Genomic DNA, 288,358 nt, shown 5'->3' on the forward strand with positions numbered 1-288,358 from the left:
ATTTTTTCATCTGGCTCAATAAGGTGTAATTATGTAATGATAGCTACAATTTTGATCAATATGGTTATGTTTGATTTATTAACTCACCAGTTCCTGATGTCTTCAGCACCACAAACACTTCTCCCCACATGTCAGCATTAATTTATAGAAAGAGAAGCAAATAGCATAAATTACCAGACCTCGTAGTCTGTACCGTGCTTTCGCTCTCACTGCCACAACAACTCCCCCTAGTTCAGCCCCCTCCCCCCAACCACATATACACACACACACACACACACACTGGTGGTTGCAGCTGTGGGCTAAGGCTGCTTTGAGCTGACATATTTAAATACTAAGGAATATCAGCTTTTGGCTTTAGCGGCCATATGACCTCTGAAACGTTTGAATAGTTTTGTCATAGTCAATATAGCAATGGACACATTGTTAACATACTGTTAGCTAATACTGTATATTCTTCTTCTGGTCAGTTATGTGTTTGGAGTAGAAAATGTACAGAGCTTACAAATCAATGCAAATACTATATTATATTTACCATGTTAATAATACATCATATGGAAATAGGTGGGATGGGCTGAGAATAGCAGAGGGGTGGGATTAAAAATCTCATGATCGGTAATAGTTATTACTGAAAACACTATGTAGATGTCTGAGTACTATCTATCCAAAATGTAATGTGTGTGTGTATATGTATATATACAGTTGAAGTCGGAAGTTTACATACACTTAGGTTGGAGTCATTAAAACTCGTTTTTCAACCACTCCACAAATGTCTTGTTAACAAACTATAGTTTTGGCAAGTCGGTTAGGACATCTACTTTGTGCATGACACAAGTAATGTTTCCAACAATTGTTTTCAGACAGATTATTTCACATATAATTCATTGTATCACAATTCCAGTTGGTCAGAAGTTGACACTAAGTTGACTGTGACTTTAAACAGCTTGAAAAATTCCAGAAAATGATGTCAAGGCTTTAGAAGGTTCTGATAGGCTAATTGACATAATTTGACTCAATTGGAGGTGTACCTGTGGATGTATTTCAAGGCCTACCTTCAAACTCGGTGCCTCTTTGCTTGACATCATGGGAAAATCAAAAGAAATCAGTCAAGACCTCAGAATTTTTTTTGTAGACCTCCACAAGTCTGGTTCATCCTTGGGAGCCATTTCCAAACACCTGAAGGTACCACGTTCATCTGTACAAACAATAGTACGCAAGTATAAACACCATGGGACCACGCAGCCATCACACTGCTCAGGAAGGAGACGCGTTCTGTCTCCTAGAGATGAACGTACTTTGTTGCGAAAAGTGCAAATCAATCCCAGAACAACAACAAAGGACCTTGTGAAGATGCTGGAGGAAACAGGTACAAAAGTATCTATATCCACAGTAAAACGAGTCCTATATCGACATAACCTGAAAGGCCACTCAGCAAGGAAGAAGCCACTGCTCCAAAACTGCCATAAAAAAAGCCAGACTACGGTTTGCAACTGCACATGGGGACAAAGATCGTACTTTTTGGAGAAATGTCCTCTGGTCTGATTGAACAAAAATAGAACTGTTTGGCCATAATGACCATTGTTATGTTTGGAGGAAAAAAGGGGGTTGCTTGCAAGCCGAAGAACACCATCCTAACCGTGAAGCACGGGGGTGACAGCATCATGCTGTGGGGGTGCTTTGCTGCAGGAGGGACTGGTGCACTTCACAAAATAGATGGCATCATGAGGAAGGAAAATTATCTGGATATATTGAAGCAACATCTCAAGACATCAGTCAGGAAGTTAAAGCTTAGTCGCAAATGGGTCTTCAAATGGACAATGACCCCAAGCATACTTCCAAAGTTGTGGCAAAATGGCTTAAGGACAACAAAGTCAAGGTGTTGGAGTGGCCATCACAAAGCCCTGACCTCAATCCTATAGAAAATGTTGGGCAGAACTGAAAAAGCGTGTGCGAGCAAGGAGGTCTACAAACCTGACTCAGTTACACCAGCTCTGTCAGGAGGAATGGGCCAAAATTCACCCAACTTATTGTGGGAAGCTTGTGGAAGGCTACCCGAAACGTTTGACCCAAGTTAAACAATTTAAAGGTAATGCTGCCAAATACTAATTGAGTGTATGGAAACTGCTGACCCACTGGGAATGTGATGAAAGAAATAAAAGCTGAAATAAATCATTCTCTCTACTATTATTCTGACATTTCACATTCTTAAAATAAAGTGGTGATCCTAACTGACCTAAAACAGGGAATTTTTACCAGGATTAAATGGCAGGAATTGTGAAAAACTGAGTTTAAATGTATTTGGCTACGGTGTATGTAAACTTCCAACTTCAACCGTATACTACATGGCCAAAAGTATGTGGACACCTGCTTGTTGAACATCTCATTCCAAAATCATGGGCATTAATATGGAGTTGGTCCCCCCTTTGCTGCTATAACAGCTTCCACTCTTATGGGAAGGCTTTCCAGTAGATGTTGGAACATTGCTGCTGGTACTTGCTTCCATTCAACCACAAGAGCATTGATGAGGTCGGGCACTGATGCTGGGCGATTAGGCCTGGCTTGCAGGCAGCGTTCTAATTCATCCCAAAGGTGTTCGATGGGGTTGAGGTCAGGGCTCTGTGCAGGCCAGTCAAGTTCTTCGACACCGATATCGACAAACCGTTTCTGTATGGACCTCGCTTTGTGCACGGGGGCAATGTCATGCTGAAACAGGAAAGGGTCTTCCCCAAACTGTTGCCACAAAGTTGGAAGCACAGAATTGTCTAGAATGTAATTGTATGCTGTAGCATTAAGATTTCCCTTCACTGGAACCAAGGGGCCTAGCCCGAACCCTGAAAAACAGCCTCAGACCATTATTCCTCATCCACCAAACTGTACAGTTGGCACTATGCATTGGGCCAGGTAGCCTTCTCCTGGCATCCACCAAACCCAGATTCGTCCATCGGAGTGCCAGATGGTGAAGCGTGATTCATCACTCCAGAGAACGCGTTTCCACTGCTCCAGAGTCCAATGGCGGCGAGCTTTACACCACTCCAGCCGACGCTTGGCATTGCGCATGGTGATCTTAGGCTTATGTGCGGCTGCTCGGCCATGGAAACCCATTTCATTAAGCTCCCGACTAACAGTTATTGTGCTGACATTGCTTCCAGAGGCAGTTTGGAACTCGGTAGTGAGTGTTGCAACCGAGGACAGACGATTTTTACGTAGTACGCACTTCAGTACTCGGCGGTCCCGTTCTGTGAGCTTGTGCGGCCTACCACTTGTTGCTCGTAGGCGTTTCCACTTCACAATAACAGCGCTTACAGTTGACCGGGGCAACTCTAGCAGGACAGAAATCTGACGAACTGACTTGTTGGAAAGGTGGCATCCTATGACGGTGCCACGTTGAAAGTCACTGAGCTCTTCAGTACGGGCCATTCTACTGCCCATGTTATTCTACAGAGATTCCATGGTTGTGTGCTCAATTTTATACACCTGTCAGCAACAGGTGTGGCTGAAATAGTCGAATCCACTAATTTGAAGGGGTGTCCACATACTTTTGGTATATAGTATATATACACTCAAACTGGTGCACCTGGCACCTACTACCATACCCTGTTCAAAGGCACTTAAATATTTTGTCTTGGCCATTCACCCTCTGAATGGCACGCATACACAATCCATGTTTCAATTGTCTCACAGCTTTAAAATCCTTCTTTAACCTGTCTCCTCCCCTTCATCTACACTGATTGAAGTGGATTTAACAAGGGACATCAAGAAGGGATCATAGCTTTCACCTGGATTCACCTGGTCAGTCAATGTCATGGAAAGATCAGATGTTCCTAATGTTTTGTACACTCAGTGTATATAAAAATATATACTTGTTTGTTATGTAACTACTGTGTATAAAAGTACTATTTATGTAAAATGTGTGTAAAATGTACAGTATATCTAATAAAAAATCTGTAAAAACTAAAATGTAAAACAAAGTTACTTTTGTCCTCCAAAGAGGGGATGGGCCAATAAAAATGATATAATAATACAAATAATAATAATACATCATTTATTTAATTAATGTTACGCCTATATTAATAAGTTCATCAATAATAAATGTTAAATTATTAAATAATTAAGACACTACATTATTATCATAATCATTGTTATGCAGTACCAGTATATAAACTATAAACTATATGTAAACTGTCCCTTAAAAACTCTTCCCTACATTTTCAAAAGGCATGCGCTTTGATTTATATTTTTATACTGCAAATAACATTTAATTTAAATATATTATAGAAATGACCAATTCAATAATTACAAATACTGGTTCAACTGCACACTGCTATGAACATAAATAAACCAATCAAAAACAATAATGGAAATACTTGCCTTCTTCCTAACTTCAAGGTAATTCTTTAAAATAATATATCGTAATAAAAAAAACGATTAATTTGTTTGAATGACAATATCTATACAAAAAAAAATGTAGATATTCTTATGATCCTGAAGTGGCTGCAGAACCATCTGAGAGCGTGAGCCTACATTAGGGTTCTTTACAGCTGGATGCTGAAAGGTTAAAAGGTATCTGCCACTTAAATTACAGTGAGGCTCAATGCATTTGTCAACAATCTCAATAGTGTCTGCATGAATGAGCAAGAGGCTATATTTGTTTTATGTCCTAATAAGAACCTACGGGGAAGCCAAAGATATTGTGTATCACATTTGTATTGCAACTTTATCACATGTGGGACCACTAAAGAATACTTAAGACACTGTCCCCATTTGGATGTATCGTATGGTATGAGAGCATAATGAATATTGTCTTAAATTAGCATCAGTTGATCTCTCTCAAATACTCAGGAGACATTTGGAACAATTTCTTCCATAAAGGTCAGTTTGTGATGATCCTTTGGGTATTACATTTATACCCAGTGAAAACTACTACTTATTGGAGTTGCATATTTGATTCAAGGTACTGTATACACAATAAACTGGAAAAACAATGCATCTTCTAATTTTGTAATCAAATATGTACGATCCCATCTTTTCACAGAATGTCTACTTTTCACAGAAAGTAGCCTTCAGCTCTTACAGCACTTGACTTGTGGCACTATTCTTAGCACCATTCTTAGCACCATTCTTAGCACCATTCTTAGCACCATTCTTACTCCGGTGAGAGACAAAACAACCACAGCTGAGGTGACAGACCTTTTTCTATCTATCCTAATCCTAACCATTGTGATGCTTATCAAACATCTAAACATTATTACAATTCAATACTGTCACATATCACTACATATTAAACAATGTCAGGGTCACAAAAATGACTGTCTGCACCAATTTGCCAGGTTATGAAAAAATGTAAGACATTCAAATATCCTCTATGAAATCCTCTTAGAAAATTCATCATAATGATGCAAATGTTTTTATGTGCATAATTAGGAAATAGGCTTACAATTGTTTCCTGGGATAAATTGCTAAAATTGACAATTTTTTAAAATGTTACTTAATTGTTTGGTTTAACCAAAAATCCTTTGGGAATATTATAAACTATGTTACACAGGTTCTAGACAATGCTGGTAACACTATTAGTTCCTATATAAACAGTGACACAAGTAACGATGCTGAAGTGAGAAGGGGTAGACGTACATGACCAAATAAAGAAAAAGTACATGTCCCAAAAGGGAGGGCTGCCTCTGCTGAGTGAACACACATCTCTCTATAAAAGAAGCCATCGAAGACCCCTCTTAGACTGAAGGCCCCCCAGCAAAGGTGAGTAAGTGCCACAGCTCTCACAATGATTTAACAGTGGCCAAATATATGCTTATTTGTTCATTTAGAGGTACATTTATGTCTGGTTTACTTATTGAAAAAACATACTCCTACAATCACAGATGATTCATTTTGTACTAGTTTCAGTTGTGTATATATAATATGTGTGTATTGAAAACTCTTTCTTTTCAAGTATCAACATCTTTCCAACTTGGTCACAACAACATCCTACGAACTTGGGCATAAAAATAGGTAAATTGTGTTAACTGTATCTGGCACGTACAATGTTAGTATGGGAAAACATTGAGTGGGGAGCACTTACATTGTTTAACACAAACTATAGCCTTTACCAAGATAAGTTAAAGGAAGATGCTTAAATGGATCTTGATGATGGAAATGAAAATGAAAATGGTATAAAATTAATTCATGACTCCAAGCTATGTTAGGGAAACATTTTCTCCCCTGAAAATGGAAGGAAAGTTGGACAGCATCACTATGTATCTCCATTTCATGATTTCTATATTCAGCTGAAAATCATAATGAACCCTGAAGATCAGGGTTCATTACAGTAAAGATTTTCAGATACATTTTGTGTAAGTAAGAACATGTGGCTTCATCACCATGATCTAAATATCATTCAGATTCTTACTGATCAAATGTTTGTGGAAGATAATGATTAGCATTGGTATTTGTCATTGTAGATAAAATAGCCCTGTCTTTTCTTGGCACAGGGCAATCATGAGCACAGATGCAGAGATGGCGGCATTTGGCCCGGCGGCCATCTACCTCCGAAAGCCGGAAAGGGAGAGGCTTGAAGCCCAGACCGCTCCCTTTGATGCCAAAACAGCTTTCTTTGTGGTTGAGCCCAAAGAGATGTACCTTAAAGGGGTTCTCCAGAGTAAAGAGGGTGGCAAAGCCACTGTCAAAACTCTGTGTAACAAAGTAAGTAAATATTTTATTGATATACTGTAATGCAAATCAAATCAAATTGTATTGCAGTGATGGCTATGCTGTTTTCTAAGCTAAAAACTGTGATATGAGTTAAAACCTTAATCTAATTTATTCCTGTCACAGGTCCTCACTGTAAAGGAGGACGATATCCACCCCATGAACCCTCCAAAGTACGATAAAATCGAGGACATGGCCATGATGACCCACCTCAATGAGCCCACTGTTCTGTATAACCTCAAAGAGCGTTACGCAGCATGGATGATCTATGTGAGTTTAAAGTAAAAGATTATCTAGCAGTAAATACATTAATCAATGAAGAGTTGATAAACATTCTCCTCTGTTACAGACCTACTCTGGGCTGTTCTGCGTCACGGTGAACCCCTACAAGTGGCTCCCAGTGTACGACTCTGTGGTTGTGAATGCTTATAGAGGAAAAAAGAGAATTGAGGCCCCACCCCACATCTTCTCCATCTCTGATAATGCATATCAATTCATGCTCACTGGTACACAAATACCCATGCTACTACAACAACAATTTACTGTACAGGATTATAGAATAACTCTGAAACTGATTTGCACTTACCTTTCCATTTTCAGACCATGAGAACCAGTCAATTCTGATCACGTAAGTCCAAATCAATGACTAAATGTGGGTAAGAATATTGTTGAATAACTAACTTTACAACTAGCTCCCTGATGGATGTTCAGTAGCATTGCAGTTTAGTAGATAAAGTGCTCTTACTGAGATTATTGAAACAAAGATGACCGATAAGAGTAAAACTAATCTGTGTATACTCCCAGTGGAGAATCCGGTGCAGGAAAGACTGTGAATACCAAGCGTGTCATCCAGTACTTTGCGACAATCGCAGTGGCTGGAGGCAAGAAAGAACAAGCAACAGCAGCTGCTTCTGGCAAAATTAAGGTCAGAAATATTACTCTAGCCTTACAGATCTAGTATAAGGGGGTTGTATGCATCGAAGATCCAGTATGTATGCATCATCAAAACACTAACAAATGTGATGACATCTATAGGGTTCGCTGGAGGATCAAATCATTGCAGCCAACCCGCTACTGGAGGCCTATGGTAATGCGAAGACCGTGAGAAATGACAACTCCTCCCGCTTTGTAAGTTTAAAACCCCCTCTTTGTATTTGTGAGCTTTCTTGGTTTTGAAGGGTAATATACTGATGGCCATCTAATGAACCTTTCAGGGTAAGTTCATCAGAATCCATTTTGGATCAACTGGAAAGTTGGCCTCTGCTGATATTGAAACATGTAAGTGCCTCCTGATCAGTGTATCTTTATCCAATTGTGATTCACACATGAAAAAGACTCCTGCTCATACAAAAACCTACTCTACAGATCTACTGGAGAAGTCCAGAGTAACATTCCAGCTGTCTGCTGAGAGAAGCTACCACATCTTCTATCAGCTCATGACTGGACACCAGCCACAATTGCTGGGTGAGAGACAAATATAGAAATCTGACATGGAATGCATAGGGCCAACAGTACATACATTATACATACAGTAATTGTAACTGTGCTAAATACTGTATGTTTTCAAACTTTTGTATGTATTTCAGAGGCACTTCTGATCACCACCAACCCCTATGACTATCCTATGATAAGTCAGGGTGAAATCGCTGTCAAGAGTATTGATGATACAGAGGAGTTCATCGCCACTGATGTAAGTAAAACAAATTACAACAATGTAGGAAAAATATAATTGTATGATCTTGAAAGCCAAGGTTTCTCTACAGAATGTGAAAACGTCTAAAAAGCTATTCAAAAGCAACTTGTATCGTGTTGGTATGCCTTCGAAAACATGTTAACTGATATTGTAGCTTATATCTTAACAAAGCAATATTCCCTAAAACATTTCCAGAGAACATTTTAACAATCTCTGTCATTGTGTTACTGAAAACTGGGTAAATAATCCACAAAAAACAACAACATTTAAAGAAAGCATAAATCAAACATGCTTTAATTCTCCATAGATGGCCATAGACATTTTGGGCTTCACTGCTGAGGAGAAGATAGGCATCTACAAGCTGACTGGTTCTGTGATGCATCATGGGGCAATGAAGTTCAAGCAGAAGCAGCGTGAGGAGCAGGCAGAGCCTGATGGCACTGAGGGTAACTATCAGAATGCAACCTTTTTTATTTATATAATTTCTCAATGGGCAACTAGCCTACCTTGTCTCTTGCAATATCAACTGTACTGTACTTTGAAATGGTCAAGGTTAATTATCAAGTTTCTTCCAGCCTACTTTATACAGCTTAATTTACAGGTTTAAGCAATGTACCAACAAAATATAGCCTAATGTTTAACGTGCATGTTACATTTTCTCTCCCAACCAGAGGCTGATAAAATCTCCTACCTCATGGGCCTGAACTCTGCTGACTTGCTCAAAGCTCTGTGCTACCCCAGAGTGAAGGTCGGGAATGAGATGGTGACCAAGGGGCAGACTGTGCCACAGGTAGAATCTTTTAGACTATTTTCAATTGTAGTAGATTTGCAAAAGGTAAAATGAATGTGAATATTATTATTACCTTTTTTCTATAGGTGAACAATTCAACTATGGCCCTCTGTAAATCTGTCTATGAGAAAATGTTCTTGTGGATGGTCGTCCGTATCAATGAGATGTTGGACACAAAGCAGGCTAGACAATTCTTCATTGGTGTTTTGGACATTGCTGGATTTGAGATCTTTGATGTGAGTATTTGTATATCTTAAATTCAGCACGTTGCTGTTCAGCTCATCCTTCTGCTTAAACAAATTACAATAACCAAGAGTAGACATTATGCTTGTACAATATATGCTGATGAAAATATGAACTAGCAGTCATGTTGGGTAACTCTTGACTTTCAATGTTTCTGTATTTGAACATTAGTACAACAGCTTGGAGCAACTTTGTATCAACTTCACCAATGAGAAACTGCAACAGTTTTTCAACCACCACATGTTTGTACTGGAGCAAGAGGAGTACAAGAAAGAGGGAATTGAATGGGAGTTCATTGACTTTGGTATGGACTTGGCTGCCTGCATTGAGCTTATTGAGAAGGTAGGTGAGATCTTAAAAAAGCAGACAATACAATAACAGACATGTCTGCTTATCAGTTTAATATTTCACATCGTCTTGTCACCAACAGCCAATGGGCATCTTCTCCATCCTTGAAGAGGAGTGCATGTTCCCCAAGGCTTCAGACACTACCTTCAAGAACAAGCTGTATGACCAGCATCTTGGTAAAACCAAAGCTTTTGAGAAGCCTAAACCTGGAAAAGGCAAGGCTGAGGCCCACTTTGCCCTGGTGCACTATGCTGGCACTGTGGAATACAGTGTCACAGGCTGGCTGGACAAGAACAAGGACCCCCTGAACGACTCTGTTGTGCAGCTCTACCAGAAGTCCTCAGTCAAACTGTTGGCTTTGCTGTATGTAGGAGCAGCAGCTTCACAAGCAGACGGTACATCCCATAGTATCCTGAATTTCTCATACTACAGGAGGAGACTATATCTACCCCTTCCCTTGTTATATAGTTTATGGTTATAAAGCATTGCGTTTGAAGTGGTCATTTGAGTTAAATAGCATTAGTATTACTGGAAATGTCAGTATACTAGATTTATATATGATTATATACATATTCAATACAGTATTCTTTAGATTGACCCACTGTATATAATGTACATGAGTCAATATTCGTTTTCAGGCAGTGACAATATGTACAAATGTAATTGGGATGAGAAAATAACTGGCCTAACACATTTGTAAACAGATGCTGCAAAAGGAGGCGGAGGCAAGAAGAAGAAGGGTGGTTCCTTCCAGACTGTGTCGGCTCTGTTCAGGGTATCTACATTCGTATTATCCTTTATTATGATGTAATAAGGTGTAACGTGGGGGGTTAATAGGTAGCTATCATTGGTATTTCGTTTTTTGGGTTATGATAAGGTAAAACAGTTGTATATCATCTCTATTCATAATTAATATTCTTCCAAATCCATGGGTATATTTTATTAATTGAAATGACTGGACATCTTACAGAATGTGGCTTTAATCAAAGGTGTCAAACACAACTTTGTTTATTACAGAATCTCATTCCCAATTTACACATTTTCCAATCCCACAGGAGAATTTGGGCAAGCTGATGACCAACTTGAGGAGCACCCATCCTCACTTTGTGCGATGTTTGATTCCGAATGAATCAAAGACACCAGGTGTGTACTGTGAGATTAACAATACAACAGACATCTTTAATGCCAAGCATAAATAATCTTCTTTAAAATAAGCATGTAAAATCCCTAGATGTTTTAGTATATGTCAAGGAGTTTAATACAATGTTTTCCCTATGGTTAAGGTCTGATGGAGAACTTCCTGGTCATCCACCAGCTGAGGTGTAATGGTGTACTGGAAGGCATCAGAATCTGCAGAAAGGGCTTCCCCAGCAGAATCCAATATGGTGACTTCAAGCAGAGGTAATTAATGTTCAGTGAGGGAAAATGCCAAAAATATTTTAAAGTACTTCTTTCACAGGCATGATCACATCACATACTAATGTATTTTGTATTGTATATATATATTTTATCCCCCTTAATCATCATGTCAGATACAAAGTATTGAATGCAAGTGTCATCCCTGATGGACAATTTATTGACAACAAGAAGGCTTCAGAGAAGCTCCTGGGATCAATAGATGTGGACAAGAGTCAGTACAAGTTTGGGCACACCAAGGTAGAGCAATAGACTGCAGCATCACTTTTCCCACAAAAACCACAAACATTGAGCTTAATTGAAAATAATTGTAGCTCTGTATCTTCTATAAATATAATGAAGATCAATATTCCTGTAGGTGTTCTTCAAAGCTGGTCTGTTGGGTACTCTGGAGGAGATGCGAGATGAGAAACTGGTTACTCTGGTGACCATGACTCAGGCTCTCTGCAGAGGCTACGTCATGAGGAAAGAGTTTGTCAAGATGATGGCGAGACGGTAGCTACACTATTTTACAGAACAGTGTTTTTTAACCCTGGTCCTGGGGACTCAAAGGGGTGCACATTTTAGTTTTTGCCCTAGTACTACACACCTGATTCCACTTATCAAATGTTTGATGATGAGTTAATTAATGCAATCAGGTGTGAAGTGCTAGGGTAAAAAACAAAATGTGCACCCCTTGGGGTCCCCAGGACCAGGATTCAGAAACACTGTTATAGAGTACGTTATATTGAGCCAGTGAAGAGAATCCCCCCAAAACTATTTGTTTTAATGTTTATTATTAACAGAGAAGCAATTTACTCCATCCAATACAACATCCGCTCTTTTATGAATGTCAAACACTGGCCATGGATGAAGCTGTACTTCAAGATCAAGCCTCTTTTAAAATCAGCAGAAACTGAAAAAGAGATGGCCGCAATGAAGGAAAACTTTGAGAAAATGAAGGAGGATCTGGCAAAGGCCTTGGCCAAGATAAAAGGGCTTGAGGAGAAAATGGTTTCTCTGCAGCAGGAAAATAATGACCTGCAGCTACAGATAGCATCTGTAAGTTAAGAAATTGCTTGTTTAATACAATTATTTTTTATGTCATTTTATTGGCCTTTGATTTCCAGTGTTGTTTCATTTATATTTTATCTGCTGTAGGAAGAGAATACTCTCTCTGATGCTGAGGAAAGATGTGAGGGACTCATCAAGAGTAAGATCCAGATGGAAGCCAAACTCAAAGAGACAACTGAGAGGTTGGAGGATGAGGAGGAGTTCAATGCTGAGCTGACTGCCAAAAAGAGAAAACTGGAGGATGAATGCTCTGAGCTAAAGAAAGACATTGATGACTTGGAGCTCACCTTGGCCAAAGTGGAGAAAGAGAAACATGCCACTGAAAATAAGGTTTACCATTTGTTACAAGGTTGTGAAGTTGTGTATTCATTTTAAATGTAAAAGACAAAGCATTGATGATTTTATACTAAATAATTCAATTTAGGTTAAAAACCTGACAGAGGAGATGTCTTCTCAAGATGAGAGCATTATCAAGTTGACCAAGGAGAAGAAAGCCCTCCAAGAGGTGCACCAACAGGTCCTTGATGATCTCCAGGCAGAGGAAGACAAAGTCAACACTCTGACCAAAGCCAAGACCAAGCTTGAACAGCAAGTGGATGATGTGAGTAAGAGATGTGACAACCAAAGGCATACATAGCCCTCTTAAAACAGCTTCATGTTATCATCCAAGGAAATAAAATAAATGTACTGTTTACCTAATATTGTGAAACTGTTTTTGTGTGGTCTAGTTGGATGGTTCCCTGGAGCAAGAAAAGAAGGTCCGCATGGACCTTGAGAGAGCCAAGAGGAAGCTTGAAGGAGATCTGAAACTGGCCCTGGAGTCCTTGATGGACCTGGAGAATGACAAGCAGCAGTCAGATGAGAAGATCAAGAAGTACATTTAAAATCTAAGCTGTTGTTGAACCATTCTCTCAGAAGGGATCACCTGATATATATTTTAATGTATACTTTTTATCCAAAACAGGAAAGATTTTGAGACAAGCCAACTTCTCAGCAAAATTGAAGATGAGCAGGCATTTGGTGCTCAGCTTCAGAAAAAAATGAAAGAACTCCAGGTGATCTGTCAGTTCAAAATAAGATTAATAACATAACTACATTCTGGAGCACTATCTTCCAAATTGCATGTTCTAAGCAAATAAACATTTAAATCCATTGTATAATTCAGGCCCGTATTGAGGAGCTGGAGGAGGAGATTGAAGCTGAACGTGCTGCTCGTGCCAAGGTTGAGAAGCAGAGGTCTGATCTTTCCAGGGAACTTGAGGAGATCAGTGAGAGGCTTGAAGAGGCTGGTGGTGCAACATCTGTTCAGATTGAGATGAGCAAGAAGCGTGAGGCTGAGTTCCAGAAGCTGCGTCGTGATCTTGAAGAGTCCACCCTGCAGCATGAGGCCACCGCTGCTGCTCTCCGTAAGAAGCAGGCCGACACTGTGGCAGAACTGGGAGAGCAAATAGACAACCTCCAGCGTGTCAAGCAGAAGTTGGAGAAGGAGAAGAGTGAATACATAATGGAGATTGATGACCTCTCCAGCAACATGGAAGCTATCGCCAAAGCAAAGGTGGGAGATGATGTGGCTGCCAGAATATTAAAAAAACTCATAAATACACATGAAAAATGGCTCAATAACCTGTTAAACATTCTTGATAGGGTAATCTAGAAAAAATGTGCCGAACCCTTGAAGATCAACTGAGTGAATTGAAGACAAAGAATGATGAGCATGTCCGCCAACTTAATGACATAAATATTCAGAGAGCAAGGCTTCTGACTGAGAATGGTGAGTTTAAAATGGAAGGTTAGTATTTCTGTTTGTTTTTCATAATACCAATAAACCTAACTTCCAACTTTCTGTCTCAATCAGGTGAACTTGGTCGTCAGATGGAGGAGAAAGAATCTCTTGTTTCCCAGCTGACCAGGACCAAGCAGGCTTACACACAGCAGATTGAGGAACTCAAGAGGCAGATTGAAGAGGAAGTGAAGGTCAACTGCCATCTTCTACAATACTGCCTCTTTGTGATTCATATAAATGTTCCATTTGGCTTAAGTGTTTAATTTAAACTTTTGTTTTGTTACTGCTGACCATTAGGCCAAAAATGCCCTAGCCCATGGTTTGCAGTCAGCCCGCCATGACTGTGATCTGCTCCGGGAGCAGTTTGAGGAAGAGCAGGAGGCCAAGGCTGAACTGCAGCGGGCCTTATCCAAAGCCAACAGTGAGGTCGCTCAGTGGAGAACCAAATACGAGACCGATGCCATTCAGCGCACTGAGGAGCTGGAGGATGCCAAGTAATTAAAAAACATTCTACTACTCTATCTTCATAATCACCAAAGTACCTACAATGGCTAAAATGAGAGTTTTTTTCTGTCTTTTTACAGGAAAAAGCTTACCCAGCGTCTGCAAGATGCGCAGGAGGCTGTTGAAGCAACAAACTCCAAGTGTGCTTCTCTGGAGAAGACCAAGCAGAGACTGCTGGGTGAAGTGGAGGATCTCATGATTGATGTAGAGAGAGCTAATGCTTTGGCTGCCCAGCTTGACAAGAAGCAAAGGAACTTTGACAGGGTAACGTTTTGACAAAGACATCAATGAAATACAGTAAAATCTATACATTATTAATTATTGCATATTAATTTACTAAACTGTGCTCCCAGGTTCTGGCAGAGTGGAAGCAGAAGTACGAGGAGGGCCAGGCAGAGCTAGATGGGTCTCTGAAAGAGGCTCGCTCTCTCAGCACTGAGCTGTTCAAGATGAAGAACTCCTATGAAGAAGCATTGGACCACCTGGAGACACTGAAGAGAGAGAACAAGAACTTGCAACGTATGGGGAATTTAAAATAAATCACTCACTTTTTTACAGTGCACCGTCTATGCTCTTGTATGTGTGGATACAAATCCACAATGTTGTTAATTTCTCTCCCTTTTCATTTCAATAGAGGAGATCTCTGACCTGACTGAACTGGTTGGTGAGTCTGGAAAGAGCATCCATGAGCTGGATAAGGCAAAGAAGACGGTGGAAAATGAGAAGGCAGAAATCCAGGCTGCACTAGAGGAAGCAGAGGTATACACCACAATAGTTTTTATGTCAACAAAGTGATCATGATAATATACATGTCATACCTACATCACTATATTATTTAATGGTTTGGTCATTGTTCAATTCTATAGGGCACACTGGAACATGAGGAATCCAAAATTCTTCGTATACAGCTGGAGCTCAACCAGATCAAAGGGGAAGTTGACAGGAAGCTGACAGAGAAGGATGAGGAGATGGAGCAGATCAAGAGAAACAGCCAGAGGGTGATTGACTCCATGCAGAGCACTCTGGACTCTGAGATCAGGAGCAGGAATGATGCAATGAGAGTCAAGAAAAAGATGGAGGGAGACCTCAATGAGATGGAGATTCAGCTGAGCCATGCCAACCGTCAGGCTGCTGAAGCCCAGAAACAGCTGAGGAATGTCCAGGGAGCACTCAAGGTATAAACTTTATTTTTGTATTGAGTCCCAAATGAATTGTTCTTTCTCTTTAGATGTTGTTAGAATACATTTTCAAATAATCCTCAGGATACCCAACTGCAACTTGACGATGCCCTCCGCGTCGCAGATGACATGAAGGAGCAGGTATCCATGGTGGAGCGCAGGAATAACCTAATGATGGCTGAAATTGAAGAACTGAGGGCTGTCCTGGAGCAGACAGAGAGAGGCCGCAAAGTGGCGGAGCAGGAGCTGGTTGATACCAGTGAGCGTGTTGGACTACTGCACTCTCAGGTACATATAAAATATTAACTTTCTCTCGGTTACAAATGGGGTAAGGTACAATCATTTTTTGCCATGTGATTAAATGCCCCCAATTCATTCAGAATACCAGCCTCATCAACACTAAGAAGAAGCTGGAGGTTGACCTTACTCAGGTCCAAGGTGAAATGGAAGACACCGTCCAGGAGGCAAGAAATGCAGAAGAGAAGGCCAAGAAGGCAATCACTGATGTGAGTTTCATGTTCTGCCTTTTGTATCTATTGTGTTCAGATCATTTTTTATTTTCTTGAGTAATAATGCCAATATCTTAAGCAAAAATAGTTAGGACATTTAATTGACATACATCATCAGTAACTATCATATAATTATCATTTTACAATTACTGCAGAAGTGTTTATATAATCAATGTACACAACATATTATTCCAGGCTGCTATGATGGCAGAGGAGCTGAAGAAGGAGCAGGACACCAGCAGTCACCTGGAGAGAATGAAGAAGAACCTGGAGGTCACAGTCAAGGACCTGGCGCACCGTCTGGATGAGGCTGAGAACCTGGCCATGAAGGGCGGAAAGAAACAACTCCAGAAACTGGAGGCTAGGGTATGTACTATACATTACAGCATATACAGGTGTAGAGCAAGCTACATTATATATGAGACCTTAACTGAGAATAACATGTACTCTTATCTGTAAGGTCCGTGAACTGGAGGGTGAAGTTGATGCTGAACAGAGACATGGAGCTGAAGCCATTAAAGGTGTTCGCAAATATGAGAGAAGAGTCAAGGAGCTCACCTACCAGGTATAACCATGATTAATTGATGATAAAAAACAAGATATTGTATACTGCAGTGGACTATTTGACAGGACATTTCAATCTCTTGTAAACTCTACAGACTGAGGAGGATAAGAAGAATGTGAGCAGGCTGCAGGATCTGGTGGACAGGCTTCAGTTGAAAATGAAGGCCTACAAGAGAGCAGCTGAGGAAGCTGTGAGTATCATACTCCATGACAGATTTTTTTCTGAAGTAATGGGGACATAATTAAAACAATTTTTACAATCAAATCAATCAGTACATTTTAGTACTTATTTCAAATTATTACTATTACTTACAATGTGTTAGGTACTTGCACCTACTTGTTTCAAAGAATCATCAATAAATCAAGTTTGTTATTAGGTAATAAAAATGTAACAGAGAAAGTTGTTACAATTACTAAGTCATAAAGCAGACTAAAATAAAGTAAAGTACTGGTCCTGTGTGGCTCAGTTGGTAGAGCATGGCGCTTGCAACGCGAAGGGTATTTGAACCTGCTGGGGCCACTCATATGGAAAATGTATGCACACATGACTGTAAACTGCTTTGGATTACAGCGTCTGCTCAATACAGTATATAGGCCTAGTAAATAATGATGGTTATGGGAAAATATGTTTTACATAATCGTATCTAATGTGCAACCTGAAGTAAAAAATAAGTAGAATACAAAATGGGATAGGTAACACATAAACCAAATTCATGACTGTAAGTCGCTTTGGATAAAAGCGTCTGCTAAATGGCATATTATTATTATTATTATTATTATTATTATTATTATAAGAAACCTGAATAAAGGCAAACATACAGTACCATAATCAAGTTTACTGAGACTCTCTACCTTGTAGTTTGTTTCTGTTGTCTTTATTTATAAGATGTTCATGATGATAACATAAACAAATTATTTGACATTTGAACTTCTGCATTTTCCCAAACATGCAGTATAATTGTTGAATGTTGTATTTGCAATCCAAACAGGAGGAGCAGGCCAACACTCACCTGTCCAGGTACAGGAAGGTGCAGCATGAGCTGGAGGAAGCTCAGGAGCGTGCTGACATCTCTGAGTCCCAGGTCAACAAGATGAGAGCCAAGAGCCGTGAAATTGGCAGCAAGGTACAATTAAATTGAATGCCGTTTTTATTTTTTAAACCGTGACTAAAAAATAGCAAATGGTTAATATAAAAGCTATAAAAATCCCATTATGGTAAAGGGTAAGATTATTTTCCAGGGGAATGCGGCTGAAGAGTGAGAGACGAAGTCCAGATGAGACAAAGTATCAAAAGGTCATACAATATGATTTTTGTGAAATGTTCTCATGAAGCAAAAATAAATCTGCAAACTCTATCAATTGTTTTCATAATTTACCTGTGAAATGAATTGTGTCATCACTGATTGAACCACTATCAAATGTCAGATGATGTAGTGTTTTAGTCATTTAGCAGACACTGTTATTTTTTTTATTTTGTTTTGAGCAGATAGTGGATTTAATTTATTGATCAATTGAATACATGAATACACACTTAGTATTGTTGAAACATTACTCTTCAGTGTACAATTATTTAATGGATAATAGTTGTTAATGAAATAAGATACAGCTCTTAACACCCCCCCCCCTCCACACACACACAGCACTCCTACTCCAAGATGCTTGATACATATGGATTCAGAGCTTCATATTATGCTACACAGGTTACCATGTTAATCCGATTTAGTAAACTCTTAGAGAATGGGAGCTAGATTACTCTTTACAAGACGTTTTCTATTGAAACTTTATTTAGGGATCTGGATCCGGTGCCGGAGAGGAGGGAGATGAAATAATATGTTTGTGCTTTATGGTGTTTTTTCAGTGACCCTGAATGAGCAAAGCTCTTTCCACATAGACAGGAGTAAGATTTCTCTCCAGTGTGTGTTCGCTAGTGTGTAGTCAGGGTGAAATCTCGAGCAAAACTCTCCCACACTGATCACAGCTATAAGGCTTCTCTACTGTGTGTATGCGTTGGTGATTGCTCAGGGCTCCTGATGCATTGAAGCTCTTCCCACACTGATTACAGCTATAAGGCTTCTCTCCTCCTCCTAGCAGACACTGTTTATCCAGAGCGATTTACAGGAGCAATTAGGGTTAAGTGCCTTGCTCAAAGGCACAGCGGCAGATTTTTTCACCTAGCTGGCTCAGGGGTTTGAACCAGCGACCTTTCGGTTACTGGCCCAACGCTCTCAACCGCTAGGCTACCTGCCGCCATAAACAGCTACATTAGTCAGGGCATTATCACTGTTTCAGCTGCTGTATTCAGATGTAATGGATAAAACTGTAGCTATTATTGTTTTGCTGCAGAGTATTTGGCTTCTTGTAATTTAGCTCCACTTGCATTTGACAATATGCTCAAATGAAGTTAATTGAAGTGGCTATTGCACCTATCTGATGGTGAAAACTACATGAAAGATAAATGTTCATGCATTTAGAATAAAGCTGTGAAAACGCAACTTAAAACTGGGATGGGGATATTATGATGATGTTGTTCACACAGCAGTACTACATCCAGATAAAAGTGAAATAAAAGTCTAAAATGCAGCTGATTTATGGTTCTGCAAGTCAATAAATGGCAACCAATATATGACAACCAGATTGCTGTTAGCAATCTTATTAAATTTCTGTTAGTATTTCATGAGACTCCACCCCTCTTCAATGTTTTAAGCAGTTGCTTTGTGGTTAAGAAAGACACAGTGATAGAGCCTCATACCACAAATGACATTACAGCCTCATCTTCCACTCCACACTCTTAGCCTTGTACTGTATGCATGTCTGTATGAAGGTAAGAGCAGATATGTAAAAAATATATTTAAAAAATAAAAGAAGGAAAGTCTTTCTGAAAAGAACAAATTTAGCTAACTTGGTCCTATTGTTCTATGAAGTGTCATGTCAAATTCTCGGCCATGTAAAAAAGAAAGAAAGAGGTGTTTTACCAATTAGTCATGCAAGCATTTGACCAAATGTCAGTCCTACTGTACTAAGTGAGCAAGGACATGCTCTGTTCTTCTAATTTGTCATTTAATTCATTGCAGAAAATTGGTCCAACACGTAAATCCATTTACCATTTACTTACCACAAACCATTATTGTAAAAGAGTGTAAGCTACCTGCAAAACTTAAGCTGATGGTTATCATATGCATCTACTTGACACCAAATGTTAAAATGAAAGAGGTACAACATAAAAACTAACATGGGTTTGATACATTTTTTTTGTAGAAAAATGGCAGCAAAACTGTGACTTACAGTTCCGTTGCCAATGAGGGGCTAAATCAAAACTGAAGAGAACAAGACAATTTTATATCAAAGGTTGACGCAAAATATGTCTTGAAACACTTGGTGACAAATAACTAGGCTGTGAGAGCATTGCTGAGCAGGCAGCTATATTTATAGCCCATCCTAATAAGAACACAGGAGGGTAAGAGATTAAGTATCAGATTTATATTGAATATATTACCTATTTTATGACGTGTGAACTTCTCAGAAATGTCTTACTGCCCTCTTACTTAGCCTGTTCAATATCATCTTTATACATCTAATACACACCATATCAATCAAGTCACTCCTTACTTCATATAGGAAACAAACACTTGAGGGAAGGTCAGCCTGCAAGGTTATTCTTGTTTCCCGTTTCAGTTCAGAACCCAGGGCCAAATCTGTGGAGTGGTTGATTGATTTACAGATGCAAAGTAGAACAAAGTAGTTAATTAAAACCTAAATCTGCACTTCTTTTGATGCTGGTTTACTACCAGGAAACATCATTATGGTGAGGCTGATTTCACATCTTGCCAAGTATTGTACAGATGAAGAACACAGGGCCAAATCTGTGGAGTGGTTGATTGACTTACAGAGACATAAATCAGCGGCATGTTATGCATTACTTGATTTTTTTTACATGTGTCAAAGATCTTAATTTGACCCGTATTGTCGTAGCAAAATAATCCTTCAGCAACAGGATTTGAATGTTGCTTGATCGGTGGTTAGGCTATTACACTACATGAAAAGTGCAATACTGTTAATATAACCATGTGTTAGTGCGGGTTTTCAGTGAATTCATGTAAATCACAAAGCTCAGCTGCATTTCCTGCGGCGCAGGAAAATTCTCAGCAACAACAGAGTGATCAAATTAAGATCCTACAGTTTCCCTCGAAAATACAGTGTTTAGTAACCTACGGTCTTTATTCAGGGTTGCATATTGCCTATGACTACAACACTGATCTACTTAATTATTGTCACATTAACTGAAGTATAGGCCTTTCCCCAATTTTTCCATCCTAGATGGTTCTAATTAGTTAATTGGGGATCCCAGCAGGTATTATCACGATTTAAAATAGGGCAAGAATGCAGGGAGCTTTTACATTGACTGTGCAGTGTCATTCAATTTACCTGCAGTAGCCTATATATGTCAGAACGCTGAGTGTGGATGTGGTGCAGGGAATCAAGCGCAGGAACAAGGGTGTTCGTCAACAGACTTTAGTAATCCAAAATAGTAACTCCAAACAGGTGAATAGCCAACCCAACCGGGAGGCATGAACAAATTACGCACACACACAACAGTGCGTAAAACAAGAAAAAGGCGCACGCAGTGCGGACTCGACACAAACAACACGAGAGAGAAAAACCATCAACAGCAACAGCTGACATAACAATCACACATAACACCTGCCCCAACACACGATAACTAAATAGGAAACAAAATCAAACACTAACAAGGGACAGGTGTACAAACAGACAAAACCAAACAAACATGAAACATCGAACGGTGGCAGCTAGTACTCCGGGGGACGACGACCGCCGAAGCCTGCCCGAACAAGGAGGAGGAGCAGCCTCGGCCGAAACCGTGACAGTACCCCCTTGACGCGCGGCTCCAGCCGTGCGCCGATCCCGGCCTCGGGACGACCAGGACGACGCGGAGCAGGGCGCGTAGGATGACCCCGATGGAACTCGGTCAGCAGGGACTGGTCTAATATGTCCCTCCTCGGCACCCAGCACCGCTCCTCCGGGCCGTACCCCTCCCACTCCACGAGATATTGGAGACCCCCCATCCGGCGTCTCGAATCAAGGATGGACCTCACAGTGTAGCGCCGGAGCCCCCTCGATGTCCAACGGGGGCGGAGGAGTCTCTTCTATCTCATAGTCCTGGAGTGGACCAGCTACCACCGGCCTGAGGAGAGACACATGGAACGAGGGGTTAATATTCCTGTAATCAATAGGCAGTTCTAACCTGTAACACACCTCGTTCAACCTCCTCAGGACTTTGAATGGCCCCACAAACCGCCGACCCAGCTTCCGGCAGGGCAGGCGGAGGGGCAGGTTTCTGGTCGAGAGCCAGACTCGATCTCCAGGTGCGTACACAGGCCCCTCACTGCGGTGGAGATCGGCGCTCGTCTTATGCCGACGGATGGCCCGCTGCAGATGAACGTGGGCAGCGTTCCATGTCTCCTCCGAGCGCCGCACCCACTCATCCACCGCAGGGGCCTCGATCTGGCTCTCGTGCCAAGGTGCCAGAACCGGCTGGTACCCTAACACACACTGGAAAGGGGTTAGTTGGGTGGAGGAGTGGCGGAGAGAGTTCTGTGCCATCTCGGCCCAAGGAACGTATCTCGCCCACTCCTCCGGCCGGCCCTGGCAATAAGACCTCAGAAACCTACCCACATCCTGGTTAACACGTTCAACCTGCCCATTACTCTCCGGGTGGTAACCCGAGGTAAGGCTCACCGAAACCCCAACCGTTCCATAAACGCTCTCCACACTCTGGAGGTGAACTGGGGGGCCTCGATCAGACACTATATCCTCGGGTACCCCGTAATGCCGGAAGACATGGGTAAACAGAGCCTCAGCGGTCTGTAGGGCAGTAGGTAGACCCGGCATGGGAAGGAGACGACAGGCCTTCGAGAACCGATCCACAACGACCAGGATGGTAGTATTCCCCTGTGAGGGGGAAGGTCTGTAACAAAATCCACCGAGAGGTGGGACCAGGGTCGTTGTGGAACGGGCAGGGGTTGTAGCTTACCCCTGGGCAAATGTCTGGGCGCCTTACACTGGGCACACACCGAACAGGAGGAGACATAAATCCTCATATCCCTGGCTAACGTTGGCCACCAGTACTTAGTGCTAAGGCAGTGAACTGTCCGGCCGATACCTGGATGTCCAGAGGAGGGGGACGTATGAGCCCAATAAATGAGGCGATCGCGTACCTCGAGCGGAACGTACGTCCGACCCACTGGACACTGTGGAGGACTTGGGTCGGTGCGTAACGCCCGCTCGATCTCTGCATCGACCTCCCATACCACCGGTGCAACCAGACAAGACTTTGGTAGTATGGGAGTGGGCTCAACGGACCTCTCCTCCGTGTCATACCGCGAGACAGGGCATCTGCCTTCCCGTTCTGGGACCCAGGGATGTAAGTGATTTTAAACACAAACCGGGCTAGAAACATAGTCCAGCGGGCCTGGCGAGGATTCAGTCTCCTAGCTGCCCGGATGTATTCCAGGTTACGGTGGTCAGTTAGAATGAGGAAAGGGTGTTGAGCCCCCTCAAGCCAATGCCTCCACACCTTTAGGGCCTGTACCACGGCTAACAGCTCCCTGTCCCCACGTCATAATTCCGCTCCGCCGCGGACTGAGCTTCTTAGAATAAAAAGCACAGGGGCGGAGTTTAGGTGGTGTGCCAGACCGTTGTGAGAGAACGGCCCCAATACCGGCCTCGGACGAAGTCTACCTCTACCTGGAAAGGTAAAGCGGGATCCGGATGCGCCAACACCGGCGCTGAGGTAAACAGGTCCTTCAGTTTCCCAAAAGCCCTGTCCGCCTCAGCTGACCACCGCAAGCGCACCGGACCCCCCTTCAACAGAGACGTTATGGGAGCTGCCACCTGTCCAAAACCCCGGATAAACCTCCGGTAAAATTCGCAAAACCCAAGAACTGTTGCACCTCTTTCACAGTGGTTGGGGTTTGCCAATTACGCACAGCTGACACCCGGTCAACCTCCATCTTCACCCCTGACGAGACAACTGATAACCCAAAAAGGAGACCGACTTCTGAAAGAACAGACATTTCTCTGCCTTGACATATAGGTCATGCTCCAACAGCCTCCTCAACACTCGGCGCACCAGGGCTACATGCTCTGCTCGGGTAGAACTGTACACCAGAATATCGTCTATGTAACACGACTACTCCCTGTCCCTGCATGTCCCGGAAAATCTCATCGACGAAGGATTGGAAGACTGAGGGAGCATTCATTAACCCATATGGCATGACGAGATACTGTAATGTCCGGAGGTCGTAGCAAACGCTGTCTTCCATTCATCGCCCTCTCTAATGCGCACCAAGTTATATGCGCTCCTGAGATCCAATTTTGTGAAGAACTGAGCACCGTGTAATGACTCCGTCATAGTCGCAATCAGAGGGAGTGGATAGCTGTACTTCACCGTAATCTGATTGAGACCGCGGTAATCAATACACGGGCGCAGACCTCCATCTTTTTTCTTCACAAAAAAGAAGCTCGAGGAAGCGGGTGAAGTGGAGGCCCGTATGTATCCCTGTCTCAGAGACTCGGCGATGTAAGTTTCCATTGCCTTCCTCTCCTCTTGAGACAAGGGATACACATGGCTCCGCGGGAGGGCTGCTCCTGACTGGAGATCTATCGCACAATCCCCCTGTCTATGAGGCGGCAGCTGCGCCGCCCTAGTCTTACTAAACACCAGTTTCAAATCCTCATACTCGGGGGGAATATGCAGTGCTGGCATTAGATTCTGACTTTCCACCGAGGTCGCCCCTATGGAAACACCAAGACACAGCCCCTCACACTGAGCAGACCACCCTTTAAGAGCTTTCTCTCGCCACGAAATAGTAGGGTCATGGGTAATCAACCAGGGAAGCCCCAGCACCACCGGATACGCAGGAGAGTCAATCAGATAGAGCTGAATCGTCTCCTCATGACCCCCCTGCGCCACCATCTTAAGGGGCGCTGTGACCTCCCTAATCAACCCAGATCCTAACGGACGGCTATCTAGGGCATGTACAGGGAAAGGCTTATCAACGGGAAGGAGAGGAATCCCTAACTCTACACAGAACTGGCGATCTACAAAATTCCCAGCTGCGCCCTAAATCTACTAGCGCCTTATGCTGGGAACGAGGTGCAACCTGTGGAAAACAAACAGGCAAGGTTATGTGAACGACAGAAAGCTCTGGGTAAGTAGGGCGCCTACTCACCTGGGGGACTCCCCAATGCGTGGCCTGCCTTCACCTCCACCGGGGGACCTTCCCCAACACCTAGCCGCGGTGTGCCCTCCACGGCCACAGTTAGTGCAGGGAACGGCCCCCTCGGGTTCCTACTCCTCCGTTTCTAGCGCCAGCACCCCCGAGCTCCATAGGGCTCGGCTCGGAGGTGCTGGAGGGTGAAATGGGCGACACCCACCCGGGACGCCCACGGGTGGCGAGCAGGGTGTCCAGCCGAATGGCCATGTCGACCAGTTGGTCAAACGACAACGTGGTATCCCTGCACGCCAACTCTCTCTGGACGTCTCCCGGAGGCTGCAGCGGAAGTGGTCTATGAGGGCCCGCTCATTCCACCCTGCATCTGCCGGGCCAGAGTCCGGAACTCCAGAGCAAAATCCTGGGCGCTCCTCATCCCCTGTCGGAGGTAGAACAGACGCTCCCCGCCGCCTTCACTTCTGGTGGATGGTCAAACACGGCACGGAAGGGCGGGAGAACTCCGCATAGGTAATGGTAGCGGCGTCCATTCTCCTCCATTCGGCGTTGGCCCACTCCAACGCCTTGCCGGTGAGACAGGAGATGAGGGCGGAGACGCTCGTGTCCCGAGGGCGCCGGGTGTACGGTGGCGAGGTAGAGCTCCACTTGCAGCAGGAACCCTTGACACCCGGCAGCGGAGCCGTCGTACGCCCTCGGGAGCGAGAGCCGAATCCCACTGGTTTCCGGAAGGTGGACAGGAGGACTGACCGATGGGGATGGTCCGGTAGGTGGGGGCGTGGGTACCCCGCTGCTTTCCCATCGGTGGAGAGTGTTCATCACCCGATCCAGGGCGTGACCGATCTGGTTGATCCTGTCCTCCTGCCCACGAAGACGGTCCTCCATGATCTCTGTTGGCGCGGTTGCTCCTGCTGATTCCATGGTGTGATGTGTGATTCTGTCAGAACGCTGAGTGTGGATGTGGTGCAGGGAATCAAGCGCAGGAACAAGGGTGTTCGTCAACAGACTTTAGTAATCCAAAATAGTAACTCCAAACAGGTGAATAGCCAACCCAACCGGGAGGCATGAACAAATTACGCACACACACAACAGTGCGTAAAACAAGAAAAGGCGCACGCAGTGCGGACTCTCGACACAAACAACACGAGAGAGAAAAACCATCAACAGCAACAGCTGACATAACAATCACACATAACACCTGCCCCAACACACGATAACTAAATAGGAAACAAAATCAAACACTAACAAGGGACAGGTGTACAAACAGACAAAACCAAACAAACATGAAACATCGAACGGTGGCAGCTAGTACTCCGGGGACGACGACCGCCGAAGCCTGCCCGAACAAGGAGGAGGAGCAGCCTCGGCCGAAACCGTGACAATATATACATTATAAGCAAAATAAATGTTTCTTATGAGAAGTTATTTTGTAGAAATTTGAAAACAAAACTGAACAATTCAAACACTACATTGTACCAACTACCTGTCTCACGTGTATGTCCAGTTGCAATATTGTCACTTTTGAAAGGCATGAAAGCCAAGATAAACACAATAATGAAAGTTATCCAACACCTCTTTCACAATGAAGATGAAAGCTTCCCAAGGAAAATAGAATGCGTATTTATCTTTAATCCAAATAAGAACGCACTATTAAGAACCAGACATTTCCCTTATGCCTGCAATGTGGCATTTCAAATGTCACAATGTGAAGAACAAAATCAAATCAAATTTTATTTGTCACATGCTTGGTAAACAACAGGTGTAGACTAACAGTGAAATGCTTCCTTCCGGGACCTTCCCAACAATGCAGAGAGAGAAAATGAAGAAATAACAGAAAAGTAGTAAGACGTAATAATAAAAGTAATAATAAATACACAATGAGTAACAGTCAGGCACTTAAACTGCCCATATGATAATTTGTTGACAACTTAAATACTTTCTGGGAAAAAGGTGTCACGATCGTCAAAAGGAGGAGACCAAAGCGCAGCGTGTTGAGCGAACATCGTAGACTTTATTATAAAGAACCCACGATCAAAACAACAAACCAAATATGACGAAAGTGAAGTTCAATACTGATAAAGACTAACAGCATCAAGGAAACAAAAACCCACAAAACCAAGGTGAAACCACACAGTATAAATATGGCTCCCAATCAGAGATAACGAGCCGACAGCTGACACTCGTTACCTCCGATTGGGAGTCATATGACTAAATCAACATCAAAACCAAACATAGAAATGAAACAACTAGATCCCACATAGAACTACACCCAAATGAAAATGACAACCCTGGCTCACTACTAAGAGTCCCGGAGCCAGAACGTCACAGTACCCCCTAAAGGCGCGGACTGCGACCGCGCTCACAACCCCACAATAGGGGAGGGCTGGGTGGGTGTTGCTCCCGGAGGCGGTTCCGGCTCCGGGCTTGACCACCACCCCACTATAGTTACTACCCGCTTTCTTAACCTCCTCCCAATGACCACCCTCCACTTAAACCCACCTGGATTAAGGGGCAGCACCCGGACTAAGAGGCAGCACCAGGCTGAGGGACAGCACCGGACTAAGGGGGCAGCACTGGACTAAGGGGCAGCACTGGACTAAGGGGCAGCACCTGACTAAATGGCGGATCCTGGCTGGCTGGCTCTGGCGGATCCTGGCTGGACGGCTCTGGCGGATCCTGGCTGGACGGCTCATGGCTGGCTGACGGATCTGGCTGCTCATGGCTGGCTGACGGATCTGGCTGCTCATGGCTGGCTGACGGATCTGGCTGCTCATGGCTGGCGGAAGGCTCTGGCTGATCCCGTCTGGCGGAAGGCTCTGGCTGCTCCTGTCTGGCGGAAGGCTCTGGCTGATCCTGTCTGGCGGAAGGCTCTGGCTGATCCTGTCTGGCGGAAGGCTCTGGCTGATCCTGTCTGGCGGAAGGCTCTGGCTGATCCTGTCTGGCGGAAGGCTCTGGCTGATCCTGTCTGGCGGAGAGCTCTAGCGGCTCCGGTCTGGCGGACGGCTCTGAAGGCTCATGGCAGACGGGCGGCTTTGCAGGCTCAGTACAGACGGGCAGTTCAGACGGCGTTGGGCAGACGGACAGTTCAGACGGCGTTGGGCAGACGGGCAGTTCAGGCGCCGTTGGGCAGACGGGCAGTTCAGGACGGGCGTTGGGCAGACGGACAGTTCAGGCGCCGTTGGGCAGACGGGCAGTTCAGACGGCGTTGGGCAGACGGACAGTTCAGGCCCCGTTGGGCAGACGGCAGACTCTGGCCGTCTGAGGCGCACCCGTAGGCCTGGTGCGTGGTGCCGGAACTGGAGGTACCGGGCTGAGGACACGCATCTCAGGGCTAGTGCGGGGAGAAGCAACAGGGCATGCTTGGCCCTGGGGACGCACCGTAGGCCTGATGTGTGGTGCCGGAACTGGAGGTACCGGGCTGAGGACACGCATCTCAGGGCTAGTGCGGGGAGAAGCAACAGGGCATGCTTGGCCCTGGGGACGCACCGTAGGCCTGATGCGTGGTGCCGGAACTGGAGGTACCGGGCTGAGGACACGCATCTCAGGGCTAGTGCGGGAAGCAGCAACAGGGCATGCTTGGCCCTGGGGACGCACATAAGGCCTAGTGCGGAGAGCAGCAACAGGGCATGCTGGACCCTGGGGACGCACATAAGGCCTAGTGCGGAGAGCAGGAACAGGCCGGGCTGGGCTGGCGACGCGCACCGTATCTCTGGTGCGAGAGGCCGGAACAGGCCGGGCCGGGCTGGCGAAGCGCACCGTATCCCTGGTGCGTGAGTAGGAACAGGCCGGGCTGGGCTGGCGACGACGCACCGTATCCCTGGTGCGAGTGGCCGGAACAGGCCGGGCCGGGCATGGCGGCGCACCGTATCCCTGGTGCGTGGAGTAGGAACAGGCCGGGCTGAGCTGGCGACGCGCACTCGTATCCCTGGTGCGAGTGGCCGGAACAGGCCGGGCCGGGCTGGCGAAGCGCACCCTATCCCTGGTGCGTGGAGCAGGAACAGGCCGGGCTGGGCTGGCGACGCGCACCGCATCCCCTGGTGCGAGTGGCCGGAACAGGCCGGGCCGGGCTGGCGTAGCACACCGTGGACCTGGTGCTTGGAGTAGGAACAGGCCGGTCCGTACCGGGAACACACACCACTGGCCTCAACCGAGGATCAGGAACGGGCCGGACCGGACTGGCAACACACATCAGTCTTTCACGCCGTGCCACACACACTTCCCTCCCTCTACTCGCCAATGGCTCCCCGTACTCCGTTAGCCTTCTCTCCTTTTCTCCCTGTGGCAGCCTCCTGCTGCCCAGCCGCCCAAGCCATGTGCCCCCCCCCAAAAAATTTTTGGGGTTGCCTCCCGTCCTTCCGACGATGGCCCTGCCGATGCCGTTGCTCCTCTCGCCGTCGCCTCTCCACCGTCTCGTTTCATGGTCGGCGATCCATACCATCCAGGATCTCCTCCCAAGTCCAGGACCCTTTACCGTCCAACAGTTCCTCCCATGTCCAGACCCTTTGCTCCTGGATGCGCTGCTTGGTCCTTTTAAGGTGGGTTTTTCTGTCACGATCGTCAAAAGGAGGAGACCAAAGCGCAGCGTGTTGAGCGAACATCGTAGACTTTATTATAAAGAACCCACGATCAAAACAACAAACCAAATATGACGAAAGTGAAGTTCAATACTGATAAAGACTAACAGCATCAAGGAAACAAAAACCCACAAAACCAAGGTGAAACCACACAGTATAAATATGGCTCCCAATCAGAGATAACGAGCCGACAGCTGACACTCGTTACCTCCGATTGGGAGTCATATGACTAAATCAACATCAAAACCAAACATAGAAATGAAACAACTAGATCCCACATAGAACTACACCCAAATGAAAATGACAACCCTGGCTCACTACTAAGAGTCCCGGAGCCAGAACGTCACAAAAGGTTATGGCTCAAGGTTAGCTCAAAGCTACATCACCTCCTATTAGGTTGTGTAACTTTGCCCCCACCCCCCCTTAAGTTTGGTTTCCCAACTAAATAATATTTAGTTTCTTTGAACAATGGCCATTTTTCAAAGAAAAAGTTAGCTACAGAAAAGTAGGTTTTCAACTAGAGTACGCTACACTATTTTGAATATACAACTAGGCAATACCATTAGTAAATTCCCAAAGATGTCTACTGCCTGCACAAACTATGACTATAAATCTCATATAACAATAAATCCCATTTTAAAATAAATACTGCATATGTATATATATTTAAATTCTGCAGTCCTTTAAATTCCCTTTTCAAGGAGGTAAGCCTGTTTCCACTGTCATGTGTTATCATCATTCTAACAAGTCCACAGATTGACAACTGTTAGGCCCAACTTTACTTGTTTGTCACATGAAAGACTTGCAAGTATTCTGGAACAGTATGCCGGTGACATTTGAGAGCTTCTCCACAGCTAAACTGGGACCCTCTACAGTGCCAAGGTGCATTAGGGGAGATTAGTGTCAACATATGACCAAAACAATGTCTGAACTCCAGTAACTGATATCCTTCACAGAACAGCATTTACACAACATTAAGAAACGGTTCATCACAAGTGACCTATTCTATAAATACCCCATGAAATTCAACCCACAGTTTTGGAAGGCTTAATTTCCATTGTGACTAGGTTGCCATTCATACTTCCAATACTGCATTCAATTAGAGAACAGAGGTCTTAATCAAGAATGAAATATTTATGTACATTATAAAATAATACTAGGCATAGTTACATTTATTAGATTATCCCCTTTATGTTCAACAATGGCCACAATCACTTGACTAAATTGATAAGTATTTTTAAAAATCATTCATTTCAGTGAAACCACAGAAATATCAGTGGCATCTACACAAGTTCAGTATATTTGTGTGTTAATGACACAGACACAAGATATCAAATCAGAGGTAAAAATACATGGCCAAACAGTCTAAAACTAGATGACCAAATAGAGCAAGTCATTGCTGACTGGACACTTATCTCTCTCTATATAAGAAGCCTTGCAGAACTCCAAGGGCTGACAGGAAACCAGTCAAGGTGAGTTCTCATATTAGAATTCTTATATACAGTGCATTCGGAAAGTATTCAGACCCCTTGACTTTTTCCACATTTTTTAAAACGTTACAGCCTTATTCTAAAATGGATTAAATAGTTTTCCCCCCTCAATCTACACACAATATCCCATAATGACAAAGCAAAAACAGGTTTTTAGAGTCTTTGCTAATTTATTTAAAAAAATAAAACTGAAATATTACATTTACATAAGTATTCAGACCCTTTACTCAGTACTTTGTTGAAGCACCTTTGGCAGCGATTACAGCCTTGAGTCTTCTTATGTATGACACTACAAGCTTGGCACACCTGTATTTGGGGAGTTTCTCCCATTCTTCTCTGCAGATCCTCTCAAGCTCTGTTGGATGGGGTGCGTCGCTGCACAGCTATTTTCAGGTCTCTCCAAAGATGTTTGATCGGGTTCAAGTCCGGGCTCTGGCTGGGCCACTCAAGGACATTCAGAGACTTGTCCCGAAGCCACTTCTGTGTTGTGTTGGTTGTATGCTTAGGGTCATTGTCCTGTTGGAAAGTGAACCTTCGCCCCAGTCTGAGGTCATGAGCGCTGTGGAGCAGGTTTTCATCAAGGATCTCTCTGTACTTTGCTCCGTTCATCTTTCCCTCGATGCTGACTAGTACCTGCCACTGAAAAACATCCCCACAGCATGATGCTGCCACCACCATGCTTCACCGGTGGGATGGTGCCAAGTTTCCTCCAGACATGATGCTTCGCATTCAGGCCAAAGAGTTTAAGCTTGGTTTCATCAGACCAGAGAATCTTGTTTCTCATGGTCTGAGAGTCCTTTAGATGCCTTTTGGCAAACTCCAAGCGGGCTGTCATGTGCCTTTTACAGAGGAGTGGCTTCCGTCTGGCCACTCTACCATAAAGGCCTGATTGGTGGAGTGCTGCAGAGATGGTTGTCCTTCTGGAAGGTTTTCCCATCTCCACAGAGGAACTCTGGAGCTCTGTCAGAGTGACCATCGGGTTCTTGGTCAGCTCCCTGACCAAGGCCCTTCTCCCCCAATTGCTCAGTTTGGCCGGGCGGCCAGCTCTAGGAAGAGTCTTGGTGGTTCCAACCTTCTTCTATTTAAGAATGATGGAGGCCACTGTGTTCTTGGGGACCTTCAATGCTGCAGAAATTTTTTGGTACAATTCCCCAGATCTCTGCCTCTACATAATCCTGTCTCAGCGCTCTACGGACAATTCCTTCGACCTCATGGCTTGGTTTTTGCTCTGACATGCATTGCCAACTGTGTGACCTTATATAGACAGGTGTGTGCCTTTCCAAATCATGTCCAATCAATTGAATTTACCACAGGTGGACTCAATCAAGTTATAGAAACATCTCAAGGATGATCAATGGAAACAAGATGCACCTGAGCTCAATTTCGGGTCTGAATACTTATGTAATAAATTAGCAAATATTTCTAAAAAACGTTTTTTGCTTTGTCATTATGGGGTATTGTGTGTAGATTGATGAGGGAATTTTTTTAGAATAAGGCTGTAAAGTAACAAAATGTGGAAAAAGGGAAGGGGTCTGAATACTTTCCGAATGCACTGTAGCTTTGGAAGAGCCAACAGCTCAATGAGTGATGTTAAGTATATGTTAAGTATATGTTAAGTATAGGTGTTTATAACAAATACTTCCATAGATGGCAGAATAGGTGGCATGATGTAAGGATGATTAGTATGTTTTTTATTTACTTTTTGGTATAACATGACTTGAAAGTGCTTGAGGCGTCACTATAGACCCCCTGGTTCGATTCCAGGCTGTATCACAACCGGCCTTGATTGGGAGTCCCATAGGGTGGCGCACAATTGGCCCAGCGTCATCCGGGTTTGGCCGGTGTAGGCCGTCATTGTAAATAAGAATTTGTTCTTAACTGACTTGCCTAGTTAAATAAAGGTAAAATAAATAAATAAAAATATAAATATCAAACTTGAACAATATCCACTTGGTTTTCCTTCTTAGTATTTTCAAATCACATTTACATCATTTAGCAGACGCTCTTATCCAGAGCGACTTACAGTTAGTGAGTGCATACATTTTCATACTGGTCCCCCGTGGGAATCGAACCCACAACCCTGGCGTTGCAAGCGCCATGCTCTACCAACTGAGCTACATGGGATCACCTTCTCAGTACAAGTACTTTTCTCTTGGAGAAGGAAAGCAGGTAGATTAAATAATATTTGCTTATTGATCCATCTTGTGTAGTGTTTATTGCTTTGAAAATGCATTTGTCTAATTCATTGCAATGAAACTAACATAATTTATTTGCATGTATGTATATGGTCTCCCGAGTGGCGCAGTGGTCTAAGGCACTGCATCGCAGTGCTAGCTGTGCCACTAGAGATCCTGGTTCGAATCCAGGCTCTGTCGTAGCCGGCCGCAACCGGGAAACCAATGGGGCGGCGCACAATTGGCCCAGCGTCGTCTAGGGTAGGGGAGGGAATGGCCGGCAGGGAGGTAGCTCAGTTGGTAGAGCATGGCGTTTGCATTGCCAGGGTTGTGGGTTCGTTTCCCACGGGGGGCCAGTATAAAAAATCTATAAAAAATGTATGCACTAACTGTAAGTCGCTCTGGATAAGAGCGTCTGCTAAATGATGTAATGTAAATGTATATACAGTGGGGTCAAAATTATTGACACCCTTGATAAAGATGAGCAATAATGACTGTATAAAGTAAATAATTCAAATACTGAGCTATACTGTATGCTCAAAATCTTTTGTAAATTATATTTCCGCCGAAATGGAACGTAAAATCACAGAAAATATATGTTGTAGTGGCAGCTGCAAAGATGTATTTGGGTATACGAGATTTAACTTCAGAAGAGTTACAGGGTGTGTTGAGAGGTGGTGTCCCATCCTACCAGGCCGTTGGCATGGTGCAGGAGCAGATAAGGTCAAAGTAGTGGAATGGGGTAGTGGGTTTTTAATGAGTGTAGATGGTGGTGTCTAGGGCTATATTTCACTTCTTAAAGGAACAGAACTAATGAAGAGAATTTAATGTCGGTAGGCCGTGCCTGGCTTCACACTCCAGTACAGTAGGTGACGATGTATACACCTAAAAGTTGAATGCGCTCCACCAATCAAATCCCAAAGAAGACGAACCTGGCAACGCTTGGCATCCTGGGAGTGGCGGTTGATTCAATATGGCTGCGGCAGAAACGGGAAAGAAGAACTCAGGAATCTTTTGGATTAATGACAGTATCCTTTTACTTGGTCTCTATCAAATACAGCCCCCGTATTTTGTAGTCGATATTGTCAATATGTTGATGAAGGTTGGATATATTTAACTAACAAGTCGGGTGTTGTGAACTTGGTAACTAGCTACTGTAGCTAGTAAACTAGCTAAATTATGTAGCTAGCTATAAGCACTAACGTTACGCTAGCCAGCTAGCAAGGGGTTTATCACCTGGCTGGAAAACTGATCGGGAGCTAGTTTGTTAGTCAAGGGATGTGATATACTTTGCCAGAAGATACCGACCCTACCGTTACGCTTGTTTACGACTGAGCTGCATTGAGGTAGTAACGCAATCATGTCGATTACATTAAGAAAGACACCATGGTGCCGGTGGGAGATATGGGTAGAAAATGTACCACAATTCATGGATTGGATTTGCCTGGAAACTTGACATTGAATTGCATTGAATTCTACTTCCGGCAGAAATTAGCGTTTGAATCAGGAAACTTTCCTCTCACGACCTCTACAAGCCAGAATGTTGAATAAAATTATATTTTAACATACTTTACCAGTTGTCCAGGTGGTTGGTCCTTTTGGCGGTAGGAATGTGAGACGATATATCCACAAGAAAGTATAATTACATAAACTTACATGCACAAGAAGCATGCATACTTGCGGAGCTCGTGCAGTTATTTGCATGGTTCTGAGCATGCACCAAGTGGTAGAATATGAAAGGACTTCCAGCGCATTGAAAAGTTGATGTAATTATACTTTCCTGTGGATCTATTGCAGATTCAAATGCTAATTTCTGCCTGACGTAGAATTAAATGTAAGGATGGGATATGCCACAGTACTCCATATTGTATCTACACTGCTCCATTGAGAAGATTGAAATATTGCTAGTTTTTACCAGAATACTGCAATTTTCGTCCTCATGCTAATTAGCAGTAGCCACTGCAGCCAATTTGGAATGGCAGTGTCAGCCAATCAGCTCCTTTGTTGTTCAACACGATGTGCCATTCCATAGTGGCTACTGGTAGATAGCATGAAGACAAAAAGGGCAGTTTTTCCTGGGAAAACGAGCAGTATTTATATATTCTCCATGGAGTAGTGTAGATAAAGATACAATTTGGAGTACAGTGGCACATCCCATACCTGCATTGAGGTACAATTTCCGACCCATATCGCGCGGTGGCTCCAATGTCTTAATGTAACCATGATTGTGTTCCGACCTCAGTGCAGCTCAGTGTAAAGAAGCGTAACGGTAGGGTCCGTTTCTTCTGGCAATGAATGAAATACCTTGTCAAATGTTTGTAGTCCAGTGTGGCTCAGTTGGTAGAGCATGACGCTTGCAACGCCAGGGTTGTGGGTTCGATTTCCACGGGGGACCAGTGCGAAAATGTATGCACTCACTACTGTAAGTCGCTCTGGAGAAGAGTGTCTGCTAAATGACTAACATTTAAAAATGTAGCAAATTTTAGCTAGTTAACTAGTTAGGTGTCCGCTTTCTTTTATTGGGAAGTTGGCTAACGTCGGCTACTAAACAAATGCCAGCGACTTGTTGAACACAGTTCAGTGGCTTGCCTAAGCCATTTACAACATGCTGATTTTTATTGAAGTGAGGGTCTTGTTAGAGACCATCAAATATATTTCCTAATTCAATTCACACAGCATCAGATGAAGACCAACCTGTGGTGTTCATTCCAGGTGATGGCATTAGCTCTTGTTGTCAAAACCATGTGTGAGATTGTTCTGACCACTTTTCCTATTGCTGGCTGCTAACGTTACTGCATTTTTCCATGTCTCTCTCTTTCTCTCAGGAGTGAGCAAAGAAGGACACTTGCGGACAGCTTTTAAGTTGGGCTCAGGCACCAACAGCAGTGAAACAACGGTGAAGATGAGGGCCAAATATGGCTGTCAGATCCGAGGAGAGGCCCCTCTGAGACGGGGCAATAAAAAGCGAGGCCAGCCGTTTTCCCTGTCCTCTGTCTCTGAGTCCTCCATGGGTAGAGGGCAGCTCCAGTCCGCACCTGCTGCCACAGTCCCATCCCCCAGCCCAGCCACTCAGCAGCACCTCCTCACCACCTCGCAGGTAGGTCTGCCAAGAGGGACCACTGCCTTGACCCTAACTGGTTACTAGCTAATAACCTCTCCAGTCGGAACAGGGGCCCATGCAAACATAAAGCCTGGGTACACAGCTATTTTTTCTTTCAACAGGGATGTGACTTTATCTGATGAATCAAACATTTCTGATTGACTTCTGATTGAAATTGACCTTGGCCTACACCCAAGCCCACCCTCTTTTCTCAGATTTTCTATGTTGTTCTGATGCTGATCACATCACATGCCTGATTAAACAATGCTACCTAATTTGTCCAAACCAGGTAAGATAAAAAAAGCAGAAACAGGCTGATATACAGTGGGGGAAAAAAGTATTTAGTCAGCCACCAATTGTGCAAGTTCTCCCACTTAAAAAGATGAGAGGCCTGTAATTTTCATCATAGGTACACATCAACTATGACAGACAAATAGAGAAAAATAAATCAAGAAAATCAAATTGTAGGATTTTTAATGAATTTATTTGCAAATGATGGTGGAAAATAAGTATTTGGTCACCTACAAACAAGCAAGATTTCTGGCTCTCACAGACCTGTAACTTCTTCTTTAAGAGGCTCCTCTGTCCTCCACTCGTTACCTGTATTAATGGCACCTGTTTGAACTTGTTATCAGTATAAAAGACACCTGTCCACAACCTCAAACAGTCACACTCCAAACTCCACTATGGCCAAGACCAAAGAGCTGTCAAAGGACACCAGAAACAAAATTGTAGACCTGCACCAGGCTGGGAAGACTGAATCTGCAATAGGTAAGCAGCTTGGTTTGAAGAAATCAACTGTGGGAGCAATTATTAGGAAATGGAAGACATACAAGACCACTGATAATCTCCCTCGATCTGGGGCTCCACGCAAGATCTCACCCCGTGGGGGTCAAAATGATCACAAGAACGGTGAGCAAAAATCCCAGAACCACACAGGGGGACCTAGTGAATGACCTGCAGAGAGCTGGGACCAAAGTAACAAAGCCTACCATCAGTAACACACTACGCCGCCAGGGACTCAAATCCTGCAGTGCAAGACGTGTCCCCCTGCTTAAGCCAGTACATGTCCAGGCCCGTCTGAAGTTTGCTAGAGTGCATTTGGATGATCCAGAAGAGGATTGGGAGAATGTCATATGGTCAGATGAAACTAAAATAGAACTTTTTGGTAAAAACTCAACTCGTCGTGTTTGGAGGACAAAGAATGCTAAGTTGCATCCAAAGAACACCATACCTACTGTGAAGCATGGGGGTGGAAACATCATGCTTTGGGGCTGTTTTTCTGCAAAGGGACCAGGACGACTGATCCGTGTAAAGGAAAGAATGAATGGGGCCATGTATCGTGAGATTTTGAGTGAAAACCGCCTTCCATCAGCAAGGGCATTGAAGATGAAACGTGGCTGGGTCTTTCAGCATGACAATGATCACAAACACACCGCCCGGGCAACGAAGGAGTGGCTTCGTAAGAAGCATTTCAAGGTCCTGGAGTGGCCTAGCCAGTCTCCAGATCTCAACCCCATAGAAAATCTTTGGAGGGAGTTGAAAGTCTGTGTTGCCCAGCGACAGCCCCAAAACATCACTGCTCTAGAGGAGATCTGCATGGAGGAATGGGCCAAAATACCAGCAACAGTGTGTGAAAACCTTGTGAAGACTTACAGAAAACGTTTGACCTGTGTCATTGCCAACAAAGGGTATATAACAAAGTATTGAGAAACTTTTGTTATTGACCAAATACTTTTTTTCCACCATTTTTTTTTCTCATTTTGTCTGTCATAGTTGATGTGTACCTATGATGAAAATTACAGGCCTCTCTCATCTTTTTAAGTGGGAGAACTTGCACAATTGGTGGCTGACTAAATACTTTCCCCCCCCACTGTACAATAGGGTAGTATCACTCAATATACTGCACTGTTGCTCGATGCTTGCCAAATGAGTGATTGCGATCTTTTTTTCCTAATCTAAGGCTTTCTATTTCATGTGATTCATAAAAAAACTGTATTTTGCTCAGGCACTCTCTGAGGTGACCCAGGCTAAGAGCAGGGCCTCTCTGAAGGACCTCTGTCCCGAGGATAAACGGCGCATCGCCAACCTCATCCAGGAGCTGGCCAGGTAACTGCTCATTCAACATGAGGGATTGTGTGTGTGTGTTTGGCAGGGAGTGGGGGTGTAGATATTTTAGGGCTGTCCTCGACTAAAATAAATCTTGGTCGACCCATAGTCGTCCTGTTCTTTCGACCAATCGATTGGTTGAAATGTTTAAACTTATTTTTCCATATAGAAACAGATACACCCTATGTGTTTGAATAAAATCAACTACATATGTAAATCAAATCAAATTTTATTTGCCACATGCGCCGAATACAACAGGTGTAGACCTTAGTGAAATGCTTACTTACAAGCCCTTAACCAACAATGTCGTTTTTTAATAAAAAAATAAAAAAGTGTTAAGTAAAAAATTGCAAATAATTAAAGAGCAGCAGTCAAATAAAATAACAGTAGGGAGGCTATATACAGGGTGTACCGGTACAGAGTCAATGTGCTGGGGCACCTCTTTGTACTGACCTTGTGATTTAAGCACACTGTTTGATAAAATAATTAAGACACACAAATGGCTCAAGAAATAGCCCGATGGTCACACTGTTAAAAAAAAATGACAGTAAGTGCCTGTGTGACTGGAGCACGTTGTCTCCCTCTCCTCCCTACTGCAGAGAAAAGGCACCACAGCACAGCAAGTGCTGTCCGTGCTGAAGCTACAACATCATTTCAGCCATTTAGTTTCTTACTTGTTTCTGACTGAAAAGTTCTGTTACCGAAATCCCTCATTTGTTTATGAAAACAATGGCCCATTCCCTCAATCCTTGCTCTCTTTATGTGAAACATGTAAGCATCGCATGCATGTGACCAAATACACCTGACCTATAGCCTATCATAATCACATCAATAAATTGGTTATAACAAACTCCGAACATGAAAAATAAACTCGGAACGGGCGAACATTTTACTGGTTGCTCAGGAGGGAAATCAAATCATATCAATCTTTATTTATACAGCACATTTCAGACATGGAATGCAACGCAATGTGCTGTACAGGAAAATAAACAAAAAAACAATGAAAATAAAAGCTGAAATATTTACTACACAAACATAAGATAAAAAACAAAAGAATGACACAAACTGAACAACTAAAACGCACCTTAAAGAAAAGAAAAGCTAAAAGGATGTGTTTTAAGATCTCTTTTAAATATGCCCACAGTTTCGGCCCCCTTCAGGGTCTCTGCAGGCTATTCCAGAGGCTGGGGGCATAATAACTAAAGGTTGCCCCTCCATGCCTCTTGGTCCTAGGCTTTGGGATAGTTAAAAGGCCAGAGGACCTGAGGGAACTACTGGGTACATCATTTAAAAGCATGTCTGACATGTATTGGGGTGCACAATCGTGGATTGATTTAAAAACCAATAGAATAATCTTAAAATGAATTCTAAAACTCACAGGCAGCCAGTGCAAAGACCTTAAAACCGGTGTAATGTGTGCTCTCCATCTGGTCTTAGTCAGTACCCGTGCTGCAGCATTCTGTATGTTTTGCAGTTGACCAATGGATTTATTGGGGTAGACCAGACAGGGGAGAGCATTACAGTAGTCAAGCCTACTTGTAATAAAAGCATGGATGAGTCTCTGCATCAGCCAGAGAGAGAAATGGCCGTACCTTGGCAATGTTCCTCAGGTGGTAAAAAGCTATTTAGGTCACAGGGGAAGTCAGATCTGTGGAAGACATTTGACTTAGTTGTGGAAACTACTGGAGATCAAGAAAAAGGAGGGTATAGGAGCAAGCGTTGCATGAGGATTATGTGTGCCAAACAGTTGCTGTTAGATTACAATATTCTTATTTTTTCGGACCATTTGGAACAGTGTAAACAACACTAAATAAATAAGTGCACCAGAGAGTCTGTTCTAATGAAGAAGAAAAAAATATATCAAGTCTTTGTTACAGCAGACTAAAATCATTTGCATGCATTCGTGAATTGCGGTTTATTTATTGTTTAGGCTAATTATTCAAAGCTACCGTTGTTATTTAATTTTATAACAAAAATGCTTAATTGCATTTCAAAGCATGAATGTCTTGTATGCTTTGTGATGGCATGGACGAATGAATGAATGAATGATTGATTGATTGATACATTAGCCTATACAGTATATTGAAATATAGGCCTCAGTAAGTTACGGTATTAAGAATAAACAGGACGCCCTCTTAGGCCTACAGCTCGAATGTGGTTATACAAGGCTACTATACAAGGCCTATTAATGATAACGACATTACTTATTATAATAATGACGATCATAATAATTGTAATAATAACAATAAGGAGATCAAGATAAAGGAGGCTATAGGAGCGAGAGCTGCGTGCATATTATGTGTGACAAACCGGTGCTGTTAGATTACAATATAATTTTTCAGCCTGTTTGGAACAGTGTAAACAACACTAAATAAATTATAAGTAATAACAGTCTGTTCTAACGAAAAACAATTGTAAAGCCTTTATAGCAAAGATTAAAAACAGCCGAATCTGTGAAATTGCTTTATCTGACATTTTGCCATTGCATAAGGCTTGGTGCTCACGGAATCAGTAGGCGATTAAACAAACACTCAAACAGGCAACAGAAGCAAGATCTGTCTTATTTCTGTAGATATATATGGAGGATTTATAAAGCCAGGCACATTTAACAGTTAAGCTATTGATTATAGACCTAATTAAGTTGGGGTTTCCTCTCTACAATTAGGTTAAGGGAAGGGCGGTTTCCTCGTCTCTGCTGCTGCTGCCTCCGCCGCATTGTTCTCAATCCCACCCAATATGCTGATTAACTTTGCTATTATGCACAACATAGGGAAAGGCGGGGGAGGGGTGTATTTTCTCCCCTTTTCTCCCCAATTTCGTGGTATCCAATTGGTAGTTACAGTCTTGTCACATCGCTGCAACTCCCCTACGGACACGGCAGAGGCGAAGGTCGAGAGTCCCTAGTGTGCGATGGGACAAGAACATCCCTGCCGGCCAAACCGTCCCCTACCCTGGACGACACTGGGCCAATTGTGCGCTGCCCCATGGGTCTCCCGGTTGCGGCCGGCTGCGAAAGGCGCCAATTCTACGGCGCACTGAAGATTATGTTTCAGAACTGCGGACAGCGACCGTATACACCGCGGGAAAAAGCGCATTTGTTATAAAATAGTATTAGATTTATTAGTGTTGCACCATTATTTTTACATAATATAACCATATACAATTTCAGTATCACATGTCTTAGAGTGATGGATTGTGCCATCCCCGTTGCCTCCACAATGGATCAGTCCACTGAGACAGGCGTGAATCAGACAGGTGTCTTTTGCACCATGCAAAAAAATATATAATTGCGACTGCTCGACTAAAGAAATCTCGGTCGACCAACAGCCTATCAACCAGTCGACTAAATGGGATCAACCCTAAGAGATTTTCTCAAGAATTAAGTTTATTCAGGGCGAACACTGCTATAATCACTGACCCTCCACCTCTTCTTTCCCAGAGTGAGTGAGGAGAAGGAGGAGTCGGTACAGAGGCTGAGGGATGAACAGGAGGCCTTTGAGTGCAAGATTCTACAGCTGGAGCAGCAGAACCAGCTCATTGTACAGGAGAGAGAGAGTATCCTTTTCTCCATTGATGCACACAGACATACAAAGGGCCTATCCCACTGGCATTGTCTGTGTGAAGTATCCTCAACTCCAGTCTTTGAGGGCCACAGTGCCTGCTGGTGTTCTCTTGCCTTCCCAGGCCTGTATCAGTCACTGATTTAAAAGACAGCCATGAGTACTTGCAGACACTGCAGCCCCAGTCTGCCACTAAAGAATTAAAGCTCTTCCTATCTGACAGCAGGGGGCAGCATTGCCTAGAGCTTGATATCTCCACCGCAAACCTCAGTGGTCTGGCAGGTACTCCATGAGCGTAATTACATGCCCACGTACCTCCATTCCCCCCTGCTTTTTCATGATTTTGCATGTTGGCCACATCTTGACATTACAATATGAAATTTGCCCTATGTCTGAGTTCACTGTGGATTACATTCAGTATTTGAAACCGTTTCCTTCTGACGTTTTATCTTGTGGGACTGTGGCATTTGCTTTTGTCTCATGTCTTGGTAATCTTGTTCTTCATGATGCACTGAATTCTGTCATACACTACATGACCAAAGGTATGTGGACACCTGCTCGTCGAACATCTCATTTCAAAAGCAGGGGCATTAATATGTAGTTGGTCCCCCCTTTGCTGCTATAACAGCCTCCACTCTTCTGGGAAGGCTTCCCACTAGATGTTGGAACATTGCTGCAGGTACTTGCTTCCATTAAGTGAAGTCGGGTACTGATGTTGGGTGATTAGGCCTGGCTCGCAGTCGGCTTTCCAATTCATCCCAAAGGTGTTCGATGGGGTTGAGGTCAGGGCTCTGTGCAGGCCAGTCAAGTTCTTCTACACCGATCTCGACAAACCATTTGTATGGACCTCGCTTTGTGCACGGGGGCATTGTCATGCTGAAACAGGAAAGGGCCTTCCCCAAATTGTTGCCACAAAGTTGGAAGCACAGAATCGTCTAGAATGCCATTGTATGCTGTAGCGTTAAGATTTCCCTTCACTGGAACTAAAGGGCCTAGCCCGAACCATGAAAAACAGCCCTAGACCATTATTCCTCCTCCACCAAACTTTACAGTTGGCACTATGCATTGGGGCAGGTAGCATCCGCCAAACCCAGATTTGTCCGTCGGACTGCCAGATGGTGAAGCGTGATTCATCACTCCAGAGAACGCGTTTCCACTGCTCCAGAGTCCAATGGCGGCGAGCTTTACACCACTCCAGCCGACGCTTGGCATTGCACATGGTGATCGTAGGCTTGTGTGCAGCTACTCGGCCTTGGAAACCCATTTCCTGACAAACAGTTATTGTGCTGACGTTGCTTCCAGAGGCAGTTCGGTAGTGAGTGTTGCAACTGAGGACAGACGATTTCTACGCGCTTCAGCACTCGGCGATCACGTTCTGTGAGCTTTTGTGGCCTACCACTTCGCGGCTGAGCAGTTGTTGCTCCTAGACGTTTCCACTTCACAATAACAGCACTTACAGTTGACCGGGGCAACTCTAGCAGGGCAGAAATTTGACGAACTGACTTGTTTAGAAAGGTGGCATCCTATGACGGTACCACATTGAAAGTCACTGAGCTCTTTATTAAGGCCATTCTACTGCCAATGTTTGTTTATGGAGATTGCATGGCTGTGTGCTCGATTTTATACAGCTGTCAGCAACGGGTGTGGCTGAAATGGATGAATCCACTAATTTGAAAGGGTGTCCACATACTTTTGCATTTATAATGTGTCTTACCTTTTTCTGACCAGTTACAGCACCACCAGTTGATTCTAAGCAAGCTAACACTGTCAGGCTCAATCTCTTGGCCTGACCTGGCAACTTTCCTATAATTCCAACAGCATCCCATAATTACCCTGTTTCCTCTACTTTTCCACCCCCCACCCTTCCTGACGTCCTATTTAATGATTCCCACTCAGGTCAAACCGACGTGGTGAGAGCCGCCAATTTAGGGGAAAAACACGGCGAAAAATGAAAAGTAATCACCGTTGGCAGCGGAGCTGGGAAATTAGGAAAGCACAACTCAATTAAAGGCACTTTGACTGGGAGACCTGGCATTTACACTAAACTTCTAAACTCCATTAAAAAGGAATTTGAGGGGGAAAAACCCCTTTGATTAATGCACCCCGAGGGGATAACCAGTCTTTAACGCACACACAGAGTCGTAAAGAGAGTTCTGAGACGTAGGGTTCCAGATGGATCTTTTAAAGGTTAAGGAGACACCAAAGGCAAACAGACTAGGGGGAGACTTGTAAAGACTAATTCCATTACAGTCTTATCTACCAAGAGCCAGGTTATCAAGGGGAGGATGTGTATATCTCTCCTATCTAAAGACCCACAATGAGTGAAAAGCGTTCTTGTTGAAAGGTTGTTTGTCAGGACCATTTTGGAGCTCAAGTGCTGAATAAAATGTAAGATTTGAATAAGCTTGTCATTGGTTATTTCTCCTTGGCATGATGTCTTGGAGAGGTAAAAAGGATAGATATCATTGCTGAGTTGGTGCTTCACAAATCACATAGATTTTTGAATCAATAACCTTACTCTTCTGTCAGTGACTTATACCACTGCTGTGGTTGAAATAAGTGTCTCTACCTTCCTCACTTAGGCAATGGATAAAGGGCTAAACTTTGAGTTTGCTTTATCACTTATGTTAGACCTTTTAATACCATCAAGAGACAGAGTAAACCTTGAGCTATAGTGTTTGTTAGCAAGTCTATTTACTGGTATTTGGTTGGGTTGATTGTAAACTGATTTATTTGTTCTCTCCATGAGCTTAAAGTATGGTTAAGGCAGTTATGCTAACTGTACACTTCGTTCAATTACCTATCACCGTGCCCTAACACACACACTCATTCACACGCCCAGTCAATTTGGCACAGTGAGCAAAAGGCAGGATTTGAAAATATTCCTCTCCTGTGCAAATTTATTCCACCTTGAGGTGGATTTCATTTGGGCACGGCCTGACAGGGCGAGTGAATAATTTTGACAGGCCCCGTCTGAAGCCCTCGAAGCAAAGTCTTGATTTTGTATATTTTTGGATTGAGGGGCAGAAGAAGCCGTTGCTACCGCTTTGATTGAAGAGGGTGGGCATTTGGATTGGCTCATGGCCAAGACTCAGAGAACAGTTTTCACAGATTTCGGCATGGGAATAGAACCTTATCAATTGCGTTCCAGTTGCCCCAGATTACAAGGCCTTGAGAGGCGGGTCTGTGTCTGCCCATCAATGTTTTTAACGTAGGTGTGTTAATGCTCCCGCAATCTGTCTGTCTCTCAGAACATCCACATCCTATAATCGGCGTAGGTATTATTTGTGGTTGCGATGACTGTTGGTTGGAGCATAATGCTTCCAATACCAGATTTGTGTGGGTTGACTCTGACGTGTACTAGATTCCTTTGAATAAAAGTGTTAACCCAGAGGACATTATATTACCAACATAAATCCATTGACATGGGAATTGACACAAATGTTTGGTCGGTTCTGTCGAGTTTTGATAGCCATTTGTCATAACATAACTTCAGTTGTCATGGCTGCCTGTGATTGCTATGACGTAATGTCAGTAGAATAACAGCCTTATGCAGAGATACGGTTCAGGTGTTACTTACCGGTAGAGTGTATGAAAGACGCCTTGGAGCATTTGTCGACGGGGCATTCACTTTCATTCCACTTGATCTGAAGTCTTTCTCTTCCCCTTCTCCATTTCATTTCCCAAGCTTGATTGAACTCCTCCGACACCAAAGTATTTTCTCCTAGCGTATCCTTCCACAGACTGTTACTTCAATATGGCTTCACTTTGAAACTTTCATTTGCTGTTAAAACGGGGACTTTTAAAGGTGATGTGTTGAGAAACTCATCAGCCAGGGGCGATGGCCCACCCATAAAAAGATATGGCCTGGAGCAGGGAGGTTTATGGGTAGTAGTTGGTTGGTAGGAGTGTGTTCGAGACTGTGTACCCATGTTTGTGGGTGACTACAGGTGAAGATGTGGTAATGTGTTATTCTGGGTTCATTGCAAATTCTCTATGTTGGGGTTTGCATATATATGTATGTGTGTGTGTATACAGTTGAAGTCGGAAGTTTACATACATCTTAGCCAAATACATTTAAACTAAGTTTTTCACAATTCCTGACATTTAATCCTAGTAAAAATTCCCTGTCTTAGGTCAGTTAGGATCACCACTTTATTTTAAGAATGTGAAATGTCAGAATAATAGTAGAGAGTGATTTATTTCAGCTTTTATTTCTTTCATCACATTCCCAGTGGGTCAGAAGTTTACATACACTCAATTAGTATTTGGTAGCTTTGCCTTTAAATTGTTTTACTTGTGTCAAACGTTTCGGTAGCCTTCCACAAGCTTCCCATAATAAGTTGGGTGAATTTTGGCCCATTCCTCCTGACAGAGCTGGTGTAACTGAGTCAGGTTTGTATGCCTCCTTGCTCGCACACGCTTTTTCAGTTCTGCCCACAAATGTTCTATAGGATTGAGGTCAGGGCTTTGTGATGGCCACTCCAATACCTTGACTTTGTTGTCCTTAAGCCATTTTGCCACAACTTTGGAAGTATGCTTGGGGTCATTGTCCATTTGAAGACCCATTTGCGACCAAGCTTTAACATCCTGACTCATGTCTTGAGATGTTGCTTCAATATATCCAGATCATTTTCCTTCCTCATGATGCCATCTATTTTGTGAAGTGCACCAGTCCTTCCTGCAGCAAAGCACCCCCACAGCATGATGCTGCCACCCCCGTGCTTCACGGTTGGGATTGTGTTCTCCGGCTTGCAAGTATCCCCTTTTTCCTCCTAACATAACGATGGTCATTATGGCCAAACAGTTCTATTTTTGTTTCATCAGACTTTGTCCCCATGTGCAGTTGCAAACTGTAGTCTGCCTTTTTTATGGCGGTTTTGGAGCAGTTGCTTCTTCCTTGCTGAGCGGCCTTTCAGGTTATGTCGATATAGGACTCGTTTACTGTGGATATATATACTTTGTACCTGTTTCCTCCAGCATCTTCACAAGGTCCTTTGCTGTTGTTCTGGGATTGATTTGTACTTTTCGCACCAAAGTACGTTCATCTCTAGGAGACAGAACGCGTCTCCTTCCTGAGCGGTATGACGGCTGCGTGGTCCCATGGTGTTTATACTTGCGTACTATTGTTTGTACAGAAAATCACATTGTATGATTTTTAAGTAATTAATTTGCATTTTATTGCATGACATAAGTATTTGATACATCAGAAAAGCAGAACTTAATATTTGGTACAGAAACCTTTGTTTGCAATTACAGAGATCATACGTTTCCTGTAGGTCTTGACCAGGTTTGCACACACTGTAGCAGGGATTTTAGCCCACTCCTCCATACAGACCTTCTCCAGATCCTTCAGGTTTCGGGGCTGTCGCTGGGCAATACGGACTTTCAGCTCCCTCCAAAGATTTTCTATTAGGTTCAGGTCTGGAGACTGGCTAGGCCACTCCAGGACCTTGATGCTTCTTACGGAGCCAATCCTTAGTTGCCCTGGCTGTGTGTTTCGGGTCGTTGTCATGCTGGAAGACCCAGCCACGACCTATCTTCAATGCTCTTACTGAGGGAAGGAGGTTGTTGACCAAGATCTCGCGATACATGGCCCCATCCATCCTCCCCTCAATACGGTGCAGTCGTCCTGTCCACTTTGCAGAAAAGCATCCCCAAAGAATGATGTTTCCACCTCCATGCTTCACGGTTGGGATGGTGTTCTTGGGGTTGTACTCATCCTTCTTCTTCCTCCAAACACGGCGAGTGGAGTTTAGACCAAAAAGCTCTATTTTTGTCTCATCAGACCACATGACCTTCTCCCATTCCTCCTCTGGATCATCCAGATGGTCATTGGCAAACTTCAGACGGGCCTGGACATGCGCTGGCTTGAGCAGGGGGACCTTGCGTGCGCTGCAGGATTTTAATCCATGATGGCGTAGTGTGTTACTAATGGTTTTCTTTGAGACTGTGGTCCCAGCTCTCTTCAGGTCATTGACCAGATCCTGCCGTGTAGTTCTGGGCTGATCCCTTACCTTCCTCATGATCATTGATGCCCCACGAGGTGAGATCTTGCATGGAGCCCCAGACCGAGGGTGATTGACCGTCATCTTGAACTACTTCCATTTTCTAATAATTGCGCCAACAGTTGTTGCCTTCTCACCAAGCTGCTTGCCTATTGTCCTGTAGCCCATCCCAGCCTTGTGCAGGTCTACAATTTGATCCCTTATGTCCTTACACAGCTCTCTGGTCTTGGCCATTGTGGAGAGGTTGGAGTCTGTTTGATTGAGTGTGTGGACAGGTGTCTTTTATACAGGTAACAAGTTCAAACAGGTGCAGTTAATACAGGTAATGAGTGGAGAACAGGAGAGCTTCTTAAAGAAAAACTAGCAGGTCTGTGAGAGCCGGAATTCTTACTGGTTGGTAGGTGATCAAATACTAATGTCATGCAATAAAATGCAAATTAATTACTTAAAAATCATAGAATGTGATTTTCTGGATTTTTGTTTTAGATTCCGTCTCTCACAGTTGAAGTGTACCTATGATAAAAATTACAGAGCTCTACATGCTTTGTAAGTAGGAAAACCTGCAAAATCGGCAATGTATCAAATACTTGTTCTCCCCACTGTGTATATATATATATATATATATATATATATATATATATATATATTATACATTTACATTTTAGTCATTTAGCAGACGCTCTTATCCAGAGCGACTTACAGTTAGTGAATACATATTAATTTTTTTATACTGGCCCCCCGTGGGAATCAAACCCACAACCCTGGCGTTGCAAACGCCATGCTCTATCAACTGAGCTACATCCCTGCCGGCCATTCCCTCCCCTACCCTGGACGACGCTGGGCCAATTGTGCGCCGCCCATGAGTATCCCGGTCGCGGCCGGCTGCGACAGAGCCTGGATTCGAACCAGGATCTCTAGTGGCACAGTTAGAACTGCGATGCAGTGCCTTAGACCACTGCGCCACTCAGGAGTTCATACATGTGTATATAAACTCAGCAACAATTTAAAAAACGTCCTCTCACTGTCAACTGTGTAAATATTTGTATGAACATAACCAGATTCAACAACTGAGACATAAACTGAACAAGTTCCACAGACGTGTGACTCGAAGAAATTGAATAATGTGTCCCTGAGCAAAGGGGGGCGGGGGGTCAAAATCAAAAGTAACAGGCAGTATCTGGTGTGGCCACCAGCTGCATTAAGTACTGCAGTGCATCTCCTCCTCATGGACTGCACCAGATTTGCCAGTTTTTGCTGTGAGATGTTACCCCACTCTTCCACCAAGGCACCTGCAAGTTTCCGGACATTTCTGGGGGGAATGGCCCTAGCCCTCACCCTCCGATCCAACAGGTCTCAGACGTGCTCAATGTGATTGAGATCCGGGCTCTTCGCTGGCCATGGCAGAACACTGACATTCCTGTCTTGCAGGAAATTACGCCCAGAACGAGCAGTATGGCTGGTGGCATTGTCATGCTGGAGGGTCATGTCAGGATAAGCCTGCAGGAATGGTACCACATGAGTGAGGAGGATGTCTTCCCTGTAACGCACAGCGTTGAGATTGCCTGCGATGACAACAAGCTCAGTCCGATGATGCTGTGACACACCGCCCCAGACCATGACAGACCCTCCACCTCCAAATCGATCTCGTACATGCCTCGGTGTAACGCTCATTCCTTCGACAATAAACGCAAATCCGACCATCACCCCTGGTGAGACAAAACCGCGACTCGTCAGTGAAGAGCACTTTTTGCCAGTCCTGTCTGGTCCAGCGATGATGGATTTGTGCCCATAGGCGACGTTGTCAGTGTCACCAGCAAAGCACCATCACACCTCCTCCTCCATGCTTCACGATGGGAACAACACATGCGGAGATCAACCGTTCACCTACTCTGCGTCTCACAAAGACACGGTGGTTGGAACCAAAAATCTCAAATTTGGACTCATCAGACCAAAGGACAGATTTCTACTGGTCTAATGTCCATTGCTTGTGTTTCTTGGCCCAAGCAAGTCTCTTCTTCTTATTGGTGTCCTTTAGTAGTGGTTTCTTTGCAGCAAATCGACCTTGAAGGCTGATTCACACAGCTCCTCTGAACAGTTAATGTTGAGATGTGTCTGTTACTTGAACTCTGTGAAGCATTTTTTTGGGCTGCAATTTCTGAGGCTGGTAACTCTAATGAACTTATCCTCTGCAGCAGAGGTAACTCTGGGTCTTCCTTTCCTGTGGCGGTCCTCATGAGAGCCAGTTTCATCATAGCGCTTGATGGTTTTTGCGACTGCACTTGAAGAAACTTTCAAAGTTCTTGAAATGTTTCGTATTGACTGACCTTCATGTCTTAAAGTAATGATGGACTGTCGTTGCTTATTTGAGCTGTTCTTGCCGTAATATGGACTTGGTCTTTTACCAAATAGGGCTATCTTCTGTATACCACTCCTACCTTGTCACAACACAACTGATTGGCTCAAACGCGCTAAGAAGGAAAGAAAATCCACAAATTAACTTTTAACAAAGCACACCTGTTAATTGAAATGCATTCCAGGTGACTACCTCATTAAGCTGGTTGAGAGAATGCCAAGAGTGTGCAAAGCTGTCATATAGGCAAAGGGTGGCTACTTTGAAGAATCTAAAATCTAAAATATATTTTTTGGTTACTACTTGATTCTATATGTGTTATTTCATATTTTTTATGTCTTCACTATTATTCTACAATGTAGAAAATCATAAAAATAAGGAAAAATCCTTGAATGAGTAGGTGTGTCCAAACTTTTGACTAGTACTGTATGTAAATAAGGTATTTCTGTATTATTTTCTTCAATAAATGTTCACAATTCTTTATAAAACCTGTTTTCACTTTGTCATTATGGGGTATTGTGTGTAGATTGATCATATTTTATATTTATTGAATCCATTTTAGAATAAGGCTATAACGTAACAAAATGTGGAGAAGGGGTCTGAATACTTTCCGAATACACTGTATATGGATGATTTAGAAATTCAGGCACATTAACAGTTAGGCATTTGGTTATAGACCTAATTAAGTTGGGGTTTGCTCTCTCCTCACTTTTCTTAGAAAATTAAGGCAAGGTCTGTTTTCTCGTCTCCTAACTCCGCTGCTGCCTCCGCCGCATTGTTCTCAACACCAATATGCTGGTTAACTTAGCTATTATACACATAGCAACGTGGTCTCGACCATTATCCAACGCGGGAGAAAGCACATTTTATATTATTATTTTTATTTGTACTTACATAATGTAACCATATACAATTTCAGTAGCAAATGTCTTAGACTGATGGACTGTGCCATCCCCACGGCCTCCACAATGGATCAGTCCACTCAGCCAGGCACGAATCAGACAGGTGTCGTGTACACCATGACCAACAGCCTATCGACCAAACAGTGGACCAGTCGACTAGATGGGGTCAGCCCTAGTATACAGTATGAGATCCTATGCTTTCTTACTAATTCAATGGTTGCAATGGTGGTATGTATCCATGTATGTGTACCTACCTTACTCACTCAGCCCGGTTGTGTGTGTATGCGAGCGGTGCAGCCACCGCCATTAGCGGGACCCTCATGCACAGCAGTGGTTCTGCGCCAGATGAATTCTGTTCTGCCTTCTGCAGCGTGGCACCAGGCAGGTGCCAGCTCCCTGTCTGGCATTCAGATATGGCATCACGGCCCAGCTCTGCTTAGCTCAGCCTGGGCCGACCCAGATGGAAAAGTCTATAAAGCTCTACCCCCTCAACTTTTTATCATGCTTTTCTTTTCAGTTTGTCCTTTTCAACTTTCTGAGGTAACTCACTGTTCTCTTTACTTTCCTGGCCTTATGAAGGGGTGGTGGATGGGGATATTATTTTGGGGTTATATGTTGTCTTCAAAATGTCAATAAAAATGTATCCCAAAAAAGGGAATAAAGACAGAAGTATGACCCTTAACCCCAGCCCCCTGTGGCCCAGGCCTACAGCAGCAGTACCGGGAGTGTCAGGAGCTGCTGGGGCTCTACCAGCAGTACCTCTCTCAACAGCAAGAGAAACTCAACCAGTCCATCGCCCAGCTCAGCCATGCCCGCAGCTCCCACTCTAACTCCCACAAAAAGGTACTCACTCTTTGTGTGTGTGTGCGTAATAAGAGTGTGTGTCTGAGAGAGATGACGAGTGGTGCGTGTCAGTGTGTGTGTGTACAATCTTCCCCGGGGAGCTATCTCCAAACTACCACGCAGTTCACCATCAATCACAATGCTGCCAACTGGGAGAGAGACACTCGCACACACATTTTCTTTTTAAATGATATTTACTTAGACCTAGACAGCACATCAGATATCACGATAGCAAAAAAATTCGCTATCAATTATGACCACATACAGTAAGTAGCAGAACCGGTTGCTTTTCTCAAGGTAACCATTTAGAGACAACTTCCTGGGTCCCCCTACTCTGAGGATAGATCACTTTGTCGTCCTCAGTGTCCGACAGTGGGTCTGAGTAATGTGTTTGCATGCTCTGTGACCTCACACTGAATTAGTCACTCTCTTGTCTTGCTGAAGGTGGGCTTTTCTTTACTTTACTTTGTGTTTATCTCTCTCGCTTCAGTGACCTTGGTTTCCCTGTGCTCAGCACTTTAATGAGAATCTCAGTCTTGCCGAAACCCAAATCTTAGTTCTGCATTGTATCGGTGTTAAGTCCATCTTGGCTTACCCACTGCTCTCTCACAGAAAAGTATTAAAGGGTGAAGGGAAGGAGTGAATATCGGAGAGAGGTAACTAACCGCAAAAATGACCCATTGCCCTTACCACTTATACACTTGTGGAGATTGGAGATGAACACATGACACGTTTCAGATTTTATTGATGCCCACATTGTGCTTAATACAGTAACATTGAATAATATATTTACAATAGATAAAAAAAGAAGGGTATATTTAACTTGGTGGCTTTCTTGTCTCCACAGGCCCCCAGCAGTGAGGTAGGCTCCACCAAGACTAGCAGGGCAGAGATGGCCACAGCCTGGGATGGCTCCTACCTGGGCCTGCCAACTCCTGGAGGAACAGGGACAAACGGAGGAGGAAGAGAGAGAAGTGGCAGAGGAAGAGTCCCGTCCCTCAGTCCCACCTCTCTCTCAGACGACCTCCACGCAGTCACCTCCCCTAACTACTCCTCCTCTAGCGACCAATCCCAGGGACCAATCAAATGCCAGGGCTGCCGAGGAGTAGGAGCCCGTAGCAGACGGGAACATCTGGTCAATGGGGCGTTTACCCATAGGGGGGCCAGAGAAGACCCTCGACTGGGCAACACCAGCCCACGGCTCCACAACGGCCCTGGTGAACCACCCGAAGACAGCAGACGTCTACCTGGACCCCAGGGGTTGCTACTCGGAGGGGACCCAGTGGGGCAGGGAGCAGGGTCAGAGGGGGACCTAACGGCACCCCTCCTGGGACGGGAGGACTGGGAGGAGAGGAGGCACCAGCTGCTCCTGCAGAAGCTGCAGCTGGAGGTGGAGAGGGAGCGGCTGCAAGCGCGGCTGGCCCAGCAGGAGGAGAGGCTGATCAGACAGAACCAGCAGCTCCTCCACACACGCCTCGACTACAGCAGGTATTGAATGTAATTATATTTTATTTTCGAAAAATTATACATCTAACAAGATGCGCACAATAATTTGGGCATGTACTTCATTTTGTCTCTCTTGCAGGTTCCAGCAAGCCACTGTAGCCGAACTCAGCCACTCCATGTCCAGAAACGGGACTGATCCTTTACCCAATGGCCATGCACTACTCAGGTAAAGCCATGGAACTCACTCACTCGCTGTATCTAGTAATCAAACCTTTAGCTTACCAAGCAGTTGAATGTAAACTTGACTGTGTGTGTCTGCAGTGAGATGAGAGGGTGTGACGATGTAGAGGACTTGGGCGAAGCAGCAGAACAAGACGTTCCTCCACACAAAGACCATGCTGCACACATCCCCCTGCAAAACTCCATACATTTACCTGGTAGGTTGTGTGTGTATGTGTGTGACACCCTTGTATACATGGGCCGCCAGTTCTCTATCCCTGTCTTATCGTCTCCGTCATTAGGGTTCTGAAGTCCATTTGTTGTTGGCCTCCATCTGCAGAGCCCTGTCATAACAATTCCAGGAGGGATATAGCCACCTCTCTTGTGGTGTCTCAGAGCAGTCTCAAAGCCACCCCAGCACCAATGATGCTCCCCACGCTACCTAGGACCCCCGACGCAAGGTAAGCCACAGTGGATCTCGGTGTTCCAACCACAACACTGTTGCATCCCATATGCTGTTTCCACTGTACTGCACCGCAACATCACATCATTATCAGCACTTTCAATGTCAAAATAAAGTGTGTTGTACAAAAAGTCGTTTATGATGACATTAATACATTATTGTCAAATGTAGTGTACGCACATCCAGTAAGTTGCAGGTGCTGGGTACAAAAAGTAAACACAAAATAGAGAATAGATCCCTGATGGAATAGTGAATAGATCCCTGTCCACCGATGAATGCTCCTGGTGTTCTGTTGTGCAAGGTCAGCCTGACGAAGACCTTTGGGTTGAAACGCTGCATAATAAAACAGGAGGAGCATTCAACAGTGTGCAGGTTGCTATTCTTTATATCATATGGGTACATTATTACAATCTATTATTAACACATACCATGAGCAATAAATAAACAGAGCGTCTTTAAAAGTTGTTCTATATTTTCAACAGCATCTCATGGTGCATTTTGACCCACTTATCTGGAAACATTTAGATTAGAAATACACAAACCAGACTATTTTCATGAACAGAGCAGGGGGGAAATGCAATTCAACATGTCGGTGCACGGGTAACGAAACAAAATAAAGGTCAGAAAACGGGAAGGAAGGAAGGAAAGGGGAGCTGAGGCAGGCCGGCACTGGGCCTTAGCGTTTGATGTGCTAAATTAAGCTTTCTCCCGGGCTAGCGGCGAGGCTGACAGGAGCCAAGCTGCGTTCCATTAGTCGGTCTAGCTGGGACCCAGCAGCAGGTGTAATTGAACAGACTTCTGTGGGGATGCACAGTCTCTCTCTCTGTCTCTCGCGCTCTCTCAATAATGAGAGGGGGAGAGACGAGAGGGAGAGACAGAGAGCGCAGAGAGGAATGAATCACTGCTAGCGTGAGACACACTCCAAGAAAAGGGAAGGAAATGCATTATTACACCCCCTCCCCACCCTTTTTGTGGAAAGGTAATTAATGTGACAGTGTGTCGTCTTCCCGTGTGTGTCTGAGTGTGCACTTCTAGTTAGCATAGAATGCTGTGGACAAATGTTTGTTAGCATGTCATTTTTAAGGAAAGGGATTATGTTTCTTTCTTTTTCCTTTTTTACTTCTGGCAAATGTATTTTTGTTTTTGCATATGAAATGTTCTTCAAGTGTGAACTCCAAATGTTATTCTACTGGCAACATGGACATCCATAGCCTAGCCAACATGAAACAGAAAGACAGCTTGTCTCTGACTCAGCCAGAAGGAAAGCTCTTCACAATGTTCTGAATCATAAACAATGCAATATGGTCCAAGTAACCACCACCATGCCAATCGAACAAACTCAAGCAGTGTAAACTCAAGCAGATGGCCATTAAAACCAAGGAAAATAATGGATACGATCATAATAACAGTGAATTTTTGAAAGCATTTCAATTGGGCCCTTCTGAGAGGTTTGCTCTTAATGACCACGTTTGTCGTGGTTAAAGCGCTGTATTCACCATTCAATACTTTAATTATTATGCGATTGGTCCAACGTTAAACTGTCAAATTTAAACAAACAAAACAAGTTTTGCTGAGGTCAGTGCAAGACATCCAAGATTGTCTTGCGCTTTTCACACTCTGTATGTTCAAAAACCAACAGAAGTCTTTCTTGGATAATTGATCGAAACAAACTAAATGGGAGCAACAGGCAGTTCTGGTCTCCTGAACCCCTCTCCAACCAGCATAGTAGCCAAGAGTTGAATTTGTAGTCAATATTCACTGGATTTAGGAGTCTCCTTTATTCAGAAGTAGAATGCCGTTTTGGACAAGTTTAGTAGCCAAGAGTTACCCCAAAACCCTGGTCAGAACTTCCTCTTTAATTAGGAAATGTGGAGTAAAAACACCCTTTCCTCTCTTCACCTTTCCCCTTCCAACAGACCGACTGCAATCAGTCAGATTAGACAAGCGCATCGCCTCTGCCTGCTCTTCGCTTACCTGCCCTTTAATCCATCAACGCCAAACCCCAGCGATGCAGAGCTGCTTAGGCTAACAAGCACCGGAGAATGCTAGCTTATGTATGGACAGATAAATATTTTATTGTAGTCCGCAGTCTGGAAGCAGCTTCCTGCATTATTCAGACACCCAATCTGATTTTGTGTGTGTGGAGGGAATCAATGAAGCGTGTCATTTTAAGGGTTTTTGTTTTGCAGGGAGGGGAGGTTGGCGAGGGTCGTCCTGGCACTATGTAGACTTTTGCGGATGTTATGAGAGTGAGGGGTAAGCCCTACCATGCCCATGTGTCCCCCTTAATGTATGCCAGCCAACAACCAAAGCAACTCAGGAATTCCACACTAACATTGAATGAGTGCCATTGTTTTGCAAAATCTGACTCACACTGTACCTTGGTCCTTACCCTAGTGATAAACTGCCTATTTTCATTCAGCAACAAACCCTAACAACCATTAAGTCTTAACCAGTTGAATCTTAAAGGTGCAAATTGCAAAATGGGACGGGGGGTTACTCCCCGGCCTCCCGTGCTAGTTAGTAAAGAGTTCCATTGCACCCTACTGCTCTTCCTGCCTCCCCCTTCGCCTCCCCCTGCCTGCTTGCTATTGAATGGCTAGGAATTGACATGCGGGATGTACCCGCCTGCCGTTATAGGATTAGTGTATTACTGTTTGGACTGAAAATGAAAGGAGGCGCTGGGCAAGATGGCCATCTTTAATGAGAGAAGAGCGGAACAACCCAAGAAAGTTACGAGGGGAGGGAGGGAGAAGTGGATAGACTAACTGCAGTTCTGCGAGAGCCAAGTTAAAACTTTCATAGTAACCCAAGAAAGTATAGATATGTCTGGTGAATTTAGCCACCAGTCTGATGTTGAACTGTTAAACTCTTCCTGTTGAACACAGAACAAGGGAGATCTTGGTTTGTTGTTTTGAAAGTGTATTGGAAAGTTTCTTAGTAGCTAGCTAACTTTTTAGTTTGGATCCAGCGACACATTTGGCATCAGTATCTCGAGGGACAATCAAGGCGAAACAACATGGTTGTGGACGGAATTGCAGAATCCCCACATGAGACCTGGACGGAGTCTGAGGACAAAGTGAGGGAAATGATCTCTAAGAAATTGAAGATGGACCCACCGGAAGATTGAGGTGGAGCGCACCCACAGGACTGGAAAACCCACCACCGGCCCTGAATATTGATTGGTATTCATCAAGCTGTCCGCTCAAGAGGAAGCTTCTCACTGTAACCAGTGCCTGTAATCTGGTTCAGGTTATTAATCAACCTACCAGGATGTTTACAAACACTACAGGGACAAGATGATCCACATGTATCGATCACATTTTTACTAATACTGTAGAACTTTGTTCTAAAGCTGTATCCGTACTCATTGGATGCAGTGATCCCAATATTGTGGCTATATCCAGGAAATCCAAAGTTCCAAAAGCTGGGCCTAAAATAGTGTATAAGAGATCATACAAAATATTTTGCTGTGACTCTTTTGTGGATGATGTTAAAAATATTTGTTGGTCCGATGTGATTAATAAGGAGCATCCAGATGCTGCGCTTGATGAATTTATGAAATTGCTTCTTCCAATTATTGATAAACATGCACCTGTTAAGAAACTGACTGTTAGAACTGTTAAGGCTCCATGGATTGATGAGGAATTGAAAAACTGTATGGCTGAAAGCGATGGGGCAAAAGGAGTGGCTAATAAGTCTTGCTGCACATCTGACTTACTGCAAATTGAGAAATGATGTGACTAAACTCAACAACAAAAAAAGAAGAAACTGTATTATGAAGCCAAGATCAATGATATAAAGAATGATGGAAAAAAAACTTTGGAGTACTTTAAATGAAATTATGTGCAGAAAGACAAATTATTTTATCGAATCAGATTGCTTATTCATCACAAAACCATTTGAAGTTGCAAATTATTTTAATGATTACTTAATTGGCAAAGTGGGCAAACTTAGGCAGGAAATGCCAACAACGAACAGTGAGCCATCGTATTCATGCATAAGAAAACAAATAATGAAAGAAAAGCTTTGCAAGTTTGAATTTTGTAAAGCTAGTGTGGGAGAGGTGGAAAGATTATTGTTAAAGATCAATAATCTTTAACAAACCTGGCATTGACAACTTAGATGGAAAGCTACTGAGGATGGTAGCTGACTCTATAGCCACTCCTATCTGTCATATCTTTACTCTGAGCCTAGAGGAAAGTATTTGTCCTCAGGCCTGGAGGGAAGCCAAAGTAATTCCGCTACCCAAGAGTGGTAAAGCAGCCTTTACTGGTTCTAACAGCAGACCTATAAGCTTGCTGCCAGCTCTTAGCAAACTGTTGGAAATAATTGTGTTTGACCAAATACAATGCAATTTCTCTGTAAACAAATTAACAACAGAGTTTCAGCATGCTTATAGAGAAAGGCACTCAACATGTACTGCACTGACACAAATGACTGATGATTGGTTGAAAGAAATTGATAATAAGAAGATTGTGGGAGCTGTACTGTTAGATTTCAGTGCAGCCTTTGATATTATTGACCATAACCTGTTGTTGAAAAAAAGCGTATGTGTTATGGCTTTTCAACCTCTGCCATATCGTGGATTCAGAGCTATTTAATAGAACTCAAGGGGTTTTCTTTAATGGAAGCTTCTCTAATGTCAAACATGTAAAGTGTGGTGTACCGCAGGGCAGCTCTCTAGGCCCTCTACTATTTTCTATTTTTACCAATGACCTGCCACTGGCATTAAACAAAGCATGTGTGCCCATGTATGCTGATGATTCAACCATATACGCATCAGCAACCACAGCTAATGAAGTCACTGAAACCCTTAACAAAGAGTTGCAGTCTGTTCTGGAATGGGTGGCCAGTAGTAAACTGGTCCGGAACATCTCTAAAACTAAGAGCATTGTATTTGGTACAACCCATTCCCTAAGTTCTAGACCTCAGCTGAATCTGGTAATGAATGGTGTGGCTGTTGAACAAGTTGAGGAGACTAAATTACTTGGCGTTACCTTAGATTGTAAACTGTAATGGTCAAAACATATAGATTCAATGGTTGTAAAGCTGGGGAGCGGTCTGTCCGTAATAAAGAGATGCTCTGCTTTTTTGACACCACATTCCAAAAAGCAAGTCCTGCAGGCTCTAGTTTTGTCTTATCTTGATTATTGTCAAGTCGTGTGGTTGAGTGCTACAAGGAAAGTCCCAGTTAAGCTGCAGCTGGCCCAGAACAGAGCTGCACGTCTTGCTCTTCATTGAAATCAGAGGGCTGATATAAATACAGTGAGGGAAAAAAGTATTTGGTCTCCTGCTGATTTTGTACGTTTGCCCACTGACAAAGACATGATCAGTCTATAATTTTAATGGTATGTTTATTTGAACAGTGAGGGACAGAAAAACTACAAAAAAATCCAGAAAAACGCATTTCAAAAATGTTATCAATTGATTTGCATTTTAATGAGGGAAATAAGTATTTGACCCCTCTGCAAAACATGACTTAGTACTTGGTGGCAAAACCCTTGTTGGCAATCACAGAGGTCAGACGTTTCTTGTAGTTGGCCACCAGGTTTGCACACATCTCAGGAGGGATTTTGTCCCACTCCTCTTTGCAGATCTTCTCCAAGTCATTAAGGTTTCGAGCCTGACGTTTGGCAACTCGAACCTTCAGCCCCCTCCACAGATTTTCTATGGGATTAAGGTCTGGAGACTGGCTAGGCCACTCCAGGACCTTAATGTGCTTCTTCTTGAGCCACTCCTTTGTTGCCTTGGCCGTGTGTTTTGGGTCATTGTCATGCTGGAATACCCATCCACGACCCATTTTCAATTCCCTGGCTGAGGGAAGGATGTTCTCACCCAAGATTTGACGGTACATGGCCCCGTCCATCATCCCTTTGATGCGGTGAAGTTGTCCTGTCCCCTTAGCAGAAAAACACCCCCAAAGCATAATGTTTCCACCTCCATGTTTGACGGTGGGGATGGTGTTCTTGGGGTCATAGGCAGCATTCCTCCTCCTCCTCCAAACACGGCGAGTTGAGTTGATACCAAAGAGCTCCATTTTGGTCTCATCTGACCACAACACTTTCACCCAGTTCTCCTCTGAATCATTCAGATGTTCATTGGCAAACTTCAGACGGGCATGTATATGTGCTTTCTTGAGCAGGGGGACCTTGCGGGCGCTGCAGGATCTCAGTCCTTCACGGCGTAGTGTGTTACCAATTGTTTTCTTGGTGACTATGGTCCCAGCTGCCTTGAGATCATTGACAAGATCCTCCCGTGCAGTTCTGTGCTGATTCCTCACCGTTCTCATGATCATTGCAACTCCACGAGGTGAGATCTTGCATGGAGCCCCAGGCCGAGGGAGATTAACAGATCTTTTGTGTTTCTTCCATTTGCGAATAATCGCACCAACTGTTGTCACCTTCTCACCAAGCTGCTTGCCGATGGTCTTGTAGCCCATTCCAGCCTTGTGTAGGTCTACAATCTTGTCCCTGACATCCTTGGAGAGCTCTTTGGTCTTGGTCATGGTGGAGAGTTTGGAATCTGATTGATTGATTGCTTCTGTGGACAGGTGTCTTTTATACAGGTAAAAAGCTGAAATTAGGAGCACTCCCTTTAAGAGTGTGCTCCTAATCTCAGCTCGTTACCTGTATAAAAGACACCTGGGAGTCAGAAATCTTTCTGATTGAGAGGGGGTCAAATACTAATTTCCCTCATTAAAATGCAAATCAATATATAACATTTTTGACATGCTTTTTTCTGGATGTTTTTGTTGTTCTTTCTCTCACTGTTCAAATAAACCTACCATTAAAATTATAGACTGATAATTTCTTTGTCAGTGGGCAAACGTACAAAATCAGCAGGGGATCAAATACTTTTTTCCTTCACTGTACTGTGCATGCCAGTCTCTCTTGGCTAAGAGTTGAGGAGAGACTGACTGCATCACTTCTTCTTTTTATAAGAAACATGAATGTGTTGAAAATCCCAAATTGTTTGCATAGTCAATTCACACACAGCTCTGACACACACACTTACCCCACCAGATATGCCACAAGGGGTCTTTTCACAGTCCCCAAATCCAGAACAAATTCAAGAAAGTGTACAGTATTATATAGAGCCATTATTGCGTGGAACTCCGTTCCATCTCATATTGCTCAAATGAACAGCAAACCTGGTTTCAAAAAACAGATAAAGCAACACCTCACAGCACAACACCTTTCCCCTATTTGAGCTAGATAGTTTGTGTGTATGAATTGGTATTGATATGTAGGTTACGTGTGCCTTTTATTTAATTTAAATTTTTTGATGTAGTTCTGTCCTTGAGCTGTTCTTGTCTATTAAGGTTCTGTATTATGTCATGTTTCATGTTTGTGTGGACCCCAGGAAGAGTAGCTGCTGCTTTTGCAACATCTAATGGGGATCCTAATAAAATACCAAATGTGGAGGGTAGCAATATTTCTGAGTTGTCATTGTCTAATGCAATTATTATTTTTGTCTGTGTGACTTCTCTGTGTGAATACGCAGAGAGTAGTGTACATGGCCCCTCCAAACCATTCGAATTCTCACCATTCGGCCCATTCCCTTGCCAAACTGTACACCCCCCCATCCCCTTGTTAAAGATTGTGACCACCGGTAAGTTATGCATTATTCATTACAGCGATGTCGTCCGTTGATGGATTGCTGTTTGAGAGCCCTGTCCGTTAAATAAATCTACAAATAAAAATGCAAATTCTCACATTTCAAGAGGGAGCCCGGCCAAAGTTTCACTCCCTCCCTCTATCTTCCCAAAGCTGCACTCTTTAATTCTCGCTCTCTCACTTTCTCACTCTCTCTCCCATTCTCTATCTCTCTCTCTCTCTCTCTCTCTCGCACACACTGTCATTCCTCTCCCCACTAACTGCTATTGACAGGTAGAAGGAGACCAAATGAAGAAGACAGATTTACTTACTTTAGCTTCAATCACGTTTATTTCCCAGCGGGCCTTATCCCCTATAGGTGTCCCCTCTGTTTTCTCTCTTCAATCTCACAGATTCATTCAATGTACTGTACATAGATTTTCAAAAGAACTTGATGGAAAACTACAGTGATCATTCTTTCTACACCAATTAAAGCCATGAAGTTAAAACACAGAAAATAAAACTATAAATATTATGTTAACAAACACAAGACTCTGACCGCACATGCCAACTGTTGGCCCTCAGAACCTCGGAAGCACGCAGATGCAAATCAATGCTGCTTAAAACGAGCATAGAATTATGTTAGCAACATCGGTGGAGCATGCTTTAAGAATTCATGTTTTCTATCAGGAATGCACTCGTCCAACTGTGTACACACTGAATAATTTATCAAGCAGCCAGACTGAAGGATTGAATCTCTATTAGCTTAATCTCTCGCTTTGGTTTATTTCTTCCCTCATTCGTATTCTGGTAGAGAATGGCCCTGTGCGCCCTCACTCGCTCTCTTTCTGTTGCACCTGTAACATCTAATGCCCTTCTGCTTGTCGACCCCAGGCCTTTAGACTTTTAACGCTGGATGTGTTAGGCATCAATGGACACTACAGAACAGAAACATTTTATTAGCAGTTCATCCGTATAGGGATATCCTTTCATATCTTCTGTATGTTAACAAATACGAGTTGTACTACACATTTGCACTACAAGCTTTGTGCCACAGACATGCTTTGGCCTTGTGCCTTGTCTAGTTCCTGTTAAGCAATAGGATAACATGAATGCTGGAGAGTTTTAAGAAAGGACAATATTACAAAGGCAATATTGCGATTATGTTAGCAAGAAGACTTATCATAGTTATCAAATGCGTTTTCATTCATTGATTCCTCTCTTCATCTTTGTTTTTGCTCCAGGTTGGACTCCTCCTTGATTGAGTTGTTGGAGGTCTTCAGTCCCATCTCTTTGCCCAAGCAAGGCAACCCTCCCCGACGCCCGCCTCTCCTCAGTGCCCCCAAACCAGCCCACCAAGCTCTACTCTCCCACCCTGGCCCCTACCGGACCCCCCAGCAGGACCTGGAGGAGAGCCAGATACTGGAAGAAATCTTCTTCATTTGCTGAGGCGGGGGTCCAGGGGTAGGTACCCTGAGAAAAATATGAAAATTGAAATCATTCTTAATAATTTAATTGATATTCACCGTTGGCTCTTAAATCAAGGTCAGTGCCTTCTGTTTGTCTTGCAGTTGGAAGTTCCAAAACAATCATGATTTTGTTGATTATACTATTGTATCTTTGTAATGCAATATTTTTTTATATTGATTGTTTTTTTATATTGAAAATAAATAAACTGTAATGTATTTAAGATCTTTGTGTAGTGGTCCCCACATGTAGTGAAATGGTCACCCACAAAGTAGGTAAATGCACTATAATTCTACTCATACATGGATTTCTTATCACTTCCAACGTAAATTCTTGTAAAACTTCTGTGTGCTCCACTGACCACCTTGGTCACATTATCTCAGAGATGGACACATTAGAGAACTGAAGGATTACTAGAACTGGGTCATATTCATTAGGGCAAAACATTTTGACAGTTTTTTTCAAAGAAAACATTTATTAAGTTTGGTGCCTAATGAATACGACCCTGGTCAAGGCCCTGTTAGAATATGTAGTAAGTTTGAGTCACGACACAGGTGTATTCTAGACTGTGCTTTATTATTGAGCTAAGCTGAGACGCATCATTCATTAAAATTACAAAAGAGTCCAGGGACCAGAGAAGAGATGAGGGCGGGAGCCTAAAGCGCATTAATCAATGAGAAGCCTACCTCATCAGACATGGCAAAGCTCGACACGTAACATTCAATTCCCCATCCCCTTCATGTGCTGAAATTGTCTTCAGAATACTTTTGAATCCATTGAAGAAGTATAATGTAATTATCCTAAGAACACTAGCTTGTAGGAATAAACCCTTGATAACAGCATTGAAGGTAGACTAAATGATCAGAAATGTAGTAACTGAATATTTGATGAAATAGTGCAGTTTTTGATGGGTGTTTTACCCTTGATAGAACTGAACACTTGTACAACACCAGAGCTCAATAAGACATTGAAAAGAAAGACAACATATCTGATTAATACAGAACTCCTAACACTTCAAAATAAGGGACACACTGTATGTGGGATTTATAATTATTTTTTATTTCACCCTTATTTTACCAGGTATTATAATTACTAATTGGCACTAATCAGCTAATTACGGTTTCAAGTCCTACATAAGCAGCAACGAGAGGCAATTCCTCTGTCATGGATAGACATCAATTTTAGCAACCTTAGCCTACTAAGGACAAGTGGTAAACTATGTAATAACCTAATGTTTATCCCATATTTTGAAGTGTGACAAGAGCTTAGATGGTCAACAACAGAGCAGTGTTGAAACGGAATGATAAAACAGCAAAGGTGCATTCAAATTGTTGAACACATTCACAGCTAACAAGGTTTTGATGTTTTTCTGGAAAGGTTTAATTGTAATTATTTTAATTTTGAAACTGTAAATTGTCATGTTATTGTCATTGCAACCTATAGGCTGCCATATTTAGCTGAATTCTCAATTTGAATGTGAACATTTACAAATATACCGCAATTGAATCATCTAGAAAGATTGAACAGTTGAGATACATTTAAAGAAGTTAGGGTAATGTGTGGCATGATAAAGTAGGGGGAAGGGAAATGTAAAACAGTTAAGCAAATAGCAATATAAAGCTTTAAAAGAACAGTAGAGCTCTGATATTGAATAAAACAGCATCACAAATGGAAAAAGAACAGCAGAAAAACCTCTGAGATTACTTAACAAAACACTTGGCAAATATGAGCATAATCTCCTTTTCTCAATGAACTGTTGGAGTCGTGATCCTGTGGACAATAACAGTAGTCAACAATGTAGGCCTATACGTGAATATAAAAAACTATTTGGTCACATACCAACTCATAAAAAAATTATGCCATGAAATCATGCATATCGTATCGTTTGTAAACAGAAGTAATAAATAAATACATAAATAAATTAATAAATTAAAGAAACCCCCAAATACTTGTATAAAAAGGTCAATGCATGTCTATGCTCTAATTGAGTTCAATGCTCTCCCTGACTTTTCTGGTTAAATGCCTAGGTCAGGTCCTACAGTTGTACCATATCCCTATGGACTCTTTTTTTTAAGAACCTGGTTTCATTTATTGTATGTTTTCGTTCATATTTTTTAAGTATTTAAAGTTTCATTTTTATTCAGTCCTTGTAGATAGAAGTAAAAGTCCTATAAAATATGCAAACCTATGTACAGAGGAAAACAGAGCAACAAAAACATTTACAGTATATTCATCGGTTTATGTATATATTTCTATATTTTTATATTCAAACTTCTGCTTTGTTTCTCATTGTTTTTTAACCACTTTTCTCTCAATTTATATATAAACAGTTGCAGCTGAAAGTTAGAGCTTGTGAAAGAGGTGCACAATTCCAGTCATTCCCCTCCCTCTGCCTTCATTCGCTCAATTAGAAAGCATTGGGATAGGTGTAAGAAACGCACTAATAGCTCTATAGCCTATTTGAAAGGCTAAAGGAGTTTCCCCCATATTGCTGACACCTATCCAGTACTCACAGGTCTTGGAGTGCGGGTGAAACTAAGCAGAGAGAGGGGAGCAAGCAGGGAAATAAGACAAAACAAAATGGTGAGTAAGGGATGAATTTCAAGGGGAAAGTGTACATGAAAGCAGAGAGAGAGAGTGAGCTGAGTAAAAGTTGGTATGGAGAGAAGTGAAGGCCTCTTTTTTTTTAAGGAGAGGAGAAGACACATTGAAGTGACTTAGGAGCCAAATCCTAACTTGAGATACTCATAAAACTTCGAATTTCAAGTAAATCATAAATTGATTAATGTTAATAAGAAAATCTCAAGAGGGTTGACCCTTTATAAATAATGGGGAGAGGCGTTTTGGAAACACTTGACTTGACAAACCCAGCTAAATATGGATGTGTCAAGAAGAGTTTTAATGACATCTTTAGGCCTGTTTGCATTGGAGGAGACAGGGTGATATGGACCTTGTTGCAGGGATGTAGTAGAGGCTAATTGCTGGTAAACACAGTTTTGATATGATGTATAGCAGTTATGCACCTAATGGGTTAAATTAGCACTGTTAGCATTGGCGTTGGGATCTGCCTGGCGGTCTCGACCGGCGTTCAGTGTTTACCCACCTTTTATTCACCACTACATCCCTGTCTGTTAGGAAAGTTAGACGCAGGCACGGGAATGGTGTGGCGAGAAACAGTTGCAGAGCTCCATACAACAATGGCTGAATTGGTGCTGGCTGTTGACATTAAAAAACACTTCCTGGTTCCTTTGTGTACAGTAGAAAAACCACTTCTCTAAGTCTGCAATTTGTTTTAACATCATAAAACTTCACCAATAAGTTATAACCATACAATTCGCAATGTCAGGCGTTTAACCTCTGTTATCATCAATTTATTTTAGATCAAACCCAATGGAACCCAGCCTCAAGGTTTCTTATACTTGCACAACATTTCCAAGCACTCCCTTTAGGTAGTACCTGTTCTAGCGGAGAGTACATAATGCCCACTTTGATGGAAAGTGTAAAGACAAATAAACATGAGACTGTGTCTGTCCGAGTACTTAATGCTAATCCAGGTAGTTCATGGTAGTTTATGGATGTGTGAGAGGACAATGATGGTCTTAACATCTGAACGATTTGTTAGCTTTGACATGCTTTACTGCTAAAGCTCTCTATGGAGATGTGAAATGACATGACTGATGTGACTGCAGTATTGACATCATCGTAGCGCGTTGGCTGCTTGCAGTAGTTTTTTGAGTAGGATTGCAAAATTCCTGGAACGTTCAATAAATTCCCTTGTTTTCCAGAAAATCCTGTTTGGAGGATTCCGGATTTCCTGCTTATTCCCTCCTGATTCCGGGAACCTCCAACCGGGATTTCTGGAAAACTAGGGAATTTGTTGAAAGTTCCAGGAATTTTGCAACCCTAGTTTTGAGAGCACAGTTCTTGATGGCAGATTCTGCAGGTGACAAGGCACACCTGTGGTGACAGCCCATACGCTACATGCACTTACTTACTGAATGCAATTGAGAGAAAAGGTCATGGTATTCATTCATTTTGGTTCAAGTTTCAAAGATCACACTTAGTTTGTACGTGCTAAGTCTGTGTAGTGTACCGTGAAGCTAAAAAGATAGGTTTGGAATCGAGTCGAAGATGTTTGTTCTTTACCTCTAATATTAATTTAGCCCGATTTCTCTTCAAGCCTGCTACTGAGAAGTGGCTTTTTTGCATTTTCAGATAGTAGGTACACCTACATATGTGAAGCTTCACACCAATGAAGGCTGCTGAGGGGAGGACGGCTCATAATAATGGCTGGGACGGAGGAATGAAATGGTATTTGGTACCATTCCACCTACTCCACTCCAGCCATTACCACGAGCCCGTCCTCCCCAATTAAGGTGCCACCAACCTCCTGTGCTTCACACATATATTTAGGAATACCTGTGCATCAGCATATATAGTTTAACAGAGAGCGGAATGCCTGCAGTTTTGGGAGCCGCCAGATTTGCGCTTCTTCCCAAGTAGAGCAGAGTTTCAAACTCCAGCTAAAATCTACAAAGAAATGACAGCTCAACATAGTCAATAGCCGTTCTATATACAGACACACATACATAAACTATGTGCATATAAATACATATATTAGTTTAATTAATATCTTTATCCAGATATACTGATATATATATATATATATATATATATATATATATATATATATGAATACATTAGCTTCAATGTGTGTAATACATATATATATACATATACCCTACCGGTCAAAAGTTTTAGAACACCTACTCATTCAAGGGTTTTTCTTTATTTTTTTACAATTTTCTACATTGTAGAATAATAGTGAAGACATCAAAACTATGAAATAACACATATGGAATCATGTAGTAACCAAAAAAGTGTTAAACAAATCAAAATATATTTTATATTTGAGATTCTTCAAATAGCCACCCTTTGCCTTGATGACAGCTTTGCACACTCTTGGCATTCTCTCAACCAGCTTCATGAGGTAGTCACCTGGAATGTTTTTCAATTAACAGGTGTGTCTTCTTAAAAGTTAATTTTTGGAATTTAATGCGGTTGAGCCAATCAGTTGTATTGTGACACGGTAAGGGGGGTATACAGAAGATCACACTATTTGGTAAAAGACCAAATAGGTCAGTCAATACGGAACATTTCAAGAACTTTGAAAGTTTCTTCAAGTGCAGTCGCAAAAACCATCAAGCACTATGATGAAACTGGCTCTCATGAGGACCGCCACAGGAATGAAAGACCCAGAGTTACCGCTGCTGCAGAGGATAAGTTCATTAGAATTACCAGCTCAGAAATTGCAGCCCAAATAAATGCTTCACTGAGTTCAAGTAACAGACACATCTCAACATCAACTGTTCAGAGGAGACTGTGTGAATCAGGCCTTCATGGTCAAATTGCTTCAAAGAAACCATTACTAAAGGACACCAATAAGAAGAAGAGACTTGCTTGGGCCAGGAAACACGAGCAATGGACATTAGACCGGTGGAAATGTGTCCTGGTCTGGAGTCCAAATTGGAGATATTTGGTTCCAACTGCTGTGTCTTTGTGAGACGCGGTGTGGGTGAATGGATGATCTCTGCGTGTGTATTTCCCACCGTAAAGCATGGAGGAGGAGGTGTTATGGTGTGGGGGGTGCTTTGCTGGTGACACTGTCTGTGATTTATTTAGAATTCAAGGCACACTTAACCAGCATGGCTACCACAGCATTCTACAGCGATACACCATCCCATCTGGTCTGGGCTTAGTGGGACTATCATTTGTTTTTCAACAGGACAATGACCCAACACACCTCCAGGCTGTGTAAGGGCTATTTGACCAAGAAGGAGAGTAATGGAGTGCTGCATCAGATGACCTGGCCTCCACAATTCCCCGACCTCAACCAAATTGAGATGGTTTGGGATAAATCGGACCGCAGAGTGAAGGAAAAGCAGCCAACAAGTGCTCAGCATATGTGGGAACTCCTTCAAGACTGTTGGAAAAGCATTCCAGGTGAAGCTGGTTGAGAGAATGCCAAGAGTGTGCAAAGCTGTCATCAAGGCAAAGGGTGGCTATTTGAAGAATCTAAAATCTAAAATATATTTTGATTTGTTTAACACTTTTTTGGTTACTACATGATTCCATATGTGTTATTTCATAGTTTTGATGTCTTCACTATTATTCTACAATCTAGAAAATAGTAAAAAAAAAAGAAAAACCCTTGAATGAGTAGGTGTTCTAAAACCTTTGACCGGTAATGTATATGTACTGCAAATATAAACATGTTCATATATTTCAAACATTTGTTATGTTGTTTTAACTATGAGGTTAGGATGTCAAGTTAGAAAAGGTAAGGCTGCAATATGGAACAACCCTTCCCATGCACTTTCTATCCCATCCCCCAAGAGAAAATGAAAAGAGAAAAAAAATAAACATTTTGAATAGTTAATTGTAAACTAGCGAAGTGAGCGACCCATTCGTCATCGGAAATTGTTTTTGCTGTATTCAAAAAGCATATCAGCAATATATATGTATGTGTGTATATATACATATATTGTGTGTGTGTGTTTTCTATGTATGTATGTGTGTGTGTGTGTGTATATACATATATACTACAAGTCAAAAGTTTGGACACACCTACTCATTCAAGGGTTTTTCTTTATTTTTACTAGTTTTTACATTGCAGAATAATAGTGAAGACATCACAACTATGAAATAACACATATAGAATCATGTACTAACCAAAAAAGTGTTAAACAAATCAGAATATATTTGAGATTTGAGATTCTTCAAATAGCCACCCTTAGCCTTGATGACAGCTTTGCACACTCTTGGCATTCTCTCAACCAGCTTCATGAGGTAGTCACCTGGAATGTATTTCAATTAACAGGTGTGCTTTCTTAAAAGTTAATTTGTGGAATTTCTTTACTTCTTAATGCGTTTGAGCCAATCAGCTGTGTTGTGACAAGGTAGGGGGGGGGGGGGGTATACAGAAGATAGCTCTATTTGGTAAAAGACCAAGTCCATATTATGTCAAGAACAGCTCAAATAAGCAAAGAGAAATGACAGTCCATCATTACTTTAAGACATGGTCAGTCAATACGGAAAATTCCAAGAACTTTGAAAGTTTCTTCAAGTGCAGTCGCAAAAACCATCAAGCGCTATGATGAAACTGGCTCTCATGAGGAAACATAGCTCTATTTGGTAAAAGACCAAGTCCATATTATGTCAAGAACAGCTCAAATAAGCAAAGAGAAATGACAGTCCATCATTACTTTAAGACATGGTCAGTCAATACGGAAAATTCCAAGAACTTTGAAAGTTTCTTCAAGTGCAGTCGCAAAAACCATCAAGCGCTATGATGAAACTGGCTCTCATGAGGACCGCCACAGGAATGGAAGACCCAGAGTTACCGCTGCTGCAGAGGATAAGTTCATTAGAGTTACCAGCCTCAGAAATTGCAGCCCAAATAAATGCTTCACAGAGTTCAAGTAACAGACACATCTCAACATCAACTGTTCAGAGGAGAGGCCTTCATGGTCGTATTGCTGCAAAGAAACCACTAGTAAAGGACACCAATAATAAGAAGAGACTTGATTATGCCAAGAAACAAGAGCAATGGACATTAGACCGGTGGAAATGTGTCCTTTGGTCTGGAGTCCAAATTGGAGATTTTTGGTTCCAACCGCCGTGTCTTTGTGAGACGCTTTGTGGGTGAACGGATGATCTCCGCATGTGTATTTCCCACTGTAAAGCATGGAGGAGGAGGTGTGATGGTGCTTTGCTGGTGACACTGTCTGTGATTTATTTAGAATTCAAGGCACACTTAACCAGCATGGCTACCACAGCATTCTACAGCGATACGCCATCACATCTGGTTTGGGCTTAGTGGGACTATCATTTGTTTTTCAACAGGACAATGACCCAACACACTTCCAGGCTGTGTAAGGGCTATTTGACCAAGAAGGAGAGTGATGGAGTGCTGCATCAGATGACCTGGCCTCCACAATCCTCCGACCTTAACCAAATTGAGATGGTTTGGGATGAGTCGGACCGCAGAGTGAAGGAAAAGCAGCCAACAAGTGCTCAGCATATGTGGGAACTCCTTCAAGACTGTTGGAAAAGCATTCCAGGTGAAGCTGGTTGAGAGAATGCTAAGAGTGTGCAAAGCTGTCATCAAGGCAAATGGTGGCTATTTGAAGAATCTAAAATCTAAAATATATTTTGATTTGTTTAACACTTTTTTGGTTACAACATGATTCCATGTGTTATTTCATAGTTTTGATGTCTTCACTATTATTCTAAATGCATAAAATAGCACAAATAAAGAAAAATCCTTGAATGAGTAGATGTGTCCAAACTTTTTACTGGTACTGTGTATGTGTGTGTGTGTGTATGTATGTATGTATGTGTGTGTATATATATATATATATATATATATATATATATATACACACACACACACACACACACACACACACACACACACACACACACACATACATACATACTCTGTACACCTTTTAAATGCAACTCTTTAATCGGTTAACAGCGATTTAAAAGAGATGCAGTGGTCCGAGTATACTAATAGAGCTACAAGTTCTCAGCAATAAAAATGTTTGGTCTTTTGGTCCCTAAAACAACTAAGGAATGACAGGTAAGACTCCCCGGAGACCGTTGCTCTGGCTCTCCTTGCCAACGTTGTCCCCTGGAAACAGACAGGCACTCCAAGCTAAAGATGAAATATCGCTTTCCCTACAAAGTTCTCTCTCCTCCGAGAAACATATTTTTCTAGTCCTGTAAAATTGTTGTTTAAAAAGTTATATCCCCATACCCAAACACCTTTACATAGAGATATCCTATGGCATTCCCCAATAAAGTATTTTTCAAAGTTTGTTTATTTCTTGGAACTCCTAGCATCCATGTTTCCTCCATCTATGTTCCTTTTTTTATTTGTATTTTATAATACCTCCCTTGTGGTCCTGTAAGGTAGCTGTCGTTCAGGTGGGGTTAGGGAGAGAGAAAGAGAGGAGGGGAGGCGATAAAGAGAGTAGGAGTCCTGGAGCTAGCCAGGCTTGCATGAGTTTTCTCTGAAGTCCAAAAGGTACATCCAACAGAGTTGTCTGTTACTTGGTCATCTATTTGTTCATGTTCAGCCCATTATCTGATCCAGTTTCATACCAGCCTCAAATAATTCCTGGGTCCCGGTGATCCTTCAGTTCAATGACGTTGTTCATGTAATCAACATATGTTCCAGCTCAACAAAAACCTGGAAAAGTAAGAATACGATCCTTTATTCATTGCTAACAGTAAAATCACATTGCTCTATATGCCCTAACAAAACATATTTTCACAGTCAAATAAAATATATTCTCATTTGTTTGTACTGTATATATGTAATTAAATTAAATATAAAAATGTACTATATATCAACAAATATTATATACTGTATATGCTAATTAATGTAAATATACATATGTTAAATATTCTATGCCTTCAAAAAGTATTCATACCCCTTGACTTATTCCTCTGTCAAGTTGGTTGTTGATCATTTTCATTTTCAAGCCTTGCCATAATTTTTCAAGCCGATTTTAAGTCAATACTGTAACTAGGCCACTCAGGAACATTCAGTCGTCTTGGTAAGCAACTCCAATGTATATTTGGCCTTGTGTTTTAGGTTATTGTCCTGCTGAAAGGTGAATTTCTCTCCCAGTGTCTGTTGAAAAGCAGACTGAACCAGGTTTTCCTCTAGGATTTTGCCTTTGCTTAGCTCCATTCTATTAATTTTTGAATACTGAAAAACTCCCCAGTCCTTAATGATTGCAAGCATACCCATAACATGATGCAGCCACCACTATGCTTGAAAATATGGAGTGGTACTGAGTTAATGTGCTGTTTTGGATTTGCCCCAACCATAATGTTTTCTATTCAGGACATAAAGTTAATTTATTTTCCACATTTTTTGCAGTTTTACTTTAGTGCCTTATTGCAAACAGGATGCATGTTTTGGAATATTTGTATTCTGTACAGGCTTCCTTCTTTTCACTCTGTCAATTAGGTTAGTATTGTGGAGTAACTACAATGTTGTTGATCCATCCTCATTTTTCTCCTATTACAGCCATTAAACTCTAACTGTTTTAAAGTCACCATTGGCCTCATGGTGAAATCCCTGAGCGTTTTCCTTCCTCTCCAGCAACTGAGTTAGTAAGGACACCTGTATCTTTGTAGTGACTGGATGTATTGATACACCATCCAAAGTGTGATTAATAACTTCACCATGCTCAAAGGGATATTAAATGTCTGCTTTTTATTTTTACCCATCTACCAATAGGTGACCTCCTTTGCAAGGCATTGGAAAACCTCCCTGGTCTTTGTGGTTGAATCTGTTTGAAATTCATTGCTCGACTGAGGGACCTTACAGATAATTGTATGTGTGGGGTACAGAGATGAGGTAGTCAAAAATAATGTTAAATACTATTATTGCACACAGCGTGAGTCCATGCAACTTATTATGTGACTTGTTAAGCGCATTTGTATTCTTGAACTTATTTAGGCTTGACATAACAAAGGGGTTGAATACTTATTGACTGAAGACATTTCAGCTTTTCATTTTAATAAAAAAATATATATAATGTTGAAAAACATAATTCCACTTTGACATTATGGGGTATTGTGTATAGGCCAGTGACACACAATCTCAATGTAATCCATTTAAAATTAAGGCTGTAACACAAAACTTGTAAAAAGTCAAGGGGTGTGAATACTGTCTGAAGGCACTATTATATTATTTATGGGGTCAAATTGTGGGCGCGTGCTTTCACCTGTGTTTCCCTGTGTGCAGCGTCTGCCTTATCCCCCAGGGCAGGGGTGGCTGGGAGGGGCTAGTAGGGGCGGTTGGCGTCCTTCGGCCTCTTGAGCTGCACCTTGAGTCTCTTCATGCCGATTTGAAAGCCGTTCATTGACTGGATGGCAGCCTGGGCACTACCTGGGTTGTCGAAGCTTACAAACCCTGGGGGATGGGCCGCAGAGAGAGAGAGAGAGAGAGAGAGAGAGCAGTTGGAGGTTTATGAAAGGGTAGCGTGAGATGGAAAGGAAGATGGGATACAGACAAGGGTAAGGATGAGGGGAGTGGTCAGAGAAAAGTTACTTCATGAATTTTGCCACATTTGCAACACACAAAGAATACACTTTAATGAATACTGTACTTCATCATACCATTATCAATATAGCACATTTCCTGCCATAGCCATTATGATTATCTCCGTTTATGACACTTTAAAAACACATGCGGTATCACTTCAATTGCAATTCTCTTACAATATCATTGTGTGGACTTAATATACACTGCTCAAAAAAATAAAGGGAACACTTAAACAACATAATGTAACTCCAAGTCAATCACACTGTGAAATCAAACTGTCCACTTGGGAAGCAACACTGATTGACAATACATTTCACATGCTGTTGTGCAAATGGAATAGACAACAGGTGGAAATTATAGGCAATTAGCAAGACACCCCCAATAAGAAGTGGTTCTGCAGGTGGTGACCACAGACCACTTCTCAGTTCCTATGCTTCCTGGCTGATGTTTTGGTCACTTTTGAATGCTGGCGGTGCTTTCACTCTAGTGGTAGCATGAGACTGAGTCTACAACCCACACAAGTGGCTCAGGTAATGCAGCTCATCCAGGATGGCACATCAATGCGAGCTGTGGCAAAAAGGTTTGCTGTGTCTGTCAGCGTAGTGTCCAGAGCATGGAGGCGCTACCAGGAGACAGGCCAGTACATCAGGAGACGTGGAGGAGGCCGTAGGAGGGCAACAACCCAGCAGCAGGACCGCTACCTCCGCCTTTGTGCAAGGAGGAGCAGGAGGAGCACTGCCAGAGCCCTGCAAAATGACCTCCAGCAGGCCACAAATGTGCATGTGTCTGCTCAAACGGTCAGAAACAGACTCCATGAGGGTGGTATGAGGGCCCGACATCCACAGGTGGGGGGTGTGCTTACAGCCCAACACCGTGCAGGACGTTTTGCATTTGCCAGAGAACACCAAGATTGGCAAATTCGCCACTGGCGCCCTGTGCTCTTCACAGATGAAAGCAGGTTCACACTGAGCACATGTGACAGACGTGACAGAGTCTGGAGACGCTGTGGAGAACGTTCTGCTGCCTGCAACATCCTCCAGCATGACCGGTTTGGCGGTGGGTCAGTCATGGTGTGGGGTGGCATTTCTTTGGGGGGCCGCACAGCCCTCCATGTGCTCGCCAGAGGTAGCCTGACTGCCATTAGGTACCGAGATGAGATCCTCAGACCCCTTGTGAGACCATATCCTGGTGCGGTTGGCCCTGGGTTCCTCCTAATACAAGACAATGCTAGACCTCATGTGGCTGGAGTGTGTCAGCAGTTCCTGCAAGAGGAAGGCATTGATGCTATGGACTGGCCTGCCCGTTCCCCAGACCTGAATCCAATTGAGCACATCTGGGACATCATGTCTCGCTCCATCCACCAACGCCACGTTGCACCACAGACTGTCCTGGAGTTGGCGGATGCTTTAGTCCAGGTCTGGGAGGAGATCCCTCAGGAGACCATCCGCCACCTCATCAGGAGCATGCCCAGGCGTTGTAGGGAGGTCATACAGGCACGTGGAGGCCACACATACTACTGAGCCTCATTTTGACTTGTTTTAAGGACATTACATCAAAGTTGGATCAGCCTGTAGTGTGGTTTTCCACTTTAATTTTGAGGGTGACTCCAAATCCAGACCTCCATGGGTTGATAAATTTGATTTCCATTGATAATTTTTGTGTGATTTTGTTGTCAGCACATTCAACTATGTAAAGAAAAAAGTATTTAATAAGATTATTTCATTCATTCAGATCTAGGATGTGTTGTTTAAGTGTTCCCTTTATTTTTTTGAGCAGTGTATAATTCATGTTAAAGTTACTATACATTAGACAGTTTGACACAACATCAAATAAATCAGAGTAAAGCCCACATCATTAACAAGCCTAACGGCTTTCAATAGAAACACCAGGTCACTCAACTCAAGGGTACAAACCATAGAATTAGAACATATAGAACAGACATCACTCGTCAAAACGGCAGTTACATTTTTATCTGCAATGTTTTCTGACTCAATCACCAAAACAACATCACCTCTCAGTGCAAGAATACATCTCTACAGTTGAAGTCATAAGTTTACATACACCTTAGTCAAATACATTTAAACTCAGTTTTTCACAATTCCTGACATTTAATCCTAGTAAAAATTCCCTGTCTTGGGTAAATTAGGATCCCCACTTTATTTAAAAAATGTGAAATGTCAGAATAATAGTAGAATGATTTATTTCAGCTTTTATTTCTTTCATCACATTCCCAGTGGGTCAGAAGTTTACATACACTCAGTTAGTATTTGGTAGCATTGCCTTTAATTGTTTAACTTAGGTCAAACGTTTCGGGTAGCCTTCCACAAGCTTCCCACAATAAGTTGGGTGAAAGTTGGCCCATTCCTCCTGACAGAGCTGGTGTAACTGAGTCAGGTTTGTAGGCCTCCTTGCTCGCACACGTTTTTTCAGTTCTGCCCACAAATGTTCTAAAGGATTGAGGTCAGGGCTTTGTGATGGCCACTCCAATACTTTGACTTTGTTGTCCTTAAGCCATTTTGCCACAACTTTGGAAGGATGCTTGGGGTCATTGTCCATTTGGAAGACCCATTTTCGACCAAGCTTTAACTTCCTGACTGATGTCTTGAGATGTTGCTTCAATATATCCACATAATTTTCCTTCCTCATGATGCCATCTATTTTGTGAAGTGCACCAGTCCCTCCTGCAGCAAAGCACCCCCACTCCCGTGCTTCACGGTTGGGATGGTGTTCTTCGGCTTGCAAGCAAGCCCCTTTTTCCTCCAAATATAACGATGGTCATTATGGCCAAACTGTTTTATTTTTGTTTCATCAGACCAGAGGACATTTGTCCAAAAAGTATGATCTTTGTCCCCATGTGCAGTTGCAAACTGTAGTCTGGCATTTTTATGGCGGCTTTGGAGCAGTGGCTTCTTCCTTGCTGAGCGGCCTTTCAGGTTATGTCGATATAGGTGTCACGCCCTGACTCAGGGGACGCTTATATGTTGAGTCAGGGTGTGTATATTCCTTGTTGTGCTTTGTCTATGTTTAGGATCTAGTATGTCTAGTTCTATGTTGGCCGGTGTGGTTCCCAATCAGAAGCAGCTGTCGCTCGTTGTCTCTGATTGGGGACCATACTTAAGCAGCCTATTGGCACTGTCTAGTTGTGGGATCTTGTTCCTTGTAAGGTATGTTGTGTGTGCTACCTTGGACTTCACGTTTCGTTTATTGTTTTGTCGTGGTGTTTAATAGTTAAAATAAACATGTATGCTTATCACGCTGCGCCTTGGTCTGACCCGTCATTCAACGAACGTGACAGAAGATCCCACCAAACGGACCAAGCAGCGTGCCCAGGAGCAGCAGACACCCTGGACACAGGTAGTGGAGCAGAGATCATGGACTTGGGAGGAGATAAGAGAGGATCTGGCCAAGCATATGGAGGCCCTGAAGGGGATGAGGGAGAAGGAGGTGAGATTAGCCGATAGCGGACCCTGGGCGAAGGAGGAAGCCCAGGCAGGAGAGGTGAAACGGAGACCCGAGAGGCAACCCCAAGAAACATTTTTGGTGGGGCACACGGTGTGGACAACGAGGCAGCAGGAGGCTGTTAAAGGGCGGATCTGCAGGTTAGGAGAGGAGGCCACCATGTTACGGGGGCTATTGGTTCAGAGGGAGCAGGAGTTATTCGGTCAGAGGGAGGCGTTACAGGAGGCTAAAAGGGAGAAGGAAAGAGTAAAGGCACGGCGAGAGGAGCTGGTTAGGCAGCAGAAGGAGCGGGGGTTAATAAAGGAACACAGTCCTGCTCCTCGCACCAAGCAAGTGGTGTGTGTCGCCGGTCCGGCCCGTTCCTGCTCCCCGCACCAAGCCAGTGGTGCGTGTTCCCAGTACGGCCCGGCCCGTTCCTGCCCCTTGCACCAAGCCTGTGGTGCGCGTCGCCAGCCCGGCCTGTTCCTGCTCCTCGCTCCAAGCCAGTGGTGCGCGTCGCCAGCCCGGCCTGTTCCTGCTCCTCGCACCAAGCCAGTGGTGCGTGTTCCCAGTACGGCCCGGCCCGTTCCTGTCCCTCGCACCAAGCCAGTGGTGCGTGTTCCTAGTCCGGTCCGGCCCGTGCCTGCTCCTCGCACCAGACCAGTGGTGCGTTTGTCCAGTCCGGCACGGCCCGTGCCCGTTCCACCGGTTCCACAGCTGCTCCACTCCGGAGCCAGAGCAGTCCGCTCCACCGGTGCCTGATCCAGTGCCGGTCAGCTGTTCCACTCCGGAGCCAGAGAAGTCCGCTCCACCGGTGCCTGATCCAGCTCTGGTCAGCTGCTCCACTCCGGAGCCAGAGCAGGCCGCTCCACCAGTGCCTGATCCAGCTCTGGTCAGCTGCGCCACTCCGGAGCCAGAGCAGTCCGCTCCACCGGGGTCCAGTCCAGCTTCGGTCAGCGGCTCCACTCCGGAGCCAGAGCAGTCCGCTCCACCGGTGCCTGATCCAGCTTCGGTCAGCGGCTCCACTCCGGAGCCAGAGCAGTCCGCTCCACCGGTGCCCAGTCCAGCTCCGGTCAGCGGCTCCAGTCCAGACCATGACGTCAGCCCCCTCTCCAGGTTCGGGGTCTCCCACACCAGGGTCCAGACAGGGCCTGGCGTATCGTGGGAGGAAGGAGAGGGGAAGCAGCGCGCCGAGGTCCAGACCAGACCAGGGGCACAACAGGGAGGCGGAGAGTGAGAGGTTGTCACGCCCCGAGCCGGATCCGCCTCCGAGGCGGAATGCCCACCCGGCCCCTACCCTGTTATGTTTATGGTGTGCGGTCGGAGTCCGCACCTTTGGGGGGGGGTACTGTCACGCCCTGACTCAGGGGATGCTTATATGTTGAGTCAGGGTGTGTATATTCCTTGTTGTGCTTTGTCTATGATCTAGTATGTCTAGTTCTATGTTGGCCAGTGTGGTTCCCAATCAGAGGCAGCTGTCGCTCGTTGTCTCTGATTGGGGACCATACTTAAGCAGCCTATTGGCACTGTCTAGTTGTGGGATCTTGTTCCTTGTAAGGTATGTTGTGTGTGCTACCTTGGACTTCACGTTTCGTTTATTGTTTGTCGTGGTGTTTAATAGTTAAAATAAACATGTATGCTTATCATGCTGCGCCTTGGTCTGACCCGTCATTCAACGAACGTGACAATAGGACTCGTTTTACTGTGGATATAGATACTTTTGTACCTGTTTCCTCCAGCGTCTTCACAAGGTCCTTTGCTGTTGTTCTGGGATTGATTTGCACTTTTCGCACCAAAATACGTTAATCTCTAGGAGACAGAACACGTCTCCTTCCTGAGCGGTATGACGGCTGCGTGGTCCCATGGTGTTTATACTTGCGTACTATTGTTTGTACAGATTAACGTGGTACCTTCAGCCATTTGGAAATTGCTCCAAAGGATGAACCACATTTGTGGAGGTCTACAATTTTTCTTCTGAGGTCTTGGCTGATTTCTTTTGATTTTCCCATGATGTCAAGCAAAGAGGCACTGTTCGAAGGTAGGCCTTGAAATACATCCACAGGTACACCTCCAATTGACTCAAATTATGTCAATTAGCCTATGAGAAGCTTCTAAAGCCATGACATCATTTTCTGGAATTTTCCAAGTTGTTTAAAGGCACAGTCAACTTAGTGTATGTAAACTTCTGACCCACTGGAATTGTGATACAGTAAATTATAAGTGAAATAATCTGTCTGTAAACAATTGTTGGAAAAATTACTTGTGTCATGCACAAAGTAGATGTCCTAACCGACTTGCCAAAACTATAGTTTGTTAACAAGAAATTTGTGGAGTGGTTGAAAAACAGGTTTTAATGACTCCAACCTAGGTGTATGTAAACTTCTGACTTCAACTGTATTTAATTCTGCCTCTGTTAAAAGGCCCATGAAAATTATTCATAAACTATGTTATACTAAATTATACTATGTCCATTCCAGATGTTGTAAATCTATGGTGGAGACTACTTCTCAATGAATTAGTTTTACTAGTCCTGTCATGGGTATCATCAAAGAGGGAGTGTTAATGGGGTAACGCTGCTAGAACTCCACGTCATATAGCTGTCATAAGCCTGTCATTAGCCTATAACATCTGTTATAAGCAGTCATGATGTGTCCGTTTATGCGGCAATACATTCCTGGCAGCATTCAGTGATATGCCGACTAACCATGGCAGTAACACTTCTTATGGATACCCTCTTCATAATGCATTGTATTGCATTATGCATACCTCATAAAGTATGGCGTTAGAAATGTGCTTATAAGGTATTATGAAGAGGATATTCATAGAAAGTGTTATGACCGTGGCTGGTTTCTCAGCTAGCTGAAGTGCTAGTCTATGTATCATATGTTGTCATAACCTGACATAAACCATTATGACAACTTATAACATCTGCTCTGTCATACTAATGAGAGTAAGGACTGCTTTATGATGCAGAGTTACAGGTGTTTCCTACCCCTAAATGAATTGCATTTACAGTGCCATGAAAAATTATTTGCCCCCTTTCTGATGTTCTCTATTTTTGATATTATTGACACAATGTTATCAGATCTACAATCAAAACCTGAGTGAAAAAATAACACAAATGTGATATATATTTCATTTATTTAATAAACAAAGTTATGCAACACCCAATGCCCCTACAGTGCCTTGTAAAAGTATTCATCCCCCTTGGCGTTTTTCCTATTTTGTTGCATTACAACCTGTAATTTAAATGGATTTTTATTTGGATTTCATGTAATGGACATACAAAGAATAGTTCAAATTGGTGAAGTTAAATAAAAATAATAACTTTAAAAAATATTCTACAAAATAAATAACGGAAAAGTGGTGCATGCATATGTATTTACCCCCTTTGCTATGAAGCCCCTAAATAAGATCTGGTGCAACCAATTACCTTCAGAAGTCAAATAATTAGTTAGATTGCACACAGGTGGACTTTATTTAAGTGTCACATGATCTGTCACATGATCTCAGTATATATACACCTGTTCTGAAAGGCCCAGAGTCTGCAACACCACTAAGCAAGGGGCACCACCAAGCAAGGAGCTCTCCAAACAGGTCAGGGACAAAGTTGTGGAGAAGTACAGATCAGGGTTGGGTTATAAAAAAATAGCCAAAACTTTGAACATCCCACAGAGCACCATTTAAATCCATGATTAAAAAATGGAAAGAATATGGCACCACAACAAACCTGCCAAGAGAGGGCCGCCCACCAAAACCCACGGACCAGGCATTGAGGGCATTAATCAGAGAGGCAACAAAGAGACCAAGGATAACCCTGAAGGAGCTGCAACGCTCCACAGCGGAGATTGGAGTATCTGTCCATAGGACCACTTTAAGCCATACACTCCACAGAGCTGGGCTTTACAGAAGAGTGGCCAGAAAAAAGCCATTGCTCAAAGAAAAAAATAAGCAAACACGTTTGGTGTTCGCCAAAAGGCATGTGGGAGACTCCCCAAACATATGGAAGAAGGTACTCTGGTCAGATGAGACTAAAGTTGAGCTTTTTGGCCATCAAGGAAAACACTATGTCTGGTGCAAACCCAACACCTCTCATCACCCCGAGAACACCATCCCCACAGTGAAGCATGGTGGTGGAGGCATCATGCTGTGGGGATGTTTTTCATCGGCAGGGACTGGGAAACTGGTCAGATTTGAAGGATTGATGGATGGCGCTAAATACAGGGAAATTCTTGAGGGAAACCTGTTTCTGTCTTCCAGAGATTTGAGACTGGGACGGAGGTTCACCTTCCAGCAGGACAATGACCCTAAGCATACTGCTAAAGCAACACTTGAGTGGTTTAAGGGGAAACATTTAAATGTCTTGGAATGGGCCTCCTGTATCTCAGTTGGTAGAGCATGGCGCTTGCAACGCCAGGATTGTGGGTTCGATTCCCATGGGGGGCCAGTAGGAAAAATGTATGCGCTCACTAACTGTAAGTCGCTCTAGATAAGAGCGTCTGCTAAATGACTAAAATGTAAATGTAATGGCCAAGTCAAAGCCCAGACCTCAATCCAAATGAGAATCTGTGGTATGACTTAAAGATTGCTGTACACCAGTGGAACCCATCCAACTTGAAGGAGCTGGAGCAGTTTTGCCTTGAAGAATGGGCAAAAATCCCAGTGGCTAGATCTGCCAAGCTTATAGAGACATTCCCCAAGAGACTTGTAGTTGTAATTGCTGCAAAAGGTGGCTCTAGAAAGTATTGACTTTGGGGTGGTGAATAGTTATGCACGCTCAAGTTCTGTTTTTTTGGCTTATTTCTTGTTTGTTTCACAATAAAAAATATTTTGCATCTTCAAAGTGGTAGGCATGTTGTGTAAATCAAATGATACAAACCCCCCAAAAATCCATTTTAATTCCAGATTGTAAGGCGACAAAATAGGAAAAATGCCAAGGGGGGTGAATACTTTTGCAAGCCACTGTATGTGGAAAAAGTAATTGCCACCCTACACTCTTTAATTGGTTGTGCCACCTTTAGCTGCAATGCTTCCTGTAGTTGTTGATCGGTCTCTCACATCGCTGTGGAGGCATTTTGGCACACTCTTCCATGCAGAACTGCTTTAACTCAGCGAAACTTGTGGGTTTTCGAGCATAAACTGCTCGTTTCAGGTCCTGCCACAACATCTCAATCGGGTTTAGGTCGGGTCATTAACTAGGGCATTACATACAGTGAGGGAAAAAAGTATTTGATCCCCTGCTGATTTTGTACATTTGCCCACTGACAAAGAAATGATCAGTCTATAATTTTAATGGTAGGTTCATTTGAACAGTGAGAGACAGAATAACAACAAATAAATCCAGAAAAACGCATGTCAAAAATGTTATTAATTGATTTGCATTTTAATGAGGGAAATAAGTATTTGACCCCCTCTTAATCAGAAAGATTTCTGGCTCCCAGGTGTCTTTTATACAGGTAACGAGCTGAGATTGGGAGCACACTCTTAAAGGGAGTGCTCCTTATCTCAGTTTGTTACCTGTATAAAAGACACCTGTCCACAGAAGCAATCAATCAATCAGATTCCAAACTCTCCACCATGGCCAAGACCAAAGAGCTCTCCAAGGATGTCAGGGACAAGATTGTAGACCTACACAAGGCTGGAATGGCTACAAGACCATCGCCAAGCAGCTTGGTGAGAAGGTGACAACAGTTGGTGCGATTATTCGCAAATGGAAGAAACACAAAAGACCTGTCAATCTCCCTCGGCCTGGGGCTCCATGCAAGCTCTCACCTCGTGGAGTTGCAATGATCATGAGAACGGTGAGGAATCAGCCCAAAACTACACGGGTGGATCTTGCCAATGATCTCAAGGCAGCTGGGACCATAGTCACCAAGTAAACAATTAGTAACACACTATGCCGTGAAGGACTGAAATCCTGCAGCACCCGCAAGGTCCCCCTGCTCAAGAAAGCACATATACAGGCCCGTCTGAAGTGTGCCAATGGACATCTGAATGATTAAGAGCAGAACTGGGTGAAAGTGTTGTGGTCAGATGAGACCAAAATCGAGCTCTTTGGCATCAACTCAACTCGCCGTGTTTGGAGGAGGAGGAATGCTGCCTATGACCCCAAGAACACCATCCCCACCGTCAAACATGGAGGTGGAAACATTATGCTTTGGGGGTGTTTTTCTGCTAAGGGGACAGGACAACTTCACTGCATCAAAGGGACGATGGACGGGCCATATACCGTCAAATCTTGGGTGAGAACCTCCTTCCCTCAGCCAGGGCATTGAAAATGGGTCGTGGATGGGTATTCCAGCATGACAATGACCCAAAACACACGGCCAAGGCAACAAAGGAGTGGCTCAAGAAGAAGCACATTAAGGTCCTGGAGTGGCCTAGCCAGTCTCCAGACCTTAATCCCATAGAAAATCTGTGGAGGGAGCTGAAGGTTTGAGTTGCCAAATGTCAGCCTCGAAACCTTAATGACCTGGAGAAGATCTGCAAAGAGGAGTGGAACAAAATCCCTCCTGAGATGTGTGCAAACCTGGTGGCCAACTACAAGAAACGTCTGACATCTGTGATTGCCAACAAGGGTTTTGCCACCAAGTACTAAGTCATGTTTTGCAGAGGGGTCAAATACTTATTTCCCTCATTAAAATGCAAATCAATTTATAACATTTTGACATGTGTTTTTCTGGTCTCTCACTGTTCAAATAAACCTACCATTAAAATTATAGACTGATCATGTCTTTGTCAGTGGGCAAACGTACAAAATCAGCAGGGGATCAAATACTTTTTTCCCTCACTGTAACTTGAAATGTGATGCTTTTCAGCCATTCTGATGTAGACTTGCTTGTGTGTTTTGGATCATTGTCTTGCTGCATGACCCAGCTGTGCTTCAGCTTCAGCTCATGAATGTATGGCCTGACATTCTCCTGTAGAATTCTCTGATACAAAGCAGAATTCATGGTTCCTTCAACGATGGCAAGTCATCCAGGACCTGAGGCAGTAAACATCCCTAAACCATCACACTACCACTACCATGCTAGGCCGTTCGTATGAGGTTCTTACTGTGGAATGCAGTGTTTGGTTTTCGCAAGACATAACGGGACCCATGTCGTCCAACAAGTTTATTAAATAAATGACAGAAATCACATTTTTGTGTTATTTGTTCGCTCACGTTTCCTTTATCTAATATTAGGTTTTTGTTCAAGATCTGATAACATTCAGTGTAAAAGAATGTGCAAAAATAGAGAAAATCAGGAAGGGGTCAAATACTTTTTCACGTCACTGTATCTGAAGAACCGCAAGACACATTCACTCCCGCCAGGGACCTGAATTTTCAAGCAACTATGGAATTTACAATGTCTCTTTTCAATGTTTTCTAAAAAGGTTGCGGCTGCAGTAAAGAAGATCATTAGTGACAGAATAATAATAAGGATAATAATGAAAAATACAGGTGTTTACAGGTGTTTTATCATTTTTACCCACCAAAGCATTTACTTTGGTTTGTCGCCCGATCCACAAACACTTTGGAGGAGATGACATTACCGAAAGGCAGGAACATCTGCATCAGCTCGCCATCCCCAAACTCCTGAGGGAGGTGGTAGATGAACAGGTTACAGCCCTCCGGCCCTGCACACAGAGAGAGAAAGGAAAGTGGGATTGAGAGAGGAGGGGACGGGTGGGATGGGAGCTTCGGGTCGTTGTCATGCTGGAAGACCCAGCCACGACCCATCTTCAATGCTCTTACTGAGGGAAGGAGGTTGTTGGCCATGATCTCGCGATACATGGCCCCATCCATCCTCCCCTCAATATGGTGCAGTCGTCCTGTCCCCTTTGCAGAAAAGTATCCCCAAAGAATGATGTTTCCACCTCCATGCTTCACGGTTGGGATGGTGTTCTTGGGGTTGTACTCATCCTTGGGATCCTCTATTTTTGTCTCATCAGACCACATGACCTTCTCCCATTCCTCCTCTGGATCATCCAGATGGTCATTGGCAAACTTCAGACAGGCCTGGACATGCACTGGTTTGAGCAGGGGGACCTTGCGTGCGCTGCAGGATTTTAATCCATGACGGCGTAGTGTGTTACTAATGGTTTTCTTTGAGACTGTGGTCCCAGCTCTCTTCAGGTCATTGACCAGATCCTGCCGTGTAGTTCTGGGCTGATCCCTTACCTTCCTCATGATCATTGATGCCCCACGAGGTGAGATCTTGCATGGAGCCCCAGACCGAGGGTGATTGACCGTCATCTTGAACTTCTTCCATTTTCTAATAATTGCGCCAACAGTTGTTGCCTTCTCACCAAGCTGCTTGCCTATTGTCCTGTAGCCCATCCCAGCCTTGTGCAGGTCTACAATTTTATCCCTGATGTCCTTACACAGCTCTCTGGTCTTGGCCATTGTGGAGAGGTTGGAGTCTGTTTGATTGAGTGTGTGGACAGGTGTCTTTTATACAGGTAACGAGTTCAAACAGGTGCAGTTAATACAGGTAATGAGTGGAGAACAGGAGGGCTTCTTAAAGAAAAACTAACAGGTCTGTGAGAGCCGGAATTCTTACTGGTTGGTAGGTGATCAAATACTTATGTCATGCAATAAAATGCAAATTATTTACTTCAAAATCATACAATGTGATTTTCTGGATTTTTTTTTTAGATTCCGTCTCTCACAGTTGAAGTGTACCTATGATAAAAATTACAGACCTCTACATGCTTTGTAGGTAGGAAAACCTGCAAAATCATCAGTGTATTAAATACTTGTTCTCCCCACTGTATATGGGACTAATGTTGTTGACTCATCCTATACTTGTATTTGTGGCCAAAGCATGAATTGGAGAAAAACAAAACACTTCAAAAACCCCACCTCAAACTTTTATCTGAAACAGACCGTTTAAAAAATGCTTGTTATTTCTTCATACAGGATTATGTCATCATCCTGAGGAGGATGAGCTGGCCAATCAGCAGTCTACTAACATGAATATGTTTAATTACTGGTATAAGAGCGTTGTGCCAGTAACCGAAAGGTCGCTGGTTCTAATCCCCAAGCCGACTAGGTGAAAAATCTGTCGATGTGCCCTTGAGCAAGGCACTTAACCCTAATTGCTCCTGTAAGTCGCTCTGGATAAGAGTGTCTGCTAAATGACTAAAATGTAAATGTAAATATGCCCACACCATTCTGTTTTTGGCGTAAGCACATATTATTCCAACACAGAAAATCTGCTTTTTAAAATACTTAATAAAACATTTTTTTTAAGGAAAAGTGAATCACTCATATTGTAATTAATTAAAGGTCATATTTCATAGAAATATGGATAGGGTTGGGAAACCCTGCTCTATGGCTCTACAGCTGGCACGTGCCTGGCAGGGCGAGGTGGAGGGGGAGGGGGGGACGAGGAGGGAGGTGACAGCTGTCAAACACAACTGTCACTGTGCCAGACTCTCTACACGGGGACCACGTGGCACAGAGCGCAGAACAGAGAGCAACAACAGAAAGTTATTGAGAGCTACAGTGTCCTCTATACAGTGGGGGAAAAAGTATTTAGTCAGCCACCAATTGTGCAAGTTCTCCCACTTAAAAAGATGAGAGAGGCCTGTAATTTTCATCATAGGTACACGTCAACTATGACAGACAAAATGAGAGAGAAAAAAAAAATCCAGAAAATCACATTGTAGGATTTTTTATGAATTTATTTGCAAATTATGGTGGAAAATAAGTATTTGGTCAATAACAAAAGTTTCTCAATACTTTGTTATATACCCTTTGTTGGCAATGACACAGGTCAAACGTTTTCTGTAAGTCTTCACAAGGTTTTCACACACTGTTGCTGGTATTTTGGCCCATTCCTCCATGCAGATCTCCTCTAGAGCAGTGATGTTTTGGGGCTGTCGCTGGGCAACACAGACTTTCAACTCCCTCCAAAGATTTTCTATGGGGTTGAGATCTGGAGACTGGCTAGGCCACTCCAGGACCTTGAAATGCTTCTTACGAAGCCACTCCTTCGTTGCCCGGGCGGTGTGTTTGTGATCATTGTCATGCTGAAAGACCCAGCCACGTTTCATCTTCAATGCCCTTGCTGATGGAAGGAGGTTTTCACTCAAAATCTCACAATACATGGCCCCATTCATTCTTTCCTTTACACGGATCAGTCGTCCTGGTCCCTTTGCAGAAAAACAGCCCCAAAGCATGATGTTTCCACCCCCATGCTTCACAGTAGGTATGGTGTTCTTTGGATGCAACTCAGCATTCTTTGTCCTCCAAACACGACGAGTTTAGTTTTTACCAAAAAGTTCTATTTTGGTTTCATCTGACCATATGACATTCTCCCAATCCTCTTCTGGATCACCCAAATGCACTCTAGCAAACTTCAGACGGGCCTGGACATGTACTGGCTTAAGCAGGGGGACACGTCTGGCACTGCAGGATTTGAGTCCCTGGCGGCGTAGTGTGTTACTGATGGTAGGCTTTGTTACTTTGGTCCCAGCTCTCTGCAGGTCATTCATTAGGTCCCCCCGTGTGGTTCTGGGATTTTTGCTCACCGTTCTTGTGATCATTTTGACCCCACGGGGTGAGATCTTGCGTGGAGCCCCAGATCGAGGGAGATTATCAGTGGTCTTGTATGTCTTCCATTTCCTAATAAATGCTCCCACAGTTGATTTCTTCAAACCAAGCTGCTTACCTATTGCAGATTCAGTCTTCCCAGCCTGGTGAAGGTCTACAATTTTGTTTCTGGTGTCCTTTGACAGCTCTTTGGTCTTGGCCATAGTGGAGTTTGGTGTGTGACTGTTTAAGGTTGTGGACAGGTGTATTTTATACTGATAACAAGTTCAAACAGGTGCCATTAATACAGGTAACGAGTGGAGGACAGAGGAGCCTCTTAAAGAAGAAGTTACAGGTCTGTGAGAGCCAGAAATCTTGCTTGTTTGTAGATGACCAAATACTTATTTTCCACCATAATTTGCAAATAAATTCATTAAAAATCCTACAATGTGATTTTCTGGATTTTTTTTCTCAATTTGTCTGTCATAGTTGACGTGTACCTATGATGAAAATTACAGGCCTCTCTCATCTTTTTAAGTGGGAGAACTTGCACAATTGGTGGCTGACTAAATACTTTTTTTCCCCACTGTATGATGAAAATTACAGGCCTCTCTCATCTTTTTAAGTGGGAGAACTTGCACAATTGGTGGCTGACTAAATACTTTTTTTCCCCACTGTATGTTCTTTAATGCAAGGCCGACAGACAAGTTCCTTACTTTTTCCTCCTTCCACTTTCCCCTCACATTTTTGCGGTAATGCTGCAATTATTTGGTTGTAATTTTGGGTAGAGCAGATATTTCCACATTTTTTTGTTAGCTGCATGTGCGACATAACTCCACCATTCCTACTGATAATATCATTTACGAAGATTATACTTTTTTTTTTTTTTTTCTCAATGAATAACGTTTTTTTTTATCAATTAGTATATTTGAGTTTAACCACAATATTTGTTGCAATATTTGTTCTGTCATTTCTGGAGGATTAAATTGAAATTGCAACCAACTTTCTATGGCTTGTTTTAGAAATAGTGATATTTGGGAGATTATTTCCTTTTCAAATACCTGAAAGTGAGGGGTTGTAATCTGAATAAAGGGAAAATGTCCCTTCTTGAACATTGGGTGAGACAATCTTACTAGTTTGCTAGAGAACCAGTTCGGATTTAAGTATAATTTTTGTATGACTGAAGCTTTTAGTGATAGGTCTAATGCTTTAATATTTAATAATTTCTGTCCTCCTAATTCATATTAATTATATAAATAGGCCCATTTAATTTTGTCTGGCTTGCCGTTCCAAATAAAATGGAATATGTTTTTCTCATATAATTAAAAAAACTGTTCGCTAGGCATAGGCAAGACCATAAGCAAATAGGTAAACTGGGATAATACTAAAGAGTTAATCAGTGTGATTTTTCCACAAATTGACAGGTATTTACCTTTCCATGGTAGCAAGATCTTATCTATTTTTGCTAACTTTCTATTACATTTTTTTGGAGTGAGATCATTTATTTCATTTTGGATATGTACACCTAGGGTTACTACATGATTTTAACCCAATTTATAAGAGATTGTCCAAAATGGAAATGCTCCAGGCATTTATATATAAACCCCAGTCGTACTTTATGAAATGCCTTTTCGAAGTCTGCTATGAATAGTAGGCCTGGCTTCCCAGATTTTTCATAGTGTTCTATTGTTTCCAGTACTTGCCTTATATTATCTCCAATGTATCGCCCATGTAAAAAACCTGTTTGATTAGAATGAATAATGTCCGACAATACCTTTTTAATTCTATGCGCTATACATTTTGCTAGTGGTTAAAACATGCTAATAATGGTCCTCTGAGTATATCAAAAAAGGTTTGGTATACCTCGACTGGTATGCCAACCAACCCTGGAGTTTTCCCGGACTTAAAGTCTTTAATTGCATCCAGAAGTTCCTCCTCTGTAATTTCACCTTCACATGAGTCTTTCTGTATGGCTGTTAATTTTACATTATCAATAGAAAAAAATCTCTACAATTAGCTTCAGTTAGAGGAGATGGAGGCGACTGAAACGAAAACATATGCTTAAAGTACTTTGTTTCCTCCATTTTTGGTAGCATTCCTATGTTGAAGATTAAAAAATAATTTGGTGCATTTTTCCCCATATTCCATCCAGTTTGCTTTATTTTTATAAAATATTACACTTAATCTTTCTTGAATAAGTTTCTCCATTTCTTTTTGTTTTCCCTCTAATTTATTCTGAGCCTCTATCTTACAGTTTTTATTGCTATCTACAGTGGGGGAAAAAAGTATTTAGTCAGCCACCAACTGTGCAAGTTATCCCACTTAAAAAGATGAGAGAGGCCTGTAATTTTCATCATAGGTACACGTCAACTATGACAGACAAATTGAGAATTTTTTTCTCCAGAAAATCACATTGTAGGATTTTTAATGAATTTATTTGCAAATTATGGTGGAAAATAAGTATTTGGTCACCCACAAACAAGCAAGATTTCTGGCTCTCAAAGACCTGTAACTTCTTCTTTAAGAGGCTCCTCTGTCCTCCACTCGTTACCTGTATTAATGACACCTGTTTGAACTTGTTATCAGTATAAAAGACACCTGTCCACAACCTCAAACAGTCACACTCCAAACTCCACTATGGCCAAGACCAAAGAGCTGTCAAAGGACAACAGAAACAAAATTGTAGACCTGCACCAGGCTGGGAAGACTGAATCTGCAATAGGTAAGCAGCTTGGTTTGAAGAAATCAACTGTGGGAGAAATTATTAGGAAATGGAAGACATACAAGACCACTGATAATCTTCCTCGATCTGGGGCTCCACGCAAGATCTCACCCCGTGGGGTCAAAATGATCACAAGAACGGTGAGCAAAAATCCCAGAACCACACGGGGGGACCTAGTGAATGACCTGCAGAGAGCTGGGACCAAAGTAACAAAGCCTACCATCAGTAACACACTACGCCGCCAGGGACTCAAATCCTGCAGTGACAGATGTGTCCCCCTGCTTAAGCCAGTACATGTCCAGGCCCGTCTGAAGTTTGCTAGAGTGCATTTGGATGATTCAGAAGAGGATTGGGAGAATGTCATATGGTCAGATGAAACCAAAATAGAACTTTTTTGTAAAAACTCAACTCGTCGTGTTTGGAGGACAAAGAATGCTGAGTTGCATCCAAAGAACACCATACCTACTGTGAAGCATGCGGTGGAAACATCATGCTTTGGGGCTGTTTTTCTGCAAAGGGACCAGGACGACTGATCCGTGTAAAGGAAAGAATGAATGGGGCCATGTATCGTGAGATTGTGAGTGAAAACCTCCTTCCATCAGCAAGGGCATTGAAGATGAAACGTGGCTGGGTCTTTCAGCATGACAATGATCACAAACACACCGCCCGGGCAACGAAGGAGTGGCTTCGTAAGAAGCATTTCAAGGTCCTGGAGTGGCCTAGCCAGTCTCCAGATCTCAACCCCATAGAAAATCTTTGGTGGGAGTTGAAAGTCTGTGTTGCCCAGCGACAGCCCCAAAACATCACTGCTCTAGAGGAGATCTGCATGGAGGAATGGGCCAAAATACCAGCAACAGTGTGTGAAAACCTTGTGAAGACTTACAGAAAACGTTTGACCTGTGTCATTGCCAACAAAGGGTATATAACAAAGTATTGAGAAACTTTTGTTATTGACCAAATACTTATTTTCCACCATAATTTGCAAATAAATTCATAAAAAATCCTACAATGTGATTTTCTGGATTTTTATTTCTCATTTTGTCTGTCATAGTTGACGTGTACCTATGATGAAAATTACAGGCCTCTCTCTTCTTTTTAAGTGGGAGAACTTGCACAATTGGTGGCTGACTAAATACTTTTTTCCCCCACTGTATCTGTTCTGTTAGACCTTCTATTTCCTTTGTTAGTGTGGACTCTTTTGACCTAAATTGCTTTTGTTTTCGAGATGAATACTGAATTGCATGGCCTCTAAAGGCACATTTAAAGGTGTCCCATACAATAAGGGGATTTGCTGTACCTATGTTATGTCGGAGAAAATCAGTTATAAATTCCTCTGTCCTAGTTAAAAACAAGTTATCATCCAATAGGCTTTGATTAAATTTCCAATATCCTCGCCCACGTGGAAATTCAGTAAGAGTAATGTATATGCCAATTATATGATGGTCCGACCGCATTCTGTCCCCTATCAACACTTTTTAAACTTTTGGTGCCAACGAGAATGACATAAGAAAGTAGTCAAGACGACTAGCTTGATTGAGTCTCCGCCATGTATCTCACTACATCAGGATATTTAAGCCTCCATATATCTACTAGTTCTAATGTATCCATGACATTCACGATTTCCTTAAGAGCATGAGGGTGATTGTTTGTAGTGTGATTTCCTTTACGGTCCATTGAGCTATTTAAAATGGTATTATAATCTCCCACCATAATAATAGAGTCTTGAATTGCTTGCAAGGTCAATAATTGATTATATACATTTTCAAAGAAGTGTGGATCATCATTATTTGGTCCGTAAAGGTTGGACCTTCATGTCTTAAAGTAATGATGGATTGTCGTTTCTCTTTGCCTATTTGAGCTGTTCTTGCCATAATATGGACTTTGTCTTTTACCAAATAGGGCTATCTTCTGTATACCCCCCCCCCCCTACCTTTTAAGAAGGCACACCTGTTCATTGAAATGCATTCCAGGTGACTACCTCATGAAGCTGGTTGAGAGAATGCCAAGAGTGTGCAAAGCTGTGGCAAAGGGCGGCTAAGGGTGGCTAGTTGAAGAATCTCAAATATAAAATTTATTTTGGTTTGTTTAACACTTTTTTGGTTACTACACGATTCCATATGTGTTATTTCATAGTTTTGATGTCTTCACTATTATTCTGCAATGTAAAAAATAGTAAAAATAAAGAAAAACCCTTGAATGAGTAGGTGTGTCCAAACTTTTGACTGGTAGCGTATGTAGAACAAGTTTTGATCTCAGATGATGTTATTTTCTCAAATGGCAACCTATTCCCTATACAGTGCACTACTTTTGACCATAGCCCATAGGGGGGCTTTGGTCAAAATTAGTGCACTATGAAGGGAATAGGGTGCCATTTGGGACGCAAACATTATTCCCATATGCTTCATCGACCCTCCACCGGGGGGAGCCAGAGTCCCAAGCCAGTGTCATCCAGCACACAGGTCAATGAGTTCTCCCTCCACATGGGCTGATTATAGCAAGTCTACCGGTGTGCATCTCTCTCACTTGCTTTCTCTGGCTTTCTTCCAGGACAAAACAAACTGTTAAATGCAGCGGGTGGCTGTCCTATCGCCTCTGACTACAGAACATTGGCTGTTTCCCAACGTATCTACATGTTAAATTGCCACCAGCAGGTGATCAACTGCGCACGGCCAACATTTGTTATTGTATGTCATTTCCTTGTGTCCTTTCCTAGGTGATGACAGCTCTTGCACATCAGTGTGGATAAAGGATATAAGCTATTGAGGTGCACCCCTCATGTAACATTGAGGCAGACTGCATGGAAGTGCTATGAAAGGGACTGGTGATTTGCTAGCTGTGTACGAGCCTGGAGAAAGCAAAAAATACTAGCCACTTTAACACTTAGTTTGATCAGATTGGCATAGACCATGGTTGGTGTGTGTGTATGCCTCACCTTCTCTCTGCTGTTGTGGGATGATAGGAGGAGGCTGGGGAAAGGCCTGGCTGATCTGGCCATATGCAGCAGGGTAGGCTGCTAAGACACACACACACACAAACAGATCAGATAACACTCAAAGGCTGGAGAGAGCGAGCACCCACTCCCACACACCTACACACCCACTCACGCCGTGCACAGCAATATGTACACACACCAATTTATTTGATAAGATGCTAAGACTGTTTTTACACACACACACCTACATATCAGATTATGTATACACACACACCATGTGAAAGTGACATACCTGCATACTGCTGGACTCCAGTGTATGCCTGCTGTAGGTGATCTGCTGCTGTAGGACTCTGAGCTGTTGAGTCGAAGAGAAGGAGAGAGAGAGAAAGAGAGGTGGAGAAATAGAGAGAAAGGACGAGAAGAGTAGGAAAAAACAGTAAGGATGGGAAGAGGCAATGAAAAAGGAGGGAAAGAGACAGAGAGGGAGATATGAAGCAGTTAGACAGGGAGTCACATGCTGTGTTTGAGCGTGAATGGCAACTTAACTTCATTTCTCCTGTCTCTCACCCTTTTCTCTCGAACAACTGAGCAAAAATGACACAGTCTGAGACTGGCTATATTTCCCCACACACACAGACACCAATTTGAACAGTTTTAATGACCAGATTGACCACTATAACACGGCAAGAATAATGTAGATCCACCCCCTCCACACAAAAACTCCTAGCTTTCCTCCCCCAAAACCACAGGTACTATAGGACATCCTTGTGTGGTGCACATGTTTGGACCAAGTAAACACACCCACATTTCCACCATGAAGCACCACACATGCACATACTGACACACACGGGGGGGTGAATGGGTACCTTCAGAGAGAGAAGAGAGGTAGCAGCCACCCTGAACCCCAAAACAACTCCGCTGAGCCAAGCCGTTTTTCTCAGAGTCCTCTCTAAAAACCACCTCCTGCAACACTGGAAAGAGATCGTTAATTTTTGTTGTTAATTTGACCAATGCTAGTGCTGGCCACAATAAGTCCTACAGCAGTATTAATACACGCTCCTCCGGCTCAGCAGCTCCAGAGACGTGCTCCAAGTCCGACCATCAACTATCTGTCATTTGAGCGTAGGAAAATTGATAATGAGCATAAAGAGAGAAGAATACACTTTTAGAACTGATAGTTGATCGAATGGTGGAAAAATGAATGCAATTAATTGATTATTGAATGTTATGATGTACACAGCTTTGTAGTACCAAAACGTACACACCTTCTGCTCAACAAACTCGAAAACGAATCGTTTGGGGGGCTGCAGTTCGCAAACGACATTCTGTTTATCACCCTCATTCATGGCAGTCAAGCAAGGCATTCCGCCAAGAGTCGTTTACAATCTAGTCCAGTTGCGGCCACAACTAGACCTCATTTCCAAATGTATCAAGAAATAATCTTATTTGTATGCCTAGCAATCAACAAATGTTAATTGTTTAAAGCACACGTTTACAAGTCTCAGTCACAAATGACAGCTCCTAATAAGAACCCTATGGTGAACGACAACATATGAACAAGAGGCTTGTAGAATCATGACTCTTTCGAGTTTCAGTTCATCGTTAGTCGGTGAGAGGTCCTGTGTGCTCTGGGCATTGCTGATTCAAATGAACAAAATTAGTCAAAAGATTTGTTCTTTTGACTGAAGGAGTCGAAAAGATCAGAGTCAATAAAAAGAGCCGAACATCCCATCACTACTAGCTAACTGGCAAGCACAAAAACAGTTAACAACTTCGGTAGTACAGAAAATGGCCCATCGCCCTATGGTGGCGAAAGTAAGAACTGACAGAAATGCACAGTCAAAGAGGAGAATAATTATTTTGTCAAGGATTTTCTTTATTTTTTATAGACGCATACTAAGACAAAATAAACTTGACACAGTGTGTAAATGATTACACATTAGTGCAGGAAATGAAGAAATTGATTAAAATGCTGGAAGTGAATGATGAAAATAAACAATGAACTATGCAAATGAGCAAAAGATGTGTGCATTAAGGAAATAGACGCCTGGCTCAAATAGAAGCCTGTCTTCAATAAACGGCGGTTGTGTTAAGAGATTTAAGCAAATAAAAGCCTGGGCTACTAATTTAAGTTTTACGGTAACTACATCAGCCTTTGGGAATTCAAAGATTCAGGTAAATGTGTAAAGTTGGGTAATATATAACAGAGTGCCTTTGGAAAGTATTCATACCCCTTGACTTTTTCCACATTTTGTTACGTTACAGCCTTATTCTAAAATTGATTAAATAGTTTTTTCCCCTCATCAGTCTACACACAATAACCCATATTACAAATAAAAAAACGGAAATATCACATAAGTATTCAGACCCTTTACTCAGTACTTTTTTGAAGCACCTTTGGCAGCGATTACAGCATCAAGTCTTCTTGGGTATGATGCTACAAGCTTGGCACACCTGTATTTGTGGAGTTTCTCCCATTCTTCACTGCAGATCCTCACAAGCTCTGTCAGGTTGGATGGAGAGCATTGCTGCACAGCTATTTTCAGGTCTCTCCAGAGATGTTAGATCGGGTTCAAGTCAGGGCTCTGGCTGGGCAACTCAAGGACATTCAGAGACTTGTCCCGAAGCCACTCCTGCGTTGTCTTGGCTGTGTGCTTAGGGTCGTTGTCCTGTTGGAAGGTGAACCTTCGCCCCAGTCTGAGGTCCTGAGCACTCTGGAGCAAGTTTTCATCAAGAATCTCTCTGTACTTTGCTCCGTTCATCTTTGTCTCGATCCTGACCATTCTCCCAGTCCCTGCCGCTGAAAAATATCCCCACAGCATGATGCTGCCACCACCATGCTTCACCGTAGGGATAGTGCCAGGTTTCCTCCAGACGTGACGCTTGGCATTCACGCCAAATAGTTTAATCTTGGTTTCATCAGACCAGAGAATCTTGTTTCTCATGGTCTGAGAGTCTTTAGGTGCCTTTTGGCAAACTCCAAGTGGGCTGTCATGTGCCTTTTACTGAGGAGTGGCTTCCGTCTGGCCACTCTACCATAAAGACCTGATTGGTGGAGTGCTGCAGAGATGGTTGTCCTTCTGGAAGGTTCTCCCATCTCCACAGAGGAACACTAGAGCTCTGTCAGAGTGACCATCGGGTTCTTGGTCACCTCCCTGAATAAGGCCCTTCTCCCCCGATTGCTCATTTTGGCCGGGCGGCCAGCTCTAGGAAGAGTCTTGGTGGTTCCAAACTTCTTCCATTTAATAATGTTGGAGGCCACTGTGTTCTTGGGGACCTTCAATGCTGCAGACATTTTTTGGTACCCTTCCCCAAATCTGTGCCAACACAATCCTGTCTCGGAGCTCTACGGACAATTCCTTTGACCTCATGGCTTGTTTTTTTGCTCTGACATGCACTCTCAACTGTGGAACCTTATGTATACAGGTGTGTGCCTTTCCAAATCATGTCCAATCAATTTAATTTACCACAGGTGGACTCCAATCAAGTTGTAGAAACATCTCAAGGATGATAAATGGAAACAGGATGCACCTGAGCTCAATTTCGAGTCTCATAGCAAAAGGTCTGAATACTTATGTAAATATTACAGTTTTACATTTTTTATATATTTGCAAAAATATCTAAAAACCTGTTTTCGCTTTGTCATTATGGGGTATTGTGTGTAGGTTGCTGAGAGAGAAAAAATATTTAATCAATTTTAGAATAAGGCTGTAACGTAACAAAATGTGGAAAAAGTCAAGGGGTCTGAATACTTTCCGAAGGCACTGTATATTATACATGGCTCTTGTTCTATCCATGTACTGCATGTAGGCCTACTGTATATGTCAATAATTGGTTGCACCTTGTGTGCTTTGTGGCGATTCTGCGTTCTACTCTCCATGTGTTAAGCCAGTGCACATTGTTGCGAATGTGTGTAGGGCAGCCCCCGAAGTGACTCTTCTTTTCACTGAATGCAAGAATTTCCTCTGTGTTGTCTTAGGAATTCATTGATTTCGTTGATCTTGCCAACCCCCATTGTCTCACCTCTGAGAAGCAGAGGTTACATCCTGTAGGTCTGTCTGATTTGGCGGTTAACTTTAGAGTAATACTATTGGTCAACAACTCAGATGTTGAATCCAAACAACTCAGATGCTTATAAATTCATTGTTCTTTCTCTTATTTGTTCCTGACTAGCTGTGGAGAGATACCTACATAATCTGCTTCTCAGTGGTGAGACAATGGGGGTTGGCAAAATCAACACAAAGAATGCTGAATTCCTAAGACAACACAGCGGAAATTCTTGCATACAGTGAAAAGAAGAGTCACTTCGGGGGCTGCCCTACACGTGTATCACAGCGAGTGTGTGTTATCTTTAAATATCCTTTAGCACGTATGTGTCCTCTGCAGTGTGTGTTGTGCTGAATGCTTGTGGTGTGTGGATGGGTGGTTGTGGGGGGCTTACCAGGATAGGGGTGTATCCCGTTGGTGTACACAGCTTCGGTAGGGGGCTGCCCGTTGGACTGATGGGGAGGCATCCCAGTGAAACCATTCACACTGATGGGCGAGGGGATACTGGTCACTGTGGGGGCGCCAATACCAGGGGGGGTACTACCACCTGGCAGAAAGAAAGAAAGAAAGAAAGAAAGAAAGAAAGAAAGAAAGAAAGAAAGAAAGAAAGAAAGAAAGAAAGAAAGAAAGAGATGAGCAAGGGACATTGTCAGTTGTCAGGCCAGTTAACTGACAAAGTTTGGTCTGACAACTGACCACTGAGGGTGTTTTTTACTGACAACTAAGTCCCCCCGACAGCTGATAATATCTTAATATGGTTGCCTGACAGGTGGAGAAGTTAATCCCTTGACCCCTGGCCTCACCTGACGTGGGGGTCATGTGCCCCCCTGGGAGGCCGTTGATGGTGGCCATGTGCTGCATCTGTGCAGCGGCAAAGGCTGCCATGGGGCTAAGGTAGCCCCCCTGACCTACTGACGCCATCAATGCTGCCTGCTGCTGCTGCACCTGCATGGGGAGATGGCGCGAGAGTGAGATATGGGGAGAGTGTGACTTTCTTTATTCTGCACATATTGAAAAAAAATTGTACTTCAGCTCATATTTTACTTTGTGTGTGTGCACTTGTGAGTGTGTGTACTTGCTTGTGTGTGTGTGTGTGTAAATTACTGTATACAGTGGGGAAATGTAGTCAGCCACCAATTGTGCAAGTTCTCCCACTTAAAAAGATGAGAGAGGCCTGTAATTTTCATCATAGGTACACGTCAACTATGACAGACAAATTGAGAGAAAAAAAATCCAGAAAATCACATTGTAGGATTTTTTAAGAAGTTATTTGCAAATTATGGTGGAAAATAAGTATTTGGTCACCTACAAACAAGCAAGATTTCTGGCTCTCACAGACCTGTAACTTCTTCTTTAAGAGGCTCCTCTGTCCTCCACTCGTTACCTGTATTAATAGCACCTGTTTGAACTTGTTATCAGTATAAAAGACACCTGTCCACAACCTCAAACAGTCACACTCCAAACTCCACTATGGCCAAGACCAAAGAGCTGTCAAAGGACACCAGAAACAAAATTGTAGACCTGCACCAGGCTGGGAAGACTGAATCTGCAATAGGTAAGCAGCTTGGTTTGAAGAGATCAACTGTGGGAGCAATTATTAGGGAAATGGAAGACATACAAGACCACTGATAATCTCCCTCGATCTGGGGCTCCACGCAAGATCTCACCCCGTGGGGTCAAAATGATCACAAGAACGGTGAGCAAAAATCCCAGAACCACACGGGGGGGACCTAGTGAATGACCTGCAGAGACCTGGGACCAAAGTAACAAAGCCTACCATCAGTAACACACTACGCCGCCAGGGACTCAAATCCTGCAGTGCCAGACGTGTCCCCCTGCTTAAGCCAGTACATGTCCAGGCCCGTCTGAAGTTTGCTAGAGTGCATTTGGATGATCCAGAAGAGGATTGGGAGAATGTCATATGGTCAGATGAAACCAAAATAGAACTTTTTGGTAAAAACTCAACTTCGTCGTGTTTGGAGGACAAAGAATGCTGAGTTGCATCCAAAGAACACCATACCTACTGTGAAGCATGGGGGTGGAAACATCATGCTTTGGGGCTGTTTTTCTGCAAAGGGACCAGGACGACTGATCCGTGTAAAGGAAAGAATGAATGGGGCCATGTATCGTGAGATTTTGATTGAAAACCTCCTTCCATCAGCAAGGGCATTGAAAATGAAACGTGGCTGGGTTTTTCAGCATGACAATGATCCCAAACAAGTTATTTTTTTATTTCACTTCACCAATTTGGACTATTTTGTGTATGTCCATTACATGAAATCCAATTAGAAATCCATTGAAATTACAGGTTGTAATGCAACAAAATAGGAAAAATGCCAAGGGGGATGAATACTTTTGCAAGGCACTGTATAGGCCTACTGCAGCTCTGATTGTTTATGCCACACCGGTCTGTGTAGAGTACAGGCTGAGTCGTGCGTGTCAATGCAATAGAATCCTACTCCGATGCGTTCTACCTACAACAAAATCTCTTGCATAGTTTGTTTTGTTTCGGTATGTTGCATTGAAAGTGGCCAATGTTGAGTTGATTCGATCACAATTGCCACAGTAAAGGGGAAACGTTGATAGTGTTAACAGGGAAAAATCTAGAACAGTGGTCATCAACGTTTTCTGAGTCAAAATGCAAGCTGAGATCTACTGCTAATATTTTTTTTTAACATGACTTAAAAAATGTAAGCCTATGCAACATTAACCAATTAAAAACAGTACTGTAGCAATAAGGTTTGTGCAGTAAGCTATAGGCCCAATACATTATCACCGCATTTTGTCTTTGCTTGAATTGCCCTGCTAATACATTGTTGTTCAGGCCTTTTTTAAAATTATATTAAAACATTTGAGGTAGGCTATATGAGCACAGTAAAATATATGTTGTTGTATTACTTGTAAGGCACAGCTGAGTGAGCATACAGTTAAATAATTATATTTTTATTTTACTGGGCTGATGGTGCCTGCATCTGATGGCCAGTCTCAGCGGAGGGAGAGAGCAGCAGACTGAGGGTCCGCCTCTCAACATCCCTCCGCTCTCCCTTTCCTTCACTGACACTGACCAAAAAGGGACACCGCCTTCCAGCTTATGGCGAAACTCGAGTCGCACCGCATTATTTCTGCCTCGTGCACAAATTCATGTTGTTACTCCTATGAACCGAGAAAGTGAAATGTTCCTCGATATTAAAAAAGACCCAAGCCGCTGATGACAACAACAACGCAAGCCTATAGATACACTTTCCTACTCATTCATTACTGCTGCAGTGCTTGTTGTAGCATTGAGTGGAAATAACAAGAATGCGCATTTTATGGATTCTAAAAGTGTTCAATACAAAGTGTTGACAGTGCTCAGTAAGAACTTAAACATGAACTCACTCATAAAAACAGCAGCTCTTTGCTGTATTCATTGACAGTCTCTCTCTAGTCTGGTTTTAAACGTTTTGAAATCTCACAGTATCAACTTTGCTGTAGCTTTCTTTTACGCCTGCTACGTAACTGCAGACACGGTAATATGTGCCATCCGATTGGCAAGTGGTAAGCCTATAGTGCGCTTGAGTTGCTCTCCGGGCCCGCCGGGAAAGCAGAGTTTGTACCTTCAGAAACATGAAATGGTTCAAAATGGCAACAGTTCACCTACCGCCAACAGCCTGAGACCAATCAAAAAATATAGGAACACAAGGCTTTATCATTGGGTTTTTACAGAAATGTTTGGCGATCGACTAGGAATGCCTTGGGGTCGACCGGTTGCTGACTGCTGCTGACCACTGCTCTAGAAAGTGAAGTTCAATCTCGTGCTTCTCTCTGTGGACTGATATTTCTTCTGCGTGGCAGTCCCGGGGAGCTGCACGGCAGTCTCGGGCTACTGCGCGCCCGCTCACATTCGCAGCTTAGAGGGAACATTGGTGCTTCCCCCTCTCATTAACTAACTGAAGTTGAAGGCTGACCAGGGTACTGCAGGCTGCCATTAGCAAATAAATTATCCTTATAACTTCTTCTGTGTGCAATAAAACAAATTATTGGTTCAAGGACATACATCTGGTGTATTAGAAGCAATTATTGGTACCATGATTGTCTTCTAAATGTTTTTTATTTACACTAAGATTGACCATGAAGATTTCCATTTGTCCATTCACTATAATGGGGGAACCTGTTTTCTGCTAACAATGCCTGCAGTAACGTGGTCGGCCTTGAATTTCCGTGGCTTCAATGAGAGGGGGCAGTCATTCTCCCCTGGTGTGTCCTACCTGTGCATAGGCCCCATAGGCCCCAAACTGCAGGGCCATGGGGTTGAAGATGCCCATCTGACCAGCCATCTGCTGCATGCGCCGGATGGTGCGCTCCTTATCTGTGTCGGCAAACTTCACCACCAGACTTGAGGATGCACCCTGCCACACACACACACACACAGAGAGTAAAGGAGTATATATGTTAACACATACACACACACACTACCAAGGACACACACTAGCTGATACACTCACCATATTGAATACTGAACTCACAGGCATTGTCTGGCTGCCATGTAGTGCACTGATAGCTGCCTGAGCTTCAGTGTGAGAGGAGTACTTTACAAACGCACAACCTGAGAGAGAGAGAGAGAGAGAGAGAGAGAAAAGATAGTCAGACAGTCTTTCACTACCCATGGGGCACACACCAGTTGAATCAACGTTGTTTCCATGTAATTTCAATGAAATTACGTTGAACCAACGTGGAATAGACATTGAATTGACATCTGTGCCCAGTGGGTACCCACATCATTCAAACCCACTTTCATTAGAAGTTAACTGATGAAGCCTAACGATGATGCCTACACTTACAGTATAAGCCTTACTACCACTGAAGCGTGACTATCGATTAAACCTAGTGATGAGTCTAAATGATCAAGCTCACAGCAAATATTGGGCATCGCCATGCCGTCGTTCCCATTCAACTCACTGAAGGAGCTCACTGATGAGGCTTACTGATGACTGTGAATGATCAAGCGTACAGTAATTATTGGGCTTAGTTGTGATGGAGCCTATTGATTAGTGTCAGCCCGCTGATAATGAAGTGAAGCAATGAAGCGGCACTGAAGAAGCTAATGAGGTTTACTACTGAAGCCTGCCAATAAAGCGCACTGATGTAGGGTTTTGCATTTTTCCCACTAATAGTTCAGGTTAGGATTGGGGGAGGGGAAGCTGATCCTAGATCTGTACCTATGGGAAACTTCACCCCGAGCCTGATGAAGAGGATGGTACAGCTTCCTAAAAGGTCACTGTTAGCCAGACATAAGCTATTGCCCATCTAAAGATACATGCCGGAAAGGATTCAAGGATTCTTATTCAAGGTGTCAATTGTTCAAACTCAAATAAATACAAATAAATAGATAAATAAATAAATGTCCTTAATGATATGGCGTGAAGATGAACATAACAAAGCGATGAGAAGCTGGAACCACAGGCACTGACCTTTACTGTTTCCATCAGGACCTCTAAGGATGGTGCACTCTTCAATGCTGCCGAAAGACTCGAAGAGACATCGCACATCGTCTTCAGATTGCTGCTTGTTGAGCATGCCCACAAATAGTTTTCTGTCTTCTGAAACAAAGAAGAACTGGTCATGAACAGGTATGTGTGTGCGCGGTTTGTTTGAGTGTGTGGGTCTGTGAATGTGTTCAAGTGTGCAAGGATTTATGTGTGTGTGTGTGTGGGTTAAGGGGCTCCTCTCCCTGCTGCCTCTCCCTGACAGACTGTCCTTGCCGAGTCAACAAGACTAATCTCGGCTCTGGCCTTGCACAGGGGGGAATGTTAACAAGTGTGGCACGAAGATCAGGGGTGGAGGACACACACGCACATACACACAAGCCCACGCCCACACACACACACACACAGAGTGGTGGGAAAAGTATTCAATTGTCATACTTGTGAAAGTCACTCAGTAAAATAATACTTGAGTGAAAGTCTAAAAGTATCTGGTTTTAAATGCATTTAAGTACAGTGGTGGAAAAAGTACTTGATTGTCATGCTTAAGTAAAAGTACAAACTAAATGCTATACATCATATTCCTTATATTCCACAAACCAGATTGCACAATTTTGCTTTTTTATTTTTTATGCACACACCAAGGCTCAGACATAATTTATAAACGCAGTATTTGTGTTTAGTGAGTCCGCCAGATCAGAGGCAGTAGGGATGACAACGCATTATATTGGGCAGGTTTACGGTTATTCTCATGAATCTTGCACTGGAGGAAGAACTAAGCGATTTTGTCCAGACAGCATCAGATACATGGGTTACATATAGCAAGACAGAGGGGCGCTGTTTCGCTCACTCGGATGCTTTCTCTGGTGAGAAAGCTCCAGCAGAGAGGAAGAGGCGAAGCGAGAGGGCTCACTCTCGCCAAAATCTGTCCATAATAAGCCCAATGTGTTTCTATGGGTATAATATGCAGACCTAAGCTTTTCGCCTGCCTTCCCGCATTTGGGACAATGACTCCCATTGTTAGGGCGGAGACATGAGCATCTCGTCATTATATACAGATCTCTGGTTTCAGTGCACTTGCAAATTGTAAAGGAAAGTTGGCGGTTGCACAGTGCACTGTTCGGATGCTGGCTTCCCTTCCCCTTAAGTAAAATGATGTTTTGCCAAAATTATATAATTACTCCTGTCTAAATAAAATCATTCAAAATCCTACACCAGAGAGCATGATTTAGCCACAGAGGATCATTAGCTTCTTTAAAAAAAATAGCTGAGGATTGTTTCAAATCACAGGTGCGTAGGCCTATGACTATTTTATTGGGAAGCCCGCAATTTGGGCAGTGGGCGTGGCAATAGGCCTAGCAGATTATTCAGTTGCGGCTGTCAGTGAAAAGCATCTAAAATATGTGTAAAGATAATGTGTCTTGAGTATAATTTAAAATGTTGAGACAAGAAGAAGGGGAGGGGTGTGTGGCAAAGATAAGGAGCGTCTCTCCAGAATGTTCTCAGCTGTCTCCCGAAAATTATTGCACATTCATTGTGTGAATTGTTTGACCTTTGATTGTTTCTTTTTTATCAATTCCCCATTACATATGTCACCAGTAGGCCTAGTAAATGTACCATTAATGCATGTATTAATTACAGTAAAACGTTGTTTGCAGAGTTCACAACCTGCTACACTTGTGAGAAACAAGTGTTGGTTTATTTCATAGCCATCATTTATGAACTTTGTCAATTTGTTCATTGTCTTTTGTTTGGAGTGATCGATGTGAGCAATGAGCATGGTTTATCTGTCCTGATACGTTAAGGGAGCGTGCGCCTGAGCACACTTAGAAGGAGGCCTAGGCTGTGCCCGAATGTAGGAGTGCCCATCTGGGGATGTCTGATTTCTGATTGTCTTAACTCACCACGTCCACCGCTAATAAGCTGAGCTTCGCAGTTTTTACATCCATTGCGAATAATAACAGTTCCTCACAGTCGTTGGAAAATCTTTCCAACACTCCCGGCCTTGATAATCACCAGGCCTCGTTGTGAAAGAGCAAAATATCATGATCTGATTATCCCACATAAAACAGCTGTCTGTCCCGAGCTCACTGGGGCGGGAAACTCTGAGGGCCCGAAATAGGCTAGTTGATACAATGTTGCAAGTTAGCTAGTGACAGCTTCGGGCTAGATCCAGTTGATTGATTTGGTAGCTTACAATGTTGCCCTTCACTAGCGATAGCTCAAGTCAAGACAGATAGAAAGGGACACAAATAGAAAGGGGGGCAGACAGGCGGAGTAGAGAAATTAATGCGATTGAAAGAACATTGTCATCAGGATATTTTCTACAGTTTTTATTTGTAGGCTTTAGGCCTATGCATTTTACTTAGTTGGCGATGTAAGTTATATGCGCTAATTTCTTTAGCTGCCATTGGATCACGGTGTATCAATGTGTCCATATGGCAGAGGCTGGTGCTCTTGCATTTGATCTTTTAAATTCAGATTTTTATGATTAACCACTTGACAATGATTTTGAGAAACAAAAACGTTATTATTGAAATGAAACTGTTCCATGAAAAAATGCTCATATAAAAATAATCATAACTGGCACACAGATAGGTAGAAATGGTAGGATAAATTGTAAGCTTCCCCAAGCTTGAAACTCACAAGCCGCCTATGGTCTTTACTCTAACACCCATTAAAACAATTATAACAGGTCCCTTGGAAAAAACGGGCCCGCCTAAAGAAATCACATGCCCATCCAACTGATTCATTCTGCCACCCTGTGTGGCTATGCCAGCTAGTGACCACTGTGCAGAGCTGCCTCCAGGGCAAGATTCATGAGAATAAATGCCAAAGTACTTATATTGAGACATGTAGGTGCGTGAATTTGACCATATTGCTGTCCTGTCTGAGCATTCGAAATGTAACGAGTACTTTTGCGTGTCAGGGAAGATGTATGGGAGTAAAAAGTACATATTTTCTTTAGGAATGTAGTGGAGTAAAGGTTTCCACACTCACTCACTCACTCACTCACTCACTCACTCACTCACTCACTCACTCACTCACTCACTCACTCACTCACTCACTCACTCACTCACTCACTCACACACACACACACACACACACACACACACACACACACACACACACACACACACACTCACTCACTCACTCACTCTCATTGACGGCTAAAGCCTTCACAGTTCTCATGGGATGGCACCATTAATTCTCACAACTCTCTCCAGGAAGCAACTTGTAACACAATAAACTATAATATTCAGCTGGAGATTAAATCGATAGGAACCAATAAGTGTTTCACTCCCAGGGGTGGGGATTTTTGAAGTGATGCACCGTGTACAGACCAAGTCTGTAGGACCATAAACATGTTGTCGACCAGAGTATGTCCATCAAACCAAATTTATGGTGAGAATTTCACTTAGGGACAGTTTCCCTAAACAGATGAACCCTACTCCTGGATTAAAAACCACTCTCATTGGACAATCTCCATTTTAATAATGTTTTAGTCCAGGACTAGACTTAATCTGTGCTCAGGAAAGCGGTCACTAATGTAACACCTCAATTTTATATAAGGGCTTCATTCACTACATTGACATAAACTGAGAGGCCTGTGTTCTCAGGTCTGAATCAGTTCCTGGTTAGAGGGGAATAATGAAAACCAGCAGTGGAGCAAGACCCGGATTTGAGAATGAGGCACTAAGAGAAACAGGGGGGATGGATAGAGGTAGAGGAAAGGGAGCTGGAGAGGTGGAGGAAGAATGAGGGAGAGAGGTGGGAAACAGGAGGGATGGAGAGAGCTAAAGGAAGAGAGAGGGAGAGAAGTAAAAATCCTTCTCCAGCTCATCCACCGATTGTTTCTCTCTTGTCTCCCCAGCTCCATCAATCACAGTTAGAGGACCAGAATAAACAGGGAGGAAGTCATGCAATCCCTCAGTAACTCTCTCTCTCTCTCTCTCTGTCTCTCTGTCTCTCTCTCTCTCTACCCTTTTCTCACACACACTCTACATCTCTTTCTCTCTACCTTTTTACCTCTCTTTCTAAAAATGTTTTCCTCACACGCTCTCTATTTTTCTCTCTCTTCCTCTCCCTCTCTCCTCTCCTCCGCCATTCTCTACTTTTCTCACTCTCACACGGTCACACCTCTCTCTCTCACTCGATATGCTTTCTTCCTCCAACCTTTCCTCCTTGCATGCTCTACTTATTTCCCATCCTCTCTCTCTCTCTCTAGCTGATGCTATTCAAAACTCTCAAACTTGCGTATGCTTAATTCACAACTAAATATGTGTTGCATGAAAAAAAAGAATAAGAGACAAAGCAAACGATTGAGAATTGAGCAATTAACGTGAACATTGGGAGGGGTCAGTGAGAGGATGTGTGTGTGTGCGTGTGTGCGTATTTGTGTCAGTGGAGGCTGGTGGGAGGAGCTATAGGAGGAGGACAGGCTCATTGTAAAGTCTGAAACGGAATGGAGTCAAACAGGGTTTCCATAGGTTTAATGTGTTTGATACCGTTCCATAATCCCATTCCAGCCATTACAATGAGCCCATCCTCCTATAGCTCCTCCCACCAGCCTCCTCTGATGTGTGTGCGCGCTTGTATGGGACAGAGAAGGGTAATAGTGACACTGATGTGGGACAGTCGGCAGCTATGTTTCAAGAAGTGGAGCACTACCTCCTCGACTCTCGCTGTCCGCAGGTTTCACCTGGATAGGCCTGTTCATCTGGAGAGGGAGAGAGAGATTGAGAATAGAGAGGGTAGGAGGGAAATAGAAAGAAAGAAAGAAAGAAAGAAAGAAAGAAAGAAAGAAAGAAAGAAAGAAAGAAAGAAAGAAAGAAAGAAAGAAAGAAAGAAAGAAAGAAAGAAAGGAAGGGAAGACAGAGAAGAGAGATGTTAGGATTGTTTACTCAACATCAAGATATAGCTGCACACCATTTCCTAAATGTCATTGACAGCGTTGGCAAATAAGCAACACTACTTGTAAATATGTTTTGAAATGTAATTGTGTAGGTTGGGAGAGAAGGATATTTGAGATTTGATAGTACAGGAATTTAGAGAGAGGGATGAAGAAGGATGGAGAGAGAGAGGGAGAGGATGTGTGCTTGCATGTTTGGGAGAGTGATGTTGTGCAAGCTCTGTTCAAGTACATTGCAATTCATTTGGATTTGGTATTTGGTCACCTACAAACAAGCAAGATTTCTGGCTCTCACAGACCTGTAACTTCTTCTTTAAGAGGCTCCTCTGTCCTCTATTCGTTACCTGTATTAAGGGCACCTGTTTGAACTTGTTATCAGTATAAAAGACACCTGTCCACAACCTCAAACAGTCACACTCCAAACTCCACTATGGCCAAGACCAAAAAGCTGTCAAAGGACACCATAAACAAAATTGTAGACCTGCACCAGGCTGGGAAGACTGAAACTGCAATAGGTAAGCAGCTTGGTTTGAAGAAATCAACTGTGGGAGCAATTATTAGGAAATGGAAGACATACAAGACCACTGATAATCTCCCTCGATCTGGGGCTCCACGCAAGATCTCACCCCGTGGGGTCAAAATGATCACAAGAACGGTGAGCAAAAATCCCAGAACCACACGGGGGGACCTAGTGAATGACCTGCAGAGACCTGGGACCAAAGTAACAAAGCCTACCATCAGTAACACACTACGCCGCCAGGGACTCAAATCCTGCAGTGCCAGACGTGTCCCCCTGCTTAAGCCAGTACATGTCCAGGCCCGTCTGAAGTTTGCTAGAGTGCATTTGGATGATCCAGAAGAGGATTGGGAGAATGTCATATGGTCAGATGAAACCAAAATATAACTTTTGGGTAAAAACTCAACTCGTCGTGTTTGGAGGACAAAGAATGCTGAGTTGCATCCAAAGAACACCATACCTACTGTGAAGCATGGGGGTGGAAACATCATGCTTTGGGGCTGTTTTTCTGCAAAGGGACCAGGACGACTGATCCGTGTAAAGGAAAGAATGAATGGGGCCATGTATCGTGAGATTTTGAGTGAAAACCTCCTTCCATCAGCAAGGGCATTGAAGATGAAACGTGGCTGGGTCTTTCAGCATGACAATGATCCCAAACACACCGCCCGGGCAACGAAGGAGTGGCTTCGTAAGAAGCATTTCAAGGTCCTGGAGTGGCCTAGCCAGTCTCCAGATCTCAACCCCATAGAAAATCTTTGGAGGGAGTTGGAAGTCCGTGTTGCCCAGCGACAGCCCCAAAACATCACTGCTCTAGAGGAGATCTGCATGGAGGAATGGGCCAAAATACCAGCAACAGTGTGTGAAAACCTTGTGAAGACTTACAGAAAACGTTTGACCTGTGTCATTGCCAACAAAGGGTATATAACAAAGTATTGAGAAACTTTTGTTATTGACCAATTACTTATTTTCCACCATAATTTGCAAATAAATTCATTAAAAATCCTACAATGTGATTTTCTGAATTTTTTTTTCTCATTTTGTCTGTCATAGTTGACGTGTACCTATGATGAAAGTTACAGGCCTCTTTCATCTTTTTAAGTGGGAGAACTTGCACAATTGGTGGCTGACTAAATACCCCACTGTATATAGTTTTGAATTGATCTGACTATGTCTGCCTTTCTGCCTGCCTGCCTACCTGCCTGCCTGCTTGCTTGTCTCTCTCTATCTCTGTCTGTCCATCCCTTCATCTATCTGTCCGTCTATCTGTCTAACTAATCTAGACACCCAGTCTCACCTGCATGTGAGCCCTCTTTACACCCCGCCGGCCCAGGCCGTCCTCCTTCCATTCCTCATCCTTCCTTTACACTCCTCTTTTATATTCCTCCTTCCATTCCCCATCCTTCCTTTACACTCCTCCTTTACACTCTTCATTTCATTCATCCTTTACACACCTCATTTACACTACTCATTTCATTCCTCCCTTACACTCCTCCTTTACAATCCTCCTTCCCTTCCTCTTTTACATTCTTCCTTTACAGTCCTCCTTTACACCCATTATTTCATTCCCCCTTTACACTCCTCTTTTACACTCCTAATTTCATTCCTCCTTTACACCCCTAATTTCCTTCCACCTTTACACTACTCCTTTACACTCCTAATTTCCTTCCTCCTTTACACTAATAATTTCCTTCCTCCTTTACACTCCTCCTTTATACTCCTCCTTTACACTCCTCCTTCCATTCCTCCACTGCCTGTCTGTCAATCCTGGCTGCTTTCCCAACACTCTCTGGCTCAGTAATACATGCAAGCTGCAAAATGCTCGCTGCCAATCAATTTTTAATAATGCCAATCGCCACAGTGCCAGGAGGGAGGGGGGTGTAATAGAGAGTGGGGAGAGGGGGAGTGAGGGTGGGAGAGGGAAGCAGATAAGTTGGGGAAGAGAGAGCAAGAAGGAGAGGGAGATTGAGGAGAGCTGGAAAGATGTGCCACATAGGGGAAAGAGGGAGAGAAGTGTGTGTGTGTGTGTGTGTTGGTGCATGCGTGTTGTCAGGTAGTGTATGAAAGGGTGGTTCTGCAATTCTCCCACTTTGTTGCATTTACAATGTACAGACTAACCAAAACAAAAACACTGTTGAGTGCTACACCGTAATGAATGAAATCCATGGTTAGTGGACTAGGCAGCACTTTGGATGAGATGGAGCTCAATAAAGCCATGTTTGGCTCTAAAGTAAACGACCAGTAAACACAGTAAACTACTAGAGGCTGACAATATTAGGGGAACAATTTGGTATATTACTGTATTTTTACCATCTCTTCCTCAATGTAAAAAGTCCAGGTATGCTAAATCTCTCAATGCACTATAAAACTCATTTGTTTAAGGCCCAGTCACCCTTTCCCCTTCTCTCCCTCCTTTCCTCCCTTTTCATTCATCACCAGTAAATGTTTTTCATGTGTTTTGATGCATTATTTATATCACCCTGGCTGCTGATATTGAGAGAGAGAGGGAGAGAGAGAGGAGTGAAAGAGAAAGGGAGGTGTGGAGAGAGGGATAGACGGAAAGAATGGTGGAGAGACCGAAAGACAGCGAGAGAGAGAGCAAAGAGAGAGAAAAAGGGCTAGAAAGAGTGACAGAGAAAGAAGTGGGACTAACAGAAGTCACAGCTAGATGGTAGCATTGAGCAACATTATGCATCACTCGCAACATTATGCATCACTCACAACAGCCTACTTCTCTCTCTCTCTCTCTCTCTCTCTCTCTCTCTCTCTCTCTCTCTCTCTCTCTCTCTCTCTCTCTCTCTCTCTCTCTCTCTCTCTCTCTCTCTCTCTCTCTCTCTCTCGCTCTCCTCAGACACACACACACACACACACACCAACAAAAACACCTTGCTGGGAGCATGCTCCTCCTACTACACACACAGAGCTCAGCCCATTGTTGCTCCAGTGCTGAAAGTCCAGTCCTGCAGCAGCAGAAGCTCTGTTAGTGTGGCCTTGGAGAACATACGATGTACAATCAGTCCGCTGGTGTTGCACACACACACAGTCTGCTACTACTGCCCTCCATTATGTAATCCAATGACACCGCTCTGCCTCATTCACTGCTGCTATAGTGTCACTGCTAAACAGAAACGCATGCAGTGTGTGTATGTGTGAGAGAGAGTGTGTGTGTTTGGGGGAGGGGGCTGTGCACAGTGTTGTAACACGAGGGTAAGTCATTTCTACAGGAATCTTCGATTTTTGGGCATCACACACACATAAAAACACACACGTCACGGTTTGTGCCATTCAAGATTAGGGAGGATGATTTCTTTTTCATGAGCATGGCCTTATTTCTATTACAGCATATTGGATGACTGTCAGTCATATTCCATTCACCCAGCTCAATGTAACATCGATAGGTTTAGGCTATTACATGATACTCGAATTTGCCCTATATAATACCCATCATGAGGTTGCTACAACCTAGCCAACAAATCAAAGTTTGAGAGACAGGTTGAGAGACAAATAGGAGTAATCAAGGTGACAGACAGTGACACATTCAATACCACCTTGCACACTCTTGCCTGCATCTAGCTGATCTGGGGTGAAAACATTAGTCTAAAACAAAAGTTTCTATTGGATAAATTCAGGTCGGTCTCTCCCTGTTTCGTTCCATTTGCTTCTGTTTAAGAAACGTTTTGCAACAGAATTGGCGGAATGAATACATCCCTGATCACAGCGCACACACAGCCACATACAGCATCATCACTTTGCTTGTTGTATAATTATTTCTCGCATATTTGCGCTCTCCTTCTCTCACCTTTTCCCTTTTGCTGTCTGTGACCTGGATCAAAAACCTCTCCAAGCCAAACCGCTACACAACCTACATCCTTGTCACCATATTAACGTTATAGTCAACAAACTAGAACTAACGCATTAGTAAACCCACAATCTAATCCATGTGTACAATCACACAGTACAGTGTACAGCAAGCAGTTTAACAGTTACACCGGCGGGCCCCGGTGGCAATAAACTAATAAAACCGAAAGCTTACTTCGACTTGGAAAAGTTGCAGTGTTGGATAGCCTTAGTCAGCTAACATAAATAGCATTCCTCTCAGGTTGAGTCAGGTTGTTGAGTAGGCTAAATTAGCTGCATTAGCTTAAAGTAAGTGAAAGGTAAACTAAGAAAAAAAATTACAACTTAATATAGCTAGCTCTCTGCTGCTTGTTCTTAATTGTTTGAAGAAAATAATTTGTTCCAAATATTTCAACTATTGTCTTTCTCGCTCTTTGAGTCAACTACTCAGCACACTTTATGCACTGCAGTGCTAGCTAGCTGAAGCTTGTGCTTTCAGTAAAATATTCATTCACTGATACTTTGATTGGATGGACAAGATGTTAGTTCACACTGCAAGAGCTCTGATAGGTTGGTGGACGTCCTCCGGAAGTCATCATAATTACTCTGTAAGTCTATGGAAGGGGGTGAGAACCATGAGCCTCCTAGGTTTTGTATTGAGGTCAATGTTCCCAGAGGAGGACTGAAGCTATCTATCCTCTGGCTACACCATGGTGCTACCCTAGAGGGTGCTGTTGAAATTACTGTAGACATTCAAATCAAATTCTAATTTTATTGGTCACATACACATATTTGGCAGATGTTATTGCGGGTGTAGCGAAATGATTGTATTTCTAGCTCCAACAGTGCAGTAGTATCTAACAATTCACAACAATACACACATCTAAAAGTAAAAGAATGGAATTAAGAAATATATAAATATTAGGACGAGCAATGTCGGAGTGACATTGACTAAAATACAATGGAATAGAATACAGTAAATACATATGAGATGAGTAAAGCAGTATGTAAACATCATTAAAGTGACTAGTGTTCCATTATTAAAGTGGCCATTGATTCCATGTCTATGTATATAGGGCAGCAGCCTCTAAGGTGCAGGGTTGAGTAACCGGGTGGTAGCCGGCTAGTGATGGCTATTTAACAGTCTGATGGCCTTGAGATAGAAGCTGTTTTTCAGTCTCTCGGTCCCAGCTTTGATGCACCTGTACTGACCTCGCCTTCTGGATGATAGCGGGATGAACAGGCCGTGGCAAGGGTGGTTGATGTCCTTGATGATCTTTTTAGCCTTCCTGTGACATCGGGTGCTGTAGGTGTCCTGGAAGTCAGGCAGTGTGCCCCCGGTGATGTGTTGGGCAGACTGCACCACCCTCTGGAGAGCCCTGCGGTTGCGGGCGGTGCAGTTGCTGTACCAAACGGTGATACAGCCCGACAGATTGTTGTTTTCTAACTACCATCTGTGACAGGACTGTAAATTAAAGTGTTAACAATTCTCATTTCCTCTCACACCCCTCCTCACGGTAGTAAGACAGGGCAAGTCATTTTCTTTCACATCTCGTACCTATGGGAGAGGAGAGAACAATTCTCCAAGGCCTAGTTGTTTGGCCACGGATTGTGTAGCAAGTCAGTCACAGGGGAGGAAGCAAAACAAATGCTAATGAATCAGCACAGTCTGTGCTTCTCTTGCCAGCCGGCTACTCAAACTGGGATATGGTCGTACGCTGCATCACTGTAAAGAAGCTGTGCTGTTCAGGGTACAGGCCTACACACACAAACACACACACTTTATAATTCTGTTTTTTAGCATTCAGGTTTCCCCCTGATCAATTAAAAAAACCGACCCATGCTCATTTTATTTTTCTTAAAGGCCCAGTGCAGTCAAAAACGTGATTTTCCTGTGTTTTAGGTTGGAATAATATTGTGAAATTGTGCAAATGATGATAATGCCCTTTTAGTGTAAGAGCTGTTTGAAAAGACCACCTGAAATTTCAGGCTGTTTTGGTGGGATGGAGTTTTGACCTGCCTGGTGACATCACCAGGTGGTAAATTCATTAACAGACCAATAATAAAGAGAGTTTAAAAACCTCTCTGCTAATAACAGACCACTCCCAGACAGTCCTAGGAAAATTATTTATTTTTGACTGTTATAATTGAAAACAATCATAGTAAGGTACTTAATTGTTATCACGAAATGATTTGATATTGCGATAAAAACGTCTGCATTGTACCTTTAAATTATTTAGAGTTCACAACCTGCAATCTTTCACAATTAATTTATTTGACTGTGCCTCCCCTAGAATATATTAATCTTAAAGGGACTCACACGAAATAGCACTGGGTGTCAAGGCACATCTCAAGCAATCACGTCTTCTGTGGCTGATTTCTCTTTCTCTCCATCAGCTACGTGTTCAGCAGGTTACAGACTAATCTTCACTCCTCTTCTTTCAACTGTTTCACACCAATCTATCTCTTGTCCTGTTTATGGCTGCTCTCTTTCTCTTCAAGTTACAGTTTGTCGATAGTTTAAGCATCCATAGACCATTTACAGGGGACTATCCAAATAAATTGTGACTGAACAAAAATATATGTTTTTTTAAATATACAGTACATTTGCCTTATTTTTGTCTGTCTGCCAAAAATGCATCAGAGTTTGTGACAACAGCAGTTCAATTAGCCCTCAAACACATTTGATATGCAGCCAGTATCGTATTACAGTTAGATAATAATAGAACGTACAGATGTGTTGTTTGATGAGAATAACTCTGCAACACGCATGGATGCACGCACGCAAGCTGTTGATATCTCATATGTAATATATGATCTGATGAAACACACAAGCACATGAACACACACACAGATCGCTATATAATTAGATATACATTATGCAGGCAATCAACAGCCTCTAACGTTTACATGGTGATTATAGCAGACACTATAAAAAGAGAGGTTCTATATAAGAAAGGCAGAAGGTGGTGGAGAGGGAGAGAATGAGAGTGAGAAGGAGAAGGAGAGGGAGGAGCAGAAGGAGAGGGAAGAGGAGAGGGAGAGGATGAGGAGAGTGAGGAGGAGGAGAGGGAGAAGGAGGAAAAGGAGAAGGAGAGGGAGAAGGAGAGGGAGGAGGAGAAGGAGAGGGAGGAGCAGAAGGAGAGGGAGGAGGGGAAGAGGGGGAAGGAGGAGAGGGAGGAGGAGAAGGAGAAGGGAGGAGCAGAAGGAGAGGGAGGAGGAGAGGGAGAGGATGAGGAGAGGGAGGAGGAGGAGAGGGAGAAGGAGAAGGAGAGGGAGGAGGAGAGGGAGAAGGAGGAGAAGGAGAGGGAGGAGGAGAGGGAGGAGAAGAAGGAGAGGGAGGAGGAGAAGGAGACCGAGGAGAGGGAGAGGGAGAAGGAGTAGGAGAAGTCGAGGGAGGATGAGGAGAGGGTGGAGGAGGAGAGGGAGAAGGAGGAGAAGGAGAAGGAGAGGGAGGAGGAGAGGGAGGAGGAGAGGGAGGGGAGCAGGAGAGGGAGGGGAGGAGGAGAGGGAGAAGAAGGAGAAGGAGAGGGAGGAGGAGAGGGAGAGGGAGGAGGAGGAGGAGGAGGAGGAGAGGGAGAAGGAGGAGAAGGAGGAGGAGAGGGAGGAGGAGAGGGAGAGGGAGAAGGAGAGGGAGAGGGAGAAGGAGAGGGAGGAGCAGAAGGAGAGGGAGGAGCAGAGGGAGAGGATGAGGAGAGGGTGGATGAGGAGAGGGAGGAGGAGGAGGAGAGGGAGAAGGAGGAGAAGGAGAAGGAGAGGGAGGAGCAGAAGGAGAGGGAGGAGGAGAGGGAGAGGATGAGGAGAGGGAGGATGAGGAGAGGGAGGAGGAGGAGAGGGAGAAGGAGGAGAAGGAGAAGGAGAGGGAGGAGGAGAGGGGGGAGGAGGAGAGGGAGAGGGAGGAGGAGGAGGAGGATGAGGAGGAGGAGAGGGAGGAAGAGAAGGAGAAGGAGAAGGAGGAGGAGAAGGAGGCCGAGGAGAGGGAGAGGGAGTAGGAGAAGGAGAAGGAGAGGGAGGAGGAGGAGAGAGAGGAGGAGGAGAGGGAGGAGGAGAAGGAGAGCAGACAGAGAATAAGACAGAAAGGAAATTGGTGGGAGAAAAGATAAGGGCAAAAAGAGGTGTTTATGTGCACGTGTGCCAGTGTGTGTTTGAGAGAGAAAGAGAGGAAGAGGGTGTTGAGTATTTCCAGAGCCTCTTTCTAAACTCACTGCAACAGAATGCATAGGCTTTGCAGCGTAGATTAGGTGGCACGAGAAAGCCATAAATTCTCCTTTCTTTCCCCAGAAGTGGACATAAATCAAACCACGGCAGCAGCAGCGTGCCATAACTAGATTTGCTTTTACTTATCTAATGAATAAGAAATGAAAAACAAGTTCAAAAGCTGTCAAATTTGGAACTTGGCAAAATCTTTATCTAGTGGTCACTGAGGTAGAGAGATTTTCTCCGTCTCTCGCTCTCTCTCTCACACACATAGATGCACATACACTCTCTCTCTCTCTCTCTCTCTCTCTCTCTCGCTCTCTCTCTCACACATAGATGCACATACACACACTCTCTCTCTCTCTCTCTCTCTCTCTCTCTCTCTCTCTCTCTCTCTCTCTCTCTCTCTCTCTCTGTCTCCTCTCTGTGGCAGTGTGAGGAGCAGTACAAGGGCAGGGTGACTGACAGCCCATTACCACACCCTCCACTCGCTCACTCTAACATCCAGAGAGAGAAACAAGTGTGTGTGTGTGTGTGGGGGGGGCAATAGTGTGTGGGCGGCAGGTAGCCTAGCGGTTAAGAGCGTTGGGCCAGTAACCGAAAGGTAGCTGGTTCAAATCCCAAAGCCGAATAGGTGAAAAATATGATTATGTGCCCTTGAGCAAGGCACTTAACCCAAATTGTTCCTGTAAGTCGCTCTGGATAAGAGCGTCTGCTAAATGACCAAAATGTAAATGTATGTAATAGCAAAACAGGTATTATGCAGGTTTTTGGGATCCTGGATGCTGAGTTATTCACCACAATCCCCGGGTAATGGCTTTTAATAATTCCATTTGAATTATCAATGCGCATCCACTGTCCCACAGGCAATTTATAAACTGAATCTACCAGTGAGGTGCCACCCATGTCAATAATGACAGAGTAGCGCCTGCAAGAGTTATGTAATGTTCAACCTCCATCTTTCTCTAAACTCCCTGCCCTTGGTCCCTCAGCACCTCGGGAGAGTTGGGGGATGCATAGTCCAATACTGTAGACTGACTGTTATCTTTCTCTCTCTCTCTCTCTCTCTCTCTCTCTCTCTCTCTCTCTCTCTCTCTCTCTCTCTCTCTCTCTCTCTCTCTCTCTCTCTCTCTCTCTCTCTCTCTCTCTCTCTCTCTCTTCTCTTTTGCTCTCTCTCTCTCTTTTTTTTCTATCTCCCTCTTCGTCTCTCTCTCTCCTGATCTCTCCCCCCCCAACCCCCTTCCTCCAGTCCTGGAGACAGAATGCTGAAGTGTTACTTTCAGCAGATCTGAGGCCTAGGACCGTAGGGACAATCTACTGCTGTAAGTAATCACTATAGCAGGGAACTTCCTTCTCTCTGGCTGGAGTAAACACAAACATGCATGGATACACACATGCACACACACGTACACACAGTCATGATTAAGTGTGTGAACACACGCAAGAGTATGAAATAAAGTGATCACACAAACAGACACACATGATAATACACTTCTCAAACTTCTCACTAAAACCAAACATCCTGAGACATACACAAACACTTGCACACAGACAGCCCAGACACAGACTCATCCCTCCTGACTGCTCTCACCCTTCTCTCCCTCCCTGGCTGATTTAATACAGAACATGGAGGAAGAGAGTGTCATACTGCCAAATCTGCCTGTAAGGTTTTAGCTAAGAAACAACAGTGATTCTTTCAGTAAGCCATCTCCATCCGCTCAAACTTCAGACGAGAACTATAGGTGAGAAATCTCCCTCTCCCACACATCAAACACTCTCATTACCATAACTACTTTGCAATTGAATTACTGTAATTTAGACTGTGTTGAAACCAACTCACAGACACTCTTTAAAAGTGTAGAACTTTTTGGTTCCCTTGAAAAAGGTACACACACACACACACACACACACACACAGACTCCTACAAACACAGGATGAGTACATCTGTCAATCACACTACACTCCTCTATCTCTCATCTCCTCTTTTTCCACGTTCACACATTCCTGCCTTTATTCAATTCCACCGCTTCAGCTATTCACCCTTCTAACAACGGGGCTCCTTAATGAGCAGCCCGCCACTGTCTTCTCAGTCCCACAGAAGAATGATTAGAATCATTTTAAAACTTCAATCATTCCAAACGCAATTCCCGAGACAAAGAACGAGAAAGAAAGGAAACAGAGGAGGACGCTGGCACCGCTGAAATTAAACCGGCGGCTCCTAATTTGCCCTTTGAACAAAGCTGAAATATGTCTCCCCCTTGGGAAGGATATAACGTTAGCAGGCCCACCACCACTTTCCTCCCTGCACCTTCATTTACTAAATTTACTTGAGCTTTGTTTGTGGATACCTTCGGAGGACGTGGCGAGGCCAGCCAAAGAAAGGAAAGGAAAACGGAGCGGCGGCAGCTAACCCTCCAGAAGGAGGAGACGGATTGTCTTCACTATTAATGGAGAGGAAATGATCTTAGTGTGCGTCCAAAATATCACCCAATTCTCTATATAGTGTACTACGTTTTACCAATGCTCATAGGACCCTTAAATTACATCCGTCAATATCTCTACAACATCTAGCATGTCTACAGAGGGAGGGAACTTTATCAGAACGCAAAGCTCCAGGGTTGGTCCGGTCCGGTGCATTTATAATGAACCATGGGAAAAGTCAGGGGTCTAACCTTCTTTCACTCTGAAGTAAACTACCAATTCCAAAATGTTAGACATTCTTGCATTCCCTCCTCTGAACTACCGACTTACTTCCATTGGAAATACTAACAGATACATAGAAAAGTCAGATAATAAACATTATTTTCTGTTAAAGGCGGTTATACTGTAAGACTTTTGGAGTAAGTATATCAAAATAATCAAAATCTCCTCCATTGTTTGGTACCCTGTGTGAGGATGACTTACATAGCTGGTGCCCAGTGTGAGGATGACTTACATAGCTGGTGCCCAGTGTGAGGATGACTTACATAGCTGGTGCCCAGTGTGAGGATGACTTACATAGCTGGTGCCCAGTGTGAGGATGACTTACATAGCTGGTGCCCAGTGTGAGGATTCTCTATCGTAAGGTGCTTTAGGAGGACGTAGTAGAACTTCTCCTTGAGTAATAATCTCATTGCCTGCATCCCAAATGACACAAATTTACTTATTTTGTGCGTTATTTTTGTCAAAAAAAGTGCACTAAATGGACTAAAGTGCCATTTGGGAACCAGACATAATCTCATTATTCGGCATACATTTTTGTTGAGCTACTGTTACTATTTCATACTCTATGAATAAGTTAAATCAGTTATAAAGGTAGTTGGATTTATTTTCAGGTATTGTATTATTCTTATACAGTGGGGGAAAAAAGTATTTAGTCAGCCACCAATTGTGCAAGTTCTCCCACTTAAAAAGATGAGAGAGGCCTGTAATTTTCATCATAGGTACACGTCAACTATGACAGACAAATTGAGAAAAAAAAATCCAGAAAATCACATTGTAGGATTTTTTATGAATTTATTTGCAAATTATGGTGGAAAATAAGTATTTGGTCACCTACAAACAAGCAAGAATTCTGGCTCTCACAGACCTGTAACTTCTTCTTTAAGAGGCTCCTCTGTCCTCCACTCGTTACCTGTATTAATGGCACCTGTTTGAACTTGTTATCAGTATAAAAGACACCTGTCCACAACCTCAAACAGTCACACTCCAAACTCCACTATGGCCAAGACTAAAGAGCTGTCAAAGGACACCAGAAACAAAATTGTAGACCTGCACCAGGCTGGGAAGACTGAATCTGCAATAGGTAAGCAGCTTGGTTTGAAGAAATCAACTGTGGGAGCAATTATTAGGAAATGGAAGACATACAAGACCACTGATAATCTCCCTCGATCTGGGGCTCCACGCAAGATCTCACCCCGTGGGGTCAAAATGATCACAAGAACGGTGAGCAAAAATCCCGGAACCACACGGGGGACCTAGTGAATGACCTGCAGAGAGCTGGGACCAAAGTAACAAAGCCTACCATCAGTAACACACTACGCCGCCAGGGACTCAAATCCTGCAGTGCCAGACGTGTCCCCCTGCTTAAGCCAGTACATGTCCAGGCCTGTCTGAAGTTTGCTAGAGTGCATTTGGATGATCCAGAAGAGGATTGGGAGAATGTCATATGGTCAGATGAAACCAAAATATAACTTTTTGGTAAAAACTCAACTCGTCGTGTTTGGAGGACAAAGAATGCTGAGTTGCATCCAAAGAACACCATACCTACTGTGAAGCATGGGGGTGGAAACATCATGCTTTGGGGCTGTTTTTTTGTAAAGGGACCAGGACGACTGATCCGTGTAAAGGAAAGAATGAATGGGGCCATGTATCGTGAGATTTTGAGTGAAAACCTCCTTCCATCAGCAAGGTCATTGAAGATGAAACGTGGCTGGGTCTTTCAGCATGACAATGATCCCAAACACACCGCCCGGGCAACGAAGGAGTGGCTTCGTAAGAAGCATTTCAAGGTCCTGGAGTGGCCTAGCCAGTCTCCAGATCTCAACTCCATAGAAAATCTTTGGAGGGAGTTGAAAGTCCGTGTTGCCCAGCGACAGCCCCAAAACATCACTGCTCTAGAGGAGATCTGCATGGAGGAATGGGCCAAAATACCAGCAACAGTTTGTGAAAACCTTGTGAAGACTTACAGAAAACGTTTGACCTGTGTCATTGCCAACAAAGGGTATATAACAAAGTATTGAGAAACTTTAGTTATTGACCAAATACTTATTTTCCACCATAATTTGCAAATAAATTCATTAAAAATCCTACAATGTGATTTTCTGGAAAATAAATTCTCATTTTGTCTGTCATAGTTGACGTGTACCTATGATGAAAATTACAGGCCTCTCTCATCTTTTTAAGTGGGAGAACTTGCACAATTGGTGGCTGACTAAATACTTATTTTCCCCACTGTAACTAACAGTAAGTAAGAAGTCAGGTTCTTTAAATTAAGTGCATCCATATTTGTTGCTTTATACAGTATCTAACCTAACCATGTATCTGACTTAAGGCCAACGGAACATTTTCTCTGGATTTCTCTCCCAGACCCAGGCTGCGTCCTAAAGGGCCCATAGGACTCTGGTCAAAAGTAGTGCACTACATAGGGAATAGGGTGCCATTTTGGACACAATCCCAGTCTCTTCCTTCTGGCCTTTTGGTGGCCCATGGGACTGGCCTGTCAGACTCAGAGAATGTCCTGCTGGGGCTGCTTCTCAGCTGGGTTTTTCCAGCTTTCTCCCTGGGGGTCCCGCACATCACTTACCCAGTGAAACAAAAATCAATGGCTTAATGATCCAAATGGTTAATAGAATGAAAAAAGAAGCCCTAAAACAACAAAATGTATTTTGACAGGGACCACGCTGTCCTGGGCCACAGTGTGAGTGGTGGGTGTGTGGGACTGTGTTAAGTGTATGTGGGAGAGAGTGTGAGTTCACCCTGGCTTAGTGGCGCAAAACATATTGATTTATCGATTGCCTGTTTCACCCACACGCCTCTCTCTCTCTTTTTCTCTCTTGCTCTTTCTCCGTGCCTGCTGTACAGGCTCATGGGACTTGAGACTGTAGTGGGGATTGGCAAGGCAAGGGAAGGCGGGGGAAGGCGAGGGAAGGGGGAGCGGAATGGCCCATCTCCCAGTTGACTCACAAGCCTTTTAATCAAATCAAATCAAATCAAATCAAATTTTATTGGTCACATGCGCCGAATACAACAGGTGCAGACATTACAGTGAAATGCTTACTTACAGCCCTTAACCAACAGTGCATTTATTTTAAACAAAAAAGTAAGAATAAAACAACAACAAAAAAGTGTTGAGAAAAAAAGAGCAGAAGTAAAATAAAGTGACAGTAGGGAGGCTATATATACAGTAAAATAAAGTGACAGTAGGGAGGCTATATATACAGGGGGGTACCGTTGCATAGTCAATGTGCGGGGGCACCGGCTAGTTGAGGTAGTTGAGGTAATATGTACATGTGGGTAGAGTTAAAGTGACTATGCATAAATACTTAACAGAGTAGCAGCAGCGTAAAAGGATGGGGTGGGGGGCAGTGCAAATAGTCCGGGTAGCCATGATTAGCTGTTCAGGAGTCTTATGGCTTGGGGGTAGAAGCTGTTGAGAAGTCTTTTGGACCTAGACTTGGCACTCCGGTACCGCTTGCCGTGCGGTAGCAGAGAGAACAGTCTATGACTAGGGTGGCTGGAGTCTTTGACAATTTTGAGAGCCTTCCTCTGACACCGCCTGGTATAGAGGTCCTGGATGGCAGGGAGCTTTGCCCCAGTGATGTACTTTTAACCAAGGCCCCTAGATATAACAAAGTGTAAATGACCTCCATCAAGACCTGAGACGTGTTCATCTGTGATCCTTAAGATACTTTGACAACATCAAACCCACGATGAGAATCTGCTCTCGACGCAACCAAAACATGGTGTCATCATTGATTTGTCCCCTAGGTTGATTATGATTCATACCAGCACATCCAATGTTACCACACTGTCCTCAACCCAGTGTCTTCATAAATTATAAAGGGAGTGAAATACGAGCCCCATTTGAAAGCACTTCATCTCGCCCTCCCTCGGTGACTCAACACATGTAACATTTGGTTCAGCTTTGTCCCTTTTAGAGGGGGAGGTGAACATGCACGAGAAACAAAACAACATTGAATCGCAGACAGAAATAATCACTGAGCGAAAAGAGAAATCTGCCAGGACAGAAACTGCAAAGTCAATGAGAGGTGGAGTGGGCCTTCCATGCAACCCCGGTTGTCATGACGACTTGTTATCCCGAGCGCTCTCCCCGAGGCAGCGGAATCAGGAGGGGAGGGCAACGGGAACCGAACGCTATTCTTAAAAACACAGCAACAGGCAAATTAAATTACAGACCCAGGGAGAGCCACGCCTAATCAAATAAAGCAGGGGGCCTGTCGGAAGCCTGCCAGTCGCCTGCAACAGCACACCCAGGAACTGAGCTCTGTTCATCCCTCATGGGACACTGAAGGACCCCTAACCTTGGGGAGGGGGTCAAGGGAGGTGGGAGAATGCTAACACCAACAATGGTAATGAGAAAGGTTATAGTTGTCTATTTCACATCAGACATGCCATGCATATAAACACTAAAATGCAGTTCAACAATGAGCAGAAAGAAATTCAGTTGTAAAAGGTAAGCCAGTCTAAGCAATTGACTTCAGCAGTGTCCCATAGGGCTCTGGTCAGATGTAGTGCACTATATAGGGAATAGGGTGCCATTTGTTATGAATCCAGTGTAGTGAAGGTGTTCCAGTGTAATGGAGGTGTTCGGTGTGCTAAACGACTGACTCCAGATCAGTTTGTTCACAGTATAGCGGAGGTGTTTATGCTAAGTGACTGACTTTAGTTGAGTCTCTTCATCTCCTCTGGGGGTTAAGGAGGCCGTCTGATTGGGTCTTGGCATGGTGTGACGCTAACACCAGCCAACTCTCTTACAAATTAGAGGACCTCTGATTACGTTGACACCAGCCAAATTTCACTGATTCAAATCACAATGCTCTAAAACTTTGCGACACTAGCATGGTTCCACTCAAGTACACCCACTTCAAATCACTTGAAAAGACAAGAGTGTAAAAGTAGCTAAAGCAACAGTATTACTATGGTAGAACTATACAAACTATACAACTCAAAACTTAACTCAATTATCCTATCTGTTTCTCTGTAGCTCAGTTGGTAGAGCATGGTGCTTGCAATGTCAGGATAGTGGGCACAAAATTATGTGGACACCTGCTTGTCGAACATCTCCTTCCAAAATCATGGGCATTAATATGGAGTTGGTCCCCCTTTGCTTCTATAACAGCCTCCACTCTTCTGTGAAGGCTTTCCACTAGATGTTGGAACATTGCTGCGGGGACTTGCTTCCATTCAGCCACAAGAGCATTAGTGAGGTAGGGCACTGATGTTGGGCGATTAGGCCTGGTTCGCAGTCTGCGTTCCAATTCATCCCAAAGGTGTTCAATGGGGTTGAGGTCAGGGCTCTTTGCAGGGCAGGCAAATTCTTCCACACCGATCTCGACAAACCATTTTTGTAGGGACCTTGCTTTGTGCACGGGGGCATTGTCATGCTGAAACAGGAAAGGGCCTTCCCCAAACTGTTGCCACAAAGTTGGAAGCACAGAATCGTCCAGAATGTCATTGTATGCTGTAGGGTTAATATTTCCCTTCACTGGAACTAAGGGGCCTGGCCCGAACCATGAAAAACAGCCCCAGACCATTATTCCTCCTCCACCAAACTTTACAGTTGGCACTATGCATTGGGGCAGGTAGCGTTCTCCTGGCATCCACCAAACCCAGATTCGTCCATCGGACTTCCAGATGGTGAAGCGTGATTCATCACTCCAGAGAACAGATTCGTTTGTCGGGCTGCCAGATGGTGAAGCGTGATTCATCACTCCAGAGAACACGTTTACACAGTTCTTGTGTTGACGTTGCTTCCTGAGGCAGTTTGGAACTCGGTAGTGAGTGTTGCAACTGAGGATAGACGATTTTTACATGCTACGCGCTTTAGCACTTGGCGGTTCCATTCTGTGAGCTTGTGTGGCCTACCACGAGCTGAGTCGTTGTTGCTCCTAGACGTTTCCACTTCACAATAACAGCACTTACAGTTAACTGGGGCAGCTCTAGCAGGGCAGAAATTTGACAAACTGACTTGGAAAGGTGGCATCCTATGACGGTGCCACATTGAAAGTAACTGTAAGGCCATTCACTGTAAGGCCATTCTACTGCCAATGTTTGTCTATGGAGATTGCATGGCTGTGTGCTCGATTTTTTACACCTGTCAGCAATGGGTGTGGCTGAAATAGCCAAATCCACTAATTTGAAGGGGTGTCCACATACCTTTGGCCATGTAGTGTATGTCAAACGATATAATCTAACCCTATTATGTTGCATGCAAATGGAATGAAGGCTAGCCCTGCCTAGCTTGTTATTTGGCTATACTGCTGCATCTGTCATGACTGTGTCAGATATGTTCACATAGCCAGACATTCTTTAAAATGTCTGCTTATGACAACTTGAGCTAGGTTGTGTCAACCTCAAACAGCTTTATGACAAAGGGTTCAAGTGAACTAAAACTTTGGCTAGCTACCACACAGCACACTTTTGTCTTGTTAGCTTGTGAGAGAATAAAACCTTTAGCTGGATAATGGAAGAACACAGTGAACTTGAACTCTGTTGCCTTTTTACAGAGTTTCCTGATCTGAGGAAGGACAGGTGTTGAATTATATTATTTTACCTGGCATTCTGAATATCATTTCATGGAGGAACTGTAATTAAGATTCTGGTGGAATATCTGCATTCCAAATGGCACGATATTCCCTTTATAGTGCACTACTGTTGACCAGGGCCAATAGGAGGAACTCAGAGGAGAGATAGCAAATAGCAGAGAGAACAGAGAGCGCAGTTCACAGAGAGAACAGGATGACACCAGATGATATGCATCTTAATAATGGAGAAAGAGAGGGAAATGGAGAAATGGTTTTCATTTTCTGAGATAAAAGAGAAACACTGTCACAAGCTTTAAAACTTGGTAACAATGCACTGACCTGAATACTCTTTCATATGGCTTAATAAGCAGCCATATGATAGAATGATTATGTTTGATTTTAAGTCCCTGTTGCCCAGGTAACAGCTAGGGAAACAGATTCTTCCTGGTACTTACTTTAATACTTCAATAGTTCATTTATAGCTACCTGGAGCCAAACAATACACAATGGTGCTTGTTTTATGAATGAAATTTTATATTTTACAGTCCTATCAGCTTCAAAATTAAAAAGAGGCCTATAATAACCCATATAAGTGTGTCATATGGCATGAGATCCTTATATTCCTTGCAACAGCCTTGGCTATATTTTCTTGGACCTGATGGGCAAAGCTAGTGGCTGCTTCCCAAATGGCACCCTATTCCCTATATAGTGCACTACTTTTGACCATAGTGAGCTACCTTTGACCAGTCTGGTCAAAAGTAGTGCACTATATAGGGAATAGGGTGCCATTTGAGATGCACACAATGGCTACAATGGAGACTAAGCTGCCAAACAGCTCTCGTAACATTTCATCCAGATGAGATGAGCAGGTTCTCTTGGAAACCTGCCTGGACATATAGTGTAAGCATGTGAGGTCTATGTGCCAACAAATATGAGAGCAGAGAGACCAAAGTGTCCTTGATGATGACAACAATGTATACAGGACTACAGGCAGGAAGCTATGATAGGTATGATAGCACATGGCACTCTGCTACCCTACATCCCTTTTCTCACTAGTTGGTCGATAGATTATCTATCCCACTTCACTATACAAGGCAGTTAGAGAAGGACTTGCCTGTGCCCTCTACCCTTTCCACTCTATTTCCCCTTCCTAACAAAGGCACCTCCCTGGCCCTGCCTCACTCTCTGGGGGCCATTCAAGGATTCTAGGACCTGCCCCGCCCCACTCTAAAGGGTAATTTTAGTATGCCTGCCCCCCCTCGGCTAGTTTTCCCCTCCTGCTGATAAGTAGGGGTAATTAATGGCTGGCCTTGGCCTTGGCTCTTTGGTTCTGGCTGGGGGGAGGAGGGCTGATAGCCTGGGCCTCTCTCTCCCTGTCTCTCCTTTCCCCTCTCTCTCTCTCCTTTCCTCTCTCTCTCTCTCTCTCTCTCTCTCTCTCTCTCTCTCTCTCTCTCTCTCTCTCTCTCTCTCTCTCTCTCTCTCTCTCTCTCTCTCTCCCTCTCTTCTCTTCTCTTCTTCTCTTCTCTTCTCTTCTCTTCTCTTCTCTTCTCTTCTCTTCTCTTCTCTTCTCTTCTCTTCTCTTCTCTCTCCTCTCCTCCTCTTTCAACAGAGACACAGACCCTCTTCATTACACATGCCTCTGAGGGACGGGAGGAAGAACCACACACTGAGGGAGCAGGGGAGGAGGGGGGAGTGGAGGGGAAATCATGGAGAGGGGGAGGGAGAGAGGTACAGTGAGAGATAGAGGGAGGGAGGGAGGGGGAAGGGGGGCATAGGGTTACTATAGTACCACATGTAAAAAATAATAGCAAAGTAGTACCCACGAGAAACCAATAAAATAGCAAAGGCGCCCGACTGGACGACTGGATGTGATCAGCAATATCTTCTCCCTCACTTCACCACTCTGTGATCAAAAATGTCTATGGCTATACAATGACTATTTACAGACTTAGCAACTGGCCACCCTCAAGAACACACTCTGTAAACTGTGACTCATGACTCAATATCTATGCTTAGTACCTTAGTACCTTAGTCTAAAACCCACTCGTCTTCCCTTACCTAAGTTATTGATGTGATATATGGACACAACCAATTACAACAGATGCTAAAATATAATGTGCATGAAACATCCAGACAAAAAAGCTCAATAAAATATGTTTCTTTATTACCAGAAATAGTCACATTTTCAGAATTAAAACCATTGTCCGAGTGCTTCTCCCCAACATGTAAATAAAGAGCTGAGTTGGAGCCGTGTTACAACATACAAAGAACAGCAATCTCATAACATTGGTCTGGGGTGGTCTAGCGGTTAGGGCCGCTGCCTTCAGAGCACATAAACCGTGTTGGCATGGGTTCAAATCTGGCCCACGCCCTTCTAACACAAACCCTTTTCCAACTTTCCTGTCTCTATCCAATGAAGAAAAATAATGAATCAACAGCAGCCCAACGGAGGACAGTGCTAGCCATGTATGGCTAATTAGAAGGATTTAGTGTTGTGCATAATAAAGCTATACTAATAACTACACAATTATGAATCTGTAATATCATTATGAAGACACAGTGTCACTGTGGTAATGACATGCAATTAGAGCATAATTGTTATCACCAGGATCATAGCATCAATAATTCAACATGGCCACATCTCAGCCCAGTTGCAGAGTGAGGATGACTTCTAGCCAGGAAAAAGAGAGGCTAAAGAAGATGGCTGGCTCTATCCGGCGCCCAAATGGTGATGGCTGATGCCATATAATTGGGCTGCCCAGCAAATATATAATTAAATATATTATTTGGGGAGCTAAGAATGTTCCAAGAACAAATGCAAAAATTCGAGCACTTTTTCTGTCTTATCTCAACGCTCGGGCACGCTACCCAAGCTCCGCCCCTGTGCCTTCTTCTCCAAGAAGCTCAGCCCGGCGGAGCAGAACTACGACGTTGGTAATCGGGAGCTGTTGGCTGTTGTCAGAGCCCTGACCGTGTGGAGGCACTGGCTCGAGGGGGCGAAACACCCTTTCCTCGTCTGGACTGACCACCGTGACCTGGAGTACATCCGGGCAGCGAGGAGGCTGAACCTTCACCAGGCCAGGTGGGCCCTGTTCTTCACCCGGTTTGATTTTACACTGTCCTGCATACCGGGTACAAAGAACGTGAAGGCAGACGCACTGTCACGGCTGTACAACACAGAGGAGAGGCCCATAGACAACACCCCCATACTCCCGGCTTCCTGCATTGTGGCGCCGGTAGTATGGGCGGTGGATGCGGACATAGAGTGGCCGTTACGCACAGAGCCATCTCCACCTCAGTGCTCAGCTGGGCTGCGGTACGTGCCGTCTCTTGTCCGTGACCGTTTGATCTATTAGGCACACACGTCCCCCTCCTCTGGTCACCCAGGTATTGGCCGTACAGTGCGCTGCCTGACTGGAAAGTACTGGTGGCCTACCTTGGCTAAGGACGTGTGGGTGTATGTCTCCTCCTGCTCGGTGTGCGCCCAGAGTAAGGCACCTAGGCACCTCCCAGCGGGTAAATTACATCCTTTACCAGTTCCACAACGGCCATGGTCCCACTTGTGTATTGACTTTCTCACCGATCTCCCCCTCTCTCAGGGTAACACCACCATCCTGGTCGTTGTGGACCAATTTTCGAAAGCCTGCCGCCTCCTTCCTCTGCCCGGTCTGCCCACGGCCCTGCAGACTGCGGAGGCCCTGTTTACGTACGTCTTCCGGCACTATGGGGTGCCAGAGGACATAGTGTCTGACCGGGGTCCCCAGTTTACATCCAGAGTCTGGAAGGCTTTCATGGAACGTCTGGGGGTCTCGTTCAGCCTTACCTCTGGGTTTCACCCCGAGTCTAATGGGCAGGTGGAACGGGTGAATCAGGATGTGGGTAGGTTCCTGTGGTCCTACTGCCAGGAACGGCCGGGGGAGTGGTCGGTGTTCTTGCCATGGGCCGAATATGCCCAGAACTCTCTCCGCCACTCCTCCACTAACCTATCGCCATTTCAATGTGTTTTAGGTTATCAGCCGGTTCTGCCACCATGGCATCAGAGCCAGACCGAAGCTCCTGTGGTGGATGACTGGTTTCAGCGCATGGAGGAGACGTGGAACGCTGCTCACGTCCACCTCCAGCGCGCCGTGCGTCGCCAGAAAGCCAACGCTGACCGCCACCGCAGTGATGCCCCGGTCTTTGTACCGGGTGATCGGGTCTGGCTCTCGACCTGGAATCTGCGCCTCTGCCTGCCCTGCTGGAAGCTGAGCCCGCGGTTTGTGGGGCTATTCAAAGTCCTGAGGAGAATAAACAAGGTTACCTATAGGTTACTACTCCCTCCAGATTACCGTATTAACCCCTCGTTCCATGTGTCTCTCCTAAGGCCGGTGGTGGCTGGTCCACTCCAGGAGTCCCGGTCAGGGATATCCTTGATCCCTTCCTGTTGCGGGATTTCCACCAACACCATCCGGCTCGCCCTGCTCCGTGTCCTCCTGGCCGTTCCCGAGGCCGGTGTCGGCGAGGGGGGGGAGTAGTAACCTATAGGTAACCTTGTTTATTCTCCTCAGGACTTTGAATAGCCCCACAAACCGCGGGCTCAGCTTCCAGCAGGGCAGGCAGAGGCGCAGATTCCAGGTCGAGAGCCAGACTGCCGCTCCTCATCTCATCATTCCATTTGTTTTGTCTTGTTTATTACACACACCTGGTTCATATCCCCTCATCAGTACCTGTATAACTGTTCCCTCTGCCCCCTTGTCTTTGTGTGTGATTGTTTATTGTGGAGGTTAGATTAACTCGGTGGAGCTCTTTGTATGTTGTATCGCCGGGATATTTCACCCGTGTGCCTTGTTGCTTCCAGTGCGCCTGATTTCCGCACTGGAGTGTTTGACGCATTGCTGCGTACCGCTGTGTTTTCGGAATAAACCTTTTATTCTGTGATTTACTCTCCTGCGCCTGACTCCTTCAAAATCACTCACCACACTAACACACTTATATACAGCAATCATATACCAAAGCACATCCCAGAATGCCCCTCAATCCCAAACAGGTACCATATACCCACACATGTATAAATCAGGAATGTACAGCAAACTTGTACACATTGTAAAATATAAAAATAGAATACAGTATTCAGAACGTGACCTACCTCTTGCATCACATTTTCATACTGGAGAGACCTGACGTTTGTGATCTCCCCCTATCTGCAAGTGGGGCCAATAACAACATGCCTTATTGTAACCAACCAATAAGAGTGCTTGAACATTAAATACATATTTCTTTAGAGGCACGTGGAAACATAACCAACCCTGCTACACATGCAGAGAAAGGGTCCAGAGAGAATCAATCAATCAAGTGTCACACCCATTTCATCCTTGGTAGCCGTATACATAGCCAGCGACTCACCAAAGAGATTTGGTTATCCGCTATTTTAACCTCAATCCAAGGGCAATGTTACAGTATGTAAGTCTAACGATCAAAGGCTATTTGAGTCGACGAGACAGCTTTAGTCAGTTGAGGATAAAAATATGACTGTTGGTTAAAATTGAAAAGAAGGAAAAGGGGGAAGAAAATGCCAAACTGAATACACTGACCCATAAAAACTGTTAAAACATCAATCAACCTAGTCAAAGATGAACAAAAAAAATCTAAAGCTTAATTAAGGAATGGAAACATCTTCATAGAAGTCAACTGTGATTCTTAACATCTGGGCTCCTTTGAAACCCCCGACAGCTTGCCTGCTGTTCAGAGAGCTGCCAGATAATCTCAATGGTCCACCCCATTTGTGTGAGACAGGCAGAACAAATGAATAAAAAGCATAGTTCCAGGACCTCAGCGTGATAGAGAGAGAACAGGGAGAGAGAAAGGGAAATAGAGAGAGCAAGAAACAGATAGGAAGACTGAGAGAGATGAAGAGCGAGCAACTGAGAGTAAGAGGGAGAGGGGGGAGGGAGAGAGGGTAAGAGAGAGATGGGAAGAGAGAGCTAGAGAGAAAGAGAGGGAGAGTAAGACAGAAAGCGAGGGAGGAATAAGAGTGAAAGAGAAAGAGGAATAAGAGAGAAAGAGAGAGAGGAATAAGAGAGAAAGAGAGAGAGGAATAAGAGAGAAAGAGAGAGAGGAATAAGAGAGAAAAACAGGGAGAGTAAGAGAGAAAGAGAGGGAGGGTGTAGGATGCAGGATAGCAGAGAATGGTGGTGCTTGTTTAATTCATCACGAACTTTAATGGAAAGATCCCTAAAGTCATGATGTAACAAGATCAAGAGAAAGAAAACTAAAATAGAGAACTCCCTGAGAGAGAGAGAGAGAGAGAGAGAGAGAGAGAGAGAGAGAGAGAGAGAGAGAGAGAGAGAGAGTTGAAATGTCTTTATTCTTTTAAAACTTGTGTGATTGTAATATTTACTGTTCACTTTTTATTTTTTATTCACTTTTGCTTATCCATTTTGCTTCCTTTGGCAATGTAAACATATGCTTCCAATGCCAAAAAAGCCCCTTGAATTTAACTGAATTGAGAGAGAGAGAGGGAGATGAAAATGCTCTGACCAAAATGTGTCTTTACTGTGGGCTCAGCACTCAATCTGTAAACAAACACGTGCACACGGACACACACATGCACGCGCACACGCCCACACATGACTGATGTTTGACTCTATCCTAACACTGTTTTGGTATCAGGTCTCCCTACTCCTAAATCTCACGCTAACTATTACAGGTGTAACAACAAAACTGTCCCAGGGGCCTAAAGTAGTGACACCATCAACTCCTAGAAGTTGATCAAATCAAATCAAATCAAATTGTATTGGTCACATGCGCCGAATACAACAGGTGCAGACATTACAGTGAAATGCTTACTTACAGCCCTTAACCAACAGTGCATTTATTTTAAACAAAAAAAGTAAGAATAAAACAACAACAAAAAAAGTGTTGAGAAAAAAAGAGCAGAAGTAAAATAAAGTGACAGTAGGGAGGCTATATATACAGTAAAATAAAGTGACAGTAGGGAGGCTATATATACAGGGGGTACCGTTGCAGAGTCAATGTGCGGGGGGCACCGGCTAGTTGAGGTAGTTGAGGTAATATGTACATGTGGGTAGAGTTAAAGTGACTATGCATAAATACTTAACAGAGTAGCAGCAGCGTAAAAAGGATGGGGTGGGGGGCAGTGCAAATAGTCCGGGTAGCCATGATTAGCTGTTCAGGAGTCTTATGGCTTGGGGGTAGAAGCTGTTGAGAAGTCTTTTGGACCTAGACTTGGCACTCCGGTACCGCTTGCCGTGCGGTAGCAGAGAGAACAGTCTATGACTAGGGTGGCTGGAGTCTTTGACAATTTTGAGGGCCTTCCTCTGACACCGCCTGGTATAGAGGTCCTGGATGGCAGGGAGCTTTGCCCCAGTGATGTACTGGGCCGTACGCACTACCCTCTGTAGTGCCTTGCGGTCAGAGGCCAAGCAGTTGCCATACCAGGCGGTGATGCAACCAGTCAGGATGCTCTCGATGGTGCAGCTGTAGAATTTTTTTGAGGATCTGAGGACCCATGCCAAATCTTTTTAGTCTCCTGAGGGGGAATAGGCTTTGTCGTGCCCTCTTCACGACTGTCTTGGTGTGTTTGGACCATGATAGTTCGTTGGTGATGTGGACACCAAGGAACTTGAAGCTCTCAACCTGTTCCACTACAGCCCCGTCGATGAGAATGGGGGCGTGCTCAGTCCTCTTTTTTTTCCTGTAGTCCACAATCATCTCCTTTGTCTTGGGAAAGGTATGATGATCTCTGATGGATGTTGGGAAAGTGAGAAAACAGTTAGTCCCTAGCTCGATCACTTCTGTTTGCCTAGTAGCAGGCACCTTCAACCAGGGCCACATAAAGCTCATATGTTTGGGAATGATCTAAAGATAGACGATCTATCGTAATTATCTATTCCCCTGCAATGCTCATATAGAAGGTGAAGTTAAGTACCTTTCCCAAGGGTGAGATAACATGGCCTCACTGCTCTAACTTTTTATACAGAGAGTTGGTCAAAACAGAATGGCTGCTGTGTGTGTACTAACTACACAATGGTGGTGAATGAGGTTAGGTACCCTCATGTAATGTAAAAGGACTTTGACATCTAGTGAAATTAGCTTTATACTTTAAATGAAATCCACTTTGGCGTAAAACACCCCAACTGCTTTTTTTACTGAGTTCAGTGATATCTAAAGCAGTAGCAACACAGTAAACAGTGGTCACGTTGCTTACACATGTCTACCTTTAACAACAAATGGCACAAACTAATTCTAATTTTGTCACGATCGTCGACAGATGCGGACCAAGGCGCAGCGTGATATGCGTACATTCTTTTATTACAGTACACAACACGAACCAAAACAACAAAACAAACGATACGTGAAGTCCTGGATTGAACACAAACCTTCCGGAACAAGATCCCACAAATTAACAGTGCCAAACAGGCTGCCTAAGTATGGTCCCCAATCAGAGACAACAAGCTACAGCTGCCTCTGATTGGGAACCACCCTGGCCAACATAGATATACACGAACTAGAACACAACCTAGAAAACCAAACAATAGAAAATCCACACCCTGGCTCAACATTTAATAGTCCCCAGAGCCAGGGCGTGACAGTACTCCCAAAGGCGCGGACTGCGACCGCGCCAACCAAACACAAGAGGGTAGGGGCCGGGTGGGCATTCCGCCTCGGCGGCGGATCCGGCTCCGGGCGTGACCACCCCTCCATCTCTACCCCCCCGTAGCGCCCCTGGTCTGGACCCGGCCCCGCTGGCCGGAGCTGGACTGAACACCGGTGGAGCGGATTGCTCTGGCTCCGCGCGTGGAGCAGCTGACCGTGCCGGACCAGGCACCGGTGGAACAGGCACGGACCGTGCCGGACTGACGACAGCGCACCACTGGCTGGTGCGGGGAGCAGGAACGGGCCGGACCGGGCCGACGACACGCACCACTGGCTTGGTGCGGGGAGCAGGTACGGGCCGGACCGGGCTGACGACGCGCACCACTGGCTTGGTGTGGGGAGCAGGAACAGGCCGGACCGGGCTGACAACGCGCACCACTGGCTTGGTGCGGGGAGCAGGAACGGGCCGGACCGGGCTGAAGACGCGCACCACTGGCTTGGAGCGGGAAGCAGGAACGGGCCGGGCTGATGACGCGCACCACTGGCTTGGTGCGGGGAGCAGTAACAGGCCGGACCGGGCTGACAACGCGCACCACTGGCTTGGTGCGGGGAGCAGGAACGGGCCGGACCGGGCTGACGACGCGCACCATTGGCTTGGTGCGGGGAGCAGGAACAGGCCGGACCGGGCTGGTGACGCGCACCACTGGCTTAGTGCGGGGAGCAGGAACGGGCCTGACCGTACTGGGAACACACACCACTGGCCTTATGCGGGAATCAGGAACGGGCCGGACCGGACTGGTGACACACACCACTTGCTTGGTGCGAGGAGCGGGACTGGGTTTCCTCATAAACCTCCGCTCCCTCTGCTGCCTAACCAGTTCCTCTCGCCGTGCCTCCACACTCTCCTTCTCCCTCGTGACCAGTGGCCCCCGTAACCTGGCGGCCTCCTCTGCCAACCTGCCGAACCGCTCTATCGCGGCCTCCCGCTGCCTCGTCGTCCACGGCGTGAGCCGTCCCCTAAAAAATTTTTGGGCTTGTCTATCCCCCGTGAACATGGCCTCCATGGCTCTCGCCAGACTCTCACTCTTCTCCTCCCAAGTCCATCCTCTCTCCTCTTCACGCTGCTTGATCCAGTCTTGGTGGGATCTTCTGTCACGATCGTCGACAGATGCGGACCAAGGCGCAGCGTGATATGCGTACATTCTTTTATTACAGTACACAACACGAACCAAAACAACAAAACAAACAATATGTGAAGTCCTGGATTGAACACAAACCTTCCGGAACAAGATCCCACAAATTAACAGTGCCAAACAGGCTGCCTAAGTATGGTCCCCAATCAGAGACAACAAGCTACAGCTGCTTTTGATTGGGAACCACCCTGGCCAACATAGATATACACGAACTAGAACACAACCTAGAAAACCAAACAATAGAAAATCCACACCCTGGCTCAACATTTAATAGTCCCCAGAGCCAGGGCGTGACAAATTTAACTGCCTCAAATGTGACTAGTTTCAGGAAACTAGGCATATGTCGCACGTCACTACTTTTTGAACATTTGAACATAAACATTTATTTTCTATCAAAATGCTGTTCAGTATGTGTTGACAGTCGTTTCTACCATGCCGTTTTTGAAAGATATAACTTTAGCCACCGAGAACAACAAAAGTTTTGCTACTTTTCTCAACAACATTGATGCCCTGAATTTAGCAGGCGCTATTGACAGATCAGTTGGAAAAAGTGATGTGTAACTTTCTGCACACGCCACAGTCAGTGTGAACCAGAGAGACTTGACACAACGCTGGCCAAACAAGATGTAGCTACAAACAAAACTGAGTTAAATGGTTCCAGTCTGCTGTGAAGCGTTCATCCATGTATACGGGTAAGAGTGTAGCAACATTTTCAGATATAAGTTTCAAATTTTGTCAGAAAGTTGTTTTTATTGCAAGTTAATGTGTACTGTTAGTTAGCTAGCAAATGTTAGCTTGCTGGCTCACTAGCTAACGTTACGTGTATGATCTGTGTAGTAATATTATTTGAATCAGAAATCCATTTGCATTGCTAGTTATAGCCTAATGTTGACTAGCTAACATTGAACCTAGTTTGTTAGTTTGACTAACCTCGACTAACCGGTGCCCCTGCACATTTACTCTGTACCGGTACCCCCTGTATGTAGCCTCCCTACTGTTATTTTATTAGACTGCTGCTCTTTAATTATTTGTTATTTGTATTTTTTACTTATCTATTTTTTACTTAACACTTTTTTTCTTAAAACTGCATTGTTGGTTAAGGGCTTGTAAGTAAGTATTTCATTGTAAGGTCTACACCTGTTGTATTCAGCGCATGTGGCAAATAAAATGTGATTTGATTTGATTTAGCTACCTGCAGATTCATACTACAGCTATAACAATGTTTGTATTGGTAGTAGTATGAGTTGGGATTATACCGGTTCATTGTTTAGCTAGCTAGTTACCTAGCTAGCTACATGTCTAAACAAAATACTTATTACACGACCCATCAAATTAGCCAGGTGTGTCTGGGGGTGATTACGGCCATCTATTGTATTTCATGAACATGTGTACATGTCTAGACAATACTGACCCATCCACTTAGCTAGATGTGGCTGGGGGGTGGTTATAGCATTTCCTTCACATGACCCATCAATTTAGAAAAGTGTGTCGGGTAAGCGTCATCTAATAATGATAATATGTTTATACAATATTTTTATCTGGACACTTTCTGTTTTTGATATTGCTACTATGCAAGTAACCACTTCACTGTACTGTTTACACCTTCTGTATCCTGTGCATGTGACAAATAAACTTAGATTTTATTTGATATAGCGGTGTGTTTACCTCATCGCCTCACATGTGAATCCTTAAAGAGATGGGTGGGGCTAAGGCTTAAGAGGGTGTGAACGATGCTGAATGGGTGTATACAAAGAAGAGCTCTCCAATAGGTGTACCAAATCATTCAAGGGCCATTTTCTCAAAAGTGGGGTTACAAGTTTATCACCTTTCAAAGCAGAATTACTTTCCCATTGTTCCTCAACTGCAGTGTATAATATACCATTTTCTAGCTCCGAGTCTCCACTTTTATGTAAAAAACACAATTTCAAATTTTGCTACATAAGACCGAATCGAGGCGGTCGGTCACAAATGTCTTTAACTCCAAATTATCCTTGAACATGAAAACTGCCGGTAACACAGGCTAACATAACTAAGCCATCGTTCAAAAACTCACATTTTCTATTTTGCAGCCGGTGGGAATTCATTTGTCAGTTTAATTTCGCAGGTGCCCTTAACACGCCTATCAACAACTGGCGGCTCGCCGTGAACAAGCAGCACCATCTGTGTGTGCTGGAGCGCCAGTCACCATGGAGTCATCCCTCTATGCTACGGCAACGCTAAGGCAGCATCACAAATGGCACCCTAATCCCTATATAGTGTACTACTTTTGACCAGGGCCCATATGGTTCTGGTCAAAAGTAATGTGCTATATAAGGAATAGGGTGCCTTCTGTGATGCAGCCTGAGACTCCATTAACATCCGCGGGTCCATGCATCTTTGGCCATCATTTATTTGGCAAAGGCAATTAGGAAGCCCCCAAAGACACCATGTGTGGTAGGACCAAGTCTACCCTCTTAATCACTTGTAGTAATTAATTTCTCTGAGCTGTATCATTAGGTATCAGCACCGTCACAGTCTTTCCAGCCAAGGCGTGTAGGAGACGACAAAAGGAAGGAAGAGAAAAAAAGGAGGGAATCATCACAAAAACCTCAGATCTGGGAGAGCTGGGTGGCTGTCCAAAAACGTTACAAGGTTGTCCCACGAGCAGCGTAATCCATCAAAGTGATTTTTCTTCTGCCCCCTCCTGTTCCAACCCCCTGTCTCCTTTGCAACGTAATCATTTTCCTCTCAGAGGTTGTGACATTCATAAAGGATGCTGCGGCTGGGCTGGTGCCACGTCTTGCCAAGGTTTGGGAAGATATAAGTGTGTCTTAGACGCGTGCCTACAGCTGAGGCTAGGGGTGTCTCCTCTTCTCTTCCCACGTGGCCTGGTATCTGATACTCTGACAGTGGAAAAGACAGCCTTACACGCCTGATCAGTCAATCCGGCTCAGTTCTAGATAGCCTAATCCGCTCTCTGCTAACGTTAAGGAAAATATATCTCTCTCTGAATGGTTTCACTCCCCACCTGCTTCAGCAAGAATCAAGCAAACCTATACAGGGGTGGACTGGGATTTCTAACACACCGGCCCATTTTTTTCCTTGTGGCCTCCACACCGGCCCATTGTTTTCCTTGAGGCCCCACTATTAGCCAGATAATTATCATTTTGCACACAAAATAACAACAAGTTAGACAGGCCCACTAGGCTACAAATGGTAAATGTCAGGTAAATGCCAGATGGTCAGTCTGCCCCTGAACCAATACAGTGTTTTTACTTACTAATAATACTACTACTAATAATAATAATAATAATAATATGCCATTTAGCAGACGCTTTTATCCAAAGCGACTTACAGTCATGTGCGCATACGTACTTACTGCAACTATAAGCCCATGTCTTATTATTAAAAAGAAACCTGTATGCAGTCTATATTTTTGTTTGTTTTTCAGCTCCAATATTCAAGGTTGTGATTGGCTAGCTAAATGTCATAACTTTGTTTCCTCTTTAACAACACGAAATTGGATTGACACGCCACCATGCATGTCCTGACAGTATATGTCCTGATGGTGCGCATTTTTAGATATGTCGGTCCAAAACATTAAAGCCTTTTCTTAAATAATTCTTAGAATTACACATTTTCCATACAGGAAGATAGCTTAATAATCAACTTCCTACTTCTTAGAATCCAAACATTGTTTGCTTAAAATGCTATAGCTAATTGCTATGGCTCTTTCTTTTCTCCTGACATCCCAATTTTGTCTTGACTACCTACGACTGCAACTCGGATTCTGTTGATACGCTGACCCAGTACATGTCAAAGCACTTTTTCAAACATGTAGAGTGAGGAAAAACACAGAAAAAGAGAGAGAGAGATGGGGATGAGGAGGAAAAAAGCAAACACCGTCTGACAAGTTTGTGGTGCATTTGGCTCAGGCAGCGAGATTCCTTTAGGATCTGAGAGGAGAGACGAGGATAGAGAACATAGTCAGAGCGATTGTTCTTCCATGTGGAAAGGTGACACAAAGAGAAATGTGAGCGGGCCTTCCAGTGGGAGGGGTGTGTGAGAGAGAGAAATATAGAGATAGAGAATAAACAAGGTACAAAGCTTTTTGATGGTAAGGAAGCTGGCTGAAAGGAATATGGTAGAGTAATTAATGTTACAGCACTTTAATGAACACAAACATTTGAAATATTAATGCACTTTGCAGATATATAAAACACAAGCTCCCCCCTCCTCCCCCCTCTCTCTCTCTCACATGCACACAAGACTGCTGGGTCTGCTGGGCTGAATGGTTGCTCTCAGAAGTGGAATACAGTATCAGGGCATAGTATACTGAAGGCTCATTGAACACAGTCTGGTAGTTTGGACACACACACATGCGGGTGCACGCATGTGCACACACACACACACACACACACACACACACACACACACACACACACACACACACACACACACACACACACACACACACACACACACACACACACACACACACACACACACACACACACACTCACACACACACAAACTCACACACACACACACACAAACTCACACACACACACACTCACACACACACAAACTCACACACACACACACAAACTCACACACACACACACACACACACACACACACACACACACACACACACACACACACACACACACACACACACACACACACACACACATACACACACACACACACAGAACCCCCAGCCAGGGTATAGGGAGGGACAGAACGCTCTGAGTTTTACAGCAGTGGAGAGAGACACTCTCCACAGCGCCTTAGAGAGAGTCCATAAACAGTGATGGATGGCCCATCATCATTTAACTCTTTGGTGACTTTTCAACAGTGTCACACCCCACGAACCACATGCAAGAGGTGAGCTGCAGCAGACAGTACAGACAAAGTAAAAAGGCAGAGAGCCCAATAGAAAGGAAATGCGGACAAAATGAGGCCCAAGTGGGACAGGAAAATATAGAGATATATGTAGAAAGAGAGAAAGAAAGACAGAAAGAAAGAGAGATGGGAAGTGAGGAAATGTCTTTGACATCAGCCTGACTAAACTTCCCCACACACACACGCACACGTGTGAACACACGCGTACACACACACACACACACAAAATGCCCAATTGGACAGTTTGCCTCCCTCCTTGCTTCCTTCGATGTCACCATCCCACACACACACATACTAGCTGTGTTCTTAACACAGCGCCGGAGAAGATGGCTACCGTTTTACAGCCCTCTAACCAATTGTACTATTATGTGTGTTTTTCCGCGTTATTTGTAATTTATTTTGTACATAATGTTTCTGCCATCGTCTCTTATAACCAAAAAGAGCTTCTGGATATCAGGACAGCGATTACTCACCTCGTATTGGACGAAGATTTTTTCTTCAACGAGGCGGCCGCGAAGGATATCATACAGACACCCGACAAGGCCCAAATCCCCGTCATTCGCGTGAGGAAGAGACGGAGATATCGTGGACGCAGATCGGGGTGCCTTGTAAGGATCCGACGGCGAGCGAGTAAACTGCCTCTTCCATCAATCCTATTAGCCAACGTTCAATCTTTTGAAAATAAAGTGGACGACTTAAGATTACGGTTATCCTACCAACGGGACATTAAAAACTGTAATATCTTATGTTTCACCGAGTCGTGGCTGAACGACGACAATGATAACATTCAGCTAGCAGGCTATACGCTACATCGGCAGGACAGAACGGCTGACTCCGGTAAGACAAGGGGTGGCGGTCTGTGTATATTTGTAAACAACAGCTGGTGCACAAAATCAAATACTAAGGAAGTCTCGAGGTTTTGCTCGCCTGAGGTAGAGTATCTTATGATAAGCTGTAGACCACACTATTTACCAAGAGAGTTTTCATCTATATTTTTCATAGCTGTCTATTTACCACCACAAACCAATGCTGGCATTAAGATTGCACTGAATGAGTTGTACAAGGCCATTAATCAACAGGAAAACGCTCATCCAGATGCAGCGCTCCTAGTGGCCGGGGACTTTAATGCAGGGAAACTTAAATCCGTTCTACCTAATTTCTACCAGCATGTTAAATGTGCAACCAGAGGGAAAAAAACTCTAGACCACCTTTACTCCACACACAGAGACGCATACAAAGCTCTCCCTCGCCCTCCATTTGGCAAATCTGACCATAACTCTATCCTCCTGATTCCTGCTTATAAGCAAAAACTAAAGCAGGAAGCACCAGTGACTCGGTTAATAAAAAAGTGGTCAGGTGACGCAGATGCTAAGCTACAGGACTGTTTTGCTTGCACAGACTGGAACATGTTCCGGGATTCTTCAGACAGCATTGAGGAGTACACCACATCAGTCACTGGCTTCATCAATAAGTGCATCGATGATGTCATCCCCACAGTGACCGTACGTACATACCCCAACCAGAAGCCATGGATTACAGGAAACATCCGCACTGAGCTAAAGGGTAGAGCTGCCGCTTTCAAGGAACGGGACTCTAACCCGGACGCTTATAAGAAATCCCGCTATGACCTCCGACGAACCATCAAACAGGCAAAGAGTCAATACAGGTCTAAGAATGAATCGTACTACACTGGCTCTGACGCTCGTCGGATGTGGCAGGGCTTGAAAACTATTACAGACTACAAAGGGAAGCACAGCCACGACCTGCCCAGTGACACAAACCTACCAGACGAGCTAAACCACTTCTATGCTCGCTTCGAGGCAAGCAACACTGAAGCATGCATGAGAGCACCAGCTGTTCCGGATGACTATGTGATCACGCTCTCCGTAGCCGATGTGAGTAAGACTTTTAAGCAGGTCAACATTCACAAGGCCGCAGGGCCAGACGGATTACCAGGACGTGTACTCCGAGCATGTGCTGACCAACTGGCAAGTGTCTTCACTGACATTTTCAACATGTCCCTGACTGAGTCTGTAATACCAACATGTTTCAAGCAGACCACCATAGTCCCCGTGCCCAAGGACTCTAAGATAACCTGCCTAAATGACTACCGACCCGTAGCACTGACGTCTGTAGCCATGAAGTGCTTTGAAAGGCTGGTCATGGCTCACATCAACAGCATTATCCCAGAAACCCTAGACCCACTCCAATTTGCATACCGCCCCAACAGATCCACAGATGATGCAATCTCTATTGCACTCCACACTGCCCTTTCCCACCTGGACAAGAGGAACACCTACGTGAGAATGCTATTCATTGACTACAGCTCAGCATTCAACACCATAGTGCCCTCTAAGCTCATCACTAAGCTAAGGATCCTGGGACTAAACACCTCCCTCTGCAACTGGATCCTGGACTTCCTGACGGGCCGCCCCAGGTGGTAAGGGTAGGTAACAACACATCTGCCACACTGATCCTCAACACGGGGGCCCCTCAGGGGTGCGTGCTCAGTCCCCTCCTGTACTCTCTGTTCACCCATGATTGCATGGCCAGGCACGACTCCAACACCATCATTAAGTTTGCCGACGACACAACAGTGGTAGGCCTGATCACCGACAACGATGAGACAGCCTATAGGGAGGAGGTCAGAGATCTGGCCGTGTGGTGCCAGGACAACCACCTCTCCCTCAACGTGACCAAGACAAAGGAGATGATTGTGGACTACAGGGGAAAAAAGAGGACTGAGCACGCCCCCATTCTCATCGACGGGGCTGTAGTGGAACAGGTTGAGAGCTTCAAGTTCCTTGGTGTCCACATCACCAACGAACTATCATGGTCCAAACACACCAAGACAGTCGTGAAGAGGGCACAACAAAGCCTATTCCCCTTCAGGAGACTAAAAAGATTTGGCATGGGTCCTCAGATCCTCAAAAAATTCTACAGCTGCACCATCAAGAGCATCCTGACTGGTTGCATCACCGCCTGGTATGGCAACTGCTTGGCCTCCGACCGCAAGGCACTACAGAGGGTAGTGCGTACGGCCCAGTACATCACTGGGGCAAAGCTTCCCTCCATCCAGGACCTCTATACCAGGCGGTGTCAGAGGAAGGCCCTCAAAATTGTCAAAGACTCCAGCCACCCTAGTCATAGACTGTTCTCTCTGCTACCGCACGGCAAGCGGTACCGGAGTGCCAAGTCTAGGTCCAAAAGACTTCTCAACAGCTTCTAGCCCCAAGCCATAAGACTCCTGAACAGCTAATCATGGCTACCCGGACTATTTGCACTGCCCCCCCACCCCATCCTTTTATGCTGCTGCTACTCTGTTAAGTATTTATGCATAGTCACTTTAACTCTACCCACATGTACATATTACCTCAACTACCTCAACTAGCCGGTGCCCCCACACATTGAGTCTGCACCGGTACCCCCCTGTATATATAGCCTCCCTACTGTCACTTTATTTTACTTCTGCTCTTTTTTTTCTCAACACTTTTTTTGTTGTTGTTTTATTTTTACTTTTTTGTTTAAAATAAATGCACTGTTGGTTAAGGGCTGTAAGTAAGCATTTCACTGTAATGTCTGCACCTGTTGTATTCGGCGCATGTGACCAATAAAATTTGATTTGATTTGATTTGATTTGTATCTAGAGCAGGGGTAGGCAACTAGATTCAGCCGTGTTGGAGCGGATGGTCGGGGGGCCGGAACATGATTATAATAATTTGTAAAATACAAAAACAATATATATTTGTCGACCCATGATCTAGAGCATGAAAAATCCACTATCTCCTCCCCTGCCAACGCAGACAGAGAAAGATTGAGAGAGAGATCGAGAGAGATCGAGAGAGTGATTGAGAGTGAGAGAAAGAGAGAGAGCGAGAGAGAGAGAGAGAGAGAGAGAGAGGCTCTGCTCACACTTACTGGTCTGAGGCCAAACCACATGACTAACAACATTGGACACTTTATGAAACACAAAGCCTTCACTATCTCATCTTGGAATATCCAAGGCCTGAGGTCATCTGCCTTTGGCCTAAAGAGCAGGAACCTGGACTTCACCAAAGAAATCAGAAATACAGACATTGTCATCCTACAAGAAACATGGTATAGAGGAGATGGACCCACTGGTTGCCCTCTAGGTTACAGAGAGCTGGTAGTCCCATCCACCAAATTACCATGTGTGAAACAGGGAAGGGACTCAGGAGGTATGCTAATTTGGTATAGAGCAGACCTAACTCACTCTATTAAATTAATCATAACAGGAACATTTTACATTTGGCTAGAAAAATGTCCTCCTGTGTGCTACCTATATCCCCCCGCTAGAATCCCCATACTTTAATGAATACAGCTTCTCCATCCTAGAGGGGGAAATAAATCATTTCCAGGCCCAGGGACATGTACTAGCCTGACACCCTCAGCGCACAGCTGGACAAACACCTACCTGGAGGTGACAGCATTCCCTCTCCCAAAAACGGGTCACAACTCCTGCAACTCTGTCGCACGCTGGGTATGTACATAGTCAATGGTAGGCTTCGAGGGGACTCCTAAGGTAGGTACACCTATAGCTCATCTCTTGGCAGTAGTACAGTAGACTACTTTATCACTGACCTCAAACCGGAGTCTCTCAGACTGTTCACACTCAGCCCACTGACACCCCTATCAGATCACACCAAAATCACAGTCTACTTGAACAGAGCAATACTCTACCATGAGGCATCAAAGCCAAAGGAACAAAATAATATTAAGAAATGCTATAGATGGAAGGAAAGTAGTGTGGAAACCTACCAAAAAACAATTAGGCAAAAACAAATTCAATCCCTTTAGACAACTTCCTGGACAAAATGTTTTACTGTAATAGTGAAGGTGTAAACTTGGCAGTAGAAAACCTAAACAGTATATTTGACCTTCCCTATCAAATCTAAACATTTAAAGCAGACAACCTAAGAAAATTAACAACAATGACAAATGGTTTGATGAAGAATGCCAACCAAAAACATAGAGACCCAGAAAACCTGAGCCTACGCCTTCACTATGGTGAATCACAAAAAAACAATACAGAAATACACTATGGAAAAAGAAGGAACAGCACATCAGAAATCAGCTCAATGTAATTGAATAATCCATAGAATCGAATCACTTCTGGGAAAATTGGAACACACTAAACAAACAACAACACGAAGACTTATCTATCCAAAACAGAGATGTATGGATGAACCACTTCTCCAATCTTTTTGGCCCTATAACAAAGAACAAACAGCAAAAACATATACATGATCAAATACAAATCTTGCATGATAAAATATACAGACCACAAATTGCAATTGGCTATACTTAAACTCTTTAACATCAACCTTAGCTCTGGCATCTTCCCCAATATTTGGAACCAAGGACTGATCACCCCAATCCACAAAAGTGGAGACAAATTTGACCCCAATAACTACCGTGGGATATGCATCAACAGCAACCTTGGAAAAATCTTCTGCAATTACATTAACAGCAGACTTGTACATTTCCTCAGTAAAAAAAACCGTACTGAGCAAATGTCAAATTGGCTTTTTGCCAAATTACTGTACGACAGACCACATATTCATCCTGCACACCCTAATTGACAAACAAACAAAACAAAACAAAGGCAAAGCCTTCTCATGCTTTATTGATTTCAAAAAGCTTTTGACTCAATTTGGCATGAGGGTCTGCTATACAAATTATAAAATCCATGTAAAAATTGGCAAAGAATTCACACATTTCTTTCTGCAGAGCTGTGGGGTGAGACAGGGATGCAGCTTAAGCCCCACCCTCTTCAACATATATATATCAACAAATTGGCGAGGGCACTAGAACAGTCTGCAGCACCCGTCCTCACCCTACTAGAATCTGATGTCAAATGTCTACTGTTTGCTGATGATCTGGTGCTTCTGTCCCCAACCAAGGAGGGCCTACAGCAACACCTAGATCTTCTGCACAGATTCTGTGAGACTTGGGCACTGACAGTAAATCTCAGTAAGACAAAAATAATTTGCCAGGACCACAAATACAAATTCCATATAGACACCGTTGCCCTAGAGCACATACCTCAGCCTAAACATCATAGCCACAGGTAACTTCCACAAAGCTGTGAACGATCTGAGAGACAAGGCATGAAAGGCCTTCTATGCCATCAAAAGGAACATCAAATTTGACATACCAATTAGGATCTGGCTAAAAATATTTGAATTAGCTATAGAACCCATTGCCCTTTATGGTTGTGAGGTCTGGGTTCCGCTCACAAAAATATCCTCTGTGTACAACGTAAAACACCAAATAATGCATGCAGAGCAGAATTAGGCCGATACCCGCTAATGATCAAAATCCAGAAAAGAGCCGTTAAATTCTACAACCACCTAAAAGTAAGCGATTCCCAAACCTTCCATAACAAAGTAATCACCTACAGAGAGATTAATCTGGAGAAGAGTCCCCCTAAGCAAGCTGGTCCTGGGGCTCTGTTCACAAACACAAACAGACCCCGCAGAGCCCCAGGACAGCAACACAATTAGTCCCAACCAAATTATGAGAAAAAAAAAGATAATTACTTGACACATTGGAAAGAATTAACAAAGAAACTGAGCAAACTAGAATGTTATTTGGCGCTAAACAGATAGTACACAGTGGCAGAATACCTGACCACTGTGACTGACCCAAAATTAAGGAAAGCTTTAACTATGTACAGACTCAGTGAGCATAGCCTTGCTATTGAGAAAGGCCGCTGTAGGCAGACCTGGCACTCAAGAGAAGACATGCTATGTGCACACAGCCCACAAAATGAGGTGGAAACTGAGCTACACTTCCTAACCTCCTGCCAAATGTATGATCATATTAGAGACACATATTTCCCTCAGATTACACAGACCCACAAAGAATTCAAAAACGAATCCAATTTTGATAAACTCCCATATCTATTGGGTGAAATACCAGTGTGCAATCACAGCAGCAAGATTTGTGACCTGTTGCCACAAGAAAAGGCAACCAGTGAAGAACAAACACCATTGTAAATACAAATGTTTATTTATTTTCCCTTTTGTACTTTAACTATTTGCACATCATTACAGCACTATATATAGACATAATATGACATTTATGTATTTTTTCTTTTGGAACTTTTGTGAATGTAATGTTTACTGTTAATTTTGTATTGTTTATTTCACTTTTGTTTATTATCTATTTCACTTGCTTTGGCAATGTAAACACATCTTTCCCCTTGCCAATAAAGTGCCTTGAATTGAAATTGAATTGAGAGATTGAGAGATTGAGAGAGCGAGAGAGATTGAGAGAGAGAGAGAGAGATGGAGAGCGAGAGAGAGAGAGAGAGAGCGAGATTGAGACAGAGAGAGAGATTGAGAGAGAGAGAGCGAGAGAGAGATTGAGAGCGAGAGAGAGAGAGAGATTGAGAGCGAGAGAGAGATTGAGAGAGACATTGAGAGAGAGAGAGAGAGAGAGAGAGAGAGAGAGAGAGAGAGAGAGAGAGAGAGAGAGCGAAAGAGAGATTGAGAGAGAGAGAGAGAGACAGATGCAGCAGGAGAGAAAGACTACAAGGATGACACAGCGATAGTGTGGGATAAAGAGAGGGGGGACAAAAGAGAGATACTGTAGGGAGAGAGACAGAAAAAGAAAGAGCGATAGGGCAAGAGAGAGGGGCGACATTAATCGTCTTTCGCTAAGGCAATGAAAAAGAGAGTCTGAAAAAAAGCAATTGCCACATGCACAGTATGACACAGAAGAGCCAAAGAGAGAGAGAATGCAGTAAGTGCACCTAGAGAAAAAGAATGCATTTACTTTCTCTTTTCACCAGAGAGAGGGCAAAGTAAACCATCTATTACAGTTTACTTTCACCCATGGGAGATGTGAAATTGGGGCACTCAGAGAGGGCGGAATGAGAACCTGGGTTACCTTGTAAATCCCACGACATAACAGGCCTCAAGAATATCAGAGCAACACATTGAGAGATCAGTAGTATAGTAATATAATAATATATTATAAACTGGGTGGTTTGAGCCCTGAATTCTGATTGGCTGAAAGCCATGGTATATCAGACCGTATACCACGGGTATGACAAAACGTTTAGTTTTACTGCTCTAATTATGTTGGTAAACAGTTTATAATAGCAATAAGGCTCCTCTGGGGTTCGTGATATATGGCCAATATACCATGGCTAAGGGCTGTGTCCAGGCACTCCGCGTTGCGCCGTGCATTTTTTTATTTATTTAATTTCACCTTTATTTAACCAGGTAAGCCAGTTGAGAACAAGTTCTCATTTACAACTGCGACCTAGCCAAGATAAAGCAAAGCAGTGCGATAAAAACAACAACAGAGTTACATATGAGGTAAACAAAACATAAAGTCAAAAATACAACAGAAAATATATATACAGTGTGTGCGAATGTAGTAAGTTATGGAGGTAAGGCAATAAGTAGGCCATAGTGCAAAATAGTTACAATTTCGTATAACACTGGAATGATGGATGTGCAAAAAATGATGTGCAAATAGAGAATACTGGGGTGCAAATTAGCAAAATAAATAACAATATGGGGATGAGGTAGTTGGGTGGGCTAATTTCAGAAAGGCTGTGTACAGGTGCAGTGATCGGTAAGTTGCTCTGACAACTGACGCTTAAAGTTAGTGAGGGAGATAAGAGTCTCCAGCTTCAGAGATTTTTGCAGTTCGTTCCAGTCATTGGCAGCAGAGAACTGGAAGGAATGGCGGCCAAAGGAGGTGTTGGCTTTGGGGATGACCAGTGAGATATACCTGCTGGGTGTTGCTATGGTGACCAGTGAGCTAAGATAAGACGGGGATTTGCCTAGCAGTGATTTATAGATGACCTGGAGCCAGTGGGTTTGGCGACTAATATGTAGTGAGGGCCAGCCAACAAGAGCGTACAGGTCACAATGGTGGGTAGTATATGGGGCTTTGGTGAGAAAACGGATGGCACTGTGATAGACTACATCCAATTTGCTGAGTAGGGTGTTGGAGGCTATTTTGTAAATGACATCGCCGAAGTCAAGGATCGGTAGGATAGTCAGTTTTACGAGGGCATGTTTGGCAGCATGAGTGAAGGAGGCTTTGTTGCGAAATAGGAAGCTGATTCTAGATCTAACTTTTGATTGGAGATGCTTAATGTGAGTCTGGAAGGAGAGTTTACAGTCTAACCAGACACATAGGTATTTGTAGTTGTCCACATACTCTAGGTCAGACCCGCCGAGAGTAGTGATTCTAGGCGGGTGCAAGCAGCGTTCGGTTGAAGAGCATGCATTTAGTTTTACTAGTGTTTAAGAGCAGTTGGAGGCTACGGAAGGAGTGTTGTATGGCGTTGAAGCTCGTTTGGAGGTTTGTTAACACAGTGTCCAATGAAGGGCCAGATGTATACAAAATGGTGTGGTCCGCATAGAGGTGGATCTGAGCGTCACCAGCAGCAAGAGCGACATCATTGATATACACAGAGAATAGAGTCGGCCTGAGAATTGAACCCTGTGGCACGCCCATAGACACAGCCAGAGGTCCAGACAACAGGCCCTCCGATTTGACAAATTGAACTCTATCTGAGAAGTAGTTGGTGAACCAGGCGAGGCAGTCATTAGAGAAACCAAGGCTATTTAGTCTGCCAATAAGAATGCGGTGGTTGACAGAGTCGAAAGCCTTGGCCAGGTCGATGAAGACGGCTGCGCAGTATTGTCTTTTATCGATCGCGTTTATAATATCGTTTAGGACCTTGAGCGTGGCTGAGGTGCACCCATGACCAGCTCGGAAACTGGATTGCATAGCGGAGAAGGTACGGTGAGATTCGAAATGGTTGGTGATCTGTTTGTTAACTTGGCTTTCAAATACTTTCGAAAGGCAGGGCAGGATGGATATAGCTCTATAACAGTTTGGATCTAGAGTGTCACCCCCTTTGAAGAGGGGGATGACCGCGGCAGCTTTCCAATCTCTGGGGATCTCAGACGTTACAAAAGAGAGGTTGAACAGGCTAGTAATAGGGGTTGCGACAATTTCAGCGGCTAATTTTAGAAAGAAAGGGTCCAGATTGTCTAGCCCAGCTGATTTGTAGGGGTCCAGATTTTTTAGCTCTTTCAGAACATCAGCTGTCTGAATTTGTGTGAAGGAGAAGCGGGGGGGGCATGGGCATGTTGCAGCGGAGGGTGCAGAGCTGGTGGCCGGGGTAGTGGTAGCCAGGTGGAAAGCATGGCCAGCCGTAGCAAAATGCTTGTTGAAATTTCGATTATTGTAGATTTATCGGTGGTGACAGTGTTTCCTAGCCTCAGTGCAGTGGGCAGTTGGGAGGAGGTGCTCTTATTTTCCATGGACTTTACAGTGTCCCAAAACTTTTTGGAGTTAGTGCTACAGGATGCAAATTTCTGTTTGAAAAAGCTAGCCTTTGCTTTCCTAACTGATTGTGTATATTGGTTCCTGACTTCCCTAAAAAGTTGCATGTCGCGGGGGCTGTTCGATGCTAATGCAGTACGCCACAGGATGTTTTTGTGCTGGTCAAGGGCAATCAAGTCTGAGGAGAACCAGGGGCTATATCTGTTCTTAGTTCTGAATTTTTTGAATGGAGCATGCTTATTTAAGATTGAGAGGAAAGCACTTTTAAAGAACAACCAGTCATCCTTTACTGACGGAATGAGGTCAATATCCATCCAGGATACCCGGGCCAGGTCAATTAGAAAGGCCTGTTTTAGGGAGCGTTTGACAGTGATGAGGGGTGGTCGTTTGACCGCGGACCCATTACGGACGAAGGCAATAAGGCAGTGATCGCTGAGATCCTGGTTGAAGACAGCGGAGGTGTATTTAGAGGGTACATTTGTCAGGATGATATCTATGAGGGTGCCCATGTTTACAGATTTAGGGTTGTACCTGGTAGGTTCGTTGATAATTTGTGTGAGATTGAGGGCATCTAGTTCAGATTGTAGGTTGGCCGGGGTGTTAAGCATATCCCAGTTTAGGTCACCAAGCAGTACGAACTCTGAGGATAGATGGGGGGCAATCAGTTCATATATGGAGTCCAGGGTACAGCTCGGGGCTGAGGGGGGTCTGTAGCAAGTGGCAACAGTGAGAGACTTATTTCTGGAAAGGTGGATTTTTAGAAGTAGAAGCTCAAACTGACCTGGATAGTACGATAGAGCTCTGCAGGCTATCTCTACAGTAGATTGCAACCCCACCCCCTTTGGCAGTTCTATCAAGACGTAAAATGTTGTAGTTGGGGATGGACATTTCTGAATTTTTGGTGGCCTTCCTAAGCCAGGATTCAGACACTGCTAGAACATCAGGGTTGGTGGAGTGTGCTAACGCAGTGAATAACTCAAACTTAGGGAGGAGGCTTCGGATATTAACGTGCAAGAAACCAAGGCTTTTACGATTACAGAAGTCAACAAATGATCACGCCTGGGGAGTAGGAGTGATACTGGGGGCTACAGGGCCTGGGTTAACCTCTACATCACCAGAGGAACAGAGGAGGAGTAAAATAAGGATATGGCTAAAGGCTTTAAGTACTGGTCTTCTAGTGCGTTGGGTTCAGAGAAAAAAAGGGTCAGGTTTCCGGGCGTTGTAGAATAGATTCAGGGCATTATGTACAGAAAAGGATATGGAAGGATAGGAGTACAGTGGAGGTAAACCTAAGCGTTGGGTAACGATGAAGGAGATAGCATCACTGGAGGCACCGATTGAGTCAGTCTCTGTGTGTATGGGGGGTGGGACAAAGGAGCTATCTAAGGCAGGTTTAGCTGGGCTGGGGGATCTACAGTGAAATAGTACAATAAGAAATAAGCGAAACAGCAATAAGCAAGGCATATTGACATGGGAGAGAGGCATAAAGCAATCACAGGTGTAATTCGAGAGAGCTAAAACAACAGCTGGTAATGGCGACAAAGTTTGGGCTGAGGCTAAACATAAACAGGATGCGGTACGGTATAAAGGAACAGTCCAGCAGGCATCAGCTGTATTGCTGAGTTATCATAAGGTCCGGTGAACAGCAATAGGATAGTTCGGAGGTAGTTCGGGGGCTGCTATAGCACTAGCTAGCAAGTGGCCACGGCTAGCGTGTGCTAGCGTGCCGGGGCTAGCAGATGGATCTTCGTGGTCGACGTCGTAACAGGAAGCCTGTTGTAACCACATCAGAGGATTTCGTCGGCAGACCAGTCGTGTTGGATCGGCGGGGCTCCGTGTCAACACTAGGAGGTCCTGTCCGGTTGACAGAGAGGTAGATAGCCTGGAGATGGGCTCAAGGCTAACTCAGGGCTGATTAGCCAACCACAAAACATCCATTTGGTTGCAGCTAGCTAGTAGTGATGAATCCGGTGTTTATGGGACAGTGATTCCGGCAGAAAAACCGATATGTTCAGGGTCGATAACGCACTGTGCAGACAGTGCAGACTGGCCGAATAATAGTCCAGGCTAGAGCTGGCTGGCTGGTATGTAGTGCAGGCCACGGCCACGGACAATGGTGAGGACCGCTAACGGTGGCTAATAGCAAGTAGCTAGTTAGCTGGCTAGCGATGATCCGGTGTTAAGGTCCAGTGGTTCCGGCAGAAAATCCGATATGCTCTGGCTCGATAGCGCGATGTGCAGACTGGCCGACAATTGTCCAGGCTAGAGCTGGCTGGTAGGTAGTGCAGGCCACGGCCACGGACAATGGTGAGGACCGCTAACGGTGGCTAATAGCAAGTAGCTAGTTAGCTGGCTAGCTGGCTAGTTTCAGCCAGAGGTTCTGGATAAAAATGTATGAAGAAACAACAGAATCCTTCCCACATTGGGTGAGGCGGGTTGCAGGAAAGTATATTTAGTTAAGGGATGGAAAGTGAGATTAAGAAATATATACGAAAAATACAAAAAAATACAAAAAACTGGCTATTTACATAAAGGACACTACAGAAAACACGACCGCACTGCTATGCCATCTTGGTTAAAAGCTGTCCAGGCTAGAACAGCCCTTAGCCGTGGTATATTGGCCATATACCCCACCTCTTCGGGCATTATTGCTTAAATAAATCCCATTTAGCAGACACTTTTACGATATAGAATAGTAACTAGTATAGTATAGTAGCTAGTATAGTAGGTATCCCATTGTCCTAAGTTAAAGATATTCATAGAATTATCAGTTGTCTTGAGTCAATAAGTATTTAACCCATTTGTTATGGCAAGGCTAAATAAGTTCAGAAGTAAAAATGTGCTTAACAAATGACATAAGTTGCATGGACTCATTCTGTGTTCAATAATAGTGGTTAAAATGATTTTTGAATGACTACCCCATCTCTCTACCCCACACATATAATTATCTGTAAGGTCCCTCAATTGAGTACGGATTTTCAAGCACAGATTCAACCACAATGCCTTGCAAAGAAGGGCACGGATTGGTAGATGTGTAAAAAAAAAAAAAAAAGCAGATGCTGAATATCTGTTTGAGCATGGTGAAGTTATTAATTAGGCTTTGGATGGTGTATCAATACACCCAGTCACTACAAATTTACAGGCGTCCTTCCTAACTCAGTTGCCGGAGAGGAAGGAAACTGCTCAGGGATTTCACCATGAGGCCAAAGATGATTTTAAAACAGTCACAGAGTTTAATCGTTGTGATATGAGAAAACAGAGGATGGATCAACAACATTGTAGTTATTCCACAATACTAACCTAAATGACAGAGTAAAAAGAAGGAAGCCTGTACAGAATAAAAAATATTCCAAAACATGCATTGTGTTTGCAACAAGGCACTTCAGTAATATTGCAAAAAATGTGGCAAAGAAATTCATTTTTTTGTCCTGAATATAAAGCGTTATGTTTGGGGCAAATCCAACACAACACATCACTGAGTACCACTCTTCATATTTTCAAGCATATTGGTAGCTGCATCATGTTATGGGTATGCTTTTCATCGCCAAGGAGTAGGGAGTTTTTTAGGATAAAAATAAATGGAATGGAGCTAAGCACAGGCAAAATCCTAGAGAAAAACCTGGTTCAGTCTTCTTTCCAACAGACACTGGAAGATGAATTCACTTTTCAGCAGGACCATAACCTAAAACACATGGCCAAATATACACTGAAGTTGCTTACCAAGAGGACATTGATTGTTCCTGAGTGGCCTAGTTAAAGTTTTGATGTAAATCGGCTTGAAAATCTATGGCAAGACATGAAAATGGCTTTCTAGCAATGATCAACAACCAACTTGAAAAAGCTTGAAGAATGTTAAAAATAATAATGGGCAAATATTGTTCAATCCAGGTGTGCAAAGCTCTTAGAGACTAACCCCAAAAAGATTACTAGCTGTATTCGCTGCCAAAGGTGTTCCTAACATGTATTGTCTCAGGGGGATGAATACTTCAAGATATATTAGTGTATTATTTTTCATAAATGTTTGCATTTTTCTTCCACTTTCACATTACATAGTATTTTGTGTAGATCGTTGACCGAAAAGTATAATTAAATCCACTAGCCACTCTACCATAAAGGCCTGATGAAAATGTATGCACTCACTAACTGTAAGTCGCTCTGGATGAGCGTCTGCTAAATGACTAAAATGTAAAATGTAATTTTAATCCCACTTTGTAACACAACAAAATGTGGAAAAAGTCAAGGGTGTCACGGTTTCGGCCGAGGCTGCTCCTCTTCCTTGTTCGGGCAGGCTTCGGCGGTCGTCGTCTCCGGAGTACTAGCTGCCACCGTTCTATGTTTCATGTTCGTTTGGTTTTGTCTGTTCATAACACCTGTCCCTTATTTGTGTCTTAATTGTTTCCCTATTTAGTTTCGTGTGTTTGGGTCAGGTGTTATGCGTGATTGTTTTGTTGTCAGCTTGTACTCTAGTATTTTGGAGTCTCCGTATGTGGTATTCGAGAGTTCGCACTGCGTGCGCCTTTTCTTGTTTTCTCCGCACAGTGTTTGGTGCGTAATTTGTTTGCGCCACCCGGTTGGGTTGACGTCTTTTGTCGTGTCGGACTTTACTAAAGTTCAGTTAAAGTCCTCCTGGTTTCCTGCGCTTGATTCCTTACTCATCCACACACACCACTCTGACAAAGGGATGTGAATACTTTCTGAAGGCACTGTACATGTAGTTCACTATATGGATCGTTCAACAGAAGTGGTGTAAATTGGGGTTTGGAAAACGTCACATTTGTAACCTGTTTCTCCCAAACCTTCAGCACACATCTTACAATATATGTAAGGTAGACATACAGTATATTTGGAAACTATTCAGACCCATTCCCTTTTTCCACATTTTATTACGTTACAGCCTTCTTCTAAAATTGGTTAAAAAAAAAAAAAAAACATTTTCCTCATCAATACCCCATTATGACAATACCCCATTATGACAAAAACTGGTTTTTAGATGTTTTTGCAAATTTATAAAATTTTTAAACAGAAATACCTTATTTACATAAGTATACAGACCCTTTGCTAGGAGATTTGAAATTGAGCTCAGGAGCATCCTGTTTCCATTGATCATCCTTGAGATGATTCTACAACTTGATTGGAGTCCACCTGTGGTAAAATCAATTGATTGGACATGATTTGGAAAGGCACACACCTGTCTATATTAGGTCCCACAGTTGACAGTGCATATCAGAGCAAAAACCAAGCCATGAGGTCGAAGGAATTGTCCGTAGAGCTCCGAGACAGGATTGTGTTGAGGCACAGATCTAGGGAAGGGTACCAAAACATTTCTACAGCATTGAAGGTCCCCAAGAACACAGTGGCCTCCATCACTCTTAAATGGAAGAAGTTTGGAACCATCAAGACTCTTCTTAGAGCTGGCCGCCCGGCCAAACTGAGCAATCGGGGGAGAAGGGCCTTGGTCAGGGAGGTGACCAAGAACCCGATGTTCACTCTGACAAAGCTCCAGAGTTCCTCTGTGGAGATGGGAGACTAGTCAGGATCCAGGGAAAGATGAACGGAGCAAAGTACAGAGAGATCGTTGATGAAAACCTGCTCCAGAGCACTCAGGACCTCAGACTGGTGTGAAGGTTCACCTTCCAACAGGACAACGACCCTAAGGACACAGCCAAGACAATGCAGCATTGGCTTCGGGGACAAGTCTTTGAATGTCCTTGAGTGGCCCAGCCAGAGCCCGGACTTGAACCTGTTTGAACATCTCGGGAGAGACCTGAAAATAGCTGTGCAGCGACGCTCCCCATCCAACCTGACAGAACTTGAGAGGATCTGCAGAGAATAATGGGAGAAACTCCCCAAATACAGGTGTTCCAAGCTTGTAGCATCATACCCAAGAAGACTCAAGGCTATAATCGCTGCCAAAGGTGCTTCAACATAGTACTGAGTAAAGGGTCTGAATACTTATGTAAATGTGATATTTCCATTTTTGTTATTTTTACAAATGTGCAAAGAAAATCTAAAAACCTGTTTTTGCTTTGTCATTATGGGGTATTATGTGTAGATTGATGAGGGAAAAAATGATGTAATCAATTTTAGAATAACTCTGTAACGTAACAAAATGTGGAAAAGTGAAGGGGTCTGAATACTTTCCAAATGTATGTACATATAGGTAGGGATAAAGTGACTAGTCAAAAGGATAGATAATAAACATTAGCAGCAGCGTATGTGATGAGTCAAAAGAGTTAGTGCAAGAAGGGTCAATGCAGATAGTCCAGGTAGTCTGAATACTTCCCAAATCCACATTTTGTTGTGATACAGCCTGAATTCAAAATATATTACATATTGTTTTTCTCACCCATCTACCATCAATACACCATAATGACAAAGTGAAAACATGTTTTTAGAATTTGTAGCACATTTATGTAAATGAAATACAGAAATACTGTATGCAATTTACATAAGTAGTCACACCCCTACTCCAGGGCCGGCTCTAGCCTTTTGGGGGCCCTAAGCGAGATTTGGTTGAGGGCCCCTCCCACCTCACCAGCAACACATTTTGGTTTTAAAGTTAATTTCCTGCAGTTCTACACATTTTGTAATGGGATTTTATGACAAATTTCAATCAGTTATACTCAGTTTGCCATAGGGCAGAGAGAGAAAAAAACAGTTTTACAGTTAATTCCCTGCAATTCTACCCATTTTGCCATGACTTATACCTTGTTAATAATATCTGAGTGAGAGTAACAAAATCAACGGGGGCTCCCTGGAGGTCAGGGCCCCTGGGCACGTGCCCTGCATGACCGGTCAGAATTCGGCCATGATTACTACAAGTTTAGATAGCTGGCTAGACTAATTTAACAATCTAAAAATTGTTAGCTGACTAATTGAGTGACTGTCAGTGACTGACATAACAAGAGAAAGATTACTGAGGCACAACCAAATTTCGAACTTGCACCTTGTGTATTCTATTACTCTAACTCTCAACAGTAAGTTGAGACCCCGACTGAGTTCCTAAAAATATTTTTTTGGGGGGGGGGGGCCCTAGCGGCCTTGGGCCCTAAGTGACCGCTTATGTCGCTTATGCCTGGAGCCGGCCCTGCCTGAGTCAATACATGTTAGAATCATCTTTGGCAGCGATTCCAGCTGTGAGTCTTTCAGGGTAAGTCTCTAAGAGCTTTGCACACCTGGATTGTACAATATTTGCACATTATTCTTTAAAAAGTGATGGTTGTCGATCATTGCTAGACAGATATTTTCAAGCCAATTTAAGTCAAAACTGTAACTAAGCTACTCAGGAATATTCAATGTTGTCTCGGTAGGCAACTCCAGTGTATATTTGGCCTTATGTTTTAGGTTATTCTCCTGCTGAGAGGTGAATTTGTCTCCCAGTGTCTGTTGTGAAGCAGACTGAACCAGGTTTTCAGCTAGGAATTTGCCTGTGCTTAGCTTATTTTTATCCTAAAAAACTCCCTAGTCCTTGCCGATCACAAGCATATCCATAACATGATGCAGCCACCACCATGCTTGAAAATATGAAGAGTGGTACTCAATGATGTGTTTGTCCCAAATGCTTTGTATTCAGGACATACAATTAATTTCTTTGCCATATTTTCTGCAGTTGTACTTAAGTACCTTATTGCAAACAGGATGCATGTTTTGGAATATTTTTATTCTGTACAGGCTTCCTTCTTTTCACTCTGTCATTTAGGTTAGTACTGTGGAGATCCATCCTCAGTTTTCTCCTATCACAGCCATTAAACTCAGTAAATGTTTTAAAGTCATCATTGACCTCATGGTGAAATCCCTGAGCGGTTTCCTTCCTCTCCGGCAACTGAGTTTGGAAGGACGCCTGTTTCTTTGTAGTGACTGGGTGTATTGATACACCATCCAAAGTGTAATTAATAACTTCACCATGCTCAAAGGGATATTCAATGTCTGTTTGTTTTTTTACCCATCTACCAATAGGTGCCCTTCTTTGCGAGGCTATGAGAATGTTGTTAATTGACTACAGCTCAGCGTTCAAAACCATAGTGCCCTCCAACTCATCACTAAGCTCAGGACCATGGGACTGAACACCTCCCTCTGCAAATGGATCCAGGACTTCCTGACGGGCCGCCCCCAGGTGGTGAGGGTAGGTAACAACACATCCGCCACACTGACCCTCAACACGGGGGCCCTTCAGGGATGCGTCCTTGGTCCCCTTCTATACTCCCTGTTCACCCACAACTGCAAGGTTGCGCACAACTCCAACACCATCATTAAGTTTGCTGACGATGCAACGGTGGTAGGCCTTATCACCGACGACGATGAGACAGCCTATAGGGAGGAGGTTTGTGACCTGGCAGTTTGGTGCCAGGGCAACAAACTTACCCTCAACGTCAGCAAGACAAATGAGCTGATTGTGGACTACAGGAAATGGAGGGCCAAGCATGCCCCCATCCACATCGACAGGGCTGTAGTGGAGTGGGTCGAGAGCTTCAAGTTCCTCGGAGTCCACATCACTAAGAAATTAACCTGGTCCACACACACCAACACATTTGTGAAGAATGCACGACAACGCCTCTTCCCCCTCAGGAGGCTGAAAAGATTTGGCATGGGCCGTCAGATCCTAAAAAGGTCCTACAACTGCACCATTGAGAGCATCTTGACTGGCTTCATCACCGCTTGGTATGGCAACTGCTTGGCATCCGACTGCAAGGTGCTACAGAGGGTAGTGAGTAGGGCCCAGTACATCACTGGCGCCGAACTCCATGCCATCCAGGACATCTGTACCAGGCGGTGTCAGAGGAAGGCCCTAAAAATTGTTGAAGGCTCCAGCCACCTAAGTTATAGACAGTTCTCTCTGCCACTGCATGGCAAGCGGTACTGATGCACCAACTCTGGAACCAACAGGACACTGAACAGCTTCTACCCCAAGCCATAAGACTGCTAAATAGTTAAGCAAGTAGCTACCTGGACTATCTGCATTGACCCTTTTTGCACTAACTCTTTTGATTCATCACATACGCTGCTGCTACTGCTTATTTTATATCCTGTTGCCTAGTCACTTTACCCCTACCTATAGTATATCCGGAAAGTATTCAGACCCCTTGACTTTTTTCACATTTTGTTACATTACTGCCTTATTCTAAAATGTATTAAATAGTTTTATCCCCGTCATCAATCTACACACAATGCCCCATAATGACAAAGCAAAAACAGGTTTTTAGAATTTTTGCAAATGTATTAAAAATAGCAAATGTAAATATGACATTTACATAAGTATTCAGACACTTTACTCAGTACTTTGTTGAAGCACCTTTGGCAGTGATTACAGCCTCGAGTCTTCTTGGGTATGACGCTACAAACTTGGCACACCTGCATTTGGGGAGCTTCTCCCATTCTTCTCTGCAGATCCTCTCAAGCTCTGTCAGGTTGGATGGGGGGCGTTGCTGCACAGCTATTTTCAGGTCTCTCCAGAGATGTTCGATCAGGTTCAAGTCGGGGCTCTGGCTGGGCCACTCAAGAACATCCAGAGACTTGTCCCGAAGCCACTCCAGCGTTGTCTTGGTTGTGTGCTTAGTGTTGTTGTCCTGTTGGAAGGTGAACCTTCGCCCCAGTCTGAGGTCCTGAGCACTCTGGAGCAGGTTTTCATCAAGGATCTCTCTGTACTTTGCTCTGTTCATCTTTCCCTCGATCCTGACTCGTCTCCCAGTCCCTGTCGCTGAAAAACACCCCCACAACATGATGCTGCCACCACCATGCTACACCGTAGGGGTGGTGCCAGGTTACCTCCAGACGTGAGGCTTGGCATTCAGGACAAAGAGTTCAATCTTGGTTTCATCAGACCAGAGAATCTTGTTTCTCATGGTCTGAGAGTCTTTAGGTGCCTTTTGGCAAACTCCAAGCAGGCTGTCATGTGCCTTTTACTGAGGAGTGGCTTCCGTCTGGCCACTCTACCATAAAGGCCTGATTGGTGGATTGCTGCAGAGATGGTTGTCCTTCTGGAAGGATCTCCCATTTCCACAGAGGAACTCTAGAGCTCTGTCAGAGTGACCATTGGGTTCTTGGTCACCTCCCTGACCAAGGCCCTTCTCCCCCGATTGCTCAGTTTTGGCCAGGTGACCAGTTCTGGGAAGAGTCTTGGTGGTTCCAAACTTCTTCCAATTAAGAATGATGGAGGCCGCTGTATTCTTGGGGACCTTCAATGCTGCAGAAATGTTTTGGTACCCTTCCCAGATCTGTGCCTCGACCGAATCCTGTCTCGGAGCTCTACAGACAATTCCTTCGACATCATGGTTTGGTTTTTGCTCTGACATGCATTGTCAACTGTGGGACCATATTTGGACAGGTGTGTGCCTTTCCAAATCATGTCCAATGAATTGAATTTACAACAGGTGGACTCCAATCAAGTTGTAGAAACATCTCAAGGATGATCAATGGAAACAGGATGCACCTGAGCTCAATTTCGAGTCTCATAGAAAAGGTTCTGAATACTTATGTAAATAAGGTATTTTTGTTTTTTACTTTTAATACATTTGTAAAAATGTCTAAAAACCTGTTTTCGCTTTGTCATTATGAGGTATGTGGAAAAAGTCAAGGGGTCTGTATACTTTCCAAAGTCACAGTATATCTATTTAGGGTAAATGTTATTATCACTGGTAGAATCTGATCTGAAAAATGAAAACACGTTGCTATGGCACACTGTATACATAGGGAATCAGCTGACATTACAAGCCATTGTGACCAAGCTTTAACTTCCTGACTGATGTCTTGAGATGTTGCTTCAATATATCCATATAATTTTATTTCCTCATGATGCCATCTATTTTGTGAAGTGCACCAGTCCCTCCTGCAGCAAAGCACCCCCACAGCATGATGCTGCCACCCCCGTGCACAGTTGGGATGGTGTTCTTCGGCTTGCAAGCGTCCCCCTTTTTCCTCTAAACATAACGATGGTCATTATGGCCAAACAGTTCTATTTTTGTTTCATCAGACCACAGGATATTTCTCCAAAAAGTATGATATTTGTCCCCATGTGCAGTTGCAAACCGTAGTCTAGCTTTTTTATAGTGGTTTTGGAGCAGTGGCATCTTCCTTGCTGAGCGGCCTTTCAGGTTATATCGATATAGGACCCGTTTTACTGTGGATATAGATACTTTTGTCCCTGTTTCCTCCAGCACCTTCACAAGGTCCTTTGCTGTTGTTCTGGGATTGATTTGCACTTTTCGCACCAAAGTACGTTTATCTCTAGGAGACAGAATGCGTTTCCTTCCTGAGCGGTATGACGGCTGCGTGGTCCCATGGTGTTTATACTTGCGTACTATTGTTTGTACAGATGAACGTGGTACCTTCAGGCATTTGGAAATTGCTCCCAAGGATGAACCAGACTTGTGGAGGTCTACAATCTTTTTTCTGAGGTCTTGGCTGATTCCTTTTGATTTTCCCATGATGTCAAGCAAAGAGGCACTGAGTTTGAAGGTAGGCCTTGAAATACAGGTACACCTCCAATTGACTCAAATGATGTCAATTAGCCTATCAGAAGCTTCTAAAGCCATGACATCCTTTCATGGAATTTTCCAAGCTGTTTAACGGCACCGTCAACCTAGTGTATGTAACCTTTTGACCCACTGGAATTGTGATACAGTGAATTATAAGTGAAATAATCTCTGTAAACAATTGTTGAAAAATTACTTGTGTCATACACAAAGTAGATGTCCTAACCGACTTGCAAGTGTATGTAAACTTCCGACTTCAACTGTACATACAGTGAGGGAAAAAAGTATGTGATCCCCTGCTGATTTTGTACGTTTGCCCACTGACAAAGAAATTATTAGTCTATAATTTCAATGGTAGGTTTATTTCAACAGTGAGAGACAGAATAACAACAAAAGAATGTCAAAAATGTTATAAATTGATTTGCATTTTAATGAGGGAAAAAAGTATTTGACCCCCTCTCAATCAGAAAGATTTCTGGCTCCCAGGTGTCTTTTATACAGGTAACGAGCTGAGATTAGGAGCACACTCTTAAAGCGAGTGCTCCTAATCTCAGCTTGTTACCTGTATAAAATACATCTGTCCACAGAAGCAATCAATCAATCAGATTCCAAACTCATGGCCAAGACCAAAGAGCTCTCCAAGGATGTCAGGGACAAGATTGTAGACCTACACAAGGCTGGAATGGGCTACAAGACCATCGCCAAGTAGCTTGGTGAGAAGGTGACAACAGTTGGTGCGATTATTCGCAAATGGAAGAAACACAAAATAACTGTCAATCTCCCTCGGCCTGGGGCTCCATGCAAGATCTCACCTCATGGAGTTGCAATGATCATGAGAACGGTGAGGAATCAGCCGAGAACTACATGGGTAGTCATGGATCTTGTCAATGTTCTCAAGGCAGCTAGGACCATAGTCACCAATAAAACAAATGGTAACACACTACGCCGTGAAGGACTGAAATCCTGCAGCGCTCGCAAGGTCCCCCTGCTCAAGAAAGCATATCTACAGAGTCGTCTGAAGTTTGCCAATGAACATCTGAATGATTCAGAGGAGAACTGGGTGAAAGTGTTGTGGTCAGATGAGACCAAAATCAAGCTCTTTGGCATCAACTCAACTCGCCGTGTTTGGAGGAGGAGGAATGCTGCCTACGACCCCAAGAACAGAATCCCCACCTTCAAACATGGAGGTGGAAACATTATGCTTTGGGGGTGTTTTTCTGCTAAGGGGACAGGACAACTTCACCGCATCAAAGGGACGATGGACGGCGCCATCTACCGTCAAATCTTGGGTGAGAACCTCCTTCCCTCAGCCAGGGCATTGAAAATGGGTCGTGGATGGGTATTCCAGCATGACAATGACCCAAAACACACGGCCAAGGCAACAAAGGAGTGACACAAGAAGAAGCACATTAAGGTCCTGGAGTGGCCTAGCCAGTCTCCAGACCTTAATCCCATAGAAAATCTGTGGAGGGAGCTGAAGGTTCGAGTTGCCAAACGTCAGGCTCGAAACCTTAATGACTTGGAGAAGATCTGCAAAGAGGAGTGGGACAAAATCCCTCCTGAGATGTGTGCAAACCTGGTAGCCAACTACAAGAAACGTCTGACCTCTGTGATTGCCAACAAGGGTTTTGCCACCAAGTACTAAGTCATGTTTTGCAGAGGGGTCAAATACTTATTTCCCTCATTAAAATGCAAATCAATTTATAACATTACATGTGTTTTTCTGGATTTTTTTGTTGTTATTCTGTCTCTCACTGTTCAAATAAACCTACCATTAAAATTATAGACTGATCATGTCTTTGTCAGTGAGCAAACGTACAAAATCAGCAGGGGATCAAATACTTTTTTCCCTCACTGTATCTACCTCAATTACCTCATACCCCTGCACATCGACCCAGTACGGATACCCCCTGTATATAGTCAAGTTATTGTTACTCAATGTGTATTTATTCGTTGTTTTGTAATTTATTTTTTCCTCTATTTTTCTCTCTGCATTGTTGGGAAGCGCATGTAAGTAAGCATTTCACAGTTATTTACACCTGTTGTTTTCTAAGCATGTGATAAATAAAATGTTACTTGATTTTATTTGACAATTGTGACTACTGAAACGTAGTAAAAAGGTTGCAATAAAGGGAGAACAATTCAAAGTAGTGATCCTTTTGACTACCCTTCTATTAGAGACACATTTTAGAAATTGTATTTGCATACCAAATTAACAAAATAGTAAAAACATGATTTTTAACCAGATTTTTTCAAAACCTTTAAAATGAATTTAGAGACATATAATCTCTATTGTTCTCTGTAAATTGTTCAATGTTGATTGTATAAATCGGAAACTTGTTGATTGATTAAATTACTTATGCAGCTAATTAATTATGTTATTAGATGTTTCAATTATCACTTTGCCTATCTTCATTTTGGCAAAATAACAGGCGTTTCAGTGTCAATCATAGAGATAAATACAGGACTCGAGATGGAAATAATTCGTTTTGGTATAGACATTGCCATTGAGGGCTTCCCCCATTTAAAAGTAGTCAACTGGGTATGATCAGCCAATGATCAAATTGGGTTGCCTATGGTTTGCAGTGGTGGAAGTAATGAATTACAAATACTCTTGTTACTGTAATTGGTTAGCTTTCCAAGTACTTGTACGTAATTCAGTAATTTTACTTTTACTCAAGTATGTTTTGAATTAGGTATTGTACTTCTCTCCCTTTTTAAAACCATCCGTTACAGAGTACAATTTTGTAGGCTATCTCTGGTCTGATCCATAATAGACCCTTTTCCAGTACACAACACAATGAGGTCATGCGCGACTCTTGGCAGCAGTAAGAAAGCCATCATCATCTGCGCCCATTCAACATAGCCTGCATTTATGTTTTTAATACTTCTAAACAAAATAACTTTTGGGGGGTTCTCATACGCTTACAATTATGTTTTGATTCTTGCTTGAACATTCGCTAAGATTATATTTGGTTGTGATCTTTGCAAAATAACTATTTTGGATGCAGCAGTTGTTAGCTAGAATGCTAACGCTTATTTATATAGGCTGTAGCAAAAGCTTGCCAGAGAGCCATTTTACTGGTTGAAGTTGAAGTGTTTTTTAAGTATAATGCAGTTGATTTGCGATGATGACACCAACATTATATTAAGCAGGTGTGATGTCACGAGAGGCTGTGTCCTGGAGGGACGTTACATCCCCCTGAGATGGCTGCAAACCCAGACAGCTATGGCTCCATCTGCTGGTATGGTCGGGAACTCCAACCCTCTATGGCCAATCTTCCCACGCAGCTGAAACCAATCAGGAGCTGATGAGCTGAAGGTTTGTTGAAGGGAAGAGACACGGTCTCCAAGCGGGGCTCTCTGGAGGACAAGAGTGCTGCACGTCCACTTCCATGAGGAATATAAGGATTTGGAGATACTTACCTTTGGGAAATACTCACCTTTGGATATATGCACCTGTGGAAATACGTGTGGGACATTTGGAAGGACGTTTTGCTGGGTTGGCCACTAGCTGCAACGTGGACTACAGTAAGGCTGGGGAAAAGTTATCTGAGCGAGTGAGAATTATGATTCTGGATGTGGAAGAGACATCCCTGAACTGTTAACCCTTAAAGAGCCACAAGAGAACAGAATTTTGTTATATTTTCGTTAATTTCCCAAGACCTATAATAAAATCCTTGTTTTGTTTGAACCTTGTCTCCTTGCACTACTTGAGCAATCCCGCTGAAAGCTGTGTAGCCTCTCGTGACGTCACACAGGATATTCATATAAGCCATAAAATCCCATTATAATCCAAAAGTAGTGTGAAATGCACTCATAAGCAACATGTAAATAGAGGCTTTTTTTGCTAGTGTTCTATAAGAACTCCCCCTGGTTCTGCCACCAACTTGTGTTCAATGCCCTCTTGCGGCAATGTTTGTAAACACAGAAAGGGGTCTATAGTAGATCATGAGGGCACGTAAAGTTTGCGAGAAAAATACTCATCGTTGTTTAGTCACTGACCAAGCAAATCAAATTTCACGCACTGAGCCAATCAAATGCATACAAACTGAACGATGATGGTCGGAAGATTTTCAAAAAGAACTTTGTTTAGTTTGAGACGTATCGTGAAATAGAGGAAAGGTTTTTATTAAAACAATGGGGATGGAGGAGACTGTGACCAGGTGACCAAGTCTCCTACAAGCACATGAGAGGTGATGAATCCTACAAGCACAGGAGAGGTGTCACGACTTCCTCCGAAGCTGCCTCCCCTCTTTGTTCGGGCAGGCTTCGGCGTTTGTCGTCACCGGCCTTCTAGCCACTGCCGCTCCATATCTCATCATTCCATTTGTCTTGTCTTGTCAATTACACACACCTGGTTCATATTCCCCTCATTAGTACATGTATAAGTGTTCCCTCTGCCCCCTTGTCCTTGTGGGTGATTGTTTCATGTGAGAGGAGTATAGCTCGGTGGAGCTATCTGTACTTTGTATTGCTGGTGTGCCTGTATTTGTTCCAGTGCGCCTGTTTTGCGCACTGGACTGTTGACGCTATCCAGCGTAACCATGTACTATGGAATAAAATCTGTATTCTGTGATTTACCCTCCTGCGCCTGACTCCTTCAAATCACACTCTCACAGAATCACCCACCTGCTATGGAGTCAGCGGGAGAGGAGAGCATGCCTGGAGTTGTGGCACTGGTCCAGGAACATTCAACGATGCCAGCCAGCTTGGGAGAAGCGATGGATCGGATTCTTCAGGTCGTCCAACGCCTGGAGAGGAAAGGACCCGATCTGTCGAGACCAGCTGGGCAACCGGATCCAGCCACCCACACCCACACCCCAGCACCCAGAGGGATCCATACATCCAGACCACGGGAGTTCGACGGAACAGCTGCTCTCTGTCAAGGATTCCTACTACTTCTCCAGCATCAGGCCGGCCCCATCGGAGCGGGAGAAGGTGTCCGCCCTCGTCTCCTGCCTCTCGGGAAAACCCTGGAGTGGGCCAACGCGGTCTGGAACGAAGGAGGAGCCGCGTTGGACAACTACGGGGTGTTCGCTCGCCTGTTTCGGGCTGTCTTCGATCACCCGCCTGAAGGTCGAGAGGCGGGCGAGTGGCTGGTCCACCTGAGGCAGGGGACGAGGACTGAGCAGGACTTCACCTTGGAGTTTCGGACTCTAGCAGCTGGGTCCGGGTGGAACGAGCGGGCCCTTATCGACCACTTCTGGTGCCATCTGCGGGAGGACGTCCGAAGGGAGCTAGCCTGCCGGGACACCAGGTTGTCCTGCACGCAACTGGTGGACATGGCCATCTGTTTGGACAACCTGCTGGCAGCCAGAGAACGTCCTGGAGGGGTTCTGCCCGTTCCCACCCCGGCCGACTCGGATCCCGAGGTGACGGAGCTGGGTGGAACCGCAATCCGAGAGAGTGGAGGACGACAGCGCCAGTGTCACTCTGGTGGCACGAAGGGACATTACACCGCACGTAGTCGTCAGCGTTCTTTTGGGTCTGGAGGCAGCAGGCAGGGCACTCTCGCATCACCCCAGGTATCGAACACCGACACTCGTCCAGAGCCCTCTGCTGTGCACTGTACCCTACCCATCTACTTTCCTGATCACATGGTAGTTCCCCAGTGTAAGGCGCTAGTCGATTCAGGCGCAGCTGGGAACTTTATGGACAGGACATTCTCACACAGTCTAGGCATTTCATTGGTTCCCCTATCCATTCCACTCCCCATTCCTTAACAAACCCCGACCATTAGGGTCCGGGTTTGTTAAGGAAGTTAGAGCACCAGTCACCATGATTACCCACGAGACTCATTGCGAGCAAGTCACTTTTTTTATTATTGAGTCTCCTGCTTTCCCTGTGGTATTAGGTATCCCTTGGTTAGCACTCCACAACCCCACCTTTTCATGGCCGCAGAGGGTTCTCACGGGGAGGTCGCGAGAGTGTCAGGGTAGGTGTCTAGGTGTTTCCGTTGGTGCAACCACGGTGGAAAGTCCAGACAGTACCTCCACCGTGCGCATTCCCACCATGATAAACCTCCGGGTAGACGCTGTGCCTCCCAGGAGTCATGTGTATCCCCTGTCACAGGCTGAAACGGAGGCTATGGAAACATACGTCACCGAGTCCCTGTGCCAGGGGTATATACGTCCCTCCACTTCACCCGCCTCCTCAAGTTATTTTTTTGTGAAGAAGAAAGACGGCGATCTGAGCCCTTGCATTGATTATCGACCACTGAACAAGGAGACAATAAGATTTAGTTATCCCCTCCCCCTCATTCCTTCAGTGATCGAGTCAATGCATGGGGCGCGCTCCTTCACCAAATTAGATCTCAGGAGTGAGTACAACCTGGTGCGTGTCCGTGGAAGACAGCATTCAGCACAACCACGGGGCATTATGAATACCTGATGATGCCCTACGGTTTGATGAATGCTCCATCCGTCTTCCAGTCCTTTGTGAACGAGGTGTTTCGGGACATGCTTGGTCGCGGTGTAGTGGTCTACATCGATGACATTCTGGTTTATTACGAAGAAGGTGAAGGCAGACACATTGTCACGGTGTATGACACAGACGAGAGGCCCAGAGACGCCCATACTCCCGGCCTCCTGCATTGTGGCGCCGGTAGTATGGGCGATGGACGCGGATATAGAGCAGGCGTTACGCACAGAGCAATCTCCACCTCAGTGTCCAGCTGGGCTGCAGTACGTGCCTGCTCTTATCCGTGATTGTCTGATCCACTGGGCCTTCAGTACCTTGTGGAGTGGGAGGGGTACGGTCCGGAGGAACGGTGCTGGGTCCCGGTGAGGGATATCCTCGATCCCTCCCTGTTGTGGGATTTCCACCGTTGCCATCTGGCTCGCTCTGCTCCGCGTCCTCCTGGTCGTCCCAGAGGCCGGGGCCGGCGCGCTGCTAGAGCTGCGCATCAAGGGGGGGAGGGGTACTGTCACGACTTCCTCCGAAGCTGCCTCCCCTCCTTGTTCGGGCAGGCTTCGGCGTTCGTCGTCACCGGCCTTCTAGCCACTGCCGCTCCATATCTCATTATTCCATTTGCCTGGTCTTGTCAATTACACACACCTGGTTCATATTCCCCTCATTAGTACATGTATAAGTGTTTCCTCTGCCCCCTTGTCCTTGTTTCATGTGAGAGGAGTGGAGCTCGGTGGAGCTACCTGTACTTTGTATTGCCGGGGTATATTTTCCCTGTGTAACTGTATTTGTTCCATTGCACCTGTTTTGCGCACTGGACTGTTGACGCTATCCAGCGTAACTGTGTACTATGGAATAAACTCTGTATTCTGTGATTTACCCTCCTGCGCCTGACTCCTTAAAATCACACTCTCACAAGAGGCGATGAAATGCAAGCACCCAGGATGGTGGAGGTGGCAGCCTACAAAAACTCTGCCTCGAATTTGAGGAAACTTTGTAGAGGTAGATAACTAGCTAGCTATGAAAGATCAAAATGTAGCTATGGAAAGCTTTAGCAGCTAGTAAATGTTAGCAAGCTATTGTAGTATCTGAGGAAATTATGACTTTGCTAACGTTTTCAAATGGTATCTGAGAGGATGTTTATTCAGCTTAGAGGGAGCATCTGGGGAGCAGTTTTGTGGGGACACCCCATAGAACAGAGGAAGTCTGTTGTGTGGAGACTGGGATTGGTCTGTAGGGGAAACACCCATATCAGATTACATAGGATATATACTATGGTTTGGGACAAAGGACGGTGAGAATAGCATATTTGAATTTGGGTCGGCTGTTCTCCGGGTGTCTGCAGACATCCATAAATTGAAGCTGTAATCCTTTGTTATGAATAAACCTTTATGATCGAAGTACAGCGTCAGCGGATCTCCTTGTTCTCACAGCATAATTAGCAACGTTTTCTCGACACAACAATATCCTTGCAGCTAAGTTAGCTAGTTATCTACATGGCTAACCACCACCTAATGATGATAGCACGTTGATGTCACTATGTGTATTGGTGGCTAGCTTGCTAGCTATCCCATGTAAGTTATATGGGCTAGCTAACATTAGGCTAACATCAGCAAGTGAGCTAGCTAGCTAAGTGAACTAGCTAGCTTGCTTACGTTACCTTGCTTGGTCATGACATACAATATTCAGAGAGACCTCAGAATTTTTGCTATGTACTATACTTTGTCTGTGTAAATTAGGACAACGTTAATCTATAAAAATAACTGTGCATATAACTGTGAGTATACACAATAAGTACAGCTAGACATAGCTGACTAAACTCCACTCCATGGTGAAGGACGTTTCTGATGACCTCCACCAACAGCGTGGAGCAGAGACCAGGCTTTGTGGAATTCAGCTCCGACTACAGTACAGGTCAATACTTCAATATATTTACATTATTTAATGCTTACCTTGTACTTATGTTTGTCCTCTTTAGTTACGTGCCTTTCTTTGTTTGCTGGAATCCATACTTTTTCAATAAATGTTAATCAAATACAACCACCAACTTTTTTGTCATTGCTGTTGCTCTAAGATGGCAGCTCCAATTGAATCCTAACAAGGAAACAGTCGGTGGTTGTATTTGATTAAAGTTTAATTATATTTTTATAAATATTTACTCTGTATTTGTAGCCTATATATAGTTTGTCAATCTAATGCAACATCTGTAGCCCTTTCTCTGTTTCAGGGGGGTTTGCGCATACATTTTTATTTCTATTATCTTTTGTTGTTGCCTCCAGAGCTAATTTGACATCAAATCATTTAGGCATGTTCAGTGTGCCCCAGCACTCCCCATTTGGCCTTGTATGGGTGAGTGAGTAAGTAATTAAGGAAAAGAGGGAGCTTGTGAGTGATGGACCTTGAATGGGTGATTTGTTGTGTATGTACTTTATTTTGTATTGCTTATAATTCATCAATACATTTTAATTGAATGTTTAATTTATTTTCAAATATTAATAGGATTGACCAATCCATTGTTTTTTTTATATACATACTGTATGTACCTTGCTGCAACTCATACAATAAATGAACTTAGTTCATACTGTACATTCATTTCCTCTCTTCCTTTTTCAATGTATTACATTGAAAAGATCATGTGTAACAATGTTCACGTAACCTTAGCGAAATTAGCTATAAGGTTATTGGTTTTATTTTAAAAGTAACTAAATTACTTTTACTCTCAGTTCTTTTTAAATGAGCTAATTTTTACTTTTACTTGAGTTGTTTTTTACACCAGTAGTTTTACTTCTACTTGAGTAAAATGTCATTAAAGTAACAGTACTTCTACTTGAGTAGGATATTTCAGTACTCTTTCCTCCCCTGATGGTTTGCAAACCAAATACTAATATCCAGGAGCCAAGACCAAGATTTATACCAGGACACTGGTCCCAAGATCCAGACCCAGACCCAGTGATTTGAGACCATGACAAGTTAAATACATAATTTATGTGGTCTTGAGTGGTCTCAAGACCAAGACCACTAGATCAAGAGTCCATGGGCCCTTTCTTCAATTGTAAGAAACTCAAGTAGAGTAAACTCAAGTACAGTACAGAGCACAGTACAGTAAAGTACAGTATAGTACAGTATAGTACAATAGAGTAGGTTACAATACAGTACAGTATAGTAAAGCACAGTACAGTAGAGACCAGTACAGTACAGTAGAGTACAGTTCAGTAGAGCACAGTACGGTCTGTCTGCCTGTATACAGTAGAGAGAGAGAGAGAGAGAGAGAGCGCTGGTCTGTCTACATCCCTGGACAGCCCCTATTGATCGCCACCCGGCACACATCACCACAACTTTCACAAATTGCTATTGAGAAGTGACCTGTAATGCAATTACTCCCCAATCCGGGGCCTCGGACACCATCAATTATTAAAAGCTGCCCAAGCCACGGACTGGCTGATACTGTTCTGCCTCCACTCCCCGTGTTGTCATTCTGCTCCCCCGGATAAAACATATTATGACTATGGGCAAAATGTCTAAATTGGAATTATTGGAATTAAAAGTGTTACATGTTCCAGAGGTGTGTGTGTATGTCCTATATTGAAGCTGTACCTATGGGCTCTGGTTAAAAGTAATGCACTATATATGGTTTCCCCCTTAACCCCCCTTCTCCCCCCACAGCCACACTCACAGAACCCAACCCCCGCCTCACCCAGAGAGCCAGGCAGTTATTGACCAATGAGGCGACTTATTGAGAAAAGCTGCCATGAAAGTGGGTCGCACAGCCAATCAATGCTATAGATTTCTGGACCCGGGCATTATCTCTCCTTGGGAAAAAAGAAACAGACACAAATCAGCGGTATGGAGACACCTCTCTCTCTCTCTCTCTCTCTCCATCATCCATCTCCCTTTCCTCCTTTCCTTTCCGTCTGTTTTTTTGTCCCTGTGTTGAACCGGGTGTCAGGGAGGGAAAGAGGGATGACAGAAGGGTGTGTGTGTGTATTTGAACAGGCTCTGAAATGACGCATTGATTCACAAGCCTCTAAATATTTTCATCTGGCTCCCAGTTTGAACTATTACAGTATGAGTCAATCGGTACCGGATTTCTGTGTGTGTGTGTGTCTGTCTGTCTGTGTCTGTGTGTGTGTGTGTGTGTGTGTGTGTGTGTGTGACCTGCTTATTCTGTGTGGTGGAGAATGTGTTTGAAAGAGTGTGTGGGTGTAATGGTGGGTGTGTGAGGGACAGAAAGAAATGCATATGTATGAAGCGTGTTTATGTGGGGGTGTATGAGAAAGAGCTGTGTGTATTTGTCTTTCAGTGTCTGTCTGTGTGTGTGTGTGTGTGTGTTTGCCCCTGTATGTGTATCTGTGCGTGTTTGAATGCTCACGGCTTTACACGTGTGTATTTGTGTATGTGTGTTTATGAGTGTGAGAGAGTATTTGTGTGTGGGTGTTTACTCCCTGCTAGGGAGGCCCTGTGCCAAAATCAATAGAGGCTTTTTGATGCATCATGCTGTTGTATGAGTCTGAAACGCGAGAGGGGATCATAAATATGGCGTCTGTAGGCACACATTTGGGACAGGTCCCGTTTTATACAGGTCATTGACACTCTCTTAAACCTCCCCAGGGAATTATTTCATAGACGCACACTTTGAATAAATAATCTAATGCAACATTTCTTATGTTTAGTTTATGTTTGGCATTGGTTTGACCTCCGCTTAAGTTCTTCTTTGTAAAAGGTGGGAACCTGATAATGTGCCAGCAGCTGTGAAATCCTGCAGTAGTACACAAGTACACAGTCTAATCAATGTAAATCACTAGTCAATCACTTCAACGGTGACTATGATACATAAAAACAAACAACTATTTTATCCTACTAAAAGACAAACTATTAGCTTAGCTGATTCCACACAAAGGCCTGTATTGTGTAATACCATGTATCATCTATTGCCAAATTACCAATCTGGCCCTCATACCATCATGGCCACCTAATCAACCCTAGCTTCCAATTGGCTCATTCATCCCCCCTCTTCTCCCCTGTGCCTATTCCCTAAGTCGTTGGAATGTGTTCTCAGTCAACTTACCTGGTAAAATAAGGGTTAATAAATAACAAATAAAATGTTGAATGCACCACTAACTGATACAATCCATTTCCTCTAGCATTGCTACATTCTCCAAAAAAGGGAAGTCGAAAAGAAGTTCGAACTATCACTTTAAAATGTAATAATAGGTCAGAGATACTCAAATCTGGACCTGGTAGATAACTGCACTCACCTGGTGCACCTGGTGCACAATCAAGGGCAATAATTAAAATAAGCAGTGGAACTGGACTCAAGCTCCAGATTTGAGTATCCCTGCAATAGGTACAGTGCATTCGGAAAGTATTCAGACCCGTTGACCTATTCCACAGTTTGTTACGTTACAGCTTTATTCTAAAATGTATTACATTATTATTTTTCCTCATCAATCTTCACACAATACCCCATAATGACAAAGCGAAAACAAGTTAATCAATTTTAGAATAAGGCTGTAACATAACAAAATGTGGAAAAAGTCAAGGGGTCTGAATACTTTCCAAATACACAAACGCCCCATAATATCTGGCCCTCTGTCCTCCCTAAATCGTGGCATTGAACGGTTCAGCAGACTGTTAGCCCTCCATAACTGGCTATGAGACTATTGCAGCTCTGTGGGTGTAATATGTATTGCTTGTATTATAAGGAGGATGGGATCCACCCAAATCATTTGGGTTCCTGGATCCTTTCACAGCATTATAAGGCTGTGTTGAGACAATGACCCAAGTCCAGCTCATTTAATCCCTACCATTGTGTCGCTGAGTTGTCATAATGATTCAGCAAATGTACATTATCCTAGGGGCGTTGGAAGACACAATGTAAATAACCTAATTTATGTCTCTCTTACTGCCCAGAATGCCTCTGCTGATCTTACAGTTATTGTATGCAGTAATACTATCAAATCAAATCAAATCAAATTGTATTTGTCACATGCGCCGAATACAACAGGTGTAGACCTTACAGTGAAATGCTTACTTACAAGCCCTTAACCAACTTGTCTGTCGGCCCTGCATTAAAGAACATAATTGGTTAAAGAAAATTGTGAGAAATAAAAAAGTATACCAGCTTCATTTAAGGACCAAAGGATTGACAGCCGTCCCATATAGATTGCAAAATAGTTGGGAAGAGATTTTTGACGTACTGATTCCATGGCATAGTGTTTATGAACTGATGCACAAAACGATGCCAGATTCAAAACTTAGAATTTTTCTATTTAAATTATTATATAAAACTCTTGCTATCAATAGAATGTTATTTATATGGGGGATTCAATCTTCCCAGCTCTGCAGATTTTGCTGCGAAGAGACAGAATCATTAGATAATTTGTTTTAGTACTGTCCATTTGCTGCTTGTTTTTGGACACAGGTCCAGAAATGGCTAAAGGATTGCAATATTTACCTGGAGCTAACCCTGCAGATAGCACTACTGGGTGATCTGAAAAGTCATAGTCAATCGATCAATAATATAATAATACTTTTAGCAAAAATGTTTATTTTCAATTTAAAATCTGTAGAAACAATGAGAATAGAAGGGTTCAGAACTTTTCAAAAACATCACAGTACAGTTGAAAAATATATGGCAAATAGAAATCCAATATGGATGGTGTTAAGAGATAGATGGGTGGTGTTGAATGGAGTTGAAGGATGGGATTAATAACAACTAACAACAACTAATAACAACAAGATAACTAATGTAAAGCATACTGTGTCCATAATAAGTATATAGGTTATAGGTTGAGAGCTTTTGTGAAAGAGCAGAGTTAGAAAGATATGGCATAAAGAAGCAAACCGGATGGACATCATGAAAATGATCGTAAAGGTTGATGGTATAGGAAGTTCATGAGTAAAAACAAACTAAATAGAATTCTTGTAAAATTGACTGTGTCCATAAAATGTATATAGAGTTGAAGTCGAAAGTTTACATACACTTAGGTTGGAGTCATTAAAACTTGTTTTTCAACCACTCCACACATTTCTTGTTAACAAAATATAGTTTTGACAAGTCGGTTAGGACATCTACTTTGTGCATGACACAAGTCATTTTTCCAACAATTGTTTACAGACAGATTATTTCACTTATAATTCACTGTATCACAATTCCAGTGGGTCAGACGTTTACATACACTAAGTTGACTGTGCCTTTAAACAGCTTGGAAAATTCCAGAAAATGATGTCATGGCTTTAGAAGCTTCTGGTAGGCTAATTGACATCATTTGAGTCAATTGGAGGTGTCCCTGTGGATGTCTTTCAAGGCCTACCTTCAAACTCAGTGCCTCTTTGCTTGACATCATGGGAAAATCAAAAGAAATCAGCCAATACCGAGCCAAAAGTTTGTAGACCTCCACAAGTCTGGTTCATCCTTGGGAGCAATTTCCAAATGCCTGAAGGTACCACGTTCATCTGTACAAACAATAGTACGCAAGTATAAACACCATGGGACCACGCAGCCGTCATACCGCTCAGGAAGGAGACACATTCTGTCTCCTAGAGATGAACGTACTTTGGTGCGAAAAGTGCAAATCAATCCCAGAACAACAGCAACGGACCTTGTGAAGATGCTGGAGGAAACAGGTACAAAAGTATCTATATCCACAGTAAAACGAGTCCTATATCGACATAACCTGAAAGGCCGCTCAGCAAGAAAGAAGCCACTGCTCCAAAACCGCCATAAAAAACCCAGACTACAGTTTGCAACTGCACATGGGGACAAAGATCGTACTTTTTGGAGAAATGACCTCTGGTCTGATGAAAGAAAAATAGAACTGTTTGGCCATAATGACCATCGTTATGTTTGGAGGAAAAAGGGGTATGCTTGCAAGCCGAAGAACACCATCCCAACCATGAAGCACAGGGGTGGCAGCATCATGCTGTTGGGGTGCTTTGCTGCAGGAGGGACTGGTGCACTTCACAAAATAGATGGCATCATGAGGAAGGAAAATTATGTGGATATATTGAAGCAACATCTCAAGACATCAGTCAGGAAGTTAAAACTTGGTCGCAAATGGGTCTTCCAAATGGACAATGACCCCAAGCATACTTACAAAGTTGTGGCAAAATGGATTAAGGACAACAAAGTCATGGAATTGGAGTGGCCATCACAAAGCCCTGACCTCAATCCTATAGAAAATGTGTGGGCAGAACTGAAAAAGCGTGTGCGAGCAAGGAGGCCTACAAACCTGACTCAGTTTTACCAGCTCTGTCAGGAGGAATGGGCCAAAATTCACCCAACTTATTGTGGGAAGCTTGTGGAAGGCTACCCAAAACATTTGACCCAAGTTAAACAATTTAAAGGCAATGCTACCAAATACTACAGTGGGGGAAAAAAGTATTTAGTCAGCCACCAATTGTGCAAGTTCTCCCACTTAAAAAGACGAGAGAGGCCTGTAATTTTCATCATAGGTACACGTCAACTATGACAGACAAATTGAGAATTTTTTTTCCAGAAAATCGCATTGTAGGATTTTTAATGAATTTATTTGCAAATTATGGTGGAAAATAAGTATTTGGTCACCTACAAACAAGCAGGATTTCTGGCTCTCACAGACCTGTAACTTCTTCTTTAAGAGGCTCCTCTGTCCTCCACTCGTTACCTGTATTAATGGCACCTGTTTGAACTTGTTATCAGTATAAAAGACACCTGTCCACAACCTCAAACAGTCACACTCCAAACTCCACTATGGCCAAGACCAAAGAGCTGTCAAAGGACACCAGAAACAAAATTGTAGACCTGCACCAGGCTGGGAAGACTGAATCTGCAATAGGTAAGCAGCTTGGTTTGAAGAAATCAACTGTGGGAGCAATCATTAGGAAATGGAAGACATACAAGACCACTGATAATCTCCCTCGATCTGGGGCTCCACGCAAGATCTCACCCCGTGGGGTCAAAATGATCACAAGAACGGTGAGCAAAAATCCCAGAACCACACGGGGGTACCTAGTGAATGACCTGCAGAGAGCTGGGACCAAAGTAACAAAGCCTACCATCAGTAACACACTACGCCGCCAGGGACTCAAATCCTGCAGTGCCAGACGTGTCCCCCTGCTTAAGCCAGTACATGTTCAGGCCCGTCTGAAGTTTGCTAGAGTGCATTTGGATGATCCAGAAGAGGATTGGGAGAATGTCCTATGGTCAGATGAAACCAAAATAGAACTTTTTGGTAAAAACTCAACTCGTCGTGTTTGGAGGACAAAGAATGCTGAGTTGCATCCAAAGAACACCATACCTACTGTGAAGCATGGGGGTGGAAACATCATGCTTTGGGGCTGTTTTTCTGCAAAGGGACCAGGACGACTGATCCGTGTAAAGGAAAGAATGAATGGGGCCATGTATCGTGAGATTTTGAGTGAAAACCTCCTTCCATCAGCAAGGGCATTGAAGATGAAACGTGGCTGGGTCTTTCAGCATGACAATGATCTCAAACACACCGCCCGGGCCACGAAGGAGTGGCTTCGTAAGAAGCATTTAAAGGTCCTGGAGTGGCCTAGCCAGTCTCCAGATCTCAACCCCATAGAAAATCTTTGGAGGGAGTTGAAAGTCCCTGTTGCCCAGCGACAGCCCCAAAACATCACTGCTCTAGAGGAGATCTGCATGGAGGAATGGGCCAAAATACCAGCAACAGTGTGTGAAAACCTTGTGAAGACTTACAGAAAACGTTTGACCTGTGTCATTGCCAACAAAGGGTATATAACAAAGTATTGAGAAACTTTTGTTATTGACCAAATACTTATTTTCCACCATAATTTGCAAATAAATTCATAAAAAATCCTACAATGTGATTTTCTGGATTTTTTTTTCTCATTTTGTCTGTCATAGTTGACGTGTACCTATGATGAAAATTACAGGCCTCTCTCATCTTTTTAAGTGGGAGAACTTGCGCAATTGGTGGCTGACTAAATACTTTTTTCCCCCACTGTAATTGAGTGTATGTAAACTTCTGACCCACTGGGAATGTGATGAAAGAAATCAAAGCTGAAGGAAATCATTCTCTCTACTATTATTCTGACATTTCACATTCTTAAAATAAAGTGGTGATCCTAACTGACCTAAGACAGGGAATTTTTACTAGGATTAAATGTCAGGAGTTGTGAAAAACTGAGTTTAAATGTATTTGGCTAAGGTGTATGTAAACTTCTGACTTCAACTGTATATATATATATATATACATATATATATTTGCGAGAGAAAAAAACATATGGGGGATTGGAAGTGATGCGGACAATTACATTGATGGAAGTTACAATCTATCTGCAATATTAAAGCTGATCTACCCCTTAAAAAGATTAGATGTTCAGGAGTGTTATGGCTTGGGGGTAGAAGCTGTTTAGAAGCCTCTTGGACCTAGACTTGGCGCGCTGGTACCGCTTGCTGTGCATTAGCAGAGAGAACAGTCTATGACTAGGTTGGCTGGAGTCTTTGACGATTTTTAGGGCCTTCCTTTGACACCGCCTGGTATAGAGGTCCTGGATGGCAGGAAGCTTGGCTCCAGTGATGTTCTGGGCCGTACGCACTACCCTATGTAGTGCCTTGCGATCGGAGGCCGAGCAGTTGCCATACCAGGCAATGATGCAACCAGTCAGGATGCTCTCAATGGTGCAGCTGTAGAACCTTTTGAGGATCTGAGGACTCATGCCAAATCTTTTCACTCCTTTGGGAGAATAGGTTTTGTCGTGCCCTTTTTATGACTGTCTTGGTGTACTTGTATAATGTTAGTTTGTTGGTGATGTGGACACCATGCCTATGAACCAGAGGTGGTGTGCCCTAGTAGGAAGTCCACTGTGTGCAGCTCACCCTGCACTAATAAAAATAACCTGAGTATGTCTACCTCTGCTAAGCTTCCCAGTAAAGCAAGAAAAACAATCAAGCATCCCAGAAAAGTGTTACAAATAGCCCACGTTAACATATGTAGCTTAAGAAACAAGGTTCATGAAATCAATAATTTGATAGTAACAGATGACAGTCATATTCTGACAATCTCTGAAACTCAATTAGATAATACCTTTGATGATACAGTGGTAGCAATACAAGGATATAACATTTACAGAAAAGACAGAAATGCCAATGGGGGCGGTGTTGCGGTCTCTATTCAGAACCACATTCCTGTAAAGCTTAGGGAGGATCTCATGTTAAATACTGTTGAAGTAATATGGCTAATGTTTCACCTGCCTCACCTAAAGCCCATTCTGGTGGGAAGCTACTATAGACCACCAAGTGCTAACAGTCAGTATCTGGATAACATGTGTGAAATGCTTGATAACATATGTGATGTCAATAGAGAGGTATACTTTCTGGGTGATTTAAATATTGACTGGCTTTCATCAGGCTGGTCCTCTGTAGCTCAGCTGGTAGAGCACGGCGCTTGTAACGCCAAGGTAGTGGGTTCGATCCCCGGGACCACCCATACACAAAAATGTATGCACGCACGACTGTAAGTCGCTTTGGATAAAAGCGTCTGCTAAATGACATATTATTATTATTATTATTATTATTATCAAGAGAAAGCTTCAAACTGTAACTATTGCCTGCAACCTGGTTCAGGTTATCGATCAACCTACCAGGGTAGTTACAAACAGTACAGGAATTAAATCATCAACATGTATTGATCATGTCTTTACTAATGCTGCATAGATTTGTTTGAAAGCAGTATCCAAATCCATCGGATGTATTGATCACAATATAGTAGCCATGTCGAGGAAAACCAAAGTTCCAAATGCTGGGCTTAATATTGTGTATAAGAGGTCATACCCAATCAAATCAAATCAAATGTTATTTGTCACATGCGCCGAATATAACTGGTGTAGACCTTACAGTAAAATACTTACTTACAAGCCCTTAACCGACAATGTAGTTTTAACATAGAAGCTCACCCTCACAAGAAGTTCTGTAGTGATTCCTATGTTATTGATGTGAAGAATATTTGTTGGTCTGTGGTGTGTAATGACGAGCAACCAGACGCTGCACTTGACATATTTATGAAATTGCTTATCCCAGTTACTAATAAGCATGCACCCATTAAGAAAATGACTGTAAAAACTGTTAAATCCCTGTGGATTGATGAGGAATTTAAGAATTGTATGGTTGAGAGGGATGAGGCAAAAGAGATGGTAACTAGGTCTGGCTGTACAACTGATTGGCAAATGTACTGAAAATTCAGCAATCATGTGACTAAACTGAATAAAAAGAAGAAGAAACTACACTATGAAACAAAGATAAATGACATAAAGAATAATAATAAAAAGCTTTGGAGCACCTTAAATAAAGTTTTGGGCAAAAAGGCAAACTCCGCTCCATCATTCATTGAATCAGATGTCTCATTCATCACAAAACCCACTGATATTGCCAACTACCTTCATGATTTTTTTATTGGCAAGATTAGCAAACGTAGGCATGACATGCCAGCAACAAACGCTGACACTACACATCCAAGTATATCTGACCAAATTATGAAAGACAAGCATTGTAATTTTGAATTCCGTAAAGTAAGTGTGGAAGAGGTGAAAAAAGTATTAATGTAGATCAACAATGACAAGCCACTGGGGTATGACAACTTGGATGCAAAATTACTGAGGATAATAGCGGACGATATTGCCACTCCTATTTGCCATATCTTCAATTTAAGCCTATTAGAAAGTGTGTGCCCTCAGGCATGGAGGGAAGCAAAAGTTATTCCCCTGCCTAAGAATAGTAAAGCCCCCTTAACTGGCTCAAATAGCCGACCAATCAGCCTGTTACCAACCCTTAGTAAACTTTTGGAAAGAATTGTGTTTGACCAGATAAAATGATATTTCACAGTAAACAAATTGACAACAAACTATCAGCACGCTTATAGGGAAGGACATTCAACAAGCACAACACTTACACAAATGACTGATGATTGGCTGAGAGAAATGTATTATAAAAAAGATTGTGGGGGCTGTTTTGTTAGACTTCAGTGCGGCTTTTGACATTATCGATCATAGTCTGTTGCTGGAAAAACCTATGTGTTATGGCTTTACACCCCCTGCTATATTGTCGATAAAGAGATAACTGTCCAACAGAATACAGAGGGTGTTTTTTAATGGAAGGTTCGCCAACAAAATCCAGGTAGAATCAGGAATTCCCCAGGGCAGATATCTAGGCCCCTTACTTTTTTCAATCTTTACTAACGACATGCGTAAAGCCAGTGTGTCTATGCATGCGGATGACTCAACACTATACACGTCAGCTACCACAGCGACTGAAATGACAGCAACACTTAACAAAGAGCTGCAGTTAGTTTCAGAATGGGTGGCAAGGAATAAGTTAGTCCTAAATATTTCCAAAACTAAAAGCATTGTATTTGGGACAAATCATTTACTAAACCCTAAACCTCAACTAAATTTTGTAATGAATAATGTGGAAATTGAGCAAGTTGAGGAGACTAAATTGCTTGCAGTAACCCTGGATTGTAAACTGTCATGGTCAAAACATATTGAAACAACAGTAGCTAGGATGGGGAGAAGTTTGTCTATAATAAAGCGCTGCTCTGCATTCCTAACAGCACTATCAACAATGCAGGTCCTACAGGCCCTGGTTTTGTCGCACCTGGACTACTGTTCAGTCGTGTGGTCAAGTGCCACAAAGAGGGACTTAGGAAAATTGCAATTGGCTCAGAACAGGGCAGCATGGCTGGCCCTGGGATGTACACAGAGAGCTAACATTAATAATATGCATGTCAATCTCTCCTGGCTCAAAGTGGAGGAGAGATGTACTTCATCACTACTTGTATTTGTGAGAGGTATTGACATGTTGAATGAACCGAGCTGTCTGTTTGAACTACTGGCACACAGCTCAGACACACATGCATATCCCACAAGACATGCCACCAGAGGTCTCTTCACAGTCCCCAAGTCCAGAACAGACTATGAGAGGTGCACAGTACTACATAGAGCCATGACTACATGGAACTCTATTCCACATCAAGTAACTCATGCCAGCAGTAAAATTAGATTTAAAAAAACAGATAAAAATACACCTTGTGGAACAGCAGGGACTGTGAGACAACACAAAAATAGACACATGCATACAAACACACAATAAAATATGCACTATACACACATGTAAACATGAATTTTGTGTTATAGATATGTGGTAGTAGAGTAGATGCCTGAGGGCACACACTTAATATGTTGTGAAATCTGTTATGAATGTAATGTTTTAAAATGTATAACTGCCTTAATTCTGCTGATCTATGTGCAGTTCTGCTCTTCAAAACCTTTCCAACACGAGGGAACAACTTTGAGAAGGAATAAAAAGCATCAAGATGCCAAGTGAAGTGGAAAGAGGGCTTTGTAAAGAGAAGAAGCAAATGCGGATTGCTTAGCAGATAGAATATCCCACTGCCTTTCTCATCTCTCTGCCAAGTCCCTGTTCTTTCCCTAATAACTCATTTGATGTATTTTGCCATCTTCACCTCTATAAGGCTTCAGAGACTGCATCTCTCAGACTCGTCTGCTTCTTTAAGATTGGCTGCTCATACTAGGACTGTCCCAGAAAATTATACCTGTTTACATTCACAATGAGTCGACAAACCTGAGTAATCATCGGCGGATCCGATCAGGGATTGACTAATTAGCATTTCTTATTATACGATGGTGAATGGTAGTGACTTCAATTAAATGTATTTGACAAACGCTGCGGGGGCTGATCTAGTCTAGTCGCTAAAGTTTTCAAACTGTATGGATCGCTTCATTAAAAAAGGGCCCTTTATTGCTAACATAGATGCTGTACCGCGTACAACACTCAATAAGACAAAAACATCCAACGCAAACACGTTCCATGTGAATGTTAAATCCCATCCTCGCTCAAGCCAAATATTTAATCGCTCTTATTTTTTGTGTGTGACTACGCCATTCCTGCTCTGTGGGAAGAAGGGAAGGGAGGATGAAATAAGAGAAAGAGTGAGGGATCCACAGCGGCAGAGGCAGCACATGCCTCCTCTATTCCCCACTGCACGTCTATGATGTCATAATCACTCACATCAAAGGCTTTCTGCTCAACACGACGACTGTCAACCTCCCTGGAGGCGTCATTAAAAAACGAAGAGACCCAACCGAGCGAGCCCTGACAGAGACGCATCAAAACTCCTGCAAATCAACACACACAAACGCACACAGACACACGCGTGCACACATATGCATGCATGCACACACACACATACACACAGCAGCTATAAATAGGCCGGCTCTGATGTGATGCTGTGTGGTTTCTCCTTGTGGGTTAGTGTGACTGTCAGAGGGAGAATGAAAGGGGAGGTGAGGGGGAGAAAGAGGGAGATTGAGGCATGGAGAGAAAGAAAGCGAACAAACGTGAAAGAGGATGTGTGTGGACGTGTGTGGTAGTGTGTACAGTAGGTCAACAGAAAGTTAGGAAATAAATACAAATGTGTGGTACCTTTGAGAATAAACAACACTGCATGTGTGTGGTGGCTAGCTGCATGGGTGTCGAATTGGTTTGTCATTTGATATTGGTTTACCATGTATTCTCCTGGCTGTATGTGTAGGTGCTTGAGGAGACATACAGTACATACAGCAAATGGGCACCCTCTTCCCTATTTAGTGCACTAGCTCTTGTCAGAAGTAGTACACTATATAGGGAATAGGGTACGCAGCCTATGACACTGTGGTGGTAACTTACCCCTGGCAGGGTCTTCTGCTCGTGGAGAGCATTCTGAGCTTTCAGGGCCGACTCTCTGGTACAGTAGGTAAGGAAGGCACAGCCTGAGAGAGAAGGCAGATAGAGAGAGAGGGCAGAGAGAGAGAGGGCGGAGAGAGAGAGGGCGGAGAGAGAGAGGGCAGAGAGAGAGAGGGCAGAGAGAGAGAGGGCAGAGAGAGAGGGCAGAGAGAGAGATGGCAGAGAGATGGCAGAGAAATGTTAGCATATTGGAACAAACACTGAGAGACAGCAACTGGAGGAGGAGACCATTCAAAACCATCAAAGAGAAAAGCCAAAAACAACACAAACAGCAATCCCCTTGGTATGGAGAGAGAGAGAGAGAGAGAGAGAGAGAGAGAGAGAGAGAGAGAGAGAGAGAGAGAGAGAGAGAGCTATACAGCAAGCCTGCAGCTAAATAACTATATTTCTGAAACCTCTGGGAATTTTGCCTGCGTGCATGCACAGATCTGTGTGTTCTTGCTTTAGAGACAACCTGAGAGTGTGAACACACACAACTGTTTTGTTTACGAAAGCCACTTACTATACAGTAATATGCAAAACAATTTACTTTCCCTGTTGCCACTTCTCGTATGGCAGAGATTCGTAAACACTTCCAAGCTAATCTAGCTACAGTAGCTACTTTCTCCCATAACATGTCAAATCTGATGTGGCTCTGCCTCTCTCTCCCTGCCAGTCTAAGTCTGCAGTTATCCAGTTGTCCATCGGTGTGTGTCAGTCCTCACTTTGCTGTGACAAGGCAGACATTTCCCTGACAGCCTCTCTCTCCGCTCCATATGTTCCCACAATCCCTTGTTTCCTTAGCACCTGGCTGATGTGAGGGGGCTGCCAGAGAAATGCCAGAGACTCAGGAAAACGAGGAGATACCTCGGAAACATGTCACTCACACATGCCCCCTTGACAGGAAGCCTATGTAGCGCTGTCATAAGGCTGACATAGTGTCAGCTATGCCAACTAAGGGGAATCTTATTTAGAACTGTCCAACATTTGACTGTGAATGTTATTATGGAGACCCTCTATGAACAAGTATACGTAACACAAAAAACCATGGAATCATGTTCAGAGGAACATCCCTACTCATAGACCCCCAAAATATTGGTTACGCCACAAATAGCACCATATTCCCTATAAAGTGCACTACTATGGGCCCTGGTTAAATATTGGATGGACAGTCCTTACATCCATAGCTCTGTCTATGAATGTAAGAGTGGTTACATTTCTCCAGCCCCATCCATTTTTACATTTAGCAGCCACTCTTATCCAGAGAAACTTACAGGAGCAATTGGGGTTGAGTACCTTTCTCAAGGGCACATCGACAGATTTTTCACCTAGTCGGCTCAGGGATTCAAACCAGCGACATTTCAGTTATAGGCCCAACACTCTTATCCACTAGGCTACTTGCCATCTCTCAGCTTTTTATCGAAACAGGGGTGGGGAGTACACTTTGTTATTGTTTCAACTGCTGATTGCCACTTTAAGGCTGCCGGTATGGGTATGGTTGGAGGCATGTCCAATCCACAGGTGCCATCTTGAATTAGGCTGCAGGCCCATTATTTCAAGTATGTGTCTAAAAGTTTAAATGTTCTTAACGCGTTAGGGGTACACAGCAGCCCAAGCAGCTACGCAAAATGAGAGGCAACAAATCTGTGCAATTAGCTGTTCGATTTCCATACACTCATTTGTGTTGATACAGCCGTTTATCAAGTTTCAAGTATTTATTTTACACACACACACACACACACACACACACACACACAGACAGACAGACAGACAGAGACACACACACACACACACACACACACACACACACACGTCAGGGCATGGACTCTAAAAGGTGTCAAAAGCGTTCTACAGGGATGCTGGCCCATGTTGACTCCAATGCTTCCCACAGTTGTGTCAAGTTGGCTGGTTGTCCTTTGGGTGGTGGACCATTCTTGATACACACGGGAAACTATTGAGGGTGAAAAACCCAGCAGTGTTGCTGTTCTTGACACAAACTGGTGCGCCTGGCACCTACTACCATACCCTGTTCAAAGTCACTTAAATGTCTTGTCTTGCCCATTCACCCTCTAAATGGCATATATACATAATCCATGTCTCAATTGTCTCAAGGCTTGAAAATCCTTCTTTAACATGTCTCCTCCCCTTCATCTACACTGATTGAAGTGGATTTAACAAGTGACATCAATAAGGGATCATAGCTTTCACCTGAATTCACCTGGTTAGTCTATGTCACGGAAAGAGCAGGTGTCCTTAATGTTTTGTATACTCAGTGTATGATGATTGTATGTATGTGAGTGTGTGTGCGTGTGTGTAGAGTCAGTATGAATGTGTGTGTGTGTGTTATGTGTGTGCGAGCAAATTAAGTGTGTGTGTGTGAGTGTGAGTGTGTGAGTGTGTAGAGTCCCGTGAGTGTACATAAAGTCAGTGGAAAAATAAAAATGAAATAAAAGGGTCAATGCAGAAAGTCCATGTAGCCATTTTGTTAGCTATTTAGCAGTCTTATGGCTTGGGGATAGAAGCTGTTCAGGAGTCTGTTCGTGTCAGACTTGTTGCTCTGGTACCGCTTGCCGTGCAGAAGCAGAGAGAACAGTCTATGGCTTGGGTGGGTGGAGTCTTAAATTTTTTTTCTGGCCTTCCTTTCACACTGCCTGGTATAGAGGTCCTGGATGGCAGGGAGCTCGGCCCCAGTTATGTACTGGGCTTTCCGCACCACCCTCTGTTGTGCCATGCGATCGAGGGAGGTGCAGTTGCCACATTAAGCAGTGCAGCAGCCAGTCAAGATGCTCTCAATGGTGTATAACTTTTTGAGGATTTCATGACCCATGCCAAATATTTTTAACCTCCTGAGGGGTTGACTATGTGCTTGTGTGTGGAGTGGACCCTTTTAAGTCCTTAGTGATTTGGACACAGAGGAACTTGAAGCTCTCGACCCACTCCCCTACAGCCCCATCGATGTGGATGCAGGCGTGCTCGCCCCCACATTTTCTGTAGTCCATGATCAGCTCCTTGGTCTTACTGATGTTGAGGGAGAGGTTGTTGTCCTGGCACCACACTGCCAGGTCACTGTCACCACTCCCCCCGTAGGCTGTGTCATCGTCGCCGGTGATCAGGCCTACCACCGTTGTGTCATCAGCAAATTTGATGATGGTGTTGGAGTTGTGCGTGGCCATGCAGTCGTGGGTGAACAGGGAGTATAGGAGGGGACTTAGCACACACCCATGTGGGGCCCCTGCGTTGGGGGTCAGCGTGGCAGAGGTGATGTTGCCTACCCTCACCACTTGGGGTCGGTCCAGCAGGAAGTCCAGGATCCAGTTGCAAAGGGAGGTGTTCAGTGCCAGGTTCCTAAGCTTGGTGACGAGCTTGCAGGGGACAATGGTGTTGAACGCTGAGCTGTAGTCAATGAACAGCATTCTCACAAAGGTACTTATCTAGGTGACTGAGGGCAGTGTGGAGTGCAATTGAGATTGCGTCGTCTATGGATCTGTTGGGGCGGTATGCAAATTGGATGGGATCTAGGGTGTCTGGGATGATGAAGTTAATATGTGCCATTGTTAGTGATCGTTGCAGGTAGCCTTAGAGTTCTTGGGAACAGGAATGATGGTTGTCAGATTGAGACATGGGGATTACAGACTAGGGCAAGGAGAGGTTGAAAATGACCATAAATATACCTGCCAGGAGTCTTTGACACCAAAAAACAACCTCCAGCCACCCAAGTCATAGACTGTTCTCTCTGCTACCACACGGCAAGCGGTACAAATATAGAATGTCCACATAGAAATACACACACATGATATTCACACCCTGACCAAACTACCTCGCGAATAACAGTCTCTCCAGGTCAGGGCGTGACAGTACCCCCCCCCAAAGGTGCGTACTCTGGCCGCACCAACCTGACTCATTAGGGGAGGGTCCGGGTGGGCATTCAGCCTCGGAGGCGGATCCGGCTTGACGACCTCTCCCTCTCTGCCTCCCCGTTGCGGACCTCGGCGCGATGCTTCCCCTCTCCTTCCTCCCACGATGCACCAAGCCCTGTCTGGACCCTGGTGTGGGAGACCCCAAACTTGGAGAGGGGCTGACGGCTGGGCCTGGATCAACAATCCTCCCGCGATGCACCAAGCCCTGTCTGGACCCTGGTGTGGGACGCCCCGACCCTGGAGAAGGGCTGACTTCTGGGTCTGGAGTGGAGCCGCTGACCGGAGCTGAACTGGACCCCAGTGGAGCGGACTGCTCTGGCGAATAACAGTCTCTCCAGGTCAGGGCGTGACACACTAACTCTTTTGACTCATCACATATGCTACTGCTAATGTTTATTATCTATCTTTTTGCCTAGTCACTTTATCCCTACCTATATGTACATACAGTGCATTCGGAAAGTATTCAGACCCCTTGACCGTTTACACAGTTTGTTACGTTACAGCCTCATCAATCTACACACCCTCATCAATCTACACACAATAGCCCATAATGACAAAGCAAAAACAGGTTTTTAGACATTTTTGCTAATAAAAAAACAAAAAAAAACTGTCATGTCACATTTACTTAAGTATTCAGACTCTTTACTCAGTACTTTGTTGAAGCACCTTTGGCAGTGATTACAGCATAGAGTCTTCTTGGGTATGACGCTACAAGCTTGGCACACCTGTATTTGAGGACTTTCTCGTATTCTTCACTGTAGATCCTCTCAAGCTCTGGCAGCTGCACAGCTATTTTCAGGTCTCTCCGGAGATGTCAGTTGTGTAAAGTAACGAAGTAGAAATACTTTGTTACTGTACTTAAGTCGTTTTTTGAGGGTATCTGTACTTTACTCTACTATTTATATTTCTGTCGACTTTTACTTTTACTTCACCACATAAAAAATATAGAAAGTATACCGTCATTGTAGGCCGTCATTGTAAATAAGAATTTGTTCTTAACTGACTCTGCAGCCCTGGCCTGTAAACAGTTGAGAGGATCGCACACCTTTGATGTGTTGGCAGGCGCCCTAAATCACATCCATTCTGAGTTTGAAATCTGGGGTAAGATTATGAGAACAACAACAGACAATGGCTCTAACTTCTTGAAAGCTTTCCAAGTTTTTGGAGAAGATGAAAATAACGAGGCAGTGGAAGCAGTGGGTGGTGAAGCAGCTCAGCCAGGACAGGAAGATGGTGAAGAGGAACAAGAGGAGAGTGAAGAAGTGGAGTTTGTTGATGTGGCAACGATCCTGAATGAAGATGATGGTTTTGAGTACCAGCTGCCGAAGTGCCAGCGCTGTGCTTGCCACCTACTCAACTTAGTATCTACAGTTGATTCCCTGAAAGCAACTTCCAGTGAGGCTTACAAAAAAGTGGCCCATTCAACATTTGGCAAGTGCCAAGCACTTTGGAACAAATGCGGAAGATCCACACTTGCAGCCGAAATGGTTGAAGCAGCTTGTGACCTCCAGCTGCTGCCCCCGAATGCTACAAGGTGGAACTCCTGGTTCATGGCTGTAGAAAGACTCCTGAGGCTCATCAAAGACAAAGGAGAGGTGGTCGTCAGAGTTCTCTGCACAGACTTCGAGGTTCCAATGTAAGTAAGGATGATGTATTATTTTGTCATAATTTAAGGTCTTTAATGTTGTCTAAATCTGTTGCAGTGTTTCCTGACCCTTTGCTTGGGGACAAATAACTGTTGTAGCCATACACTATCATTGATCGATTTAGTAAACTACTCATCCAGCCATTGATTACTGTAGTTAAATCAGGTGAAATGGTTAGTGGTCCCCTTTTTAGAGGGTTAGGAAACAGTATTATTAAAAAAAAAAAAATTCATAGGTTCAATCCAGCTGAACTCGCCTTCCTCACAGAGTATGCTGCCACCATGAGCCCAGTTGCAAAGGCCATCAACATCCTGCAGGCTGAAACCAATGTCCAGATGGGGTGGCTACTTCCAACTATCAACCTGCTGATCACAAAACTTGACTGAATCAAGTTGTCCCTGAAGTACTGTAAGCCTCTGGTGGATGCGCTACAACTGGGACTGAAGAAGCGCTTCACCCACATGTTTCACAACCCTGAGCTGATCGCAGCTGCAATCCTTCTTCCCAAATTAAAAACAACGTGGACAAAGGATGAAGCCACCATCAGAATGGGTAAGACAACGTGGTTAATTAACAGTATTTTATTATTCATAAACACCTGTGTATAGTGTACATTTTGACACTTCATAGATTTGAGAACCACCCATTTAAACTACAATCCTGACTTTGTGGTTCAGTCCAATGTGTAGCCTACTTAGCCCTGTTACTTGGTTTATATAGATGGGGGATGGGGATGGATTAATGTAGGCTCATAACGGCATGATTTCTATTGTCATCTTCCTTGTATTTCAGGAATGGACTACATCAAGGACCACCTGGAAGAACCCTTGCTGCAGCTAGGTGATGGCACCAGTTCATCAGATGAGGAGGACTTCTTCTCTGCCATGAAGACGTCTCAAGCACAAGAAAGCTCCAAACAGCTGGACGGATACCTGGCCTGTTCAGCTGATCATATGGAGTTGCTCAAGTCCTTCCCGGCAGTCTGTAAGCTGTCTCTGAGGCTAAACACACCCTTACCTGCATCAGCTGCATGTGAAAGGCTGTTCAGCATTGCAGGACTTGTTTTCAGCCCCAGGAGAGCAAGGCTGGATTCCAGAAACTTTGAAAAACAGCTTTTACTGAAAATGAACTGTAAATTATTCAACTTCAAGTAATGACAGCTTAATGCTAGCAAGCCCAAGGACACAGCTGCCTTATGCGTTTTGTTAATTTATGTTTAAAATTCACAAGTTATAGGTGTCCTTGTTACAAAGGCATGACCTGACACACTGATTTCTAATACAGTTCTATCAGTGGTGATGTCCCCATATTCCTACAGTGAGGTTGCGTGCAGTTCTGTACATGTACTTTTGATAAGCTCATCAATTTTTTTTAAATGTATATTGTTCTATTATAGGATGTTTTTTCTAAAGCAAAGTGACTGATTGTAAGTGCTTACATTTACTGGCTATATTCCTTCATTATTAAGGCATAATTATATTTTGTCTGTAAGAGATGTATTTTGAAGTGTTGCCTATTTGAGAATCCACATTCTTTTTTTTTATCTGAGCTCTTCTTGGATCCGTAACACTGTTACCTTTCAGAAAAGGCTCTTGCGTTTCATACATTTTTACTTTTGATACTTAAGTACATTTACCATATGGCAATTTAATATCAGGTACTTTAAGACTTTTACTGAAGTAGTATTATTTTCCAGTAAAGTATCTTTACTTTTACTCAAGTACTGGTACTTTTTCCACCACTGCTTAATATAAGGAATTTGATGTATAACATTTACTTTTACTTTTTACTTTTACTCAAGTATGATGATTGAATACTTTTTCCACCACTGTACTTAAGTACATTTAAAAACAGATACTTTTTGACTTTTACTCAAGTAGTATTTTACTTGAAGTACCTTTTCCACCACTGAGAGATGTTATATCGGGTTCAAGTCCGGGCTCTGGCTGGGCCACTCAAGGACATTCAGAGACTTGTCCAGAAGACACTCCTATGTTGTCTTGGCTGTGTGCTTAGGGTCATTGTCCTGTTGGAAGGTGAACCTTCGCCCCAGTCTGAGGTCCTGAGCGCTCCGGAGTAGGTTTTCATTAAGGATCTCTCTGTACTTTGCTCCATTCATCTTTCCCTCGATCCTGACTAGTCTCCCAGTCCCTGCCGCTGAAAACCATCCACTCAGCATGATGCTGCCACCACCATGCTTCACCGTAGGGATGGTATTGGCGAGGTGATGAGCGGTGCCTGGTTTCCTCCAGACGTGACACTTGGCATTCAGGCCAAAGAGTTCAAAATTGGTTTCATCAGACCTTTCTCATGGTCTGAGAGTCCTTTAGGTGCCTTTTGGGAAACTCCAAGCGAGCTGTCATGTGCCTTTTACTGAGTGGCTTCCGTCTGGCCACTCTACCATAAAAGCCTGATTGGTGGAGTGCTGCTGAGATGGTTGTCCTTCTGGAAGGGTCTCCCATCTCCACAGAGGAACTCTGGAGCTCTGTCAGAGCGAACATTGGGTTCTTGGTCATATCCCGGACCAAGGCCCTTCTCCCCCGATTGCTCAGTTTGCCCAGAAGGCAATCTCTAGGAAGAGTCTTGGTGGTTCTAAACTTCTTCCATTTAAGATTGATGGGAATTTTGTCTCATAGCAAAGGGTCTGAATACTTATGTAAATAAAGTATTTCTGTTTTTTCTAAAAACCTGTTTTCACTTTGTCATTATGGGGTATTCTGTGTAGATTGATGAGGGGGAAAAAATATTTAATCAATTTTAGAATAAGGCTGTAACGTAACAATGTGGAAAAAGTGAAGGTGTCTGAATACTTTCCGAATGGACTGTCTCTACCACAATTACCTCGTACCCCTGCACATCGACTCGGTACTGGTACCTCATGTATACAGTGCCTTGCAAAAGTATTCATCCCCCTTGGCGTTTTTCCTATTTTGTTGCATTACAACCTGTAATTTAAATTGATTTTTATTTGGATTTCATGTAATGGACATACACAAAATAGTCCAAATTGGTGAAGTGAAATTAAACAAATAACTTGTTTCAAAAATTCTAAAAAATACATAACGGAAAAGTGGTGCGTGCATATGTATTCATCCCCATTGCTATGAAGCCCCTAAATGAGATCTGGTGCAACCAATTTCCTTCAGAAGTCACATAATTAGTTAAATAAAGTCCACCTGTGTGCAATCTAAGTGTTACATGATCTGTCACATGATCTCAGTATATACAGTAAGGGAAAAAAGTATTTGATCCCCTGCTGATTTTGTACGTTTGCCTACTGACAAAGACATGATCAGTCTATAATTTTAATGGTAGGTTTATTTGAACAGTGAGAGACAGAATAACAACAAAAAAATCCAGAAAAACGCATGTCAAAAATGTTATTAATTGATTTGCATTTTAATGAGGGAAATAAGTATTTGACCCCTCTGCAAAACATGACTTTGTACTTGGTGGCAAAACCCTTGTTGGAAATCACAGAGGTCAGACGTTTCTTGTAGTTGGCCACCAGGTTTGCACACATCTCAGGAGGGATTTTGTTCCACTCCTCATTGCAGATGTTCTCCAAGTCATTAAGGTTTCGAGGCTGACATTTGGCAACTCGAACCTTCAGCTCCCTCCACAGATTTTCTATGGGATTAAGGTCTGGAGACTGGCTAGGCCACTCCAGGACCTTAATGTACTTCTTCTTGAGCCACTCCTTTGTTGCCTTGGCTGTGTGTTTTGGGTCATTGTCATGCTGGAATACCCATCCACGACCCATTTTCAATGCCCTGGCTGAGGGAAGGAGGTTCTCACCCAAAATTTGACGGTACATGGCCCTGTCCATCGTCCCTTTGATGCGGTGAAGTTGTCCTGTCCCCTTAGCAGAAAAACACCCCCAAAGCATAATGTTTCCACCTCCATGTTTGATGGTGGGGATGGTGTTCTTGGGGTCATAGGCAGCATTCCTCCTCCAAACACGGCGAGTTGAGTTGATGCCAAAGAGCTCGATTTTGGTCTCATCTGACCACAACACTTTCACCCAGTTCTCCTCTGAATCATTCAGATGTTCATTGGCAAACTTCAGACGGCCCTGTATATGTGCTTTCTTGAGCAGGGGGACCTTGCGGGCGCTGCAGGATTTCAGTCCTTCACGGTGTAGTGTGTTACCAATTGTTTTCTTGGTGACTATGGTCCCAGCTGCCTTGAGATCATTGACAAGATCCTCCCGTGTAGTTCTGGGCTGATTCCTCACCGTTCTCATGATCATTGCAACTCCACGAGGTGAGATCTTGCATGGAGCACCAGGCCGAGGGAGATTGACAGTTCTTTTGTGTTTCTTCCATTTGCGAATAATCGCACCAACTGTTGTCACCTTCTCACCAAGCTGCTTGGCGACAGTCTTGTAGCCCATTCCAGCCTTGTGTAGGTCTACAATCGTGTCCCTGACATCCTTGGAGAGCTCTTTGGTCTTGGCCATGGTGGAGAGTTTGGAATCTGATTGATCGATTGCTTCTGTGGACAAGTGTCTTTTATACAGGTAACAGGCTGAGATTAGAAGCACTCCCTTTAAGAGTGTGCTCCTAATCTCAACTCGTTACCTGTATAAAAGGCACCTGGGAGCCAGAAATCTTTCTGATTGAGAGGGGGTCAAATACTTATTTCCCTCATTAAAATGCAAATCAATTTATAACATTTTTGACATGTATTTTTCTGGATTTTGTTGTTGTTATTCTGTCTCTCACTGTTCAAATAAACCTACCATTAAAATTATAGACTGATCATGTCTTTGTCAGTGGGCAAACTTACAAAATCAGCAGGGGATCAAATACTTTTTTCCCTCACTGTATACACCTGTTCTGAAAGGCCCCAGAGTCTGCAACACCACTAATCGAGGGGCACCACCAAGCAAGCAGCACCATGAAGACCAAGGAGCTCTCCAAACAGGTCAGGGACAAAGTTCTGGAGAAGTACAGATCAGGGCTGGGTTATAAAAAAATATCTGAAACTTTGAACATCCCACAGAGCACCATTAAATCCATTATTTAAAAATGGAAAGAATATGGCACCACAACAAACCTGCCAAGAGAGGGCCACCCACCAAAACTCTCGGACCAGGCAAGGAGGGCATTAATCAGAGAGGCAACAAAGAGACCAAAGATAACCCTGAATGAGCTGCAAAGCTCTACAGTGGAGATTGGAGTATCTGTCCATAGGACCACTTTAAGCCGTACACTCCACAGAGCTGGGCTTTATGGAAGAATGGCCAGAAAAAAGCCATTGCTTAAAGAAAAAAAATAAGCAAACACGTTTGGTGTTCACCAAAAGGCATGTTGGAGACTCCCCAAACATATGGAAGAAGGTACTCTAGTCAGATGAGACTAAAATTGAGCTTTTTGGCCATCAAGGAAAACGCTATGTCTGGCGCAAACCCAACACCTCTCATCACCTTGAGAACACCATCCCCACAGTGAAGCATGGTGGTGGCAGCATCATGCTGTGGGGATGTTATTCATTGGCAGGGACTGGGAAACTGGTCAGAATTGAAGGAATGATGAATGGCGCTAAATAGAGGGAAATTCTTGAGGGAAACCTGTTTCAGTCTTCCAGAGATTTGAGACTGGGACGGAGGTTCACCTTCCAGCAGGACAATGACCCTAAGCATACTGCTAAAGCAACACTCGAGTGGTTTAAGCAGAAACATTTAAATGTCATGGAATGGCCTAGTCAAAGCCCAGACCTCAATCCAATTGAGAATCTGTGGTATGACTTAAAGATTGCTGTACACCAGCGGAACCCATCCAACTTGAAGGAGCTGGAGAAAAAATCCCAGTGGCTAGATGTGCCAAGCTTATAGAGACATACCCCAAGAGACTTGCAGCTGTAATTGCTGCAAAAGGTGGCTCTACAAAGGGAGGGGGGGGGGGGGGTAAATAGTGGGGGGTGAATAGTTATGCACGCTCAAGTTCTTTTTTTTTGGTGTTATTTCTTGTTTGTTTCACACCAAAAAATATTTTGCATCTTCAAAGTGGTAGGCATGTTGTGTAAATCAAATGATACAAACCCCCCAAAAATAAAAATTTTATTCCAGGTTGTAAGGCAACAAAATAGGAAAAATGCCAATGGGGGGTGAATACTTTCTCAAGCCAGTGTATAGCCATGTTGTCTCTTTATGTATTTATTCCTTGTGTTATTATTTTTCTATCATTTCTCTTTTTTTTCTCTACATTGTTGAGAAGGGCCCATAAGTAAGCATTTCACTGAGTCTACACCTGTTGTTTACGAAGCCTGTGACAAATAAATTGATGATTTGATTTGATTTCTGAGCATGCTCTGAGAACGCGTACAGGAATACTCGTCCTTGTGAGTGTTGACCGGATTAAAAACCTTATTCAAGTCCTCTGGGTCGGCGGGGGCCCTCATGCACTGCTCTGTGTTATTTTTGTCAAAGTGCATAAAATGCATTGAGTTCATCTGGTAGAGAGACATCGTTGGGCAGATCCAAGCTGTGTCTTTCTTATTAATCCGTAATGGACTGTAGCCCCTGCCACATGCTGCGGGCATCGGAGCCTGTGTAATAGGATTCCACCTTGTTCGTATATTGTCCTTTTGCTTGTTTGAGGGCTCTGCAGAGGTCTTAGTGGGACTTCTTGTACTTGTTCCTGTTCTCAGCCATAGCCTTGGAGTTGGCTGCGATAGTCCTTTGTGCGGAAGCCCTGTTCTTTAGCTTAGCGCCAATCTCAGTGTTAATCCAGGGCGTTTGATTGGTGAGCAGTGAACCTTCACTGTAGGGACAATGTCGGTGATGCATTTCTTAATGAACCTAACGATTCAGAGGACCATTTCTCTACGGAGCGTGTCACAGGTACTTCCTGTTTGAGCTTTTGCTTGTAGACAGGAAGCAGGAGTATAGAGTCATGATCTGATTTGCCGAAGGGGATGAGGCAGGGCCTTGAATGCTTGCTTAAGTATAGAGTAACAATGTTCTTAATTCCCCCTAGTGCCGAAAGAGACGTGTTGATGGAAGTTGGGCATCACGTGTCTTAATAACGTGGCATTAAAATCACTGACAACCAGAATAGCAGCCTCCGGGTGCATGATTTCCTGCTTGTTTATAGCCTAGTACAGTTCGTTAAGTGCCATCTTGCTGTTTTTCTTGTCCTGAGGTAGAATATATACAGCAGTCACGATAACGGCTAAAAACTCTCTCGGGAGGTAGAAGGGTCAGCATTTGACCATCAGGTATTCCAAGACGGGTGAAGAATAGGTAGAGACTTCCACTGTGCTAGAGTCAGCACACCATTTGCTGTTGACGAAGAGGCATATCCCTCCCCCTCTCGATTTCCCTGAATCCAATGTCCTCTCCACTCGGTGAATGGAGAATCCATCGAGTTGGATAGCAATGGGGGTATCTTGTCCACCCATGGCATATTGGTAGTAGCAATGGATAGGCAGTCATATTGTGTTGCCTTGCATTGTTTTACAATGCCTCAAATTCAAATCAACAAAAGTGTAGAGAGGGGAAGGACAGAGATGTTGAATTAGAGAGAAAATAAGAGAGAGTGAGAGAGAGGGAGTGATAAGGGCATTCAAAGGAAAAGGAGAAAGTGGGGGTGGAGAAGGGAGAAGAAAGTGGTGAAGAGAAAGAGGCTAAGCGAGAGAGGGAGTAGAGATAAAGAGGGGGACGAGAGAGCGAGAGGTAGAGAAAGGTAGAGAGAGAAAGGGAGCGAAGATAAGATCACCTAGCTTCTGTGAACACCATCCCCCTGTGTCCTACACTCGCCTCTTATCTCAACCACTGCAGACACCCTAAAGAGGACACACACCCACCGAGAGAGAAAGAAAGAAAAATAGAAAGACAGAAGGGAGTACAAGAGAAAGAGTGAGACAATGGAAACAGGGACTGAAAGACACAATGTCTAAAAAGTACAAAAGACAGGTTGGAAAGACACCACTACTCTTTCAATTACATGCATTGTCATCATCTTACCAGTGATTATTTGAGAAACAGCTGTCGGTGATAATAATGTTTACTGCCAAGTGGACAAACTCTCTTCTCTTTTGTTACAAGAGATTCCGTTTTCAAGATGTCAAACTGAAGATTTATTGGCATCAATTAAGCCAGTCCCTCTGTCATAGAGTCTACTTTACCCAGTCATAATTATGACTTAAAAGATGTGAGATCATGAGACTTGCTATTATCATTCATGCTTTTGTCATTTATGGCTCCCTCTACTAAAAAGTGTTACCATCAGTTCTCATCCCAATGTTTTTGTCCTGATTATCTTTTGTCCATTTATTCTAGGATCACAAAATTGGAAATAAAAAGCTGTAGCTCAATGCTCTTTAAACTATTAGAACATTTCAGCTAGAGCCTTAAGAGTAAATTGCATGAAATAACTATATACACCCTTGCACATAAGGAACTCTGAAAGAAAATCATTGCCTTGAAACTTTATTCAGTCAGTCAATAGAAATCTCCCGATCTCTCACCTCTGTTTTGTTAGCACCTATCTGGACCTGAAAGGCATGCCCAAGGACAGCCTTTTCTCCATACACAAAATACGTTTTCACTTCAGTTTATAGATTGATTTTATGACATTAAAACCTGATGAGATTACTACTATGTGAGGTCTCAGTTCTCTGTGTGTTGTACTACTAAAGCCTTTATGACGCCAATTACTATAGCAAAATACTTCATGGCAAATTAATGAATGAATGGACCATGTTATTCTATAATGTATACAATAGCAACACAGTCACTTGTTGGAAGGCTAACAAACCAACCAAATCATTTCTTGCCATGTATCCCTTTAAGGCAGATCAGCAATCCCTTGGCTCAGTGTGTACTAAGGCTGTGTCCATATATTATTCCAACTCTTCCTAAAGTCACCTTTCTTTCAAGACCACTGGCAGGTGAATGGACTTGATAGGTTTCCACCATAACACTTTCAGATCTTTGCTCATTGAGGAAAGAAGATGAGGAAGGGGGGTTATCCTATACTGTCGGGACACAGTCAATGTCCACCCCCATATCATCTTCAAATATGCATTTGGATGCAGTAAACCCTTCATGAAATAAAAATGCTATATGAGCTGGGAGCAGAGTATGCCTTAATAATAAGCCTTAATAATTCAGGAGCTGTTTCAGAGACCAATGAATGCTCGTTTTGAGTGCCCACATTATAAAAGTGACAGAATGCATTCATAATGAGGTGTAATACCCCAGACCCCTTTACCATACCGATCCTCCAGCGCTTACACAAGGTACAAAATGAACCTTGAAAAACGAGAGCGGAGAGAGAGAGAGAGAGAGAGAGAGAGAGAGAGAGAGAGAGAGAGAGAGAGAGAGAGAGAGAGAGAGAGAGAGAGAGAGAACATTGAAACAGCATGTCACTGTGTGTGGATTGTGGAAGTCAGTGAGTGCACCACATCTCTCCCTGCATGCTGCTTCCCGAGTGGGCCGACTCCAAGCGTGCATCTGAAATGGAACCCTATTCCCTAGGTCTATATCGGCACTGCTCAAAAGTAATGTACTATTTGGGAATAGGGTGCCTAAGCTCTAGTTAAATGATTGGCAAAGGAGGGAAAAGGGCCGGCTCTAATGTGTTGCATGTGAAGGATTTACTGGAGAGCAGAGCCACTGAATCAATGGAGTAGAAAATGCATCATTAGGACAGTGTTGTTGTCGTCGTCCCCCTCTCTACGCGCTCCCGAGAGGGATGGGGACTACACACACACACACACACACACACACACACATACTGGCACGCACACACACAGAAACAGACACATACCAGCATTTACTGTATACTGTATACATACACACATGCATACAGGCACACTTTGATGAGTTCTCAATGTCACTGGTCAGTAGTTTATATTATTCTCTCATTCATACCTATTCCCCACTGTCATTATGTTTCGTAAATATGTGTCTGATTATTTTAAATAGTGGAGTCTACTAATTCTCAAACAGTAAACTACCTTCACAAAAACATAGGCCCCTCGTGTACTAATGTGCAGGTTGTTGCTCCAAAGGTAATTTGACTTCTGCTTTGTGCAAATAAATATTTAAGTAATATTTCAACCTAGTTGTGTAGCGTAATCCTTTCCATCTCACAGTTCTTTCACATTAACAATCGAGAAGAAATCAAACCAAAAAAATAGTAATTTGTCAAAAACAGGAGCAGGGGTCTGAGTCTGACACACAGAGGCAGGGGTCTGAGTCTGACATTCAGTAGCAGGGGTCTGAGTCTGACATTCAGGAGCAGGGGTCTGAGTCTGACATTCAGGAGCAGGGGTCTGAGTCTGACATTCAGTAGCAGGGGTCTGAGTCTGACATTCAGGAGCAGGGGTCTGAGTCTGACATTCAGTAGCAGGGGTCTGAGTCTGACGTTCAGGAGCAGGGGTCTGAGTCTGACATTCAGTTGCAGGGGTCTGAGTCTGACATTCAGTAGCAGGGGTCTGAGTCTGACATTCAGGAGCAGGGGTCTGAGTCTGACGTTCAGGAGCAGGGGTCTGAGTCTGACATTCAGGAGCAGGGGTCTGAGTCTGACATTCAGGAGCAGGGGTCTGAGTCTGACATTCAGTTGCAGGGGTCTGAGTCTGACATTCAGTAGCAGGGGTCTGAGTCTGACACACAGGAGCAGGGGTCTGAGTCTGACACACAGGAGCAGGGGTCTGAGTCTGACACACAGTTGCAGGGGTCTGAGTCTGACATTCAGTAGCAGGGGTCTGAGTCTGACACACAGGGACAGGGGTCTGAGTCTGACATTCAGGGGTTGGTCTGCCCTCCCATTACAACACTTACAGACCTAAACACCACCATTAATATTCCTCTCCTCTCTTCTCTCGTTCCTGCTTTCCTGCCCTATTATTCCGCCTCGGCAGAGAGACGACACGTCCTGTCCTATCCCGTCCTCCACCGGGGAGACGAGACGAGAGGACATTCCAAACAGGGGTGACACGGGGAGGACTCGGGGGGTGGAGAGGGAACATGGATCATTACACTTCCTGTTGCGACTCGGGGAGGGAAGAAAACGACGCTACTCCTGGGCCGATTGATTCTGGAGAGTTAATTTGCTTTATTAGCCAAGATGTTGGCCCGCGAGGGGCTCCTGTTCTACACCCGGAGGCCCCCCTTACCCCTCCACTACCCTCTCCCTCCCTCCACCCCTCCAATCTAATTCCTGCGAAAAAGAAACCCTGCGTAATTGTTTTCCCTCCATCTTCCGTGTCATTGTCAGATGGGTCCTGCGGGATTATTAGCAACCCCAGGTCCCTCAATAATTCATCCTAAACTATTTATACACAGATGGAGAGTCCTCTAATGTCTCCCCCAGTGAGCATATCTAGCGTTCAGACAGAGAGAGAAGGGGAGAGAAGGGGGAGGGAGAGAAAGAGAGAAAAACAAGCGATACAGTGAGGTGAGAGATTGAAAGAGTGAAAGAAAGGGAGACTAGGGGGCAGACTGAGAAAGAGAGGGATGGGGAGAGGCAGTGAGAGACGGAGGCACAGAGGAGTGTGTGTGTGTGTGTAGAGAGAGAAAGAGCGAGAGACAGAGAGAGAAAAGCTTCTTTTTTTTGGAAGAGGCACAATGACCCTGTTTCATGGTGTGCTTTCAGTTTCAAGGTGAAGCCGCTCACTCTCCCCCGCTTTGCCAAAGTGAACAAAAGCACCATCCGGGGAATAGCAGCCTCTCCCACACAACCCTCATTAATGGCTTTTAATTAATCTGGCCCCTTTTTTTTCCTCCATTTAACACAATTAAGATGTTTGCAAAGCTAACATGGAGCGCCAATCGCTAAAGGAAGGGCACATGAAAGACACACAAGGATTTTCATATTTTCCATATACACCATGCAAACACAGTTATCCCCCCTCTGTATTATGTCAATGAATAAGATCAACAAACACACCACTGACTCATTCCACCATTCCTTCATAAACACATTATGATACGATAACATAATAAATTAGCATATTAGCATTTGCGCAATAAGCAGCTTTTGTCATCCTAAATAGAAAGTGTTGAGGTTTGAGAAAAAGTATTTCTAACTTGTTTTGAACTGCCTAGCTGTCAGACCTGGGAAAACTATAATTTGAACTAGCCTTGGTGGAAATAACTATTTTTCCTGGGGAACAAATAGTTACTTTGGAGGTAACTACAACTATCTGAAGATCCCAAAGAAGGACTACTTTACAAAATACATTAGTGTTTTTTCATCCAAAATGATTGCTTATGGATACCATGTGTGTGTGTAAAATATTACTGCTGTAAGATTTTTTATTCATTGATTTTTAAAGTGTATTAAAATGTTGTTGTTTTTTGGAAAAATGCTATATATCCAGTGTTTAGCTCAAGTTGAAGTTTTGTGTCCTGTATATTTGACTGTGATATGGGGTTGTCTCACCTAGCTATCTTAATATGAAGGCACTAACTGTCGCTCTGGATAAGAGAATCTGCTAAATTACTAAAATGTCAAACGTAAATGTTTTACACACAGATCTCATATTACTGTACTGATTCATTTTAGATTTTATTTTTTAAATATTAATGTCACAAATGTATCATCATTTTTTGGTGCTATTTGTCACATTTGACCATGTAAAACCAAGCAGTACTACCTATTTATCTGAGAGTGAGGTGGATATACTGTACATGTATAGTGTTTTGCAAAAAAACATGATTATTTGTCTCTCTGAAATGAAACCATCAAGTGATAGATTTCAAACAAATACATCTGTCATTGAACAGCCCCATTTCATGATTAGATGGTGAAAAAACACACTGATCTCTTTCATAAGTTCTTAATAATAAAAGCTAATTTACCAACACTTCTGAAAATGAACGTATAGCATTTTGGAACTCTTCATTTGATCTACACAATACATTTTTATCCGAACATTTTGTAAATGTCCATTTTCTTATCCATTGCCCCATGTGTACATAATCAAGTCAAACCAATCAACCAATTATATTTTGTACAGATAAGTATAAATAAGTTGTGACACTCAACTACTGTATGACACTGAAAAGGTAGAAAGCTGCAATTCATTTTATGATACCTGAAAATACAGCAGCGTATTTCAAATCCATTTGCAAACATTGCAAACAGCAAGTTAGATGCTTAGCAAAAGCAACTTCCAACCTCTTTGTCGATATGGGGGTAAGTGTTCTTGTTTCAAACACACACTATACCATCTTTAAAGGGATTGTTTACTCAGAATACAAACAAACATGATTTTCAACCAAGGCAGTTGTGGGATATTTAGTTTCCTTTCAACAATTAATAGCCATATTTTGTTACTGTTAGCATTCTCAGTAACACTTTCCATTAAACTGTTATTGTGCCTGTGTAATAAAACTGTAATTACTTTTGGAGCAACATTTTATTAGCGTGGTGTTACATAATACTTTGGTAATGCATTTCAATTGCATAGCAATGAGCTGAGAGTTTTTGTAACTACCGTACACAAGAGGAATAGTGACTGTTCCTTATTCCACTTATGTAATAACTCAATTATAAAGCAATTTCCAAAGTCCTATGTAACAACAATATTGCCATTGTAATAATCATACTACACATGTATAAGAACTTGATGTCAAGTGTTACTGTATTACCTTGTCTCACTCATTATGAACAAATATTTGTCAATACATTTTTATGCTGCAAAAGTGGTCTACTCTAAGGTTGAAGTGATTCCATTTCCCTCATGTATTTAATTTGAGGCTATATTAATATTCATATCTAAGAGCCCTCCAAACCATGTTCTTATGATCATATATTTAGACTAATTCAACAAAATCTTCATCAAATATTTGGCAGCCATCCCCAAACTTTGGGAGGGGGGGGGGGGGTTTCAAATAACTTGCATATATTCAAATACCTTTTTTTTTTAGGTTTTCTGAGAGGTATTCAACATACTTTCAAATATTATTTGATTTTCTTTTAATTGAAACTATATAAACTATATTTGACTATCTTGAGTATTTGAAAAGTTGGAATTTACAAATAAACCACAAAATACAACTACTTTCTGCCCAAGTCTGCTAGTCGTAGATACATGGGTTCTCCTCCCACCCTGCCTCGGTGGAGAGACATTCTGTTGTCGTCCCGCTAATGAGGCCTTTGGCACAGGCAGTCGATTTTCAAAGTCCTTTTATCGGCTCTTGAGCTACAGATAATTATAAATATTTAGCCATTTGGCAGATGCTTTTATCCGCTCACTTAGAAGGATGCAACTCCCTCTTGGACAAATTGGGACATTGAAATGCAGATTGGAATCACATAGTTTTTACATTTCGCATTGGAGGCAAATGTGGGTGGAAGAATGGAACTCTGCTAAATGGATTGGTTGGATGATCAAAACACTGGCCAACAGGTGTCTGATCCTTGCTGTACCATAGAACATTAACGTACATGTACAGCATGACATGCACATAGATCGCATTTAATGTAATGGTATCGTGCAAAGTAATATTAAATCTGAACCTTATTTCACTTTGATGTAAATGGAGGTCCGTTTTGCAATTTTTATCCTAAGTATCGCCAGCAGGTCTCAGTCAGACCAGTACTGAGTGGCAACTGGCAACCTCTGTCGAGAATTAGTAGGACTATGCCCTGCCCAGAGGGACCATTGTGTCATTTAATGTAAATGATTGCTTAGAGTCTAGAAACCCACAAGTGGTGCAAGGGAGAGACCTCAGAAGCCATGAAATAATTTGCTGAAGGGTTTTTGTCCAAATCATTCCTGGGCTGATTTGTTCATGGAGTTATGTGCTGAATGGCCAAGCAGAGAGCCAGCTGAGCCCACCGGCCGCTGAGCCAAGTAGTCTACTGTTTTACACACGCACACACACACACACACAGAGAGGGAGAGACACACAGACACCCACCCACACACACATACAAACACACACACACACAGAGAGAGAGAGAGAGAGAGAGAGAGAGAGAGAGAGAGAGAGAGAGAGAGAGAGAGAGAGAGAGAGAGATACACACAGAGAGAGAGACACATACAAACACACACACTCACAGAGAGAAAGAGAGACACACACACAAACACACAGAGAGAGACACACACACCCACACACACACATACAAACACAGAGAGAGAGAGAGAGAGAGAGAGAGAGAGAGAGAGAGAGAGAGAGAGAGAGAGAGAGAGAGAGAGAGAGAGAGAGAGAGAGAGAGAGAGAGAGAGAGAGAGACATACACACACACACACACACACAAAGCCATATTCTTACACACTGAGGCAGAGGCCACAAATCATAATATTGATATATCATGCAACATTTGTGGTATTGATGCATTAATTAATGTACACATATTATGTATATATTATGAACTACAGCATACATTATCTTCAAAATAAACATTCCATCCATGTAAATAATGTTTTACTCATCGCATAGCTTTCGCCAACTAAAACCCATATTTCTAAAAAGGCAGTATATATTTTTTTTTTATGAATGGCGGCGGACAGCAGTATGTTAACCTTTATCCCTTTATCCCTTAACCTCATTGAAACTATACCTAACCTTAACCTTAACCTAACCCTTGTTCCTCAACCTAACCTTAACCCTAATAACCCATCATATATTTTGACCCTTGTGCCTAAACTAATTTTTTCTTATGTGGGTCAAATATCCACTTATCCACAAGATAACCAATTGAAAGCAGTTCACATGAAGTGTAGCAGAGAAAAACAGCAGGTACTATTATAGGCAAAACAACAACATTAACACGTTGTAAAAAAATGGCTGCCTACATCGGTGAGCACTTGCTTATTCACCCCTGGGGGCGGCTTCAAGCAGCGAGGCCGAATTCTGCTCCCATTGCAGGAAGGTCATTTTCCTTCCAGGGCCGTGATTGCAACAGATTAGTGCTTAAATCTTGCAAAATGCAACCTATAAATTACGGCAAAGGACAGAGGGGTCAGAGCCTGCCGTGGAACGGCGCCAGGAGCCATCTATCTGCAGGGAGGGGGAAATCTGTCTCTGGGAGTCCCTCACTCTCTCTCTGCCTCTCTCTATCTGTTTCTCGCTCTCTCTGTCTCTGTCTCTCTATCTCTCTCTCACTGCCTCTCTCTCTGCCACACTTGCTCTCTCTGCCTCTGCCTCTGTCTCTCTCTCTACCTCTATCACTCTATCACTCTGCTTCACTCTCTTTACCTCTCTCTTTATGCACTCGTCATTTATTTGTCTTCCAAAAGGACATCTGAAGTTAGTATTCCATCCATCGTAAAATTGGTTGAGACTTGACCTTAGTACTATCAACTCTTACCCTTACCCCCAAACTGCCCCCGAACCCTTGAAAACTTCCCCATGACTTATTCATCATCCTCCATTTTCTGAATCAAACTTTGCCTTGAATAATTAAGGAGATAATTCCAAAATCCTTAACCCCTTCCCCATCTCCCTTTTACAAGTCAGCTTGGTAAATTTTTAATTGGGTGCATGAAATAGAAATGAAATGAGATGGAGAGGAAGTCTAGTTGAAGCAAAGACTCCACCAGTCTCGGTTATGGGTATAACAAGTTAATTCTGAGAGGGATACATGCATATCTGACCTCACATAATGGCACAAGCTTTGCCTCTTTAGTCTTTGCTTCTGCTCCATAGGATCAACACTGTAGCTAGTTATAGGATCAACAGTCTTTGGCTTCTGCTCCATAGGATCAACAGCCGATAACTACATTGTAGCTAGTTATAGGATCAACCGCAGGTACCCTGTAGCTAGTTCTAGGATAGTAGCTAGTTCTAGGATCAACAGCAGGTACACTGTATCTAGTTCTAGGATCAACAGCAGGTACACTGTAGCTAGTTCTAGGATCAACAGCAGGTACACTGTAGCAAGTTCTAGGATCAACAGCGAAGAGTTACACTGTCGCTAGTTCTAGGATCAACAGCAGAGAGGTACACTGTCGCTAGTTCTAGGATCAACAGCAGAGAGGTACACTTTCGCTAGTTCTAGGATCAACAGCGAAGAGGTACACTATCTAGGCCTATGTGCCTTGTTCCAATGTTGATCTAAACTAGATATTTTGTATCTACTAAAAGCTTGTATCTATTTAGACTTATACTTGTGCACCTGTTTATTGTCACACATGCTTATAAGATCTTTATTTTGCTCATAATTCATGATACTGAACGAATGTATCCTAATTTAATGGCTGCTTTTATTTACTTTCACTTGATTTTTCTTCTGTTGTTGCCCTAATATTGCTTCTATTGGATATGCTGTAATGTATCCCACAGGTTTCCTTGAAAACATTTCAAGGTGTATCCTGACACAAATCTTTGTCCCAAGATATATGCTATTACAAAATAATTATGTATGATCCAAATGACACACCTACATGTATATTAAACAGTGAACAATCATGATATTGTGCTTAATGCCATCAGATCATGTCTTTGTCTGATTCGAGTACATATTTCTGCTTTCTTAGCTCTCTTCTGGATGGGAGTAACCTTCCTTACTGTTCCTATTCCTGCCATTTGATTCCATTCAACCACCTAAACCTCAAGACAGCATGGAGAGGCAAACACACACACACACACGCATGCACACACACACACACACACACACACACTCACACACACACACACACACACACACACACACACACACACACACACACACACACACACACACACACACACACACACACATCCCTCTACTTGCACCACAATCTTACTAATAACAGTCTGTCAAGGTTTATAGTTATTAGTAACATCACTATAGTATAGATACACAGTACAGTGCAATCGGAAAGTATTCAGAGCCCTTGACTTTTTCCACACTTTGTTACGTTACAGCTTTATGCTAAAATTTATTAAATGACTTTTTTTCCTCATTAATCTACACACAATACCCCATAATGACAAATCGAAAACAAGTTCTTAGAAATTTCTGCAAATGTATATATGTATATATATATACAGTGGGGAGAACAAGTATTTGATACACTGCCGATTTTGCAGGTTTTCCTACGTACAAAGCATGTAGAGGTCTGTAATTTTTATCATAGGTACACTTCAACTGTGAGAGACGGAATATAAAACAAAAATCCAGAAAATCACATTGTATGATTTTTAAATAATGAATTTGCATTTTATTGCATGATATAAGTATTTGATCACCTACTAACCAGTAAGAATTCCGGCTCTCACAGACCTGTTAGTTTTTCTTTAAGAAGCCCTCCTGTTCTCCACTCATTACCTGTATTAACTGCATCTGTTTGAACTTGTTACCTGTATAAAAGACACCTGTCCACACACTCAATCAAACATACTCCAACCTCTCCACAATGGCCAAGACCAGAGAGCTGTGTAAGGACATCAGTGATACATTTGTAGACCTGCACAAGGCTGGGATGGGCTACAGGACAATAGGCAAGCAGCTTGGTGAGAAGGCAACAACTGTTGGCGCAATTATTAGAAAATGGAAGAAGTTCAAGATGACGGTCAATCACCCTCGGTCTGGGGCTCCATGCAAGATCTCACCTCATGGGGCATCAATGATCATGAGGAAGGTGAGGGATCATCCCAGAACTACACGGCAGGACCTGGTCAATGACCTGAAGAGAGCTGGGACCACAGTCTCAAAGAAAACCATTAGTAACACACTACGCCATCATGGATTAAAATCCTGCAGCGCACGCAAGGTCCCCCTGCTCAAACCAGCGCATGTCCAGGCCTGTCTGAAGTTTGGCAATGACCATCTGGATGATCCAGAGGAGGAATGGGAGAAGGTCATGTGGTCTGATGAGACAAAAATAGAGCTTTTTGGTCTAAACTCCACTCGCCGTGTTTGGAGGAAGAAGAAGGATGAGTACAACCCCAAGAACACCATCCCAACCTTGAAGCATGGAGGTGGAAACATCATTCTTTGGGGATGCTTTTCTGCAAAGGGGACAGGACGACTGCACCGTATTGAGGGGAGGATGGATGGGGCCATGTATCGCGAGATCTTGGCCAACAACCTCCTTCCCTCAGCAAGAGCATTGAAGATGGGTCTTGGCTGGGTCTTCCAGCATGACAACGACCCGAAACACACAGCCAGGGCAACTAAGGAGTGGCTCCGTAAGAAGCATCTCAAGGTCCTGGAGTGGCCTAGCCAGTCTCCAGACCTGAACCCAATAGAAAATCTTTAGAGGGAGCTGAAAGTCCGTATTGCCCAGCGACAGCCCCGAAACCTGAAGGATCTGGAGAAGGTCTGTATGGAGGAGTGGGCCAAAATCCCTGCTGCAGTGTGTGCAAACCTGGTCAAGACCTACAGGAAACGTATGATCTCTGTAATTGCAAACAAAGGTTTCTGTACCAAATATTAAGTTCTGCTTTTCTGATGTATCAAATACTTATGTCATGCAATAAAATGCAAATTAATTACTTAAAAATCATACAATGTGATTTTCTGGATTTTTGTTATACATTCCGTCTCTCACAGTTGAAGTGTACCTATGATAAAAATTACAGACCTCTACATGCTTTGTAAGTAGGAAAACCTGCAAAATCGGCAGTGTATCAAATACTTGTTCTCCCCACTGTATATATATATATATATGCAGTATCTCACAAAAGTGAGTACACCCCTCACATTTTTGTAAATATTTGAGTATGTCTTTTCATGTGACAACACTGAAGAAATGACACTTTGCTACAATGTAAAGTAGTGAGTGTACAGCTTGTATAACAGTGTAAATTTGCTGTCTCCTCAAAATAACACAACACACAGCCATTAATGTCTAAACCGCTGGCAACAAAAGTGAGTACACCCCTAAGTGAAAATGTCCAAATTGGGCCCAAAGTGTCAATATTTTGTGTGGCCACCATCATTTTCCAGCACTGCCTTAACCCTCTTGGGCATGGAGTTCACCAGAGCTTCACAGGTTGCCACTGGAGTCCTCTTCCACTCCTCCATGACGACATCACGGAGCTGGTGGATGTTAGAGACCTTGCACTCTTTTTGAGGATGCCCCACAGATGCTCAATAGGGTTTAGGTCTGGAGACATGCTTGGCCAGTCCACCACCTTTACCCTCAGCTTCAATAGCAAGGCAATGGTTGTCTTGGAGGTGTGTTTGGGGTCGTTATCATGTTGGAATACTGCCCTGCGGCCCAGTCTCTGAAGGGAGGGGATCATGCTCTGCTTCAGTATGTCACAGTACATGTTGGCATTCATGGTTCCCTCAATGAACTGTAGCTCCCCAGTGCCGGCAGCACTCATGCAGCCCCAGACCATGACACTCCCACCACCATGCTTGACTGTAGGCAAGACACACTTATCTTTGTACTCCTCACCTGGTTGCCGCCACACACGCTTGACACCATCTGAACCACATAAGTTTATCTTGGTCTCATCAGACCACAGGACATGGTTCCAGTAATCCATGTCCTTAGTCTGCTTGTCTTCAGCAAACTGTTTGCGGGCTTTCTTGTGCATCATCTTTAGAAGAGGCTTCCTTCTGGGACGACAGCCATGCAGACCAATTTGATGCAGTGTGCGGCGTATGGTCTGAGCACTGACAAGCTGACCCCCAACACCTTCAACCTCTGCAGCAATGCTGGCAGCACTCATACGTCTATTTCCCAAAGACAACCTCTGGATATGACGCTGAGCACGTGCACTCAACTTCTTTGGTCGACCATGGCGAGGCCTGTTATGAGTGGAACCTGTCCTGTTAAACCGCTGTATGGTCTTGGCCATCATGCTGCAGCTCAATTTCAGGGTCTTAGCAATCTTCTTATAGCCCAGGCCATCTTTATGTAGAGCAACAATTATTTTTTTCAGATCCTCAGAGAGTTCTTTGCCATGAGGTGCCATGTTGAACTTCTAGTGACCAGTATGAGGGAGTGTGAGAGCGATGACAACAAATTTAACACACCTGCTCCCCATTCACACCTGAGACCTTGTAACACTAACGAGTCACATGACACCGGGAAGGGAAAATGGCTAATTGGGCCCAATTTGGACATTTTCACTTAGGGGTGTACTCACTTTTGTTGCCAGCGGTTTAGACATTAATGGCTGTGTGTTGAGTTATTTTGAGGGGACAGCAAATTTACACTGTTATACAAGCTGTACACTCACTACTTTACATTGTAGCAAAGTGTCATTTATTCAGTGTTGTCACATGAAAAGATATACTCAAATATTTACAGAAATGTGAGGGGTGTACTCACTTTTGTGAGATACTGTATATATATTTTAAATCCTTATTTACATAAGTACTCATATTTTGCTATGAGACTAGAAATTGAGATCAGGTGCATCCTGTTTCCATTGATCATCCTTGAGATGTTTCTACAACTTGATTGGAGTTCACCTGTGGTAAATTCAATTGATTGGACATGATTTGGAAAGGCACACCTGTATACATAAGGTTCCACAGTTGAGAGTGCATGTCAGAGCAAAAACCAAGCCATGAGGTCGAAGGAATTGTCCATAGAGCTCCGAGACAGGATTGTGTCAAGGCACAGATCTGGGGAAGGGTGCCAAAACATTTCTGCAGCATTGAAGGTCCCTAAGAACATAGTGGCCTCCATCATTCCTAAATAGAAGAAGTTTGGAACCACCAGCACTCTTCCTAGAGCTGGACACCTGGCCAAACTGAGCAATCGGAGGAGAAGGGCCTTGGTCAGGGAGGTGACCAAGAACCCGATGGTCACTCTGACAGAGCTCCTGAGTTCATCTGTGGAGATGGGAGAAATTTCCAGAAGGACAACCATCTCTGCAGCACTCCACCAATCAGGCCTTTATGGTAGAGTGGCCAGATGGAAGCCACTCCTCGGTAAAATGCACATGACAGCCCGCTTGGAGTTTGCCAAAAAGGCACCTAAAGACTCTCAGACCATAAGAAACAAGATTCTCTGGTCTGATTAAACCAATATTGAACTCTTTGGTCTGAATGCCAAGCATCACGTCTGGAGGAAACCTGGCACCATCCCTACGGTGAAGTATAGTGATGGCAGCATCATGCTGTGGGAATGTTTTTCAGCGGCAGGGACTGGGACACTAGTCAGGATTGAGGGAAATATGAACGGAGCAAAGTACAGAGAAATCTTTGATGGAAACTTGCTCCAGAGCACTCAGGACCACAGACTAGGTGGGGGCAGCATATTTCAGTTTCTTTTTTTGTATAAATTTACAAATATTATGGGGTATTGTGTGGGAAAAAAAACTATTGAATCCATTTCGGAATAAGGCTGTAACGTAACAAAATGTGGAAAAAGTCAAGGGGTCTGAATACTTTCCGAATTAACTGTATACAATCAGCTGACTATAGACAATGGAACGTGTATCGTACTCTATAATTATATAGCATGTGTTCTCTATATTCAACTCAATTCAATTTGCTTCATTGGCATGACGTAACAATGTACATATTGCCAAAGCTTATAATTACACCTACACAGTGTAGATATGAGGTAAAGCAATGCATGTCAGAGAGATTGCTTGCACTATGACCAAACAAACAATATAGGGTTGTAATAATTCACTATCATTAATGGTACAAAGGATGCAGCACCACAATTCGGATATAAATCTCATTCAGGAGACCTTTTTGAGTCCTGGGTTGAATTCTCTGCTGTTCTCAGCCTGACCTATATGTTCCATTGATCTCTAAGAAGTCGAACTTCTAAATGTCAGTAGACGTCTGCATCAAACCGAGCCAGAATGTTGCAAGGCTTTAGCCTTACTAACCCTTTAACCGGTCCTGTAGGAGAGAGAAAGTTGGGGATGGTGGAGAATTCTGGTTGTTTCCATTGGCTCAGTTGGTTAGAGATCACTGCTTACCACACCAGAGTTAACAGTTTGATTCCTGCATGGGGTATCACACACACAAACATTTGCACATACGCACACACACACACACACACACACACACCACACTGTTCAGATGGAGCAATAGCAGGATATGTGTATGAAAAAAATAAAATAATTGCACTCACTAACTGTAAGTCTCCCTAGATAAGAGCGTCTGCTAAATGACTAAAATGTAAATGTAAAATGTGAGGACTAGCATTTTATAAGGAAAATATCTCTGTCAAATCGAATAAAGAGCGGTGACTACACAACAACCCCAAAAAGTGAAATGTACTATTAAAAACTGAATAAACAACAGAAGGTTTCCCACATTTTGAAAGTATTGCATTCTCCCACTCCGGAACAGAGGCTATATCTGTCACAGTTCCCTCAGCCAGAACCCAGAAGCAGACCAGGACAAGGAGAGTTGAACGAAGGTGAGGGTTTATTTAGATACAACCAAAGGTGCAGAATAATCCAGGGACAGAGCGGGCGGCGTGGATGAGTAGTTGGGGGTGCAGCACAAGGTCCAGTGATGGCTCGGCAGCCGCCGACCATCAGGCAGAGGAGGGGTGAAGGTTCCGGACGTGTGATGTTCATGGCTAACGATCCGGCAGGAACTGGATGTTTGGCCAGAGCCTAAAAGGGTGATGATGAGGGCCAGGTGTGCAGATTGCTGACGGGATGCAGGTGCGGAAACAAGAGAGCTCCCCGGAGCGTTCCCGAACCCTCGGGAAACTGGAGACTACGAACAGGAAACACTAGTCACCAGACAGGACCCGACTCAGACTGCCGGGATCGTTACAGTACCCCCCTCCGACCAACGCCACCGGGCGGACCTCCCGGAGCGCCAGGATGGAGGCGGTAGAAATCCCTGATGAGGTCAGCATCTAGGACCTGTCGCCGCGGAATCCAACTCCTCTCTTCAGGACCATACCCCTCCCAGTCCACGAGATACTGGAAACCCCGGCCCCGCCGTCTGGAATCCATGATGCGACGCACCGTGTAGGCAGGACCACCTCCGATCATCCGAGGAGGAGGAGGAGGAGGCGGAGGAGGCAACAGAGGACTGAGGAAGACAGGCTTGAGGCAGGAGACATGAAAGGTGGGATGGACTCTGAGCGTCCTCGGTAGTTTGAGTCGAACTGCCACCGGATTGATCACCTTCTCCACCACAAACGGACCAATGAACTTCGGTAACAACTTCCTAGACTCAGTCCGTAACGGAAGATCCCGTGTGGCCAACCAAACCCTATCTCCGATGGTATAGGTGGGAGCGGGGATCCGGCGACGATTCGCCTGGAGCTGATACCGATCCGAACCTCTAAGGAGTGCCTTTCTGGCCCGATGCCAGGTCCGGTGGCAACGACGAATATGAGCCTGAACAGAAGGCACTGATAGCTCCTTCTCCTGAGAAGGGAACAGGGGAGGTTGGTAGCCATACAGGCACTGGAAGGGAGACATCCCAGTGGCAGATGTAGGGAGAGTATTGTGGGCATACTCAACCCAAGGCAACTGAGAGGCCCAGGAGGTGGGGTTGGAAGAGACCAGACAGCGTAGCGTGGATTCCATCTTCTGGTTGGCTCTCTCCGCCTGACCATTGGATTGGGGGTGAAAACCAGATGTGAGACTGACTGTAGCTCCAATGGCCAAACAGAAGGACTTCCAGACAGCAGAGGTAAACTGAGGGCCACGGTCGGAAACGATATCACTGGGCAAACCGTGGACCCTGAAAACCTCCCTAACCAGGATCTCGGACGTCTCCGAGGCAGAGGGAAGCTTGGCAATAGGCACAAAGTGGGCGAACTTGCTGAATCTGTCCACGATAGTCAGAACGACCGTGTTCCCCTCAGAAGCGGGCAACCCAGTGACGAAGTCCAGGGCCAGATGCGACCATGGACGCCGGGGAATAGGAAGGGGGGTGAAGTAGTCCAGAGCTGGGCCGATTGGTACTCTTATTCTGCGCACACACTGGACAGGCAGCAACAAAACCCCGAGTATCCTCGGCCATGGCAGGCCACCAAAAACGTCTGCGAAGAAACGCCATAGTCCGAGCCACGCCCGGGGTGACAAGCCATCTTGCTGGCGTGGGACCATTTGAGGACCGCAGGACGAACCGACTCAGGCACAAACAACCGACCGGGTGGACCGTTACCGGGACCGGGCTGAGTCCGAAGGGCCGCCAGCACCTCCTCCTCAATCTTCCACATCACTGCTCCCACGACGCAGTTCCGGGGGAGAATAGTCTCGGTCTTGGACCCACTCTCCTCCGTCTTGGAGAACATCCGGGACAAGCGTCCGCCTTGCCGTTCTTAGATCCAGGTCGGAACGTCAGGGCAAACTTGAATCGTCCGAAAAACAACGCCCACCTGGCCTGACGGGAGTTGAGACGTTTAGCCGATTGCACGTAAGCAAGATTCTTGTGGTCAGTCCAGACAATAAACGGTTGCTCCGCCCCCCTCCAACCAGTGGCGCCACTCCTCCAAGGCAAGTTTCACCGCGAGAAGCTCCCGGTTACCCACATCGTAATTCCTCTCTGCAGGCGAAAGGCGACGAGAGTAGTAGGCGCAGGGATGGAGTTTACTGTCCGTGGAGCATCGCTGCGACAGGATAGCGCCAACTCCCACATCAGACGCGTCCACTTCAACGACGAACTGACGGGCCGTGTCCGGTTGAGAGAGAATCGGTGCGTTGGTGAATCGCCTCTTCAAATCCAGAAACGCTCGATCCGCCTCCGGATTCCACTTGAAGGTCCTGATACTGGAAGTCAAGGCAGTTAATGGAGCGGCCACACGGCTGTAATCCCGGATGAATCTGCGGTAGAAATTCGCAAACCCCAAAAATCTCTGGAGTTGCAATCTCGTACCGGGCTGGACCCATTCCAGAACCGCTCTAACCTTCTCCTGATCCATCCTAATCTCACCCCTGGAGATGATGTACCCGAGAAAGGATGTAGTGTGGGCGTGAAACTCGCACTTCTCGGCCTTCACGAACAGGCGATTCTCCAACAATCGCTGCAGAACCTGCCGGACATGCTGGACGTGGTCGGAAGGTTCCTTCGAGAAGATCAGAATGTCATCCAGGTAAACAAACACGAAGAGACCGATCATATCTCTCAGGACGTCGTTCACCATACTCTGGAATACCGCTGGAGCATTGGTCAGTCCAAACGGCATCACCTGATACTCGAGTGACCCATCGGTGTATTGAAACCCGTCAACCACTCGTCCCCCTCTCTGATCCGGACCAGGTGATACGCATTGCGTAGGTCTAGCTTGGTGAACACTGTAGCACCCTGTAAGGAGTCGAAGGCAGAACTCATCAAGGGCAGGGGATACTTGTTCTTGACCGTGATGTCATTCAACCCCCGATAATCAATACACGGTCGAAGAGAGCCATCCTTCTTTCCCACAAAGAAGAATCCTGCCCCCAGGGGGTGATGACGAGGGACGAACGAGACCAGCAGCTAGGGACTCCTTGATGTAGGTCTCCAACGCCTCACGTTCAGGTCGGGGAGATACTGTATAACCTTCCCTTGGGGTAGACAGCTCCAGGAACCAGGTTGATGGCACAATCATATGGTCGGTGGGGGAGGAAGTGACAGAGCCTTCTGCTTACTGAAAACTTCCCCCAAATCGTGATATGTCTCGGGAACCAGGGACAATTCTGGGGGGTTTAGCCTCAATCACCTGACTGGGAACCGAATGGGGGCAGGCAGTCTTGAGACAGTTAGCATGACAATCAAGGCTCCAACTCGTTACCTTGCCCGTCACCCAATCGAACGTGGGATTGTGTTCCTTCAGCCAGGGGTATCCAAGAACCAGAGGAACATGGGAAGACGGCAGAATGAAAAATGAAATCATCTCAGAATGATTCCCCGACAACCGCATCTTAACCGGTTCAGTCCTCATCGTGATACGTGCCAGACTACTGCCGTTCAGAGTGGTCGCTTCAATGGCTTCCGGCAATTGCTCCTTGGAAAGCCCCAGCTGTTCCACCAACTCGGCATCAAGAAAGCTTCCATCGGCACCTGAATCGATAAAAGCGTTAAGCGCTAAGCTCTGATTCCTGTTCACAAGGGTCGCCGGGAAGCGGGGTCTGACAGAGGTACTGAGAGGTTGAAACTGGCTCGCTAAAAGTCCTCCCAATTTTAGCGAGCCGGGCAGTTTGACGACCGCCGGGAACAAGTGGAGATGTACTGTCCCGAGCGACCACAGTAGAGGCAGCAGTTGGTCTTACGTCTATGTTGGCGCTCCTCCTTGGTTAACCCGTGCCGCCCCACTTGCATGGGTTCAGAATCGGGAGAGAGGTCCTCTCCACTAATCCTTAGTGGTGGAGAATGATCGACGTGTTCTGGTCCACCACCCGACCCGACTGGGAACTGAGAAGCTGATCGATTGGACGGACCCCATTGCTTCTCCCTCCTTCGCTCTCGGACTCGATTATCCACCCGAATAGACAAGGCTACCAAGCTGTCCAGGTCACTAGGCTCCGGATAGGAGATCAACTCATCCTTGAGCTGCTCCGACAGGCCCTGGTAAAAGGCCGCTTGCAAAGACTCCTCGTTCCATCCACTCTCCACAGCCAACGTCTTGAACTCGATCACGAAGTCGGCCACGCTGCGAGTTCCTTGGTGAAGAGAAAACAGACGCCTAGCTGCGTCCCCCTCGGACGGAATGGTCGAAGAGCTTCCTCATCTCGGCCGTGAACCCCTGGTATGAAGCCATGCAGGGATCCTGTCGTTCCCAAACGGCTGAAGCCCACTCCAGCGCTCGACCACGCAGCAACTCAATCAAAAAGGCTATCCTAGCCTTGTCAGTGGCATAAGAGTAGGGCTGTAGATCGAACACTAATCCACACTGCATAAGGAAGGAACGGCATCTTCCCAGCTCCCCCTCATACTTATCCGGCGTCGGAACCTTGGGCTCACGGAGGGACACAACTTCAGAAGCGGCAGGCGAGATGGGTGAAACCGGTAGTGGGTCCTCCACCGGACACTGGCGTTGGTTCTGGACCTCCGTCAGGCCGGTAGAAAGGTTCCGAACTGACAACGCGATCTCCTGTAGTACCATGCTATGCTGGCCCAACATCTTCTCCTGCTGGGTAATGGCATGGCGAACAGAGTCCAGGTCCGCTGGGTTCATATTTGGCCGGATCGTTCTGTCACAGTTCCCTCAGCCAGAACCCAGAAGCAGACCAGGACAAGGAGAGTTGAACGAAGGTGAGGGTTTATTTAGATACAACCAAAGGTGCAGAATAATCCAGGGACAGAGCGGGCGGCGTGGATGAGTAGTTGGGGGTGCAGCACAAGGTCCAGTGATGGCTCGGCAGCCGCCGACCATCAGGCAGAGGAGGGGTGAAGGTTCCGGACGTGTGATGTTCATGGCTAACGATCCGGCAGGAACTGGATGTTTGGCCAGAGCCTAAAAAGGGTGATGATGAGGGCCAGGTGTGCAGATTGCTGACGGGATGCAGGTGCGGAAACAAGAGAGCTCCCCGGAGCGTTCCCGAACCCTCGGGAAACTGGAGACTACGAACAGGAAACACTAGTCACCAGACAGGACCCGACTCAGACTGCCGGGATCGTTACAATATCTGAAACAGCAGGGAAACAAGCAGAAGGATCGAACAGACCCCAAGCGTCAGCCTCTTGAAACATTTGACATGGACCACAATAACACATAGATGATGCAACGGCCTTGAAAAGAGAAACTATTTACCCCTCCAAAACAGTGCTACAGTAAGCTTTCAGGCACTTAAAATCGCCATAGCAATGACATGGCAATAGCAAAAATATATATATATCATCTTAATATGAGGAAGGAGGAGGTTGAGCTTTGGGCATTTTATTTAGGCTCTTTTAGGGAAAACAACATGCTAAGCTGAGTAGAGTTTTAAGGCTGACCAAGTGTGCTTCAGATTTTGAATTTTGTATGCAGTATACTAAAACATTGTAAAGCGGTTAAGTGAAACATAAATATTTCAGGGAGATATTGTATATCTACATAAAAAGATTTTCCCTGCATTTTCACACTGTATTGTGCTGATAATTGCTTATTAAGCATTATGCCTTTAAGGCTACAGGTATGGGTGTGGTTAGATGCGTGTTCAACCCACAGGTGCCATCTTGAATTGGTAGATTCAATGGGGTGATGTCTGAGTTGGGTCATCCCAATCATCCCACTTAGCATTTACCATCTTGAATTAGGCTGAAGGCCTGTTGTTTGAAGAGAGCCTAGCATTATTTGTTACTAATAAGAGTAGTTGTTTGTTTGCTAAAAAGAGTAGTAAAACGTATAATTCAAGAAAAAAAGTATAGTTCAGAATAAAGTGCTTGGGGTCAGGCTAGGCTGTACAAGGCATCCAAGCTTGCTTGCATCGCACCACCAGTAAACATCAGGACTATTAACACACTATTCTGATATGGATATATCCTTTACTTGATTAGACTTGAGATTATTCAACCACAGCAAGTAGTACAGAGGTCTATTATGTAGTTATGTATACAACTAGTTATATATCTGTCATTCCCATTGAAAGCAAGTCTGATAAGCAGTAGGTTCGTTCTATGTGCAATATTTATATGCTTCCCCTCTGTAAATGTTGCTCCGTTAAGATTACTGAGATCAGCAGCTCCTATGACCTGAGGGATGAGTCCCTTTCCTCCAGGTCAATGTAACAATAATCCCCTAGACCTCACGTTGTGGATACATTCCCAACATCATAATAAGAGCAAATACTGTATGCTAAGTAGACAACATTATGTCATATTAATGTCATATTGAAAATCCAGTTGTCAATCTAGCACTCTTAACATTGGAACTCAACATTTGCAGTGGCAGATTAACAATAATTAGCCGCAACATGTTATTACTCAGTTTAAGAACTGTTTTTACAACACAGTACTTTGAGAGGAATGAGGATACATGTAAAAACAAGAGAGGACACGTGTGATTAGAATCTGTTCTTCCTGCACAATCAAAGTCAAACAATTCCTCTTCTGCTTTCACGTGTGTGTGTATTTGGATTTACTATTTACCAGAAGTCCTCACAAGGATAGTAAAACAAGGAAAATTTGGACAAGTGGGGACATTTCGCCGGTCCCCACAAGGAATAATTATATTTTTAGGCATAGGGGTTAAGGTTAGGATTAGGGTTAGGTTTATGTTTATGGTTTGGGGTTAAGGTTAGGGTTAAGGTTAGGGTTAGGGTTAGGTTAAGGGTTAGGGGTTAGGGAAAATAGGATTTTGAATGGGAATCAATTGTTTGGTCCCCACAAGGATAGAATACAAATGTGTGTGTGTGTGTGTGTGTGTGTGTGTGTGTGTGTGTGTGTGTGTGTGTGTGTGTGTGTGTGTGTGTGTGTGTGTGTGTGTGTGTGTGTGTGTGTGTGTGTGTGTGTGTGTGTGTGTGTGTGTGTGTGTGTGTGTGCGTGCGTGCGTGCATACGCAAATTGCAAAGTGCCAGAAAATGATTTTCCAAACACTTCCATATGTCAATCTCCTGAACTAAGATGAGACTGCATCCTCTGCCAGACCGTCCCCAATTCTCCATGATGATAAAGGTCACAAGCTTTAATGAGTCCAATGAGGAGGTCACAGGAGCAAGAGTTCTCTTCCCCCCTGACAACCGTCATGACTCCCGACATGCAGTTAGAATGCTGATCCCTTAGTCTTCCACCCCCTCACTGTTTCCCTCCTTCCGCCCCCCATTCCTCTCCTCCCTACATGGCCATCGCTCACCGTGAGTAACTGGCTCTCCGGGCTAGTGGCCGGCCCCTTCTGACAATCCTGGCCAATCATAATGGACAGTAGCAGCCAAGGTGCCTTGACAACTGTCCCCGCTGACAAATGATAGTTGGCGTATCTACATACACGTCTCTCGTTCTCCTCCCTATTTTTTTCGTCTTGCATCTCAGATGTTTTTAGATACATAGAGGTGTGCTCAGATGTTTTTAGATACATAGAGGTGTGCTCAGATGTTTTTACATACATAGAGGTGTGCATGGGGCGGGACGTGACCTCGTCGGTGACACATGTTGCCTGTTTTCCTCAACAAAACGCTCAATATCGATCACGTCACGTCGTCATAGAAACAGTGCACAATGTGGTGTCTGAGTGTGCATTTCGATTGGAGCTGAGTGGAGAATTCTGGGCAGGGGATGAGAGAGGGAAGGAGAGGTACACACATATACACACACACATCCCAAACCAACGATGTGAGGAGAAAAATGAGCCCACAGAGGGGATGATGCAACGTGAATGAAATCCTGCGGCCGGAACATGTGGCGCATTAACGCAGCCTGGCAGAAAAACATCCCAGTCTCTCTCTCTCTCTCTCTCTCTCTCTCTCTCTCTCTCTCTCTCTCTCTCTCTCTCTCTCTCTCTCTCTCTCTCTCTCTCTCTAATTCATAGCCTCACTGCCTGTTAGGAGGAACTTCCAATGCAGCAACCTGTAACACCTTCACAGGAGTCCCACAGTGTATTACCTTTACAATACTGCAGTGCCTTCAGACATTCTGTCCATTGACAATGTTCCCAGTTTCAGCTAGTTTTCAAAGCAGTCAGTGTCCAGGTTTTATGGATTTTGAATGATAGAAGAAATGTAGAAATAGCTCATGAGGATTTCCATTGCTTCTCTAAGAAGAAGGGTCCCTAGGTGGATACCTAGAATCCATTAAAGTAAGCCACAGGTCTAGAACTATAAGGGCCAGTTACCCAGACCCAGATTAAACTGCTCATCAACACCCTGTACAGTATATCACCCTCTCTATCCACTATAGTTACAGCAGTTTAACTGTCCTCTCTTAAGCAAACAGTGTAGGAATGGTAGCTTACTAACTGCAAACACATGTAAATAACTACCTTTGCTATCTGTGGGGCAAAACAATTCACTGTTTATAGTTGGTTAGCTACAGAAACCTCTCTTTGCCTAGCAACTATAACACTGCTTCATGCCTCCAAAACTAACAATGTGGCTCCAGTAATGTTTACATGTTGATGTTTGTGACATTTAGGCTACTTTTATAGCAGACCTTGGGGGACATAGTGTAAGGTAAGCAGTTTTTGGAAATGAAAATCAGGACAATTTTCGCTGTAGTCCTTTCAAATACTTGTATTAATTGTAACACAGAAATGGATTACCCCTCCACAGTTTTCGTCATCTTAGCCTATCTAGTAATTTTAGAATCACCCAAGTTTGGTAGACTATGCTGTTGCCTGCTCTTTCTGGCCATGGGCATGGTTGTTCATGCAGTGGTTACAATATAACACTGATCAAATCTTCTCATAAAAGGTCCGCGGCAAAGCCATGGCAGCAAACGAGTTTGGTACAGGGATAAACATAATTTTGAGATGCAAATCTGATTGGATGCAGCATTTGATCATTGAAATATCAGCCTCAATTTAACTTCAGAGCTGCTTTTTATTTCTGAAGGCTTATCAGGGACATTTCCGGGGACAGCTCTAGCCGGGGACAGACCACCAAAATCGGGGACTGACCCAAGAAATTGGGGATGTCTGGTCACCCTACCATAGCAGATCTTGAAAGCCATATTTCTTAGATAGGATTGAGCACCTGTGACAATGTATCTACACCACTTGCCAGCCTATTTTCTAGGACAAAAGAAGGTGAGGGCAGAGAGCCCAACGGGAGCCTCTTTCTGTCTTTCACTTGAATTGCTCAGAAAACACCCCAAGATATCAGTATACCTAGTCTTAGTTTTTCTCTCACTTTCAAAGGGACTCCTAGGAAAACCCGAAGCAGAGCAACTCAAGGCAACTCTAACAAGGGAGAACATTTTCAGTGAATGTAACAATACATGTAATTACTCTGTCACTACATGCATATTACATTGTTATTACACCAAAGCAACTGACAGTCGTACATGTTAGGATTGACCCACTGACCCAAGGTGTATTACTGTACGTGGGCGGATTCTAGCTAGGTCACCTGGTTCATAGCGTGCTGCCATATCTCCCCTATCCTCCCTCCCATACTGCATTGCAAAAAAATAGAGAAAACGGCCCCTCTTTGTGCCGACGTCCGTCTCAGCATGCGCGACGGCAGCCAGTGACGGTTATAAATGGCCTCTATTAGCACGGCCCAGTCGCAGAGGGGAGAGAAATAAAATCATTGGGAGAATGTAGGGCTAGTGCTGTCGCCTTTGTGCCCGTTCCCTTCCCACCCCAGCCTCCTCTATCCACCCCTTTCCTTTCAAGGGGACAGCAACCTAAAGACTAGATTACTAGTGATACATGGGGTCATTATTGGGATAGTTATGGCAATAGTATAGTATAGTATAGTAGCATCAGAGGCATTTGCAACAATGAAAATACTAGGCTAGGAGTCTGTCTAACAATTATTGTGGTGTCACATGTTGCTATAACATTCTAGAATATTAATAGCATCTATAGGTGGGGTTGGTTGTTATTAACACTTTCACAGCTTTTTTCGTAACCACACTAAATCAATTGAGGGTTGTCGTGAACCAGGGAAATAAAGAGGGAAATGGGATATGAAGGAACGGAGGATGAGGAGGAGAAGAGGGAGAATCAGGGAAAGGAGTAAAGGTGTAGATAAAGTATGTGGAGGAAAGCGAGAGGTGGAGGAGTATTTCGATGAGAAGTTAAATGCTACTGAAAGAAGAAAAGGAGGAAACAGAAGATGGAGAGAGAAGAAAGATTAAATGGAGTGAACAAGTTTAGCTGTGGCTGGAGGGCTGGAGTCTGATATTTAGACAAATAACCATAGGAGCCAAGCCATCAATCAGCTCAGAACATTCCAATAAGTGGCAAAAGGCTGCAAATGTTCTCAGACCCTAGTGTTGTGCACTTTTCTTGCAGTATTAATTCCAATGAAAAGCCAATAACTTTCTTCAACGCTAAAGTAGTTAATAGGGCAACATTGCCCTTGTTTGATTTATAGCTTTTGGACTATATTTTGTAAAAAAGTCAGATAATGATGCCGTACACGTTTTGCCAGCTTATAGATGTATCCAAAATATTGGTAACACTTTACTTTAGGCCGACATGTATAAAGGATTATGATGCAGTTATAATGCATGTCAGACTTGTTGTAAGCATGTATGAACCCGTTATAATGTCTTACTATCATTTCACAATGATCCTGACTAGGCTTTTCAGTCTCTCGAAATCGCAGCATCTAATTCCACAATCGTAACACTTTATTTGACAGTGCCATTTTGGCATGTATATGATAGTGTCGTTTCACAATGACATTTAGTCTACCATGCTATGTCACCAACATAACTAGGTTAATGTCCAGGGTGTAGGCCACTACAGTCATAATGCAAACCGCTGCCTCTGTCATGACAATGGTTATTTGACATGAGAGGTTATGATTGGACATGGCCCCTTATGGCAGGTCTTATAACACCTTCATATCTATGACACAGTCAAATATTTTCAGCTTTCTAATAACACATTATAAAGGCTTACACATGCTTATAACAAGTAACAAACCCTTATACCTGTTGGTAACAAGTTACCAAAAATATGATTTACCTTACGTTAAAACATTCAGACATAATCTTACAGCAACTTTAAACAAAACGCAACATTCAACAAACACCCTCTGTTTGTGGGAAGGTGTGGGGATATTGGGTTGGCTGGGAGAAGAGGTGTATATATACTGTCTATAGCCAACCAGCTAGCCAGCGAGAGAGCTGTTGCATCCAGCTAGTTAAAATATGAGAGCGGTGCTGCGAAGGGGGCCGCACTAATAAAAGTGGGGGCCTAGCCTGTGAGGCCAGGCAATATATCGCCCTAAGGAGACAGTTCCTAGAATCAGCCGGCATGGCCTCCCATAGTTCACAGGCCGCGCGTGATTAACCGTCGGACAGGGAGTCCTTACTACAGCTGGGCTATTAATAAAAGATAACCCCCCCTTTTCCTCTTCCCCCTCCTCCTCCTACTCCTCCTCCCCCTTCCCACTCCTCTCTTTGGTTCCCCCATCCCCGGCAATCTCCTCCTCCCTTCCTCCTGCTTTATTTCTATATCATCATTATTTATCGACACATGCAAAATGTCACGTTGTTAACAGGGGGAGGTTAGGAAAGCTGAAATGTTCTGTTTGTGCTTTAACGTCCACATGTGAAGTGACCCTGTGGAGTCTGAAAATGCCCTCCAGGTGTAGCAGATCAATTATTGACCTCATTAAGATTCTAATGCCCTGAGCGAATAGGGAATAGCTAACCAATGGATAATTTTTTGTAATTTAGCAGACGCTCTTATCCAGAGCCACTGAGTGAGTGCATACATTTTTCATACTGGCCCCCTGTGGGAATCGAACCCACAACCCTGGCTTTGCAAGCACCATGCTCTACCAACTGAGCTACACGGGACACCACTCTAAAGAGCCTGAAATCAACTTCCATAACATTGGTCATTACCGTTACACTAGAGGTATATGGCTGGTCATTACCCCAAGGTATATGACCGATCGTTAGCATTACACTGAAGACGTGACGGATCATTGCATCACACAACAGGTATACAGCATTGTGTAAAATTACCATAACACCAAAGGGTTGACTAGGTCTCACTTTGTAATGCATTGCATAGTAATGCAAAACACTAGACTCTTGATACACCATCATCAAGGCTACAGGTAAATGCAAATATTATGCAGCTGAGAAATTAACACACAAACACATGCAGGCGTACACACACACACACACACACACACACAGTTCTCTCTCTATGTATAAACTGGTTGTTCAAACACCTGTCTTCACACCATATTCAAAGAGTTCCCTGACATCCCTTTTTACTTTCTAAAACTGCAAAACGTCTGCATAATGCCAGGCACTAGACTAGGGAACAACCTCAATTACATATTGTAGGTAAGGTGGGTGGACAACAGGTAATGGGTTTAGATAGGAAATACTGTAGAATGCATTATGTAAAATCTAAGAAAGTATTGGTTACATTTTCTCAGAGAATAATACAGTAGGCTATAAAAAGCATGTACCCAATCATGCACGATCACGCGCACACACACCAACACATTTTTCCTCCCTCCCTCACTCTCCTCATGTTACAAGCAATTTGGCATTACGCGCAACAGAGTGCAAGATGGTGCCGTGGGCAATGAGCCATTGGTTCCTCCGGTATACTCGAGAAAAATGTGAACTTTCAATCGTGGAGATTCTACACTTGTGAATGAATGCACGATAACTACATGTGTGACTTACTCTTAACACGTATAGCCCACACTTCCAAAGTTACAAGATAAACTGCGACTTGCTCTTAATATTGTTACATAATAGCCTATTAGGTCGTGATTCTTGACAGCGCTATGTGCCCGGATATCTCAGCACAACAGAGGTTTGAGTATATGTTATTTGAAATGGCTCAATGTTGACCACGGAATCAAGACTATAAAAATTGACTATTCCTCTTTCTGTTAACATGAACATGAAACCTAAAAGAGTAAGCTACAATAGTAAATGTCACAAAAAAGCTACTGTGAGAAACGCAAGTAATATTGCGCAACCACATCCATCAAATCCAATACGAGTCGGTCCTGTCTCCCGAACTAGGGGGAACACGATTGCTTGCCATGGAAAGACATTCGTGATAGGCAGCGGCAACCGGAGCCGCAGAGAAAAGAGAGTGAAGATGGGGATCCCGCTCTCTCGGGGACTGGGTAGGAGGCGCAACCCACCTTTGTGCATGCCCGTAAAGCGGTCCTTGAGGACGGTGAGCTCGTAGATCTTGCCGAACTCCTCGAAGAGCGGCCGGAGGTCCTTCTCGTCCAGGTTGCGCGGTATTTGCCCGATGAACAGTTTGATGGCGTCGTGGTCTTTCATGGGGATGGTGCCCCCGCAGCCCGCCGGACTGTGGCTGTGGCTTAATCCGTTCACTAGCCCGTTTGTGCCGTCCACCTGTCCATTTGTTAAAGTTGCCATCTTCGGACAGGCAATGAGTTGTGGTAACAGCGGCAGCAGCAGCAGCGCAATCTTGGTGGCCGTTGTATAGAAGCCTCCGAACGAAGTAGCCTATTGATTAAAAAAATATATATCTGAAAAGCCTTGCTGGTCCTGCTTCTAGTCCTACCAACGCAAATATGTACATGAATAAGTATACATATGTAGCATTGGGCTAAAACGAATATCAAAAGCTTGGAGCTGGTCTTCTGGTCCCGGTGGAGGCGTGATTCCTTGTAGACTATTTATGTCCTAATTAATAATTAATTAATTCATTTAATAAAAGAGAGAGAGAGAGAGACCAAGAACTTTCGTATTTTATTTACACCTCCTTTCATTCCCCTAGTCCCTGCTTCTAGGTTCCCTTTTAATTTTTGCATTGAGAAGTCGGAATGGGTGTTCTCGGTTTAAACGGACAGGGCCAGCTCAAGAGCTGCAAGGACTGCGGGGAGGTATAGAACGAGGGGAACCACTAGGACTCGATGTTTGTGTTACACAGCGTTTTCTCTCCCCCTTCCGGTTTAGAAAGCTGAATGGTATGATCCAAGGGAAAGGGGGTCTATAAAAAAAAGAAAATAGTGATAGTAATCTGTACGGTTCTTTGTGCAATAGTCTATCATGTGCAAATCACGCCACGTCCGCAGCGAAATAATAGGTCGAATAATAATATTAATAGGCCTAATAATAATAATAATAATAATAATAATAATAATAATAACAATAATAATAATAATAATAATGTGCTATAAAACATATCTCTACCATATTTCCCTTCAAAATATAGGCCCACTCCAAAAGGCCACGGACTCTGACATAATTTTTTTCTTCATTTGGTGTGAAAAGGCCTTTAAAGTGTAGTAGAACAATTCGGAGAATATTCACTTAAAAGCCTAAAGGAGCTTGAACTGCTTGAATAGCGGTTAGGTGGACAGCGCCTGGTGCTGAAATCCTCAAAAGCCGAGTTAAAAGGCAACATCGACGGCTAAAATATATTTCAGGGAACGTTACAATGTGTCACACAAAGCAGTGTCGCACAGTGTCGTGTAGCCTATAGCTCAAGCAGGCATCTATTCCGTTCAGATTCTGATGTAGATGTCATTTGAAGAGAAGGAAGTCTGTGAGCACCGCCGAGCGGCGTAGAGGGGCACATCGGAGTGAGCAGCAAATAGAGAGGGTAGAGAGAGGGTAGACTAAAACATACGAAACAGCACTGGGATCCACTCACCGTTGCAAATCTGATGGTATAGACTCTGGACCTAGAAGCCAGTACCACTGCTTGTTCATTGTTCCCCTCTAACCAGGGACTGATTTAGACCTTGAACACCAGATGGGTGCAATTCATTATCATGTAGAACAGAAAACCAGCAGGCTCCGGACCTCGTAGGGTAAGAGTTTAATACCCCTGGTATGGACACACTAGAATGCTGGGAAGTGACGTAAAAATACGTTCGTGCCCAACCACAAGTGCATTTCACACTGACAACCCACGCACAAACACACCATGGCACACACTGCCACTGCATTTCACGTGACACACAGCTGTCAACTGCAAACACCTGCTTATGAAGACGATGGGAGGTAGGCTGCTCCCACAGATCTTTGTTGTGTGTTTGATTAGTGAGGTGAAAAGAGATGACTGCCACTAGTTCAATTACAACACAGGCACAAGTATAGCCAGAAACAGCAAACCAACAGGTGGTTGGATGGAGGCATGCTGTCGTTTCTATTTTTTTTTACATTTTAGTCATTTAGCAGACGCTCTTATCCAGAGCGACTTACAGGAGCAATTAGGGTTAAGTGCCTTGCTTAAGGGCACATCGACAGATTTTTCACCTAGTCGGCTCGGGGATTAGAACCAGCGACCTTTCGGTTACTGGTACAACGCTCTTACCCACTAAGCTACCTGCCGTCCATATGGGCCCTGGTCAAAAGTAGTGCACTATATAGGGCAGTCCAATTTGTAAGTCGTTCTGGATAAGAGCGTCTGCTAAATTACGTAAATGTAATGTAAATGTAATAGAGTGCAATTTGGGAAGCAAACTATCATACATGGATAATCTGGCACTCTTCAAATACTGTGCTTTTAAACACATCCTTCCTTTCCTCCTTCATGTAGCCCAGTGGTTCACAACTCCAGTCCTCCAGTACCCCCAACAGCAGACATGTTTGTTGTAGCTACTGTCAAGCACACTTGATTCAACTTGTCGACTAATCTTCAAGCCCTTGACAGTTTGAATCAGGTGAGTTTGTCTGGGGCTAAAACAAAAATGTGTGCTGTTGGGGGTACTGGAGGACTGGAGTTGAGAAACACTTATGTAGCCTATTCACTGATCTGCATGTGGCTGGAAAAAAGCTGGGTTTTCAGTCTGTTTCTTTACATTTACGTCATTTAGCAGACGCTCTTATCCAGAGCGACTTACAGTTAGTGAATATTTTTTTTATTTTTTTTTATACTGGTCCCCCGTGGGAATCGAACCCACAACCCTGGCGTTGCAAACGCCATGCTCTATCAACTGAGCTACATCCCTGCCGGCCATTCCCTCCCCTACCCTGGACAAAGCTAGGCCAATTGTGCGCTGCCCATGAGTCTCCCGGTCACGGCCGGCTGCGACAGAGCCTGGATTCGAACCAGGATCTCTAGTGGCACAGCTAGCACTGCGATGCAGTGCCTTAGACCACTGCGCCACTCAGGAGACTCTTTAACTATTCAAACCTGGTCAGAGGAATTTGATAAGAGCTTTTGAGATTTGCTAATGTGCAGCTGTCTGTGAGAGATTCACAACATTCTTTAGATTTCAAGTTCCAATCTCCACTTTACTTTTGTTGACAAATACTGTGCCCTCCCTTCTCACTGCAAGGTAGAGTCGTGCGGCTGCTGTCCATGGTGCTGAAAGCAGACTCCGCTAGACCTATACTTGCAGTGAATTGTTACTGTCCATGGTACCAAAAGATTGCAATGACCATTGTGTCGATTGTATGAGTCAGTGCATGTCCATGGTGCAAAAATTGTTAGCTGGTCTTTCAGGCCTTAATAAATGGATGTGCAATACAGTAGGCTAAAGTTAATATGATAAAATGTGAGTGTTACTTCCTCTCTTTGTTACAGTATCCTCCAATTAAAAACCAACGGAGTTCAATGAGGTGGCCTAATAGGCCCATCTATACACACAGTCCAATGAGGAAGTATGACGCCCGATTTGTTTTCAATATTTGGCTATCATACATGGACCCTACGCCTAAACATTAGCCAACCAATAAATAACAAAGGCGCGCCCTCCGTGACTCTCTCACCTCCCGCGCTCTCGGCCCAGCGTCATCCCACATTCACCGCAGGCATGGCCTGGACCCGGCAGAGGGAGAGAGGGAGGGAGGTAGTTGGCTTTTTTTGGCATCACACCGCAGTCTGCTCTCCAAGCGTCCCCCCGGGGTGAAACTCTATTCACCGCGGCAGCGGCCCTCCCTGCCTCACGCTCAAACACGCCTGACTTGCCTTCAACAATATTTTTTTTAATACAAGGGCGAAATGGGAGAGCACAAATCATTGTCATTATGTTATAGTATCGCGATGATTATGGAAGGTATGTTGCCATTATTGTCCCTCGACGGTCTCTCTCTCCTCACCTACTTGCTCCGCTGCTCTGAAATGTTTTCAATGCACTGCGTGTCGCCCGGAGTGAAACGCTTCCACTGAGTGAACCCATCGGACTGATAATAATAACGCGCAATTAACAGGCAATTTACGGAACAATGTGTCTTTGCCTCCACATGATTGTAGTTATTTCATACCGGTAGGGACAGTCAAATATGACAATAGGGCCCTGGCAATTCCACTGAGGGGCAATTTAAAATGCAAACTACTTGCTGAGAAAATCTCAAGCCACCACAGGAGCTTTAAAATTGGTTAAGTTAGTTTCATTCCCCATAGCTCCCACACAGGCTTTGAAACGAACGAACAACACAAAGCCACCTTCCTACGTGCATAAATTAGGCTACCTGTAGTAAGTATATCGTATAAGCCTACATGACTGCATGAAGTGGATTTAGCCTACTGTAGACTATAGTCAAACAGTAAATCAACCTGAGGATTTTGATAAGAACCAATTTGAGTAGGGCAGCTGCTGTCCATGGTGCTGAAGGCAGACTCCGCTAGGCCTATATGTGCAGTGAAGTGTCGCTGTCCATGGCACTGAAAGACTGTAATGACCAATGTGTTCATTGTATGAGTCGCGGTCCTTGGTTAGCTATCAAAAAGACTAGTATACAAAGCCATAATGGGACAAATCAGCAGTTAGCTACAATACGTATTGAACTCAATCTACACCATTTGTAGTCTAGATACGAACCATTTATTGACAAGAGTATTTACCCTTTTTCAAGATACAGTATCTCTGTGTATGACCTTTTTACCCTTGGAAGATTGCTTCCTGCCTGCATGGGGATTCCAATTCCGGCCCAGCACTGTAACAGGTTGAGGAAAGGCAAATAAACTAAAGGTAAATGAAATCCTTGCCTGGCAATTTACAACACCAATAGATTGATAATCTGCATGGGTTGGTCATAAAGAGGAGCAGCGTTCCGATATGACCTATTCTGCATAGTAATGCATTTTCTCACCTCTCCTTCATCCGGGACAATGTTCTAAATCTTCCAGAGCCTTGCGTCGCTGAGGCTGTATATCACTTTTCCGTAATTTAGGGGGAAGAGCAGAGAGGAAAGATGAAAGGGCACAGGCATGACTAAATGCTCTGAATGTTTGGAGGGACATCATAGGAATGTCCTCTTTAACTTTTAGGCTAATGCAAAAATATTTGTAGGGAATGCGCTGTTATCCCTGCATGTGTGGGAAAACAATAACACGGCAAGCACGAGGAGACAAAGATACTTCTACAAATAAGCTAATATTTATTAAAAATAAGAGGGTCTTTGACTTGTTTTTGGGGAGTAGAGTGGAAAACAAACAGAGCTAATGGCAGAGGGTTGTAGAGACAATGCTGAAGCAACAGTACATATTTATCCTTAGTGCAAAACGTAAACCAAGCTTTAGTCCTTTCATTACCCATCATAATGTAGAATAAAAGTATATCCTTATGATATGTACAGGTACTACTGCACTGCATATTTGATTTAACCTTTTATTTGTGCCATCAGTTTGTCATTGCTTTTGTTTCCTGGAGATATGTGGAGGTTACCTGGGCTGCACTAGGGAGAGATCAGTGCTCTGACACTTGACACGGGTGGGTGTCTCTTTTCATGCAGAGTCCCACCAGAGCACCATCTCTCCATGACGGACGAGCTTCCCTGAAAACACAGCCTTGCCACAAATGAACACAGACACACACACACGCACGCATGCACATGGAGGCATGCACACGCACACACAGAGACACACATAGATCTGGAGACATACACTGAGTGTACAAAACATTGGGAATACCTGTTCTTTCCATGACATAGACTGACCAGGTGAATACAGGTGAAAGCTATGAACCCACTTCAATTAGTGTAGATGAAGGGAGGAGACATGTTAAAGAAGGATTTTTAAGCCTTGAGACAATTGGTACATGGAATGTGTATGTGTGCCATTCAGAGGGTGAATGGGCAAAACAAAAGATTGAAGTGCCTTTGAACAGGTTATGGTAGTAGGGGCCAGGCGCACCAGTTTGAGTGTGTCAAGAACTGTAACGCTGCTGGGTTTTTCACGCTCAACCATTTCCAGTGTGTATCAAGAATGGTCCACCATCCAAAGGACATCCAGCCAACTTGACACAACTGTGGGAAACATTGGAGTCAATATGGGCCAGCATCCCTGTGGAATGCTTTCAACACCTTGTAGAGTCCATGCCCCAACAAATTAAGACTGGTCTGAGGGCAAAAGGGGGTGTAACTCAATATTAGGAAGGTGTTCCTAATGTTTTGTACACTCAGTGTACACACATGCACCCACGCAGATGCACACACAGCAGGAAACTAAGAAACACAGAGGAGGGGAGGGAGACCAGATCCAGACTAACTAGCTTTTTGATCCGATTAACATTTCCCAAAATTAATCCGATTTGATTTATCTCTTAGTCCTCGCAAGTGGGCAAAACAGCAGAGGAGCTTATTACCATATTTCTGTTATTGTGGCTCTGTTTTGATTTGCGTTTCACCAGTCTTACAGCAAGGTTTAAAACAGCTCCTAGCGGGGCTCCTCATCAGTCACAACAGACATCTTCTTTAAAGCAAGGAGGGAGGAAGAGCTATCCGAGTGGGTGTGTCCCAAATATCAATCACCCAATTCCCTATAAAGTGCACTACGTTTGACCAGGTCCCATAGGGCTCTGGTCAGTGCACTATGTAGGGAATAGGGTGGCATTTGGGATGCAGATTCTATCTGGGTGTCTGGCTCATGCCATTCCAAATCCCATTTCACCACAACAGATCAATTCCGGAGAGAGGTCAGGGGCTATCACGATCTTTAACCCTGCAACTGTCGTAGAGTGACTGTGACACTGAGAGGGCGTGACCTGGCTGTCAGGCGGCTGCGCCCAACCAGGCTTGATGGCAGCCATGTTGGTGTCTGGGGGTCCCTGACCCCACACTGCCTCTAATTGCTTTAGGAGGGAGAAGACGGTGGTTTGGAGAGAGTGTGAGGATGCACCGCCACCCGATTCTCTTCTCGATTGTTGGTCCAAGGGTAGAGGATGAGTGGGAAAGGTATTGGTTATTGTGTAGCAGAGCAGCTCACACGCAGCTCACTTGCAATCTATTGGGGAGGGGGGAGTTGCTTCAACACACACATACACACACACACACGTCCACGCACACCTCACACAAGGAGCATGTGTGTGAGCAACTCCAAGAATCGGCACATCGTCACTCAAACAATAGTGGAATCCCCTGACTGACGAACGCCATGTTTTACAAGAGAAACCCCCATATTAACATAAAGGCAAACAAGATAGGTTTATGTGCAGGTGGGTTATAGGGCCTAGAGGACAGCAGAGGTGGAGGCCTCTTCACATGCAGTCCCCCAACAGAAAACCATTAAATGTCATCCATCATTGTGTAGTACCAGTATTTATAGTGTTTGTCTCCACAGCATTGAAATGCTATCAGCTCCTCTGACTGTCCCTCCCTATTCTCTCTACCTGAATAGCTAATTCTAGAGGCTTTTGTGTGGCTTTTCAAAGCATGTGTCCTTGAGGGAATTCTAGAGGCAAGTGTTGTACTACTGTGTAACTCAACCCCTGGGGCTATGGTGGACACAAGCCCTGGTCACAGAGTACAGCATGATTAGAAAGAAACAAGCCCTGGTCACAGAGTATAGCATGATTAGAAAGGAACATGCCCTGGTCACAGAGTACATCATGATTAGAAAGAAACAAGCCCTGGTCACAGAGTACAGCATGATTAGAAATAAATAAGCCCTGGTCACAGAGTACAGCATGATTAGAAAGAAATAAGCCCTGGTCACAGAGTACAGCATGATTAGAAAGAAACAAGCCCTGGTCACAGAGTACAGCATGATTAGAAAGGAACATGCCCTGGTCACAGAGTACAGCATGATTAGAAAGAAATGAGCCCTGGTCACAGAGTACAGCATGATTAGAAAGAAATAAGCCCTGGTCACAGAGTACAGCATGATTAGAAAGAAACAAGCCCTGGTCACAGAGTACAGCATGATTAGAAAGGAACATGCCCTGGTCACAGAGTACAGCATGATTAGAAATAAATAAGCCCTGGTCACAGAGTACAGCATGATTAGAAATAAACTATGTAGAACCAGAACTGATAGCAGATGGGTATATTGATAGACAGACAGACGGATGGACGGACGGACAGACAAGCAATCAGACGGACAGACGTCTGCAGATAAACTGACAAACAGAAACAGATTAGAATATTCAGATGTTAGCATCTGTTTTTTTATGTGTGCCTTTCAGAGTGAATGTACTGTATTGTACAGTATTGTTGGTGCATCTGAATAGGAGAGTTTTAGCGAGTGCATGTGTAATGTATGTATGGGCACACACACACACACACACACACACACACACACGCGCGCGCACACGCACACACACACACTCTTCCATACGCTCGGTTGATCTTTAAGTTCATTAGCATCAGAATAGGCTGTGATGAGATAGCTGGCACTAAATGCCAGGAGGCTGGGAGACCAGTCTTTCTCACATTGCCTGTCTGTCAGTTTGAACACATCCCAAATGGTACCCTAATCCCTATATAGTGCACTACTTTTGGCCAGAGTCCTATGGGAATAGGGTGCCATTTGAAAAGCAGCCTTTGTCTGTACCACAGAAGCCTGGCTCGGCTTAGGGATTCAATCAATGATGTATATAAACCCTGGATTGCTGATGCTATGTATTGGCCACTGAGAGGCTTTGAAGCCACCGGTCTGACATTTTGGCACTCGCCAGTAGGAGCAGTCGTCCACAGGAATGAATGGAATTCTACAGTATTTCAATTAAATGTTTCAAGGACAAATTACATTTATTTAAGTATTTTTTTGTTGTAGTGGGGAGACTAACAGTAATTTTTTAAAATATATACTTTAAGGAACATATTTGTATGTATTTTTTCATATTTTATTTATATGTTTAGCTCATATAATATAATTTAGGGTACCACATAGATATGGAGACATACACTGAGTTTACAAAAGATTAGGAACATCTGCTATTTCCATGACAGACTGACCAAGTGAATCCAGGTGAAAGCTATGATCCCTTATTGATGTCACTTGTTAAATCCACTTGAGACAATTGACACATGGATTGTGTATGTGTGTCATTCAGAGGGTGAACGGGCAAGATAAAATATTTAGGTGCCTTTGAACGGGGTACGGTAGTAGGGTGCCAGGAACACCAGTTTGTGTCAAGAACTGTAATGCTGCTGGGTTTTTCACCACCCAATGGTCATCCAACCAACTGTGGGAAGCATTGGAGTCAACTTTGGCCAGCATCCCTGTGAAAAGCTTTCGACACCTTGTAGAGTCCATGCCCTGACTAATTGATAGAGTCAATATTTAGAAGGTGTTCTTAATGTTTTGTACACTCAGCGTATGTAAATGCATTTCTATATTTTTTACAATGGTGTTGGAGTGTCAAGATAGAGGCACGGTGGCTCCAACACAGCACCCCCTATCAGTCTTCTAGTGCAGCGATTCTCAACTGGTCGTCGCGATTTTGAATGGGTTGAGTAAAAAAAATATATATATATATATATATATATATATATATATATACGGTACCGGTCAAAAGTTTAGACACATCTACTCATTCAAGGGTTTAGATTTTTTATAAAACTATTTTTCTACATTGTAGAATAATAGTGAAGACATCAAAATGATGAAATAACACATATGGAATCATGTAGTAACCAAAAAAGTGTTAAACAAATCAAAATATATTTTCTATTTGAGATTCTTCAAAGTAGCCACCCTTGCCTTGATGACAGCTTTGCACACTCTTGGCATTCTCTCAACCAGCTTCATGTGGAATGCTTTTCCAACAGTCTTGAAGGAGTTCCCACATATGCTGAGCACTTGTTGGCTGCTTTTCCTTCACTCTTCGGTCCAACTCATTCCAAACCATCTCAATTGGGGTTGAGGTCGGGTGATTGTGGAGGCCAGGTCATCTGATGCAGCACTCCATCACTCTCCTTCTTGGTAAAATAGTCCTTACACAGCCTGGAGGTGTGTTGGGTCATTGTCCTGTTGAAAAAGAAATTATAGTCCCACTAAGCGCAAACCAGATAGGATGGCGTATCGCTGCAGAATGCTGTGGTAGCCATGCTGGTTAAATGTGCTTGAATTCTAAATAAATCACAGACACTGTCACCAGCAAAGCACCCCCACACCATCACACCTCCTCCATGCTTTACGGTGGGAACTACACATGCAGAGATCATCCGTTCACCTACTCTGCATCTCACAAAGACACAGTGGTTGTAAACAGAAATCTCAAATTTGGACTCATCAGACCAAAGGACATATTTCCACAAGGTCTAATGTCCATTGCTCATGTTTCTTGGCCCAAGCAAGTCTCTTCTTCTTATTGGTGTCCTTTAGTAGTGGTTTCTTTGCAGCAATTAGACCATGAAGGCCTGATTCACACAGTCTCCTCTGAACAGTTGAAGTTGAGATGTGTCTGTTACTTGAAGCGTTTATTTGGGCTGCAATCTGAGGGGCAGTTAACTCCAATGAATTTATGCTCTGCAGCAGAGGTAATTTTCCGTATTGACTGACCATCATGTCTTAAAGTAATGATGGACTGTCGTTTCTCTTTGCTTATTTGAGCTGTTCTTGCCATAATATGGACTTGATCTTTTACCAAATAGGGCTATCTTCTGTATACCACCCATACCTTGTCACAACACAACTGATTGGCTCAAACACATTAAGAAGGAAATAAATTAAATAAATTAACTTTTAACAGGGCACACCTGTTAATTGAAATGCATTCCAGGTGACTACCTCATGAAGCTGGTTGAGAGAATGCCAAGAGTGTGCAAAGCTGTTATCAAGGCAAAAGGTGGCTACTCTGAAGTATCTCAAATATAAAATATTATTTTATTTGTTTAACACTTTTTTGGTTACGACATGATTCCATATGTGCTAGTTTATAGTTTTGACATCTTCACTATTATTCTACAATGTAGAAAATAGTAAAAATAAAGAAAAACCCTTGAATGAGTAGGTGTCCAAACGTTTGACTGGTACTGTATATTTTTTTAATGAAAAATACTCCAATCTGAACTTAAATTACTAAAAACAGGTAGAAAGTGAGTAGAAATGATAATGAACCTATGTTTTTTAAATAATTTAACCTCTGAACAATTTTTCTTCAATCACAGGTTTTTCAATATAGAGTCATTAGCAGCGCTATTTAGCGGATTTGGTTGATTTTGTGGTCTCACACCTGTGAGCTTGACATTCTTCATCAAGAATATGGGAAAAATTCAATTATTGACAATGCAAAAGGTGGGACTGTTGTTCCCTTGTCATATAATTGGTACATTTACTATCAATATATATTGTATCGCGACTGCGACAACCTGGCTCTGCACATGTGTGAAAGCTCATTAATAATGAATACTGAATCAGCATTTGAAAAAGGTTACTGTGCATACAGTCTCTTCCTTGTACCTCTCCTTTTGACCATTTCTAATACCCTTTTCAGTTCCTGCACACTGTCACCTCTTTTGTCAGGAGAACGTTGAGCTATGGCTTCCTCCGTCTCACTGCGGAGCAGGGAGGAAGTGTGTGTGTGTGTGTATGGGGGAGGGGACGTACTATGAGCCATTCAAAGTGGAATATAATCTGACGGCTGTATGTGTGAGTGGCATGGGGTGATTCTGGTTTCTGGCTATGCTGCTGTGGCTGCACTTTGTCATTAACATCTCATTCAGGTGGTGATGTGTATTATTACTGCTCTCCCCTCTGAAGTATGGGCTGTAGGGCTGTTACACACACGCACGAACGCACGCATGAAAGCCCACACACACACACACACACAGAGAGAGCGAGACAACGCTATTGTCTGTGTCCATATGTTAGAGAGCTGTACATCGTCCTCTCACCGTCAATAAGGGCAGTATAGGAGATGGGCCCTGGTCGATTGCAAAATGTAACTTTGTAGCAGCCTAATTACTGTGTGGAGTTTGTTCCTGGTAACTACAGTCCATTTCAAACCTTTTTAAACTGCTACACATAGGTGACAGTTTGTTATGACATTGACCCGTTGTCTTTGTAATAGACTGGCATGAGTTGATTTATAATCCCTGTACTGTATGTTCATATATATTACTTTCTGTTCAGACACATTTCAAGGACCTTGACGTGCGTACAAGTTGACTGAATCATCACTGTAAAAAAAGCAATGTTACATGTCTGCACTTTATAAGCTGGAGAACTATAAGCCTATGTATACTGAGTAAATTGTAGCAATGGCTTTCACGTAAATATCACCTTGAGTTTGATTCACTTTTGGCATAAAGCTTGGTTGTCCTCCACTTTGAGATCTTTTCCTAAGTCATGTTGTTGGTTGGTTGTGCATCCATCATGAGATGTATTTCCTTACAATGTTGATATGATGTGGTTGTTACAGTTCCCTTAGTGTACTTACGTCAGTAATTGTAGACAACAAACTGTTTGGCTGCCTTGGTAAACAACAGTACCATTACAATAAAACAGCTAGGCCAGTCGTTCATGGTTAATTTCATGGACTATGCAAAATGTTTGAATAACTGCAACATCCATTTCTTGGTTTTTGTTTCACTCACCCAACACTGTCTTTGTACTACAAGAGGAATGTTACCCTGGAAACATCTGAAGACATCTCCCTGGAATTGGATGGAGAAACAAGACAGGGCTTCATTTGACATTTTCAACCTCTGGTGTGTTCTTCTTCCGGGGGTCTTTGGTTATGACTTAAAAGGGTGCCGTGCGGAAATTAGAACACCAAAGGAAGCAATTTCCTGAGGAGAAACAGTGTGTGAGTGAAATCCAGTGTGAAGGCTATATTCCCCCCTCCTCCCCCTTCCCCAAACATCTGCAGACAGGTTTTGGTTGAAAACAAGATTTTCCTCTGAGAGACCATTGTTGTCAGTTGGTTGAGCGTCCACCATGCAACAGCCCAACTCTTCTGTGGAAAATGGCTGTGGACGTTATGGGGTTGTGATTTGAATGGCGTTCTAACAGGAGGTGGGGATTAGTTTGCTAAAGCGCCCGCTGTTTGTTTCTGTACCCTATGAAGCCATTCACAGAGAAGGCCATTTCACAGAGGGAGGCCATTTCACAGAGGGAGGCCATTTCACAGAGGGAGGCCATTTCACAGAGGGAGGCCCAGATATTATGCTCCTTCCCATTTTATGATTTTATTAGAGTGATCACATTAATCCGCCTCTCTTGGCCTGAGACCAGGCAGTTGGAGAAGGAATGAATGGTTTCTGCCGCTGGTTAGAGGCTTTGAAAGGCTGCTCGTTCCTTTTTTTGTATTTATTTGTCTGTTAGGGGCCAATGGTGAAGCCATCTATCCTCTCCTTTTGCCTTAGTAATACAACAGCCTCCAAGTCCAGCTTGTTTTGTTGTTTAGAGGAGATCCTGCAGGGATTTACGAGGCTGTGTGTTTTAGAAGAAAGAAGGGACTGAAATAAAGTCACAGCCGAGAAGTCTGCTGTGTGTCGTCCCTGTAGCATGTGGAGAGAAGCCTGTCCTATTACATCCCTCAATTAAAACTTTGAGTAACACTTTCCATTACAGTGACATTAAACTATAAGAATATAACATAACACACAAAAAACACACGTGCACACACACACACACACACACACACTCACACTCACCTGCTCCCTGCCAAGGAAAGTGTGTGCATGTGTGTATGCATCGTAGAGGGTAGAGGGTCTTTCATTAAGTTTCCCTGACAACGTCTCAAAGACGCCCCAAACTATTTCCTAATGAACTGTAGGATGCATGCCAATAACATTTGGGAGATCATTATAAAAATACGAAAAGGAGCTGTAAACAACCACATCATATTAGCATCAAACGAAAATACATCTCAGTTACAAGGAGAGTTCAAATGATCTGCCACATAAGGAATGACACTATATAGCAGACATGAACAGGTAGGCTAATAGAAACACACTGAAAATACGAAGAGATATTGGGAGTCATAATAGACACAAGCTGTGGGTGGACAGTCCCTCTCCCTGACTCCCTACCAGCCAAACTGAATTGTTTTGTATGCAGTGCTAGCCGCCTCCATAGCTGCCTAGGGGTCTCTCTCTGTAAGCGAGCTCATTAGCATGTGTGTGGAGCATATGGAGTGACCAGAGCCACATGCCCAGCGCCCAGGCAGAGCTAGGGCCCGTGGCTGGACGGGAGATAAGAATCCTGGGTGGGTTGGCTGCTGGGGCCGGCCGGGCAATGGGGCACCAGCCTGCGGGCATGGAAAGAAGAGGGGAGGAGAGGAGAGAGGAGGAGAGAGAAGAGGCAGACAGCGTTATCAGGGCGGTGCAGGGCTATGCAGAGGGGCAGGCTGGGAATTCCATAACTGCCCCCCTCTCCATCCCCCTCTTCCTCTGCTCGTGTGGCAGTAGCACTGACAGAGAGAGAGAGAGAGAGAGAGAGAGAGAGAGAGAGAGAGAGAGAGAGAGAGAGAGAGAGAGAGAGAGAGAGAGAGAGAGAAAGAAAGAAATAGAGAAAGGAAGAGGGGAATTCTATGCAGGATAATGTGTGACTGTACAGTTTACATGAGCATATCAATAAGCTTTTGTGTGCTGTGTGCCTGTATATGTAAAAAACATTGAGATTCATCGGTGTATGTATCCATGTATTGTCACCAGGGGTCAATCCACTCACAATATCCAATACCCCAACCTACAGAATGCCATTTCACAACAATATATCGCCACACACACGACGCATGTTGCCAAGCCTAATATGATGCAGACAATTTACTATAATCTTGCAGTACGTATCTCATTTAATGAGGAGAGAAAACACTCTTGCTCTGTCGTCTTTTTTTCCAAAGCTTGTCTTAGATTTGTTTTTCTTTAGTTATCTCTATTTTTGTTTCTTATGTCTGTGTTTGTTAATAATTGAAAATTAGTAAATAATTAATGATAAAAAGTAAAAAATAACATAACATTTGTTTTCAGCATAAATCGCATGTACTGCAAACCTACGTTTATAAGTCACTTTGGATAAAAGCATATTTTCAATGACCAAACATACGTGTACGTCTAAACACAAAGCAATGGAACTATCTGCGTGGATCAGGAGTGACAGATTCCAACCGGATTCTTTCCATCCCTCATCAGTGCAGGGTGAGGAGTCCTCCGGTAGTCCCCTGTAGCTCAGTTGGTAGAGCATGGCGCTTGCAACGCCAGGGTTGTGGGTTCGTTTCCCACGGGGGGCCAGTATGAAAATGTATGCACTCACTAACTGTAAGTCGCTCTGGATAAGAGCGTCTGCTAAAATGTAAAATCACTCACTTCCATGTCCCAATCCCCCAACGTTAGAGGCTCTTCTCCCCTCAGACACACAGTCAATTACAAAATTAGCCAGTTTGTCCCCGCACATTTTTTGGGGTCATCAAGCTTCAAGAGGTGAAGATAAATGTCAATGGCAATGAAGGGTCTGTAGACTGTGATTGACTCTATCCACAGACTACTCTATCCTGGATAAGCTTTCTCCAACCGTGACATTGCTGGCACGGCTCCCCACCCCTCATTCTCTCTCGCCCTCTTTGAGGAGAGGACGAAAGAGAAGAGGTTGCGAGGAGAAAAGGAGTTGTGAGAAGCCAATGTAATTGGAAGGGGAGACAAGACAGGGCGACATTTGACATTTTCGAACACTTGCGTGTTCTTCTTGTGGGGGGCTTTGGTTATGAATTGAAAGGGTGCCATGCGGAAATGCAAACACCAAAGGAAGCAATTTCCAGTGAAGAAAGAGTGTGTGAGTGAAATCCATATACCCCACCCCAGGTCTCCTCTATGCCACAAGACTGTTAGCCTGCTGAGCTAAAGCCCATGAATTGATTCAGGGAGCTAACGTTAGTCTTTAGCTATATTGTCCATATTTTCTGCAGTACAGATTTGATCCAATGTCGCACCTAGTTTTCTCCAATCTGACGTTTGGTTGTTGCTCCTGTCTGTTTCCAGAGGTGGGTAAGTCCTTGTCTGCGTTCCAAATGGCACTCTTTTCCCTTTATATTGCACTACATTTGGGATGCAACCCTTGTCAGTGCAGGGTGAGGAATCCTCCACGCTGTCAAAGCCACCTGGCTAGGATGCTTTGCGATTTTCCCTGGCTACTGAAGCACCGCGACAGGGAATCGAAGCGTGACAGGCAGCCTCCTTGGCTTGGTGCTGCTCAGTACTACCAAGCAAAGCTGCGCCAAGTGACAATTGCTGTCAATATATCGACTGGGATGTCAGGAAGTAGGTTACAGGCTTTTCACACAGCCAGGGCATGCCTGTCAGACCCTCCCCAACCCCACCACACACACAAACACTCTACTTTCCCCCCTCCCGGAAAGCCTGGTAAATGTCTGATGTTGAAACAGAAAACACCTGCCCCGTTCGATGAGGTACTTCCGCTGAGAGGACGAGAGAAACCAACGGGGCACACAAAGAGTAATCAGGAGGGAATGAAAGAAGAGGAGACGGATGAGGGGGGGGGGAGTATGTCAATTATTGCTCCGATACCGGTTGTTAATTAACACAAAAAATAACAGCGCTCAGCAACAGTCAAATAGTTAGCAGTGTGAGAAGCCCTCGTATGGCAGTTTATTAGTCCAACTGCCTGGGTTGCATCAACAGCATGAGAGTGCTTTTAGAAGGATAATGTGGTCTCAAGACATAATGTGGTCTCAAGACCGAAGTCACACATTCACACAATTGAAAAATTGAAATAAAGAAGCTGGCTCTTTGAAAGCATGTTTGGTGTGATCCCGGGCGAAATTTTACAAAAATATGTTGCAATGGTTATATCATGGGCTTGTGACACGTGCAGTTTAATCTCATTAAAACAACATATGTGGAAAGAAAATAAATTGCATCCCACTTCTGCCACCAAATGCAGTAGAAATAGTATGATAAAGGCAGGGAGAGGTGTTTCAAGCCCTGAGTGAATGTGCCCAGAAAATGTAAAGGGTTGTGGACCCCTGCTGTCATACATAGCATTGTCTTCCTTCCTCCTTCCTGTTCTTATATATTTGACAGGACCATTAAAATATGTTATAGGAATGGCACTCCCGAGAACAGAACAACCTCCTCCCTTGATTAGTGCGGGACCTGTTCCAAAATCAAATTGTAAACACATATTTTGAAGCTGTGTTTTCTATGATATTGCTGGATGTGTATGGCAGTTCCAGCGACAAGTGTGTTTCAGAACAGCTGCCAGATATATTACCAGCAGGAAGTGGAGCAGAACAGCTCTGGCGATGCACAATGGACATTATGCAAATACTATAAGAGAACATATTAACTAGTCTGTCACTTTTCGTTCTCAGATGCCTACCCCAAATTGTCTCAGAAGTCGAGACCAGGTTCCCACTGAGCTGGAAAGAGGGCAAATTTAAATCAGGGAGCCACACCAAGCCTCTGACATAGGAGAGATAACAGGTCTGCTATACAATAGTGACATGTGGAGAAATGCTTCACCAAAAGCATGAAGATACATTTCATTAACGCATAACATTGTGAATGTCCTACTGCATTTACAGACAACAGTTGTCCAAAAACATGATTAAAACACAACAAAATATAAACTTCAATCCCTCTTAAACCTCTGATATGATATATTGTCTCGCACAGACTGGAAGATGGCATTTCCCTGTAATCATCTCTGTTTGTTTACAAGTAGGCTGAGTAACGCATGCCATTACAGGGCCACTCGGATTGCAGCTAATGAATTTACGAGGAAATGATTGACACAATGATCTGTGCCTACATTCTACAGGTAGAGTGCCCCAGTCAGTTAACATTTTAGAAAATGGCTGCCCCATTAATAATAAAGCCATATTAACATAAGTGAATTCCTCCTCTGTGTAGGATTCGTCGGAGCAGTTATTAAAGTCAAATTTGGCCCCATTAATAATGCATACACCTTTGACTTTCTAATATCAAAATTATGTGGAATTACGGTGGGCATCCATTATTTATTAACGACATTCAATTGGGGACCTTGATGAGCTCTAATTAGTGGAGGTGGGGGGGAATTAAGCTGCCCCTGATGAGACTTGTCAATCAAGCCACCATCCTTAAGAACCCCCTCCCAGTCCAACACACACACAGTGCCACCTGTGTCGTTGTGTACAACAGGGGCACAGAACAATGCCACCACCTCTGCCAAGTCGAAGTTGCTGAGGCCTCTCTCTTGTCCATCATGCCTATTTGAAGAAGTGCCATGAAGGGTTGGCATGCCATGGAGTGCAGAGCGGACACTTTCCCCTCTACGGCATAGCCTTACTGTAAATTGAGGACTGATTTCAAACTTAATTGCTCCTGAGCCAGTCTGAATGACACAAGAATGGTAAGGGACTGTCACACTCTGGTCCTCAGGGTCTCTTATCAGTCAGTCTCTCTTCCAAGCAGCACACAGACTCTAGAGCTGGGTGATATGGATCAAAAGTCATATGGAACTATTTTGCTCGACATATACAACAATATACAGTTGAAGTCGGAAGTTTACGTACACCTTAGCCAAATACATTTAAACTCAGTTTTTCACAATTCCTGACATTTAATCCTAGTAAAAATTCCCTGTCTTAGGTCAGTCACATTCCCGGTGGGTCAGAAGTTTACATACACTCAATTAGCATTAAGCATCTCCAATCAAAAGTTAGATCTAGAATCGGCTTCCTATTTCGCAACAAAGCCTCCTTCACTCATGCTGCCAAACATGCCCTCGTAAAGACTATCCTACCGATCCTTGACTTCGGCGATGTCATTTACAAAATAGCCTCCAACACTCTACTCAGAAAATTGGATGTAGTCTATCACAGTGCCATCCGTTTTGTCTTGTATTCGTCGCAAAAACCCACTGGCTCCAGGTCATCTATAAATCACATCTAGGCAAATCCCCACCTTATTTTAGCTCACTGGTCACCATAGCAACACCCACCCGTAGTCTGCGCTCCAGCAGGTATATCTCACTGGTCATCCCCAAAGCCAACACCTTCTTTGGCTACCATTCCTTCCAGTTCTCTGCTACCAATGACTGGAACGAACTGCAAAAATCTCTGAAGCTGGAGACTCTTATCTCCCTCACTAACTTTAAGCATCAGTTGTCAGAGCAGCTTACCGATCACTGCACCTGTACACAGCCATTCTGAAATTAGCCCACCCAACTACCTCATCCCCATATTGTTATTTATTTTGCTAATTTGCACCCCAGTATCTCTATTTGCACATCATCTTTTGCACATCTATCATTCCAGTGTTAATACGAAATTGTAACTATTTTGCACTATGGCCTATTTATTGCCTTACCTCCATAATTTACAACATTCGCACACACTGTATATATATTTTCTGTTGTATTTTTTACTTTATGTTTTGTTTACCCCATATGTAACTCTGTGTTGTTTTTATCGCACTGCTTTGCTTTATCTTGGCCAGTTGTAAATGAGAACTTGTTCTCAACTGGCTTACCTGGTTAAATAAAGGTGAAATAAAATTAGTATTTGGTAGCATTGCCTTTAAATTGTTTAACTTGGGTCAAACGTTTCAGGTAGCCTTCCACAAGTGTCCCACAATAAGTTGGGTGAATTTTCGCCCATTCCTCCTGACAGAGTTGGTATAACTGAGTCAGGTTTGTAGGCCTCCTTGCTCGCACACACTTTTTGAGTTCTGCCCGCACATTTTCTATAGGATTGAGGTCAGGGCTTTCTGATGGCCACTCCAATACCTTGACTTTGTTGGGGTCGTTGTCCATTTGGAAGACCCATTTGCGACCAAGCTTTAACTTCCTGACTGATGTCTTGAGATGTTGCTTCAATATATCCAGATAATTTTCCTTCCTCATGATGCCATCTATTTTGTGAAGTGCACCAGTCCCTGCAGCAAAGCACCCCCACAGGATGATGCTGCCACCCCCGTGCTTCACGGTTGGGATGGTGTTCTTCGGCTTGCAAGCCTACCCCTTTTTCCACCAAACATAACGATGGCCATTATGGCCAAACAGTTCTATTTTTGTTTCATCAGACCAGAGGACATTTCTCCAAAAAGTATGATCTTTGTCCCCATGTGCAGTTGCAAACCGTAGTCTGGCTTTTTTATGGCGGTTTTGGAGCTGAGCGGCCTTTCAGGTTATGTCGATATAGGCCTTGTTTTGCCGATCGATGTTTCGGTGTTTGTCTTGTTTTGTCTTGAGTGGTTACACCTGTTGTCTATTATGTTTGATTGTAGATCCTATACTTACCCATGTCTCACGTTTGGTATTTGTGTGTTATTGTTTGTGTCTAGGCGGATTCGGCACCGGATCAGCGGTGCCAACGGGATCATGGCGTCTTGGTGGATTACGCGCTCCTCCAATGATCCCGTTGGCACCGCTGATCCTGCTGACTCCATGTTGGTGTGTTATTCTGTCAGGAGCGACGTGTATGCGGTGAGTGAAGTCAAGCGCAGGACACAGAGATACTAGCAGACGTACTTTACTGATAGTAAAGAACAAACAAAACCTCCGAACCGGGAGGAAAACAAAATACACGTAATACGACAAAAGCGATGCCGAATCCGCCTAGACACAAACAATAACACACAAATACCAAACGTGAGAAACTGGGAACCGCCATGCAAGAGGTGATGAACACCTTGAGCTGATGGGAGAGAGGAGGTTTGCCCACACCTCCTCCAACAATACCACCACCATCAGCCATACCCATCGTTCCATCTCCGGAGTCCAGTGGGATTCGGCTCTCGCTCCCGAGGGCTTATGATGGCACCGCGGCCGGGTGTCACGGTTTCCTACTCCAAGTAGAACTCTACCTGGCAACCATTCACCCGGCGCCGTTTCCGCTCTCATCTCCTGTCTGTCCGGCAAGGCACTGGAGTGGGCCAACACCGAGTGGAGAGGAATAGACGCCGCTACAGGGCGGTTTTCGATCATCCCCCAGAGGGGAAAGCGGCGGGGGAGCGTCTGTTCCACCTCAGACAGGGGAAGAGGAGCACGCAGGAATTCGCACTGGATTTCCGGACTCTGGCTGCCAATGCGGGATGGAATGAGAGGGCCCTCATCGACCACTATAGGTGCAGCCTACGGGAGGACGTTCGCCGAGAGTTGGCCTGCAGGGACACCAACCTAAGTTTCGATCAGCTGGTGGACATGTCGATTCGTCTGGATACCCTGTTGGCTACCCGCGGACGTCCGGAGCTGGGGCCGTCCATTCCATCCCCCAGCACCTCCGAGCCGAGCCCTATGGAGCTCGGGGGTGCTGGTGCTAGAGAGAAGAAGAGAGAGACCAGGAGAGAGGCCGTCCCCTGCACCAACTGTGGCCGCAGAGGACACACTGCGGTTCGGTGCTGGGGAGGGTCTCCTAGGGATCGAGGCAGCAGGCCATGCACTGATGAGTCATTCCAGGTGAGTAAGCGCCCAACTCACCCAGAGCTCTCTGTTGTACACATGTGTATCCAAGTTATGTTTCCCGAGGTTTCTTCTCACTCCCAGCATAAGGCGCTAGTCGATTCAGGCGCAGCTGGGAATTTTATTGATCCCAGTTTCTCGTATAAATTAGGGATTCCCCTTATACCAGTTGATGTGCCCTTCCCCATCCATGCCCTAGACAGCCGCCCTTTGGGGTCGGGATTGATTAGGGAGGTCACAGCGCCACTTAAGATGAAGACGCAGGGGGGTCATGAGGAGATTATACAGTTGTATTTGATTGACTCTCCTGCATTTCCCGTGGTGTTGGGGCTTCCCTGGTTAATATCTCATGACCCCAACATTTCATGGCAACAGAGGGCTCTCAGGGAATGGTCTGATCAGTGTGTCGGGCGGTGTATAGGTGTTTCCGTAGGGGCAACGACGGTGGAAAGTCCGAACCAAATGCCCGCACTGCACATTCCTCCTGAGTATACAGATTTGGCACTCGTCTTCAGTAAGAAGAGGGCGACTCAATTACCACCTCATAGACAGGGGGATTGTGCGATAGACCTCCAGGCAGGCGCTGCACTTCCGCGTAGTCATGTGTATCCTCTGTCTCAGGAGGAGACGGCAGCTATGGAGACATACGTCACCGAATCTCTGGGACAGGGATACATACGGCCATCCACTTCTCCTGCGTCCTCAAGTTTCTTTTTTGTGAAGAAGAAGGATGGGGGTTTGCGCCCGTGTATTGATTACCGTGGTCTCAATCAGATTACCATTAAATACAGTTATCCTCTCCCTCTGATTGCGAGTATGACGGAGTCATTACACGGGGCGCGATTCTTCACAAAATTGGATCTCAGGAGCGCTTACAACCTGGTGCGCATTAGGAAGGGAGATGAATGGAAAACAGCATTTAGTACCACCTTGGGTCACAATGAGTATCTCGTCATGCCATACGGGTTAATGAATGCTCCTTCAGTCTTCCAATCATTTGTGGACGAGATTTTCCGGGATTTGTATGGACAGGGTGTAGTGGTGTATATTGATGACATTCTAATATACTCCGCTACACGAGCCGAGCATGTGTCCCTGGTGCGTCGGGTGTTGGGTAGGCTGTTGGAGCATGACTTGTATGTGAAGGCGGAGAAATGCCTGTTTTTCCAGGAGTCCATCTCCTTCCTGGGACATCGGTTGTCCGCGTCAGGGGTGGAGATGGAGATTGACCGCGTTTCAGCCGTGCGTAATTGGCAGACTCCCACCACGGTTAAGGAGGTGCAGCGGTTTTTGGGTTTTGCCAATTACTACCGGAGGTTTATCCGGGGTTTTGGACAGGTAGCAGCTCCCATCACCTCCCTGCTAAAGGGGGGCCCGGTGCGTTTGCAGTGGTCGGCTGAGGCGGACAGGGCGTTTAGACATCTGAAGGACCTGTTCACCTCGGTTCCGGTTCTGGCACATCCGGACCCCTCTTTGGCGTTCCAAGTTGAGGTGGATGCGTCCGAGGCGGGGATTGGTGCTGTACTGTCTCAACGCTCGGGCAAGCCTCCTAAACTCCGTCCCTGTGCCTTTTATCCTAAGAAGCTCAGTCCGGCGGAACGCAATTATGACGTGGGGGACAGGGAGCTGCTAGCGGTGGTTCAAGCTCTGAAGGTGTGGAGGCATTGGCTTGAGGGGGCTAAACACCCTTTCCTCATTCTGACTGACCATCGTAACCTGGAGTACATCCGGGCAGCGAGGAGACTGAACCCTCGTCAGGCTAGGTGGGCCATGTTTCTTGCCCGTTTTGTATTTAAGCTCACGTATATACCAGGGTCACAGAACGTGAAGGCAGACGCCCTGTCCCGGCGATATGACACAGAGGAGAGGTCCATTGAGCCCACTCCCATACTTCCGGAGTCTTGTCTAGTGGCACCGGTGGTGTGGGAGGTCGATGCGGAGATCGAGCGGGCGTTACGTACCGACCCTACTCCTCCTGAGTGTCCAGAGGGGCGGAAGTACGTGCCGCTCGAGATCCGTGATCGACTGATATATTGGGCTCACACGTCACCCTCCTCTGGTCATCCGGGTATAGGTCGAACGGTGCACTGCCTTAGCGGGAAGTACTGGTGGCCCACCTTGGCAAAGGACGTGAGGGTTTACGTTTCTTCCTGTTCGGTGTGCGCTCAGTGTAAGGCGCCTAGACACCTGCCCAGAGGGAAGTTACAACCTCTACCCGTTCCACAACGGCCGTGGTCTCACCTATCGGTGGACTTTGTCACGGACCTTCCCCCCTCCCAGGGGAATACCACGATCTTGGTCGTTGTGGATCAGTTTTCTAAGGCTTGCCGTCTCATTCCAATGCCAGGTCTCCCTTCAGCCCTACAAATGGCCGACGCCTTGTTTACCCACGTCTTCCGGCACTACGGGGTGCCTGAGGATATAGTGTCTGATCGGGGTCCCCAGTTCACCTCTAGAGTCTGGAGGGCGTTTATGGAACGTTTGGGGGTCTCGATTAGCCTTACCTCGGGTTTTCACCCTGAGAGTAATGGGCAGGTGGAGAGAGTAAACCAGGATGTGGGTAGGTTTCTGAGATCCTATTGCCAGGACCGGCAGGAGGAGTGGTCGGGGTATATCCCCTGGGCAGAGATAGCCCAAAACTCACTTCGCCACTCCTCCACTAATCTTACTCCTTTTCAGTGTGTGTTGGGGTATCAGCCGGTCCTGGCACCCTGGCATCAGAGCCAGATCGAGGCTCCTGCGGTGGATGAGTGGTTTCGGCGCTCGGAGGAGACATGGAACGCTGCGCATGTCCATCTGCAGCGGGCTATCAGTAGGCATAAGGCAAGCGCCGATCGCAGTGAGGGTCCAGTTTATGCACCTGGAGATCGGGTCTGGCTCTCGACTCGAAACCTGCCCCTTCGCCTGCCCTTCCGGAAGCTGGGTCGGCGGTTTGTGGGGCCATTTAACGTCCTGAGGAGATTGAACGAGGTATGTTATAGGTTAGAACTGCCCATAAATTACCGCATTAACCCTTCGTTCCATGTGTCTTTCCTCAGGCCGGTGGTAGCTGGTCCACTCCAGGAGAATGAGATACGAGAGGCTCCTCCGCCCCAACTAGACATCGAAGGGGCTCCGGCGTACTCAGTCCGTTCCATCGTGGATTCGAGACGTCGGATGGGGGGTCTGCAGTATCTCATGGAGTGGGAGGGGTACGGTCCGGAGGAACGGTGCTGGGTCCCTAGGAGGGACATCCTAGATCCCTCCCTGTTGACGGAGTTCCATCGGAGTCATCCGACTCGCCCTGCTCCGCGTCCTCCTGGCCGTCCCCGAGGCCGGGGTCGGCGCACGGCTGGAGCCGCGCGTCAAGGGGGGGGGGTACTGTCACGGATTCTGCCGAGGCTGCTCCTCCTCCTTGCTCGGGCAGGCTTCGGCGTTCGTCGTCCCCGGAGTACTAGCTACTGCCGATCGATGTTTCTGTGTTTGTCTTGTTTTGTCTTGAGTGGTTACACCTGTTGTCTATTATGTTTGATTGTAGATCCTATATTTACCCATGTCTCACGTTTGGTATTTGTGTGTTATTGTTTGTGTCTAGGCGGATTCGGCATCGCTTTTGTCGTTTTACGTGTATTTTGTTTTCCTCCCGGTTCGGAGGTTTTGTTTGTTCTTTACTATCAGTAAAGTACGTCTGCTAGTATCTCTGTGTCCTGCGCTTGACTTCACTCACCGCATACACGTCGCTCCTGACAGATATAGATACTTTTGTACCTGTTTCCTCCAGCATCTTCACAAGGTCCTTTGCTGTTGTTCTGGGATTGATTTGCACTTTTCGCACCAAAGTACGTTCATCTCTAGGAGACAGAACGCGTCTCCTTCCTGAGCGGTATGACGGCTGCGTGGTCCCATGGTGTTTATACTTGCGTACTATTGTTTGTACAGATGAACGTGGTACCTTCAGGCATTTGGAAATTTCTCCCAAGGATGAACCAGACTTGTGGAGGTCTACAATTTTGTTTTCTGAGGTCTTGGCTGATTTCTTTATATTTTCCCATGATGTCAAGCAAATAGGCATTGAGTTTGAAGGTAGGCTTTGAAATACATCCATAGGTACACCTCCAATTGACTCAAATGTTGTCAATTAGCCTATCAGAAGCTTCTAAATGTCAGTAGCTGAGTGTAGATACGGTGAGGAAATCAAGCGCAGGAAACACGGTCGTTCGTCAACAGACTTTAGTTAACAAAATGCAGCACCAAACAGGCGAACAGCCAACCCAACCGGGAGGCAAAATACAAATTACGCACAACACACACAGTGCGTAAAATGAAGATAGCGCACACAGTGCGGACTCTCGGAAAACAACAAACACGAGAGTAATACAAAAGAGCAACAGCTTGACAATAAACAATACCACATAACACCTGCCCCCACACACGAAAACTAAATAGGCAACCAAATCAAACACTAACAAGGGACAGGTGTACAAACAGACAAAACCAAACAAACATGAAACATCGAACGGTGGCAGCTAGTACTCCGGGGGACGACGACCGCCGAAGCCTGCCCGAACAAGGAGGAGGAGCAGCCTCGGCGAAACCGTGACAGTACCCCCCCTTGACGCGGCGACTCCAGCCGTGCGCCGATCCCGGCCTCGGGGACGACCAGGACGACGCGAGCAGGGCGCGTAGGATGACCCCGATGGAACTCGGTCAGCAGGGACAGGTCTAATATGTCCCTCCTCGGCACCCAGCACCGCTCCTCCGGGCCGTACCCCTCCCACTCCACGAGATATTGGAGACCCCCCATCCGGCGTTTCGAATCAAGGATGGACCTCACAGTGTACGCCGGAGCCCCCTCGATGTTCAACGGGGGCGGAGGAGTCTCTTCTATCTCATAGTCCTGGAGTGGACCAGCTACCACCGGCCTGAGGAGAGACACATGGAACGAGGGGTTAATATTCCTGTAATCAATAGGCAGTTCTAACCTGTAACACACCTCGTTCAACCTCCTCAGGAGTTTGAATGGCCCCACAAACCGCCGACCCAGCTTCCGGCAGGGCAGGCGGAGGGGCAGGTTTCTGGTCGAGAGCCAGACTCGATCTCCAGGTGCGTACACAGGCCCCTCACTGCGGTGGAGATCGGCGCTCGTCTTATGCCGACGGATGGCCCGCTGCAGATGAACGTGGGCAGCGTTCCATGTCTCCTCCGAGCGCCGCATCCACTCATCCACTGCAGGGGCCTCGATCTGGCTCTCGTGCCAAGGTGCCAGAACCGGCTGGTACCCTAACACACACTGGAAAGGGGTTAGTTGGGTGGAGGACTGGCGGAGAGAGTTCTGTGCCATCTCGGCCCACGGAACGTATCTCGCCCACTCCTCCGGCCGGCCCTGGCAATAAGACCTCAGAAACCTACCCACATCCTGGTTGACACGTTCAACCTGCCCATTACTCTCCGGGTGGTAACCCGAGGTAAGGCTCACCGAAACCCCCAACCGTTCCATAAACGCTCTCCACACTCTGGAGGTGAACTGGGGGCCTCGATCAGACACTATATCCTCGGGTACCCCGTAATGCCGGAAGACATGGGTAAACAGAGCCTCAGCGGTCTGCAGGGCAGTAGGGAGACCCGGCATGGGAAGGAGACGACAGGCCTTCGAGAACCGATCCACAACGACCAGGATGGTAGTATTCCCCTGTGAGGGGGAAGGTCTGTAACAAAATCCACCGAGAGGTGGGACCAGGGTCGTTGTGGAACGGGCAGGGGTTGTAGCTTACCCCTGGGCAAATGTCTGGGCGCCTTACACTGGGCACACACCGAACAGGAGGAGACATAAATCCTCACATCCCTGGCTAACGTTGGCCACCAGTACTTAGTGCTAAGGCAGTGAACTGTCCGGCCGATACCTGGATGTCCAGAGGAGGGGGACGTATGAGCCCAATAAATGAGGCGATCGCGTACCTCGAGCGGAACGTACGTCCGACCCACTGGACACTGTGGAGGACTTGGGTCGGTGCGTAACGCCCGCTCGATCTCTGCATCGACCTCCCATACCACCGGTGCAACCAGACAAGACTTTGGTAGTATGGGAGTGGGCTCAACGGACCTCTCCTCCGTGTCATACCGCCGAGACAGGGCATCTGCCTTCCCGTTCTGGGACCCAGGAATGTAAGTGATTTTAAACACAAACCGGGCTAGAAACATAGTCCAGCGGGCCTGGCGAGGATTCAGTCTCCTAGCTGCCCGGATGTATTCCAGGTTACGGTGGTCAGTCAAAATGAGGAAAGGGTGTTGAGCCCCCTCAAGCCAATGCCTCCACACCTTTAGGGCCTGTACCACGGCTAACAGCTCCCTGTCCCCTACGTCATAATTCCGCTCCGCCGGACTGAGCTTCTTAGAATAAAAAGCACAGGGGCGGAGTTTAGGTGGTGTGCCAGACCGTTGTGAGAGAACGGCCCCAATACCGGCCTCGGACGCGTCTACCTCTACCTGGAATGGTAAAGCGGGATCCGGATGCGCCAACACCGGCGCCGAGGTAAACAGGTCCTTCAGTCTCCCAAAAGCCCTGTCCGCCTCAGCTGACCACCGCAAGCGCACCGGACCCCCCTTCAACAGAGACGTTATGGGAGCTGCCACCTGTCCAAAACCCCGGATAAACCTCCGGTAGTAATTCGCAAAACCCAAGAACTGTTGCACCTCTTTCACAGTGGTTGGGGTTTGCCAATTACGCAGAGCTGACACCCGGTCAACCTCCATCTTCACCCCTGACGCAGACAACTGATAACCCAAAAAAGGAGACCGACTTCTGAAAGAACAGACATTTCTCTGCCTTGACATATAGGTCATGCTCCAACAGCCTCCTCAACACTCGGCGCACCAGGGCTACATGCTCTGCTCGGGTAGAACTGTACACCAGAATATCGTCTATGTACACGACTACTCCCTGCCCCTGCATGTCCCGGAAAATCTCATCGACGAAGGATTGGAAGACTGAGGGAGCATTCATTAACCCATATGGCATGACGAGATACTCGTAATGACCGGAGGTCGTGCTAAACGCTGTCTTCCATTCATCGCCCTCTCTAATGCGCACCAAGTTATATGCGCTCCTGAGATCCAATTTTGTGAAGAACTGAGCACCGTGTAATGATTCCGTCATAGTCGCAATCAGAGGAAGTGGATAGCTGTACTTCACCGTAATCTGATTGAGACCGCGGTAATCAATACACGGGCGCAGACCTCCATCCTTTTTCTTCACAAAAAAGAAGCACGAGGAAGCGGGTGAAGTGGAGGCCCGTATGTATCCCTGTCTCAGAGACTCGGCGATGTAAGTTTCCATCGCCTTCCTCTCCTCTTGAGACAAGGGATACACATGGCTCCGCGGGAGGGCTGCTCCTAACTGGAGATCTATCGCACAATCCCCCTGTCTATGAGGCGGCAGCTGCGCCGCCCTAGTCTTACTAAACACCAGTGTCAAATCCTCATACTCGGGGGGAATATGCAGTGCAGGCATTAGATTCGGACTTTCCACCGAGGTCGCCCCTATGGAAACACCGAGACACAGCCCCTCACACTGAGCAGACCACCCTTTAAGAGCCTTCTCTCGCCACGAAATAGTAGGGTCATGGGTATTCAACCAGGGAAGCCCCAGCACCACCGGATACGCAGGAGAGTCAATCAGATAGAGCTGAATCGTCTCCTCATGACCCCCCTGCGCCTCCATCTTAAGGGGCGCTGTGACCTCCCTAATCAACCCAGATCCTAACGGACGGCTATCTAGGGCATGTACAGGGAAAGGCTTATCAACGGGAAGGAGAGGAATCCCTAATTCTACACAGAACTGGCGATCTACAAAGTTCCCAGCTGCGCCTGAATCGACTAGCGCCTTATGCTGGGAACGAGGTGCTACCTGTGGAAAACAAACAGGCAAGGTTATATGAACGACAGAAAGCTCTGGGTAAGTAGGGCGCCTACTCACCTGGGAGGACTCCCCAATGCGTGGCCTGCCTTCACCTCCACCGGGGGACCTTCCCCAACACCTAGCCGCGGTGTGCCCTCCACGGCCACAGTTGGTGCAGGGGACGGCCCCCCTCGGGTTCCTACTCCTCCTTTCTCTAGCGCCAGCACCTCCGAGCTCCATAGGGCTCGGCTCGGGAGGTGCTGGAGGGTGAAATGGGCGACCCCCATCCGGGGACGTCCACGGGTGGCGAGCAGGGTGTCCAACCGAATGGCCATGTCGACTAGTTGGTCAAACGTCAACATGGTATCCCTGCACGCCAACTCTCTTTGGACGTCCTCCCGGAGGCTACAACGGAAGTGGTCTATGAGGGCCCGCTCATTCCACCCTGCATCTGCCGCTAGAGTCCGAACTCCAGGGCAAAATCCTGTGCGCTCCTCATCCCCTGTCGGAGGAAGAACAGACGCTCCCCCGCCGCCTTCCCTTCTGGTGGATGGTCGAACAAGGCCCGGAAGCGGCGGGAGAACTCCGCATAGGTGATGGTAGCGGCGTCCATTCTCCTCCATTCGGCGTTGGCCCACTCCAACGCCTTGCCGGTGAGACAGGAGATGAGGGCGGAGATGCTCTCGTGTCCCGAGGGCGCCGGGTGTACGGTGGCGAGGTAGAGCTCCACCTGTAGCAGGAACCCTTGACACCCGGCAGCGGAGCCGTCGTACGCCCTCGGGAGCGAGAGCCAATCCCACTGGGTTCCGGAATGTGGACAGGAGGACTGACCGATGGGGATGGTCCGGTAGGTGGGGGCGTGGGTACCCCGCTGCTTTCCCATCGGTGGAGAGTGTTCATCACCCGATCCAAGGCGTGACCGATCTGGTTAATCCGGTCCTCCTGTCCACGAAGACGGTCCTCCATGACCTCTGTCGGCGCGGGTGCTCCTGCTGACTCCATGATGTGATGTGGTATTCTGTCAGTAGCTGAGTGTAGATGCGGTGAGGAAATCAAGCGCAGGAAACACGGGCGTTCGTCAACAGACTTTAGTTAACAAAATGCAGCACCAAACAGGCGAACAGCCAACCCAACCGGGAGGCAAAATACAAATTACGCACAACACACACAGTGCGTAAAATGAAGATAGCGCACACAGTGCGGACTCTCGGAAAACAACAAACACGAGAGTAATACAAAAGAGCAACAGCTTGACAATAAACAATACCACATAACACCTGCCCCCACACACGAAAACTAAATAGGCAACCAAATCAAACACTAACAAGGGACAGGTGTACAAACAGACAAAACCAAACAAACATGAAACATCGAACGGTGGCAGCTAGTACTCCGGGGACGACGACCGCCGAAGCCTGCCCGAACAAGGAGGAGGAGCAGCCTCGGCCGAAACCGTGACACTAAAGCCATGACATCATTTTCTGGAATTTTCCAAGCTGTTTGAAGGCACAGTCAACTTAGTATATGTAAACTTCTGACCCACTGGAATTGTGATACAGTGAATTAAAAGTGAAATAATCTGTCTGTAAACAATTGTTGGAAAAATCACTTGTGTCATGCACAAATTAGATGTCCTAAACGACTTTCCAAAACTATAGTTTGTTAACAAGAAATTTGTGGAGTGGTTGAAAAATGAGTTTTAATGACTCCAACCTAAGTGTATGTAAACTTCCGACTTCAACTGTATATATATTTTTATGGACAGTTACTTTACAGACTAGCGTTCTGTTCAGGGGGTGTACTTTAACATCAAGCTGCCTCACGCTACAGAAACAGGAGATATGCTCCTGCTTCTATGAGCCATTCCGGCTCGCAAAAACAAAGGCTTGTGCAAGGCTACTTACTTACTTACTTACTTGACATTAGCAACAGCGTTCTAGACAAATTTTTTCCAGTGCCAACCAGAGCCCAGTTCTGCCACCTCTGGTCTTTTGGTCCTCCTACTCAGCCCAGTTCAAGCTCTTCTCTGTCCTGGCACCCCAATGGTGGAACCAGCTTGGCCCTGAAGCTAGGACTGAAGAGTCCCTGCCCATCTAAAACGCTAACTCTTCAAAGAGTATCTTAAATAATCCCCTTCCTCAACTCGACAGCCTCCCCCAGCTGAAAAGGATACTTGCTATGCCTGTGATACTGTATATGGTTGTCCCACCTAGCTATCTTAAGATGAATGCACTAACTGTAAATCGCTCTGGATAAGGGTTTCTGCTAAATGACTAAAATATAAATGTAAGACATCTGAGATGGTAGCCTATGATTAAAAAAGTAAGCTATTTCATCTAACATATCCAGAGAATACATTATTGGTATTTTGATGTGCAACCTGTCAAATAGGATCCAGAATGATCAGATTTATTTTTGACTCTTCAGAGATGAATTTGCCGACATCTTTGTGCATATTGGCCTAGGCTATATTATTCACCACCTGAGGAAATGGGAACTAAAAACACTTAGCTACATTGCCTTGAAAAAGTGTTCATTCCCCTTGGCGTTTTAACTATTTTGTTGCAATACAACCTGTAATTTAAATTGATTTTTATTTGGATTTCATGTAATGGCCATACACAAAATAGTCAAAATTGGTGAAGTGAAATGAAAAATATTACTTGTCAATCAAGCCACCATCATTAAGAACCCCCTCCCAGTCCAACACAAAAATAAATAACGGAAAAGTGATGCGTGCATACAGTGAGGGAAAAAAGTATTTGATCCCCTGCTGATTTTGTACGTTTGCCCACTGACAAAGACATGATCAGTCTATAATTTTAATGGTAGATTATTTGAACAGTGAGAGACAGAATAACAACAACAAGATCCAGAAAAACGCATGTCATAAATGTTATAAATTGATTAGCATTTTAATGAGGGAAATAAGTATTTGACCCCTCTGCAAAACATGACTTAGTACTTGGTGGCAAAACCCTTGTTGGCAATCACAGAGGTCAGACGTTTCTTGTAATTGGCCACCAGGTTTGCACACATCTCAGGAGGGATTTTGTTCCACTCCTCTTTGCAGATCTTCTCCAAGTCATTAAGGTTTCGAGGCTGACGTTTGGCTACTCGAACCTTCAGCTCCCTCCACAGATTTTCTATGGGATTAAGTTCTGGAGACTGGCTAGGCCACTCCAGGACCTTAATGTGCTTCTTCTTGAGCCACTCCTTTGTTGCCTTGGCTGTGTGTTTTGGGTCATTATCATGCTGGAATACCCATCCACGACCCATTTTCAATGCCCTGGCTGAGGGAAGGAGGTTCTCACCCAAGATTTGACGGTACATGGCCCCGTCCATCGTCCCTTTGATGCGGTGAAGTTGTCCTGTCCCCTTAGCAGAAAAACACCTCCAAAGCATAATCTTTCCACCTCCATGTTTGACGGTGGGGATGGTGTTCTTGGGGTCATAGGCAGCATTCCTCCTCCTCCAAACACGGCGAGTTGAGTTGATGCCAAAGAGCTCGATTTTGGTCTCATCTGACCACAACACTTTCACCCAGTTCTCTTCTGAATCATTCAGATGTTCATTGGCAAACTTCAGACGGCCCTGTATATGTGCTTTCTTGAGCAGGGGGACCTTGCGGGCGCTGCAGGATTTCAGTCCTTCACGGTATAGTGTGTTACCAATTGTTTTCTTGGTGACTATGGTCCCAGCTGCCTTGAGATCATTGACAAGATCCTCCCGTGTAGTTCTGGGCTGATTCCTCACCGTTCTCATGATCATTGCAACTCCACGAGGTGAGATCTTGCATGGAGCACCAGGCCGAGGGAGATTGACAGTTATTTTGTGTTTCTTCCATTTGCGAATAATCGCACCAACTCTTCTCACCATTCCAGCCTTGTGTAGGTCTACAATCTTGTCCCTGACATCCTTGGAGAGCTCTTTGGTCTTGACCATGGTGGAGAGTTTGGAATCTGATTGATTGATTGCTTCTGTGGACAGGTGACTTTTATGCACGTAACAAGCTGAGATTAGGAGCACTAATGCTCCTAATCTCAGCTCGTTACTTGTATAAAAGACACCTGGGAGCCAGAAATCTTTCTGATTGAGAGGGGGTCAAATACTTTTTTCACTCACTGTATGTATTCACCCCCTTTGCTATGAAACCCCTAAATAAGATCTGGTGCAACCAATTACCTTCAGAAGTCACATAATTAGTTAAATAAAGTCCACCTGTGTGCAATCTAGGTGTCACATGATCTGTCACATGATCTCAGGATATATACACCTGTTCTGAAAGGCCCCAGACTCTGCAACACCACTAAGCAAGGGGCACCACCAAGCAAGCGGCACCATGAAGACCAAGGAGCTCTCCAAACAGGTCAGGGACAAAGTTGTGCAGAAGTACAGATCAGGGTTGGGTTATAAAAAACTATCCGAAACTTTGAACATCCCACAGAGTACCATTAAATCCATTATTTAAAAATGGAAAGAATATGGCACCACAACAAACCTGCCAAGAGAGGGCCTCCCACCAAAACTCACGGACCAGGCAAGGAGGGCATTAATCAGAGAGGCAACAAAGAGACCAAAGATAACCCTGAAGGAGCTGCAAAGTTCCACAGCGGAGATTGGAGTATCTGTCCATAGGACCACTTTAAGCCATACACTCCACAGAGCTGGGCTTTACGGAAGAGTGGCCAGAAGAAAGCCATTGCTTAAAGAAAAAAATAAGCAAACACGTTTGGTGTTCGCCAAAAGGCATGTGGGAGACTCCCCAAACATATGGAAGAAGGTATTCTGGTCAGATGAGACTAAAATTGAGCTTTTTGGCCATCAAGGAAAACGCTATGTCTGGCGCAAACCCAACACCTCTCATCACCCCGAGAACACCATCCCCTCAGTGAAGCATGGTGGTGGCAGCATCATGCTGTGGGGATGTTTTTCATCGGCAGGGACTGGGAAACTGGTCAGAATTTAAGGAATGATGGATAGCGCTAAATGCAGGGAAATTCTTGAGGGAAACCTGTTTCAGTCTTCCAGAGATTTGAGACTGGGACGGAGGTTCACCTTCCAGCAGTACAATGACCCCAAGCATACTACTAAAGCAACACTCGAGTGGTTTAAGGGGAAACATTTAAATGTATTTGAATGGCCTAGTCAAAGCCCAGACCTCAATCCAATTGAGAATCTGTGGTATGACTTAAAGATTGCTGTACACCCACGGAACCCATCCAACTTGAAGGAGCTGGAGCAGTTTTGTCTTGAAGAATGTGCAAAAATCGCAGTGGCTAGATGTGCCAAGCTTATAAAGACATACCCAAGATACTTGCAGCTGTAATTGCTGCAAAAGGTGGCTCTACAAAGTATTGACTTTGGGAGGGTGAATAGTTATGCACGCTCAAGTTTTCCGTTGTTATGTCTTATTTCTTGTTTGTTTCACAATAAAAAAACATTTTGCATCTTCAAAGCTGTAGGCATCTTGTGTAAATCAAATGATACAACCCCCCCAAAATATCAATTTTAATTCCAGGTTGTAAGGCAACAAAATAGGAAAAATGCCAAGGCGGTGAATACTTTCGCATGCCACTGTAGATTGCTAACTCTAAATATTGTTGCTAGATAGCCATGTAGGCTAATTGATTAATCTATCAGTAAATTGAATGTCCTACAAAAACCTTTTATCGCTAGGCCTGGGCTACATTCTCTCTCTGATTGTACATTACAGTGTAGTGCAGCTAATCAAACTCACAACCTCAAAAGCCATGATTTTGTTTCCTCATTCCGCTTACTTCATTAATATTCTAGAATCTAGTGTACATAAGAGCAATTAATGTCTTGCATGTTGCATCACAATGTTATTATGAAGATTTTATTGAGGACTGGTGCCCGACTCAACGTGTAGAGTGGTCCAGCCCCCGAAGTGGTAGGGCGGCCCTCCCCCGAAGTGACTCTTAACACTCTATGCAAAGGCTTTTGTTGTCTTCTCAGGAATTCAGCCTTCTCTGCATTATATCCCCAACCCCCATTATGACACACCTCTGGGTAGCAGAGGTTCTGTTGTCTTGACATCCTGTAGGTCTGATAGCTGATTGTAGGTTAACTCAACAGTAATGCTATTGGTCAACAACTCAGAGTTTGAATCCAAACAACTCAGATGCTTTAAAAGGGTCATAGATTTATTGTCTCTTTCTCTTTGTTCCTGACCTGCTGTGGTGAGATACACGCTCTCTGTATTTCTCTCTCCACTCCAGGGACTCTTGGGGCATGGCCTTTCAGGCTATGACTTCTCTCTCTCTCTCATTTACATTTTAGTCATTTAGCAGACGCTCTTATCCAGAGCGACTTACAGTTAGTGAGTGCATACATTTTTCATACATTTTTTCATACTGGCCCCCCGTCGGAAATGAACCCACAACATCTTTAGAATGTTCATAACACAGACATGACGCGACTGAGTGACGGCAGTGCAAACCATGAATAGACTACAAGGAAACATAGTGACTTGCATGGCATTCCCTTTAGATATTTCACAGTCTTCCAGTGGCTTTCTGCTGTGGAGATATGACAACAGTAACATTGAATAGATGGAAAATAAAAGAGGGGGGAGGGAGAATGAATGCTGTCTGAAAATGAACTGCTTTCCTGAGTACCTGCAGGATATCAAATGAAACAAAAGAAGGGAGGTAAGAAAGGGAGAGAAGGGAAGAAAGGAAACATAGACATAAAGATAGAGTATCATGGCATTTTGAAATCTACTTAGTAACCTGGAATGAGACTGTGCTTATCCTTCTACTTATTAGCAGGGCTCCATTCAAGTCAACCCCCCCAGAACCCAGAGAGGAACAGATTAGCCCCCGTGTTCATGCACACACGCGCACACTTGCACAGACACATGCACACACACACATTTCTGACATAATTTACTGTGAACTCCAGTTGACCATGCTCCAACCAACTAAAGTCCTCCTTTGTCCTCTGCTCAAGTCCATTTTCTTGGGGTCCAATGTGAGTCTGGGCAGCAAATAAGGCCAATTAGGTTCATATGGCAATTGGCACCCACAGGGGTAGACCAATCATGGAGAAAGAATAGTATTATTTCCATCATGCTATGGTTCATTTGACTCTCTTAGAGAGTTCACAATGCTAATCATTAGGCTTTTTTATTTGAGCACAGATTAAAGCAGCACTTTAGCAGATCTTTAATTAAAATGCCAACATGTTTCTAAAATCTGGAGAAGGGAGATTTTGGTATACAAAGTACTGCACAGGCAAGTGAAGAAGCACCTTTGCTTACATATAAGATACTGTAGTTCTAATCTTCTTGATGTCTATTATGGGTCCATAGCGTTGTCCCATTCAATGAAAATATTTCGGATTCACAACATACCATGCTTGTTTTGATTGAACACTGTGTGGATGTTCTCTACAAGGACTCATTGAATGTTTCTGTTAAAAAGCAAAAATGCATCCGCTAAATATTCTGTCTGTCCCTATCCATCACTTTAAATGTTACCTAAGCACCAATTGGATGCCATCCGTTATAATTGCCAATTCTTTTCTGGCTCTGACTATACAGAGGAGTGATTTCCTCGCATTCAAATCTCTGAGTCACACAAAGCCGACGTGTCAACTTTCCACTTCATTACAGGACGGGCAATAGACTCATTTCTCGCAGGCGCGACGCTCCGATAATTGTTTTCTACCCCTCCACCCAGATAGCTAATTTACATGCATTCCTTCCTCGCCATGCAGGTGTAGGAGAGAGAAGAGAAAGATGAAAATACTCCTGGTTTTCACATTTACTCACTGTCTATTAACAACATGACACATGGAAGCCAGGAAATAATATGTATCACGTCCTCTTTTATATAGTTTGCTTGGTGACATGCGATATGTCCGACTGGGCTTGAAATTGGAGAGAAACATGTGGATGCCAAGTAGACCCACTATGAGAAGAAAGGAGGATGACAGAGCAGGAAATGATGCAATTTAAATGATAAATGGATGGAGTGGAGGAAATGCTCTGTTTTCAGAGATAGTTCAAGAGGCCCTATCTCTTGTCACCATTTGTTGGTTAGTTTAGTTCTGTTGGTATTGTCCATATTGCAGTACAGCACATGTCAACGCACGTTAACACATGTCACAAGTTTATCTCAATTCTCTATAGCTTACAGACGTTTTAATTGAGTTCATTCTCAAAATGATGTGGATACACTAAAGACCAAATGCTTACAGCATATACAGTAGCGTCCTCCTATCTCTCTTTGTTCTCTTCCTTCATCTCTTTACTGGCTCTGTGAATCCTCTTTCCTCTGGTCATAGTTCCCCTATAATCGTGCCACTCTCCTCCATAATTCTCGCTCATCCTCTTTGCATCCCACACTCCTCCTCCTTCTCAGAACCTCATCTTGCAGCGCCAATTGGCACGCAAAGCGAAGACATGTCTATGTTATGTCACCCTATGCATAGACAATATGATAACGCATGACAACAATGTTATTATGGTTAGACATACGCTCAGACAGGCTTCTCCCATGCTTGGTACAATGAGATAGAACTCAAGCAATATTGCAAGTAGCAGAGCCCTTACAAAAAGATTGAACTACGAAATCTATGATCTAATGTAAACAGCATAGCTTACAGTATTGTAAGGATTGTAAAACAGTATTGTGAATCTCCAGAGTCAGATTTCCCCTGGTAGGCCTATTGTTGCAAATGCTGGGGCTAGATTTGAATGAGAAACTTCAAAATTGTCAACCAAGCACTTGAGTATGAAGAAAATAGTCCATGTACTGTCCAATTTCTTCAAGAAGTGCACCCATACACTTTATGTAAGTCCCAGGCACACCTCTGTCTAAACATACCCACTAACCCTCACATATAATAATATGCCATTGAGCAGACACTTTTATCCAAAGCGACTTACAGTCATGCGCGCATTCATTTTTACGTATGGGTGGTCCCGGGGATCGAACCCACTACCCTGGCGTTACAAGCGCCATGCTCTACCAATTGAGCTACAGAGGACCACAACATATAAACAGTGAAGGGTGGGTTTGATCCATCGACCTCACCAACCCAACAATATAGCCAATGTTCCCAAAAGAAGACAAGCCCATCCTTTGCAGCATCCCAAAACGTTGGGATATAAGTGCCGCAGTCACAACACTATCCTCCAGAAGTCACAGCCTGTCTTCCTGTATTCAGGTCTGTGACAGTTGTTTTTCTGGACCAACTGAAAACCTTAACTAAGCAGAGAAACCTTCACAAGACCAGGGTTGTAATTGCTTCTAGGCAGGGGGTTTCACCTCAGCTGTGGGTTGTTTCCTTTCTTCTCCAGGAAAAATGTGAAATCTTGGAACAGTGATAAAATTATTTCTGCCTGTGTAAGGCCTCCTGTGTGGAGTTTGTCAAACAAAAGAAGATACTTTAATTTTGTCCTTTGCTAACAAATCATTTTTAGCACCCATATTCCCTATTTAGTGCATTATTTTGACCAGAACCTTATGGGCTATATGGTGGACTACAGCACTACGTAGGGAGTAGGGTGCCATTTCAGATGCAGCCACTGATTTGCGCTCCCAAAAAAATGAAAAAAGGCAATCAGCAGACCCTGCGGCCCTCAATAACTATTGGGCTACTGTAAGGCTACAGGGATTCTGCTTTGGTTATAACATTGGGGCCCATGTCCCCCAGTATGGCCCATACAGCTGTTCTGTCTCCCCTGGCTCTGTTGCTGTGGCGGGATATACTCTGGTGTGTGAAATAGACACTCTTAGCGCTCCAAGGACAATTGCTTTTTAAGAGCGCTCCATTTGTATCTGAATAGAGACCGGAAGAGAAGGAAAGGCGGAGAAAGACAGTGTGTCAGTTTCAAGCCTATACAGTACTGTAGTTGAATGACTGGGATGAAACGACTTGCTGTACTTGTGTGAGTAAAGAAATGGAGAACAAGGATATATGAACACACCTAATGCGCATGACATTGTGAGGTTCTGTATTTATTTTCTTAGTTCACCTTGTGTTCTTGAACGTAGCCCTGTTTCTTTGTGTTATTGAACGTAGCCCTGTCTTTAATTTTTGTTCATTGATTTCACCTGTGTTAGTTACTCACCTGGTCTCATCAGCTCCTTATTTAGTTCAGTTCTTTCTGTTTGTGCCTTGTGAGGTATTGTTCGTTTTGACTCTACTAAGCCTTTTCCTAGCTCGTTTGTGAGAACCAGTTTTAGCCTTCAGTCCTAGTTTTGTTTCACCTGCTTGTTTGCCTACCTGTGTATGACCATTGCCTGCCTGTGACCACGATTCCTGAAACACCGGCCGCGCTCTGCATGTGAATCTACACATTTTTCTCCCTGAGTATTCATTACAGACATAAACACAAGCGCGCAGTATATTTTCTTGATGTCTAATTCATGGCCCTCGAGGTTCTTAAAAGCAATTTACCATTCAGCTGAGTATTGCACCATGTCACTCATTACAATGCCACGGCCAATGCGACTCAACATAAGGGAGGGGCTGGGTGGTCTTGCTTTGAAGGAACTTAGCTATCAAATAATGTTATTTGTCACATGCTTCCTAAACCACAGGTGTGGACTAACAGTGAAATGCTTACTTAGGGGGCTTTCCCAACAATGCAGAGAGAAAGATAATAGAGAAGTAATAATAGCTACACAATGAGTAACAATAACTTGGCTATATACAAGGAGTACCAGTACAGAATCATGGTAGATATGTAACTAGGAATAAAGTGACAGATAGTAAGCAGCAGCGTATGTAATGAGTCAAAAGAGTTAGTGCAAAAAGGGTCAATGCAGATTGGCCAGGTAGCTACTTGGTTAACTATTTAGCAGTCTTATGACTTGGGGGTAGAAGCTGTTCAGGGTCCTGTTGGTTCCAGACTTGGGGCATCAGTACTGCTTGCCGTGCAGTAGCGCAGAGAACAGTCTATGACTTGGTTTGCTGGAGTCTCTGACAATTTTTAGGCCATTGCTCTGACACTGCCTGGTATAGAGGTCCAGTACCAGTGATGTATTGGGCCATACGCACTACCCTCTGTAGCGCCTTGCGGTCGGATGCCAAGCAGTTGCAGTGATGCAGCCAGTCAAGATGCTCTCAATGGTGCAGCTGTATAACTTTTTGAAGATCTGAGGGCCCATGCCAAATCTTTTCAGCCTCCTGAGGGGGAAGAGGCATTGTCATGCCCTCTTCACGACTGTGTTGGTGTGTTTGGGCCATGATAGATCCTTAGTGATGTGCTACAAAGTGTGAGTGTGCATATGTGTTACTGCGTGGGTGTTACATTAGCATACATTCACATTTGTTTGCATGCGTATCTAAGACCCAGGTTTAAGGTGGTGTTAGCTACCGCCTCCTAGTTTTCATATCCCAGTAAGGATGACTGATCTCCCTCTTTCTTTCTTCCTTCCTCCTTTTCCTCTTTCAAGTGGAGTCAGTCTTTTCTGAGAGTATAACTAGAGCCCGGCGACTCAGAAGGAAGGGCTGTGACGTGGGGCACTGAGGGCCTCTGTACCACTTAGTCAAGCCTGGACTATTCTGTCTCACTCTCATCCTTCCCCTGGAGCTGCACCTGGGTGCCCTCTCACCTAAAGTTCCCTTCGTACTGTGCTGGAAGCTGGGACGATCCCGGGGAAGCCCAGCTCTACGGCAGGGCTACACCATTCAGGGTTTAAAGCTTTAACAAGGGATGATGGGGTGTATTTAAGGGGGTAGCTATTTGAAATGATAAGTGAACCCTTGTGAGAGGGTTTGAGAGCACTCCTGCAGTGCTAAAAAAAATACTATTGTAGGCTAACTCATATGTGAATGAGCTTCTTTGTAGAAACTCATTATATCTGTAACAGTGTAATATAAATGGCTGCATTATGTCTATTAGTATTGGCTGCATATGGAAATGTAGTTGATAAGGATTGATAAGATTGACATTTTCTTGTTTGCCAAGAACATGTATGGGGGTCGTATCTATTAACAGTGTAATATGAATATTGGTATGCATGGCTGGTGGTATATCAGATTTACAATTTGTTGCACAGCCAAGGCAAATGGAGACAAATGACAGTCGCCTGTTGATTTTAGGGATGTAGCCTAGTGTTTTGAAATCGTCTCGAGTGCTGCTCGTTCCATCATCTGAAGCGATGAGAATGGATGTCAGACATTATGCTTGATCAGCTATGACCACTATATTTTCCCACGGGATATGTTGACTAACACTCAAATCCTGCTCTTTGACTGAGTCTGCATCTCTGCGTTGCTTTCAGTACGTCAAAAAGTTATTTTCCCCTTCCACACTGTTCTCTCTTCACTTTTTTCTCTCGGCTTTCTCTCTTCATCTCTGGAGAATATAATTTGTCATGGTGACTGAGAGAGGAGATAGAAAAAAATTATTTACTACGGGAAAAAACATCTCTAACGCCCCCTAATGTATTATTTTAAAAGAATCGACGCAGTGGCACGGAGAAATATTAATTTATCACGCCATCAAGCACAGGAACAGCTGCTGAGAGGAATGGGTGCAAAATTCGAGACGCTGACAATGCCTGCGTTACAGATTGATTTCTCTGTCTGCATTTCATATTGAGATGCAGGCGGGGAAAAAAACAATTTTGTCAGCTCATGTCAAAACTTTCTGACGGGTGTAATTTTGATCCATTAGCTTTCTGCTGCTCGCCTCGGCCAATTTTCCATCCTTCATTTTCCTTGTAGAAGAACTGCCCAGGGGAGAGATTATTCTGGTTGTAATAGCATCTGTTTTCAATGTAAAAATTGGCATAGTTACATATCTGTCGGATTTGAACAGTCCTCCCCCCACTCCTACACACACTCTCATCTGAGTGTTGTTGAATTATATATGCATAGATATGGAATTCATCAGTGTTAATTACTTAAATGGAAAAGTTCAAAGTTTCCCTACAATTGATGAAACTGGGAGTGATTCTGCTCTGATGGAGAATGGAAGATGGAGAATTCCACTGCCATGTCTGAAAATCAACACCTTAGCCCCGGCTAAACTATTAGAAATGACATGGTTGGATGGGTTTAAGCATAGCACCACCTAACCCTCTAATTGGCAAGGTGGGGTTTACACCATATTGCTGACAGTACACCTGTTTGAGAATATGAGAGGAGTGAATAGGCTTGATTTCAGACTGTAAAAAAAAAAAAAAAACATTCTTTAATCAAGATTGCATAATTGGATTTGGTTAATGTGTGAAAACGTCATATTACATTCTTTGTCACAGCACAAGAAGAATTTAGTGTTCTTTTTTAAACCCGGAAAAACAATACATTTTGATTAAAAAGGTCCCTGGGCTACATTCCCTGGGCTACATTGGAGAGATGGTGGTCAAATAATCCACCATCTCTCCAATACCTCTCCACATTTAGATTACTGGCTCTGTATGCCCTCAAGCACTGTTCTAGGATCATTTTACCAATCCCACACCTAACTAGAAGGTATTATAAACAGATCTGATATGGGAAACTTCCTACTTCCTTTTGCTCTGCAGCAGCCAGATGACTGACCGTCCAACTGCCATTATCGGTGGGGTTTCCAAAAAGGATTACTGTGTATCAGCAGAGTCCACAGCTCTCCCCCAGCCTAACCGTCCAACCGGAGAACCACAACACTCTCATGCTTGGACACTCAACACCTTTTGGCACCAGATTAAAAAAGCCAATGATGTCTTATCAAGAGAGAGGGTCAATAAGATATTGAGGCTACAGTGGTCACTCCGATTAAAGCAAGGGGTGCCCGATAGAGATTATGGCATAGTTAAAATCTGGTTTGGTCTCGAGAGGGCCCTGTTCACTATGGATTGTGTGGAGGCCCCTGGGAATGTGAAGACCAGATAGGGAGCTAATCTGAGAATACTGAGGGCTGAGTGGGAAAAGGACAAGAGCTGATAGGGGAGGGATTGGAAATCAGTATAGGGGAGGAAGAGAGGAGAGGAGGAGAGGAAACAATTGGAGAGGGAAGGTATAGGTGAGGAAGAGAGGAGGAGAGAGGAGAGGAAAAAAGAGAGGAGAGGAACAAGATTGTGCGTGTTGGTTTTTTGTATCACAGGAGGCTGGTGGCACCTTAATTGGGGAGGACGGGCTCATAGAAATGGCTGGAACAGAATAAATGGAATGGCATTGAAATCGTGATTTCCTTGTTTGATACCATTCCATTCACTCAATTCCATCTGTTATTATGAGCCGTCCCTCCCTCAGCAGCCTACTGTGATTTGTATCCACATCCTCTGCTTCAAACATGTATCTAAAAGCTTCTTTCCTATTCCTCTGCAAACGCCAAATTTCGATTCAAATCCTGCCGGCAGCAGAAGAAATTAGTATACTCAGTTTCAGATCACTAATTCTCAATTTCATTTATAATGCAGAAAATGAATTTTTACACTGCACTCATTTAACATAAATAATCTTATAATGAGAAATAGCCATGCAGGAAGTGTCAGTAATGAAACTGCATGGAGATTTTTATTTCAGTTGATGGCAGAAGAAGTAAAAAGCTCATAGACGACTGAGTTAATAAAGAAAACATGTTGTCAGTTTGCAATCTCTCCCACTTCAAACATAATTCATTTTCCCCTATCAAATTTCAATTACATTTATTTTAGCTTTCCTACAACGTCCAATAGGTGAGAGACCTCCATTATAACGTTCTAATAAAAAAAACGAAATATAATAAACATACCCAGAAAAAAATAACAGAAACAAATGTAGAGAAAACTAGAGAAGCTTATGAAGTTCCTGCTATCGCATCAGTCCTATTAAAGGGGAGAGGAATGGCAAAAATTGAAAGTGACGGTAGCGTCTTTAGGAGGCGGCGTTTGATTTCCAAATTATCATATTTTCAGAGTCAATAATAAAACGCTTATGATAGCGCTAGCTATGCTGACAGGCTTTAATAAGATAGGGCCAGTGGAGCGCAGCGGACGGAACAGAAAGCAGGCCCAAGTGTGTGTGTGTGTTTGTCAGTGAGAATGTGTGTGTGTTTATCAGTGAGTGTGTGTGTGTGTGTGTGTGTGTGTGTGTACATGAGTGTGTCAATGCAAGTGTGTATTTGAGAGTGAGGGTGTCTGTGAAAGAGAGAGCATTAAGTGTGAAGTGTGTGAGTCTGAACAAGTGTGTGTGGAACTGTCACAAGACTGCTCTTCCAAAGGAAAAATACTTGTCAGGTGAGGCTTGCAAAGGGCACAAGATTCCGACTGAGAGCCCAATTCAACAGTAATTTTACTAACTATTGTCCATGTGCATACCTGTCTTATCCTGTAAACTGGAGGTATCTACATTATCTCATAAGGTACTCTCTGGTATTTTCTGGTATTTGTAATGGTACCTACAATGATACTGCAGTTTAATTTGACAACAGGAAAAAGGTCTGTTTAAATCAGGGGAGAACGACTGCCCCCTCTCATTGAAGTCACAGAAGTTCAAGGCCGACCGCAGTACTGCAGGCATTGTTAGCAGAAAACAGGATCCCCTGTTAGAGTGAATGGGAAAATGTAAATCTTCGTGGTCAATCTTCGTTTATATAAAACATTTTTAGAAGACAATCATTGTACCAATAATTGCTTCTAATAAACCAGATGTATGTCCTTGAACCAATTATTTTAAAATGGTACACAGAAGAAGTTAAAAAGATAATTTAGTTGCTAATGGCAGCCTGCAGTACCCTGGTCGGCCTTCAACTTGAATTCCTCAATGCAGAGTTCAAATCAAATCAAATCAAATCAAATTTTATTGGCCACATGCGCCGAATACAACAGGTGCAGACATTACAGTGAAATGCTTACTTACAGCCCTTAACCAACAGTGCATTTATTTTTAACAAAAAAGTAAAAATAAAACAACAACAAAAAAAGTGTTGAGAAAAAAAGAGCAGAAGTAAAATAAAATAACAGTAGGGAGGCTATATATACAGGGGGGTACCGGTGCAGAGTCAATGTGCGAGGGCACCGGCTAGTTGAGGTAGTTGAAGTAATATGTACATGTGGGCAGAGTTAAAGTGACTATGCATAAATAATTAACAGAGTAGCAGCAGCGTAAAAGGATGGGGTGGGGGGGCAGTGCAAATAGTCTGGGTATCCCATGATTAGCTGTTCAGGAGTCTTATGGCTTGGGGGTAGAAGCTGTTGAGAAGTCTTTTGGACCTAGACTTGGCACTCCGGTACCGCTTGCCGTGCGGTAGCAGAGAGAACAGTCTATGACTAGGGTGGCTGGAGTCTTTGACAATTTTGAGGGCTTTCCTCTGACACCGCCTGGTATAGAGGTCCTGGATGGCAGGAAGCTTGGCCCCAGTGATGTACTGGGCCGTACGCACTACCCTCTGTAGTGCCTTGCGTTCGGAGGCCAAGCAGTTGCCATACCAGGCGGTGATGCTCTCGATGGTGCTCTCGATGGTGCAGCTGTAGAATTTTTTGAGGATCTGAGGACCCATGCCAAATCTTTTCAGTCTCCTGAGGGGGAATAGGCTTTGTCGTGCCCTCTTCACGACTGTCTTGGTGTGTTTGGCTTGGTGCGGGGAGCAGGAACGGGTCAGACCGGGCTGGATACGCGCACCACTGACTTGGTGCGGGGAGCAGGAACGGGCCGTACCGGACTGGCGACGCGCACCACTGGCCTGGTGCGGGGAGCAGGAACGGGCCGGGCTGGCGACGCGCACCACTGGCTTGGTGCGAGGGGCAGGAACAGGCCGGGCCGGGCTGGCGACGCGCACCACTGGCTTGGTGCGGGGGGCAGGAACAGGCCGTGCCGGGCTGGCGACGCGCACCACTGGCTTGGTGCGAGGGGCAGGAACAGGCCGGACCGGGCTGGCGACGCGCACCACTGGCTTGGTGCGAGGGGCAGGAACAGGCCGGACCGGGCTGGCGACGCGCACCACTGACTTGGTGCGTGGAGCAGGAATGGGCCGGACCAGACTGGCGACACGCACCACTTGCTTGGTGCGAGAAGCGGGACTGGGTTCCTTTATAACGGCTCAGGGCGTGACGACCACTTACTCTCCGCCTCCCTCTTGCGCCCCTGGTCTGGTCTGGACCTCGGCGCGCTGCTTCCCCTCTCCTTCCTCCCACGAAGTACCAAGCCCTGTCTGGACCCTGGTGTAGGAGACCCCGAACCTGGAGAGGGGCTGACGTCTGGGTCTGGACTGGAGCTGCTGACCGGAGCTGGACCGGGCACCGGTGGAGCGGACTGATCAGGCTCCGGACTGGAGCCGCTGACCGGAGCTGGACTGGGCACCGGTGGAGCGGACTGCTCTGGCTCCGGAGTGGAGCCGCTGACCGGAGCTGGACTGGACTCCGGTGAAGCGGATTATTCTGGCTCCGGAGTGGAGCAGCTGACCGGAGCTGGATCAGGCACCGGTGGAGCGGACTGCTCTGGCTCCGGAGTGGAGCCGCTGACCGGAGCTGGACTGGACCCCGGTGAAGCGGATTGCTCTGGCTCCGGAGTGGAGCAGCTGACCGGAGCTGGATCCGGCACCGGTGGAGCAGACTGCTCTGGCTCCGGAGTAGAGCCGCTGACCGGAGCTGGACTGGGCACCGGTGGAACAGGCACGGGCCGTGCCGGACTGGACACACGCACCACTGGCTTGGTGCGGGGAGCAGGAACGGGTCGGACCGGGCTGGATACGCGCACCACTGACTTGGTGCGGGGAGCAGGAACGGGCCGTACCGGACTGGCGACGCGCACCACTGGCCTGGTGCGGGGAGCAGGAACGGGCCGGGCTGGCGACGCGCACCACTGGCTTGGTGCGAGGGGCAGGAACAGGCCGGGCCGGGCTGGCGACGCGCACCACTGGCTTGGTGCGGGGGGCAGGAACAGGCCGTGCCGGGCTGGCGACGCGCACCACTGGCTTGGTGCGAGGGGCAGGAACAGGCCGGACCGGGCTGGCGACGCGCACCACTGGCTTGGTGCGAGGGGCAGGAACAGGCCGGACCGGGCTGGCGACGCGCACCACTGACTTGGTGCGTGGAGCAGGAATGGGCCGGACCGGACTGGCGACACGCACCACTTGCTTGGTGCGAGAAGCGGGACTGGGTTCCTTTATAAACCCCCGCTCCTTCTGCTGCCTAACCAGCTCCTCTCGCCGTGCCTCTACACTTTCCTTCTCCCTTTTAGCCTCCTGTAGCACCTCCCTCTGACCAAATAACTCCTGCTCCCTCTGAACCAATAGCCCCTGTAACATGGTGGCCTCCTCTCCTAACCTGCAGATCCGCCCTTTAACGGCCTCCTGCTGCCTCTGCCCCCCCAACATTTTCTTGGGGTTGCCTCTCGGGTCTCCGTCGTCGGCACTGTTGGTGCCGTTTCTCTTCTCCTACCTGGGCATCCTCCCTCATCGCCTTCCGGTAACGGACGGCCTCCTCCTCCGTAATTCTCCCCCACCGAGAAGGACATCAACTAATGTAACCTCCTGTTGAATTCCCGGCGTTTGCTCCTGAACACGCTGCTTGGTCCTCGTTTGGTGGGATCTTCTGTCACGATCGTTTACAGAAGGGACGGACCAAGGCGCAGCGTGATATGCGTACATGTTTATTTTTCTGAATAAACACAATGACAAAACAACAAACGAAACGTGAAGTCCACGGTACACAAAACAAACATACCTAACACGGAACAAGATCCCACAACCCACTAGTGCCAATAGGCTGCCTAAGTATGGTCCCTAATCAGAGACAACAAGCGACAGCTGCCTCTGATTGGGAACCACACAGGCCAACATAGATCTATACATACTAGACAGAAAATACACACCCTGACTCAAAAAATACGAGTCCCCAGAGTCAGGGCGTGACAACAATAATTGTGCCAGCCCTACTCCAAACACGTTTGCTAATAGCAGCTGTTTCACTGGTTAAACAAAGGTTAGCAATAGGTTGTCAAAAGCTAATGTCCAAGTCAAGAAAGCTTGCCAGCACGCAGCAACACTTGTCGCGACTGGTACTCGCGGGTGCTTTTTCAAAGCCTACTGTCAGATACTCCAGTGAGTGTAATTAACTCCAATGAGTGTAATTTACTCAATATTAGGAGTTGAGAAATAAAGTTGACATCATTAGAAATAATATAGTCCCCTCTTTTCTACTGTAGGTATGTAATTCAACATTTGTTTAGTCTGTTGTTGCTAGCAATAATCATAAAACATAGAAATAAAACACATTTTTTCACATTTTTTAATATATATATTTTTGCGGACCCCCTACAGTACATCCCCGGTTGAATACCCATGTTATAAAGTCTACTACCTTGCCAGCAGGCATGCCAGCTAAGATAGTTAGACAAGATAGCTACTTTATGTTGATTGATAGCCTTAAATGGCTTCTTGGTAGCCACAGTGCTTTCCGAAAGTATTCACATTACTTGACTTTTTTCACATTTTGTTGTGTTACAGCCTGAATTTAAAAGCGATGACATTTAGATTTAGTGTCATTGGCCTACAGTCGAGGTCAAATGTTTTGAGAATGACACAAGTATTGGTCTTCACAAAGTTTGCTGCTTCAGTGTTATGAGATATTTTGTCAGATGTTACTATGGTATACTGAAGTATAATTACAAGCATTCCATAAGTGTCAAATGCTTTTATTGACAATTACATTAAGTTTATCAAACAATATTGAACTATCTTGTTTTATCCACTGAACGTTAGCTTTTTCTAGCAACCTAGACAAATTGACATGATCTGTCATTAGCTAGTTAGCAAATTCAATCAATGTCATGTCTGTCTTGTTGCACAGCAGCAATGTGATTAAGCAGTCTTATAAACAATGTTGAAAAGGGGGTAATGTTAGCTAGCTTAGGTACGTTGGTTGAATAAAAGAGTACATCACTTACCACAATGTTTAGGCAACTTTACAAAGTTTCTAGCTAGCTTGCAAACATTACTTCTAGCTAACTAGCTACTACAACATTAGATACATGGGCAAATGCGCCCTACTGCTGCTTGACAGGCAGAGCCCACAATGGATGGGAAATGGAACGAAATATGACTTTTTTGATAACAACCTATATTAGCCACCATACACAGAAAACATGGCATACATGCTATATCATACATCTAACCATGACCTCATTGGTATCATAGGAAATATATAAACTAACAGACCATTGGACACAAGTGTAGAACTTTTCTTTAGAACACCCCTCATTGATTTCCCTGTTGGGGTGTGTCCCAAATGGCACCCTATTCCCTATTTTGTGTATTACTTTTGACCAAGGCCCATAGGGCTCCTTGGTAATCTCCCCTGATGAAGTGTGGAGAAATATGCATATCCCAGTGATTACTCTGGGCCCCTCCCACCCACAGTAATTAGGCCTGCCGAGAGGACGACCTGGGACTGGCTGGAAACGCATAATTATCTCTGGGGAGGTCAGGGGAGACGGCTGGAGTTCTGGAGGGACAGGAACGAGGAAGGAAGAGGGAGACCTCTAGGGGAACAGGCCTAGCACACATCTGGGTTACAAGTTCAAGAGCTGCATTCTAATACTGTCTTGACTTCTAAAGAGCTCCATGTCAGTCTCAAGCCTCCTCATTTCCTGTGCACCGGGACAGTGAAAACTGTTGTTGATTATATTTTATTCTATGTCACCATAAATTCCACACTGTTCCACAGGTTCTACCTGACCAGATCCATAACCAGCATTACGATAGGTAGCTAGGAAGTCTTTAAGCTGCCATAAACCTGACAAGACATCTAATAAAGTCCACAAGGCTTTTTCCATTAATGATTACATAAATATTACTGACGCTGCCACGTGAGATGACTTATGGGTAAGAACGTCTATTATACGTGGAAGTGAGAGCATCATTAGAATCTCCCCTGCCACTCACAGACAGACACTGGCGCCTTTTATGAAAAGCAGGCAATGCCCTGTCCTTTCAAATAACCTTTCCCTGGAGAACAGGGGGTGACAGACAAAAGAAGTGAAGAAGAAAAGAGAGAGTTAGTGAGAAAGAGAGAAATGAGGAGGAGGAAGATCAGGAGGAGAGAAAGACAGATCGTGCTGGAGAATACCTCAACATTTAAAAACAGTAGAACAACTTCTCTTTTTTATTATTGTTCTTTTTTGGGGGGTTGGGAGAGTGGGGGGTGGCATTATCGCACACATAGGGCTGTCAGGGCCACGTCTGAACCTCTCATTAGATATGCGAGCGCATTAGCGGCGACGGCTGTCTTGGTAAAGGTCAGGGTTGCTGGGACGAGCGCTCGGCGGAGGGGAGCGGTGAGCTGAAACCTTCAGGCTGCGTCTCAAATGGCACCCTGTTCCCTATGTAGTGCACTACCTTTGACCAGAGCCTGGTTCTCTGCCCAGGCTCTGGTCAAAGTTAGTGCACTATATAGGAAATAGAATTTGAACTTCAATCATTTTGTCCCGGGCTTAATAGGTCCCCTGGGAGGATCAGAGGAGAGAAAGGGCGAGAGAGAAACAGCCTTAATGGGACATCACGCCACCTTGACATTTTAATTAAGAAGATTCCATATTTGTATGCGCCACAAAGTTGGACAAGCACAGATAGAGCCCTACTGGAAATGTACATGTTAAAAACATGTTGAAAATACAATAATTACACAATAATCAATTTTATTGTACCACAAATTTACAAAGTTGGGCACGCACAGACAGAACCCCACCAGAAATGTAGGCCTACATGTTAAACACATGTTGGAAATACAATAATTACACAATAATTGGTTTTTGTAACACAAATTGAATTGTAACATCTTTGCTTTCATCTGAAACACCTGAAAAGCTAGTTGGGACTTAAGAGTGCATTTTTAGTTCCTAAATTCATTGCAAATGTATTGGAAACAGGTTATCGAGCCATGTGAAATTTCCGGTAGGGCAATGTAAAGGCGATCAAGTGAAGATATGCCATCTTTTAGAGTTGTCTCTTTAACTTGGATGGTGAGATGGTGAGCGCATGGATCTGGTGCTATAGCTTGAGGGAGGGATGTCAGTGAGATGGAGAAAGAAGCAGAGATGAAACTGGTAGATAGACGTCAAGGTCAGTGTACACAGTGTGCACCTAACATTTTACCAACTGATTTGAATTCAGTTGCATGAAAGCATTGTGCAATATGGTATTATGGTCAATGAAAATGTATCATGATGAAAATAGTGAATGTTAAGGATGTTATATGTACTGACCTTACAAACAGTATTCCCTCTGTTTATAGCTCAAACAAATGGAGGGCTACATTAAAGCTGGAATCCATAGAGGTGAAACTGCCATGTCCATTTGCGATATTACAACAACAAAGATGTTACTTCAAACAACGAACACTGTTTTTCTTCCCTCGGACATCATTGCACGAGTGATAGAACAGCAGAGTATGTACTACAACGTTTTTTAACACGATGCTGGATGCTCATTTCTTCTAAACAAAAACAATAACAACTGTGCCTGGGGTGGCCAGTGCCACTGTTTCGCCTATCACGGATATCAGCTTTTAGATGAAAAAACTAATACACACACACAGGTACTTCTTCCAATTGCCGTCTACCTTCCTCGAAATTAAACCCAGTCAGTGCAGTGAACTCAATGGACATTGCTCCAGTTCCTATTTTGACAAATCCCATCTTGAGCTACGAAGAAAGAAGCAGTTATCGATCGAGAGGCCACCTAATTTATCAGACTGCATGACATTCCTCAAAAAATATTTGACCAAGGGGGTTATTCAATACCATTTTCTTCCTCTGCACACAGAATTACACTTGTGTTGTGTTTTCCAGCCAAAAAGTGAGTGATCACAGCTGTCAGAGGGAGGAGATTTGTCAGAAACTCTCTCTTTGTTGCTTTTTCCTCACTGCAGGCTTCATTTACAACATGAACAGTCTCAATGCTCACAAACCACTGATCTAAACACTTGCAACAGTATTGAGAGAATTGCCTGGTTGCACTTTACTTTAGGCCTTATACTGAAAATGAATAGCGTGTGTTATTACAATGTGATATGCTAGTAAGTACATACAGTTATTGCCATCTCTATTTAAAATAAATGGATAATAAGATGATAGTTGGAGCTGTATTGTTAGATTGCTGTGTAGCCTTTGATGTTATTGATCATAAATTGTTATTGAAGAAACTCACTTGCTATGGCTTTACATCACCTGGCATCATAGGGTTGGAGAGGTATTTAGCCAATAGAACCCAGAAAGTGTTCTTCAATGGAAGCTTCTCTAACATCAGATATGTACAGTGCAGTGTGTCCCTCAGGGCAGATGCCTTGGGCCATTAATTTTCTCTATTTTTACAAATGATTTGCCACTGGTCTTACACAAAGCTAGAATGATTATGGATGCTGATGATTCCACACTATATGTCAGCACCCAAAGCCAGTGAGCTCACTGAAATTCTAAATAAGGAGTTAAGGTCAGTATCAGAATGGGTGATTAATAATAAACTGGTCTTAAATACAGCTAAAACTAAAAGCATTGTATTTGTTTCAAAACATTCTCTAAGACCTAAACCTCAACTGGAGTTGCGTATAAAGGGTGTGACTATTGAGCAAGTTGAGGAAGCTAAACTCCTAGGTATAACATTGGATGGTCAATTATAATGGTCAAGTCATATTGACAAAGTTGTCGTGAAGAAGGGGAGGGGTATGTCTGTTAGCTTGAAGCCTTGATAAGTTCCTTTCCTGAGGATGGCTCACCCCTCACAGTTCTGGGGGACTTCAACCTCCCTACGTCTACCTTTGACTCATTTCTCTCTGCCTCCTTCTTTCCACTCCTCTCCTCTTTTGACCTCACCCTCTCACCGTCCCCCCCTACTCACAAGGCAGGCAATACGCTTGACCTCATCTTTACTAGATGCTGTTCTTCTACTAATCTCACTGCAACTCCCCTCCATGTCTCCGACCACTACTTTGTATCTTTTTCTCTCTCGCTCTCCTCCAACACTACTCACTCTGCCCCTACTCAGATGGTAATGCGCCGTCGCAACCTTCGCTCTCTCTCTCCCGCTACTCTCTCCTCTTCCATCCTATCATCTCTTCCCTCTGCTCAATCCTTCTCCCTCCAATCTCCTGATTCTGCCTCCTCAACCCTCCTCTCCTCCCTTTCTGCATCCTTTGACTCTCTATGTCCCCTATCCTCCCGGCCGGCTCGGTCCTCCCCTCCAGCTCCGTGGCTTGATGACTCATTGCAAGCTCACAGAACAGGGCTCCGGGCAGCCGAGCGGAAATGGAGGAAAACTAGACTCCCTGCGGACCTGGCATCTTTTCACTCCCTCCTCTCTACATTTTCTTCTTCTGTTTCTGCTGCTAAGGCCACTTTCTACCACTCTAAATTCCAAGCATCTGCCTCTAACCCTAGGAAGCTCTTTGCCACCTTCTCCTCCCTGCTGAATCCTCCTCGCCCTCCCCCCCTCCTCCCTCTCTGTGGATGACTTCGTCAACCATTTTGAAAAGAAGGTTGACGATATCCGATCCTCGTTTGTTAAGTCAAATGACACTGCTGGTCCTGCTCACACTGCCCTACCCTATGCTTTGACTTCTTTCTCCCCTCTCTCTCCAGATAAAATATTGCGACTTGTGACGGCCGGCCGCCCAACAACCTGCCCACTTGACCCTATCCCCTCCTCTCTTCTCCAGACCATCTCCGGTGACCTTCTCCCTTACCTCACCTCGCTGATCAACTCATCCTTGACCGCTGGCTATGTCCCTTCCGTCTTCAAGAGAGCGAGAGTTGCACCCCTTCTCAAAAAACCAACACTCGATCCCTCTGATGTCAACAACTACAGACCAGTATCCCTTCTTTCTTTTCTCTCCAAAACTATTGAGCGTGCCGTCTTTAGCCAACTCTCTTGCTATCTCTCTCAGAATGACCTTCTTCATCCAAACCAGTCAGGTTTCAAGACTGGTCATTCAACTGAGACTGCTCTTCTCTGTGTCACAGAGGCTCTCCGCACTGCTAAAGCTAACTCTCTCTCCTCTGCTCTTGTCCTTCTAGACCTGTCTGCTGCCTTTGATACTGTGAAACATCAGATCCTCCTCTCCACCCTCTCCGAGCTGGGCATCTCTGGCGCGGCTCACTCTTGGATTGCGTCCTACCTGACCGGTCGCTCCTACCAAGTGGCGTGGCGAGAAGCTGTCTCCGCACCACGTGCTCTCACCACTGGTGTCCCCCAGGGCTCAGTTCTAGGCCCTCTCCTATTCTCGCTATACACCAAGTCACTTGGCTCTGTCATATCCTCACATGGCCTCTCCTATCATTGCTACGCAGACGACACACAACTAATCTTCTCCTTTCCCCGTTCTGATAACCAGGTGGCGAATCGCATCTCTGCATGTCTGGCAGACATATCAGTATGGATGACGGATCACCACCTCAAGCTGAACCTTGGCAAGACGGAGCTGCTCTTCCTCCCGGGGAAGGACTGCCCGTTCCATGATCTCGCCATCACGGTTGACAACTCGTTGTGTCCTCCTCCCAGAGTGCGATGAGCCTTGGCGTGACCCTGGACAACACCCTGTCATTCTCCGCTAACATCAAGGCGGTGACCCGATCCTGTAGGTTCATGCTCTACAACATTCGGAGAGTACGACCCTGCCTTACACAGGAAGCGGCACAGGTTCTAATCCAGGCACTTGTCATCTCCCGTTTGGATTACTGCAACTCGCTGTTGGCTGGGCTCCCTGCCTGTGTCATTAAACCCCTACAACTCATCCAGAATGCCGCAGCCCGTCTGGTGTTCAACCTTCCCAAGTTCTCTCACGTCACCCCGCTCCTCCGCACACTCCACTGGCTTCCAGTTGAAGCTTGCAACTGCTACAAGACCATGGTGCTTGCCTACGGAGCTGTGAGGGGAACGGCACCTCCGTACCTTCAGGCTCTGATCAGTCCCTACACCCAAACGAGGGCATTGCGTTCATCCACCTCTGGCCTGCTGGCTCCCCTACCTCTGCGGAAGCACAGTTCCCTCTCAGCTCAGTCAAAACTGTTCGCTGCTCTGGCACCCCAATGGTGGGACAAGCTCCCTCACGACATCAGGACAGCGGAGTCACTCACCACCTTCCGGAGACATTTGAAACCCCACCTCTTTAAGGAATACCTGGGATAGGATAAAGTAATCCTTCTACCCCCCCTTACCCCACCCCACCCCCCACAAAAAAAAAAAAACATAGTAAAGTGGTTATCCCACTGGCTATAAGGTGAATGCACCTTAAACAATTCTTGTTTCTGTGAGAAATATTATTGTGTTCAAATTTCCAAATTAACTTACCTTCAAAAAGTGCCTTCAAAAAGTATTCATACCCCTTGACTTATTTCACATTTTGTTGTGTTACACCCTGAATTCAACATGGATTAAATCGATTTTTTATCATCAAGTTTTTGCTAATTTATTGAGAATGAAATACAGAAATATCTCATTTACATAAGTATTCACACCCCTGAGTCAATACTTTGTAGAAGCACCTTTGGCAGCAATTACAGCTGTGAGTTTTTCTGGGTAAGTCTCTAAGAGCTTTCCACACCTGGATTGTGCAACATTTGACCTTACAGCTAATTGTATGTGTGGGGTACAGAGATGAGGTAGTTGTTAAAAAATAATGTTAAACACTACTATTGCACACAGAGTGAGTCCATGCAACTTATTATGTGACTTGTTATGCACATTTCTACTCCTGAACTTATTTAGGCTTGCCATAAGAAAGGGGTTGAATACTTATTGACTCAAGACATTTCAGCTTAATATTTTTATAAATCTGTAAAAAATGTCGACAAACAAAATTCCACTGACATTATGGGGTATTGTGTATAGGCCAGTGACAAAAAAATCTTAATTTAATCAAATTTAAATTCAGGCTGTAACAACAAAATGTGGAAAAAGTCAAGGGGTGTCAATATTTTCTGAAGGCACTGTATAGCTATCAATCAATCAATCAATTTTATTTTATATAGCCCTTCTTACATCAGCTAATATCTCGAAGTGCTGTACAGAAACCCAGCCTAAAACCCCAAACAGCTAGTAATGCTGACAGACATAATGTACTTACCACACCAGACATGCCACCAGGGGTCTCTTCACAGTCACCAATTCCAGAACGAATTCAAGGCAACGGACAGTATTATATAGATCACATGGAACTATCTTCCATCACAAATTACTCAAGCAAACAGCAAAATTATCTTTTAAAAAAATAAATAAAACAACACCTCACAACACCTCTCCCTTATCTGACCTAGTTGTAATGTCTATGTTAATGTTTTTAAATGTATATAAATTGTAAAGTATTTTTGTCTGTAATGTTTTTTTTCGTTATCTGTCGCCATTGGCGTCGGCTTATGGGGATCCCATTAAAATTACAATTAAATTAAAGATATACTGTACTCAGGCCACCCAGTTGGCTTAGAAGCACTCCATCGTAGGCCGCAGAGGAGAGGGATGGAGACTATGGAGGTGAAGAAAGAGTGAGAGAAGGAGTTAGGAAAAAGGGAGGGGAGTTGTATATGTGTGTGTCTCTCCACAAGGGAGTTATCTCCTGTGTCCCGGGTCCCAATCCGTTACCGAACGGCGCCATAACTCTGGCCGCCGAGGCTGTTTGCGATGGTTTCTGTCGCGGGTTCATCATTACACTGATAGCTAAGCGTTCACAAGAAAACAAAGTAGCTTCCCACTGGCGTAGATCACTCCCAGCCCTGCCCAGGAACCTTGGGGAGAAACAAACCTGCACCAATGCAAAACCAGAGGAAAAGAACAAACATTGTTGTACACAGACCAGATCTGCTCTTTCTTAACATTTTACATTTATGGGAAATCTTTCTTTTTTAATGCTTTTAAACTTCCCCTTGTTGTTGTATATATGATGTGTGTATGTTTTTATGTATGTATTCACGCTGCAGAAGGCTTGCCCTTAGGGGACCATAAAGATTTGAAGCTGTAACACAAAACGTCTGATGGAATTTACTCTTTGGTCAGGTTTAATGGAGAAAGGCAATAATTAGTGACCTTGATGGAAATAGGTGTGATTACTTTTTTTAAGTAATTCTTCCATCCTTTTCCTATACCTTTCTTTTTTTCCCTTTTCTTCTTTGTGAGGTACATAGGGTAACAACATACACAGGTAATGTTTTTGTTTGTTTCTAACACGGCACTACAAATCCATACAGTAAATGTTGTTGTGGGCTATTGCTGTATTTCCATTCCTTCTGAAAAAAAGGAAAGAAATCGACAACTGAAGACTGGTGTGAAATACAAACAAAGATTTTGGATTTGTCTCTGGTCTTGTCTCAATACGTTTAGAACAATGAACTGTCAAATGGTAAACTACAACCAACACTCTAAATGTTTACATTTGAATTGGTTTGCTACATCCAAGGAATAATTGGAATTTGACACAACAAGGAGATAGACTCTGAAAAACAATCTCACCTTGAGTTACCCACCCAGTCAATAGACTGTTTCATGGTTTCTATCAAGTCTGGGCTGTATTCACCCCTCTCAAAACAGTTTGTTTTTTTCCATCAAAAAGTATTGCTTCCTCCTCTTGCTCTTTTAAAAGGAGTGGGAGATTGTTTAAAATGGGTATTTCGATTACGGTACATAAACGCCATTGATAACAGGTATTATCGGCAGGTTTTCGTTCAGGGTCTCAAAGTGCATTTGGATTTTGTGGTAGGACATTTAATCATTTTGTAATAGTACCACTTGGTGTGTATTGAACATTTTATCAAACACAACAATGAACTGGTACGTTTGCAGTGAGTTGATATCCCAGTCTTACCCAAATGATTATCTAATGTGTAGCAACCCCACTTGATTGAATAAGGCAGGAACATGCAAAACATTTCATTTTTACCAAAGTTTGGGGAGTTTTATCTTTCATAACAAAAGTAATTTTGGTAAATGCTCTACCTACAGCAAAACAAAACAGGACTTTTATCCAAAGCGTCAGAGCATAGCACCTGAATGAATTTAGGCTAATGTAAATAGTGTTTATTACATGCATTACGTCTGCAGATGTCATCATTTTATTTGAAGGTCATAACAGGTTTGAGGAACTATTGAACATAATTGATCTATTTGTACAAAAATATAATTAGTTTTGCACAACAAAAAACAAATGCCTAGCATGTGGCTGCACTGCAGGCTATCTTTAAGATAACTCTCTTTGCCAGGCACGTTTTGTAATTAGTTTTTCTCCTCCACTTGAATACTCAATAACATGGAGTTCGAGTGATGGTAAAGAAGATAATGATACTTATCTGTAATGTTTTTTACCCACAAAAATAATCCTGCCATTCAGAGAGGGGATTAAAACAAGTAAGTGTTTCTGTCGCAAGTAATCACCAGCCTGAGAAGGACGCTCCCTCACAGAATTGTAAGAGTGCAGTACCTGTAGTTTTAAACCTAGCTTCCAACTAACTTTTGCTCTTTTTGTAGTAAACAAGGTTATGTTGGATGAACCAATACAATTACACTAAGAAACTCAGTTAAACTGTTTATACATGTCTCCAGGCTTTGTGGAATCTGATCATCTGTGCAGAGCGACAGCAATGAAGATGACCTGGAACACCCTTTAGTATCACTTGGGTTTTCTTACCCTTATTGTGGAAACGAAAAAAAATGGGATGTTTGTCCACATTAGCTAAGGTACATGTGAGAGACTTGAGTGAGTCAGAGTCCTGAGAGGATGTCTTGTTTTCTCTCATGCGAAACAATGCAGCCTCTCTCTCACTGACGTGGCCCTCGGGCCCAGACACTGGCGCCTGGCTGTGGACACATGATAGACAGCTTTATGGGGCCTAGCTTTGCATGCTTCACATTGGAAGATATAACCGTCCTTGACAGCTTGTTTGTTCTGATTCCACCTGGATGGTCTCACCCCTGAACTGCACCCAGGCCAAACACGACACTCACGGTACACTGACCAAAAACGATTGTATAACCGTGCCAAATATGTCACTGATGTTGAGTTGGAGGAATATCTCAATACATTGTCAGTAAGAAAGGAAATTAGCTTGCTCACTTGATGACATGGAGAAAATTACATAGCATTTAAAAAAATAAATATATATATATATATATCTCACAATAAACAAGATGTGGTCTCCTGTGCGTTAATGCTAATCTCAATGCAATAATACCATAGAGAGAGAGAGGCTGAACCAAAATATTTTCAACAGGTAGCTAGCTCTGTGAGACATGGGGCCTAACAAGGTTCACTGTCAGCTGAATTGGTCAAACCGTTCAGCAAGTGTATGCATTTCATGAGCAGCAGCATTTATCTAACAGAAGTGTAGGAATGTGTGTCTGACTGTTTGTGTGTGTGTGTGTCAATTGGTAAAGATAAGTGTTCGAGAGCAATATGACACAACCTGCCGTGCTGTGCATGCTACAGGGGCCTTTAGAGTTTACTGTTGTCACTGGGTGGGGGAGGGAGGGGACACACAAACATCAGGCTGCTTCGGGTGGGCAAGTCAGCCTTGGTGAACACCACAACAAACTCACCACCCACCCTACATTGTAGAATAATAGAGAAGACATCAAAACTATGAAATAACACATATGGAATCATGTAGTAACCAAAAAAAGTGTTAAACAAATCAAATATTATTTTAGATTCTTCAAAGTAGCCACCCTTTCCCTTCATGACAGCTTTGCACACTCTTGGCATTCTCTCAACCAGCTTCATGATGAATGCTTTTCCAACAGTCTTGAAGGAGTTCCCAGATATGCTGAGCACTTGTTGGCTGCTTTTCCTTCACTCTGTGGTCCAACTCATCCCAAACCATCTCAATTGGGTTGAGGTCGGGTGATTGTGGAGGCCAGGTCATCTGATGCAGCACTCCATCACTCTCTTTCTTGGTCAAATAGCCCTTACACAGCCTGGAGGTGTGTTTTGGGTCATTGTCCTGTTGAAAAACAAATGATAATCCCACTAAACCCAAACCAGATGGGATGGCGTATCACTTCAGAATGCTGTGGTAGCCATGATGGTTAAGTATGCGTTGGATTCTAAATAAATCACTGACAGTGTCACCAGCAAAGCACCCCCACACCATCACACCTCCTCCTCCATGCTTCATGGTGGGAACCACACATGCAGAGATCATATGTTCACCTACTCTGCGTCTCACAAAGACACAGCGGTTGGAACCACAAATCTCAAATCTGGACTCATCAGACCAAAGGACAAATTTCCACCCGTCTAATGTCCATTGCTTGTGTTTCTTGGCCCAAAAAAGTATATTCCTATTATTGGTGTCCTTTAGTTGTGGTTTCTTTGCAGCTATTCAACCATGAAGCCTGATTCACGCAGTCTCCTCTGAACAGCTGATGTTGAGATGTGTCTCTTACTTGAACTCTGTGAAGCATTTATTTTGGCTGCAATCTGAGGAGCAGTTAACTCCAATGAGCTTATTCTCTGCAGCAGAGGTAACTCTGGGTCTTCCATTCCTGTGGCAGTCCTCATGAGAGCTCATGAGAGCTTGCGACTGCACTTGAAAAAACGTTCAAAGTTCTTGACATTTTCCGGATTGACTGACCTTCATGTCGTAAAGTAATGATGGACTGTCGTTTCTCTTTGCTTATTTGAGCTGTTCTTGCCATAATATGGACTTGGTCTTTTACCAAATAGGGCTATCTTCTGTATACCACTCCTACCTTGTCACAACTCAACTGACTGGCTCAAACGCATTAAGAAGGAAAGAAATTCCACAAATTCACTTTTAACAAGGCACACCTCATGAAGCTGGTTGAGAGAATGCCAAGAGTGTGCAAAGCTGTCACCAAGGCAAAGGGTGGCTACTTTGAAGAATCTCAAATGTAAAATGTATTTGTATTTGTTAAAAAACTAATGGTTACTACCTGATTCCATATGTGTTATTTCACCGTTTGATATCTTCACTATTATTTTACAATGTAGAAAATAGTAAAAAATAAAGAAAAACCCTGGAATGAGTAGGTGTGTCCAAACTTTTGACTGGTACTGTAAAACAAAATATAAAACGGTACATCATATGACATTGTTACACTGCTACATATCTACAACACAAAATGTATGATACCACCATGCAACAACATTACAATGTACATGTGTGTAGAGTGCGTGTGCTAGCACCCGTGTGTGTATGTGTGTGTCTGTACCTTTGTTTGTGTGTGTCTCTTCACAGTCCATAAGGTGTATTTTTATCTGTTTCTAA

General features: G+C 44.2%; 2 protein-coding genes across 10 annotated transcripts; one reads left to right on the top strand and one right to left on the bottom strand.

Moving 5' to 3' along the window:
• The first annotated feature begins 6,486 nt into the window (after positions 1-6,486).
• LOC121578193 (myosin heavy chain, fast skeletal muscle-like) lies at positions 6,487-36,171 on the top strand. Its single transcript, XM_041892378.2, has 39 exons — positions 6,487-6,690; positions 6,823-6,966; positions 7,046-7,202; positions 7,297-7,324; positions 7,501-7,621; positions 7,732-7,824; positions 7,911-7,974; positions 8,062-8,160; positions 8,283-8,386; positions 8,697-8,835; positions 9,061-9,179; positions 9,266-9,415; positions 9,594-9,764; positions 9,853-10,165; positions 10,475-10,545; positions 10,826-10,913; positions 11,054-11,171; positions 11,303-11,426; positions 11,545-11,681; positions 11,972-12,227; positions 12,327-12,569; positions 12,664-12,840; positions 12,968-13,113; positions 13,204-13,294; positions 13,405-13,794; positions 13,884-14,010; positions 14,095-14,213; positions 14,320-14,516; positions 14,607-14,790; positions 14,880-15,045; positions 15,161-15,285; positions 15,393-15,701; positions 15,789-15,992; positions 16,085-16,210; positions 16,409-16,579; positions 16,674-16,778; positions 16,873-16,968; positions 17,767-17,901; positions 36,087-36,171. Exons 1-39 carry the CDS (start codon positions 6,487-6,489, stop codon positions 36,090-36,092), a joined length of 5,817 nt encoding a protein of 1,938 aa, XP_041748312.1. The 3' UTR covers positions 36,093-36,171.
• A 35,589-nt stretch (positions 36,172-71,760) lies between these two features.
• LOC121578194 (CUGBP Elav-like family member 4) lies at positions 71,761-227,603 on the bottom strand. 9 transcript variants are annotated; one of them, XM_041892387.1, is made up of 14 exons: positions 226,982-227,603; positions 184,890-184,972; positions 108,252-108,300; positions 103,569-103,694; positions 102,624-102,703; positions 102,366-102,506; positions 98,922-99,063; positions 98,513-98,665; positions 94,938-95,042; positions 94,364-94,426; positions 94,072-94,152; positions 85,432-85,515; positions 74,138-74,325; positions 71,761-72,585 (listed from the first exon to the last, which is right to left on the bottom strand). In XM_041892387.1, exons 1-13 carry the CDS (start codon positions 227,223-227,225, stop codon positions 74,198-74,200), a joined length of 1,479 nt encoding a protein of 492 aa, XP_041748321.1. In that variant the 5' UTR covers positions 227,226-227,603; the 3' UTR covers positions 71,761-72,585; positions 74,138-74,197. The 9 variants fall into 9 exon arrangements, with proteins under 9 accessions (XP_041748321.1, XP_041748318.1, XP_041748314.1 ...); XM_041892384.1 differs by having other exon boundaries at positions 85,372-85,515; XM_041892380.1 differs by having other exon boundaries at positions 85,372-85,515; positions 102,603-102,703.
• Between the last annotated feature and the right edge of the window lie 60,755 nt (positions 227,604-288,358).

Source organism: Coregonus clupeaformis, chromosome 12 (genome assembly GCF_020615455.1).
Source record: "Coregonus clupeaformis isolate EN_2021a chromosome 12, ASM2061545v1, whole genome shotgun sequence".
NCBI classification, from domain to species: domain Eukaryota; kingdom Metazoa; phylum Chordata; class Actinopteri; order Salmoniformes; family Salmonidae; genus Coregonus; species Coregonus clupeaformis.

Bases quoted from the DNA above. Each gene is read 5' to 3' on its own strand.
- LOC121578193 (XM_041892378.2), top strand. From the start codon at position 6,487: ATGAGCACAGATGCAGAGATGGCGGCATTTGGCCCGGCGGCCATCTAC. The intron at 7,325-7,500 runs GTAAGTCCAAAT...GTATACTCCCAG, and splicing joins AACCAGTCAATTCTGATCAC to TGGAGAATCCGGTGCAGGAA. The intron at 15,993-16,084 runs GTACATATAAAA...CAATTCATTCAG, and splicing joins TTGGACTACTGCACTCTCAG to AATACCAGCCTCATCAACAC.
- LOC121578194 (XM_041892379.1), bottom strand. From the start codon at position 227,225: ATGGCAACTTTAACAAATGGACAGGTGGACGGCACAAACGGGCTAGTG. The intron at 103,698-108,251 runs GTAGTGCTCCAC...TCTTTGTTTCAG, and splicing joins GGACAGCGAGAGTCGAGGAG to AAGACAGAAAACTATTTGTG. The intron at 94,153-94,363 runs GTATGTCACTTT...TGTGTGTCTTAG, and splicing joins TGGAGTCCAGCAGTATGCAG to CAGCCTACCCTGCTGCATAT.